General features: G+C 37.2%; 18 protein-coding genes, 1 non-coding gene and 4 pseudogenes across 29 annotated transcripts; 16 read left to right on the top strand and 7 right to left on the bottom strand.

Moving 5' to 3' along the window:
- Positions 1-1144: 1144 nt before the first annotated feature.
- LOC132184701 (patatin-like protein 2) lies at positions 1145-6850 on the top strand. Its single transcript, XM_088518059.1, has 6 exons — positions 1145-1282; positions 1386-1757; positions 1897-2058; positions 2154-2456; positions 2576-2751; positions 6769-6850. Exons 1-6 carry the CDS (start codon positions 1145-1147, stop codon positions 6848-6850), a joined length of 1233 nt encoding a protein of 410 aa, XP_088374185.1.
- Positions 6851-7429: 579 nt separating this feature from the next.
- On the top strand, positions 7430-8217 carry LOC148584302 (cysteine-rich receptor-like protein kinase 19 pseudogene; annotated as a pseudogene).
- A 2682-nt stretch (positions 8218-10899) lies between these two features.
- Positions 10900-13604, top strand: LOC132185589 (class V chitinase-like; annotated as a pseudogene).
- A 10740-nt stretch (positions 13605-24344) lies between these two features.
- LOC132184490 (patatin-like protein 2) lies at positions 24345-26786 on the top strand. The gene is made up of 7 exons (XM_059598140.2): positions 24345-24536; positions 24712-24887; positions 25022-25208; positions 25353-25499; positions 25783-26088; positions 26270-26445; positions 26585-26786. The coding sequence occupies exons 1-7, from the start codon at positions 24393-24395 to the stop codon at positions 26670-26672; spliced, it is 1224 nt and encodes a 407-aa protein (XP_059454123.2). The 5' UTR covers positions 24345-24392; the 3' UTR covers positions 26673-26786.
- Positions 26787-30431: 3645 nt separating this feature from the next.
- On the top strand, positions 30432-32385 carry LOC132185588 (patatin-like protein 2). The gene is made up of 7 exons (XM_088518118.1): positions 30432-30566; positions 30668-30783; positions 30977-31166; positions 31266-31427; positions 31521-31823; positions 31972-32147; positions 32241-32385. The coding sequence occupies exons 1-7, from the start codon at positions 30432-30434 to the stop codon at positions 32311-32313; spliced, it is 1155 nt and encodes a 384-aa protein (XP_088374244.1). The 3' UTR covers positions 32314-32385.
- Positions 32386-40796: 8411 nt separating this feature from the next.
- Positions 40797-43775, top strand: LOC132185587 (patatin-like protein 2; annotated as a pseudogene).
- A 3174-nt stretch (positions 43776-46949) lies between these two features.
- LOC132184410 (patatin-like protein 2) lies at positions 46950-49056 on the top strand. Its single transcript, XM_059598035.2, has 7 exons — positions 46950-47159; positions 47258-47439; positions 47553-47742; positions 47874-48035; positions 48150-48452; positions 48563-48738; positions 48850-49056. Exons 1-7 carry the CDS (start codon positions 47025-47027, stop codon positions 48920-48922), a joined length of 1221 nt encoding a protein of 406 aa, XP_059454018.1. The 5' UTR covers positions 46950-47024; the 3' UTR covers positions 48923-49056.
- Positions 49057-58322: 9266 nt separating this feature from the next.
- On the top strand, positions 58323-64419 carry LOC132183870 (patatin-like protein 2). 3 transcript variants are annotated; one of them, XM_088518024.1, is made up of 8 exons: positions 58323-58343; positions 62543-62647; positions 62821-63002; positions 63130-63319; positions 63412-63573; positions 63659-63961; positions 64061-64233; positions 64341-64419. In XM_088518024.1, the coding sequence occupies exons 3-8, from the start codon at positions 62824-62826 to the stop codon at positions 64417-64419; spliced, it is 1086 nt and encodes a 361-aa protein (XP_088374150.1). In that variant the 5' UTR covers positions 58323-58343; positions 62543-62647; positions 62821-62823. The 3 variants fall into 3 exon arrangements, with proteins under 3 accessions (XP_088374150.1, XP_088374149.1, XP_059453312.2); XM_088518023.1 differs by lacking the exon at positions 58323-58343 and adding an exon at positions 62411-62431; XM_059597329.2 differs by lacking the exon at positions 58323-58343 and having other exon boundaries at positions 62507-62647.
- A 1949-nt stretch (positions 64420-66368) lies between these two features.
- On the bottom strand, positions 66369-67311 carry LOC148584301 (uncharacterized). The gene has a single exon (XM_088517977.1). It carries the CDS (start codon positions 67299-67301, stop codon positions 66369-66371), a length of 933 nt encoding a protein of 310 aa, XP_088374103.1. The 5' UTR covers positions 67302-67311.
- Positions 67312-70457: 3146 nt separating this feature from the next.
- LOC132183849 (CCR4-NOT transcription complex subunit) lies at positions 70458-86269 on the bottom strand. Its single transcript, XM_088518022.1, has 12 exons — positions 85970-86269; positions 82889-82999; positions 82513-82599; positions 81587-81640; positions 81259-81404; positions 80952-81102; positions 80732-80869; positions 73128-73199; positions 72958-73031; positions 72713-72854; positions 71835-71913; positions 70458-70818 (listed from the first exon to the last, which is right to left on the bottom strand). Exons 1-12 carry the CDS (start codon positions 86123-86125, stop codon positions 70721-70723), a joined length of 1308 nt encoding a protein of 435 aa, XP_088374148.1. The 5' UTR covers positions 86126-86269; the 3' UTR covers positions 70458-70720.
- Positions 85265-85366, bottom strand: LOC132185998 (U6 spliceosomal RNA). Its single transcript, XR_009440681.2, has one exon. It is a non-coding gene; the product is annotated as a U6 spliceosomal RNA (small nuclear RNA).
- Positions 86270-108016: 21747 nt separating the features above from the next.
- On the top strand, positions 108017-109527 carry CXE18 (carboxyesterase 18). The gene has a single exon (XM_059598233.2). The coding sequence runs from the start codon at positions 108421-108423 to the stop codon at positions 109411-109413; it is 993 nt and encodes a 330-aa protein (XP_059454216.1). The 5' UTR covers positions 108017-108420; the 3' UTR covers positions 109414-109527.
- A 639-nt stretch (positions 109528-110166) lies between these two features.
- LOC132185783 (smr (Small MutS Related) domain-containing protein) lies at positions 110167-112995 on the top strand. The gene is made up of 5 exons (XM_059599569.2): positions 110167-110611; positions 110709-111440; positions 111818-112191; positions 112465-112534; positions 112639-112995. The coding sequence occupies exons 2-5, from the start codon at positions 110728-110730 to the stop codon at positions 112700-112702; spliced, it is 1221 nt and encodes a 406-aa protein (XP_059455552.2). The 5' UTR covers positions 110167-110611; positions 110709-110727; the 3' UTR covers positions 112703-112995.
- Positions 112996-113187: 192 nt separating this feature from the next.
- LOC132184985 (DNA (cytosine-5)-methyltransferase 1) lies at positions 113188-120656 on the bottom strand. Of its 2 annotated transcripts, XM_059598793.2 has the most exons (12): positions 120327-120655; positions 118139-119639; positions 116306-117815; positions 115964-116128; positions 115601-115802; positions 115385-115496; positions 115141-115288; positions 114832-115029; positions 114445-114723; positions 114194-114355; positions 113874-114092; positions 113188-113651 (listed from the first exon to the last, which is right to left on the bottom strand). In XM_059598793.2, the coding sequence occupies exons 1-12, from the start codon at positions 120406-120408 to the stop codon at positions 113514-113516; spliced, it is 4716 nt and encodes a 1571-aa protein (XP_059454776.2). In that variant the 5' UTR covers positions 120409-120655; the 3' UTR covers positions 113188-113513. The 2 variants fall into 2 exon arrangements, with proteins under 2 accessions (XP_059454776.2, XP_088374130.1); XM_088518004.1 differs by having other exon boundaries at positions 114445-115029; positions 120327-120656.
- A 537-nt stretch (positions 120657-121193) lies between these two features.
- Positions 121194-130850, bottom strand: LOC132184986 (chloride channel protein CLC-c). Of its 2 annotated transcripts, XM_059598794.2 has the most exons (9): positions 130591-130850; positions 130437-130475; positions 129758-130040; positions 126870-127070; positions 126089-126266; positions 125375-125637; positions 123225-123494; positions 121815-122943; positions 121194-121663 (listed from the first exon to the last, which is right to left on the bottom strand). In XM_059598794.2, the coding sequence occupies exons 3-9, from the start codon at positions 129970-129972 to the stop codon at positions 121580-121582; spliced, it is 2340 nt and encodes a 779-aa protein (XP_059454777.1). In that variant the 5' UTR covers positions 129973-130040; positions 130437-130475; positions 130591-130850; the 3' UTR covers positions 121194-121579. The 2 variants fall into 2 exon arrangements, with proteins under 2 accessions (XP_059454777.1, XP_059454778.1); XM_059598795.2 differs by lacking the exons at positions 130437-130475; positions 130591-130850 and having other exon boundaries at positions 126964-127070; positions 129758-129841.
- Positions 130851-132900: 2050 nt separating this feature from the next.
- On the bottom strand, positions 132901-138154 carry LOC132184779 (T-complex protein 1 subunit gamma). Of its 2 annotated transcripts, XM_059598528.2 has the most exons (13): positions 137981-138154; positions 137849-137910; positions 137643-137715; positions 137382-137449; positions 137128-137197; positions 136760-136828; positions 136598-136669; positions 135572-135645; positions 134294-134956; positions 134095-134220; positions 133830-133934; positions 133661-133735; positions 132901-133290 (listed from the first exon to the last, which is right to left on the bottom strand). In XM_059598528.2, the coding sequence occupies exons 1-13, from the start codon at positions 138003-138005 to the stop codon at positions 133102-133104; spliced, it is 1671 nt and encodes a 556-aa protein (XP_059454511.1). In that variant the 5' UTR covers positions 138006-138154; the 3' UTR covers positions 132901-133101. The 2 variants fall into 2 exon arrangements, with proteins under 2 accessions (XP_059454511.1, XP_059454512.1); XM_059598529.1 differs by lacking the exons at positions 137849-137910; positions 137981-138154 and having other exon boundaries at positions 137414-137449.
- A 2249-nt stretch (positions 138155-140403) lies between these two features.
- On the bottom strand, positions 140404-167828 carry LOC132183813 (uncharacterized). 2 transcript variants are annotated; one of them, XM_059597249.2, is made up of 21 exons: positions 167211-167828; positions 166413-166735; positions 166092-166191; positions 165938-166015; positions 165720-165779; positions 165521-165625; positions 164653-164763; positions 162828-162869; positions 161546-161659; positions 161285-161472; positions 158022-158326; positions 157816-157937; positions 157615-157657; positions 157437-157528; positions 157083-157131; positions 150578-150648; positions 150372-150491; positions 149528-149628; positions 147704-147749; positions 147419-147464; positions 140404-140789 (listed from the first exon to the last, which is right to left on the bottom strand). In XM_059597249.2, the coding sequence occupies exons 1-21, from the start codon at positions 167427-167429 to the stop codon at positions 140782-140784; spliced, it is 2343 nt and encodes a 780-aa protein (XP_059453232.2). In that variant the 5' UTR covers positions 167430-167828; the 3' UTR covers positions 140404-140781. The 2 variants fall into 2 exon arrangements, with proteins under 2 accessions (XP_059453232.2, XP_059453233.2); XM_059597250.2 differs by lacking the exon at positions 147419-147464 and having other exon boundaries at positions 167211-167826.
- Positions 167829-168392: 564 nt separating this feature from the next.
- LOC132185032 (forkhead-associated domain-containing protein / FHA domain-containing protein) lies at positions 168393-195327 on the top strand. Of its 3 annotated transcripts, none has more exons than XM_059598849.2 (12): positions 168393-169744; positions 169958-170092; positions 170215-170359; positions 174338-174640; positions 175382-175643; positions 179501-179667; positions 179792-179902; positions 181227-181278; positions 182259-182368; positions 182458-182586; positions 189670-189759; positions 194593-195327. In XM_059598849.2, exons 1-12 carry the CDS (start codon positions 168543-168545, stop codon positions 195121-195123), a joined length of 3237 nt encoding a protein of 1078 aa, XP_059454832.1. In that variant the 5' UTR covers positions 168393-168542; the 3' UTR covers positions 195124-195327. The 3 variants fall into 3 exon arrangements, with proteins under 3 accessions (XP_059454832.1, XP_059454830.1, XP_059454834.1); XM_059598847.2 differs by having other exon boundaries at positions 170197-170359; XM_059598851.2 differs by lacking the exons at positions 189670-189759; positions 194593-195327 and having other exon boundaries at positions 170197-170359; positions 182458-182592.
- Positions 195328-196756: 1429 nt separating this feature from the next.
- ERD1 (Clp ATPase) lies at positions 196757-205557 on the top strand. The gene is made up of 12 exons (XM_059599670.2): positions 196757-197629; positions 198137-198297; positions 198383-198612; positions 198723-198831; positions 198911-199041; positions 200093-200194; positions 200280-200561; positions 200642-200739; positions 200849-201143; positions 203684-203917; positions 204155-204388; positions 205070-205557. The coding sequence occupies exons 1-12, from the start codon at positions 196935-196937 to the stop codon at positions 205379-205381; spliced, it is 2883 nt and encodes a 960-aa protein (XP_059455653.2). The 5' UTR covers positions 196757-196934; the 3' UTR covers positions 205382-205557.
- A 7018-nt stretch (positions 205558-212575) lies between these two features.
- Positions 212576-215502, top strand: LOC148584300 (uncharacterized; annotated as a pseudogene).
- A 5094-nt stretch (positions 215503-220596) lies between these two features.
- Positions 220597-225598, top strand: LOC132184831 (classical AGP protein). The gene is made up of 5 exons (XM_059598604.2): positions 220597-220923; positions 223210-223321; positions 224899-224970; positions 225064-225275; positions 225365-225598. The coding sequence occupies exons 1-5, from the start codon at positions 220814-220816 to the stop codon at positions 225471-225473; spliced, it is 615 nt and encodes a 204-aa protein (XP_059454587.1). The 5' UTR covers positions 220597-220813; the 3' UTR covers positions 225474-225598.
- An 827-nt stretch (positions 225599-226425) lies between these two features.
- On the top strand, positions 226426-244387 carry LOC132184524 (membrane protein of ER body-like protein). 3 transcript variants are annotated; one of them, XM_059598192.2, is made up of 8 exons: positions 226441-226948; positions 233703-234338; positions 235355-235495; positions 238464-238808; positions 239614-240021; positions 240451-240669; positions 242384-242445; positions 243581-244387. In XM_059598192.2, the coding sequence occupies exons 1-8, from the start codon at positions 226564-226566 to the stop codon at positions 244046-244048; spliced, it is 2664 nt and encodes an 887-aa protein (XP_059454175.2). In that variant the 5' UTR covers positions 226441-226563; the 3' UTR covers positions 244049-244387. The 3 variants fall into 3 exon arrangements, with proteins under 3 accessions (XP_059454177.2, XP_059454175.2, XP_059454176.2); XM_059598194.2 differs by lacking the exon at positions 242384-242445 and having other exon boundaries at positions 226426-226948; positions 243581-243692; XM_059598193.2 differs by lacking the exon at positions 238464-238808 and having other exon boundaries at positions 226443-226948.
- Positions 244388-246592: 2205 nt separating this feature from the next.
- LOC132184881 (protein ENDOSPERM DEFECTIVE 1-like) lies at positions 246593-256196 on the top strand. Its single transcript, XM_059598665.2, has 6 exons — positions 246593-247786; positions 249216-249335; positions 254535-254648; positions 254738-254827; positions 255540-255647; positions 255867-256196. Exons 1-6 carry the CDS (start codon positions 246758-246760, stop codon positions 255936-255938), a joined length of 1533 nt encoding a protein of 510 aa, XP_059454648.1. The 5' UTR covers positions 246593-246757; the 3' UTR covers positions 255939-256196.
- The last annotated feature ends 30919 nt before the right edge of the window (positions 256197-287115 follow it).

Genomic DNA, 287115 nt, shown 5'->3' with positions numbered 1-287115 from the left:
AGACAATATATAATAAATAATAAGTACTGTGGTCCAAATGCCACATCTGATTTCATGTGCATGGTTTAATTAAATACAAATTGAAGGTGTTTGATACTTTATTCACGTGAAGGCATAATTATAATAGAATTAATCCAATTGGTCATAAGAGCATCTATGATGGGAAGAATAAAAAATTAGTCTATAAACAAAGAGGATCTATAGTATAGCAAAAATTAGCTAGACATAGGTTCAAACAATTTCTCTAGCTAAGACCATCTCCATCCAAATAAAGAGGAGCTATTCAACTCTTTATTTTTTTTTTTAAATATTCTTTTTATTATTTTTTCCTACTTTAAAGGAAAGAAAAATAATAATAAAAAAAGTTTACGAAGTACTCCTACCGTCAGTAGCAAATTTTAGTAATAGTTTTATTTTAAAGTGCATGTAGAATATCTCTACTGGAAGAGAAAATACTCTTTGTGAGCTTAAACAAACACGGTTGGAGGTACCTAAAGTTATTTATGTAGGTTATAATAAATTATTTTATCAGTAAACCCAATTTTATAAATTTTTAAGTTAAAAATAAAATTTAAACTTGGGTACCGGTTGCATGTGGCATAAGCCAAAAAACAAAGAAAATGACATTGGCCGACCAACTGCCCAAGGATTCCCAAAATCAATAGCTAAATCCGCGCCTAGGTAAGTGAAGATACAAAAATTTAAAACCTGACATTTAGCCTTAATATGCAAATCATGTTTGTCGTGTTCAACATGTTGAAATTTATTGATGATAAATTATAAGTTGAAAATAGACTTAATAGTCGATAGAGAAGACATTTCGTAAATACCTGATTTATTGCAAGTGTGTTGCACGTTGGGATTAATTAATTCATACGTCCCAATCAAAATGAATACGCATGGTTCCTTAGTTATAGTAAAAGTTGGTCAATTAACTTTGAAGCATCTTTTTTTGATTGGAGCGTGATCCATATGAGAAGGCTGCAGGAACTTGGAAAGTGAGGTAGAAAGATGACTCTATAAATTCCCCCAAGGTTTTATCACAGAGGCATCCAGATCACTAAGTTAAAGTTCTCCATCTCTCTAGCTCTCACACACACAACACACTTAGCTAGCTGCACCCTCAGTAGTCCCTAGCTAGCTCATGGAAGCAACACTACTACATGCACCCCTCAAGCCTCCAAGTTATGGAAACCTGGTCACCATTCTCAGTATTGATGGAGGTGGAATCAGAGGGCTTATCCCAGGAACTATCCTTTGTTTCCTTGAGTCTGAGCTCCAGGTACAATCAATTAATATAAATTAAGTAAGATTTAATTATTCAAGTAGTAGTAGAGCTTAATTAATTACTATTTTATATATATATATATATATGATGGATGCAGAAGCTGGATGGTGAAGATGCAAGAATCGCGGATTATTTTGACGTGATTGCAGGAACAAGCACGGGTGGTCTTGTGACGGCCATGCTAACAAGCCCCAATGAGAAGAATAGACCTCTGTATGCTGCCAAGGATATTAAAGACTTTTACCTAAATCACAGTCCTAAAATATTTCCACAATACAGTTTTCTGTTGTATAAATATGCTACGAAGATTATCAAAGCTGTTTACGGACCAAAATACGATGGGAAATATCTACATCGCCTTGTGAAAGAAAGACTTGGAAGCACAAGATTGAACCAGACATTGACAAATGTTGTTATCCCAACGTTTGACATCAAGCGACTCCAGCCAACCATCTTCTCCAGTTTCGAGGTTCAAACTTCTTCTCCCAAACTTAGATGACGTAAAACGATGTCGATCAACTATATATAATTCTAATCATAAATTCATAATTATATATGGAGCTGAACGTCGAATATATATATATATATTGGTGTTTCTGTGCATGTAGGTGAAGAAAAACCCAAGCTTAAATGCGTTGCTTTCAGACGTGTGCATTGCCACATCAGCAGCACCCACTTATCTTCCAGCTCATTACTTTGAAACCAAAGATCCAGCAGGGAATGTGAGAGAGTTTCACCTTATAGACGGGGGCATCGCTGCAAATAATCCAGTCAGTATAAATAAATCAAATTAATAATTAATTTCATATATATATATATATATACCCAAACAAATTTTTAACTTTAATTTGTACGACTTACTTAGGCTTTAGTTGCCATTGGCGAAGTAACAAAGGAGGTGACCAGAAAAAGCCCTCACTTCCATCCTATAAAACCGATGGATTATGAACGATTTCTGGTGATTTCAATCGGAACAGGGTCTGCCAAAGTTGAAGAGAAATACAACGCGCACGAGGCAGCCAAGTGGGGCCTGTTAAATTGGTTAACCAGTAATGGGTCCACCCCAATAGTTGACGTTTTTTCTCAGGCAAGTGCGGATATGGTGGATTTCCACCTTTCTAATGTTTTTAAAGCTCTTCAATGTGAGAGAAGCTACCTCCGAATTCAGGTATATATATATATCATCCATGATCCATGCCCATCTTTTGAGATTGATCAAATTAAAGCTTTTGATCGACCGTTCGATATTTCTTCTTTATAACGATCGATCTCGACCGATGGATGCAGGATGACAATTTAAGTGGGGAAGTATCCTCCGTAGATATAGCCACAAAGAAGAATTTGGACAATCTTGTTGAAGTTGGTGATGAATTGCTTAAGAAACGAGTTTCTAAGGTCAATTTGGACACTGGCCTGGACGTCAATTATGGTGATAATGAGACAAATAAAGAGGCTCTCACAAGGTAGGGTTTATTAATTTCTACTATCAACTTAATTAATTAATTATGGTATAATTAATTAATGATCAAAATTAACCTAATTATTAATTTGTTGCAGGTTTGCGGGGCTACTCTCTAAAGAGAAGCGGCTTCGCCATGCTAATAAGTCTGCTGCAAGTTCCAATGGGCTGTAGCTCAATATATATATGGCATTTCTTTTCATATAATGTAATCCCTTGGGTGAAAATTAAGATATATATCTTTCCTTTCAAATAAAGTAAAAGATTAGGGACATTTTTCCGAATTACTTTTACAACTTGTAAGGGGTTTTATGTAAAACCCAAGGATTACCGAATAAAAGGCATTGTACAATTTTCTTCCGCATGTTTCAACTTTTAGATTGAACGACGAGGCCAGCATCATACAATTTTCTTCACCATATTTCATCTCTTATAAAATTTAATTAGGAGGCCTTCTCAATTTTACATTGAAAAGATGCGTAGTCAACGTGGAGCTTTATAGTCTCTGATGTAAGGACTTTATGTTCTTTATATTTTTTCAATGAATGAATATGAAAGATTCCTTAAAAAAAAAAAAAAAAAAAATAGAGTGTGTCGATTACAAGGCACTCATGGGTAGCGAAAACACCTTAAGGTGGCCCCCCCCCAAAAAAAAAAAAAAAAAATTTGCACCCCCCCTTAAAATTCTAATTTTGCCCCTACTCTTAGGTGCTAATTAAATCTCATATCGGTTTCTTATTAGGTCTAACTAGACTTTATAAGCAATTATAAAGAGTTCTAATTATAACTTAACTAGTAATTTGAAGTAATAGTACAAATGCAACTAACACTTTTTCTAAAGTCATCTAGCATTGAAGCACATCATGACTGACGTAGCGGAAGACTAAGGTAACTAATCAAAGAGCAACGTCTTTAATTCTGCAAGAAGAAGCGTCTTTGTCTCGACGTCTTCTACCCAAAAACATAAAACCGTTTTCTAGATAAAACCGCCTTCTACCAAAAAAGATAAAAACAAGCTCGCAGGCTAAAAGAAATATAAAACTCCGTAGTAGAGTATTTGAGAGAAAATTCTCTGATTTAATAATAATTCAATTAGTCGAGTTTTACATAATAAGCAAGCCTATTTATAGAAGAGAAATACTTGTAGAGAAAGTAAATCTACTTCTAGTAGAGAAAGTAAATCTAATCCTAATAGGAAAGTAAATATAATCCTAGTAAGGAAAAGTAAACATAATCCTAATAAGAAAGGCAATTAATTAAAGCAAATATAACCCTATTAAGGAAATGAATAAAATCCTAATAAAATAAAAATAAATCATAATATAAAATTGATAATCAGTGAGAATCGTGACAATCTTTCTTTTTGTATTTTCATTGTTTGAGAACGGATAAAATTTTGGTCAAGCAGCACCGCGCCAATATTATGTTTGATATTTTCCTTATTTTCGTTTTTACCAAAAATATAGGTAAAATATGGTCCTACATCAATGACGTAGCCCGAATAAGGACATCAAAAATAAATGGCATACCAAAATATTTAATTAACCTCAAATTGGCGCGAATAAAGACTAATTTAGTAATTTTCTTGTCAGGCCTAGGGTTGCATTCCAAATTTTTATTTAAGCACAATAAGGACAACCTAGCCGGCCGGACTAACCGTGAACTAGCCTTGTGTTTAGCATGGGTAGAATAAAAGATATTGGGGTGGGCTAATGGTACATGATTGTCCATGATGATATGAGATTATGTGTGATAAGGAATTTTGAAAAAATTTCAATGTAAACTTGGTGTGATAGCTATAAAGAATAAAATCCGGTGCACTACAAAGTTGAAATCGGCCGGCCGGCAAGAGAAATTTAGTTGCAATTAATTGGAGGCCAATTTACAAGTTCCACAGATTCTCATAGCTTGCCAGCTGCCAAATATTCCACACCCGAGAAAACCCTTTTTTAGATAAGAAGGAATGAAAAAAAAAATTCCTAAAAGCGAAAACCAAATAGAAACAAGTAGATAAAGTAAACGTGTATATTTTTATTGCATGCATATTATATTAATTAATATTAAAACCAAATAGATCAGTTTACTCCACCGAATTAAATATAGGATATTTTTTCTTCATGAAATACTACTTATCTATGTATATTTTGACAGTGATATATATTGTCAGAAACCTTAATTAAGGACGAGAACGATCGATGTATTATATATTAACCCAATCGAGCATTTTTCTAGAATAGAAATTATTCCATTTTCACGTTTATCATTTGCTTTTCGTGTTTGAAGCTTACTTGGCATTATTTTTACGTTGAGTTTAGCAAAAGATCGAGGGGCACCAGCATCTCCAGGTTAATTTATATTACACGACACAAATAAAATAATTAGAATTAATTAGACGAAATAATTAAACCGAAGAAGGAGCATATCACTTAATTACCAAAAAAAAAATTAAAAGACAAGGAAGAAATAAACACCCAACAAAATTTTCCCTCTTAATTTTGACAGATAATTCTGATTGAGAGTCTTTAATTAGTCCATAAACAAAGAGGATATATAGTATGCATATATTGTTAAAGTATTGATTAAGTGATTAAATTTACCTCTTCCTATAAGCTTAAGCTTTTGGGATGAATGGTAATTTAATATGGTATCAGAGCCAAAGGTCATGAGATCGAATCTTGACTCTATCAAATCACCCCCATTAAAATTAAATATTCCACGTGTTGGGCTCCACCTATTAAAAGGAATTTGAGCCCACACGTGAGGGGAAGTGTTAAAGTATTGATTAAATGATTAAATTTACCTCTTCCTATAAGCTTAAGCTTTTAAGATAATTAGTGATTTAGCATGCATAGGTTAAAAAGATTTCTTTAAGAAGCTTAAACAAACACCTACGTACGGTTGGAGGTACCTAAAGTTATTTTTTAAGGTTATGATAAACTATTTTATCAGTAAACCCAATTTTATAATTTTTTAAGTTAAAAATAAAATTTAAACTTGGGGACAATTATGGTGACATGTCCATAAACAAAAATAAAACAAAACAAAACAAAACAAAGTAAAATGAAATTGGCCGCCCAAGGATTCCCCAAGTCAATAGCTACATTCGCCCCTGCGTAAGTGATGATCCAAAAATTTAAAATATGACATCTACCACATATGCAAATCATGTTTGTCGTGTTCAACATGTTGAAATTTATTGATGATAAATTTCGTTGAAAATAACCTTAATATTGTCGATCGCTACAATAGAATGAATATATCATATTTAAATGTTAGAAAATAATGTGAAAATAACATGCGAGTACTATTGCATGATAGAGAAGACATTTTCTAAATACTTAATTGATTTAATATTGCAAGTGCGTTGCACGTTGGGACCAATTCACACGTCCCAATCATTATGAATATACTGCTTCCTTAGTTTTAAGCTTCTTTTTTTTTTTTTTTTAATAACCCTTCTTTGGGAGCGTGATCCATGAGAAGGCTTCAGAAACAAGCCCCATTTAACCGGTCCTGCTTTTCTCAGCCGACCAGGTGAGCTTCTTCATTACTAGTATATGGTTTTTAAGTCAAATTACAACCAAATGAACTAAGCTCCAACTTAAATGCATTGCTCAATTCAGGTAGAATCCACCGGTCTCTAGCAACTTTTATGGCGTCACTCCGGCAACTCTTTCGGCACAAGCAGCTTTTTCGGCGAATTCATTTTTCTTTCCCTTTTCTTTTACCCAAACTCAAGTTTACACATTGAGTTTGAGGGGGATGTTAAGAAGATTATGTGAGGGTTATTTACTTCCTTAAGTATTATTAGTCTACTGAGTTTACCTTTCCTTAGTTTATAGGTTACTTGTCTCTCTATAAATAGAGGCATCTATATTCATTATCATAATCAATATCAATACAATGTAATCCATTGTGTGCTTCCGCTCTCCCTATTATTCTTCCGCTCATCTTTATCTCTCCATTATCCTAACAGGTGTTAATAATTAATGATCAAAACCTAATTAATTTGTTGCTGCAGGTTTGCGAGACTACTCTCTGAAGAGAAGCGGCTTCGCCATGCTAGGTCTCCCCACGTACAAGCTGCTACAAATTCCAAATAATGCAAGCTCAATGGCATTTCTTCCTTGTATAAAAATGGAACTGATCTGATGAGATCGATCCTGGAATATTCCACTGAATTAATAAGCGTGTGATTCTTCAATAAAAGAAACGGTATTATATTAGTATTGTTTTTAATATGATTATCACCATCTGGGTGAAAAAGTGATGAATTGTAGCTAGAAACTATATATATGTTGCAAAAGCACATTGTTAAAAAGAAATAAGAAATAACAACTTAGAATATTTCTACATTCTAATATTACTTGATGTCTATTAATTGTTCTCACTTTTGAGCTTCTGCAATGTGGGAAAGGCACGTACAATTTATATATATATATATATATATATATATATATATAAATTCATTGTAATTTAAGAATAATTTTTGAATTTCATAAAGTTCACATGGGTATAATGATCATTTCACTTTTTAACTATCAAATTTAACCCCAAAGCTTAACGGGAGGGGTGAGGTTGATATAGACCCTATGAGACGGTATCTATTGAATTGGAGAAAACGCATTGACATCATTGAAGGGATCACTCAGGGGCTTCTATATCTTCAAGAATACTCGAGAATGACAATTATTCACCGAGATTTGAAAGCTAGCAACATTTTATTAGATGACGAGATGAAACCCAAGATCCCAGACTTTGGTATGGCTAGAATTTCCAAGAAAGATGATCAGGATGCAAATACGGGTCGGATTGTTGGAACATAGTAACTACTTTTCCTAAAAAGCTTTATAACCTAAGCTTTCTTGTCAGTTACATAATTAATTTTGATGTTAAAAAATCTAATGTAGCAGTTATGTTCCTCCCGAGTATGTTAGAAAAGGAGTGTACTCCACCAAATCTGATGTTTATAGCTTTGGAGTTCTACTTCTACAAATCATTAGTGGCAAGAGGACCGCTCGTTATTATGGTTTGGATGAGAACCTAAACATCCTAGAATATGCTAGTGACTTTAGTAAACATTGCTAAGACAACCGTAGATCAAAATTTTACACTTGTTTTCTGTTTTCCAAGTATTTGATGCTTAATGTTTTATAATTTCTGGCATATGAGCTGTGAAAAGAAGGCAAAGGCATGCAATTTATGGATTCTACTCTGGATGACACTTTCATCATGCAAATTAATTACATGTATGCAAATAGCTCTTTTATGCGTTCAGGAAGATGCTAATGACAGGCCATCTATGTTAGAAGTTTCTTCAATGCTAAAAAATGAAACTGTGGCTCTAACAACTCCAAAAAAGTCAACTTTTTCAAGGCAAACAGATGAAGAGGAGAAAAATAAATACAGATTGCAGTCAGAAATTTGTTCTAATAATGATGCAACAATCTCCAAACTAGTTGCACGATGAGCTTGGAGGAGGTGTGAAACTTATATAGTTATTTTAAAAAAAAAAAAAATCCCATTTTTCCATTTTTTATTTTTCTTAGACATGGTCTATATGGTCATTAACAATCACTCTATTATCATCATTGTTGCTAAACTCGTATTTTCATAATCCACAGCTGACTTTGACATTGAGGGGAATCCTAATAGTCTACATTGTGTAAAGTCATTATGAATTTGTCGAGCAATACAAAATGGTCATGGACAATTTAAGTCCATGCACTATATATATATTCAAATCGCCATGACCTTTTCGTGAGTGTGACTAGGTTTGTCCTCATCCTACCAAATCTGTACCTTCCCAGTTTCTGTTTGGTTTGAAATCTGTGGGTGGAGTGCTACAGTAGTAATTCACTAATAAGTTTTGCTATTAAATCATGAACATGCATATCTATGGAAATTCGTAGGAACTATATATGCATAGAGTAATAATGTTCAAAATTATATTTTTATTATATCATTATCTTATTCAGCTGATGAAACAGTTGCAATTGGCCTTAATTAAGTAAAAAATATCTTAAAAAAAAAAAGGGTAAAGTCCACATACCCCCCTCAAACTATCATCCAATTGACAATGTCCCCCCCAAACTTTCAATTATGACAATGTCCCCCCCAAATTACCAAAACATTGTCAATGTCCCCCCAAGACTAGCCATAGGACAAAAATGCCCCTATAGATTTCTCAATAAGACAAAAATACCCCTATAAAGTCAAAAAAAAAATTGATTTTTTAAAAAACGAAAAATTTTAACTGAAAGATAATATTTAAAAAAAAAAACAATTTTTTTTAAACAAAGTTTTTTAATTTTTTTTTAAACGGAAATTTTTATTCTTAAAAAAAAAACTAATTTTTTTATTTAGTTTTAAAAAACAAAAAATTTCATTTTATTAAACGAAAATTTTATTTTTTTAAACGTAAATTTTTATTTAAATAAAATTATAAAACAAAAATAAAAATAAAAATAAATACGAAAATTTTCAATTTTTATAAAAAAAAAATCGAAATTTTTTTAATTTTTTTCTTATAAAATTGATTTAAAAAAAAAAAAAAAATTGGCCGTTGTTTGGATTTTTTTTTCTTTTCTTTTTTGTTAGTTTTAGGTTTTTTCTAGAAGTTTTAGTTTTTTTTTTTTCTTTTCTTTTTTTAATTCTACTAAGGGTAATTTCGTCATTGGGGAGAACATTGACAATTTTTGGTAGTTTGGGGGGGGACATTGTCACAATTGAAAGTTTGGGGGGGATATTGTCAATTAAGTGGTAGTTTGAGGGGGTTATGTGGACTTTCCCAAAAAAAAAATTAAAGGCCAATTGACACAACCATATCAACAAAATAAGATAGTAGTTAAAAATGTGTTTTTCAATAATATTCATATATATAGAGCAACGAAACCAAATTTTTTATTGAAAAAGGGTCGATGCATGAATGAAATTCATTCGTGTAATATATATATATATCAACGAAAGTAGGGCAGGTGAAAATAAGTCCAACAAATGATACCTTATTTGATTCATACTTTATCATGTATCTTTCTCTTTGCTGAAGAAATTATTTTGCTCACCAAAAAGACAAAATGGACATCGTCCTTACGACTCCTGACGTTAATATCATTGTCCATAGTCTTAATGACGTATACCTATTTGCAATTCAGTCTTTCAGCAAAACCTCCTTTCAATGTTCCCAATAAGAACAACTTTTTTCGATGGAAAATATTTTAGGTTATTATTAAAACATTGAACTCTGTTTTGGGCCATGTTCCCAAAAGATGACTACGCATACACACCGGCCAATTAATGTACCTCTCCTCTCTTCGACTGTCTCAGACAGTGGCGGATACACGTGGGGGCGACCCAGGGGCGGTCGCCCCCGGTAAAAAAAAAAATTTAAAAAAATTTTAAAGTAAAAATTTGAAGAAATTTGAATGGTGCCCCTGGTAAAAATAAAAAGAAAAAAAGAAAAGCTCTCTAGTCTCCAACCCGCCCAGCAAAATCCAAAAATGTACCCCCTACAAATTTTTTAATATCTCTACTAGACTAGAGAGGACTGGCTGGACTGCAATGTCCAAAAAATATTTAATAAATAAAAATAAAAATAAAATATAAGTTTTTTCCTGCTTTCCGCTCAACACGCAATCACCATTTTGTCAACCAAAATTCACAAGTACTAACTCCTTTTTGTGGTCTGTATGTTTTCAAGAAATTTTTCAAGATAACTAATTCACTCAAAGGTACTCATTTTTCTTAGATACTTTTAGTCATTTAATTGTGCTTAATTTATTTCGAAAGTAGTTTAAATTATTATGTGTTTGTGATGTCGTTAAATGAAGATTTTTAATAGTTACTTTGATTTTCGTTTTTTTCTTTGTAGGGTAATTTGATGAGTTTGATTTGCTTCGTGATACATATATTGTAATATAATTTATCTTTTGATTGTATTTATCATATTATAATAAAAATATAATACATAAAGAGAAAAAAAAAAAAAAATTTTATTATGTTTTATTATTTTCTTGCGCCCCTGGTAACTTCAATTCCTAAATCCGCCACTGGTCTCAGAAGATCCTTCCAAAATCAATCCACCTCCTGATCTCCACCACTTTCATGGCAAGCTGTTACTTTCTTCAGAATTGAAGTATAGCTTTGCTCCATGATGTATTCCAAAATTGTCCTCATTCTTCTTTCCCATATCTTTCTTTCTTTACTCTTGAACTCTTCATCTGCACAAACTTGGATCAAAGCGGGTTACTGGTTCTCCGGCAGCGAGTTCCCCGTTTCAGACATAAACTTAGCCCTCTTTAGTCACCTTATTTATGCTTTTGCTGGTCTAAACTCTTCGTCCTACGAGCTCTCTACCTCATCCTCCGATAGCCATACTTCTCCACCTTCACTAACACTATTAAACAAAAGAACCCATCAATCACCACCCTCCTTTCCATTGGGGGTGGAAGCGCAGACTACGCAGTCCTTTCATTGATGGTCAGCAGGGCTTTCTATAGAAAATCTTTCATCGACTCTTCAATGAAGATAGCAAAGGTTTATGGCTTCCAAGGCCTAGACCTTTGTTGGGTTTCAGCAAACACAAGCTCCGACATGACCAATATGGGGTTACTCTTTAAGGAGCGGCGAGCCACAGCGAATTCTGAGGCAAAAAACTCTATCCAGACAGAATTGATCTTGACTGCGGCTGTTCAATACTCACCAGATGTGGATAGCGCTTCTTTTCCGGTGGACTCCATAAGGGATAACTCGAATTGGGTTCATGTCATGGCTTATGACTACTATATGCCTCAGTGGTCAAACTTTACAGGTGCTCTTGCAGCCTTAGTTGATCCATCAAGCGAGGCTAGCACGGATTATGGCGTTGGTGCATGGATTGGTTGGGGCTTGCCTGCTGGAAAGTTGGTCTTGGGCTTGCCTTTCTATGGCTATGCGTGGACGTTGAAGAATCCCAACGACAATGCTATTGGTGCACCGGCTACTGGTCCAGCCATTACACCTGAAGGAGACATGAGCTATAAGGAAATCAAGGCTTACATTAAGAGATATGGGGCTAATGTAAGATACAATGCTATATATGTAGTGAAATTCTTCACAGTTGGATCGGCCTGGGTCGGCTTTGATGATGTTGAGGTGGTCAAAATTAAGGTTTCTTCTGCCAAGCAAAAGAAACTACTGGGCTACTTTGTGTGGCAAGTCTCTTATGATGACAATTGGGAGCTTTCTCTAGCGGGTAAGAAATGCAGCAGTCTTGATAATCTATTTGATGTTAAAATAATACTTTTAGAATGCTTATCTAATTGCCCACGTAGTTAAAGAATTTGAATATGTCAATATAACTTGAATGATCATCTTAGGCCAAACAAAAACGAAAGTACATCCCATTTTATTTAACCCAGGAATAAAGATTTCAATGTTAGGCCAATGTCAAGTTTTCGCTAATGCTTGTCAAGATTTCAATGGCCTTTCCTGTTCAATTATACATATAATCTTTTTCTTTCTTTTTTTCACTGTTTGGGTTTTGATTGACAATAATCAGATTTCAGTCAAATGATGTACTTTATTGAAGGAAGCGTCCACATGAACGGATCGGGATACCCTACAATTGGGACCCCTGTTATTACCCTGCCCTTCATCTATGAGAGGGGGCCGGGGCTCTTGGGTGTGGGAATTAGAGGGGATCCCCATGCCTACATGAGCTTATTGTCTTTTGTTTTTATGTTTCTCCTGACTTGGCTGGACTTAGAAACTGACTTTTCATGTAGTCATTGGGTTGTCTTAGAAAGAGATAAGACATGACATATATGACAATATTGATATTTATAGAAGATTATCTCATTTCCTTAATAAACTAAACTATATGAACATCCAATTATTTCAGCAATCCAAAGTATTAGAAGTCTGACAGTGACATTGTTTTAAGATCTTTTCTAACATATTCGTCTCTCATAAATTCAATCATGAGATGCATTATCAGCTCAAGAGGAAGGAAATAATGGACAACACAAGGGGCATTTATTAGTGATCGTTTTGGCTACAACTACTACTGTTATTCTTCTACTGGGCCTTGTAATCTGTTGCTTAAGGGGGAGAATGCTCAATTTAAACGGTAAAAATTTCTATAATTGGAAGTTAGGATCATTTACTATTTTAACCCCCATGATTGAGGAACTAACACTTATGGGCATCTTCTCATTATTATTATTTTTTTCTGTTAATATAGGAATGGTTGTTCCATCTAAAGAATCAGAGTCCAAAATTAATCATATTGCAGCTGCAGGAGATTTTAATGGAAATGTTCCTGATGTGCAAGTCTTTATTTTAGCTGACATTAAGGCAGCTACAGAGACTTTCATTTGAAAATAAACTTGGAGAGGGAGGTTATGGTCCCGTTTACAAGGTAAACTTCTGTTAGACTACATATATTGTGGCATTGCCTCATCATCATTACAAGTGCTTCAAGTTTTAGACTAAATAAATTGGCAGAAACATACCTCTATCTATAAACCACTCCTATGCTACCTTTTGGCAGCAGGAGCAGAAAATTTCTAGCTGTATCTCAATGATGGAAAGATACCAACTAATCATGGGTGTCTATTTATTTATCAGGGTGTATTACCAAATGGACAAGAAATAGCAGTGAAAAAGCTTTCTAAAACATCAACTCAAGGGTTTGAGGAGTTTAAGAATGAGGTTATACTTACTACAAAACTGCAACATGTAAATCTTGTGTGACTTTTGGGATTTTGCATTGAGAGGGATGAACAAATGCTGATCTATGAGTACATGCCAAACAAAAGCTTGGACTTCTACCTCTTTGGTCTGGTATCTTTCCTGCAACTCAATTACAGTAAATGAAAGAATGTTAAATGCAATAACATAAGAGCGCTTGCATCTTATTCACAGAAGGCTGCAAGCCAATAATTACTGATGTTGACACTTGTGCCAAACACTCTTTAAGCTTAAACAAAACAAAGTTTGATACACCAAAGTGAAAATTTTTGAACAATGGGAGAGTGTCTGCAAAAAGCGCGAAAGTATAAGGGAGGTAAGTGAAGTTTCCCCTTAACTATATGAAAGCTTTCATTTTTTATGACTCATGTGCGGGATGCATGCGTCGACAATGTAGCTAGCTAGCCCCTTAAAAGAATGCAGATCGAAGTGATATAATTTTTAAATTTTTTTCTCTAAAAGTTGGTTATTAAATGATGTGTTACTGTCATATGAGATTTATTATTTTATGAAATATGTCACTAACTCATGAAATTGTGACACATAATTTGAAAACCAACTTTTAATGAAATTTTTTGAAAGATATAGCATTTCTAAAAAAAAAGATAATGGTTTAGATAGAAATTTAAATTTCCTTGAAAAACCAATTTGTAAAAAGTTTCTATCGGGCTTGGGTTTAATTACGTACCTACTACTAATTGGATGGAAGGAAGCTTCGTACAGATCAAATGGTCAAAAAGGATATAGAGGAAAATTATAGATTAAAAGAAAGATAACAGTAATTAACCGATCGAGCTAAGATCGAAGATCGTGTTTTTTTGAAGAAATTTCAAATGGGCATTTGTTTTAGCAGCATTAGGTTCCATTTTTCTTCTTTCCGAAAGTTTTATGCCACAACTCCAAGTTAGAAAGCACGGCCTCCGAATCAGCCAAATGATATTTTGTTGGATCTCTTCATCCCATGACTGTTGAAGTTAATGGTAGATAAAGACAACATCATGTGTGGTTGGTGTCCGAGAAAATGAACATGGTAGTTGTAGTAGATTAATTGTGAAAAGGAATTTAATTTAAAATATTTTTTGGGGTTGCCCATCGTGTGCTCCTTCAATCATATTGGATAGATTGTCGTCGGTAGCTTCCTTGTTGTTTGATTAATTTTATATATATATATATATATATATATATATATATATATATATAGGATCATTTATTTAATTGATTTAGACACTGCATGTTCTAGGAATTAATTAAATTCAATAATACACATTACAATTAATTTGAATGTAGAAAAGTTACTCGGTATATTTTGGAGATTTCTTTCATTAGTGTGACATAAGTCCCATACCCATTGGGCTCATTTCAGTCATCATCCATGTATTTAAGAATCAAAACCTCTTAAGCAGACATACATTATCATACAGTTGAAGGAGGAAGACGTTTGAACATATTTAGTAATGAAGCATTGTAAATTAATGCTATGGACTTTCGTTGTATTGTTCACACAATTAGAGTCCATATCATTTACAATATGAGTGCTACTCTTTGATTATTCCATCTCATGGTCCATATCATTTACAAGGCATCATGATCAAAAGCCTCACACGTCATGCACACACTATATGGTATTGACAAATTAAAGGAAGGGTCTGTCAGCCATGCATACATTTATCTGCTTGCCTATACAATCAATTATTTTGAAATCTCTCTGAGTTTGAAGTCTAAATCCCCCATCTTATTTGTACTTTCCAATTGTAATAGATCGGGGAACTATTATTCTAATTGCACTTTCACCTTTAAATTAATTTTCGATAAGTGGTATGGTTTAGAGGTCCTTTCCAACAACCATGCCACCAGACAAAAGGCATTAACAATAATTAATTTGGTCAAAACCCCATTAAGAAGGTAACTGAAATAACGATTACCAAATCATGACTAGCATTGCCCAAATGGACCACACATATTTGGACCAACTATTTTTGCTTTCGGGATACTATTTCTTAGCACTCAAGAAAAGAGATATAGAAAAGAAAAAAAGATTTTAGAAGAAAAATCGAGTGTATATAGAGAAATGCTAAAAATCACATTTTTACTCGATAATTATTGCACATTAATACTGATGTGTAGTCCCAACCAACCCTTGGAAAAATGTGGTTTTTTGCATTATTCGTGTATAAGTAATATTATTTAGTAAACTGCTATACGACTACAATACATATTAATGATGTGGCAGTGAAAATCTACAGCCATATTATCAAGTTATATAGCAGTCTACGGAATATCATTAGTATTAAAGGATAATGTGGTTTAATTTGTTTTTGGGATAATCATTTATTAATTAAATTTTTTTTTTTTTTTTGGGAATTCCTCTGCATGCACGGCAGTGCCCTCACGCCGTGCAGAGAAATGTGTTTCTCTGCACATTTCTCTCTCTTCTTTTCTGCAGAGAAATGGTGCAGATCTGCACCATGGCCACTCCCTCTCTTCTTTTCTCAATCTTCTCTCTCTCTTCTTTTCTCCAGCTCTCCCTTTTCTCCCTTTTCTCACTCTCTCCCTCTTCTTTTCGATCTCCATTTTCAAAAACTCAAACCGAAAAAATCTTCAAAAAATTATAACCAACCATCAAAAAATCAAAAAATCAATCTGAAAAAACATAAACCCAAAAAATCTTCTTATCTTCTCTTCTACTTCTTCTTCTCTTTTTTTTTTTCTTTTTTTTTTCTTCTTCTGCTTCTCTTCGATCTCCTTTTCTTTTTCTTCTTATCTTCTCATTTTCTTTTTCTTCTTTGATCTGCTGCATGCTTCTCAATTTTTTCTCTTCACAGATCTGTTTTTCTTCTTATCTTCTCATTTTCTTTTTCTTCTTTGATCTGCTGCATGCTTCTCAATTTTTTCTCTTCACAGATCTGTTTTTCTTCTTCCTCTAGAGGTGCCGTGCAAGGAGATTGAGACAGGAGAGAGAATGTGTGGGGAAAATAAATGAAGAGGTAATTAAAGAATAAGAAAGAGGGAAAGAAAAAGAGGGAAAAAAAGTTCAAAATCCTGCCCATTTTTTGAAATTGGGAGTGCCACTTAAGGTGATTTCCTGACATACTAGGTGTCGCATGTCAGGAATCCACTCAGAAAAAAAAATAATGATCTATATATATATGAGAAATGTTAAAGGCCCAACTTTTTTGCCTAACAAAAGTCCAACTTTTACCCTTTATTTTTTTTCTAAAAAAAACAAAATGAAAAATGGAAAAAATGTCTGAAGCAACCCTATCTATTTTTTGCCTTTCTTTTATTTAGTATTTTTTAAAAAATGAAAAATACTATTTTTCATTTTTAAAAAAATACTAAATAAAAAAAAGGCCAAAAATAGATAGGGTTGCTTCAGACATTTTTTCCATTTTTCATTTTGGTTTTTTTAGAAAAAAAATAAAAGGTAAAAGTTGAACTTTTGTTGGGCAAAAAAGTTGGGCCTTTAGCATTTCTCATATATATAATTTTCTGACGTGCCATGTGTCGCACGTCATATAATTTTCTAACGTGCCATGTGTCGCACGTCATAAATTTCAGACGTGCTACACATGGCGCGTCAGGAAAAGTCTCGAAAAAAAAATGTATAGACTTTTCCTTACGCGCCATGTGTAGCACGTCTGAAATTTATGACGTGCGACACATGGCACGTCAGAAAATTATATATATAGTGTTTTGGCGTGGTATTTCACCACGTCAGAATTCTCTGACGTGGGAATGTGCCATGTCAGAATTTTCTGACGTGTCTGTTGTAACACGTCAGAAAATTTTGACGTGCCACTATTCACGCGTCAGAAAATTATTTTCTGACGTTTTAAAATTCAAACATTAGAAAATTTCTGACGTGGCAACAAAATATGTACTGTAGCCACGTTAGAAAATGCTATTTTTTTTGTAGTGTGTGTTTGACCCACCGGGGGTCACAAGTGACCCCTGGTGGGCCACTTTTTTATATATATTTTTATTATTTTTTAATATATAATAATAATTTTTTATTTATAAATAAGGGTAAATTTGGAATTTTAAAATTTTTTGGGGGTATAAAGGTCTTTTACTAAATCTACCGTTTGATTTAACTGCAAAAGCTAACGGTAGGAGGGTATTTGGAATGAAACGAAAGTTTGATACACCAAAGTGAGAGTTTTTGAACAATAGGGGAATGTCTGCAAAAAGCGCGAAAATATAGGGGAGGTAAGTGAAGTTTCCCCTTAACTATATGAAAGCTTTCATTTCTTATGACTCATGTGCGGGATGCATGCGTCGTGACAATGTAGCTAGCTAGCCCCTTAAAAGAATAAAGATCGAAGTGATATAATTTTTAAATTTTTTTCTCTAAAAGTTGGTTATTAAATGATGTGTTACTGCCATATGAGATTTATTATTTTATGAAATGTGTCACTAACTCATGAAATTGTGACACATAATTTGAAAACCAACTTTTAATGAAATTTTTTGAAACATATAGCATTTCTAAAAAAAAAAAGATAATGGTATAGATAGAAATTTAAATTTCCTTGAAAAACCAATTTGTAAAAAGTTTCTATCGGGCTTGGGTTTAATTACGTACCTACTACTAATTGGATGGAAGGAAGCTTCGTACAGATCAAATGGTCAAAAAGGATATAGAGGAAAATTATAGATTAAAAGAAAGATAACAGTAATTAACCGATCGAGCTAAGATCGAAGATCGTGTTCTTTTTGAAGAAATTTCAAATGGGCATTTGTTTTAGCAGCATTTGGTTCCATTTTTCTTCTTTCCGAATGTTTTATGCCACAACTCCAAGTTAGAAAGCACGGCCTCCGAATCAGCCAAATGATATTTTGTTGGATCTCTTCATCCCATGACTGTTGAAGTTAATGGTAGATAAAGACAACATCATGTGTGGTTGGTGTCCGAGAAAATGAACATGGTAGTTGTAGTAGATTAATTGTGAAAAGGAATTTAATTTAAAATATTTTTGGGGTTGCCCATCGTGTGCTCCTTCAATCATATTGGATAGATTGTCGTCGGTAGCTTCCTTGTTGTTTGATTAATTTTTTATATATATAGGATCATTTATTTAATCGATTTAGACACTGCATGTTCTAGGAATTAATTAAATTCAATAATACACATTACAATTAATTTGAATGTAGAAAAGTTACTCGGTATATTTTGGAGATTTCTTTCATTAGTGTGACATAAGTCCCATACCCATTGGGCTCATTTCAGTCATCATCCATGTATTTAAGAATCAAAACCTCTTAAGCAGACATACATTATCATACAGTTGAAGGAGGAAGACGTTTGAACATATTTAGTAATGAAGCATTGTAAATTAATGCTATGGACTTTCGTTGTATTGTTCACACAATTAGAGTCCATATCATTTACAATATGAGTGCTACTCTTTGATTATTCCATCTCATGGTCCATATCATTTACAAGGCATCATGATCAAAAGCCTCACACGTCATGCACACTCTATATGGTATTGACAAATTAAAAGAAGGGTCTGTCAGCCATGCATACATTTATCTGCTTGCCTATACAATCAATTATTTTGAAATCTCTCTGAGTTTGAGGTCTAAATCCCCCATCTTATATGTACTTTCCAATTGTAATAGATCGGGGAACTATTATTCTAATTGCACTTTCACCTTTAAATTACAAATCATTTCAACTCAAACGTACAAGCTACTAATTAATTATTTCGAGTTACTTCTTTTGTTAGATTTATCCGTTAGTTTGAATGAAAAATGTTACACGTGACTAGCAAGTGCGTCTGATTCATTTTTACATGACTAATTGCCTCTATTTTATATGTTAATAAACAGTTTTAGTAATAGCGGTAAAAGCACCACAATTTTTTTTTTTTTTTAAAAAAAGATTCAAAGGGGTTATTGCTGTTAACAAAACAGAGTGGACGACTCTATGGTCACCCACATCTGTTTAAAGGGGTTGTCGTACAACCCCGGCCCGTCTAACATAATTGAGGGGGCGGCTAGGTGACTTACTTTTGCGTTAGCTTCTTTTCTTCTCTTTTTAATCTTCAGATTCTCCATCACTAAAATAGTTCGCTTTCATACAAAAGACGGGCATAATAATAAAACAAAAATGGCTTAGGCGCATGCATATGCTAGCCACACGTGACGTTGCCCATCTAAACTAACGGCCAGATCTGACACGAGTTAACTTGAAATATTTGTTGTTTGTATGTTTGAGTTTTTGTGAGTTGTGTGTAGTTTGTGGAGACAAAGTGTAATTTGGTGAATGAAGTGCTTTTATCAAAAGGCTAGATGAATTTGAAGCAAGTGATAATTGCAAAAAAAAAAAAAAAGTGTTGTGATAGATGTATGCTGTCATTTTTGTTCAATTTAATACACTTCAAATTGGACCTCTACGTTATTAATATTCCTCCACCATACTGTGGGCTGATGATCAAATGGAGTATTTCCTATATATGATTTGGTCTATATTAGAAGGAATCTCTGCAATTTCTAAAAGAAAATTAAATCCTCACAATGATTCTCAAATTTTTATTAATAAATGATAATATGAATTTCTTTTCTTCTTCTTTTGAGTGAGATGCAACCATGCCAACTAAGATAAGCTTATTCCAACTATTAAAGGAATGATTAAGTGATTAAATTTACCTCTTTCTATTAGTTTAGGCTAGCTTTTAATACAAATGGTAATTTAGCATGATATCAGAGCTAAAGGTCTTGAATTCAACCAACATAATATAGGAGGTAACGAGACATTGTGGACCCAACAAGGAGCTCTATTATATGAGAAGTGTTTGGTTTTCAGTTTTATCCATCTCTTATCCATATTCGTATAAAAGATAAGACAAATCCACATTTAATTCCATAAATTTAAATATCATATGAAAACGTTCATACATATAAGTGCTTGAGTTGTTAATGCTGCGGAATAATGTTCAACTGCATATATATTTGGACTAATTCAATCATCCATATGCATTTAATAATGAAAAGCTGTAACAATCAAAAGCTTGACCGAAAATATACTACTAGCTATCATATGCAATTGAAGGGTTTCGACATGTCATATCTTTAGTAATGAAGCGATGCAAATGTTATAGACTTTTGTTGTATTGTCCACACAACAGTCGATATCATTAATTTACAATATGAAAGATATATACTCGTTGATTATTCCATCTCATGCAAGCTATGCCTATAATTTGTCGTTTCAAACACAGGAGAGCCCATTTCATTTATTGTGCATGCATCATCATCAAATGCCTCTTGCACAGTGATGCACACGTCCTGGAATTGCCAAAGGATTAATACAATACTCTTTATTGACATCTACTCTATGATAGTTTGAAGTTCAAATATTCCACCATCTTATACGTGATTTAATTGCATTCGTAACATTATATTATCATCTAAAAAACTAACTCCAAAGAGGGGAAAAAAATAATAAGGCTATAATGATTTTAAAACGTGAAATTTCAAAACTTGCGATTTAAGAAATAATGATTTTAAAATGTTATTTTTAAAAACACGATTAAGCGTTCGGTAAAATTATGATTTGACATTTTAAATCGCATTATAGCCTTTAAAACAATGCATTTTTAAAACCGCATCCCTGGCCTTAACCGCAATGGGTTTTCTACATTTTTAATTAGCAATTTTTTAAAAACACACTTCCAAATGATATGCTTTTTGTGATTTTATTTAAAATCACTTGTAAAATCATAAGACCAAAAGGACACATGATAATTCGTAAGTAAATTGTAGGCATATTACTTGAGCTTACTGATAATCAATAATAATATCTCTAAACGTTTCCACCTGGTTGATAATCTGTGAAAGAATCATCATCATGTGTTAGCTTTGTGTAAGGTTCAACTTTACAAACCAAATTGGAAAGGAAAGAAAGTGTACGTACGTTACCTCCAATCATGCATAGGATCTTGTGAGCTCGTATGAAGCAGATCCACCATATATTCTTGTTCTGTATTGCATGTCAAGGAACAAATACTTTTGTTGTTAGCGTACACAACAATAATAAAATAATATGGAATCAGAAAAAAAGAGATCAAGAAAGAGTTGAGACACAGATTTACATGATTCGGTAAGGTGCTTACGTACACAGAGAGTGTAACTATATTTTACTATTGTATATATATATATAAGAAAACCTTAATTATATGGACATATTTTGAAAAACCCCAAAATACCCACTCTGCTCACTCCGGTCTGACTACTCGGCTAACCACTAGTATTCCAATATTACTCTCTGTGCCTGAGAGAATATGAGCCACTAATTTCAAAAAGATTCGGATGCAGAACTATTATAATATGCAGGAGCATTGACATAGAGTTCCATGTTTTCCTCGAGTTTATTACACAGACATATATCGAAAATACGTGTGATTTTTATGTGCATCTTTAATAGAAAATGTAATTCTCAAATACATTCTGGATATATTTCAGTTTAATATAATGACTTATATAGTTAAAGTACTAGTACTTCTAATATTAATTAACTTTTCTTCTAATAGTGCCCTGTTGAGGAAGCTAAGGTTGCTCTCTCGGCAATAAACGAAGCTTCCCTCTCACTCTCCCATTCTCTCATCTTTAAGAATTTGTAGTGAAAAAGATTCCCTTTGTAACCCTCATTTTTCCCTTTTGAATAAAAAAAAAAAAAAAAAAAAAACCATCCACCATATATGGATTTGAATAATGTTAGTGTGAAAGGCGACTCCCTGGATATAATATTTGCCCTCCCCAATAAGATAGGGCAATCATTATGATTGGCAAATTCATTTGATAATCCAAGATGCGATTAATTTTTAAGTAGATTTTTCAGATGGATTGTTTATAAAGTTTATCGCATCGCATCCCCAATTGATCTGCATAGAATTTGGCTAATAGCAGAACCAGCCAAATTATCTCGTGGGATCTCTTCATGCCATGACTGTTGGATTTAATGATAGATAGAGACAACATCATGGTTGGTGTCCCAGAAAATGAACTTAGTGGTTGAAGACTTATCAAAAGGAATTTAATTTAAAAGATTTTTGGGGTTACCATCGTGTGGTCCTTCACTCATATTGGATTAGATTGCTGGTGGCTTCCTTATTGTTTGATTGATTTAGACCCTTCATGTTCTTCGAATTGAAATCAATAAAACAATACCAATAATTTGAATTAGTATAATTTTGAGATTATTTTATTAGTGTGATATATTAGTTAGTTCGATCCCTACTATTGGATTCATACACTCATCCATGCATTGAACAATCATGATCAAAAGCTTGTGCAGACATACATTATCATGCAGTTGAAGGGAGGAAGACGTTTGAACATCTTTAGTAAATGTTATGGACTTTCGTTGTATTGTTCACACAATTAGAGTCCATCTATATGATCATTTACATTATGAAAGGTGCTCTTTGATTATTCCATCTCATGCACACAAGATCGAGATTCGAGTCCATATCATTTACATTAATGTATTATGATCAAAAGCCTCACACACGTCATGCACGTACACACTGGCATTGACAAAGGAAGAATATACATGCCCTCCAAATTAGCACTTTATGGTCTCCAGCCAATCGAGTTACTTATTGGAGATAATATTATGGTCTTCTAATTACATGCATGTGTGTGGATCTACGTATTTTTATATTTACACAAAGTCAATCATGATATATAACTTGATAATTATTATTATTTTTTTATTAAAAAAGAAAAAAGAAAAAAGAGTTTTCAGGTGTTAAAATGATTAGTAATAATAGCAATAATTGCGATGCAATAAGGGAAAGATTGAGGCAGACCTTCAACCCTTTGGGGGTGGTTTCGGCCACCCCCAAGCCGACCAGATGGGGTGGCCATGGCCAAAGGCGGTGTGGCTACGGCCACCCTCATTTTTTTTTTTTTTTTTTCACTATATATAATTAAATATATATTTTTTAATGTTTTTTATTTTTTTTAAAAAATTAATAATATGGACACGTGTCAATTTGTGATTGGTACTAACGTGACGTTTCATTAAATTTTGGACGAAATTTAGACGGATGTACCATCTCTATCTTTATGCAAACTAGATATACCTCATGTGATAAAAAGTAAACTATAGGAAGCAAAAAATAAAGAAATTAAACCATAGGGGTGAATAAGGTACGTATTTAACCATATAATATATATTATAATTAAAAGATTTTTTTTATTAAAATAAAACTTTTGGATAATTAAAATAAAGATAAGTACTATTAAAGTTGTAAAGTTGTCTTGGTTGATGGGGATACCTGATCCATTCTAATACATTATTGAGTGGTTGTAATTGATTACAAGCCTAGGAGTTCCCCTTTCTACTTCGGCGTTTTTCATGACATAAAATGCAGCACAAGACCAAGGAGATTTACTCTTACGAATAATGCCTTTGGCAAGTAAATTAGCAATTTCTTTTTGGCAAAAATCTAAAATTTCAGCATTCATTTGAATGGGTCTGGCTTTAGTGGGAATTTTGTTTTTAGAAAATTTTTTAATATAAGGTAAAGAAACAATGTGCTTCTTCCTGTGCCAAAAAACAGTAGGAACATCAGAGCAAACAAGGTCAATGATACGGTTATTGAAAGAGGCAATTTTGGATTGTAATCACTTATCAGAAAGTTGTTCAGCAATCTTTTCATATTTAACTTCTTGTTTTAAAAAATTTAAATGTTTAGTTTTAGCAGAGATAATGTTAAAATGACCAATATAAATTTCAAATTTGTTTGAAAAATAGAATTTTACTACAAATACACTAGTTGTAGACCATGCATGCGTGAAGACCTATAAATAGGTCGCATGGTGGATCAATTGTGAGAGCAGAAAAACTTGAGCTTCTAATTATAACTTACAAGGCACAAGCTATTCTTTTTCCTAATTATAATGGAGCAAAGTCGATCATCATCATCTTCCCAAATTGAGGCTCCAACTTATGGGAAGTATATAACCATTCTCACCATTGATGGCGGTGGTATCAGGGGGATCATCCCTGCTGTCATCCTTGAATTCCTTGAATCCCAACTTCAGGTATAACTCTACTTTTTCATATATATATATATATATATATATATGAAAAAGTAGAGTATATATATATATATATATATTCCAAATCCAAGACATACATGCACGTCCAGGCATGCACATGATGTCTACATTATTATTATTAGTTCTGGATTTCAATGGTGTATAATTTTGGTTGCAGGAGCTGGATGGCAAGCAAGCAAGGCTTGCAGACTACTTCGATGTGATTGGTGGGACAAGCACAGGTGGTCTTGTAACCGCCATGTTGGCTGCTCCAGATAAACATAATCGTCCTCTATTTGCCGCCAAGGAGATCAAGCCCTTCTATCTCGACCACTGCCCTGAGATTTTCCCACAGTAGGTACACTTAATTGCTAGTCATTTCCTCACATATATATGCAATTACAAAGATATATTAGATAGCATGAAAGCTTGAGCACTGTTATATACATATTAAGCTGATCATGATAATTTTCTGCTTTCAATTGCAGGGGCAATGTTGGACCACTTGGAATTGTAGCCAATTTACTAAAAAAACCCAAGTATGATGGGAAATACCTTCATGGGATCATAAGAGAGAAATTAGGTGAAACTCGGCTGGGGAAAACCTTGACCAATGTTGTTATTCCTACATTTGATATGAAGCTTTTGCAGCCTACCATTTTTTCATCCTATGAGGTCTCTCTCTCTGAAAAACATAATAAAATAAACAAAGACAATGAGTCGACAATGAATTTATGTGGTTCGGTTAATTTGATGGGCATGCATGATGCCTCTCCTAAGTAAATTTTAAGGTACTTAACTTGCAATTGGTGCATGCAGCTGAAAAAAATTCCCTATTTGGATGCTCAACTGTCCGACATTTGCATTGGCACTTCCGCAGCTCCGACTTATCTCCCTCCCTACAAATTCAAGAATGAAGATAAAGAATTCAATCTTGTTGATGGCGGTATTGCTGCAAATAATCCGGTATATAACTTATTATAACAACAATTGTACTTCTAATTAATTGGAAAATACCAAAGAGAAACTTCCATTTTACTCCTACCTCTTATAGTTCCAGACATGCATGAGAGTACTGTCACATTTTTTTATTTTATTTTTTATATGACATAACAGTGCCATGCATGTTAAGGAGTAGAGAAGAGGGAGTGAAATAGGAATGTTTCTAGCATATTAATTAGTCTTTGTAATATTTAAGCTGACCTATCTGATCAGTTTAATTTGTTCGTATTTTGGCACCATGATCCAGACATTAGTTGCTTTAAACCAAGTGAGCAAACAGGTGATTGAGGGAAATCCTAATTTCTCGTATATCAACCCAATGGACTTTCGCCGGTTTCTAGTAATCTCAATAGGGACCGGCTCAGAAAAGAAAAAACAACCATATGATGCTGACAAGGCAGCCAATTGGGGTAGTCTTTGTTGGGTATATCAAGATAATTCTGCCCCATTGGTGGATATGTTTCAACAAGCAAGTGCAGATATGGTTGATTATCATATCTCCGTGGTGTTTCGAACTCTTAATTGCAAGAGCAAGAATTATCTCCGTATTCAAGTAAGCTTCAACAAAACGAGCTCCATCGTTTATTATTTGAATGAGAAATAAATTAAATGGTGTCAATAATTTGCTTGTGTTTTATATATATATATTCTCCTCTAAAATATAGATAAAATATTGTCATTAATCATTTATCTATTTGAATGATATTTATCTCCCTAAATAATATTGTGGTCAGGATGATACATTGGAAGGGACAACAGCTTCAGTTGATATTGCTACAAAAGAGAACCTGGAGAAGCTTGTGAAAATTGGGGAAAAGCTACTGAACAAACCAGTGTCTAGGGTGAATTTGGAGACTGGTCAGACTGTACCGATCGAAAATGGTGGCACTAATGCGGAAGCCCTGAAAAAGTAGGCAAAAATGCGCAAGCACACAGATGCACTTGTGTTATATATCATAATAATTGTTTTAATGACCGTAAAACATTAACGTTTATTAATTAATTGTAGTACTAATTATCGATAGAACTGGCCTATATATCCCTTGCAGGTTGGCACAAAAACTTTCCCGGGAAAAGAAACTGCGAGAGGAAGAAAAGGAAGATAGAAAGAAAAAATCATCAAATACAAACAAGTAAATTAATAAAGGGGATCATTTGCTGTTTTTACTAATGCTATCAACCTACTCGATCAGTTTGGCAATAATAAAATATTTTGTCTTTCCTTCCAAATAATGTAATCTCCTAAGAGACAATTAATTAAGGAGTATCTCTCCTTAATTTAAAATAAATAATGTATTCCCTTAATTATGGGAAATTAGGAAGTATCTTTCCTTTCAAATAATGTAGAAAATTACTTCTACAACTTGTAAAAGTTTTTATATAAACCTAAGGTTATTGAATAAAAGGTATCCTATAATTTTATTTAACATATTTCATCTTCTACACAATTTGTTTTTATTTATTTATTTTTAATTTTCTTATCACCATATCTCCTAAACCTTCTAATACCACTGAGCCCATTCCAAAGTGGCTGATTAAGGAGAGATTGATTGAAAATTTTCAGTTACAAGAGGGACCGAATGGATCTGGTCGTGGAGATGTTATTATGGATTATATATGAAGATCGATGATCATGAAGTTCCATTAATTGGTGTTGTTGCATTTGCCTAATATATATAATAATTAGTCAAACAAAGCCTAGCTATACATAAGAATGATCAACAAAATACTCATTTAATTATTGTCCATGAACTTGGTTTTGTGATGACTATCTTAAATTATCACTTGTCCCAAAAATTGAAGTTGATAAAAAAAAATATAAACTTAATCATTTAATAAATATTTTAAGCGGGAACATTGATCTTTTCCAAAATTCTTCGCCATGCATCCTGGTGGTACCTTGGTAAAATATTGGTCAGGTACCCATGCCAATAGAAGTCATATTTTCATACTATAATTTTGACCCAATTCCTACCTTTGTGGTTTCAAAATGTGCCTTTTAGACTGAATTCCTAAGTGCCAAACAAATATTGATTATTGGCGGCTTGAATCCCTGTTCATATTATATAAAATTTTCGATAGCTTGCTGCCAAACATTCCATACCCGAGAAAAACCTTTTAGAGAACGAATGAAAAATTAATCAATGAAAGCAAAAACCAAATAGAAACAAACGGATGAAGTACTAGACACTCAATTTCAGGCACCAAGATATATTTTATACTTGAAAAAAAAAAAAAAAAAAGATATATGTTTTATGTCTCGCTGATATATTTTTACTGCATGGACCCTTGCGTATTAATATATATTATCGATCTTCATGACCTCAGTTTCCTTGTGAAAATCACCTTCCACTGAAATAGGACTTTTTTTTTTTTTTTTTTTATGAAATATTTATCTAATTGCCAATTCTATATATATATATTGATAATGATATACATTGTGTCAGAAACCTTAAGGATGAGAGCGATATGTTATATATATATTAACCCAATCAACCATTTTTTTTTTTTATTTTATATTTGTTTTTCACGTTTATCATTTACTTTCTGTGTACGTTGGAAGCTTACTTGGCATTTATACGTACGTTGAGTTTGGCCAAAGAGGGGACCCAGAATCTCTAATTAAGCCACACGGCACAAATAAAATAATTAGAATTAATTAGACGAAATAAAACGAAGAAGGAGCACTTAATTACCAAAAACAAATTTAAAGACTCGAAGGAATATTATAACATGCACCCAACAAAATTTTCTCTCACTTGGTTTTGTGTTTAAAATTAAATTAACCAATAATTTCTTGTTTGGTCTTTGCAAATTTCCACTCAATCATCTTCATTATTTACTTTGATATTTAAGAAATAAAACACATACACACACAAAGTACGTGTGCGCTAAATGTAAGATCTGTTTAAAGTGCGATATATATGATCCATATGCCACATTGATCTGATTTAGTGTAGTTTAATTAAATACAATTAATTGAAGTTGATTGATATTTTATTCACATGAAGACATAATTAATGGAATTGATGATCGAAATTGGAATTAAAAAATAAAAAAATAAAGTGATCGGACTTCAACTTTACAATAATTATGAGTCACTACCTGCTGCGTGCGTCTTCGATAATTAACTAGCAAACAAACAAATGCAAATGTTATTCAATTAACGTGGCCACCCACAACTACTTGCTGTCGGTGGAGATGTAATCTTTTTTATTGGATTCTTCTTCAACTTTGCTTCCAATGAAAGCTGCAAATTAATCACTGTTAGTTTACATCAAATTTAGTAATTTACCAATCCAAATCAAAAAAATCGTGCTACAGTGACGTGTTTTATACTTTACAGCTGGATCTACTTGAACTCTTAGATGAATCCAATGTTTGCCGTACGATCTTTGTGGGTCCTTATTATCACAGGCTATCCGTACGGCTGTCCCACGGCTGTCCCAGCTCTCCCTAATCCCCGATACCCCTTTCTTCGAGTACTCTCAATAGCATAGCTATATTTTTACATCAAATAGTTTTTTAAAACTTATTTTTATCTAATTTAATTAAATTATTTTTAAATATTTTTAAATCTGATTAGTTATATTTTTATTTATTCTATTAAAATATTATTAGAAGTAAAAAAAGTTTTAGCAAAAAGAGAATATGTAAGAGAAAAAATGAAAAAAATTTTGAAAAAAAAAAAGAAAACAAATGTGATAAACAATGAAAAATAAAATACTTCCCTTGAAAAGTGCTACTACATCAACATGTAACTTTTTTTTTTTAGCTCTTCTAATTAAATATCTATTTTACTTCTTTTTTTTTTTTTTTTTTGCTAATTCAATGTAGAAAATTTTTTAAACATTTGAAGAATTATTTTAGATAAAAGTAACATTTGACTCTTCAATTGAAAATGCTCTTAATTGTCCCAGCTGTCCCTAATCCCCAATTCTTTCATGTGAGAAATAATTGAAGTAAAATTCTGATTTAGGTTCTTAATTAGCTAGTTTATAAATAAAGAGCCTCTAATATTATAGCCAAAATTTGGCATAAGTTTGAAGAATTTCTCTAAGAAGAAAATTGGTTCAGTACTGGGATTTTTTACATGGAATCAATTGAGCGAGCTTGAACAATATTATAATTTTTTTACTGATAAATTATTTTATCAGTAAACCCAAAATTATAATTTTTTTGAAAGTAAAAATAAAATTTAACTTGCATGGGGAAACCAAAAAAAGAAAGAAAAGGCATTGGCCGCCCAAGGAATCTCCAATGAAGTCAGTAGCTGATTCAGCCCCGCCTGCGCGAAATGATCCCAAAAAAAAAAAAAAAAAGTGACATCTAGCACATATATATGCAAATGTTTATCGTGTTCAACATGCAGCTAGCCAGACCATATTCTTGCCCTGTATGCACGTACAAGGGGTATTCGATGATAAGTACTTTCGTTGAAAATAGCCTAGTTAATATTTCAATGTTTACCATGTGGAAGTTAAATGTTGCATGATATTTACCAATTTACCATGTGGAATTTAAATGTTGAGAAGACATTTCTTACAAGTGCGTTGCACTTGGACCTGGTTATATACGTAGACATAGTAGCTAGTACGTAGTTAACCTTCCACATGTCAGACATGATACGTCACAATCCTAATGATGAATTTGCCCTCTCTTGTTTAATTAATTAAAGTAAAAGTTGGTCAAGTTTGATGACTTTTTTTTTTTTTTGAAGCGTGATCCATGAGATCGATGGCTGCAGGAACTTGGAAAGCGAGAAAGATGACTCTATAAATTCCCCAAGCTTTTATTAAAGGGACATCAAGAATTCAAGATCACTAAATTAAAGTTCTCTCTCTCTCTCTCACACACACTTAATTAGCTGCACCCTCGATCAGTACGTAGTCCCTCATGGAAGCAACACTATATGCACCCCTCCAGCCTCCAAGTTATGGAAACCTGGTGACCATTCTCAGTATTGATGGAGGTGGAATCAGAGGGCTTATCCCCGGAACTATCCTTTGTTTCCTTGAGTCTGAGCTCCAGGTACAATAAATTAATATAAATCAAGTAAAATTTAATTATTCAAGTAGTAGTAGAGCTTAATTAATTACTATTATTTTTGGGGATATATATGATGGATGCAGAAGCTGGATGGTGAAGACGCAAGAATCGCGGATTATTTTGACGTGATTGCAGGAACAAGCACGGGCGGTCTTGTGACAGCCATGCTAACGAGCCCCAATGAGAAGAAGAGACCTCTGTTTGCTGCCAAGGATATTAAAGACTTTTACCTAGATCACAGTCCTAAAATCTTTCCACAATATGAGTAAATATCATGAATTCCATGCATGCATGAGATCAATCATCAAAGTGTCATGAATATATATATATGTATATATATATAAAGCAATTATTTGATTATTAACGTGATGTCATGCATGTTTACAATACAGTTTTCCGTTGTTTAATTATGCTACAAAGATTATCAAAGCTCTTTCGGGACCAAAATACGATGGGAAATATCTGCGTCGCCTTGTGAAAGAAAAACTTGGAAGCACAAGATTGCACCAGACATTGACAAATGTTGTTATCCCAACATTTGACATCAAGCGACTCCAGCCAACCGTCTTCTCCAGCTTCGAGGTTCAAACTTCTTCTCCCTACCTACCTCCCAAGTCCCAACTATATATAATTATAAATATTGAGCTGAAGGTCGAATATTTTGTTTTTCTGTGCATGCAGGTGAAGAGAAACCCAAGCTTAAATGCGTTGCTTTCAGACGTATGCATTGCCACCTCAGCAGCACCCACTTATCTTCCAGCTCATTACTTTGAAACCAAAGACTCCGAAGGGAAAGTGAGAGAGTTTAATCTTATAGACGGTGGCATTGCTGCAAATAATCCAGTCAGTATAAATAAATCCAATGAATTTCATATATATATATAATTATTTTCTCTTTTAACTTACTAAATTAAATAATTTGTACGCATATATAAGACTTTACTTGCCATTGGAAAAGTAACAAAGGAGGTGACTAGAGAAAGCCCCCACTTCTTTCCTATAAAACCGATGGATTATGGACGGTTTTTGGTGATTTCAATCGGAACAGGATCTTCCAAAGCTGAAGAGAAATACAATGCGCACGAGGCAGCCAAGTGGGGTCTCTTAAACTGGTTAACCAGTAATGGTTCCACCCCAATAGTTGACGTTTTTTCTCAAGCAAGTGCCGATATGGTGGACTTCCACCTTTCTGAGGTTTTCCGAGCCCTTCGCTCTGAGAAAAGCTACATCCGAATTCAGGTATATATATATATATATATATATATATATATATATATATATATATATCTTTTGAACAATAATAATAATAATATCGATCAAATTAATTAAAGCTTTCGATCATTTAATTTTTCTTCATTATAACCTCTTGATCGAGCGATGGATGCAGGATGACAAATTAAGTGGAAAAGTATCATCCGTAGATATAGCCACAAAGAAGAACTTGGACGATCTTGTTGAAGTTGGTGATGAATTGCTTAAGAAACCAGCTTCTTGGGTAAATTTGGACACTGGCCTTGACGATTGCACTTCTGGTCAAGAGACTAATGAAGAGGCTCTCATAAGGTATATAGTGTTGATTAATTAATTTCTACTATTTATCTGGTAATTAATCCTAGCTAGCTTAATGAGCAAAACAACCTAATTAATTTGTTGCAGGTTTGCGAGACTACTCTCCCAAGAGAAACGGCTTCGCCATTCTAAGTCTCCCCACGTAAATGCTGCAAAATGATCCATATATATATGATATCAAAATGAAGCTGTTGGATTCCTTTAAACTAATATCAAAATAAATTATTTTTATCGATTGGGGCTTGCACAAATTGTAGCCTATTTCAAGGCATTGTTTGGCATGAATTCATTAGACATGTGCTTTGTTATGTGATGTTGAGATTGAATAAGAACCTCTAAAGAAGTTTTCTTTGTATTTTTCCAACCTTGAGCACTATTATGGTTGTTAAGATATTAATTAAATAATTAAATTTACTTATTCTTATCGACACTTATTCTTATCGGCTTAAGTTTTTGAAATCAATATATACTACGTAATTTAACATAGTATCAGGAAAACCAGAATTTTGTATTAGTTTGCCTCGTATTTTCTATTAGTTTAAGCTTTTAAAATTAATAGTGATTTAACAATCTTGAATTAATCAAATGTTAATGCCATCATTCCTAGTATTCCAAGCAAATCAACAAGTTTAAAGAAGGAAATTAATATATTCAAGATTGTTTATCTTTCTTTCGACTACATCTGCCTGTCTCTCAATATATAAACTACGTACCTTTGTACATTGCAATGTTCTCCAATCTTTTAATTTTGTTATTTAATCACAACTATTTTGTGGCATTTAAAAAACACCAAGAATTTTTTTCTCAGCGTTTGCTTTGCTCCTACAAAAGCTGTATCGAGAAGTTAATTTTCTCAGCGTAAGAAGGAACGCCAAGAAAATGTTTTAAATTCTCGGTGTTTTACAAAACACAACGATGGTTTGAGGTATTTATCGGTTTTTTTAACAATGTCGAAAAATGTTGAAGACAAGAAGTTTGTGTTAGAAGTTAGTGGCTTTCCAGAAAACACCGTTAATTACATTCATATTTTTTTTAAAAAAAAAAAAAAATGGTTATATTAGAATTCCAATATAACCACATTTTTTTAACTTATTAATAAATCCAAATCTACAAATAGAGTACATGTACTGGATCCACAAATACATAAATCTAAAATCATATATGCATCAATTTCATAAATCCACTAACTTAAATTATGTACGGAGTTTTAGTTGTGCACCGCACAAATGAATGTGTTTTTAAACAACCCACAGTATTATAACTTGGTCTACCCCTTTTTATATTACTGGAGCCCATTAATGTCTCCACTATATATATATATATAAAAGAAACCTACCTCTTTAAATTAACTCTGATCCTTTATATGCAATTGTCCAAAATATTCATTGGCAAAACCAACCAACGTATGCATGATGATCAAAACTTGTGCCCGGGCCCCAAAGACCACCAAATCTTTGGTCTTGGCCATATTGTATGAATCACGTACGTGAATCATTTCTACAAGCTTGGGCTAATTTTTGCCACAAATTCGGACCCAATTAAATAACTTAGAATATCATGATGACAACCTCTAAATAACAATTATCCTAACATATGAGGTCATTGGGCATAAGGTTTATCACGTGGGACTCATAGCACTACACCCTACACGTACTCTGGCCCATAAAACAGACAAATTAATCAGAAACCTATGAGAAGCAAAAATAATCACATTCCACGGATAATAAAAAGACCACATTGTTAGGATTTTCTAATTCGGTGTCCAAAACTTCAACTTTTATTGGGAATTAAGTAGTTGTGCACTTAGGTCTAGCTACAAGTAAAGATCGTGATGAAGATTCTTCAAAACATCAAGTAGTACTACAATTGATGTTCGGACATGGACAATATTGTTTGGCTATGAGACATTCCAGAGATCAAGTATAACACTCCGGTCCCATATTGGGAAGAGGAGAAGAGCCCACATAGAGTGGGTGGTTTATAGAGATAGTCATAGGTGCTAAGTCTCACATTGCCTAGTTATTAGGTGAAACTGGGCTTTATAATGAATTATAGAAAAGCTCCAAATTGACTAGTTCTTTTGGAGTGATAGTGCAGATATGGCTAGCGCTTTTCCTTGAGTCGTTACAAGTGGTATCAGAGCCACCTAGTAACGCTAGATCATGTGGCATTGGAGCACTGCATGACGTGGACCTGATGAGGACGTCAGGAATTTAAGAGGGGGAGTTTGTAACACCCCGGTCCCATATTGGGAAAAAGGAGAAAAGCCCACATAGAGTGGGTGGTTTATAGAGATAGTCATGGGTGCTAAGTCTTATATTGCCTAGTTATTAGGTGAAACTGGGTTTTATAATGAATTCTAGGGAAGCTCCAAATTGATTAGTCCTTTTAAGGTGATAGCGCATATATGACTAGCATTTTTCCCTGGGTCGTTACATCGAGTACCTGTTCCATGTGGTGTCCAGACATATTAGCGAATATGGTCATTCTAAAAGACTAGTGTTTGGACATGGATGGAGTTGTCCGGGCATGAGAAGCTTCTTTGAGCTATTCAATCATGCCTAGGTCAAATGACAAATCAATCCATACAGAAAATTTTAGAGATAGACTTACGTAAAATTGAAAAAACATGTCTTTTAGGTTATCACTAGAGAATTTATTTAATGATTCATTAGAATCTTTCAATTCATAGAATTAATTATTATGGTTCATATAATATACTTCTTTTTCCTTTCCACAACATGACAATTGTTTAATGAAACTATTGTACGTGTGTTTGTCCCACTAGAATGATTGATGAATAAATAGATTAAAACCTTAAAACTTTTTTACGTTGGTAATACGCATAATCAAAAGGATCACTATCTTATAAGATTCTAAACAGGTGCTGACAAACATATATGCCATAACCAATAAAGAAAAATATTCAAGTTACAACTCAATGTGGACTAATCTTTATGGTAATCATGTGCTACAAGATCTTTATCTCTTATATGGTTGCAGTGTACTTGGTTCTATGCTTTAATTATCTCATGGTTACAAGTTAATGTTATAGCTAATTGGTTACCACACTCTTGCCAGCATGATCATTTTGTGAAAATTGATTTTTCATTTTGCAGGCGACAGGGAGCCCAATACGAAATATATGCAGCTTAAATGGAGCCTCATATATGCAGGAATTATATCCATTCTCGAAAAGGGTGCCCTTCAGAATAAATATCTTCACCTGTAATCACCGACCTTCCAACACACTATTATATGTTTCCAGATGCACTCTAAATATTGCCATTTGGGTACGTATATGCATATATGTTTGGCATTGACAATTTAACAGAAGGCAGATCCTCTTGTTCCGAGAATCTCAGATGAGTTTAGTGATATTAAATGAAACCTTTAGGAGGATTGTGATTAGGGACGGAGCCAGCTTTGAATTTGGGAGGACTCAAGGCCAAAAAAGTTTTGAGAAGGGACCAATTAGCAAAACATACCTTAAATTATTATTTTTTTACCTTAATTTTTTTTTTTTTTTGCTTAAAATTTTTTTTTCTTATAATTTGGGGGGGACCAGGGCTACTACCAGTCCCCACTAAATCCGTCTTTGATTGTGATATGTACACTCATGATACTTACAACCATTTTTAAGGATGAATTATCATCTTGATTTTGTAGATTGTTTTTTGTTTTTTTTGGATGAATGACTAAATCTTTCATATATCAATGAAAAGTACAATTCACTCTAGCCTTTTAAACTAGAAACTGAAGGAAACAAAACAAGTCTCCTAATAATGTAAACTGGAAACTATTATATACATTTGTTCATCCTCTCCCTGCCGCGTGAAACAGTATAGCAATTACAACAGCTACAATGTTACGAGCATTTTCATATTAGGCTAGTCGTATTAATTTTATATATTAGGTTTATATTATGTTAGCATATGTTGGCTAACCCTATCCGTATTAGGGTTATAATATTATTTTAATAAGGGTCTCTGCTGACCCAGCCCTACCTCTCTTATGTAATATGTAATAAATCATCTGTTTAAAGAGGTGATGCTATGAATAAATATATCAGAAATTTAATATTCAACTTTAGTAGTTGTTTTTTGGAGGTTTAAGGTTCCTAAAATTACTCTAAAATTAGGAAATCCAGGATTCTTCAAATTATCCTATCACAAATCTATTGTTCTTGTTAACTATTCATCCCTCGTTACGGAGGCCGATAACAAATTGGTATCAGAGCCAAGTTGCGACGACAAATCAAGTCAATTATGTCTAACAAAATTTTGGAAGAATGTCTCATAGAGTTTCGCCGCCTTCTCAAAGAGTGGAGGGATGAAAATGCAGCTCGCCGTGAGCAGCGGTTAATCTCACTCTCATCTTCACCAAACACCCCTGACGACAACAACAACTCCATTGATCCACACAATTCAATCGCCACATGGAAAAAGCCATCAAAACCAAAAGCATCCAACCCCACTGTTGACAACCCATCACCACGGTCTTATCAATTTTCAGTGCCAATGCCGATCTCTTCAATGCATCCATCTAGGCAACCATACTCCTTCTCCGAAAATCAAAATCCTGGAGAAATCATTAAATGAATGGAAGGAAGCTCGAAAGTCATGTTTCTCAGGCCGTCTAGGCTACACCACCAAAAGGGATTTCATTATTAGAGAATGGGATTGTTATAATTCTTTCCTCAAGAATCAAACGTTCTCCTTCTAAATTTAATGGTTTTGCACAAAGTTTGAGAGATATGGACTATTTTCATGGTCATGAAGTGTTACTGTCAACGAATACCACACATCCATGTTTTGAGAAGTTATCGCCTTATACAGCTGGGACATGTTTGGGCAGAACTCAAAGAGTGGATGACGACCAGCCAATAGTTGGTAAGAGACTTATCTACTACGATCAACATAGTGATGAAGCGCTGGTCTGTAATGACAGTGAGGATGACATTACAAAGCGTGTAGAAGAGATGCTATTAGACAATTGATGATTTTATTTGTATGATTTACGTAGGCTTTAGTTGCCATTGGCAAAGTAATAAAGGAGGTGACCAGAAAAAGCCCTCACTTCCATCCTATAAAATCGATGGATTATGAACGGTTTCTGGTGATTTCAATCGAAACAGGGTCTGCCAAAGCTGAAAAGAAATACAACGCGTACGAGGCAGCCAAGTGGGGCCTGTTAAATTGGTTAACCAGTAATGGGTCCACCCCAATAGTTGACGTTTTTTCTCAAGCAAGTGCGGATATAGTGGATTTCCACCTTTATGATGCTTTCCGAGCTCTTCAATGTGAGAGAAGTTACCTCCGAATACAGGTATATATACCATCCATGCCCATCTTTTGAGATTGATCAAATTAAAGCTTTTGATCAACCGTTCGATTTTTTTTTTCTTTATAACGATCGATCTCGACCGATGGATGCAGGATGACAATTTAAGTGGGGAAGTATCCTCCGTAGATATAGCCACAAAGAAGAATTTGGTGATGAATTGCTTAAGAAACGAGTTTCCAAGGTGAATTTGGACACTGGCCTGGACGTCAATTATGGTGATCATGAGACAAATAAAGAGGCTCTCACAAGGTAGGGTTTATTAATTTCCCCTATGATCACCTTAATTAATTGGTATAATTAATTAATGATCAAAATTAACCTAATTATTAATTTGTTGTAGGTTTGCGAGACTACTCTCTTAAGAGAAGCGGCTTCGCCATGGTAATAAGTCTGCTGCAAATTCCAATGGGCTGTAGCTCAATATATGGCATTTCTTTTCATATAATGTAATCCCTTGGGTGAAAATTAAGATATATATCTTTCCTTTCAAATAAAGTAAAAGATTAGGGACATTTTTCCTAATTACTTTTACAACTTGTAAGGGGTTTTATGTAAAACCTAAGGATTACCAAATAAAAGGCATTGTACGTACAATTTTCTTCCGCATGTTTCAACTTTTAGATTGAACGACGAGGCCAGCATCATACAATTTTCTTCACCATATTTCATCTCCTATAAAATTTAATTAGGTGGCCGTCTCAATTTTACATTGAAAAGATGAGTAGTCAACTTGGAGCTTTATACTCTCTGATGTAAGGACTTTAAATTCATCATCTTTTTTTCAATGAATGAATATGAAAGATTCCCTAAATTTTTTTTAAAAAAAAACAGTGTATCGATTACAAAGGCACTCATGGGCAGCAAAAACACCTTAAGATGGCCCCCCAATATATATATATATATATATATATATATATATATATATATATATTTTAAATTTCCTCCTCCCAAACTAAAATTCTATATATGTATATATATAGGGGCGGAATTAGAATTTTAGTTTGGGAGGAGGAAATTTAAAATATATATATCGGTTTTTTATTAGGTCAGACTAGACTTTATAAGCAATTATAAAGAGCTCTAGATCTAATTATAACTTAACTAGTAATTTGAAATGATAACACAAATATAACTAACGCTTTTTCTAACGTCATCTATCACTGAAACATAGCATGCATGACGTAGCCCGAATGAGGACATCAAAAAATAAATGGCATACCAAAATATTTAATTAATCTCAAATTGGCTCGAATAAAGACTAATTTAGTAATTTTCGATCTTGCCAAGCCTAGCTAGGGTTTCATTCCAAAATTTTATTTAAGCACAATAAGGACAACCTAGCCGGACTAACTGTGAACTAGCCTTGTGTTTAGCATGCATGGGTAGAATAAAAGATATTGGGGTGAGCTAATGGTACATGATTGTCCATGATATATATGAGATTATGTGTGATAAGGAATTTTGAAAAACTTTCAATGTAAACGTGGTGTGATAGCGATAAAGAATAAAACCCACAACTATATCCTATGGAAATTTCTTAGATCCATAAGCTAACAAGTTGAAATGGGCCGGCCGGCAAGAGAAATTTAGTTGCAATTAATTGGAGGCCAATTTACAAGTTCCACAGATTCTCATAGCTTGCTTGCTAGCTGCCAAATATTCCACGTACACCCGAGAAAACCCTTGTTTAGATAAGAAGGAATGAAAAAAATATTTCCTAAAAGCGAAAACCAAATAGAAACAAGTAGATAAAGTAAACGTGTATATTTTTATTGCATGCATATTATATTAATTAATATTAAAACCAAATAGATCAGTTTACTCCACCGAATTAAATATATATATATAGGATATTTTTTCTTCATGAAATACTAATTATGTATATGTATATATTTTGAGAGTGATATATATTGTCAGAAACCTTAAGGACGAGAACGATCGATGTATTATATATTAACCCAATCGAGCATTTTTTTAGAATAGAAATTATTCCATTTTCACGTTTATCATTTGCTTTTCGTGTTTGAATTGCTTACTTGGCATTATTTTTACGTTGAGTTTAGCCAAAGAGGGGCCCCAGCATCTCCAGGTTACACGACACAAATAAAATAATTAGAATTAATTAGACGAAATAAACCGAAGAAGGAGCAGTACTTAATTACCAAAAACAAATTAAAAGACAAGGAAGAAATTAATAAACACCCAACAAAATTTTCCCTCTTAATTTTGACAGCTAATTACAACTGTTTAGATTGAATTGTCACTTGGTTAATTTTGCTTATATATCTAAAAGATCAATAATTAATTCAGCTTTTTTAGTTTTTTTAACATGAAATTAATAAGGCCAAGGATGGTTGCCTGTGTGCGGACATGTCAAAAATATATATAGATATATTCTTTGACGGAAAGAATAAAAAAGGTAAAATTCTGATTGAGAGTCTTTAATTAGTCCATAAACAAAGAGGATTGTATAGCCAAAATTAGTTAGCTAGGCATAGGTTAAAAGAATTTCTCTAAGAAGCTTAAACAAAGACGTACGGTTGGAGGCACGTACCTTATAAAGTTATCTTTTTAGGTTATGATAAATTATTTTATCAGTAAACCCAATTTTATAATTTTTTAAGTTAAAAATAAAATTTACAATTGTGGTGACATGTCCATAAAAATAAATAATAAATAAATAAAAATGACATTGGCCGCCCAAGGATCCCCAAGAGTCAATAGCTTAATATTCCGCCCTGCGTAAGTGATGATCCAAAAATTTAAAATATATATGACATCTAGCAGCTAGCACATGCATATGCAAATCATGTTTATCGTGTTCAACATGTTGAAATTTATTGATGATAAATTTCGTTGAAAATAGCCTTAATATTGTCGATCGCTACAATAGAATGTATATATTATATTTAAATGTTAGAAAATAATGTGGAAATAACATGCCAGTACTATATATTGCATGATAGAGAAGATACATGCATTTTCTAATTAATACTTAATTGATTTAATATTGCAAGTGCGTTGCACGTTGGGACCAATTCACACGTCTCAATCATTATGAATATACTTCCTTAGTTATAGTAAAAGTTAAGCTTCTTTTTTTTTAATAACCCTTTTTTGGGAGCGTGATCCATGAGAAGGCTGCAGAAACTTGGAAAGTGAGAAAGATGACTCTATAAATTCACCAAGGTTTTATCAAAGTGGCATCCAGATCATTAAAAGCTCTCTCTCTCTCTCTCTCACGTACATAACGTACACACATAATTAGCTGCACCCTCAGTACGTACGTAGTCCCTCATGGAAGCAACACTACATGCACCCCTCCAGCCTCCAACTTATGGAAACCTGATCACCATTCTCAGTATTGATGGAGGTGGAATCAGAGGGCTTATCCCCGGAACTATTCTTTGTTTCCTAGAATCTGAGCTTCAGGTACAATAAATAGATTTTGGTGCAATTGAGTCTATGATTTCCTATAAATGTTAATTCTTCAAGTACTAGAGCTTACTATTTTTTGGGATATGATGGATGCAGAAGCTGGACGGTGAAGATGCAAGAATCGCAGATTATTTTGACGTGATTGCAGGAACAAGCACGCGCGGGCGGTCTTGTGACAGCCATGCTAACGAGCCCCAATGAGAACAAGAGACCTTTATTTGCTGCTAAGGATATTAAAGACTTTTACCTCAATCACAGTCCTAAAATCTTTCCACAATACAAGTAATTGTGTCAAATATATATATATATATATATATATATATATATATATATATATATATATATATATATGTGTGTGTGTTTTTATTTAATTGGATTATAATTAACGTGATCGATCTCATGCATGTTTACAATACATACAGTTTCCCGCTATTTAAATATGCTATGAAGATTGTCAAAGCTATTTACGGACCAAAATACGATGGGAAATATCTACATCGCCTTGTGAAAGAAAAACTTGGAAGCACAAGATTGAACCAGACATTGACAAATGTTGTTATCCCAACATTTGACATTAAGCGACTCCAGCCAACCATCTTCTCCAGCTACGAGGTTCAAATTTCTTCTCCCTACCTACCTCCCAAACTTGAAGTCGATCATCTAATTATAGAGATATTCTTCAATAAAAGAAACTGTATTATATTAGTATTGTTTTTAATATGATTATCACCATCTGGGTGAAAAAGTGATGAATTGTGGCTTGAGATTATATATATGTTGCAAAAGCACATTGTTAAAAGGAAATAAGAAATAACATCTTATAATATTTCTACATTCTAATATTACTTGATGTCTATTAATTGTTCTCACTTTTGAGCTTCTGCAATGTGGGAAAGGCACGTACAATCAGTGAGGAGCGAGTGAGGACCATGGGCTCGATCTATCTTGAATTATTTTACAACCTTGCTTCAATGGTTCACCATTTCGATGTAATTTGCTAAAAAAATTTACTCGGATTTATTTATAATCTTTTTACCTTATAATGAGGTACAGTTTTTTATTTTGTCGCAAGGATCTTACCCACTTAATTCACAACGGCATGCATTTGAGAAGAAGATATGTACGTTCTTAAGAGATAATTCAATCGGTTGGGATCATGTTTAAATGAAGCGGAGGTCACTAGTTCGAATCTCTCTTCCCCTCTTGTGCGGACATATAAAAAATAAAAATAAAAACAAAACAAAAACAAAAAAGAAAAGAAGACATGCACGCTTCATCTTAAAATAAGCGCCCATGCATGCACCTTACATACCTTCTTTAGTATGAAACCTATGTTTTGAACAGGTGACGAGGAATTAATTAAACTTGTTTGTCTCACAGAAATATAAAATATTTTTATACGTAAACGACTTGTCATGAAAATATGTGCTTCAGAAAGCAATTTCAGATATGGTTGATTATCATATCTCTGTGTTGTTTCAAACTGCTCATTGCCAGAGCAATTATCTCCGCATTCAAGTATATATATATATATATGCATGGTGATCAGTATGATACATTGAAAGGGACAACAGCCTCAGTTGATGATACTACTACTGACAACCTGCGCAAACTTGAGAAAATTAGGGAACAGTTGTTGGACAACCAAGTGGGTAGGGTGGATTTTTTTTTTTTTTTTTTTTTTTTTGAGTAAAAAGGGTTGGCCGGGAAGACCAATTGTGGTTATTCTATTTGGGCGTGACCATAATAGCACTTACTCACTGAGAGCCGGGCAAGAGGGGCCTAGATAGTGGGAACCACAGGCATTCCCTCAAGTCCGACAGAGCCATAGCCTGACCTAGTCCCACCGGCATAATATTAATTAGGCATATGTAGGGATTCTCTATTGCGAATATTCGAACCCACACTCTAATACATAGCTCACCACTTTAGGAATTTTCTTGGGCTATTGAACCATCCGTTGTAAGCCGCACAGGAGGGTGGATTTGATGACGGGTGAGACTGTACTAATCCCAGGTTGTTGCGCCAATACGCACACTCTGAACAGGTTTGGAAAAACGCATAAGCGCACGTGTTGTGTTAACATAATTATATATAACCATGTTAATTGATGGCCGTAAAACATTAACTTTTATTCTACTACTAATTAATTATAGATACAACGTCTCATATCCCTCACAGGTTCATACTAGAACTTTCTCAAGAAAAGAAAGTGCGAGCAGAATAAAAGAAAGCGCGAGGAGGTTTTGGACGCTACTGCAGAATGTGTTTTGTTTGACTCCAAGAACCTATAAATTATTTTTTATATTACAAAGAGTGATTTGTAATTTAGGTCAACTACAAAAAACCAATTTTACATTTATCCCTTTAATAATTTATAGATACAACTCCTTCTATATATCCCTAATTACAGGTTGGCCCAAAGAAAAGAAAGTGTGAGAGAAAAGATCACCAAAAATACAAACAACATTATCTACAATTTTCTTCAGCATGTTTCAACTTTTAGATTGCATTGCACGACGATGCCATGGCTTATAGCTAAGCCGAGTAGAGAATGTACTACCAACTTGGTGTACTCAATCCAAGAATGATTTTCCAATAACTCATGCATCGGTCCAATGGGCCTTTGAAGCCCAAATAAGATGACAAAACTTATAATTTTCATGGGGGCTACTTGTGTACCCATTCTAATTAAGCCCCTTTCTGTGGTCCACATATTAGTTCAATGGGCCTCCAAAGCCCAAGCGTTACAAGTCGTTATATTTGCTTAAAGGCCCGTCTGGAATAAGGCCTATAAGCCACAAGATGGACCCAAGACATGAAAAGGTTTCTACGTAAGCGAGTTGAGTACATTTTCTTTACTTAATGGTAACCAAATCAGTACAAATTCTTAATTCTATCCTCTCTCTCTCTCTCTCTCTCTCTATATATATATATATATATATATATATATATATATATATTACATGCATGTACATTACATGTTCAAAGAATACATGTCACTTTCTAACTCCCACAAGTGATGGGCCACAACTAGGAACATGATCCTCTCTAGTTCATTTGAACTAAATAATATCTAATTAGTTATATTTGTGAGGAGACAGTACCCTCAAATATAATTAACTGAATATTATACAGTTCAAATGAACTAGAGAGTATCTGAATTCCACAAACTAGGGAGTGGAACAATACATTTAAGTATGGGACAAAAAAATATTAGAAAGCATAAAATTTAGGGATAAATGTAAAATTGGTCCATGTGGTTGGCATAAATTACAAATCACTCACATGTGTTATAAATTATTTATAGGACCTCAGGGTAGGCCAAATAATAGTTTGCTTCCTAAAATCAATTTCGGTTAAATAACTTAACAAAATCCGTTACTTTGTCACGTCATACCCAATAAAAACATGACACATGTTATTATTTATTTTTTACTTTAAAAGATGACAATTAGAATTTTATAAGACGCCAATTAAGATTACACATTAGCCTCCACTCCACGTCATACTGCTACAATAAATTAATATAATCTCTTATATCCCCAAAATTTTACCCATACGTAACCCTCCTTCATCTTCATCTTCATCTTCCTTAGCCACTTCAATCACTAAATGCGACCGTCAAATTCTTGCAAAATGCTCCCAAATCATGGCGAGTAAGATGAAAATGAAGAGGGTTACACACTCAATCTTAGCAGGTATCCTAAAATGATGTAAAAATTTCTAATTGTCATTTTTAAAAGTCAGAAATTAATAATGTGTCGCGTTTTTATTGGGTATGACGTGAGAAAATAGCAAATTCTGTTAAGTTACTTAATGGAAATTGATTTTAGAAAATAAATTGTTATTTTGGCATATCCAAAGGATCTATAAATTATTTTTTATACCACAATAAGTTATTTGTAATTTAGGCTATCTACAAGGATCTATAAATGATTTTTTATACCATAAAGAGTGATTTATAATTTAGGTTAATTACACAAAGACTAATTTTACATTTATTCTTAAAATTTATAAGCAATTTTAAAATCTTAGGGGGAGGAGCCTATACCGCTTGTTCCCCCGTTCCCCTGCCCATCAATCGTAAAGTCGTGGCTAGGTATATCCCCAGCAATATTCAACTCCAAGGTGTTCCACCCGCTTAGCTTGAAACTTTAAAGTATCACAATTCTCAACTAGAGTTCAATCAGTGAAAGCAAAAACCAAATAGAAACAAACAGATGAAGTGCTAGACACTCAATTTCAGGCACCAAGATATATTTTATACTTGAAGAAAAAAAGAAAAAGAAAAAAAAAAGATATATATTTTATGTCTCGCTGATATATTTTTACTGCATAGACCCTAGCGTATTAATATATATTATCTTCATGACCTCAGTTTCCTTGTGAAAATTACCTTCCACTGAAATAGGATTTTTTATTTTTTTATGAATATTTATCTAATTGCCAATTCTATATATATATATTGACAAAGATATACATTGTGTCAGAAACCTTAAGGATGAGAGCCATATGTTATATATATATTAACCCAATCAAGCATTTTTTTTTATTTTATATTTGTTTTTCACGTTTATCATTTACTTTCCGTGTTGGAAGCTTACTTGGCATTTATACGTACGTACGTTGAGTTTGGCCAAAAAGGGGGCCCAGCATCTCTTAAGCAACACGGCACAAATAAAATAATTGGAATTAATTAGACGAAATAAAACGAAGAAGGAGCACTTAATTACCAAAAACAAATTTAAAAGACAAGAAGCTAGGAATATTATAACACCCAACAAAATTTTCTCTCATTTGGTTTTGTGTTTAAAATTAAATTAACCAATAATTTCTTTTTTGGTCATTGCAAATTTGACCAATATATATATAATAGAGAACATATATAGAAAACTCTCTGTTTTTCATCTTCATTATTTACTTTGATATTTAAGAAATAAAACACATACACACACACACAAAGTACGTGTGTGCTAAATGTAAGATATGTTTAAAGTGCGATATGATCCATATGCCACATCGATCTGATTTAGTGTAGTTTAATTAAATACAAATTGAAGGTGATTGATATTTTATTCACATGAAGACATAATTAATGGAATTGATGATCGAAATTGGAATTAAGTTCTATTATTTAATGTGAGAAATAATTGAAGTAAAATTCTGATTGAGGGTCCTTAATTAGCTAGTTTGAAAAATTTCTCTAAAAAGAAAATTGGTTCAGTACTGGGATTTTTTACATGGAATCAATTAAGCGAGCTTGAACAATATTATAATTTTTTTTACTGATAAATTATTTTATCAGTAAACCCAAAATTATAATTTTTTTTTAAAGTAAAAATAAAATTTAACTTGCATGGGGACTTGTGCCTAAAAAAAAAAAGAAAGGCATTGGCCGCCCAAGGAATCTCCCATGAAGTCAATAGCTGATTCAGCCCCGCCTGCGCGTAATGATCCCCCCAAAAAAATAAAAATAAAAATAAAATGTGACATCTAGCACATATGCAAATGTTTATCGTGTTCAACATGCAGCTGGCTAGCTAGACCATATTCTTGCCCTATATACACGTACAAGGGTCAAGGGGTATTCCGATGATAAGTACTTTCGTTGAAAATAGCCTAGTTAATATTTAAATGTTTACCACGTGGAAGTTAAATGTTGCATGATATTTACCAATTTACCATGTGGAAATTAAATGTTGAGAAGACATTTCTTACAAGTGCGTTGCACTTGGACCTGGTTATATACATAGACATAGTAACTAGTAGTTAACTTTCCACAATCATAATGATGAATTTGCTCTCTCGTTTAATTAATTAAAGTAAAAGTTGGTCAAGTTTGATGACTTTTTTTTTTTTGGTGGAGCGTGATCCATGAGATCGATGGCTGCAGGAACTTGGAAAGCGAGAAAGATGACTCTATAAATTCCCTAAGCTTTTATTAAAGGGACATCAAGAATTCAAGATCATCTTACACACAAAAAAAAAAAAAATTCAAGATCACTAAATTAAAGTTCTCTCTCTCTCTCTCTCTCACACACACACACTTAATTAGCTGCACCCTCGATCAGTACGTAGTCCCTCATGGAAGCAACACTACATGCACCCCTCCAGCCTCCAAGTTATGGAAACCTGGTCACCATTCTCAGTATTGATGGAGGTGGAATCAGAGGGCTTATCCCAGGAACTATCCTTTGTTTCCTCGAGTCTGAGCTCCAGGTACAATCAATTAATATAAATTAAGTAAAATTTAATTATTCAAGTAGTAGTAGAGCTTAATTATTTACTATTTTTGGGGATATATATGATGGATGCAGAAGCTGGATGGTGAAGACGCAAGAATCGCGGATTATTTTGATGTGATTGCAGGAACAAGCACGGGCGGTCTTGTGACAGCCATGCTAACGAGCCCCAATGAGAAGAAGAGACCTCTGTTTGCTGCCAAGGATATTAAAGACTTTTACCTAAATCACAGTCCTAAAATCTTTCCACAATACAAGTAAATATCATGAATTCTATGCATGCATGAGATCGATCATCAAAGTGTCATGAATATATATATAAAGCAATTATTTGATTATTAACGTGATGTCATGCATGTTTACAATACAGTTTTCCGTTGTTTAATTATGCTACAAAGATTATCAAAGCTCTTTCCGGACCAAAATACGATGGGAAATATCTGCATCGCCTTGTGAAAGAAAAACTTGGAAGCACAAGATTGCACCAGACATTGACAAATGTTGTTATCCCAACATTTGACATCAAGCGACTCCAGCCAACTGTCTTCTCCAGCTTCGAGGTTCAAACTTCTTCTCCCTACTTACCTCCCAAGTCCCAAACTTAAATGTTACGTAAAACGACGTCGATCAAGTATATATAATTATAAATATTGAGCTGAAGGTCGAATATTTTGGTTTTCTGTGCATGCAGGTGAAGAAAAACCCAAGCTTAAATGCGTTGCTTTCAGATGTATGCATTGCCACCTCAGCAGCACCCACTTATCTTCCAGCTCATTACTTTGAAACCAAAGACTCCGAAGGGAAAGTGAGAGAGTTTAACCTTATAGACGGTGGCATCGCTGCAAATAATCCAGTCAGTATAAATAAATCCAATTAATTTCATATATATATATATATATATATATATATATATATAATTATTTTCTCTTTAACTTACTAAATTAAATAATTTGTACGTATATATAAGGCTTTACTTGCCATTGGCGAAGTAACAAAGGAGGTGACTAGAGGAAGCCCTCACTTCTTTCCTATAAAACCGATGGATTATGGACGATTTCTGGTGATTTCAATCGGAACAGGATCTTCCAAAGCTGAAGAGAAATACAATGCGCACGAGGCAGCCAAGTGGGGTATCTTAAATTGGTTAACTAGTAATGGTTCCACCCCAATAGTTGACGTTTTTTCTCAAGCAAGTGCAGATATGGTGGACTTCCACCTTTCTGAGGTTTTCCGAGCCCTTCGCTCTGAGAAAAGCTACCTCCGAATTCAGGTATATATCTTTTGAACAATAATAATAATAATAATAATATCGATCAAATTAATTAAAGCTTTTGATCGTTTAATTTTTCTTCTTTATAACCTCTTGAGCGATGGATGCAGGATGACAAATTAAGTGGGAAAGTATCATCCGTAGATATAGCCACAAAGAAGAACTTGGACGATCTTGTTGAAGTTGGTGATGAATTGCTTAAGAAACCAGTTTCTTGGGTAAATTTGGACACTGGCCTTAACGATTGCACTTCTGGTCAAGAGACTAATGAAGAGGCTCTCATAAGGTATATAATGTTGATTAATTAATTTCTACTATTTCTCTGGTACGGTAATTAATCCTAGCTAGCTTAATTGGTATAATAATTAATGATCAAAACCTAATTAATTTGTCGCAGGTTTGCGAGACTACTCTCCCAAGAGAAACGGCTTCGCCATGCTAAGTCTCCCCACGTAAATGCTGCAAAATGATCCATATATGATATCAAAATGAAGCAGTTGGATTCTTTTAAACTGATATCAAAATAAATTATTTTTATCGAATGGGGCTTGGACAAATTGTAGCCTATTTCAAGGCATTGTTTGGCATTAATTCATTAGACATGTGCTTTGTTATGTGATTTTGAGATTGAATAAGAACCTCTAAAGAAGTTTTCTTTGTATTTGTCCAACCTTGAGTATTCTCGTTGTTAATATTTTAATTAAATAATTAAACTTACTTATTCATATTAGCTTAAGTTTTTGACATCAATATATAGTATGTGATTTAACATAGTATCAGAAAACCAGAATTTTCTATTAGTTTGCCTTGTATTTTTTATTAGTTTAAGCTTTTAAAATTAATGGTGGTTTATTAATAATCTTTAATTAATCAAGTGTTAATGCCTTCATTCCTAGTATTCCAAGCAAATCAACAAGTTTAAAGAAGGAAATTAACATATTCAAGATTGTTTATCTTTCTTTCTGCCTGTCTCTCAATATACTACATACCTTTGTTGCAATGTTCTCCAATCTTTTAATTTTGTTATTTAATCACAACTATTTTGTGGCATTTAAAAAACGCCAAGAATTTTTTTCTCAGCGTTTGCTTTGCTCCTACAAAAGCTGTATCGAGAAGTTAATTTTCTCAGCGTAAGAAGGAACGCGAAGAAAATGTTTTAAATTCTCGGTGTTTTACAAAACACAAAGAAGGTTTGAGGTATTTATCGGTTTTTTTAACAATGCCGATAAATGTTGAAGACAAGAAGTTTGTGTTAGAAGTTAGTGGCATTTTCCAGAAAACACCGTTAATTACATTCATAATTAAAAAAAAAAAAAAAAAATGGTTATATTAGAATTCCAATATAACCGCATTTTTTTAACTTATTAATAAATCCAAATCTACAAATAGAGTACATGGACTGGATCCACAAATAATTAAATCTACAATCATATATGCATCAATTTCATAAATCCACTAACTTAAATTCTGTACGGAGTTTTGGTTGTGCACCGCACAAATGAATCTGTTTTTAAACAACCCACAGTATTATAACTTGGTCTACCCCTTTTTATATTACTGGAGCCCATTAATGTCTCCACTGTTTATATATAAAAGAAACCTATCTCACAACATGACAATTCTTTTTCCTTTCCACAACATGACAATTGTTTAATGAAACTATTGTACGTGTGCTTGTCCCACTAGAATGATTGATGAATATATAGATTAAAAACTTAAACTTTTTTATGTTGGTAATATGCATAATCAAAAGGATCACTATCTTATAAACAGGTGCTGACAAACATATATGCCATAACCAATAAAGAAAAATATTCAAGTTAAAACTCAATGTGGACTAATCTTTATGCTGATCATGTGCTACAAGATCTTTATCTCTTATATGGTTGCTGTGTACTTGGTTCTATGCTTTATCTCATGGTTACAAGTTAATGCTATAGCTAATTGGTTACCACACTCTTACCAGCACGATCATTTTGTGAAAATTGATTTTTCATTTTGCAGAAGACAGGGAGCCCAATAGGAAATATATGCAGCTTAAATGGAGCCTCATACATGCAGGAATTATATCCATTCTCCAAAAGGGTGCCCTTCAGAATAAATATCTTCACCTGTAATCACTGGCCTTCCAACACACTATTATAATTTCCAGATGTACTCTAAATATTTCCATTTGGGTACGTATATGTATATATGTTTGGCATTGACAGTTTAACGGAAGGCAGATCCTCATGTTCCGAGAATCTCAGATGAGTTCAATGATATTATCGGAAACCTTTAGGAGGCCGGATTGTGATCAGGGACGGAACCAGCTTTGAATTTGGGAGATTCAAGGCTAAAAATATATTTGGGGAGTGACCAATTAGCAAAAAATACCTTAAATTATTATCTTTTTACCTTTTTTTTTTTTTTTTTTTTGCTTAAATTTTTTTTTTCTTGTAATTTTGGGGGCACCAGGGCCACTGCCGGTCCCCACTAAATCCGTCTCTGATTGTGATATGCACACTCATGATACTTACAGCCATTTTTAAGGATGAATTATCATCTTGATTTTGTATATTGTTTTTTGTTTTTTTTGGATGAATGACTAAATCTTTCATATATCAATGAAAAGTACAATTCACTCTAGCTTTTTAAACTAGAAACTCAAGGAAACAAAACAAGTCTCCTAATTAATAATGTAAACTGGAAACTATTATACACATCTATTCATCCTCTCCCTGCTGCGCGTAACAATATAGCAATTACAACAACTACAAAAACTAAGTGATGTAGATTGAGGGTGGAATTCACACCTAATGAGTTTTACTAAAAATGTCATACCCGAAGTTTCAGACATTGGATTAGAGCAAGTTTGGTGGCATTCGATTCAAAGATCTACAAAGTCATGTTTCATGAGGTTTTGCTAATTTCGATGTTTACTAGGTCAAAACGAGCTATCAAATGAATATTGGAAAGTTTAAAGGAAATAAAGGTAAGAATTCAAGAAAGAAAGACTTGATTGCTCTATTGGAGACTTTAATATAGATTGTATTTCGGAAAGACTTGATTGCTCTATTGGAGAATTTAATAAAGATTTTATTCCAACAAATCAAATAATCCAACAATCAAAAATATTCTATTTTATTATGGACAGAAATTTCCTCCAAACCGGTATAGAGGAAATGTAACATCCCCAGCCCGTTAAGGCTGAGTTTGCCACTTTTCTTCTTTTACAACAAAAATTCTTGCAAAGATCTATAAGGTCTATCAGAGTACTTGATTTTAAAGGATACGATAAATGTATAAAACATTATTCAAGAGATTTTATTACAAGCGAAATTAGAAAACATTAAACCTTAGTTGCAGAATATCATATTATTACAATAACTTATATGAAAAGACTTTGAAAATTAATAATTATTCCCGTCCCCATTCCGGCCTCCTATTCCAGCATCCTTTCTACCTGAAAACAAGAAATAAAACTGAATGAGCCCAAAGGGGGCCCAGCAAGTAAAATCCACAACCATAAATAGTTTTACTCCTTGTTCTCAGTTTTGAAAATCATTTTCGCAAATAAATATAATTCTAGCCATAATAATATCTGTATGTACGGTTGCATCTCCCGTAACATATACATACTATTACATCTAGTAATAGATCATCGTTGTAAATCATCTTTATAAATCATCATCATAATGCATCATTATAAATAATCTCTGTAAATCATCATAGCATATCATCGTTGAAAATATAGTATCATTTTCTCATAATAAGGCCCATGTACACTATTACCCCTGTGCACGAGGGTTGCGGGTCCTTGTGACCATGGCACTGAACTGTGGCCACAGCCATGCCCGACCGTCAATTAACTCTTTCTTGGTGCACTCAACGGTCTAGTTGATGGAATACCACCTTCTGGCATAGCCTCCTTCAGTGGTTTCGCCTCCATCCGAGTATCGGTACCGAACTCTCATCTTATCTTATCTTGGGGCCAAAAATACTCTCCTCCATACATGTGCCCTCATTTCATAAACATTTATCTCATCTCTTGTACTTTTCTTTGTACTTCTTTTGATGCATCTTAGGGCAACATGTAGGAGGGTTTATCATCATTTTTCTTTCTTATAATCATCATCATTTCTCAACTTTCTTTTCTTAAAATGGAAACTTTTCCAAATATAAACTTGTTGTGCTTAAAAAGCCTTTAAAGAAATATAAACTTTCTAAATAATTCTTTTAGAAATCCTTCATGCATGCAACATAACTTCATAATACGTAAATAAAATAATCATTTACAATTTACTAAAGAATGAATAAATAGCATGACATGAAGTAACTTTAGAAGGGGTAGTGAATTTACTTACCTCTAGACTGAAGCTAGAAGTGGTATGAAGGAATCTAGTTGCTCCAATATGACTAACACCACTAGAATAACTTTTGAAACTAATTTCTAAAGTCCGCTATCTCTTGTGTTCTTTCTTTCTTGTAGCGCTTGGTCTCGCCCTTTCTCTCTCTGTTCTGAGTAAACACTCTTAGAAAGAAGAAAGACCGAGTAAAAAGCGGAAGAAGGAAGAATATATGCAAGAGATGGGAGAGGAGATGAGTTGTGAAAATTGTGAAGGAGAAGAGCTCTATTTATAGGAGAAAATCAAACACTATTCTCTCGTCAATTTACAATTATACCCTCATTTTACTATTTCACCAACCCTATACTATTTCACCAACCCTATACTATTTCACCAACCCCAAACACTATTCTACCTTCAATTTACAATTATACCCTCATTCTATCTTCAATTTACAATTATACCCTCATTTTACTATTTCACCAACCCTATACTATTTCACCAACCCCAAACACTATTTCACCAATTACCATTCTCTAATTACCACTCTCATAAATTTCCCAAGAATTAAAATCCTTAGCTACAATGGATATTAAAATAACATCATTATCAGAATAATCTATTTAAATAGCTTTGAAAATTCTGGGGCACTACAATCTTCCCTCCTTATTAGAATTTCGTCCTCGAAATTAAAACTTTAATTATTACTATATCCATGAATTTAGATTCTATCATATTCATCAATCAATTAATAATTATGCTATTCTACGTACTTCAACCATAAAATAAGACTTTACAGGAAACTTACTCAAACAAATGAGGGTATTTGTTACGCATGCTTTCTTCCAGTTCCCATGAAGCTTCCTCTGTTGAGTGATTGTTCCACAAGACTTTCACTACTGATATACTTCTGTTTCTAAGGACTTGATCCTTTCTGTCGAGTATTCTTGTTGGTGTCTCCTCGTAAGTCATGTTGGGTTGGATTTGAAGGGGTTCGCTTTCTAAAACATGTGTTGCATCCGGAACATATTTCCTCAACATTGATATATGGAATACGTCATGAATCTCACTTAAGTTCGGGGGTAATGCCAAACGATAAGCTACCGCCCCAACTCTCTCAAGAATTTCAAAAGGACCAACGAACCTAGGACTCAACTTCCCTTTTCTTCCGAATCGCATTACTCCTTTCATAGGAGAAATCTTGAGGAAGACTTTTGTGCCAACTTCAAATTCTAGCTCTCGTCGTCTCGCGTCAGCGTAACTCTTTTGTCGACTTTGAGCTGCTGCTAATCTCTGCTTTATTACTGTTATCTTCTCACACGTATCTTGGATGATTTCTGGCCCAAGTAGTTTCCGCTCTCCTACTTCGTCCCAATATAGTGGCGACCTACACTTTCTCCCGTACAACGCTTCATAAGGTGCCATATCGATGCTTGCGTGATAACTGTTGTTGTAGGCGAATTCTATCAACGGAAGATATTGGATCCAGCTCCCCTTGAAATCAAGAACACACAATCGCAGCATGTCTTCCAAAGTTTGAATTGTTCGTTCCGTCTGCCCGTCGGTTTGAGGGTGGAATGCTGTACTGAAAGTTAGCCTTGTACCCATTGCCTCTTGTAAACTCCGCCAAAATCTTGAGGTAAATCTTGGATCTCGATCTGACACAATGGATACGGGAACTCCATGTAGTCGTACGATCTCCTTGACATAGAGTTCTGCGAGCCGATCCATACTGTAATTCATCTTGATCGGTAGAAAGTGTGCAGTTTTAGTTAACCGATCAACAATGACCCAAACCGCATCTTGACCACTTTGAGCCTTGGGAAAACCAGACACAAAGTCCATCGAAATACGTTCCCATTTCCATTCAGGAATAGGGAGAGGTTGTAAAGGCCCTGCAGGTCTTTGATGTTCTGCCTTAACTTGTTGACACGTCAGGCATCGTTCCACGTATTGCGCGATATCCATCTTCATTCCATTCCACCAATAGCTTTTGCGTAAGTCTCGATACATCTTCGTGCTTCCCGGATGGACTGTATATAAGGATTGATGGGCTTCTGACAAGATGACCTTCTTCAGTTCTGCATTATTGGGAACGCACACTCGGTCACGAAATCTTAACACTCCATCCTTGGAGATCTGAAAATCTGGTTGTATCCCTTTCTCCACTCCTTCACGAATTATAGATGACTCGCTGTCTGAAAGCTGTGCTGTCTTGATTTGTTCCAATAAGGTTGACTCCAAGGTTAGGCTGCTCATGCAAGATTGAACTATCTCTATTCCTTCTTTGTCCAGGTCAAGGAGTAACTTCTGTTGCATCGTGAATGTGGCCGATAATGTTCCCTCCGTGGTTCTTCTGCTGAGGGCGTCAGCGACTACATTCGCCTTTCCAGGATGGTAGTTGATCTTACAGTCGTAGTCGCTTAGTAGTTCCAACCAGCGCCTTTGTCGCATGTTGAGCTCCTTTTGGGTGAAGAAATACTTCAGGCTTTTGTGATCTGTGAAGATTTCGCAATGCTCTCCGTACAAGTAATGTCGCCATATCTTTAAAGCAAAGACTACTGCTGCTAGCTCGAGATCATGAGTTGGGTAATTGCGTTCGTAAGTCTTCAATTGTCTTGAGGCGTAAGCGATAACCTTCCCTTGTTGCATCAGCACGCAACCCAAGCCTTTAAGAGAGGCGTCGCTATAAATTACAAATCCACCAGTCCCTGATGGAAGAGTGAGAACTGGTGCGGTGACTAGCCGTCGCTTCAGCTCTTGGAAACTTCGCTCGCAATCCTCCGTCCACTGGAATTTTTCATTCTTTCTTGTTAATCTGGTTAATGGTGCTGCCAGCTTAGAAAATCCTTCTACAAACTTCCTGTAGTAGCTAGCAAGTCCTAGGAAACTTCGTACTTCATGGGCATTTGTCGGTTGTACCCAATTGACTATCGCCTTCACTTTACTTGGATCCACTGCTATTCCATCCTTGGTGACCACGTGTCCCAAGAAAGTCACATGGTCTAACCAAAATTCACACTTTTTGAACTTCGCATAAAGTTGTTGCTTCCTCAAGATGTCCAACACCATTCGCAAGTGCTCTTCGTGTTCCTCCCGAGTCTTTGAGTAGATTAAGATGTCGTCGATAAATACTACCACACATCGGTCAACAAGTTCTCGAAATACTCGATTCATCATGTCCATAAATGCAGCTGGAGCATTAGTTAAACCGAAAGACATTACTAAGAATTCGTAATGTCCGTACCTTGTCCTAAACGCTGACTTTTGTACGTCCTCCTCCCGAATTTTGAGTTGATGGTAACCGGAACGAAGGTCAATCTTAGAGAATACTTGCGACCCTTGGAGTTGATCGAAGAGATCATCAATCCTTGGGAGCGGGTATTTATTCTTGATTGTAACCTTATTCAATTCCCTATAGTCAATACATAATCGCATCGATCCATCTTTCTTTTTCACAAATAGAACAGGTGCTCCCCACGGTGATACACTCGGACGAATAAAACCTTTGTCGAGTAGTTCCTGTAGTTGATCCTTGAGCTCCGCGAGTTCTCGTGGTGCCATCCGATAAGGAGCCTTGGATATGGGTGCGGTGCCTGGAAGTAGGTCTATAGTGAATTCGATTTCCCTATTGGGAGGTATTCCCGGCAATTCATCCGGGAAAACGTCTGTAAATTCCCGTACAACGGGTATCTCTTCGACTTTTGCTTCCGCTTTCTCCTCTGTTACGCATGCCAAAAATCCTAAACAGCCTTTCCTAATTAATCGAGTTGCATGCACTGCGGATATCAACTTAGGCGTGTTGATAGTTCAATCTCCATAAAATTTGAATTCTTCATTTCCCGGCGGTCTAAACATTACCTCCTTGTGGAAACAATCCACGCACGCATGGTACATAGATAGCCAATCCATTCCTAAGATCACATCAAACCCGCTCATCTCAAATATTACAAGATTTACTGGCATGACATGACCTTTAATTGATACAGGACAACGTCTAACTACCGAGGTACATACGACTGTCTTTCCTACAGGGGTAGCCACTGCTAAGCTTACATCTAATGATTCTAGCTTTAGGTTACTTGCTTTAGCAAAGGAGTATGAAACAAATGAGTGCGTTGCTCCAGGATCAAAAAGAACGGAAGCTATACCATTAGAAATAGGGAGGGTACCTGCCACCACTTCATTGGACGCTGATACATCACCAGGCGTTAGAGCATAAACCCGAGCAGTTGCATGATTCTTCTGTTCCTCAAGGCGTTTCTGACCGCCTTGGTTGTTGGGAGGGGCCTTGCAATCTCGTTGGATATGTCCAGGTTTCCCGCATTTGTAACATACCAGCTGCCCAAACAGACAGTTTCCTGTATGAGGCCTTCCACATTTCTGACATGGTGCACGGTGACCGCCATTTCCTTGTTGACGGGGGTGTTGTGGTGTAAAATTTCTTTGTGGGTTTTGGTGAAATCTCTTCTTACTGGATTGCTCTCCTGAGTGGTTCCATTGTGAGGCATTTCTCTTTTTCTGGTGGGAATACCCAAAATCTGCATTTTGGTCGGAATACCCTGAATTTGCATTCTGGGTCTGCTCGATTATCGCAGCTTTGTTGATGAGGTCTGATAAGTTTCCAATCTGGAATCCTACCACAAGGTTCATAATGCGTGGTTGCAGTCCTCTTTCAAACTTCCTCGCTTCTAGCTCTCCAGTTGACACGAGATAAGGGGCAAATCGTGATAGTTCGATGAATTTGGCAGCATATTGTTCTACCGTCATTGACCCTTGAACTAGGTCCGTAAATTCCTGGGCTCTGGCTTGTCGAACTGTTTGAGGAAAGAATCGTTCATAAAATTCTTTCTTGAATTCTTCCCAAGGAATGGAATCCTCTTCCTTTATTCCTAGCCGGCTTCGTACTTGTCCTTCCTTGGTTTCCCACCATCGATTTGCTTGACCATTTAGGAGGTAAGTAGCATACCTAACCATCTTATTATCGGCGCAGTCCATTACTTTTAGCAGCCTTTCGGTTTGCAGAAACCAATTTTCTGCAACTTCTGCACCTGCCTTTCCTTCAAATGTAGGGGGTTGCTGCCGACGAAACCTTTCAAACGTGCAAGCTTGTTGTCCTTCGCTAGTGGATCCGTTTCCGCGTCGGGCCTCTTCTAGCAGGTTCACGAGAGTAGTTGCCAACGTTGCTATAGGTCTTAACTCATGGTTTATGATAGCATTTTCTCCACTTCCGGAGTCGTCGAACTCGGTGTTGATTTCTTGGTTATTGTGATTTGGGGACGCCATTTCTTCACAATCGATAATATAACAATCATTAAACGATTTAGACAAGAATCTTATATTATCTAGTAGTGACTACCACGACTAACTCTACTTGGCCGGAATGTGGCTTCCCATTAACCCTTTTTTTTTTTTTTTTTTTTTTTTTTGAAAAGTCTGCCAGAACCTTATAACCTTTGCTTTGATACCAAAATTGTAACATCCCCAGCCCGTTAAGGCTGAGTTTGCCACTTTTCTTCTTTTACAACAAAAATTCTTGCAAAGATCTATAAGGTCTATCAGAGTACTTGATTTTAAAGGATACGATAAATGTATAAAACATTATTCAAGAGATTTTATTACAAGCGAAATTAGAAAACATTAAACCTTAGTTGCAGAATATCATATTATTACAATAACTTATATGAAAAGACTTTGAAAATTAATAATTATTCCCGTCCCCATTCCGGCCTCCTATTCCAGCATCCTTTCTACCTGAAAACAAGAAATAAAACTGAATGAGCCCAAAGGGGGCCCAGCAAGTAAAATCCACAACCATAAATAGTTTTACTCCTTGTTCTCAGTTTTGAAAATCATTTTCGCAAATAAATATAATTCTAGCCATAATAATATCTGTATGTACGGTTGCATCTCCCGTAACATATACATACTATTACATCTAGTAATAGATCATCGTTGTAAATCATCTTTATAAATCATCATCATAATGCATCATTATAAATAATCTCTGTAAATCATCATAGCATATCATCGTTGAAAATATAGTATCATTTTCTCATAATAAGGCCCATGTACACTATTACCCCTGTGCACGAGGGTTGCGGGTCCTTGTGACCATGGCACTGAACTGTGGCCACAGCCATGCCCGACCGTCAATTAACTCTTTCTTGGTGCACTCAACGGTCTAGTTGATGGAATACCACCTTCTGGCATAGCCTCCTTCAATGGTTTCGCCTCCATCCGAGTATCGGTACCGAACTCTCATCTTATCTTATCTTGGGGCCAAAAATACTCTCCTCCATACATGTGCCCTCATTTCATAAACATTTATCTCATCTCTTGTACTTTTCTTTGTACTTCTTTTGATGCATCTTAGGGCAACATGTAGGAGGGTTTATCATCATTTTTCTTTCTTATAATCATCATCATTTCTCAACTTTCTTTTCTTAAAATGGAAACTTTTCCAAATATAAACTTGTTGTGCTTAAAAAGCCTTTAAAGAAATATAAACTTTCTAAATAATTCTTTTAGAAATCCTTCATGCATGCAACATAACTTCATAATACGTAAATAAAATAATCATTTACAATTTACTAAAGAATGAATAAATAGCATGACATGAAGTAACTTTAGAAGGGGTAGTGAATTTACTTACCTCTAGACTGAAGCTAGAAGTGGTATGAAGGAATCTAGTTGCTCCAATATGACTAACACCACTAGAATAACTTTTGAAACTAATTTCTAAAGTCCGCTATCTCTTGTGTTCTTTCTTTCTTGTAGCGCTTGGTCTCGCCCTTTCTCTCTCTGTTCTGAGTAAACACTCTTAGAAAGAAGAAAGACCGAGTAAAAAGCGGAAGAAGGAAGAATATATGCAAGAGATGGGAGAGGAGATGAGTTGTGAAAATTGTGAAGGAGAAGAGCTCTATTTATAGGAGAAAATCAAACACTATTCTCTCGTCAATTTACAATTATACCCTCATTTTACTATTTCACCAACCCTATACTATTTCACCAACCCTATACTATTTCACCAACCCCAAACACTATTCTACCTTCAATTTACAATTATACCCTCATTCTATCTTCAATTTACAATTATACCCTCATTTTACTATTTCACCAACCCTATACTATTTCACCAACCCCAAACACTATTTCACCAATTACCATTCTCTAATTACCACTCTCATAAATTTCCCAAGAATTAAAATCCTTAGCTACAATGGATATTAAAATAACATCATTATCAGAATAATCTATTTAAATAGCTTTGAAAATTCTGGGGCACTACAGGAAATATCCTCCAACCCATGTAAAATAGTGTCAAGTGTCTATAAACATTTAAAAGATACATTAAATTTAGTCTAAATTAATAAACGACTACTAATGAGATTAAGAATTTAATGTACATTTTAAATGTTTATAGACACTTTACACAATTTTACATGGGTTGGTGGAGGATATTTCTTCCATACCAATTTGGCAGAAATTTATGTCCTTTTATTATTTCAGTTCTTTAAATTATAGTTTTATTTGATTGTCATTTTTTATTATTATTATTCTAGAAATTTTTATAATATGCTTAGGTCTACTTTTTACTCCAAGTTTGCTGGTCGTTTGTCTCAGCAACTTCTAGCAAGCAACCAGCCTCGTGGCCCATGCCCTTTGGTTCATTTAAATTTAGCCAACACCTTCAACTGGCCCACTGCCCCAAAGCAACTCCTTGCAGGCCCACCTGCAACAGCACAGCAACCCACACAGGCATGCAGCAGCTCCACCAATGCCCAGCCAGCTCCTTGCCACATATACAAACATTGTAGGCGTAGCACAGCACCCCATTGTCCACTGCAGCAAGCAATCTTCAGGCAGGAGGCTTGGGCAGCGCCCATTAAAAAGATTCCGACCATAAAGTCTAAAATCAAAACATATTGTAGCAGCTGCAGTATTTTCAAACCACCATTCTGCAGAAAATAAAGTCTCAACATCTTCAACCAACCACAGCCAAAGCACTAGATATATATCTACAAGAGAGACATCTAAAGAGCCAACATAGGATCCAAATTAGCAATTCTACTTAGACCCAGACTTCAAACTACTCATAACATCCAAAAATCCCACTTGACACATAATTCTTCATTTTCCTCTTACTCTTCTTGAAGCAGCCCTTTGACAGAACCCGAGTCCTGACTTCCCAAATTATTTTCATCATAATTCTCTCCTCAGTCAACAATTGGTTCCCATGTTTAACATTATTCCTCTCTCTCCAAATGTTATATACTGTAGCACTCAACACCAACTTGCACAATACAGCTTTCAAGCTTTTCCCTTCCAATTCCGATCCTATCACCCAAGTCAACAATTTCATCCCAATCATAAGGAGGGTTATCCATTAAACACTTTCCCATATTTCCCATCCAAGATTTTGTAGATTCTTGTTTTCAATAAGGCCTGAAAAACTAATTATGTCTCTTAATTTTTTGTTTTTTGAATATTTACTCGATATGATGTTGCATAACTACATTAATGTTTATCAAGTTGGAAGTTACAAAAGTGCAGGTACGTACCTTTGTTGAACTCTCGATTTCTTCTGAATACTTAATTAGTACTTGGACAATATGGAAGATGTCAATTGATCCTATCAAACTGTATTAAACTAACCTATTTAGTTAGTTTTACAGTTTAGGAAGATGGTTAGCTGGTAGCTGGTTTGTTATCCTCCATGCACGTGTTAAATGTGCATCACATGTAATAAATTCAGTTAGATTAGTTTCTGATTAGTTAGCTTGATAATCTAGTATAAATACAGAACATTGCTCAATGTAATCTTTATCGAGAAAAATGAGAATCAGTTCTTCTCTTTCATTTTGTTTTCTTGTTAGATCTCATACTAAGTTCCAGTGATACAACAAGAAGTCGCTATGATGCCTAAGCCAGTAAAAAATTATCATAAAAAAAGTAATTAAGTACAAAGAGTAAAGTGTTTGGCTAAAATAATGGGCGTACAGCTAGATGTTAAATCATCACTTATCTCAAAAGTTTAAGTTGATAGCCAAGAAGAGGTAAATTTAATCATTTAATCAATACTTTAATGCTAAATGACCCGCCATGTTTCATGGTTGATTTCTTGAGGTGCGCTGCCTTTTACGAAATCAAAAGATTTACGTGTTAACAAAGCTTAATTTGATTTTATATATAATAGCCACTTGATAGAATGAAATAGTTAGGCCTAGTACTACTAGTCCCAATTCCCACGTTGGTTTGCCTAATAATTCTTACCTAAAATTCTTCAAGTCCAACCTACCATTCTAAAGTATTGACACTTGCTATTCCATTTTTGTGCAAAGGTAGAAAACATTGGAACACATGTGAATTTTTTATTTGTTTACTCTGATTTATCTACAAGGATGACAAGTAGGACTTTGCAGGACTCGTTCAGTTTGAACAATTTATAATTAGTATTATATCCAATATGTATAACACAATTGGATCAACTTTGAATCATGTTTTCTATTGACTTTTTCATGGGCGTTATCCCCTCCACATGCTTGGTTGGAACATGGTCGATCAGCAAGAAGAATATATGAATCTATAAATACCCAAATTCTTCTTAAATTGATATCAAGATCAAAGAACCCTAGCTCTCGTTCAAAGGCTCTTAAATTCTCTCTTTTCTTCTCTCTCTCTCTCTCTGTGATAGATACCTGCACCTTATATAATTCGATCTCCATGGAAGCAACTGCTGCTAGTAGTGTAGCCCTACAGCCTCCAACTTATGGGAACCTAATCACCATTCTCAGCATTGATGGCGGTGGAATTAGAGGGCTTATCCCAGGAACTATTCTTAGTTTTTTAGAAGCTGAGCTTCAGGTTAGTCTCATGCAATTCCATGCATGCCAAATTAATTTGTAATGCACATTTCAGTGCGCTAGCTGATGATCAATTAATATATCCCGCATTTCATTTTTAATTAATTCTTGTTAGTTTGACTCATAATGACGCACCATATTAATAATTGTTTGTCTATGTATATGTTACTGCAGAAGATGGATGGTGAAGAAGCAAGAATCGCAGATTATTTTGATGTGATTGCAGGAACAAGCACAGGTGGTCTTGTCACTGCCATGCTGACAAGCCCAAATGAAAAGAACAGGCCCTTGTTTGCAGCCAAGGATATCAAGGACTTCTACCTAGAACAAGGTCCTAAGATCTTCCCACAAAACAGGTAAAACTTATTACTATATTCAATTCCATGAGATCAATAACATATATACTATGCAACAGTACTTGTACATTTCAGTCATTAATTAACATGAATATATCTCTCATGGTTTTGAATTACGTACGTACAGATGTCCATTGCTTCCTCATGTTTCAAAGATAATAAAAGCCCTTTCCGGGCCAAAATACAATGGCAAATATCTCCATAGCCTTGTCAAGGAAACACTTGGAAACACAAGATTGCACCAGACATTGACTAATGTTGTCATTCCAACATTTGACATCAACCGACTCCAGCCAACCATCTTCTCCAGCTTTGAGGTTTATAAACTTAATTAATTCTAGTTATTAGAAACTGATAATTGCATGCATGATATGAATTAGTTAGAAAATGATCTTTGCTTTCCATGCAGGTCAAGAAAAACCCAAGTTTAGATGCCCTTCTCTCGGACGTATGCATTGCAACCTCAGCAGCACCAACTTATCTTCCAGCTCATTACTTTGAAACCAGATACCCCTCAGGAAAAGTTAGAGACTTTAACCTAATAGATGGTGGCGTTGCTGCAAATAATCCGGTACATATAAGCAATTTTTTTTTAATTAAACTGAAATTATATGTATAACATATTAATTAATTAAATATGTACATTAATGATGTAGGCTTTAGTTGCTATTGGTGAAATAACAAAGGAGGTGAGCAGAGGAAGCCCTGACTTCTTCCCGATAAAACCGGTGGACTTTGGAAGGTTTCTGGTCATATCGTTAGGAACGGGGTCTTCGAAAGCTAAAAAGAAATATAATGCACACGAGGCAGCTAAGTGGGGTATTTTGAATTGGTTAAGCAAAGGTGGCTCCACCCCTATCGTTGATGTTTTTACGCAAGCAAGTGCAGATATGGTCCACCTCCATCTCTCTGCAGTTTTCCAAGCCCTTCATACCGAGAAAAGCTACCTCCGGATTCAGGTATTAATTAATTATATTATATATTATATTATCATTCATTAAGCCTTCATTTTGTGTTCAACTAATTAAATTTTCTTCTGTGCATGCCTCCAATTACAGGACGACACGTTAAGAGGGGATGTCTCTTCCGTGGATATCGCCACACAGAAGAATTTGGATCATCTTGTGAAAGTTGGTGAAGGATTGCTGAAGAAACCAGTTTCTAGGGTGAATTTGGACACGGGCCTTTTCGAGCCTTCTAGCAAAGAGACTAATGCAGAAGCTCTCATAAGGTATATATATATATATATATATATATATATATATATATTCATTTTCTAACAATTTATTTGGGAAAATTAATTAGTCTATTAATGGAAACTTTATTATGTTCTTGCAGGTTTGCGAAAATACTTTCCCAAGAGAGGCTGCTTCGCCTAGCTAGGTCCCCCCATGGACATGCTGCAAATTCCAAATGATATTAATTACACTGATCGGACTAGTAAACTCTTTTAGGGGCATATTCTAGCTAGAATAATATTTAAAATTTGAGGTGGAAATGTACAAACAATCCACCATTAATTTATTCGTTTATTGTTTGATTTATTCAATAAAATCCCAGATGCATTTGGGATAATAATAACAAAGGTCGATGTAAACACTTTTTGTTTGTTTTCCGTGGTGTGATTAATAAAAATAAGATACCTTTCAAATATAACTTTTACTGCATTTTCTTTTGTTCAAATATAAAATAAAATATAAGAGGGAGTAGAAGCTTATTTTGAGAAGATCGAGAGAAAGAAAAAGCCTAGCTAGCTACTTCCACCGTTATAATACCCATAATAATAAATTGGGATGAAATCTTGATCGAAAGATATAACACATCAATATTTTCTCAACTATCTATTTTCTAAATGTATCATTGAATTTGTGAGCCCACACATAAATCTCACAAATTCAATAGTAGATTTACCTATCCACTGTACAGGGATGGGTAAAAGATGAGACAAAATAATTTTTTTATCATTTATCAATTTGGACAATTGAAAAAATTACGAGAAATGAAAAAAATCATTATGCATCCCATTTTTCACCTCTCCGTATTCTAGATGAGTGAATTCATCATTTAATTTGCAAACGGAGTGGTTGGGAGATGAGATAACACATATATTGTAGTTTTGAGATTTGTTTGATATCATACTCCTACACATTTTTTGTCCATCTTTTAAAAATAAAAAATAATAATAATAATAAAATAAAATAAAAAAAGAAAAGAAAAAAGAGAAGCTATCATTAAATCTATGAAACCCATATGTGAATCCTATATATTTAATTGTGAAATTTGCTCATCTCTTACACGGAGATGAGCAAAAGATGAAAACCAAATATCTCTCGTAGTTCTTTAAATTACCGAACCTAATTAAGTCAAATCTATTGCAATATAATTGATAGAAATATATTGAAAAAAGAATATTTGAAAGAATTACAAGAATTGATTTTATCAAATATCCCCTACGTAGCTGCATGCATGAGCAAGAAAATAGAAGTCAACTTTTCGACCAATTATATTTTATATATTCGCTGCGTTGATTTTCACCTATATATCACTAGCGTCTAGCGCCAGTCAAATTTGTATCTTCGCTTCACAGTATTCCTAAAACAAGGACGTGAAGAATTAGTGATATAATCCTTAATTGATTAGTCATCATCTAGATTCTAGGCTACCTATTTGTTCCAAGAGTATCATCAGCAATCCTTCTCAATCACTTCAATTAACCATCATATCCCTTTCCAAGCTGATTTTTCCAGGGAAAGCGACAGTTATATATATATATATGAATATGATGACCACCTAAGACATCTCTGTTTAACGGGCCAGAAGGCCAAAACTTTAGCTTAATTTGTGAAAGCAGAGTACGAGGTAGTGTGCCGTTCATTGGGCTTTTATTGGACCTCACAGTTAGCTGAAGTCTGAAGCCTTTTTTATTTTTTATTTTTTATTTTTTTTGATATGTCTACATAAAAGGGGAGAGGGAGATCAATGTCCATCTCCAAGCTTCCTTCTCTCACACATTCACAAGAGAAATTGTCACGGCAAGTCGTTATGTACCCATCCCATAAACCCACATTAATCTGGCTATTTCTGGTTGCTTCATCCAATTATTAATTCGACTAAAACTATGATATATATTCATATTGATCGATGACGATGTAAATAAATTAGATTAAGAAAGCAAGGAAAATAAATTGATAATACAAATACAAATTTAATAATCAGCAACAAAATTTAGAAAATTAACGATGGAGAATATATATCGATAATATATATCTCTGGTTAATTAATTACTCTCATGATATCAAATTCCTATACATTAATTAATTATATTATATTTTGTCAAACAAAAATGATCAATATATGTTATTCTAGCTAGGCCTGGGATAGAATTCCCAACAAAGCCATTCTAACATCAATTAAATGTTTATACAACACCTTAACTCTTTCCTCTAAACCATCAATCCTTTCCTCTAACTCCCCACAGCTTCTCTGCAATTTCTCAACAGCCACACCCACCTTATAATTATGATTTCCAGATTTTATCTCATCCCGCAACTCCCTGGACGCCACTCTCAACTCCGTCAGCGTCATCGAGGAGCTCGATCTCTTGTGTTTCTCGTTTTCCACCTTTACTTTCTTCTGCGTCAACCGCGGCCAGCTGCAGCAGCGCTTAGACTTTAACGACAGTGCATGTCCGAGAAACCTGCATGCCATTAATGCGACAGCCTTGGACCCACTAAGGATCTCACCCAATTCTGAAACCGACGTCTTAGTAGCAGCACTATGAGGTTGCCTTTGGCGGCTTAATAGCTTTCTCGTGCGTCGACTTCTTTCCATTGCCTCCTCGCATGACTGTAATGCGTTGTTGGCACGTGCTAATACGATTGCACTAGGCTGATCGATTTTCCCATCATCAAGCAAGTGTGAGACAACTCTCAATGATTCTACGTACTTTCGAATGATCTCTATTTTCTCCGAGAAATGATTGCATGCATCGAGCATTTGAATACTATCATGATCGAGGTACTCATCTATGGCTTTCTGATCCGAATGATCATCTCTAGTATAATAATTAGTAAGATTGGAGAGCGAATGGAGGGCTATCTTTTGGGTGGAAATGGAAGCTTCAAGCGTAAGAAGAAGCGAAGATTCATCATCATCATCATCAGTGTGTAGGGTATTGAGCTCCGCCGAGAGTTGTTGGTCGAAGGAGGTTCTGATGGGCAATGGAGTGACGGCGGGAGAAGCCAATAGCCTCGCCGGAATCCGGAAGGAGAGGCTTCGAAGCATTGCCGATGGCCTCATGATCTTTTTTTTTTTCTGGCTTTGGTTCAAAGCAGTGGATCGAAGGTGTATATAATAAGGTCGATATCGGAGGTGGGAATTATATTATATATATTATAATTGATGCTGCGTGTATCATTGCCGACCGGACCGCTACAAATGTCAAAAAACTATAAGCACAAACCTTATATTATATAATAAATAAGGTAATTAATTAATAGAAAGATGGATCTTTATGGATTGGTTGGTGTCTAATTTGTGAGATTAAAGCAAATAAGGGCAGTTGGGTCCCGGTTATTGAAGGTTGTGCCCTGGATTCCTTCATGATTGGGACAATGGATGGGGATCAGAGGGCACCAAATAATTGGATGACCATTTTTTTTTTTTTTTTTGTGGGCAAATAATTGGATCGATGGCCATGATTGATGACAATTGTGAGCTGTCTTGGATATCGTGGTCCACCAGGAGAGAAGCACGTAGAAAGTGGGCAGGTCCCCCCTACTCCTAGCCTGTTAGATGGATATATATATATATATATATATGCACAACTGCTGTTAAGTGCCAATTTGACGATTAGGATCAGTAATTAACAGATGATTCAAAACTTGCTTGAATAAATAAATATCATATCAATTTTTATTAGTAATTTAAAAAAATAAAATTGCTGAAAATTTTTGTCTGCATTGAGACTAATTGGGACTCAGACGAAACAATTATCAGTTGAATAAACGAAAATGAAAATAAAAATGATAGAGCTAGATTAATGCTGTCTAGAACAGACATTGTATAAAAAATAAAAATAAAAAATAGGTCATATATATATATATATATATATATATATATATATATAAGGCTGGTTTTGTTTGGATTTGGTTAGGGCAATGTGGGCCAATCTTTTTTGGGAATTAATATTTGTTGTGGGGGTGAGTTTGAAGAAAAGGAGGGAGGCCTAGGAAATGAAAGATTATAGATTTTGGGAAGATTTTATTAGTACTCTACGTACCAACAATACATGCTGCAAGTATCTCGATCCGACATCCCGTCGTGCCTACTGCCTATCCTTTCCACATGGCATGCACTCAAAGAGCAGCATTTGCTTATGTTGTCTCTTTACTTGCCACGTTCAACCTCTATACATTTCTCTATGCATATTTTTATATCTATTTGTCTATACATTCTTTTAAAGCAGGCTGTAAAATGGAGAGAAGATTTTATTTTCTTCTATAACGGTATTACATATACCACATGGTGTATCATGTAAGTAAATGTCATTGCGTAATTTAAAAAATAAAAATTAAAAATTAAATGACTGGATTTTATGTACACCATTTAAGTGCAATAAAATGTTAGTATAAGAAATTAATTAAACGTTTCACGGGATATTGACATTGTCTCTTCTAACATCCATTGATCTAATGTTAATCATATGGCATTTAGTATAAGGAATTAATAAAATGTTCTCACGGTGGTGCCAACTGATGATGTAGTTGATCGTATAGCCTACCTTGAACCACGTATGCATGTACGAGAGATAAATAACGAGATGAGAGGCTTGCCAAGTATATCTCTAATGCAAAAATTAGTAAGAATGATTAGTGATTCTCTTTGAGTTTCTCACTTTTCTTAGAATGGTTGCATGTTCTTTCTTATTCGGAGTATATTTTTCCTTGTACGACCTCGGTCATTTGTCATCCTCTGATACGACACAATACTGGTCAAACCTGACATCAAATTTGTGTTCTTTAATGAGGTACGTAAGTATTGCCCATTGGTGGAGTACGGTCTTGGCAGGATACCGACATCAAATCCCTTGCCTCCTAGCAAGCTGTGGCCGTTATTTGATGTCAAGTGGTACTATGTGCTCACTAGCAAGGTAAGGGCACTACATAATTTTTCGTTAAGATAATGAAGTGGTTGGAATGAGTTAACAGCATAATTATTGTTTACACCACGTCTCTCATTATCTAAATGGTTGATTTGTTGGTTTGTCCAACCCATCAAAGCTTGTGGCTTGGGCTGTTTTTAATAATAGGATGGTCATGTTTGTTTTTAGCTATTCGATATGATGAGTATTGTGTAAAGTTGGTGTGGTCCGAAACATAATTGTCCCTCTCCATTGACTCATTGAGTACGTCATAGGTAAAACAATAAGTGAATATGAAAAATTTGTAGTAGATAATTAAGATTGCTGTTGATATGGCAGTTGGCAATTAATTGAATCTTGCATGTATTTATTTGTAAAGAATACTCAATATGATTGAAAAACAATAATCTAAGAGTAAAGCTTCAGAAAAACTCGGACAATGTGTACTACAATGGATTAATAAACGAATAATTTATTACTCTTAGATTATGAGTAAATTAATTAATAATTAGGATTTAGTTAAATATGGGATATCTAAAGGAGAATAGATATGTTTAGAAGATGAGAAACACCGGGACAAATCAAGTGTACTACAATGGAGTCCGGATACATGCATGTACAATGCCCAGCCGTACAGCAAATTGTACCCCCATTATTGATCCCCTTATTAAGGACTAATGCATGTATCTAAATTTAAAATTAGCCCACTACATAAAGCTTTAAATTGATTTAGCCACTCAAATCAAATCCATTTAAATAAACAAAAACACACCAGATTTTCTTTTCTTTTCTTTTCTTTTCTTTTTAAATGACAAATACTACTCTTTAAACTTTTTCTCCTTTTTGCAGCAGAATGGCACGTTCCTTACTGTTTTATTCTCCTTCCCGGTTACACAGGTGACTGGGATCCATTTATACAAGTCTCCCCTGTTTTATTCTCCTTTCTATTGTCTGAAGTGGGTATTTCCCTGAAAATATGGTCTCGAGGATTTCATCCATTCTGCTTCTGCTATTCATGGTGGTTTTTTTTTTTTTTAAAGATTTGAGTAGAGAAATTATTGGATCGATTGGCTATTTATCGAACTATTTTCGGCTTTTCCCTTTCAGTGTTGCATTGACCAGGCTTGTGTCTTTGTTGGGATCCTTACGCTCTGTGTTGTAGCAATCCCGCCATCGATGTCACCAAAAGAGCAAACTATTGTATATTCAACTCCTCATATTGATGTTTTCCAGGGAAATTTCAAATCCTTAATCCAAAACAATCAGGAGAGCTCTACTAAAACTTCTAGAGACAACCTTTACTTAAACACAAATTTCACCAACATGCATGCCAGTAGACTCTTGTCATATATTACTTTTTAAACACAAATCACTACAACAATCAGAAGAGAGAGAGAGAGAGAGAGAGAGAGAGAGAAGAAGAAGAAGAAGAAGAAGAAGAAGAAGAAGACACCATCTGCATACTAAATGCTTGTGTTATTATCTACATGTAGGGATGTAGGGAAAATGAAGAGAAAAAAAGAAAGCTAGTCATTGAACCCAAGAAAACTACAAGAACGAAAAAAAGGGGACCAATTTATTCCAAGGACTTCAGAAGCCTAAATAATGCAGCTGCTTCCCTAATACGCGAGAATTCAATGCAGAAAGCTTGAACTTCAATGAAAAGATCTTTGACTGCAAAGATGACAAACCACAGAGAGAAATCGGCAAATGTAACCATGTTTCTTCTACACAATCTAGTTATTCAATGATATAAAAAGCTTGTTTACATAAAAAGGCTTCCACCACAGCAAAAATCCTCATAGTTCACTCTAGCTAACAATGGTATATTCATACAGAAATAGTTCCACTAATTCCAAAGACACTAAAAACAGCAAAAGGAAATACAATAATTTATTCTATGGAAGAGTTTCTGGATCAATTTCTCAAATATCCATTATTTGATACAATATCCATTATTGTATCAAATAATGGATATTTGAGAAATTTATCCATTATTTGATAAATAATGGATAAATTATTATTTAATTTATAAACAAACATTTTACAGAAAACTAACATTTTACAGCCAAGTAAACCCTAACTGGTAAAATTCCAGCTTTACTTTTTTTCCAAATAGGCTCTCGGCAAAAGGACCATTGGAACATCTCTTCACTTACAGGGCTCCATTATATTTTTCTATGACCACTAGTTATTCCATAATTATTAATTTAACATTCTCTAATGAATTTTCAATAATTCAAAAAATGAATGTCATTCCAATCTTTTTCTCCAAATTCTTAGAATATTAGATTACTTCAAAAGATAGCCTCATATCATGTTTCAAACATGTTCTGATCATACATGCCTGTACCTAATGTCATCATCCAAAGTTACATCCCAAATCAGTAAGTAGCCAGCTGTCAACATGCTCTTAATATCCTTGAATTCATCTATGTTTCTTTTCAATCCAAACTTGATTTCAATCCAAAAATGAAACGGCTATATTACCAAGACATTGACATTTTGGAATCTGCTATGTTCCTAACACCATTTTTAAGTAATATTTATTAATATGGAATCAGGCAATGATTACTATAGTTCTGTGAGTGTGACCCAGCCATTCAAGTTTGCAAGGTAAATCATGCAAGACATCAAAATCACCTCAAGATAAATAGTAATTCAATCTGAAAATAGAAGGGAACACTCACCATTGATGATATTATTTCGGATAAGGCTTTGTAGGAAAACACATACAAGTCTCACAAGCCTGTTCTGCATGTATTTATCCTGGTGGAAAGAGAATGTTTCAAAATTTTAAATTGTACACGTGTCAAAATATATTAATTAATACAAACGTAAAAGGTTAAATTCCTATCCCCTTCCCGACTACCAAGATACAAGTTCAAAACAAAAGAGAATTTTAAATTGGAAAATGCTATTCTCACTCCATTTTCCTACAACTTTTTTTACTACATGACATGGCTGCTCATATAAAGTGAATAAAGTCGCTTATATGGCATTGACAAGTGATTCACTCATGCCCATGGCTACTCATATAAAGTTCTGATATAAAGTGAATAAAGTTGCTTATATGGCATTGACACGTGATTCACTCATACCCACCATGCATTTGAGGCGTGCAAATGCTGGTGAGACCACAAATACACTATCTCTTTAGTAGGTCTCAAAATATATCGTTCCAATGCATACATGGCATTCCATGCGACACTCCGCATCATGGAGTAGAATAATAAGCATATATCCAGCATATGGTAATTCAATAAAAGCAGGACAACAATGAGAATTTGGGAAATAGTTGCTGCATCATTCAGGGAGAACAATAAATCCTTTCCTATTTGCATATCTAATTGACAAACTTAGAAAACCCCTCCCACTGTTAGACTAATATCTAATTGAACAGTTATATTTTGAAGCCTCTGAAAGGGGGGGAAAAAAAACAGCCACCGTAATACTACTCTAGTCAAGCAGCCATTACAAGCACGTGTACATGTTTCACACTCAACCAGCCACCCTTCCATGCTTAGTATAATTTGAAGAAATAACCATGTGAGGTAAAGTGAAATACCTTGATGTTCTCACATGATGATATACAGTTAGTTATGTACATGCGTATGAACTCAGAGGGAAGTTCAACGGTTGTTGTAAGCCTGTTAACAACTTCCATCGAGTGTAGACTCATGTCCATACTCACAAGAACTGTAAAATATCTGGATACACAGATTAAAATCAAGAAAGAAAACAAATCTTGTAATGTCAGTAAGTGTAACAGCGCAGCAGAATAAAACAGTAAATCAATACACCAAGACATACTCTGCAATTTCAGGCGAATTTATCAATTTGGTGAGAACTTCAACTGCAATTAGAGGATTATTTTCCACCAGTTCCTGATTTAGGAAAAAAAAAACAGAGGAATCAAATAGCCAGGCAGAACCACTCATACTAACGGTCTTAATAAACTGTTTGATAGCATAAACACATACTGGTAACTTTCTAGGTGTTAGTCCACAATGATACACAAGCTTTGGGTCATTTGCCAACTCCACCAATACTTGCTGCACAATGAAAGGAGACATGCATAAACATATTTTTCTTCAAAATAATTGATGTAACATAATGAAAAGAACACAAAGCCCACAAACTTGCTGATAGGAACCCAAAGGTTTCTATCAATTGAAAATCAAAAAATAAAAGAAAAAAAAGGATAAATTTATCGCTTTGAGAGAATTGAACCTCCAATTGATCACTTTGAGGGGGTCAACCTCCAATCAAAATCATGTTTCTTCTTCATTGAATTGCCGTACGGCATATACACTGAATTAATAGAATAAAGCAAGACTTATTTAGATAAGAAAATATAAGGTTTAGCTTACTAGGGAATAGCCTATTACTATTACGAAAATAGAATCGAAACATACTGATACAACTTACTAAGTTAATAAAAATCTGGGGTTTCCTAACATTCTCCCACCCTTAAAAACAACCCTGCCCTCAAGGTTGATTATTAATAAAGCATGTCTCCAATCCCGTCCTCAATCCCATGGAGGCCACCATGCCCCTTGTCAAGGTTAATGTCTCATGACTAGTGTGCATATAATCAACCCTCAAGGTTTGGAGCAAACACCTCTCTACAGTCGTTTGACTTAGTAGAATCGATTCCCTTCCAATAAGGCCTTGCCAAACTTAATCATAACTGGCTTCTTCCTCAGATTGTAGAGATTCTATCTCAGCTAGTTCTTTATCCACTGTGTACCCCACACGCACTAAAGATAACAACTTATTCTCCTCATCCATCAAGGGATTTATGACCTCCTCGGTATTAGAACAATTATGAATAACAAAGACATCTTAAAATTTTGATGAAATCAATTCCAACTCTGAAACTTTTACCTTTGTCACGACTGACTCCTTTTGCATGGCAGGAGTACTACAAGTTAGGGTAGAAAATGAGTTGCTTTTTCCCGTTGTTGGTTGATTTAACACCTTGATTATTTGGCAGCTTTCCTCCCCATGTTGCTTCTCCTCTCTCCTTGCAACTGAAATAGCAGTATCATGGTTCGGGGTAATCGAGCCTTAATTCCTTCAATGAATGTCTCCACTAACTGTACTTCAGACCAACTATGAGTTTGATCAGATAAATGCTCCAAACAATGTATGTATTCCTCAACTGTTGATGTTTGAAGGATTTGCTATCTATATTTTCATATGTTAAAGGACCAAATTGAAAAAGGAGCCCTTCAACAAATTTCATTTACATTGGCTCTCCATGGCACACTACCAACCAATCAAACTACTGTAATGCCTTCCCTTTGAGATTATTAGCCGCTACCTCCACCTTTGATATTTCTGGCATCTCATAAAATTGAAAATAATGTTCTGCTTGTGATACCCAGCCAAAGGGATCTCCGCCATCACCACGTGGGAACTCATCTTTTAGACGTGAAACAGTGTATTCCTACTCTCCTTGTGATCGTACTTTAGTGAAACTTGATGTCCAACTAACCTAGAACTCACTCCCAAGTCCCACCCCTCGACGGTCTAGGGCTCAGTCGAGGATCATTCAATGGACTCTTCCATTAATTTCTTCAACTCTGCAACAATCTTCGGAAAAATTCTCAATTCAAGTGAAGCTTATTCATGTGGAATGTTACTACTAGGAGCATTTTTGTTAACTTTTCTTCCTTTTTCCTCTTTTTTTTTTGTTCTTCTCTTTTCTTTCTATTTTTTCCTTTATAAGACTAAGGCTATTCCTGAAGTACAAGCAAACCAAGTCAAGAATTACCTTTCTCCCATTCCCAAACACACCCAATATAATAACGCAACCAAAACAATGTTGCTCCTGGACAACTAATCTGTGTAGCCAAACATGCTTCTTCTTCTTACTCCTCCAACGCACAATCGTTGACTTTCGCTCAAGCTGCTCCACCACGTGGGGCTCCTTCCACACTAGCACACAACACCTAACCACCTTGAGCCAACCTCAAACACCCCATAGTACATGACCCACCACATGGTTCAAAGCATAGCCCCTTCACCGGCATAGTGCATGATCCACTTTGCTCTAAAACCACCACCGGCAGACATAGGCTGTCATGAACACGACCACTGCACCACCGTGAACCACAGCACGGTCGCCCACAGACCTTCAGATCGCATGGCAACACGGCACAACAACCACAAACACTCGTGAACTTTAAACCACACGCTTTTTTTTCTTTTTTTTTTTTGATAAATAATGATCAAGTTTTATTACTTCACACCACACGTAATCACCACTAATGGCAGCTCCACAACCCACCGATGAACACCACACCAGAACACATGTCGACTAGGCACTTGCACCACCAAGCTACTACGCCGAGCGACACCCAATCTATCAGCACCCATGGAACGCCTTAACCGCTTCACGCACCACAAGCACAACAACAACACCCCCATATAGACATGATCAACTTTTGATTGGTGGTTTTTTTTTTTTTTTTTGGATGGGTTTAACAGGAAAAAAAAAGACAGGAGAAAAAAGAAAATTAGGAAATCGAAATGATTTGATACCAAATGATAGGAACCCAAGGGTTTTCATCGATTGAAAATCAAAAAATGAAAAGGAAAAATGGATAAATTGATCACTTCGAGAGGATCAAACTTCCATTTGATCACTCCAAGGGGATCAACCTCCAATTGCCTTGGGCAAAATTATGTTTCTTCTTCGTTGAATTGCCATAAGGCATCTACACTAAATTTATAGAATAAATCAAGACTTCTTTAGGTAAGAAAATCTAAGGTTTAGGCGTTTAGCTTACTAGAAAATAGCTTACTAGGAAAATAGAATCAAAATATGCTAATAAAACTTATTCATGATTTTCGTCTGGAGGAAAAAAGGAAAGGGTTCGTAGGGGTTATTTGTGTGAGTCATCCAGCATCTTCTTGGTTGGTGGATTCCTTGGAGGCAGCATGTCTGTTCTTGGTGAATGGGAAGGTGATGTAGGACGATATTTACCTTTATTTTCGGTAAAAACGAAAATAAAGAAAATATCAAAAATAATATTGGAGCAGCGCTGCTTGATCAGAATTTTATCCGTTCTTAGACAATGGAAGTACAAAAGAAAAGATTGTCACGATTCCCGCTGATTGTCAATTTTATATTAGGATTTTATTTTATTTTATTAGAACTTTATTTCTTTTCCTTATTAGGATTAGGTTTACTATTGCTACTAGGATTAGGTTTACTTTCTCTACAAGCATTTCTCTTTTATAAATAGGCTAGCTTATTATGTAAAACTCAATTCATTGAATTATTATCAAATTAGAGAATTCTCTCTCAAATACTCTACGGAGTTTTATCCTTCTTTTAGCCTGCAGGCTTGTTTTTTATCTTTTTGAGTAGAAGACGAAAACGCTTCTCCTTGCAGAATCAAAGACGCTGCTCTTTGATTAGTTACTTTAGTCTTTCACTGCGTCAGTTGGTATCAGAGCAGGCTTTATCCTAATCATGGCCAATCAACGCAAAGGTGACAAACTTCTCCAACAACGCCGTTTGTAGGGGAGGGACTCTTTTGAGAGCCAAATTCATGAGGTATCCGAGCCGGCGTTATCTAGATTCGATGGCCAACTTATACTACAACAACAACTTCTATAACAACGCCGTTCGTGAGAGAGATGTTTCGAGATCTGACTACCAACGATACATTAAGCGATTAGAGGCTCCTTTAAGAGTCGAATTCCAAGAGCTCCGGCAGACGACGCAAATGATGCAACAGGAGGTGTGACAGTTGTGCGAGTCATTTGAACGCAGGCAGATGCGTGCCCATTGGAATCACAGAGACACCGGGGAGTACCGGATGAATATCGATCTTCTTTCATTCGATGGTTATCTTCACATTGAAGATTACCTTGACTGGATAATGGAGGTAGAAAGATTCTTTGAGTACATGTGTATTCCAGAAGAAAAGAAGGTGAAGTTGGTGGCTTATAAGCTCAAAGGTAGAGCATCCACTTGGTGGGAATGGTTGAAGCTCTCTCGATCCAGGGAAGGGAAAAGACCTGTTACATCTTGGCCCAAGATGAAGCGGTTACTCAATGCCCGGTTCCTACTACCAAACAACTATGGGATCCGAAGGGAACCCGTTCGGTATCCCTATGTTGACCGATTCTGTGAGGATGACGTAAGCCACTTTCGTCATGTCCATAATCATTTTCATAACTTTCCAAATAGGCCCTTCGCCTATGAAGAGAATTTTAATTATGGTGAAGAAGTTGTGGAAGATGTTAAGTTGGTTGAAGAAGTGAAGTTGCTGTCAGAGAAAACATTTGTGTAGCCACCATCATTGATTCCAATGACTATATCAATGGAGGAACAGCTACCACCTCCTCCACCACAAGTGCAACTTTTTCCACCACAGTTGCAAACTCCTCCACCACAGGTACAACTCATCACAATCACCACAAAAATTGATGATTCTTTTGAAGAAAACGATGAAGTTAAAAATGATGTCCAAGAAGAAATTGTTTGAGGAATTTTTGTGGAAGTAGACAAAAAAGAAAAATTGTGTCTTGATTCTATCTATGTAGATTTCTCCAAAAACTTTTCTTCAAAGGAGCCACATGTGCCATGTCCCAAAAAAAACTCGAAGACGAGTTTTTTTCAAGTGAGGATGTCTGATGTAGGACGATATTTACCTTTATTTTCGGTAAAAACGAAAATAAAGAAAATATCAAAAATAATATTGGAGCAGCACCGCTTGATCAGAATTTTATCCGTTCTTAGACAATGGAAGTACAAAAGGAAAGATTGTCATGATTCCCGCTGATTGTCAATTTTATATTAGGATTTTATTTTATTTTATTAAAACTTTATTTCCTTTCCTTATTAGGATTAGGTTTACTATTGTTACTAGGATTAGGTTTACTATTGCTACTAGAATTAGGTTTACTTTTTCTACAAGTATTTCTCTTCTATAAATAGGCTAGCTTATTATGTAAAACTCAACTCATTAAATTATTATCAAATTAGAGAATTCTCTCTCAAATACTTTACAGAGTTTTATCATTCTTTTAGCCTACGGGCTTATTTTTTATCTTTTTGGGTAGAAGACGAAGACGTTTCTCCTTGCAGAATCAAAGGCGCTGCTCTTTTATTAGTTACCTTAGTCTTCCGCTACGTCAGAAGATGCTGACGGTTCACAGGGGGGGAGATGTAAAGGTGTCATATGGATCCTAGAAGGCCGGAATGGGCGGAATGGGCGAGGATGGCAGCAGTTTGTAGGTGAGTTGCATCTGTTGATTGCGACAAAGGAAAAAGGGTTAGATTTGGAGGCTCATATGGCACCCTCTTCGGCAGGTTTGTTTACTGGGAGGTCGTTTGCGGATGTAAAACGCGCAGCGTCAGGCGTAGAGGTGAGGACAACTCCGAAGCTCCTGTCCTCTTGCCTCCTCAATGTACTACCTTATTCGGACGGCTTTGGGATGGGTAGCGGTGGTGTTAGGGACGCTTAAGGCAGTGGACTGCTATGAGTTGGAGATGCCGGTGTCGATAATCCCACAGAGATTGCCGAAGAGGAAAAAGAATGGTGACTCATTGGCGGCGGCTACAGCTAGGTTGAGAAGGAAGAAGATGAAGGGCTTTTTTGTCAATTGGTGGGTAAAGTATCTAGGGTTTTCTCATGTGGAATGGGTCCGGATCCTTGACGAGTTGCATGCAGGCCTGCTGGAAGGTATGAAGGTGAAGCCCACTGGAAATTGGCATAACGTCCGATGGCATGTGGGCCATGGGTGTGGATCCAGATATGGATCTGGTTTCGGGTATGGATCCGGTATTGGGTATGGATCTGTGTTTGGATAGGGATCCGGGTTTAGATCTGGATCCAGAACCAAATTTGATTTTGGATTTGGCCTCGCCGAAGTATTCTCAGTTGAGCTTGGTTATGGACTTGGCCTTGCCGGTGTCATCCCCGATGAACGCAGCTTCTCTGCCTTCGACGTTCGCGGAGTGTTCTTCATTTTTAGACATGCAGGAGGTCTTCGGTGGATCCTCAGACGTGCCTGAGACTCCGACTGTGGTGCCGAGGCCAGCTGTGCCGGTCCTTACTCTCACCGATGATCTCCCCAGAGCCCTTACAACGGCAATTACGCATGCGATGGTTTGTCCGACGAGTTCCCCGAGCTTGGTGACTACGGATTTTGGTCAAAAATCTTCTCCGGTGACTCTAGTGGCAGTTTCTGTTTCGCCGGCAAGGCTTTGGCGCAGAATGAAGGATGCAGATATTTGTTCCTCCGGTGGTGGCTACTGTTCCTGTGAAACAATTCTCTTTTCCTCCGGCGATTTCTGCGGCAGTTTCTGTTTCTTCGGCGGGGCTTCGGAGCAAAATGAGGGATGAGGCTTTTGTTTCTCCGATGATGGCTACTGTTCCTCCGGTGGCTTCTGTTTCGCCGGTGAAACAACCTCCGGTTTTAGAGGATGCTCCTATAAATCCTACACCTGCCAAAGTTTTGATAGATAAACAATACTCTGTTTCCAAGTCTACTTTGGGGTACTCACGGAGAGCGAAGGATAAGGAAGCTAAACAGCTGCATAAGAAAAAGGTGTTGTTAGGGGTGAAGGGTGAGACAAAGTTCACGATGAAATCTTGGGGAGGGAATGAGGAAAGTCTTTTGATTGCCACCGATGAGGAGGGAGCTCAAGACTTTTATGCTCCAAAAGTCAAGGGAAAAAAGATGGAGCTCAAGAATTTGGAATGCTCTGTTAACTTTGAGGCTAGGGGCGGTGGCTCGAGTAGGGTTAGGGATGTGGGGTGATTTTGTGGGGTGGTTGGGTGCTATGGGTTATCCTTTGTGTAGGGTGTTTCTTGTGGGTGTTTGTTGGGTGGTTCTTTTTGGGTCTCTTGTGGGTGCTCCTTGGGAGCTTAGGGCTTTTCTGGGTGTTTCGCGCTCTCTTTATATGCTTCTTGTGTATTAGGGTTGCGCCCCCTTGGCGTTTTGATACATACAACAATTACTTATCAAAAAAAAAAAATTATCAGCTCCTAACAATGACATTTTGAAAAGTGACAGTCTAACAAAACAAAGACTAATTTATAACTTGAAATCACTAACTTCAAGCAAAATGTTAAGATCAGTAAGGAGCTTATAGTTACTGATGGAATTATTTCACTTCTCACTCATTCTAATAGTAACTATTCCATCCTTTAAGCAAAATCCCAAACCCTTACTAGTAACTTTCTAAAATTTCAAAGGGACGACTAATATAGCCCCGCTTTTTTCGTCCCTCCAATAAGAGGCATAGCAAGAATAATATGTATCCTAACTCATGCAAGTAGCACAAGACAACATTCTAAATCATATGTACATACAAGGAAAAATACTTAAAACCTATGAACTCTATACCATTAATTTATCCCAACTTGAGAGGGGTCCCACAACCTATATAGGAAAATTTTCCAAATTTTTAGAAAAGGTCAATTGAAGCTCCCAGGGTTTGACACTTCCATGGAACAAATACATTTAATATGACTTGTTTGTATAGAAGCATTAGGGTAATGAATGCAATTTTGAACTGATAATATCATAATAAATATACGTATGTGATAACCACCTCTTGTTGTGGAGGCACAAGTGGTCCCTTCAAAGCTTTTGCAATTAAGTCCCTTACTGCTGCCCCTCTGCTAGTATCAACGCACATACCATAGTCCCATAAAAGTTCATGATTGTCATCAGGGTTGAGCCACACTAGCTGAAAAGGGCTTTACAAGCATAAATCAAGTACACTAATAAACTAAATAAATTAATCAAAAAATAAACTCTTAAATTCTTACTTCCCCCTCCTGTACTGGAAGCCTTGGTGGAAGAGGCCTGATCCATTGAGGACCTAATCCTTCAAGAGACAAATTCCGCAATAACCCCATCACTGTATCTTCTCTATCTCCAGATCCAAGTTTTGGTTTGGCTCCAGGTTGCAGGTCAAACCTAAAATATGACTGGTAATGTCAAATGCACAATGTGAAATTGTTGAATACACAACATACATTTTAGTCGCCAGGGCTAACATCTGTGTGATAAAGCTTCAAATTTAAAACAACAAAAAATAAAATGTAAAAGCCTCTCCATTGCTAAGGTTCATACTCTGGTGAGTTTGCATCACAACCATGGGGAACATCAGGGTCTGGTACCACACTTTTCACTGAACCATCCTTAAATAAGCAATTATATGGTTCTGAATGGATTTTATCACAATACTGCTGCTGTAACTGTTCATGTTTTGGATAATCCTGACAGTAGACAAAACAGAAGGATGTCAAGAAAAGATATAAAATTAAAATGAAAGTCAGGTAATAGTGTCAAGATCCCTGCCTCAGCAATGGGGATCCCTTGCATAGCCTTGATTTGATTTTATTCATTAAAAGCTCAACTGCATATATCCACCTAAAACTATTGTATTTATCTAACTTACATGCACTGAAGGATCAAAACCTCTGGTGTAATCTGTAGCAGACTGTTTAAGAAACTGTAAAAAAAATTAAAAATTAAAAATTAAAAATAAATAAATAAAATAAAAACACTTCAGAAAATCGTAATCATTGACAGAATCATCTTCCAATTCAAAAGGTCAAATTGCAGTAAAAGCCAAGTACCGGAACATGTGCAAAGTGGCTTAAATCAAATATGAGCACAACTCTTTATAACATAATTTACTACAAAATTCAAACATCTTATACTAACAAAAACCTAGATGCATCCAACTCTGTTCATTGGGGTTAAAGGATCTAAAACATGAAATTTTAACAGACCATATCCAAGAACCAAGATTTGTAGACGTATGGCATCCCATGTCATGTACAAATGGTACACATACCTAACAAATGTGTCAGACTAATAAAGAGGATCATAACCAAAGACAGCCAAATTTCAATCTGCTAATTTTCTTTAACTCTTCATAACACAGACATGTCAAGAGTTTCAGTACCATGATGAACATGCTAAGCTAAACAGACACAGCTGTTAAGCATTCTTCAGCACTCCCAAGACAGCCAGATCTATTTCCCGAGTATTGACATGTGAAAACATACAAATGTCCATGCAACATAGCTGGGGAACTCCAGAATTCCTAAGTAGGTGCTAAATTACCCCCCTAAGGAGCTCAAACATCCAATAGGTAAGGGCGACATACATAGCAATGAGCAAATATTCATATGCATAATTTGCTCACATGTCAAACTGTCCAAAAGTTTGTTGTAGTTCACAAGCACACATCCTAATTAGCAAGTTTTCCACAGAACAACTAATTGACAAGATCATTCAACTATACAAAACAAAGGGCTAAACTGAGAAAGTAGAACCTCTTTTTTTTTTTTTTTTGATAAGTTGAGAAAGTAGAACCTCTTTGCCACTACTAGAGCCATCAGAGCCTAGCAGCTGTAGAATAAACGCCCTCTCATACTTTTCAGCTTCATCATCAGATGCAACCTGTATGCCAAAGGTAGAACACACACACACACACACAAAAAAAAAAAAAACTGATGATTCAGTTATTTTATTATCTTAATAAAGAAGCTCACATTGTATCCAGACCATACTGTAAATTAACAACAGAACATAATAACAGGTAACGTCAGAGAAACTAGTAACTAATTTCAGATTAGACACTATTTTTTAGATGCTTCACTAAAATATTGCCAATTTTGGATTTCAAACTAAAACAAAAATTTCCTTACTTTTTTTTTTTTTTTGATAAGTGACACAAAAATTTCCTTACATTTACAATAAAAGTAATAAAAGGGTTTGCAGAAGATTTCTGGGAGGCATAAGCCTGATGAAGAATCGTGAATGCAGCCAAACGTTGAGTTGAATAAAGCATCTTTTTGTCCTGCAATAATTAAACATCCAGTAGTCAGCAATTGATTTGAAAAGAAAAAATGCATTTCACTCCCCTATGGTTAGGCCATAAAACGCGGAACCTCCTCAAATTTTAGTAGGTAACACTTAACCCCCTCATCACGTTCAAGGTGTAGAAGTGTATAACCTACATGTTAACTCCTAACTAATCAGAAAATTTCAGGTCAATGAATATTTTAAACACCTTCCTTCATTCTATCACTTGCTCATTCATAATCAAAAACTTAAACGCATTAAAAAATTCTTCTGTTTTCCTTAAGGGAAGGTAAAAAATTATTTGATGGTATAGGTGAAGGCATAAAATTGATTCATGACATGGCATAATGTGATTGGTTATAAACTAGATATGTAGATTTACATTCTTAGCTTAACAACAAGGAGATTGTGTGTCACAACTTAGGTAGGCTGCAAGAGAAAAACACTTAGCCAAAGTACTATCAATGTGAGTCCAAAAATAAAGAGCATAAGTTGATCCATATAGCTAAAGGAAATAGGGATAGAGCAATGAATGATCTTTTTCTCTTTTTTTAGACCCTCAGAGTAGAATGTTGGAAACTTAGAACAATTAACATTTTAAAATGATCTTGATTTGTGGAACAACTTGTTACAGTATTTTTAAAAAGATGCTTAAAATCTGCTCAAAAGCATGGTCTTTCATAATTCTAGGAAGATAGTGATAAGCGAAACCAGGGGATGAGGACGGTGATTGGGGAAACACATGAAAAGTGGAGGGTGAATAGGAAAATTGGAAAATCATTCACATGTTCAATGTTTAAAAAAAATAAATAAATAAATAAAAAAAATTAATTAATTAATTAAAAAAAAAAAATCTATTAAAAGACTGAGTATCAGCAAATTGACGGAGGACAATCAGTCACTGCCACGATTGGGTGATATTCCTAAAGAAAGTTTATCAGGTCAGTCCAATCATGTATTACACATTATTGGCATTAAATTTTAGAATTTATCTTAAAATACTATAACATGTGACATTATTGTCAAACCATACAGAAAGAAAGCATCCAGGACATTAATTTCTGTAATTTCTATCTCACATATGGAAGAATCACTTTGCAAATGCATCTAGAAGGAACTTAATGAGGTTGGGTTTTAATATATCATACAACTTACTAAATATCAACAGATACAGTCCATTTGGATGGGGAAGAGGGGAAGGAAGGGCCTCCCCTCTCCCCTGTTTACATGTATTTTTGAGGGGGAAGAGGAAAAGATTTGAAAAAATGTTTCATATCAACACAAAGCCCTTTTGAAAATTCCCTCAAATTCCCTTTTCCTACGTATCGCTCAAAAAAAAAAAAGTTATAGATATGCTATCTCTCTATTGTCAATTTACATGATTCTCCTTTTCACTTTACAACCAGAAAAGGGGAAGGGTATAACTATCTCTTCCCTCCCTACTCTTCAATAAATATTCAAACAAAGGAAACCTCTCCTGCTCCCCTTATCCTCTCATCTTCTCTTCCTCCTCCAAACTTTTAGACATAGTGATAGTAACACAGACCAAAAGGAGTGCTAAAGTAGAATGAAAGTGCTCCTAATTTTTTTTATAAGCAAATCAATCTCAAAAGGCATAGAGAGGCACAACCCAGGTACACAGGAAGTATACAAGAGAAACCCCAAATTTGGGAGAAAAATAAGAACATAAGTCCAAAAATTCTGTGAAACTAAAAAAGCTAGGAGTATAGTACCCGTCATCCAAGCATAAAGAAATTTGAACATAACAACTTTTAATTCTACTACTGATCTCTCACAATATTCAAATTTCTTAGCATTCCGCTCTCTCCAAATGTACCACATTAAGCACAGAGGAGTCATCCTCCAAGCTTCTAAAGTGAAACGACTTCCCCATTGACCTCTCCAGCTAGCCAACAACTCCATCAACCTTCTAGGTACCCACTCAACACAAAAAAAGATGGAAGATCGAAACACGCAATTTTCTAGCCACTTCACAATGAAGAAGAAGGTGATCTATAGTCTCTCCGCTCCTCTTGCACAAGCAACATCAGTCTACTACTATGATGTGTCTGTTTCTTATGTTGTCCAAAGTTAAAATCTTCTCTAACACCTCCATCCACAAAAAGAATGTGACTCTCGAAGGAGCCGTAATTCTTCAAATGTTTTTCCAAGGAAATGGGGAGCTAGCGAGAGTGAAACATTTTGGAAGGGACCCAACAGGTTTTTCCTTGCCTCCTCGTCTCAACTAGAGAGAATACAAAATATCAAGGAACGAAGTGACCAATCAGGTGTCATCCTTGTGCAGGGGTCATGCTAATCTTCCCTATAACATTCCAGTTTTATCAGGTGTCCCCGAAGGGACCATTCCCCATACTTCCTAAGATAATATAAGTATATTTTTGTAATAGTAGAGTAAATTATTAAGTTTCTCAATTCATTGATTCTTTAGTCCAAAGCGCCTACTCTTATGAATATTTGATCAATGAACATTGTGAAGAAGTCAATAAGAGAGAGAAGCCAAACTATCTCAAGCTTGGGTTGAACACCTTCGATGGGTTGGGAAGCAAGCAGATTGACTGACCTGAGGCCAAATTGGAGGCCGCTTTTGGAATGTTGTATGAATTCACTACTGTAGTTAAAATTCCAAGAACCCCATCAGCTAATTTAAAATCCTAGTTCCTAAGATCATCGGGTTATCTGCTAGAATGGTACCCAGTGTCCCCAGTCCATTGTAAGACTACTTCTTTGAAAAATATTGATTTTAAATATTATTTGCTAGCAAGAGAACCCAATATCAAATAATTAATAGCAAAAATTCGAAGCAGAGTGCGAAAACGGCATTGAAAAGTCATAAACCCTAACCCTAAAAACCATTAAAAGTATATATATATATATATATATATATAGAGAGAGAGAGAGAGAGAGAGAGAGAGAGAGAGAGAGAGAGGAATTGGGAACACATTGCCTGTAAAAGGAGGACGAGGGAGGAGCAAGCAACGAAGTGGCGAGCGGGAGGGAACTTGGAGTTGAAGTCCGAGGCGATCTCATCCAATGGCCTTTGCTCCGATTTCAGGAGAGCGTAGAGCGTCTTTGACTCTTCGGCGCTCAGCGTCTTCATCATCCCCTTTTGCCTTTTCCTTCTGCAAGAAATCCAGAGAGAAGTTCTGTGTTCTCGCTGTAACCGAACACACGCCACGGAACTCTGGTACTGAGTCACTGACTATTGAAACCGGACACAAAGAGAGATTCGATTCTCTACAGTCAGCTCCGTGATTACTTGCTACCGAGAGCCAACAAGTTTTTACCACACCCGCAAATGTTACACAAAATAAACACAGTTGGTGAAACTTATTTAATTAAATAGGTTGGATTAACATTAATTTATACCATCATACATTCGTGTTTCGATACAATCCGACAAGCGATGTTTATAATTAACAATTCTGACACAATGCACAAACCCAACTTTAAATTAATGAGTTACTCGTTTAGTTAAATTGATTGAATTATATTTTATGTATATAATCTTATACTTATGTCTTAAGATAACAAAAATCTAACACGCACACATGAATTATGAGTCCCCTTACTTCCTAGACAGTGTTTTGGAATTCTTGAATATAACGTTATTCTGGCTTTCAGCTTGAGGAGGATGAGTTTTGACATTAGAGTTTTTTGCTCTCGCCGAAAAGTAAGAGCTACCTATGCATTTGTATGAGTCTGTCTAGTGCAAATCTATTATTTAAACTGGCATCTAGTCATGTATTAATAGATTGTTAGATTTTGGATTGTAATATGTTATCTTTGACGCTTGTAACCTTGTAGTTTTAGTTATGGTTACTTCAAAGCTTTGTTCTACGTTGTTTGAGCTTTATGCTTGTGTTATCAATGAATGAAGCTATATGTTTTCCTTTAAAAAAAATAATAATAAATAAATAGCCCAAAGCTATGTTAATACAACGTCATAAATACAATCAATAAAATTATACAATAAAAAACTATCTATAACAACAACTTCCGTTATCCTAGCCACAACTTCTCAAATAATGTTACACTTACTCAAACTTTTTTACACAATTTTTTCACGGAAAATGCTATGTGTTCTCTTACTCATATATGTGTATTGTTTTCTAGAAAAAAAAAAACAGCAAATAAAGTGTCCCTTATTTCTATTACTTTATTTTTAAAAATAATATCCATCTGAGACCATAAAACATAAGGAGAACACAAAGCATTTCTCTTTTTTTATACCCATTGATGACTTTTTAAATCAACTATTGAATATGAGATGGATTTTTTGGATATTAATCTAATGGTTGTTTTAAAAGCCACGTGTGAAAAAATTATATAAAAAAGTGATAGTAAGTGTGTAGTATAAATAAGATAAAATGAAACATGAACAAAAATGATATGGAAAAATAAAATAAATAAATTAAAAAAAGTAAGAGATATATTTCTTCGCATTTACATGGGACCCAACGTGAGAATTCACATCCATTTTAAACACATATTAATTTAATATACTAATTTTAAAGCAAATTATTTTGAATCATCGGTATGTTTGAAAGAAATCTCTATCCACTAACTAGTGTGTAATTTTATGCATGATAATCATAATGATTTATATTTTAAATTATTAATAGTGATAAATTTATTTCTATAGATCCTATTTATATCCTCTAATATTTGTTAATTCATAATTTATCCATTACATGAAGAAGAAAAAAAATGTGAGACCCTAGCAATTTGTATCAGAACACACTTTTTATAGTTACTATTCATTGAAACACATAAAAATTGTCCCAAAAAAAAAAAACCCAACAAAATCAAATTTATTAGTATAACACTTTATATGTTTTAGGGGAAACTTTAGAAAGCCCCCCTGAACTTTCAGCCGTTTTGACATACCCCCCTGAATTTTCAAAACTCTCACTTAAGCCCCCTAAACTTTGATTTTATCTCATTTTGGACCATTTTAACTTTTTATACTCATTTTACCCTCAACCAAAATTACGTCGTTTTGGACTCCAAAACTACACCGTTTTAGGTTTCAAAACTACATCACCACCCAACCCAAAACGACGTCATTTTGAGCATAATATTAAAAAAAAAAAAAAAAAAAAAAAAAAAAAAAAAGAAGAAAAAGAAAAGAAAAGAAAAGAAGAGAAAGAGGAAATCTGAAGCCACCCCCTTAGCCGGTCTGGGGGTGGCTGGACCACCCCCAAAAAGGAAAAAGGGGGGGGGGGGGATCGGGTGCATTTGGGGGTGGCCGGACCACCCCCAAGGGGTTGGGGTGGTTTCGACCACCCCATACTGGCAGTATGGGGTGGCCGAAACCACCCCATCCCCTTGGGGGTGGTTGGACCACCCCCCAAAAGCACCCCGATCCCCTTTTTTTTGGCCTTGGGGTGGTTCGACCACCCCCAGATCGGCCAGGGGGTGGCTCCAGCCACCCCAGATTTCTTTTTTTTTATTATTATTTATTTATTTATTTTGCTTTTCTTAAAAATAAAAAATAAAAAATTAATGCCTAAAACGATGTCGTTTTGGGCCGAGTATGTGTTGTAGTTTTAGGACACAAAATGACGTAGTTTTGGGAGAGGGTAAAATGGGTATAAAAAGTCAAATTGTTTGACTTTAACGTTAAAAGGGTTTAAAGTGAGAGAAAACCAAAGTTCAGGGGACCTAAATGAGAGTTTTAAAAATTCAGAAAGAATATGTCAAAACGGGTGGAAGTTCATGGGGATTTATGGAGTTTGCCTTATGTTTTATTTTATAAATGAAATGGTACTTGTTCCGAAAACTCAGTCAAAGTGATGGCACCGAACTGAAAGTGGTCAACAAAGATGGATTTTTGTTATTATGGGCACCAAGTGTTTGATGCATTTCCCCAGAGTGGTTGTAGGTCAGTAATCACTCGTGAAGTAAACGTACATGGGTAGTGCAAGTGTCACGGCCCTAATGTGGCTGTGGTGTGGCAGCAGGGGCATGAGTGCTTTGCACCCCTGCTGGCCACTAAGCCAAGGCATGAAGGGGCATGCCAAGGTTGAGGATGCTGCTTGGAGAAGGCTAAAGCTTGCTGCAAAGGATCAAAGGGAGTGGCCCATGCACTGTCAAGGTGCTTGGGCATGTTGCTGTTGGCCCAAGAGCTGCTGTGGGGCGCATGGATTGCTGGGATGGCTTGTGTGAGTGGGCTGGGCGTGGCCCAGGCCCTTGTATGCTTGTCTGACTGGACCATGGTGCAGTATGCTGCTGAGAGGGGCCACATGGCGCCCAAGATGCCTTTGAGTTATGCTGGAGAAATGCCTGCAGGCAGTGGCCACGTGGTGGCACTGTCCTGCCCAAGTGATGGTGCTGTTCAGCATGGTGTGGCTTGCTGGATCAGCCACATGGTGCCTTTGCCTTGTTCAAGAAGACCTGCTGTGCCAGGGTGCTATGATTGCCTTGCAGTGGAGTTGGAAGGCTGATTGACCTTGAGGGTAGCAGTGGGATGGTGTGGGGCGCTGGCCAAGCCCCATGGCTGATCATTGCCTGCTACAGTGGGCAGAGTGGTGTTCTGCCTTGCCTGCAGGACTTGGACAGGTGGTAGGAAACTTGCTGGGCCTCAATGGTGCAGTTGATGCTTGCAGTGGAGCTGCAAGGGCTGCCTTGTGGCAGCAAGCTAAGCAAGGGGTTGGCTGGATTCAAATGGACCAAGGAGCATGGTCCAGGTGGCAGGCTGCTTGCTGGAGGAGACCATGTTGCACCATGCTGTGGGCTGCAACCAGGTGGCAGCCCACTGCAGCAAAGCATGCTACAAATGAGTTGCCTTGTAGCAGGATCAGCTGATGGTGTTGGCTGAATTCGAATGGACCAAGGAGCATGGTCCAGGTGGCTGGTTGCTTGCTGGAAATGGTGAAGCTGCAACAGGCAGGGGGCTGGAGCCAGGTGGCAGCCCACTGCAGCAAAGCCCTTCCTCCTGATGGCTACAAGTTGGCTGCCTTGTGGCAGTGCACAAGCTGAAGGGGTTGGACGAATTCAAATGGGCCAAGGGGGCCTTCAACACGTGGTTGGCTGGTGCAGGGCATGCTGAAGAGAGGCAGCATGCCTGTTGGTAGCTACATTGGGTGCAGTGGGCTGGAGCCAGGTGGCAGCCCACTGCCATGAGTTGAGAACCAGGCTGGGGCTTATTTAAGCAAGGCATGGCTGCTTGATGGAGAAGGCTGAGAAGTCTCAGGAAGCTGGAGAGTACAGAAAAGCTAAGAGAGAAAGCTTGGCTGTAGCTTGAGAGCTCAAAGTGAGCTGAAGGAGTACCAAGGGCAGAGAAGGCTTGTGAGTGCTGGAGACTGCCGAAGTGCTGCTGGAGGCCGATGTTGCTTGCTGCTAGATAGGAGATTCTGGTTTGCTTGTAACAGACAAGTGTTGTGGAAGAGGGCCACACACTTGGGGGAGTGCTGAGTGACTTTGTAGTGAGAAACAGTGGGCTGTGTGAGAGTTTCATTGTTGTCTTGTAAAGCCTTGGTGGCTGGGTCATTCATGTATCTCTTGTAAGCCTTAGGGCTGAGTGGTGTTGAGACTAAGGGCTCCAAAGTGTGCTGTGGACCCTAGTCCGTCCTTGTACAGATTCGTTGAGTGAATTGTAAAGGTTGGGAGGTGTTGCTCCCGTAAAAAGTAAGTGTGCTGTGCTTGTGCTGTGCTTGGCTTCCACTAACCTCAGTTGGTGAGGGTGAGTTGGCTGCCTAAGGCGCTGTGTGGTGCGTTGCTTAGGGCCATCACGTGGCTGGTTTGGTGCGAAAAATTAGCCCCGTGACAACTGGTATCAGAGCCTCGGCTGAGTACAACACAGAACTTGAAGGATAGGGTGGCTCGGTTGGAAGCCATTCTTGGAGTGCCAGAGGAAGAAGGTTCCTCCTCAACACTCTTTGAGCGGGTCAAGGAGGCCCAAAGGGACGTTGAGACTATGCAACAGTCCCTTGAAGAGCAGTCTTCAAAGCTTTTGCAACGGGTGGGAGAGCAACTAGATGAGCAAGCTGAGTTGCATGTCCATCGCAATGGGAAGCTGTTGGAGCAGATTGAAGCCTTGCAAGATGAGATGAAGGCATTCTCAGCAAGGTATGAGGCCGAACTTGGGGTGATCAAGAAGGCCATAAGTGGGACTCCTAGTGGTGGGGAGGTCCCAAGGAAGCTGCGGGTGCCAGAACCGTTACCCTTTACTGGTGTTCGTAGTGCCAAGGAGTTGGAGAACTTCTTGTGGGACATGGAGCAGTACTTCAAAGCTGCCCATATTCCAGAAAATGAGAGGGTAAACATCACTTCGATGTATTTATCAGGTGATGCTAAGCTGTGGTGGAGGACCCGGTTGGAAGATGCTGCCAATGCGGGGAAGCCATCCATTGAGACATGGAAGGAGTTGCAGAAGGAGCTAAGGGATCAGTTCCTGCCTTGCAACACAGCGTGGGTTGCTAGGGATGCGCTGAAGAAGCTAAGACATACTACCTCGGTGCGTGAGTATGTGAAGCAGTTCAGCTCCTTGATGCTGGATATCAAGGACATGTCGGAAGCAGACAAGCTGTACAACTTCATGTCTGGCCTACAGGTGTGGGCACAACTTGAGCTGCGGAGGCAGGGAGTCAAAGATGTGGCTACTGCCATAGCTGCCGCAGATGGGCTGGTAGACTTTCACCAAGAGAAAGGTGAAGGGGAGAAGGAGCCCAAGGCCAAGTCCAAGTTCAGGGACAATGGCAAGAGGAAGCAGGGCGAGGAAGCCAATGCAGTGAGCAAAGGCAAGCCCAATGATGCTGAGAAGCTGTCCAAAGGCAAGCGGGACTTTGGTTGCTTCATATGTGGTGGACCACATAGGGCAAGAGACTGCCCAAAGAAAGAGCAAGTGAATGCTCTAAGGATCAGGGATGATCAGGAGGAGGATGCAGGAGCTGGAGTTGCTGCAAGGATGAATCCCCTCCAAGTGCAGTTAGGAGCACTACAATTGGTACCACAAGCTGGGATGGTACCACCGAGCTGTGTTCAAGTGGTGGACGCACCACGAGTGAAGGGAACAGGCCGGAAATGGAAGCTCACAAGCAAGATGAAAGTGCGTGAGCAAGAGGAAAAGAAGCTGAGGTGGCTGCAAAGGCCCAATGATACTGTGGCCAAGGCGCAGCCAAAGCATGAAAGGTTGGGTGACCAAGGTGAAGGGCACCCATCAGAAAATTTTGTGCAACCTGAGGCCATGATGGAGTTGCCTCAATTAGCTTCTGGAATGGACCGGGTGAAGGCCCCGGAGAGTTCACCCACACAGTCGACGAGGGCGTCGACTTCATCTAGTGGGGGTGGTTTGTCACGGCCCTAATGTGGCTGTGGTGTGGCAGCAGGGGCATGAGTGCTTTGCACCCCTGCTGGCCACTAAGCCAAGGCATGAAGGGGCATGCCAAGGTTGAGGATGCTGCTTGGAGAAGGCTAAAGCTTGCTGCAAAGGATCAAAGGGAGTGGCCCATGCACTGTCAAGGTGCTTGGGCATGTTGCTGTTGGCCCAAGAGCTGCTGTGGGGCGCATGGATTGCTGGGATGGCTTGTGTGAGTGGGCTGGGCGTGGCCCAGGCCCTTGTATGCTTGTCTGACTGGACCATGGTGCAGTATGCTGCTGAGAGGGGCCACATGGCGCCCAAGATGCCTTTGAGTTATGCTGGAGAAATGCCTGCAGGCAGTGGCCACGTGGTGGCACTGTCCTGCCCAAGTGATGGTGCTGTTCAGCATGGTGTGGCTTGCTGGATCAGCCACATGGTGCCTTTGCCTTGTTCAAGAAGACCTGCTGTGCCAGGGTGCTATGATTGCCTTGCAGTGGAGTTGGAAGGCTGATTGACCTTGAGGGTAGCAGTGGGATGGTGTGGGGCGCTGGCCAAGCCCCATGGCTGATCATTGCCTGCTACAGTGGGCAGAGTGGTGTTCTGCCTTGCCTGCAGGACTTGGACAGGTGGTAGGAAACTTGCTGGGCCTCAATGGTGCAGTTGATGCTTGCAGTGGAGCTGCAAGGGCTGCCTTGTGGCAGCAAGCTAAGCAAGGGGTTGGCTGGATTCAAATGGACCAAGGAGCATGGTCCAGGTGGCAGGCTGCTTGCTGGAGGAGACCATGTTGCACCATGCTGTGGGCTGCAACCAGGTGGCAGCCCACTGCAGCAAAGCATGCTACAAATGAGTTGCCTTGTAGCAGGATCAGCTGATGGTGTTGGCTGAATTCGAATGGACCAAGGAGCATGGTCCAGGTGGCTGGTTGCTTGCTGGAAATGGTGAAGCTGCAACAGGCAGGGGGCTGGAGCCAGGTGGCAGCCCACTGCAGCAAAGCCCTTCCTCCTGATGGCTACAAGTTGGCTGCCTTGTGGCAGTGCACAAGCTGAAGGGGTTGGACGAATTCAAATGGGCCAAGGGGGCCTTCAACACGTGGTTGGCTGGTGCAGGGCATGCTGAAGAGAGGCAGCATGCCTGTTGGTAGCTACATTGGGTGCAGTGGGCTGGAGCCAGGTGGCAGCCCACTGCCATGAGTTGAGAACCAGGCTGGGGCTTATTTAAGCAAGGCATGGCTGCTTGATGGAGAAGGCTGAGAAGTCTCAGGAAGCTGGAGAGTACAGAAAAGCTAAGAGAGAAAGCTTGGCTGTAGCTTGAGAGCTCAAAGTGAGCTGAAGGAGTACCAAGGGCAGAGAAGGCTTGTGAGTGCTGGAGACTGCCGAAGTGCTGCTGGAGGCCGATGTTGCTTGCTGCTAGATAGGAGATTCTGGTTTGCTTGTAACAGACAAGTGTTGTGGAAGAGGGCCACACACTTGGGGGAGTGCTGAGTGACTTTGTAGTGAGAAACAGTGGGCTGTGTGAGAGTTTCATTGTTGTCTTGTAAAGCCTTGGTGGCTGGGTCATTCATGTATCTCTTGTAAGCCTTAGGGCTGAGTGGTGTTGAGACTAAGGGCTCCAAAGTGTGCTGTGGACCCTAGTCCGTCCTTGTACAGATTCGTTGAGTGAATTGTAAAGGTTGGGAGGTGTTGCTCCCGTAAAAAGTAAGTGTGCTGTGCTTGTGCTGTGCTTGGCTTCCACTAACCTCAGTTGGTGAGGGTGAGTTGGCTGCCTAAGGCGCTGTGTGGTGCGTTGCTTAGGGCCATCACGTGGCTGGTTTGGTGCGAAAAATTAGCCCCGTGACAACTGGTATCAGAGCCTCGGCTGAGTACAACACAGAACTTGAAGGATAGGGTGGCTCGGTTGGAAGCCATTCTTGGAGTGCCAGAGGAAGAAGGTTCCTCCTCAACACTCTTTGAGCGGGTCAAGGAGGCCCAAAGGGACGTTGAGACTATGCAACAGTCCCTTGAAGAGCAGTCTTCAAAGCTTTTGCAACGGGTGGGAGAGCAACTAGATGAGCAAGCTGAGTTGCATGTCCATCGCAATGGGAAGCTGTTGGAGCAGATTGAAGCCTTGCAAGATGAGATGAAGGCATTCTCAGCAAGGTATGAGGCCGAACTTGGGGTGATCAAGAAGGCCATAAGTGGGACTCCTAGTGGTGGGGAGGTCCCAAGGAAGCTGCGGGTGCCAGAACCGTTACCCTTTACTGGTGTTCGTAGTGCCAAGGAGTTGGAGAACTTCTTGTGGGACATGGAGCAGTACTTCAAAGCTGCCCATATTCCAGAAAATGAGAGGGTAAACATCACTTCGATGTATTTATCAGGTGATGCTAAGCTGTGGTGGAGGACCCGGTTGGAAGATGCTGCCAATGCGGGGAAGCCATCCATTGAGACATGGAAGGAGTTGCAGAAGGAGCTAAGGGATCAGTTCCTGCCTTGCAACACAGCGTGGGTTGCTAGGGATGCGCTGAAGAAGCTAAGACATACTACCTCGGTGCGTGAGTATGTGAAGCAGTTCAGCTCCTTGATGCTGGATATCAAGGACATGTCGGAAGCAGACAAGCTGTACAACTTCATGTCTGGCCTACAGGTGTGGGCACAACTTGAGCTGCGGAGGCAGGGAGTCAAAGATGTGGCTACTGCCATAGCTGCCGCAGATGGGCTGGTAGACTTTCACCAAGAGAAAGGTGAAGGGGAGAAGGAGCCCAAGGCCAAGTCCAAGTTCAGGGACAATGGCAAGAGGAAGCAGGGCGAGGAAGCCAATGCAGTGAGCAAAGGCAAGCCCAATGATGCTGAGAAGCTGTCCAAAGGCAAGCGGGACTTTGGTTGCTTCATATGTGGTGGACCACATAGGGCAAGAGACTGCCCAAAGAAAGAGCAAGTGAATGCTCTAAGGATCAGGGATGATCAGGAGGAGGATGCAGGAGCTGGAGTTGCTGCAAGGATGAATCCCCTCCAAGTGCAGTTAGGAGCACTACAATTGGTACCACAAGCTGGGATGGTACCACCGAGCTGTGTTCAAGTGGTGGACGCACCACGAGTGAAGGGAACAGGCCGGAAATGGAAGCTCACAAGCAAGATGAAAGTGCGTGAGCAAGAGGAAAAGAAGCTGAGGTGGCTGCAAAGGCCCAATGATACTGTGGCCAAGGCGCAGCCAAAGCATGAAAGGTTGGGTGACCAAGGTGAAGGGCACCCATCAGAAAATTTTGTGCAACCTGAGGCCATGATGGAGTTGCCTCAATTAGCTTCTGGAATGGACCGGGTGAAGGCCCCGGAGAGTTCACCCACACAGTCGACGAGGGCGTCGACTTCATCTAGTGGGGGTGGTTTGTCACGGCCCTAATGTGGCTGTGGTGTGGCAGCAGGGGCATGAGTGCTTTGCACCCCTGCTGGCCACTAAGCCAAGGCATGAAGGGGCATGCCAAGGTTGAGGATGCTGCTTGGAGAAGGCTAAAGCTTGCTGCAAAGGATCAAAGGGAGTGGCCCATGCACTGTCAAGGTGCTTGGGCATGTTGCTGTTGGCCCAAGAGCTGCTGTGGGGCGCATGGATTGCTGGGATGGCTTGTGTGAGTGGGCTGGGCGTGGCCCAGGCCCTTGTATGCTTGTCTGACTGGACCATGGTGCAGTATGCTGCTGAGAGGGGCCACATGGCGCCCAAGATGCCTTTGAGTTATGCTGGAGAAATGCCTGCAGGCAGTGGCCACGTGGTGGCACTGTCCTGCCCAAGTGATGGTGCTGTTCAGCATGGTGTGGCTTGCTGGATCAGCCACATGGTGCCTTTGCCTTGTTCAAGAAGACCTGCTGTGCCAGGGTGCTATGATTGCCTTGCAGTGGAGTTGGAAGGCTGATTGACCTTGAGGGTAGCAGTGGGATGGTGTGGGGCGCTGGCCAAGCCCCATGGCTGATCATTGCCTGCTACAGTGGGCAGAGTGGTGTTCTGCCTTGCCTGCAGGACTTGGACAGGTGGTAGGAAACTTGCTGGGCCTCAATGGTGCAGTTGATGCTTGCAGTGGAGCTGCAAGGGCTGCCTTGTGGCAGCAAGCTAAGCAAGGGGTTGGCTGGATTCAAATGGACCAAGGAGCATGGTCCAGGTGGCAGGCTGCTTGCTGGAGGAGACCATGTTGCACCATGCTGTGGGCTGCAACCAGGTGGCAGCCCACTGCAGCAAAGCATGCTACAAATGAGTTGCCTTGTAGCAGGATCAGCTGATGGTGTTGGCTGAATTCGAATGGACCAAGGAGCATGGTCCAGGTGGCTGGTTGCTTGCTGGAAATGGTGAAGCTGCAACAGGCAGGGGGCTGGAGCCAGGTGGCAGCCCACTGCAGCAAAGCCCTTCCTCCTGATGGCTACAAGTTGGCTGCCTTGTGGCAGTGCACAAGCTGAAGGGGTTGGACGAATTCAAATGGGCCAAGGGGGCCTTCAACACGTGGTTGGCTGGTGCAGGGCATGCTGAAGAGAGGCAGCATGCCTGTTGGTAGCTACATTGGGTGCAGTGGGCTGGAGCCAGGTGGCAGCCCACTGCCATGAGTTGAGAACCAGGCTGGGGCTTATTTAAGCAAGGCATGGCTGCTTGATGGAGAAGGCTGAGAAGTCTCAGGAAGCTGGAGAGTACAGAAAAGCTAAGAGAGAAAGCTTGGCTGTAGCTTGAGAGCTCAAAGTGAGCTGAAGGAGTACCAAGGGCAGAGAAGGCTTGTGAGTGCTGGAGACTGCCGAAGTGCTGCTGGAGGCCGATGTTGCTTGCTGCTAGATAGGAGATTCTGGTTTGCTTGTAACAGACAAGTGTTGTGGAAGAGGGCCACACACTTGGGGGAGTGCTGAGTGACTTTGTAGTGAGAAACAGTGGGCTGTGTGAGAGTTTCATTGTTGTCTTGTAAAGCCTTGGTGGCTGGGTCATTCATGTATCTCTTGTAAGCCTTAGGGCTGAGTGGTGTTGAGACTAAGGGCTCCAAAGTGTGCTGTGGACCCTAGTCCGTCCTTGTACAAATTCGTTGAGTGAATTGTAAAGGTTGGGAGGTGTTGCTCCCGTAAAAAGTAAGTGTGCTGTGCTTGTGCTGTGCTTGGCTTCCACTAACCTCAGTTGGTGAGGGTGAGTTGGCTGCCTAAGGCGCTGTGTGGTGCGTTGCTTAGGGCCATCACGTGGCTGGTTTGGTGCGAAAAATTAGCCCCGTGACAGCAAGCCAGGTGAATGGCAACAATGTGTGGAGTCTACTATCCCTCCAAGCCTCCAACCTCCAACCCTTAGGCGTTATCCATTAACTCAAAAGATTTAACGGAAGTGCAAAACATGCCAATAAATTCATTGCATAGGGGGCTGTATATTGACAAAGTGGCAAGTCCATTGTTTGAAAATCAAGGGAAATTCGAACATCAAACAGCTTTACAGAGCACACCAATTACTCTCCTATTGGCAATTGTGTTTCAAAAAATTGCATAAATAGCTCGTGACATCACTGACATGCATATTTAGATTGTTTACTCAACCACCGCCCTGCCCTCTTTTAAGAGGGTTTTCAAGTTTCAACAATAATAATAGTTAAAATACTTAATTAAAAAAATACAAATATTTACTTTAGTTATTGCTTTTTATATACACTTTAAAATCACTTTCAGCATCTTCCCTTTCATTAAAATATTACTTTGGGGGCTTATTTAATTTTATTTATGATGTGTAAATTATAATTACTCGCAAGCGCGCGAGTTGTGTGTAATATAGCGTGTGCAAAAATGATGGTTTAAAGGGTGATCACACCATAACTAGTGTGGTCATTCCCATAGCCAATCACAACCTTCCATGGAGGTTATGATAGAGTGATAAGTTGTGACTCTTGATGAAGAGTCATATTCTAACTCTATAAATAGAGTTTGATAATGAGAAGAATGTACGTCAAAATTCATTCTCTCATTATCACGTTGCTTTTGTCCTCCATTGGATATCCACCCTAACGGGAAATTCCTACAATTAAGATCATACATTTATTTTATTTCTACAATGGTATCAAAGCGTTAAGGTTATGGAAGACAAAGAAGAAAACCAGATTCTGATGAAGAAAATAGAGAGTACATGAGGAAAATTCTGCAAACCATCAACAGACAAAGTCTAGGATTGGCATCTTCTGTGGCATTTTACAATCTACATTTGATAATCTCAAACCCACATGAAGAACTTCTTAAAGTTATTGTTGGTGGATCAAAATTTACGAGAGATTTTGAAACTTTGAAGAAATGCTATTTACTGGAACAAAAATACTGGAAGGAATTCTTTGCAACTCCGTTTGATGCATCTCCTTCGGTGGATCTTCAAAGCCAAAATTCTCCTCCTCCCGATTTTGACGTTGTTGGTGAATCATCCCCAACCAAAGGTGCGATTTCTGATTCTTCTTGGGAAGGGAATAATTCTTGGGAAGAAAATAATTCTAGGATTGATGTAAAAAATAATTCTGATTTTTTAAAAAATAATTCTGGAATTTTTTTTGCTAAAAATCGCTGTTTCTGGAGTCTTTCTGGAGAAGAAACCATTGTTGATCAAAACTGCACCGTTTTGATCAACAGTGAAAGGGGAAAGAATACCCCTGCGTCAGGTATCCCAAACGGCGCCGTTCCATTTAACTGGAACGACGCCGTTCAGGCGTCTGACCCAGGGGCGCGCATTACAGCCCCTCGGAACGACGCCATTTCGGCGTCTCCAGAGGGGTGCGCCCCATCTTCTCCAAACGACGTCGTTCCCCTTCAAAGGAACGACGCCATTTCGTTCTCAGCAGATAATGTCTACAGTCCCATTCGGGACGACGTCGTTTCACACCGAAACAACGCCAAAATTTGAACTCTTGAGCAGGCGTGTAAAAAACGACACGACGTCGTTTTGGATAAATCCAAAAACGACACCGTTTCGGATTTTCGAAACCCGACCCAAGAAGTGACCCGAACCGGGCCCAAGTGGAAGCATACGGCCCGAAAATCCGTACTGAGAGCCCAAGCCCAAGCCCAATCAGGTCAAGCCCATTTTCAGCCCAGTACAATCGGGTCAGAACCGACCCGAGACTCGAATTGCTACACGGAGCCCCGATCCGACACGGAGACCCGATCCGACCCGGAACGCCGATCCAGCCCGCGTGTTCAACCCGCCACGCGCCAGGCATGTGCAGCGCGTGACAGGCGCACGGAGCACCCAAAGACCCGCCCCGCCCAATTCCGGTTGGATCCGACCCGGTTCTGCTCAATAGTACCACAAATTTCACTATTTTCGACCCCAAGGTAGTTTTTTGACCCATTCTCACTCAATACAGCCCCGATTTAACTCATTTCAAGAGCATTGGAAAGCTAATTTGAGGGGCAAGAGTATTGCAGGGTTTTCAAATTATAATTCCCAAAAATATAATTGGGAAAGGGGTGAGTCTTCTCATCAAGGTCAGAGGCAATCTAATCGGAGGTTTTTTTGTCCGTGTAGGCTGTCACCTACAAAGCATAAGGAAGTGGAGTTCACTGTACCAGATTTGGCTCAATCCGAGATTTCAAGTGATAGACGCTTGAAGGGTCCACGTCCTTTGAGGATCGTAAGGAAAGTTTAGCAAAGTCCAAGGGATTTGTGGCCAATGGGCAATAATCGATACACACTTCCACCAAGAGGTGACCAGTTCATACCGGTAGTTCCAAACCGTCCGTATTACAGAGCTTGCATGAATGATTATCAGGCAAGGCTGACCTATCCTAGAGACGACTGATCTCAAAAATAAAAATAAATAAACTTATCTATTTTTATTTGTTGGTTTGTAATAACTTAGAAATACATTTTAAATTTTTTTGTTGGTGTGTATGTATGTAATATCTGATACATTACAGTTTTAGTAAACAAATATTAGTATTTATATTAAGTTTATCGTATCCACATTATAAAATGGCTATTAAAAGCGGTATAGATTCCTCAAAGGTCGAAAGCCTTAATGGAATCAATTTTAGAATGTGAAAACGACATATCTCTTATGTACTGACGCATGAGAGAACTTTACACACTCTCACATCAAAAAGACCTGAAGTAGAAGATGAGAAAAATGATAATGCTGTCAAGAAAAATGAAAAATGGATGGAAGATGACCTAATGGCAAAGGCCACTCTCCTCCATAGCATGAAAGATAATATCATCCCACTCTTTGAAGGATACGAGACTGCTAAGGAAATAATGGAAGCATTAGAGGAAAAGTATGGCCCTAGGTCTGATACTCACATACAACTATTATTAGATAAATATAATAGTGCATGTATGAGTGAGGATGACTATGTGGGCGACTTTGTAAACTAAATGGAACTCATTGCAAATGAACTTGCATCTGTCGGTCATCCAATATCCGACAAAATGCAAGTAACCACAATACTTAATGATCTTCCTCTATCTTGGGAACATGTGATAACATCACTAACCCATAGTGGAAAAGAAATATCCATAATTTCCTTACCAGTTTTGCTTGTCTTAGAAGAAGAAATGATGAAAAGAATAAGGAGAGAAGGACAATCCAGCAACCTCATGATAGCTCAAATCAATACTCAGACTTCACGTGCTCCAGCATACAAAGGCAAGCCAAGAAAGTTCAAAAAGAAATGGAAAGGTAAGCCGAAAGGTAAAAATAAAATCAAAGGAACATGTTACAAATGTGGAAAAATTGGGCATTTCAAGGCAAATTGTCCAAAGAACAACGATGATAAGAAACAGAAAGAAATAGCTATGACCATTACTGAAGTGATGATGACAGAACCGACTTCAAATTCTTGGTGGATAGACTCGGCAGCAACTAGACATATTACAAGAGACCGAGAATTCTTCCTAGATTTCAAAGAGAAAAAGGTCGGAGAACACAGAGTGTACATGGGCAACAATACTTACAGTGATGTGCTAGGCGAAGGAAAATGTAAGATTTATGTTAAAGGGTCTTCTGTTGTTTTACACAATGTTCTATATGTGCCAAATATCCAAAGAAATTTAATATTTGTTCCCCTATTAGATAGCAAAGGATATGGCATTAAGTTTAAATCTGGTAAGGTCTATATTTGTAAGGGAAAAATATCTATTAAGGGAGTAAAGATAGATAATATGTATTTACTCAAGGTTGATAATAAAGATCCCATTTCACAGTATTCATATGTGTCTAAAGATAGTTCTTTCTTATGGCATTTAAGATAGGCCACATCAACAAAAATAAAATGAAAAGAATGAGTAAGAGTGAATTACTACCTAGAATTAATTCTGAAGATTTTAATATATGTGAATCATGTATTAAGGGAAAAATGATTAGTAAATCTTTTTCAAAACAATGGAAATCATCAGAATTATTAGAAGTAATTCATTCTGACATATATGGTCCTTTAAGAACTAAAACATATAGAGGAATGGAATACTTTATTACCTTTACAGATGATTGTTCAAGATATGAACATATCTACCTTATCAAACATAAATCTGATGCAATTGAAAAATTTAAAGAATATAAATTAGAGGTAGAAAAGCAATTGAGAATGTCCATTAAAAACTTGAATAATGATAGGGGAGGTGAATATGAAGCCATGGATTCCTTCTACAGAGAAAGTGGAATAAGACATTTATATACAATGCCTTATAAGCCTCAACAAAATGAGATTGCAGAAAGAAGGAATAAAACTTTAATGGATATGACAAGATCCATGATGGCATATGCTGAGTTATCCACTCATTTTTGGGGTGAGGCTTTATCCACTACAGCATATATTCTTAATAGAATCAAAACCAAATCAAAACCTCTTACCCCTTATGAATATTGGACAGGCATAAAACCAGATTTTTACAACCTCAAAGTGTGGGGATGTAAGGCACATGTACTTATTCCAAAACCCTTAAGGGATAAGTTAGAAAGTAAAACATGGGAATGCAGATTTATAGGATATCTAGAAAATGGCAGTGGATATAGATTTTACCATCCAAATAAGGGATTAATAGAAAGCAGGGATGGTGCATTTCTAGAAAACACCAATCAAATTACTCCCATGGATGAAATAAGACTTCTACAAGAAGAAGATTTTGAATGTCAAACACCACAAGTTACTTTGAAAGAAAAAGAACATAATACAGACATTCGGAATAGTGGGAGCAAGAGAAAATCCAAAGATCCACCTAAATTGGATATAGATAATCAAAACAGTGGGAGTAAAAGATAAAGACGACCATCAACCACACTCAAGGATCATTATGTGCTAAGTACAGATGATATAAATTTGCAAGAAGATCCAGCAAATTTTAAAGAAGCTGTAAGTAATCATGATGCTGAAAAATGGATTAAAGCTATGGAATAAGAGCTTGAATCAATTCAGAAAAATGATGTGTGGGAACTCACGGAATTGCCAAACCAAAGAAAAGCAATTGGATGCAAATGAGTTCTAAGGAAGAAATTCAAAGCTGATGGAAGTCTTGATAAGTACAAAGCTAGATTGGTGGCTAAAGGGTTTACTCAGCAACCCGATGTAGACTTTGTTGACACATACTCACCTGTGGCAAAATTCACTTCAGTGAGGATTATCATGTCCATTGTAGCATTAATGGATTTAGAATTACATCAGTTAGATGTTAAGACAGCCTTTCTCAATGGAGAATTAAAAAAAGAAATTTACATGCAACAACCTGAAGGATTTCAGGCCACAGGACATGGAGAAAAAGTCTACAAATTAAAAAGGTCATTATATGGACTTAAACAATCTTCGAGGCAATGGTACTTGAAGTTCCATCGAGCAATACTAGAAATTGGTTTCGGGGTCAGTCCACTTGTAACATCTCCAGCCCGTTAAGGCTGAGTTTGCCACTTTTCTTATTTTACAACAAAAGTTCTTGCAAATATCTATAAGGTCTATCAGAGTACTTGATTTTAAAGGATACAAAAAATGTATAAAATATTATTCAAGAGATTTTATTACAAGCGAAATTAGAAAACATTAAACTTTAGTTGCGGAATATCATATTATTATAATCACTGATATGAAAAGACTTTGAAAATTAATAATTATTCCCGTCCCCATTCCGGCCTCCTATTCCAGCATCCTTTCTACCTGAAAACAAGAAATAAAACTGAATGAGCCCAAAGGGGGCCCAGCAAGTAAAATCTACAACCATAAATAGTTTTACTCCTTGTTCTCAGTTTTGAAAATCGTTTTCACAAATAAATATACATCCAGCCATAATAATATATGTATGTACGGTTGCATCTCCCGTAATATATACATACTATTACCTCTAGTAATAGATCATCGTTGTAAATCATCTTTATAAATCATCATCATAATGCATCATTATAAATCATCATTGTAAATCATCATTGAAAATCATCATAGTAAATCATTGTTGAAATTATATTATCACTTTCTCATATTAGGGCCCATGTACACTATTACCCCTGTGTACGAGGGTTGCGGGTCCTTGTGACCATGGCACTGAACTGTGGCCTCAGCCATGCCCGACCGTCAATTAACTCTTTTCTTGGTGCACTCAACGGTCATGTTGATGGAATACCACCTTCTGGCATAGCCTCCTTCAGTGGTTTCGCCTCCATCCGAGTATCGGTACCGAACTCTTCTCATCTTTACTTATCTTGGGGCCAAAAATACTCTCCTCCATACATGTGCCCTCATTTCATAACATTTATCTCATATCTTGTACTTTTCTTTGTACTTCTTTTGATGCATCTTAGGGCAACATGTAGGAGGGTTTATCATTATTTTTCTTTCTTATAATCATCATCATTTCTCAACTTTCTTTTCTCAAAATGGAAACATTTTCAAATATAAACTTGTTGTACATAGAAAGCGTTTAAAGAAATAGAAACTTTCTAGATAATTCATTTAGAAATTCTTCATGCATGCAACATAACTTCATAATACGTAAATAAAATAATCATTTACAATTTACTAAAGAATGAATAAATAGCATGACATGAAGTAACTTTAGAAGGGGTAGTGAATTTACTTACCTCTAGACTGAAGCTAAAAGTGGTATGAAGGAATCTAGTTGCTCCAATATGACTAACACCACTAGTATATCTTTTGAAACTAATTTCTAAAGTCCGCTATCTCTTGTGTTCTTTCTTTCTTGTAGCGCTTGGTCTCGCCCTTTCTCTCTCTGTTCTGAGTAAACACTCTTAGAAAGAAGAAAGACCGAGTAAAAAGCGGAAGAAGGAAGAATATATGCAAGAGATGGGAGAGGAGATGAGTGGTGAAAATACTGAAGGAGAAGAGCTCTATTTATAGGAGAAAATCAAACACTATTCTACCTTCAATTTACAATTATACCCTCATTTTACTATTTCACCAACCCTATACTATTTCACCAACCCTATACTATTCTACCTTCAATTTACAATTATACCCTCATTTTACTATTTCACCAACCCTATACTATTTCACCAACCCTATACTATTTCACCAACCCTATACTATTCTACCTTCAATTTACAATTATACCCTCATTTTACTATTTCACCAACCCTATACTATTTCACCAACCCTATACTATTCTACCTACCCTATACTATTCTACCTTCTTATTCTACCATCCTTATACCTACCATTTACTATCCTATTATTTCACCAATTACCATTCTCTAATTACCACTCTCATAAATTTCCCAAGAATTAAAATCTTTAGCTACAATGGATATTAAAATAACATCATTATCAAAATAATCTATTTAAATAGCTTTGAAAATTCTGGGGCACTACACCACTAGATCATTGTGTTTACATATGTAATGAAAATAATAAATTAACAATATTATCATTATATGTAGACGATATACTGCTAACAAGTAACTGTCCAGATATGATAAATAAAACAAAATCCTTCTTGTCATCCAAATTTGAAATGAAAGATATAGGTACTGCTACCTATGTCTTAGGAATAAGAATTTCTAGAAATAGAAATTTAAAATTATTATATTTGGATCAAGAAAAATATCTGGAAAAGATAGTTAAGAGGTTTAATATGAATGTAAGCCTCTAAAAACACATATTTCAAGAGGTCAATACTTGAATAAATCAATGTGTCCTCAAAATGAGACATAGATTCAAGAGATGAAATCTATCCCCTATGCCCAAGCTGTGGGCAGTCTCATGTATGCAATGACAACTACAAGACCTGATATTTGTTATGCGGTGGGATTAGTAAGCAGATATCAATCTAATCTAGGGAAGACACATTGGCAAGCAGTAAAACGTATATTTAGATATTTACAAGGCACTAAAAACATGGGCTTATGTTTTGGTATAAGTGATCTAGAAATTAAAGGATTCCCAGATGCGGATTTTGCTGGGGACGCTGATGATAGAAAATCAACAAGTGGATATGTGTTCTTGTTTGGTGGAATAGCTATTTTTTGGTTAAGCAAGAAACAAAATTGCGTTGCAAAATCCACTATGGAAGCTGAATATATATCATGCAGCACAGCAATAAGTAATGCAGTGTGGATTAGACGCTTTGTAGAAAGTCTAAATTTAGGTTTAAACAGCAAGCCAGTCAATATGTTTTGTGATAACAAGTCTGCTATCTCTTTAATAAAAAATGGAGCACAATTTAAGATATAGTGGAAAGAGGGGAAATTAAAATTGAATTTATACCTTCAACAGAGATGGTAGCCGATCCTATGACCAAATGATTATCTTTGGAAAAATTCAAAGAGCATGTAGCTACAATGAGATTAAGAAACACCTAGGTGGTAGCTACATATATGTTTAAGCACAAGCGGAAGGATTCAGGGATGCTTGATTGAACAATTTTTGTGCAATTCTGTTTTTATAAGGGGAATAATTGGTCAGGTAATAGACAAAAGACACTTAAGAAATAATATTACAACTTTTATAAATGTAAGGTTCACCAAGAGACATTATGTTACAAGTTGGTAATATATATATGATCTTATAGTGTAAAAGACACCGATAAAAGGCATCAAGGAAACACTCGATTAAGAAATATCAGTTCAAGTCAACACATAGTTTTGTGTATGGCTGAAATCGTCAATTGTGGAATAGGTGTGGACCAGTGTTCCTTACCACAGAGAATTGATGTTGTTCGTTTAGTTAAAAACGAAATGAAGTCGCCTTAATATATTAAGCAGTGTGAAAATATATGGAAAAAGGTGCGATTAGATAAGATGACAAGATTGTATATACATTATAAAATGTCATAATCTAATGCCGATCTGTAAATTTAACAGATGAGAGTTGACATGAATAAAAAAATTACATTTGGTACCAAGGTGATAATGTTCAACTAGATTACATAATGTTAAAGTGTGATCAAGTGGGAGATGATGGTTTAAAGGGTGATCACACCATAACTAGTGTGGTCATTCCCATAGCCAATCACAACCTTCCATGGAGGTTATGATAGAGTGACAAGTTGTGACTCTTGATAAAGAGTCATATTCTAACTCTATAAATAGAGTTTGATAATGAGAAGAACGTACGTCAAAATTCGTTCTCTCATTATCACGTTACTTTTGTCCTCCATTGGATATCCACCCTAACAGGAGATTCCTACAATCAAGATCATACGTTTACTTTATTTCTACAAAAAATTAATTTATATCTAAATTAGTTATATTTTAACCTCGTTCCGAATGATTTTTATTTTTGAATAAAATAAAACGTAAACGACAAAGAAATAGACAAAAAAATCAAAAGATAAAATACTAAAGTTACGGAATCCACACTCACAAATTCAGAACAATTCCATATTCATCAATAAAATCTGAAGTTCTCATCAATAAAATCCTATGTATGTTTTACTATACTTCATAAATCAATTAAATCATCTAATGTATCCATCCTTTATACAAATCACAAAATATATCCGAATTAAACCAAATTATTAATTGTATCCGTTGGACAAATCACAAATATATATCAAATTTTATTTCAATAAAGATCCAAGCAAACAATCACATGAAATTCTCCTAAATCATCACATGTATCTGGGAATCACAGTAGATATCCAAGAATAATTTCAATAATTGAATTAAAACAAAACAATTGAGACCTTAAAAATCCAATAAATCAAAAAATATTTACTTACATGAAAATGCGTTATTCATCGGTGAGGCTTCATTCTCAACTAAGGTCGAAAATTTAGCTACACATGATTGAAAATAAATCTAAACCTAAGAAAAACTATATTGAAATGGAGAAAAACTGTAAAGAATTTCGGACTTGTCACCAGTCGCCTCTTCTTGAAGCTTCACATTGTATTTATAGGGGCTTCTATGGTTTAAAACCCTAAAATCGATGCCTAAATGAGTTTCTGCTAGTGCCCTCGATCGCACACTAGGTTCGCTCGAGTACACTCGAGCATGAGATTTCTCCTGCAGCGCATGTGTGCTCGCACGTTGGTGCGAGTCTTGGCCGTGGGTGCGCTCGATCGCATGACCAGTGCGCTCGAGTGCACCAACGCATGTAGAACCTTTTGTTGCTCATTTGTGCTCGCGCGATGCTACTCCTTGGTGGCTTTCTTCCAAAACTCCGTATTTTTCACTTTAAATATGCAGTTTACCTTTAACAATTTAAAAATACTGAAAACATAAAACTAACACAAAACATTAGATTACAACACTGCTAAAGGATTAATTAATGTACATTAATGGGTTTAAATGTGCAATATTTGGTACACATCAATTTAAAATATAAGATTTATTTTTTTAAAAAAATTCTAGTTTAATTTTTTAATTTTTTGATTTTAATTTTATTAAAGATATATTCGTTATTATTAGGAAGGACATTAATACTTTGTAGTAATTTAGATGGATATTATCGTAATTAAAAATTTAAAAAGAGACGGTTGGTACTTTACCCCTCGGCCCGCTTAAGAAATTGATGGGCCGCGAACATTAATTGAAGGGCCTCTCTCTCACCTGTACTTGTCCCCCACCTCCCTCCTCCATTTTATTCGGCCATTTTCAGCAACTTACTATCTACATCCCCAGTTGCTCTTAATTTCCTTATTTCTCCTCCTCTCATCTTCTTCACCTTCACCACACATACACGAATCACGATACACCTCCTCCTGGCAACATGAGCAGCAACTCATCCGATTCTGTACCGGCCCTCCCATGGAGGACTCGCCTCTCCATCTCCGCCGCATCCGCCGTCACCGACGCCGTTCGCCGTACCAACGGAACCCTCAACCGCCGTATCTTCTCCCTCCTCGATTTCAGCTCACCTCCTACTCCCAATCCCATCAACGGTGTCAAGTCCTCCGACATCACCGTCGACCCAGAGCGCAACCTCTGGTTCCGCCTCTTCACTCCCACCACCAACGCCACTTCCCTCCCGGTCCTCATCTTCTTCCACGGCGGCGGCTTCGCATTCCTCTCACCCTCTTCCAAAGCATACGACGCCGTTTGCCGTCGTTTCGCACGTAGACTCCCTGCTGTTGTTATCTCCGTCAATTACCGTCTCTCCCCCGAGCATCGCTTCCCTTGTCCATACGACGATGGTTTGGACGTTCTTAAATTCCTCGACCGCGACCACGACGTACAGGTACTGCCTGAGATTGGTGACGTGTCCAAGTGTTTCTTGGCTGGTGATAGCGCGGGTGCGAACTTGGCCCACCATGTGGCGGTTCGGGCGTGTCGGGAGAGATTTCGGGTCGTGAACGTTACCGGGTTGATATCGATCCAGCCGTTTTTCGGGGGAGAGGAGCGGACAGAGTCGGAGATCCGATTAGCGAGGGCTCCGTTGGTTTCGATGGCCAGGACGGATTGGCTTTGGAAGGTGTTCTTGCCAGACGGGGCTAACCGGGACCACGAGGCGGCCAACGTGAGCGGGCCGAATGCGATTGATATGTCGGCTACGGAGTATCCGGCTACGGTTGTGTTTGTCGGGGGATTCGACCCGTTACAGGACTGGCAGAGGAGGTACTACGATTGGTTAAAGAAATCAGGGAAAGAGGCGCGGCTAATGGAGTATCCGAGCATGATCCACGCGTTTTATCTGTTTCCCGAATTGCCGGAGTCGTCGCAGTTGATTGGGCAGGTCAAGGATTTCGTCTGCTCTAAACTCTAAAATATGAGAGACGTGAAATTTTTAACTGTGTGCATCTACCGTGCGATAGTTGCAGAAGAATTATATTATATTAGAGTTTTTTTCAATGCTTATTTTAAGGGTCAATATATATATATATATGCCTGTGTGTAGCATTATTCTTAATCCAAGGCTTTTTTTTTTTTTTTTTGAAGAGTATTCTTAATCCAATGCTGCAACTGCACTCATAGCATTATTAATTCCCTCTCGATTCTCGATAGCTTGTTCAATTACATGGTTTACATAATTTATTTAATAAAACAGTTGAGTTGACATGAATATGATATGATTTAACATATTTAATATAAACGGATTGAGTTAGATACAAAACCTTATTAATATAATTTTATATATATATATTATATCAATCATACAAATTCACAGCTTGATTCATGATAAAAATCGATATTTCATAATCATAAGTAGCAAATGTATCCTAATTTCTCATTCCATATCCAATAAAAAAAGATAATAACAAAAAGACTGTAATAGATCAATGTTGTTAGCTTCGCGCGGCAAAGGAAGATGAAGGTAACAAAAATTAAGTATGAATTTATGATCGATACATTCCACTTTTTTACACTAATAATTTTTTAAAGTGATTTTTAAGAGTGTAAAAATTGATATGAAAAAGTGAGAGAGATAAGGTAGAAGATTTTAAACCCTGTAAAGTTATTTGTCACATGCCCATACCTAAAAGTTAAGTGGACTTACACGAATTTAACTTTTTTTTATTGGGATAAATGTTATTTGCATTTTTGGTATCTAAAAGTCAAGCAGGATGAGAGAAAAAACACAAAACAGGGACGTATCTAAAAGTCTTCCCAGTAGTCATCGCCTCTTATTTGAGAACGCGTCAAGGAGTGAGGATAATTTCGTAATTTAAGAAGCCGCCCGTCGCCCCTTTTTTCCTTTCTCCGTCTGCAACTGCAATCATTGTCGTCCTCAGACTCATCTCTTCCGTCTCCGTGAGAAATTGTTTCTGCTTCGTCTCTCTGTGAATATTATATGGATAAGAGATGCAGAATCGGTTCGTGGGAGCGTGTGAGTGTGATTGCACAAGTTCTGTATGTTCTTGTGATTCCGTCGATATCTGAGCCGTCCGATCGATCCACGCCTTGGGTACCACCATTCCTGCCCAAATAACACCCACCGGAAAAGATCAACACAATCTGACAAGGTATTTGGTTCCTCTTTCCTATTTCTAATCTACTTGTTGTAATTTCTTCCAGATCCGTTTGCTTTTGGGAATTATTTATATTTTCCATTGGTGCCAGCTCTTGGCGACGGCAGAAGATGTCACGGGGGAGGGGTAAATCTGGTGGTTGGGCCGCCTTTGACCTGAAGCAGCGACAGAAACAAGGCCTTGAACCCGATATTCTCAACGAACCCTTCCCACCTCTGGTCCCCTGTCTCGCAAATAATAACAACGATAACGACAAGCCTTCCTCCTCATCTTTACTCCTCCCGTCTGTAGATTTTCCAGCTTTGGCAGATGATCAGAAGCATGGGAAATACCAAAAACCGGCAAAAACACTAGTCGGTGATTCTCGTGGAACGTCTAGCAATAAGGAAAACGACCGCGTTTTAGCCGTTCCGAAGCTACAAGAGCTCCACCCTTGGGCGGACAATAGCCTGCTTCAGGATGTCCTGGCAGCAGCGGATAATAATATGGATAGGGCCTCAACTTTGTTGAAGGCAATGGTTGCCAATTACGACGGCTTTGAAGACCACGGACCAACAAGCAATGCAGAGATGGATTCTAGTTATAGTGTTCCTTTGGGAAACACAATGACTACGAGCCGGAGCCTCGCTGATATTGAGGACTCTCTCAAATACAACGGCAAGGAATTGGTTGACGAAAACGATTGTTTTGGGGAAAAGCTTTCCGACGAGGCCATTGACCAAAAATTGATTTTGGAGCGGTTGAAGTCCATGCCCGTCGAACCCGAGTGGGAAGAGGATGACTTATACTTGATCCATAGAAAAGATGCGTTGAAAACGATGAGGTACGTATGAATATGGCGGCATCTACCTGCATGTTCAGGACTTTAAATTTTATATCGCTATGTACCATAAAAGCCCTGTTAATGATGTATTACCTTTCGCTTTTGCTTGTGATGGATGTTATATTGTTATGAGAGGATTCGGATTGCTATCAATGGCTAGATGCGAGTCTTTTATGGGACCCATTTGTCCTAATAAGTGGGCGGATGGCTTGAAACCATTATTGGAATCTCTGTATCAGTTTTGAGACACATAATTTTGAGTTCTAAAGACGGGACTTTTAGAATGCAGTAATTACCATAGTTGATGAAAATCTGTATGGTGTTTGATCAGCATATAATAGATGGTAGGTAGTGAGTGAGATTTGTTGAATGAACAGGTCAGCGTCCCAGCACTCAAGGGCGGCCACAAATGCCTTTCAAAGAGATGATCATGCATCTGCCCAACACCACTCTCTCAAGGCTCGACAACACTGGTCGGCTGCTGAGAGGCTGAATGCCAAGGCAGCCAAGGAAATTCTTAGTATCAGAAATGGCGGCAACGATTTGTGGAAATTGGACTTGCATGGTCTTCACGCAGCAGAAGCTATTCAAGCCTTGCAAGAGCGTCTGCAGGAGATTGAAACCCAAGTGCACCCAAATCATTCATCAGTATTTCCAAAAGGGGTCTCTGAGTCCTCTACTTTCACGGATGCAGAAAAGTTAGATATACCATCAAGAAGGCAGAGGCCAACGTCATTACAGGTCATAACAGGTTAGATGACCTGCACTGAAGTAGCTATTTTTGCTATTAAAGATTGCGTTTACTCTTGGTCCAACTACAAATTGTTGGGTGCCTGCATTGAATTTGTAATGAAGATTTAAATGCTTCACGTGTTCTTTTCAGACTGTTTTAAAGTTTGCAGTGTGTAGCCATTTCACTTTTATCATCATGATTGATTTAATGTTGTTGTTGAATCATAATGAATCGAAGCCACATTCATAGTTGCAAGTCAGTGACAATTAAATGCCGTGTCTACTCCTACAGGTGTAGGGAATCATAGCCGAGGACATGCTGCAATCCCAACAGCTGTGAGGAGTTACCTCAATGAGAACAGGTTGAAATTCCTTCTTCCTAACCTAACAGAATGAAATTTTAACAAGTTGGAAATGGTGCACTTGAGATTTGTTATGTAAATGAGCAGAAGCGTTATTGGTGCAGATATCACTTTGACGAGTTGAGGCCTGGGGTGGTGACAGTTCGGCCCAAGTTCCGTCACCGGTGATCGCTGCCAATATGGGATTGTTCCCTTCCATCCCAAATTGAAGCGCAGTTTCTTCTTTAAAGGTTTTTCGTTCGTGCTAGTTTTGGACAAGTGCAAAGTGCTCTTTCCACGTAGATCGAGTAAGACTTGGCTTCGCCAGAAGACATGACTTGAAGAAATTATTTGCATTTAAAGAAATTTGAATCTTAGACCTAATAAAAATGCTACCAAAATCAAGGTCCTTATCACTTGAACCAACCTTTTGAAATTGTGTATATATTATTGGAAATAGGAATCTTGTTTTGTATGATTAACTAGTTTGCATTACCACCTTTTACTTTATATGGGTACATTAACTTTATTCATTTAATTAAACAAATCAAACCCTTAATCCAAATTTAGTAATTTCGTATCAAAATTTCTTTCCATTTAAATTATACAAATCAAATATCTCAATCTTAATTCACAAATTGTATGTCAACTTATGTTAAATTCACAAGTTGTGGCAAACAATCTTAATTCAGGCTAATATTATATCCCTTAATGAGGTGAGTGGGGCTAATAAGTCCAGGTGTGTTTACCTACAGATTTTTGGCTTTGCAAATGGCCTTCCCTTCCTTTTTCTTCTTTCTTTTTATTTATGTTAAAAGTCAGTTCTTACAAAGCAATATCCATTAATCCCATACTGACATAGACGGGGGTTAAAAAAAGAGGGAAAAGTAAAGACATGAATTACACATTTTGTCAACGAATGGGGCAATATCCACGAACTTTTAGGTAACCATCATTGGGAAAATGATAACCCAATAGAAAATGATAGACGGCTAATGCATTATGTAGACCTCTTACTGTCCAACGCTTCCTTGAGTTTTCTCCCTAACGCATATGCCAATGGAGGAGGTACGGCATTTCCGATCTGCCGGTGCTTGTGTTGAATATTACCAGCAAACTGGTAGCTATCTGGGAAACCCTGCAATAGAGGGAATTCTTGGTTAACTTGATTAGATTGTGAATTTGTTGGTTCAGTATAACTAGCTGTCCATACTCCCAAATAACCCTCAGAATCCAGATTATAATTCAAAATAAATTTGAACTCCAAAAAGATTTCCAGTTCTCATGTTTGTTGAAACCCATGTCTTAAAGTTTCTTTTGATGGCAATTAGGTAATGATCAAAGGACATTGAAATCTTACTTGCGATCGGGCACATTCACGAACTGTAAGGATCCTGTCCTGCTCAGGATGAAAGCACATCCCCACCTTACCCATTGGTTGAGGGTCCGTGATGGAAGTTGGGAAGTTCCCTTCCCAATCCAACCTCCCAAACAGCCCCTTCCACTGATTGTGTCGCTTGGCCGTGTTCGGCAGGCACCATGGTATCAAATCAACAATTTGTCCAGTAGACAATTTTATCTGCATTTTACATGAATTGTAAATTGCATATACAAAAATAGAGGTTGACAAACTCAAAAGTAGGCTAATAACAACCTCAACTCCAATAATTATGTTAGTACCTTTTCATCTGGAAGGTCATGCCAATCAGAACCTGGCCGCTTTGGAATTTTCTGACATCGAATGAGATTAAGCTCATTCATTTCTTTTGATATATGATCGGTCAGAAGAACCATATTCCCGCGAATTTTCTTTTGAAACCATGACACGGGGTCATTTTGATACTGAGAAACAAGAAGCCAGAGAATAAGATAGTTAAAGGCGAGTTACATATCAGTTAGTCTGAAGAAGTACATACAACTACTAGATATACCTCTAGATTTTGCTTGGAGGCACCATTCCCTACGGCCGGGAGTTCACCAATTGTATCTCTTACAGTTATTGCACGGAAAGGGGCTCCACTTGCTGTACTTCGAGCAGCAGCATACTGCAGATTCCCCGATAATGTTATTCTCAACTCCGGGGCAGCAAAGACATGCATTGGCTCTGGCCACTCTGGGAGCATCTCTTCAGGGGAGGCAGCCCATATAAATGCACGTTTTCGTGACTGAGAAACACCATAAGCTCCAGCTTCCAGAATACCAAACCTCACCTTAACACAAACAAAACCAACACCCATAAGCTCCAGAACCACATGCACATTAACCCAAATGCATACAACAAACATATACCACTCAAATACATGCATGAACATATCTACCTGATAACCCATCTCAAGAAGTGAAGCAAGAGTTAAACGGAATGTCTGCCCTTTATTGAAGGACACAAAGTTCCTCACATTCTCTAGAAGGAAGTACTTCGGCCGGAAGTAATCAGCAAAGGATAAGAATGCTAAGATCATTTCACACTGAACTTTACTCCAAGTGCTTGTATTGAACCTATTCATTCCAGAGAAACCCTGGAAAAATGCGGCTTTTGTTTAAGTGTTATCATCCAATAAATGGCCAAAGATGTATTAGATATAAATGATAGGTGGATAGGAGAAAAAGAGGCCAACATCTGCACAAACCTGACATGGAGGCCCTCCGTTTATAAAATCTACTTGTCCCGGAAGTGGTAAATCACTAATATCCTTCTCCTTAAGAGCTGCAGCAAGCTCTGCTGCTTCAGAAGTTGAAATACAGTCATCTGCATCCCCACACTTTTCCATCACAGCCCTGTATTAGAACAGAATAACAGGTCACTCAAAAATTACATTGGGGAAGGGGTGGGGGTGGTTGTGGAAAGGCTTTATCTCAATGCAATCACTTTACCTAAGAATCACGTTGCAGTTATTAATGAACATCGCTGACTCTGGGTGATTGAGTTTAAAGGCATCTCCAGCAGGTTCTTCATACTCAATTGCCCACTTGGTTAACGAGACACCTGCATTGTTGGATGGGAAATAGCCCTTCATCAAGTGCTTTAAATATAAATAAATTCTCTAACATTGCATTTGAAAAAAAAAATTGAAAAGAGATTTGGGTTACCAGACTTCCGCAGTCCCTCTGACAAGCCACCACAGCCAGCAAAAATATCTAATGTTGCCAAACAATTTTCCTGAGATGCTTTGCTTTGTTTTTCATATCCTAAATTATCTTCCCCCTCTATACACTTTCCTTTTTTCTTTCTAGATGCAACATCTCCATCCACATCCCCAGTTGAGAATCTTAGTTTGGTATGAGCTGGCAACTGTCCACAAGAGATGGGAAGAAAATTTATACTTCAATAGAGCAAAGCTTTTTTCTGTGCATCCAGTAAATGGTCCACTAATATAATTTGCAAAAGTTAAAGCAGCTTTGGAATCATAAAAATGGTTTAACGTCATTACAAGGGAGCAGAAGACTGAGCACCTGCTTGAGGGACCCCTTGGAAGGATCATACAGACGTTCACAGAAGAAAACTTGTTGGAAGATGGCAGGAGCGTCACATGCTGGAATATCATTCTTCTTTCTGACTTCACATTTACCTTCAATTTTTTCAACGGACAGCACATGTGTTTCTTCACTGTAGTAGATCTGTAAAATCAGACCATAGGAAAAGGGTTAAAATCAAAGGTTATAAGAAATCAAGGATAAAAGTTTAGGTGAATACATAGAACACAAATATAAGATAATCAAAGTATGACAAATAGAAAGCCCATAGAGGTATGCATTGTACTTAGAATAACATGATTTTCTTGAAGGAGATCTTACTTCACGAATGTCAGAGCAGTATGCCTTCTCAACTGAAATGTCTTCTGGTCTGAAAAATCTTCTGACTTTAACCTGTGTATATTTTTCTTCAATTCGTTTGGTTTCCTTTGTGGCAATGATCTCCAACACTTGGCACACAACAAAAGGTTTCAAGCCTACATTCCTCCCACCCTTGAAAGTTAGATGCTCCGTACTTTCCCCATCAAAATGATGGGGGCCAACATATACATAATCATTAACAGAGTACTCAGTTCCCTTGTATACAAAACCAGTCCGAGATGAATTCACTTCAAATGTTTCCTTGTCCTTCTGTGCTTCTTTTATTTTGCAAGAGTGGCAGAAGCCAGACCCAAGACCCATAGTTTTGAAGGGAAGACTATAGAAAGCACCTCTCTCTGGCCAATACAAGCTTTTACAGTAATATTCAATCGGCAATCCTTTCCTCTTCCTATCTTCTGCTTGAGCTCTATCAATTTTATCAGCATTAGCATTATCCTTCCTATGCTGATGTCCCCATGGCACTAAGCGAATATCCACAACAATGATCTGTTTTATATCCTCCAACCCCATCGCCAAGCATTCATTTGTCAGAAATACCTCCCTCTCATTTGCAGCATTGCCAAGAACAGTCTGAGATCCTCGATGCATAATTCTTCCATGGAACATTTTGGTTCCATCCAATGCTTCAAACATGTACTCCACAAAATAGATCATGGGAAGTTCATATGATTCATTGTCTTCCACTATTACAGCACCCCCCACAGCAATCGCCTCACCATGAACAAAGGCTTTTTTATAAAGCACTTCACCAGAGCATGTTTTCCCAACAGGCTCCCCAATCCATCTTATTTCTTTATTCATTGAGCACAATTTAGTTGATCTTGAGATTGCACGAGGTTTCTGAGTTTCCTCTGAAACTAATAGCTTCTCCTCCTCATTATCATCTTCTTCATTTTCCTCTTGCTCCTCAACTTCATCCTCCTCTTTCAAATCACAATTAGTTTCTTCTTTTAAATCCTCTGGCGAGTAATTTGAATAGTACTCTCCCCAAATTCTGTTGATTAGCCTTGTTGTTGTAGCCTGCATAACCTTCCTCTTCGATTGCACAGGTCCCATTGCTGCTCTTGGATTCAAATTTGGTTCACCCTTTTGCAGAACCTTTTTCTTCTTCACTAACCATTTGGTATGATGTCTCTCCTCCATTTTCTTTGTAAGACCAATCACAAATGCACACCTTTTAATCTTCTCATCTGGATATTCCGAAAACAGCTGCAGTATAATCTGTCCATGGACAACTACGTATCTCTCAACAGCTGCTTGATCAGACGAAACATACGCACCATGATCCTTCTTGAACTCAGACAGTCTCTTGATGACATCCGCAAAAGAAAGTCGTGCAACTCGGCTCTGCTCTTTCAACAAGGTGATGATACTTATTGCAAGCCTGGCCGTTCTCAAAACCGTTTCATACCATGGAGCATACTGCTTTGATGGTTTGCCGAGTCTATACCTAAAGAAATTCAAGAAATCAGAAATATCATTGACATATACTTCATATTATTTAGAATGACTTCTTCAATTTTTTCCCCTGTTTTGGTACAAAGCATGAAAGCTATTCCGGGCTTTTTTAATGTCCATAGGAATCCACAGATATCCCAGTAATTGTATGGAGAAAGTGATATGATTGCAAATACTTCGTGAAATTAGCATACACTTTTAAATGAAATTATCCCAACTTCCACATTTATTCATGTGTATCCCACTTCTATAGAAAATAAACTATACAAGAAGATTATTCTGATACTGTTTAATGTGAGAAAAGAGGCATCATACCAGGCCATGTCTGTACGGATTGAAATGAAAACCATTGATGACCCAAATTCAATCATCCATTCCTTTATTGCACTCAAATATATTGGAATACCATCAGCATCTTGTGCTCCTGAACCACATGAAGAGGACTGATTAGGATTCGTATCAAGACAGAATCCACTTCCATCATCAGAAGTCATAACCCCTGACCCGAAGATAGTGACATCAATATCTGTACATGGTTTCATCGGAAGAAGTTCCAAGGGAATCAACCTCAAGTCTGAATTGTAGAGCGACCAATTATGAAGCATGCTTCGAGGGAGTTGATCACTGTCACTTATGATATCACTGTCAAAAACTATGAATTCATCAATTTCTTCTACAGAATTCTTGTAATAAGCAGGTAGAGGGTAGTCATTTGCAATTTCATCTTCATTAATTTTAATGTAGAATTTGCTTGACATGGAGGCCAAACCCTGATTTTTCTTCTGCTTCATTGACTGCCAGTACTCTTCTTCTTGCAACAATCTTGCCAACTTTACATCCTCATTTTCCTCCAGTGTAGATTTGGATGAATCAGATTGATTCTTTTTGTTCTCTCCATCTCCCAATTTCAAACCAATTGTTAAACTCCCACCTGTAGATGGTGCTTTTTCTTGCATAAAGTTTCCACGCTTGCTACTCTCATCTAGTAGGGCAACAAGAGCAGGGATCTCCGCAAATATCTGATCATTCTTCTTTGATGTCTCATCCAAACCTGCCAATTGGTTATAAATAAACTCACCCTGAGAAAGAACAAAGTCCCTGATAGATACCCCACCAGAAAAGTGCTTGCTTCCACTAATTGAGCGAACAACTCCAGCAAGCAACTCATCAAGACTGGAGTCAGGGTTCCCTCCAGAAGATCTCGACAACTTTTTATAAACCTCTATACATGCACGGGCCTTTGCAAAGAAATGGTCATAAAATTTCTTGTAGCTACTTGCAGGTTTACGGCAATCATAATCGGCAATATCAGTCGAAATCCATACCACGGGAGAACCATCTTCATAACCAGAGATGTCCCACGATTCTATCCGCCCAAAGCCTTCACACCTGACACCCTTTTCCTTTTCCCTGTCTGAACTTTCTTCAAGAGGCAATATAAGACCAGAGATAAACATGTCATCAAGTTCCAACATCTCAAGCGGCTGTGGGGCGCCATTTTCATCATGCAAGATAAAATCAGTCAGTCTTCTATTTGGGCGCCCATCATCTTGCCCAGAAGTAATGCGTACAGCCAGAATCTCTTCCTCTGCAAACTGATCCTTCTTTGTTTCAACAAGACAAGACTTATCAGATATGCAAACAGACCGCTCCTTGAAATTTCTGCATGCAGAAGCTCGCTTTGGCAGTTTCCTAGAACCAGCTGGCTCTTCACTACACTGGGACACATTTCTTTTCTTCTCTTTTTGGCTAGTTTTCGCTGCCATTTTAGTGCCAGAAAGTGGAGACTTTTTCTTGCTCTTCTTTTTCGTCACTCCTGCGACAAAATATCATACAACTTATCAACAGAAAGGGAATAGCTTTAAGGTGCATTGAAACCAGATGTTGGTTTGCAATAGAGCATTTATGTGGACTACAAACGTTCAAGAAATAGCATGGCTTTTTAAAGAAGAGATAAATGAAGGACCACGCATACTCTATCAAGCTCTGTAGGAGTCAAGTCACAAATCTGATGTTTTGAAGGGAAACCCACATCCAAAAGCACGCATGCCAAAAAAAGTCCAAAATTTTATATCTAAAACCCCTTTCTACATCAAAACCATAGCTCTAAATATCAAAATAGGAAACAGGAAAAGAACCCATTATTATACTATTTGTATCTATGCCTTTGCAGTCACTTATCAAACACAATGGCTATATCTATAAATAACTGCACTGCCATTCATTCAAATGAAACTTACCAAGCAGGGGAAATCAAGCAAATCATCGGAATTAAAATAAAATTGGAACACGACCTTGTACACACAAAAGAAGAAGAAGAAGAAACGCCTTCGACCAACGATAGACAGACCCTAATAACTTCAAATCCCTCCCACCAACCCACCAAAAAGAAAAGGCAAAAATAAAAGCCCTTAAAGCCACAATTAATGGGCATGGAAATTTATGTAATGGGAGCAAGAAATCAACAATTTTAAAATTTAACTATAATTTTATCTTCATGTACCTGATACTGAAGAATCAGAAACGGCACTAACGGGGGCTTCGCCATTGGGAACGGTGGAATCCAAGAGAGCTGCAGATCCCATATTTTTTTCAGTTTTTTCCTCGGAGTTTCTCAGACCGATAAACTCCCTCTTCTTCTTCTTCTTCTTCTTCGTTGCCGTCTTAATCAAAAGAATATAAAGAGACAGACAGTGAGAGTGGCGGGAACATTGCCTTTTTGGTTTGGCGCCATTTGCCAAAATCCCCAATTTCAATGCAAAAGGGAAGCGCGAGTCCACCCCTCGCTTTCACCCTCTCCACATGTAAATTGTGTTCTGCTTCCTCATGTCATGGCCTTCCCCCTTTTTTTTTTTACTGTTTTTTTTTTCTTTCTTTTTTCAATTGGGTTGTATATACATATATATTCGAACTCAGCTCAAGCTTTACAAACATATTTGAACCTGAAAATAAGCCCAAGCCCAAGGTCCAAATCCAGTTAAATTAAAGGTTCAACCCGTAAAAACTCTCAGAAAATTAAGCACAGTCTTCTTTTAAAAGAATGATCTTTAATTTATATAAAATTCATTTGTTCAAATAAATTTTAAATTGTCTAACTTCCTAGCCGAACAAGTGAATCCCATATATTTCTCTTAAATTAACTATTCAAATTGCTAGCATTTAATTGACGTGAATCTCAAGCCAAAAGTATTGACTTGGCTGTCCAAAGCTCTTAATTGCCGTGTATCTCAATCCAGAAGATTGATTGGACCGTCAAAAACTCCCCCACTGGCCACAAACCAGCATCACTCCAATAATTCTCTTCTTAATTTGCAGGAAAGACTCAACCTAATTAGGAAGTGTGAAATTTGATATCATCAAAAAAAAAAAAAAAAAAAAAACCCTTTGGATAAAATCTATCAAGTTTGAACTCGAGCTTTAGATTCGAACTTGTTTTAGCTAGCCAAATTAACATTAATTCTACGTTATAAAATGGCTAAGTGGAACATTATAAGTTTACATAAATTCTTTCGAATTATAAGACACGTGCGTTTCTCGTGGTGTTTCAAATGCGTCTATCCAGAAGACTCCTATACGTTTGTCCTCAATCTGATTCTCATGGCTTTTAGAAGACTCAAATTTCCTCGCCAATATCTGTACAACTATAATACGAACGAGCATATTTGGCTTTAAAATAAAGTCGTCACGAGCATGATACAAGTATGTATAGAATCCAACACTAGAACTTGTAACATGACACACGACCATTCAGTTGATCTACTCGTTGTATTGAGGATTGAGTCCCAATATGTGCTCTCGCATGAAGTCATGCCGTGTCAGAATACCAACAATTGGAGGCCTCTGCAATGTATTCAAAAAGAAAACAGTCAGTACAAATACAACTTTGTTATAAAATGTCACTGAAAGGCAGTTCCATCAAGAGGGCCTGAGTTTCAATCTTTCATCATCTACTACAAACTAATCATCAAGAGAGAGAGAGAGAGAAGCTTACCCCTTGGCTCTTTGGTACAACACACATGTGCCTGAGACCAAGTTGCCGAAAGAGAATTGCGGCTTTGGCCAGCGACATCGTCTCGACCACTGTGTATGGAGATGCATTGGTGATAGGATGAAGATCAACATACATCTCCATCTCTTCCTCTTCAATATCTAGATCCTCAAGTTTGATTCCCTTACCAGACCCTGCCTTGGAAAAATCAAATGCAGCAAATCTTTGAAACACATCAGCTCCAGTAACCACCCTATCCTTTGAAAAATTCTTTCCCTTCAGCAAAACTAGCAAATGAGACCTCAAAACAACCCCGCACAATTCTGGTGCATCTGAGAAAGGCGGTTCATCAATCACGGGGAACCCATTATGCCCTGTTGTTTTCAAAGCATGTAATATGTTCCCCACCTTTTCAACACCAGAAAAGGTGATCAATGGACCCGAAACAACGTCACGTGCAACCAAATGCTTCATGTAAGGTTCTGCATGGGCATCCAAGTAAGGCAATCCCTTTATTTTCAGTATTTGGTCATAGACACCCTTGTTGAAGTTATCAGCCACAGTTTTTGAGATTAGAAGAACCAACATAACAAGGGGAAGCAATAATAAATCATTGGTGAGCTCAAGCAATATAACACACAGGGAAACTGTCATTCTCATGGTTCCACCAAGAAAGGATGCAGCTCCAAGAAGGGCATAGAGACCCATGTCAAGGGTAGAGATTGATTCAAACAATCTCCCAACAAGACGACCATAGGAAGCTCCAGCTAGTATGACAGGGATAAAGAGACCAGCGGGAATAGCAATGCCATAAGTGATAATTCCAAGGCAGTAGATAGCACCAAAGAAGATGAAAAGACTGGAGATATGAAATTCATTCTTGGTACTAGTGCTGAATAGGTTGCGAATGGCATCATCATTAGTGTTTAGAAAGAGGGAGGCAAGGTCGTTGTAGTACCCTGTCGGGCACTGGAAGCCTTTATAGTTTCCAGATTCACCAACGGTGGGGCAGCTCACTGTCAGGTCTGTGGGGCAAGAGATGCACTTTGCAAGCCATGGCAGCCCAAAAGAACAACACGATGTCAAGAGGGAGATGGCGATAACTAGTAAGATCTTGGAAACAGCACCTCTTCTGCAGCAGCAGGAGAAAGAGTGGGAAGTAAGAATTGGTATAAGAACAAAATCATTTTTTATTTAAGTCAAAGCCTCTGGTCAACTTTGGCTGCCCCAATGGAGTTGGCATAGTGACATGGTTTATCAAAAACAAAGTTACAAAAAAACAAATTGATGATGATAAGGAAGCATAAATGCTTGTAATGCTTTCATTTTACCAACTACGCTTTCATGTTACCATCTGTACTTCTTATGTGAGTAAACCATTGCCAACAAAAATAATTGAATAGGAAAACATACTCGTTGATGATGCTATACGTACGAAGGACCTTGTCCACAAAATAGTTATATATGCTTCCAAGAATGCCTCCAATAATTCCTAGGAAGATTACTGCTAATATATCTGGGCCACTATATGTTGACGTGGCAGAACTGACATCATACATTATAAGACCTCCTTGGCCAAATAGCCCACATTTTCCTGTGGAACAATATTGTATGAAAGCTCTCAAAACTATGGCGACTACTGCTGTTGTGAAAAATGTCCTCCAAAGAAGAGCACTCCGCCACCTGAAGCAAGGGCAAAGAAGAAGCACTTGGGTTTTCAGAAATTACAAGACATGTTAATGTTAACAGAAGCCCAAACAAAGCTTAAATGTATAAAGCTAAAATTTTCCACCTCAGCAGAATGTCTTGCTATCGAATCAAACAGGGTTACAACAAGGACAGGAAACTTCCGCTGGGGTGGGGGGGGGTTGGTGCAAAGTGAGAGCATTAATACAAAATGATAATGGATTCAGGGCCAAATTCGATTAACAAAATTCTGTCCCCAATAGGAACAACACAGTTCTGCCCCTGCTACAATGGATTTAAATACCAGCATTCTGATTGCTGTCTTTTCCATAGTTTATTTGGAAAAGAAAATTTTCTTGATTTGATTACTGAGTTCATTTTTATGGACGCCCAGCAGCAAATGTCACAAAAACATTTTGCAAATGCTATGGAACAGCTGAAATAGATGGCATGCATGGAAAACCTTGTGATCATGAGGCAAAACTTGTTAAAATTAAATTTATACTAGCGAATGATCAGTTTTAGATGCTTTGGGTGCATACACCCAATTATATTGGATGACATGGTCTGGAATGGGGAGGCAATCTACTAAGTACCAGTTCAGAATATGGTATAACAGAGTGAGTACATTTCATCATTTCATGTGTGGGTAAAAGCTATTTGAAAACATAAAGATGCAGATATACTCAAAAAGAATATCATAGTACAATTGATTGCATAACAAAATGTATGATTTGACTAGCTTAACAATTAAATTTCATGGACACATTACTACCTAGAGCTGAAGATATAAAAATGTAAAAAAGCAAGTCCAAAATATATCCCTTTCGTAAAATCTAAACCACTCTAAAATTTAATATTATAAATTTAACAAACCCAAGGAGACCAATTTTCAAACAAAAAAAAATGAAATACAAAACATTACATGTTGATTCCTTACACCATATGATGTAATATACAATATTGGTATATCCATTGCCTTATATATCCTTCTTAAGTAACTCTCACCAAGACATTTCCGTCGAGAGATATATTTTGGGAAAATTTCACAAAACCCCTTTGAACTTTCACGCATTTTGAAAGTACTCCCCTTAAGTTAAAAAACTCTCAATTAAGAGTATCGAACTTTCAATTACCCCATTCTATTAGAATTTTCGTTAAATCTTGTCAAAATTTAAAAAATACCCATATTTTTTTATTAGAAAAAATAAAATAAAAAATTGTAAAGATTCCGACTTTTATTTTATTTTTATAAAAAAACATCTTTGCAATTTTTATTTTTTTTTTGTAAAGAAAAAACAGGGGTATTATGGGAATTTTGAAAAAAAATTAAGAAAATCCTAACGGAATGGGGTAATTGAAAGTTGGATACTGTTAATTTAGAGTTTTTAAACTTTGAGGGGTAGTGTCAAAACGAGTGAAAGTTCGGAGGGGTTTTTTGAAGTTTTCCCATATATTTTTGTAACCCAAAACTTATCAAAACTCACTAAAACAAGTCAAAAGACATCGTAAGTTAAGAATTTCAGTATTCCTAGTGGGTTTTTATTTCAGTGCCTGTGGGAGTGTGCAGTGCCATCTGTTTCGATGGAGAAGAATTTCAAAGTTGTTCCTTCTTGAACCATCAAATTAAGTTTATAAGTACTTCTAGTAAACAAGTCATCTAACAGAGCTCTATAACTTCCTAGTCATGGACCTTTTATCCACATACAACATATGAAAATGATTGCCATTGTTTCAAGATTGGGGAAGAATCATGTAAATAAACACGGGAAAGAAACAGAAAAAAACAAATGTTCATTGTTAATGTATGAAAGATTTAAGTCATTCATCAAAAAAAGCAAGGTGCACTAGAGAGAGAGAGAGAGAGAGAGAGAGACCATGAAGCTGCCTCTTCTAGGGCAAACAGGACACCACCAACTGGAGCACGAAAGGCAGCAGCTACACCAGCAGCCGCACCACAAGTGATCATGTCTCGTCGGTCCCGGTCATTTTTGAAGTATCTTAGCCATGTCCAAGTTAAATGGTACTTGCGAGAACCACCTTGCCCAAGTAAATTGGCTATGCAAGCACCTGTGTGTACCATAGGCCCTTCTTTACCCACCACAAAGCCAGCAGAAACACCAAGAATGGAGCCAAAAATCTGCAAAATCAAAGTTATGAACATAAGAGAAATGCTTGAATTTCTTTGTCCTTAAAAGTATAAGGAGTTATCTCAAACTAATAATTTTGTTTCACTATTCAAACCTATCTCAAGTGAAAAGAGATGGAGAGAGATGTTAAGTAATGCAGGTAATAGTGAAGAGAGATATTACATAAAATACAGAGCTGATAGAAAGTATGATCATAGATAGGGTAAAAATTACATGTGATGGTACTGTTTAATTGATGAGATCAATATTTGGCCTCAATTTAATGAAAATTAAGGATTAGTTGAATTGATTTAAACCTCTGTCTGTACACAAACAGGTGATCCAAGCTTCTCAATAGATGTTCGCCTTTTGCTAAGCCTCTATTGTGTAAGGAAAGATCTTGAATTTCCATTTTGTTTCCATTCATGTTAGTAGAGAGAGGGAACACAGACGTCCATTCACCTTTACAAAGAGAGTGCTTGGAGCTAGCATTGAATAAGCATCCACGCCATTGAGATAGGCTTTCACCTCAGGAATACCAGAACCTGCTGCCGCTGGAGCAATGAAAGCACAAAGAACTGCAGCAGCGGCAGCTAAAACCACATTGCAACCAGCATATGCTGTAAAAGCCTTGTAATATCTGCACTGGAACCACTTTAGTGTCAATGTTATTATCTCTCATGCACATATAATTAAAAATTAAGAAATGTGTCCCATCAGAATGAGAAGGTACGACACTGCTCTCAGGAATCTTCCAATGCAGCAGTTGCAAAAATTTTGTGGATTAATACTCTTTGGTTTATGGAGAGAAGGGAGATTGATACAGGCAGCAAGAAGTTCATGGAAAGTAAATCCAAATACATAAAAAATCTTAGAAATTTGGTTTACAACCAATGCAAGGCCCACTTGAAATTTTCTAGTCATATGTCGGCAGTTCATGTTTTCTTAGTTTCTGGAGACCAGGCATATTTGTCTGATTTCAAGATCTACAGGAATGGGCTCAAACAGTGACCCGTTAGTCTTATTTTGATTTTTTGGGTCCTCATAATAATTTGTTTTAGTACATTACAGCTAAGTGTCCCAGTTTCTTTAGTGTTTTTTTTTTTTTAAAAAAAAAAATTAGGAAATCCTAGTCCAAGTAGAGTAGATACAAGTAGCATATATATCTGAAATATGTCACTTTATTCAGATAAAGTTGAATACAAAGAACTTATAGCAGCTTTTGATGCAGGAGTAGTCTCACTTGTGCTCAGACATGAGACCACTAGTCAGCAGCAACTTGAAACCAGCTATGTTCTCGACTGCAATATTATTGAAGAAGCCAACTATTCCAGTACCTAGCCCAATAAGAAGTGCAAATGCCCATTTGAGTAAAACGTACTGAAATATCTGAACCTTCTTCCTTGACCTCCAGTCCTGCTTAAATAATTCATTTTCAACAATCCTGAAATAGAACAAAAAAGTAAATTCTCTTATCATCTTAGCCTTCAGTCAATATAGAAACAGACTCTTGGATAAAACTGAGATAATTCCTAAAGTTTCGATGTGTCGTTCTGGTCAGCATGGAAATGGAATTGTGACATGATCAAAAAACTTGTAAATGCAATTGTTACACAGAAAAACATGGGAAAAAAAAAGAAGAAATTATTTGTATGCAAAGATGAGAAATAAATATAAGTAGCTACATCAAAGGCCTACACACCTAGCCACATAAAAGACACTAAATTGAAATCAGAAAAAAGACATGGCTGGAAACAGAGACACATCTATGTAATAGCTTGCAATATAGCAAATACTGCTTAAAATGCATTTTTTTTTGAAGTAAAACTCTATATGGTGCATAATAAAGCACCATATAGTACCCAAAACAACCAGTTGGGCACTGCACTATGAACTTAAAATCACAGTCAGATTATCTCTTCTTCCTTTACGTTTTCTTCCCTTTTTTCAAGAAACAAGTTTTATTGATTGAATGAAAGAAATACAAAGATAAAGGATGGGAATGCTTCAAAATAACACAAAAAGACTTAAACCAACTCAACAAAACCCAAAACTAATTAATAAGGCAAATAGCTCAGAAAAAAAAAAGACGAGGATAGTAATGACCCCTGAAAATTGTCGGGTAGAAGCCCCACTTTTGGCCAAGAAATGTACCTATTAATGAAAAGTGCTAAAGGCACATCTAGGATCCAAACCTAGCTTACAATTTCACAAAGAAAAATAGAGCCACGGACCATGAAACCCAAGAAATAAGAAGCAAATCACTGTTCAGCAGGAATTGACTCACACCTCGAGCTAATGCGTCACATAGATCTTCCAAGAAAATTCAGTCCAGCATGGTTTCTGTATCCTATAATATACTAGCATCTCTCTCATTCTAATTCATCCACAAAGTCGCTAGCATACCACTAGTTCTTAAATCTTTGCCCCTTCTTTACAGAGAAAATAAACAATAAAGCTAAATATTCTTCAAGACCCACAAAACAGCAGCCAGGATGGCAACCTCTAGCAAGGGGAACAGGAAACTGGCAATAAAACAACAAAATAATTATTAATTCCCACTCCTTGCACATCACACAAATGTGCTAAGGGTCTTGTTAGATGTCCTAAGTTGAAGCATTTTGTCATTATTTTTCTTTTCATGCACAAGAAACCATCCCTCAACTTGGAGAGGAACTTTGGCCTCCCAAAACCAATGTTGGGTGATCTCAGGAAAAAAAAAAAAAAAAAAAATCAATCTTGGATGAAGACAAACTGAGTTCAAGTTGTTATGAAGACAGTGGAAGAAAGATTTAGAGGTAATCAAGGCACTATTTTCGAAAATAACAACAGTCTCATCCAGAGTGCAAATCAATAACTTCCAAAACTTGAAGAAGAGAACTCAAGAAACTTCATTAGATCTCCATCCATATGAACACACACAGATTTAAGTACCAAAAAATCCAATAGATCATAACATAAGCCTCTAGTTTCTAAAAAGACAAGGAAGAGCTTCAAAAAATATGGAAACCCAACCACAAATTCTCTATAAATAGAAATTTAAGATCCCTTCCCAACGATGAAAATAAAAAAGTAAGAGAACTGAAAAAGACAGCCCTTTGAAATGACTGTTCAAGGACCTTCATGATCTTCTTGAACTGCCAATTCGGCAGCAATCAGTTTCTAATAGGACACTTTTTAATTCTGGAGTGCTGGAGCCAATGCTCTCTTAGAAAAATTCATGGCCGCTTAATTATCAAGCTTTCTCCGTCAATCTCACATTTCTTAACCCTAGTCCTCCCCAAATTAAGGTCAATGACAACATCCAAATTATCCAAGTAATTATTACCCTACTTCCCCCCAGACATAAAAAAACCCTTTAAATACTTTCAATTTTAAAGACCAAAAAATTTCTGCATATATCTGGCTTTGAGGCTCACTGGTTCAGTTTGCTGATGATCCTATTTAGCACAATACCGCTAAAATAAACAAGAAATGAAAAAGGAATCTTCTTCTTGGGAACTGGTACATCAATAAACAGCACCATTTTAGTGGAATTCATCTACAAATTTGAACGAGTCCTCTTTGTGAATTCTTAATAGTCCTAATAATTAGGGACCAATCTGCTCGTTATAGGTGAAGAACCTTAGGATCTCCTCAATAATCAAATTCAAACTTTAATGAATATTATTGCCTTCAATGTTACAACCTAAAGAAACGCTAGCCACATTTGTGTTATACTTCAAAAAGATTAGTCAAAGTAACGAAGTTACTAGGAATCAACTTATAAAACCCAATTCCGCTTAGTAAATAACCAATGTAAGACTTAGCACATATACAACACTGTCACAATTCACCCACCAAATATGAGACTTAACACATATCCATGAAATTTGGAGTGTTATATTCAAAGCTACCTCCACTCAAGTTATATTACTTGTGACTCGAACTTCAGGTGACGAAGACCATTTATATTCACCTTTTGTTAAAATTGTTGAAGCAATGGGTTTAATGTGGTTATGTTATATATGTGCATACTGGTAGCAATATATATATATGGGCTTCAAATAACTTGTTTTGCACGTTAATTTTTTTTTTTTTTTTAAAAAAATAAATAAATAAAAAACAGAAGGAGCAATTGGGGTTGCTTACTCATAGTCGAGGCTCTCAATGGGGCAAACATTGGCACCAACAATGGCAATCTGAGAGGTGGTGTTCGTCCTTTTCACCAAAAATGGTTCTTTGTATGTTATGTTTTTGTCAGATACCTCTGACAAGTACCTCTTAATCTCCTTCCCATCCCACAGACCCTCATTTTCAATGTCATGCACATCATCACCGTGGTTCATAATATTTTCTTGATCCATTTACTCACTGTCGACACTCGGTTGAGCTTTTTCCGCAACTTACTATTATACTTAATTGTTGTGTCTACCTGCAAGCACAATCCACAAAAATCCTAATCATGCTTGAAAAAACTCAGTTGGCACATCGAAAATTAACTACAAACAATATCCATATACCCTGCCGAACAAGATCTACAACTTGAGGAAAGTAATTATCACGAATATATAGTTGATAGCTCTTGATTTAATGAAAAGAAAGATGCATATGCAATGCCGTCTAAAGATGGAATGACAAAAACGAGTAGTGCAAATATGTAACTGAGAAGAGTTAAAGGAGATAATGATCCCAACAGCTCCCAGGAAATTAAGCAGAGCAATAAAATTTTCGAAATAAGAGTAGACAAATATAAGAACAAAGAGAAGAGAGAGCAACATCCACGAATGAACAAAAGAGAGGGAGAGAAAATAAAGTGATGGGTACTTACAACTCAACAAAATCTACGCATCTTCAAATCACGGTGACCCTGATTCAAAGGAAACATCACTTTCGGGAGCATTCACGGGATCTTGCAAACACATACAAAAAGTAGAATGGATGAAAAAATAAAATTGGCCCACAGCGGTTGCTATTGACCATACATATACGTTGGCGGCTTTTTGAAGAAAAGAACAAGGCGGCGATGTTGTTCTAGTCCAATTCTAAGACGCCACATGCAGAGCAAGTGTTGCGTGCGAGAGACAGAGAGAGAAGAGACTTTGGAGTATTGGCTTGCGTGGGGGAAGCTCGGAAAGACGGCAACCCAAATAGAACTATAGAAGACGTAGAATATTTCCAAATGTTGAATTTTAGATGATGAAACCTAAAACCTTAAAAAAAAACTCAAAAATCCAACTTTTACGGGTCTTTGCTGTTTTTAACACGAATTGGTGAAGTAATTTTTCAGATAAAAAAATATAAAATGCATGATATGTGAACCCCCTTGTTTGATTAATTGATTGTGAATTTGTGATAGTTGTTGCCTGCACGCCTGAGCTCCCTCTCTCCTCTTTTTATCAAATCAGAACAGCTGCCTATATCTTTATCTGGGTTGAGATCTTTAATTTTTAATTTAATAAATCAATAGTCGTGCTTTAAAAATTTGTAATTCAAGATTCCCGTTACTATTTTTTAACAAATGCATAACATTGAAAAATAATTATATCCCTCATATTAAAAAATAAAAAAGAAAAAGAAAAAGAAAATATTGGACTAAGTTTCGTAGGGGAGGTAAAAGATCTTTCTACATTTCACTTGAAAAAAAAAAAAAAAAAGAAGCATTTTCATGATTCATATCTCAAGTGTTCATCTCTTTAGCGTTCTTTTTGTTTTTTGCTTTTTTTTAAAAAAACAAGTAGATGCAAATGTGTCGTGTAGACAAAAATGCCAGAAGATAGACATTTGAAAATGTTGAGCAGCATTTTCATTATGAATTTTCCATATGATTTACAAAAGAACTATTATGGGATGATTTAGCCATCCCTATTTTTTTTTTATAAATAGAGGAATGCTAGGCTTTTAAATAAATTTTACAACAAAAAAAAAAAACTTTTACAACATGATTGAAAATGAGATAAAATCAACTTTTGAGAAACCTAATTATATTGTACCACATCGTGTTGTAAAAGTTTTTTTATAACTTTTATTTGTAAGTCTAGCATTTTTCTTATAAGAATAATGCTATGCATTTCACATCGACTAAAGTAGTATGTTTTAAGTAGTTTATCTTTCTTTTTTTTTTTTTTTTTTTCAAGTGATTAACATAAAAAATTAGTGTGAAAAATAACATTAATCCGTTATAGCTCCAAAGTATTGAACTTGCTTATGATGATAAAGAGACTACAACCGTCGCAAAACCTTGCTCTAATTGCCATGTGTCATTGACAATCCACTTAATTTTTTTTTAATTTTTTTAATTTTTAATTTTTTAATTTATCAATTATGATGTGCAAAAAACACACGATCACAATTACAGTTAAATAAGGCGAGAACAATCACACTCAAAATAACACCAAGATTTAAGTGGTTCTCTCAATGTGAGGAACGTCCGCTGGCGAAGGCGATTACGAAAAAATTCACTATGAAAGATGGAGTATAAAAATATAATAGAGAAAAAATCACTCATACCCCAAAACCCCAATACACCAAAATTTCACTATCATACAATAGAGATTTAGGGAGATTAATCCCTAAAGAGAAAACAAAAGACAAAAATACAACTTCTTCTTCTTTTGCTGGGATCCAATGTGGTGGCTGGCCTCTCTGTATTTTTTCTCACTCTGCAGCGTACACTCACTCTAGTCTTTTTCTTGCTTGCGGCGTCTCCAACATATGCGATCCCACAACTGAAAGAAAGCACTAAGTGGTGTTTTTCTAATACCTACAGCAGCCCACTATGCGGCTCTGTTCTGCTGCTCTTCAAACAGCAGCCCACAAATACACTTGTGCTGCTCTGTTGGTGTTTTTCGCACACCCTAACAAGAGGACCAAAAACATGCTTTTATAAGCATGAAGGTCGGTTGCCTTTTCTCTCCTCTTACAAGTCAATGAAGGAGTTTTATTTTACTACTCCTAGTATGATTCGTAAAAGGGTCTCCACCTCCCAAAAGGAAAAAGCAATGGTCCCCACCAACTTTGAATGCAGTCACACGTCAACAAATTATAATATCACAAAAAGTAGAGCTCAAACTCCGGTAGAGCCCAAATCTTTATATAACTTGAGAGAGCAAAAATTAGGCTCAGTATACTGATGTCAGCTCTGAGCCTGGACCGACCTTAAACAACACTACAGTCGACTAAACTGGGGATTCATTTTCCGCCATATATGCAACCTTGTCAATAGTAACACTAACACTAACTGGTTTTACCCCAAAAAACGCATAGACAGGAGAAGCCATCAACAATACTGATGCTGTTCATGAAAGAAATCACAATTAAATTGTTTAAGTACAAGTTCACAATTGCTCCCATAACAGACCAGAGGTTTCAAACAACAGTACATGCAAGGATCCAAAATTTTCAGGGCATTCAAGTCAAAGCCCAACAAAACCCTACCAACTGCTTCTTCCTACAAAATACTTTAAAAAACATAGTCGGTTTGACTGTTCTCATGCCTAGTCAGGGAGTATTTGCTCATTGTCAGCATCTGCTTCAGTCTCAATCTTAGGCTTTGATGGAGCCTGGGAACCAGGGGGCTGCTTCTTCTTGATCCCACTGACAATGTCATCAATCCTAAGAAGCATGCATGCAGCTTCTATGGCTGTCTTAAAGGTTTGCGCCTTCACGTTGTAGGCATCCCAAATCTGACAATATTTGAATAAGTAAACATACGCTTCATTCACTAGCATATTTGAAAGCAAAACACACAGAACTTGGTTTATATTCCTCCAAAAAATAAAAAAACTTGGTTTATAATACTATATTAAATTAAAATATTAACGAATAAGATATCAAGTTCCATCATTCCATATCATCTGAAACAATTTGCTACAAGTGATTATTTCGGGAAATTAATGAACCATTTCAGATAAGTTTGTGGTCCATACACTAGATTTAGAACAAAAAAAAAAAAAAAAAGACATTGCTTCTGTTACCCTTGGATTTCTAGTGATTGAAAGAAATTACACCAAACAACACAAGAACAAAAGCCCACATAGAACAATTTCAACGTACCTTCCACTCCTTCATGTCAGTAACAGCTCCAGTGTTTCCATCTATGCCAATCCAGGCATTTTCACCATTTGCATGCTACAGTAGTTTAAGACTAACAAATAAGAACAGGTATGTACTTTAAAATATATTTGTCAACTCCATATATCTTCTTGTGAAGAAAAATGATTACCTTTCCTTGCAGCACAGTCATAGTTCGAATCACATTCACCCCACAATTCTGTGCTAAAGTACGGGGTATAGCCTCAAAAGCTATGGCAGCAGCTTCATAAGGCCACTGTTTTATAACCACAAAGCATAAACAATTAAGATAAGCATTACAAAATCATGAAAATGATTGTCCTTAATTTTTCCACTAAAAAATGATTGTCCTTAAAAGTACTTCAGACTTGGATTTACATGATAGTGACCAAACAACACAAGAGACGACCACTCACCTTTTCTATGCCTTCAATAGATGAACTCTTCTGCTTTAAAGTAGCAGAGACAGTTAACTCTGTAGCACCACCTCCAGGAAGAAGTTTTGGATTTTTTATTATGTTCCTTGCTACAGACATGGCATCCTGTAATAGAAATAGGATTCAGAACACAGTCCTACCCAAACAGAATAATTTTGATGCTCACATCATTAAGTACCTGCAAGTTTCTTTCCACTTCGTTCAAGAGATCCTTACTGGCACCTCTTAAAAGTACAGTACAAGCTTTTGGATCTTTGCAGTCAACAATGAATGCAAAAAATTCATCCCCAATTTTCTTCACTTCAAACAGCCCAGCTCCAGTACCAACATCAGACTCCAGCAATTCATCTGGTCTGTTCACAATAACGGCATCACATGCCTTGGCTATTCTATTATTGTCTGTCTTCCTCAACCTTCTGATTGCACTGATTCCATGCTTGCACAGATAATGGCATGCCAAATCACTAAGACCCTTCTCTGTGATTACTAAGTCTGGTTTGAACATCACTATCTGATCACAAAGGTTCTTAATGTATTCTTCTTCCATTTTTAACAGGACTTCCCAATCCTCTTCTCTAACCAGTTCAGCATTTGTTTGGTTCTCACCCTTTTTGTACTCGAGGGGACAATCCAGAAGAATGATGCGTGGGTTGACAATCTTTCTCCTCATTTTTCCAGGGGCAACTACATCTTTGTTAATCATAACTCCTTTAAGAACTCTTGAATCTTCCAACTGTCCACCAGGGACCTTCTCAACCTTAATGTACTTCTTAATATCCACTTCGCGCAAGCCTTGCCCAAGATCAACACCAACTGTTGTTGTGGCATCTATAGCTAGATCCTGAAAGTTTACCAAAGAAAACATATTAATTAAAACAACTGATATAATGTTAAAATGCAGTCTCCATATAATGGTAAAAGAGACATTTGTGGTTGCTGAGGCCATGCTTTATACAATGTTTTAAAAAGAAGAAAGAAACAAATAAAAAGGAACAGGTGAAATATAACAATGACTTGGCAGGAAATTAGGTGGATGCAAAAGGATCTTCTATTGACATTAAAAAGTAAGGAAACAGCACGGCAATTTTAATGCAAGTTCATAACGAATTTTAGATCCAGACTTTTATATTTAAGGGGAGAGGAAGATGTGATAAAAATAAATAAATAAATAAAAACTCTGAAGCACAAATCTTAACAGTAGAGTTTTTGAATCTTTTGATGAAAAACAATAAACATCAACGTGAGGTTCCACAGCTCATCTTACCCCCCTTTATTGAAGCATAAGGCACATATCTCAATTTTGCATGTCTCAAAGACAAAGGCGTACCCACATTTTGTGGCAACATCTAAAGGATCTAAGCATTTTTAGAAAGCCTTAAGATGAATAAAGAAAAAGAGAAAAGAATGGTTATCAAGACACCCACATGAACAATCTTGAAAAATAGAAGATACTTACAGCAATTAGATCCCCAAACTGACTAGTGAATTTTGTGCCTATACAGCTCTTAACCAGCCCCAACATTGTTCCACCTGCCACATAATTCCATACATTATGTGCACAATACAAAAGCAAGTCTAAGCTCTACATAAGGAATCTACAAGCTTTTTTCATCATAAATAAATGTTACAACTTCCATGTGCAATAATTGAGATAGCTAGCATCAATGGATACGATGCATATTCCCACAAATAAGATGTGAACTACTTCCCTAGAAAAAAAAAAGCAAAAGATGCGTACTTGTCTAGCTATTGCTCATTAGAGACAGTTATAAATAAGAAGCAACTACTTGTCCAACAACTCAGGTGTTGCTCAAGTTAATCACTTAAGCGCATGAGTACCTAAAGTTGGCTTCTAATATTGCTCGGTATCCTAATCTTACTTCTTCTTCTTCTTCTTCTTCTTTTTTGCACTAGCCACACATGCATATGAGGTTGAAACTGTGATCCAGCCCCTCATCCCTTATTTATGAGATGGGAAGATGCTATTGGTCAAGAACCATCCTTCAATCTAATTGATATAGGTGAAGGATACAACCTAGAAAACTGAATCATCACTGTATCTCTACAAGCTTGCCCAATGTCAAATTTTTCAAAGTTGATTGTTGAAAATGAGCCCAAATCAGAAGTTGAACAATCAATCTACGATAACAATTGAAAAAAAAGAAAAAAAAAAAAGAAAAAAGAATGGACTACATTTTTAAAAAATAAGAAAGAAAATAAATCATATGCCAGAAAATCCTGTGACTAATCTAACATGCAGTTGCGCGAAAAAAATACACACTTGTCATTCATAAGTAACATATGTTCCTCCAATAAAGAGGAAAAGGAAAGCATAATCGGTAGAAGATTGCGGCAATCAAGCAATTCACTCCTGGTTTAGGAATGGACAAAGTATGCTCTCAACTGAACATCCTGGTCTGAGAACCAACAGATTCTTGAGAAATCAATACTAAAACACAAACAAAATAAAAGAAAAACTTACGGTCCTTCACATCAATGGGCATTGCAATTTGGTCAAGCACAGCAATAGCATCCTCCAGAGCTTTGTTATAGGCTGTAGATCAAATAAAGCTTGGACATATCATTACTAAAAAGTGATTAGCCACAAGCAAAAAAGAACTATCATAAGTACTAGCAACATTACCTCGGCAGATAATGGTAGGATGGTAATTTTTGTCAATAAATGCTTCTGCAACGTGGAGCATTTCACCAGCTTCAACAAATTTTTTAGCCCAAATGTGAGAAACAAGGAATATATTAACATAAATTGTACCATAGAAATAGATTCCTTCTTCACAAGCACTTGCATTCCTCACTCAAGTATAGACGCAGCTAATTAACCCACAGGCTAAATGTCATGAGACTGTGAAGTCAAATTGGAGCAATCAGAAACAGACTTCTCTAAACTTATCACTCACTCAAAAGACAAAAACAATCTGTCACACTCCACAAAGGAAATATTTGTTGCAAAGATGAGTATGACAGTCCAGATGTTGTATGGTCAAAACATACCAAGAACGATGACTGATGTTGTTCCATCTCCCACTTCTTCATCTTGCGTGCGGCTTAGTTCGATCATTGACTGCTACCAACACAAAATGGAACATACATCAGAAGAATAGACACGATGGAACACCAGAATTCCAAGAGAGTACCAAAAAAAAAAGAAAAAAAAAAAGAAAAAAAAAAGCAAGAAGCAATAAAAAAGGAATTTATGCCGAACAATATCGTAAATCAGTTGAGAAAGAGAGAGAGAGAGAGCGTGCTTTTGCAGCTGGGTGTGCAATATCTAACTCACGCAAAATAGCATTTCCATCATTAGTCACCACAATTCCTGATAGCAACAAAGTTGGAAAAAGAAAAGGAAATAAGAAGCCAAGACAGAAAATGCTGTCGAAAATCTTTGATTTGCAATGACATTACCATTCGTAAAGAAATCCCATTTTTTCTTTCGTTAAAAAAAGGCATATATATTATGTATAATGATGAATGTATCGAAAGAAAAAAAAAAAAAAAAACTCTTTTACCTCCAGCAGCATCGAGTAGCATCTTCAACATGGATCTTGGACCCAATGTTGTGCGAATAATGTCAGCAACAGCCTGTCCAAGTATAAATTAAACAAAACGAAAATAGAAAAAAATCAAGAAATGCTTGGGCGTCGCATATGATAAGCATCACAAATTCACAATACAATGCGAGCTACGGAAAGAAAGAAAGAAATGAATATCGCACCTTGGAAGCCTGGATATTAGCATGTTGCACCTTGCTTCCGGACTCGCGTTTCAAAGAGTCCTCTGCACAGTGAATCCATTAATTTAAAGTAAGGACAGATAAACCAAAGAAAGAAACGCAGATCACACTTACTGAGAACAAGCACCGGTGCGTGCATGATTTTCTTCTCCTTCTTCTTCTTCTTCTTCTTCTTCTTCTTACTTCCCTCTACGATTCAGTCTACCACTTAAACCCTAACACTAGAGAGAAATAAGAAAACCTCACACCTTGCCTCTCACTTAAATGTTTAAACGCAACACACGCTTCCTTCCACGAGCTTTATAAACGTACTACTAGAAAACCCTCGAATCCGCTTTCCGCTCTTTTTTTTTTTTTTTTAATGCTTTAATTTTTTTTCTTCAAACTGGCGTAGCATGTCAATTAGCTAGGTAAACCTCAGAAACATCAAACATTTATCAATAAAAAAAGAAAAAAAGAAACATCAAACATTATGCTACCACAAAATCAAATTCCAGCAAAGAAATTTATAACCGCTGCCCAATTTCAAAAACTTTATTCCCTAATACCCAAGACTTTTTTTTTTTTTTTTTTTTGGTTTTGTTTTAACTTCTGCAACAAAAATCTACAGAGCTAATTACCAACCAAAGTTGAAACTTTTAACATTTTCGTGTTATAATATATTTTGATATTCATATGATTGATTTATGTTTTCTTGTATAAGTCAATTTAGATTTATTTGTATAGGCCAACTTATTCAACTATAAATAGGAACTTATATACAATAAATAATTAAGTTAGTTAGAGCACAATATAACTCTATGGGTCATTCAGAACTGCCCATAGAGGTTATTAGTAGGGGTGTCAACCCGGTCCGGTTTCTCGATTTTTGGCCAAAACCGAGAATCGGAACCGGGGTACCCCAATTCTCAGTTTTGAGAAACCGGAACCGGAACCGGGGTCCCAGTTACCGGCCGGTTCCGGTAACCGATTTTTTAAGAAAATTGTTTTTTGGGCTTATTTTAGGTATTAGGCCTAAAATAAGCCTTTTTTTTTTTTTTTTTCATAAGTTAACTCATTTTTTTTTTAAATCTATTAGTGTTTTTGTCTAAATTAAAGGAGCTTTGTTGTGATTGTTCCAAATAATTATTACAACAATAAATATAAACTACCAACAATAAATATTTTATATATATTCAAACAGTATATTTTATTGTGAGCCTAAGAAATTGTAAGAACCAAACTTTATGCAAAGAAATGCATCAAATAAGTGACCAAATTGACCAAATATCTAGATGCTTAAGACCCCAACATCAGAAAATGAACAATTACTACAATCAACCCAATAAACCCAACATCAGAATTCCATCAAATCTTGTTTAGATGTTAATATTATACACTAAAGTAATAATATATATAAATATTACAACATATAAATTACAATAAATATAAATTACCAACAATAAATATATATGTATATAAATATTCAAACAATATATTTCTTTGTTTTCCATTTTTCATATCCTCCAAATTGACTGTCTGAAAATTTCAACTTAGCATAATAATAATAATAATAATAATAATAATAATTATTATTATTAAATAAAATGGAAACCCGGTTCCTAGTTTCCCAGTAAAAATCGAGTATAAGTACCCTATTTTTGGATTTTTCAAACTGGAATCGGAACTAGGTCCCCAATTTCCGATTTCCTGGTTTCCCGGTTTTGGTTCCGATTTCCCAGTAATTATTGACACCCTTAGTTATTAGTGATCGGCGCGTATAAGCCACTTGCCTACGTGTGAAGATTACGCTTAGGTAGTGAATGTCAAGATGTAGCAACTTGATCCAGGAGACCAACAAAGGTAATGGAAGGTTGCAGAGCGACGGAGATTAGACGTCACACGTTGGTGAGGGGGGCATACACACCTGCGAGTAAGATCTACTCGCAGGCGTGGTGGCTAATCAAGGACAAAGCTGGTGACAGATGCTAGTAGAAATGCCCAAGAATAAGGTGGAGTGGCTCGTGTACGGTAGTGACTTCTTGAAATGGATAAATCTGATTTAGAAAAAATCAAATTCAAGATTTCATGAAGGGTGTGGAACCAAGGTTGAGAGCAGCTGATAAAGGCAAAGATTGAACGTTTTGCGATGGAGGAGGGAGCAATACAGTTATTTGACAAAAGTAAAACATAAAAGGTATTGGATAAGACCTCCGAAGAGGCACTTTAGGCCTCCGATGAGGCAAGAAGAGGAGGGAGAGGGGAAGGAGTCGAAACTCCCTCCTCCCATGGCAGTCGGTTGGCTGGAGGTTTCTTCAAGAGAGCTTTCTAGAGAGAGCAGCGTGCACTATTTTAATTTCTATTACATCAAAGCAATCTTTAGTTTGGAAGGACAATGACAATTATGTAGTAGTTTGAAATGTGGTATGTGTACTTTTTTCAAAATATATGAAGTCTAAAACTAAAAATTGGACAAGTGATGCCTGAAAACTAAGAAACATGTAGAAACAACTTTTTTTCTTTAGTTGAAACAAAAAAAAAAAAAAAACACTTCGCTCTTCTTGTAAATTACATTCTGATTAGAGGAAAGAGATGAATGGAAAATTGGTGCGTGCACACATATATGGACATACACATTCATGCGTGTGCGCCCACAAAAAGGAGAGAGAGAGAGGAATGATATTACAGCATGAAGGGCAAAAAATAAAGCATCGTTGCATACAATTACAAGTTTCAACTCAAGCTCATTCCTCCCTGTAACAAATATTGAAAATACCACACAAAGCCACCCTGGAAACGTACTCAGCAACTCCAATCCACAACTTTGTAAATGGGCGGCCACAAAAGCAAGTCCTCTTTCGAAGTTGGATTTTTCCATGGAACATAATGGCCCTTACTTGTTAAAGAATAAACCCCTCTTCTTTCCTTTCCTCCTCTCAACAGACTGCAAAACACAATACATTACGAGAAGGATATGTAAATATTTATAAGTGGAACCAAGTCTTGAAAGAAAAGATCTTAGCCTAACCCAATATATGACCAGGGGCCAGCTTTTGGCAATACCAAATAACCAAAATGCAAGCTTTGATCAAATTTAGCCCTCAAGATAAGATTCTTAAATAAACTAGCATAATCTCCTATCCAACAAACTACCAAGGTAAGAAGAATAAATATTAAATATATAATGAACTTAATGATTCTAAAAAGTTGTGAAATATAATCAAATCCTCAAACATACATTTAAGCAATCATCAGATTACGACATTAATGTTAAATAAATCTTTCAAACATATATTTGGGTACAATGTCTGATTGGCCAAAATATTCGAATAGGGTAGGCTGAACTGACTTGGATTTAAATATGGACACAAAAATTTGTCCTTACAGAATTATAAAAATGTCCTGAACTGCTCTTTTCCAAGTTGTACATTGTCTGTTTAGAGTCTAACAGAAAATTAGAAGCCCTAGGTGTCAATTGTACTGAATACCTCTCAATTGAGGGTTGCTCGTATTATATAGAGAAATTGTCTAGGTAATTACAGGCTGTATCTTAGTGATTACAGTAATCTAGGGAAACCAATAAGGCAACTAAAATCTATCTATTAATTACAATATACTATTGCTATAATACAAGAACATGCCATAACTAGAAAGACTAATTATGGCTAAATATATATATGGACCGTATCTGATTGACATCCCCCCTCAAATTGATGCTGGTCGATCAAGAAGCATCAATTTGCCCACAAGAAACTGATGACGTTGTCGTGTCATAGCCTTCGTGAAGACGTCAGCTATCTGGAGATCCGTGGAAACATGAGGAAGAGAGATAACACGAGTGTCCAAGGCTTCCCGAATAGAATGACAGTCTACCTCAATATGCTTCGTACGTTCATGGTAAACAGGATTAGCAGCTATTTGAATGGCACTAGTATTATCAGCATGAAGAGGAGTAGAATCAGTTTGAGAAAAACCAAGCTCAGCCAAAAGCCCACGAAGCCAGACAATCTCAGAACAAGCAGCAGACATTGCTCGGTATTCGGATTCAGTAGATGATTTAGAAACACGAGCTTGCTTCTTACTCTTCCAAGAAACCAATGAATCACCAAGAAACATGCACCAACCTGTGACAGACCGTCGAGTGTCAGGACATCCTGCCCAATCCGCATCACTATAAGCAACAAGGCGAAGAGCAGAGCCAGTTGGAAAGAACAACCCACGACCAGAAGAACCCCGAAGATATCGAATGATACGCCGAACTGCAGCTAAATGAAGATGGCGGGGAGTTTGCATAAACTGGCTAACCTGCTGGACAGCGAAGGAAATATCGGGCCGAGTAATAGTCAAATAATTCAAGCTGCCTACCAACTGTCGGAACACAGTAGGATCAGAAAGAAGCTCACCCTCCTCACTTCGATATTTCACATTAACCTCCATAGGAGTATCCACCGAAGAAGAATCTTGAAGGCCAGCTAGACTAATCAAGTCCTGGGTGTATTTGTTTTGATTCAAGAATATCCCAGAAGAATCAGTGTGCACCTCCAACCCCAAAAAATACGTAAGAGGACCAAGGTCTTTCATATGAAAAGAGTCTTGAAGATTGCGCTTGAGATGTGCAATCAAACTAGAGTCGGTTCCTGTAATGACAATATCATCCACATACACAAGTAAAAGAACAAGACCAGTCGGAGTCTTGCAAAGGAACAAAGAAGAATCATATTGGCTTTGGACAAAGGAGAAGCGAAGCAAAGTAGACCTGAATTTTTCAAACCATGCCCGGGGAGCCTGTTTTAAGCCATAGAGAGACCGTTTCAACTTACACACAGCGGCAGATGGAGAAGAACACAACCCCGGAGGAGGAGTCATGTAAATATCTTCTTTGAGATCACCGTGAAGAAAAGCATTTTTGACATCCATCTGGTGAAGTGGCCAGCCTTGGGAGGCGGCAATAGAAATAATTGTACGCACTGTAGTCATCTTTGCGACCGGAGCAAATGTCTCCTCATAGTCCACCCCATATTCTTGCCTGTTCCCAAGAGCAACTAATCGAGCCTTATACCGATCCAGAGTCCCATCAGAGCGAAGCTTAATTGAGTAAACCCATTTACAACCAATGGCTTTAACATGAGAGGGGCAAGGAACCATGTCCCATGTATGATTGTCCTGGAGAGCCCGAAGTTCCTCATCCATCGCTTTCCGCCAACATTCATATTTAACAGCCTCGGAAAAACATGTAGGGATGGAAATAGAAGATAAAGTGGCATTAAAGGAAGTGTGGGGAAAACCATACCTATCAGGAGGACGTGATACCCTAGCAGATCGTCGAGGACCAGACTCATGAACTGTCTCAGATGGCGGGTCAATCGGAGGAGTTGTCGGAACAGTTTCAGATGAAGGATCAGTCTCGGGAAGGGGCAAAGTTGGTGGACGTCGAGTATACACAATTCCAGGTTTGAACCGCTCAGGCAGAAGAGGCAATTCATCAAAACAAGGTAGAATACTAATCTCAGGCAATGATTCAACATGTGTAGAAAAGAAACATTGATGCTCAAAGAACACAACATTACGAGATATACGAAATTTGTCAGAACAAGGATCATAGCAAACATAACCTTTGTGAGAAACACTATAACCCATAAAGGCACATTTAACAGACTGAGCAGAAAGTTTGTTACGTTCATGAGCAGGTAAATGAACAAAACAAACACATCCAAAAGTATGCAGATTAAGATAGCTAGGATGCTGATGATACAAACGATAATAAGGAGAATCAAAATGCAAGACCTGAGAGGGCAGTCGATTAATTAAGTAAACTGCAGTAGATAATGCCTCGACCCAGAATTTAGAAGGAACATAGGACTCAAGTAATAAAGTGCGAACAACATCCAAGAGATGGCGGTTCTTTCGTTCCGCCACCCCATTTTGCTGAGGAGTATAAGGACAAGAGCGCTGAGAGACAATTCCTTTATGACGTAAGAAATCATGAAACTTGTGGGACATGTATTCTCCACCAGAATCAGACCTCAAAATCTTAATGCCTGTAGAAAATTGATTCTCAATATATGCTACAAAGGTTTGAAAAACAGACAGAACCTCAGATTTGGCCCGAAGAAAATAGACCCAAGTATATCGACTGAAATCATCTATGAATGTGACAAAATATTTATATCGAGCATGAGAAATTACAGGAGAAATGCCCCATACGTCACTATGCACAACATCAAAGCATTTTGTAGCATGACTACCATGAGAAGAAAACGAAAGAGTTTTACTCTTACCAAGTTTGCATACAGAACAATCAAATGACAAATTTTGAGAAACTCGTTCTTTATTGCCTAACAAACCAGAATTTAACATATGAGATAGAATAACAGAATTTGGATGACCCAAACGTTTGTGCCATACTTCGTTCGAAGTGTTAACTGTCCTACAAGCTAAAGATAAACAACTAGGAATGGAAAAGTGCAGTGGAAATAGTCTGCCAACTTTAGGCCCCTTCGCGAGTATCTTCCCCGACACCTGATCCTGCACAAGACAACCATCACGAGAGAAATGGACATCACAGTTTTTTTCAACTAACTGGCCAACTGAAATAAGATTATTAGAAAGGCCAGGAGAGACATAAACATCTCTGAATGAAGGATTAATATCTCCTACTTCATTAATAGCTAAATGACTCCCATTAGCTACTTGAATATGAGATGAACCATGATATGGACGAACATTGCAAAGAGTATCAGACGATCTGGTCATATGATTGGATGCTGCAGAATCAATAAGCCAAGACTTAGACGAAACAGTACCATTACCTTGGAGCCCTAAGGCAGAGAAGGCTGACATAATCATCTGCTGGACCATTTCAGGCGTAAGAACAGTTGATCCGGCCGCAGAAGAAGAGGCTGAGGACATCACTGGAGCAGAAGAGGTGTGTACTGCAGCCTGATAGGCAGTAGCTTGACGATTCTGAGGCCGAGTGGGACATTCTTTGATAAAGTGGCCCGGTTTCTTACAGTAATTGCAAGATTTCTTGGCACAATTGGCGGCAATATGACCATACTCCTTACAGCTGAAACACTGGACCTTGCGCATATCCTTACCCTTCCCTTTCCCATAGGCTGCATAGGCTACTGGATTTGGGTTGGAATCGTGCTGGAACGTAGCCTGCGTGAGAAGACGCTGCTCCTCACGAAGTAATTCTCCAAAACAAACATCCAAAGATGGCGAAGGATCCCGATTCATTAAATTTGAGCGAGTAATCTCAAATTCAGGGCGTAATTTCATCAGGAATTGATCTCTCTTGCTCTGCTCATGAACAGCCTGAACAGCAGTGAGAGATGCAGCAGGTACCTTCGCATAGACCATATCAGAAAATTCTCCCCACAAATTCTGAAAACCAGAAAAATACTCCGGAATGGAGAGATTGCCTTGAGTGTAATTAGCAATCTCATATTCCAGTTGAAAACGGCGTGCGGTATTGTCCTGATGATAAACCTTCAGCAAATACTCCCACATAGTCTTCGCAGTCTTATAGGGCCTCAGATTGAGCACAATAAGAGGATCAACAGACCCTAAGATCCAAGACATCACACGTGCATCCTTAACCTTCCACTTAGCCAAATCCTTAGCTTCCGTAGGAGCTGGATCACTACCGTCAATATGGCCCCACAACTCTTTTCCCGTAACAAATAATTGAAATTGAAATTCCCAAGCAGAATAATTTTTTCCAGTAAAACGAACCCCAAAAGTCTCGCTAGAAGACATAATGAAATCCAAAAAATTAGAAATTAGACAACCTGATAAAGAAGTAACAGGCCCACCAAATCTGTTGGACAGCAAGTCCAAGTCCACTCAAGTCAAACAGCAATCTGCAACCCTGAACAGCAACAAAGCCCAAGCCCAGCAAGCCCAAAGTTACCAGCAACTCAGCAAGTCTAATCCCAGCAATCAGCAAGTCCAAACCCAACAAAGCCCAAGCCCAAAAAACACAATTTCAGCAACTCAAATCAACAGCACCACAAACGAAAATCCCGATAGCCCAACTCACACGATTTCAGCAACTCAAATCGATAGCCCAACTCGCCGGAAACACCGCGCCAACCGCACCACGCCGACAGCCCAAATCGCCGACAGCCCAACTTCGCCGGAAACACCACGCCGACAGCCCAAATCGCCGACAGCCCACGTCGCCGATAGCCCAACTCGCCGGAAATACCACGCCGACTGCACCACACCTGCACAGCCCACGTCGCCGATAGCCCAACTCGCCGGAAATACCACGCTGACTGCACCACGCCTGCACAGAATCTGCCGACAACCACCACAGATCGCCGGGAATGCTCCAAGGCTGCACAGAACCTGCCGACAACCACCACAGACCTTGCCGACAGCTACCAAGGATCCTCCACAAACCAAGAAACTGCTGAACAGCAGTTTAGAACCCACCAGAATGATCGACAATTTCCTTGAAATTATCGACCGCCACAAAAAAAACGACGACCCAGTCCCAACCCAAGCTTGACAATTCCGACGGCCCTCAACAGGTAACTGAAAACAACCCTAATTTAGATGATGGCTCTGATACCATGTCAATTGTACTGAATACCTCTCAATTGAGGGTTGCTCGTATTATATAGAGAAATTGTCTAGGTAATTACAGGCTGTATCTTAGTGATTACAGTAATCTAGGGAAACCAATAAGGCAACTAAAATCTATCTATTAATTACAATATACTATTGCTATAATACAAGAACATGCCATAACTAGAAAGACTAATTATGGCTAAATATATATATGGACCGTATCTGATTGACACTAGGTACATAAGAGGGTAAACAAATTTAATGCTAATGTATATGGTTTAGCTATTATCCATCCTAGTCCTGATTGCAGTCAACATTGAAAGACAGGTGACGTAATACTTTTACATTGGTTATTCATCTATATTAAAGAAGAAATGGGAGTACTACCAAAGCAAATATCCACTCATACAAAGATCTCAAAAATAAAGATTTGTGACATAAATCTGAGCTGGTATGTTACCCATGTTCCTAGGGAATTGAAGTTAGTGAAAAACATGATTGCCTCCCAAGAGGAATACAATCTGTTTAAGAATGAGAATATTTGCTTTCCCCCAACTTTTCTCTCTTCTTTATCTTTATTTTTGAGAAGGATTGTCTTCTCCATTCTCTCTTTATCTCTTACCTTCTTTTCTCTTTCTCTATATTTTCTTTTCTCCTCCCATCTCAATTTGAGACTAGGAATACACATTGTGGCATACCTCACTTGCTTCTTTCTGTCCTCCATCCCTCCCTCTCCATTCCCACTCCTCTCTAACGTGTGTGGGTGCACATGTGTTGGGTGGTGCCCTCAACTGCTCCAGAGGGAAGGATTATGGCAACCCAGAATCATGATATCCGGTAGCAGCATCTCCTTGTGTTTAGGAACAATTCCCTTGGATTTTGCACATAGAAGAACAAGACGGTCCGAGGGCTATGGGAAAGAGTATAGGTAACCCTAAATAGACAACTAAATAAGGGTGTCTCTACAAGTCTATATACTCTTTGATTTCATACCTTGTACGGTCAATATCATAATCAATGACGTCTGCAAGTTCCACACCTGAGCAATACCCGATTTCTTAGATGCATATATATATGCATCTATGTTTTAAAAAGTACAGACACACACACAAAATGTATATACAAAGATGTACAATATATATGCATCTACATTTTAAAAATGAAATATAGCAGTAGATGCAAAGAAAGAAAAGACAAAAATTGACTGTTCTACATGGACAAAAGCAGAGTTCCATGTTATTATGCCAAGGGGAACAGCTAGAAAATGAAAAATTATACCCTTCGGATGAATAATCTCAAGGTGAGCACAATCGTATCTCTAGAACTGCATAAGGAAAAAATAAAAACAAAAGAAAGAAGTCAATCAAATTGGAGAGAGAGAGAGAGAGAGAGAGAGAGAGAGATCATAAACAACAAACAACAATTGCAAATGATTATAAACAGGAACTTTTGAAACCAAGTACTAAAACAACAAAGATGCATTAGATTGAGAAGCAAAGCTAATATTCAGTTCATGACATCAATAATCACTCAACAAACAACAATTACAAATGATTATAAACAGGAACTTTTGAAACCGAGTGCTAAAACAACAAAGATGAATTAGATTGAGAAGCAAAGCTAATATTCAGTTCATGACATCAATAATCACTCAAGAACTTAATTAGGAGCTATTCTCAGGAGGCAAGATAAATACGATAAATTGAAAAATTTGCCCATTTTCTTTTTCTTTTCGTTCATTTATTTTTTCCATTCTTATCTTTCATTAGTGTGATGAGAAGATGTCATGATTTTGGGGGTGGGGGGAGGGGTGTGTGCCAGGTGGTTTGATGAGTAATAACGCTAACATATAGCCAACTCCACCACAAATATTGATCTTGGCCGAGTTCTTGGTGCAACAACTTTTACAACCCAAGGCAAAGCCCATTGGTTTATTTAGTCTTCTTCGATGTTAGAAGATATGCTGAACATGGGCGATGGTAAAGGTCCATGGTTCTAACAATGGGTCTTCTTAAATACGAGTTATTATGCTTTTTTTGAGGATTGTGCGATGCAACTAGGTGGAAGCCTAGAACATCTCCTACTCCCCTTCTCTTCTTTTTCAACTTCTTGCTACTTAATATCCATATAAGTAGAACTCTTAAGGCCTTAAAAATTCTTACCTTGAAACCCTAAATCAACGCTCATCAAGCTTGTATAAGATTAAGGTGTCCTACCATAAAATTGACGAGGTTTTCACAGATCGGGGCTGTTACTAGGTCTTTATGACCGGGCAAAGTATTGTAAATTTAATCAAACTTCCATTTTTGACATTGTCAGTATCCATGCCACATTCACATGACATCACTGCAGAACCAACATTTACTCAATGTTTCACACTCATTTGGATTTGGCAGAAACAAAAGAAAGAATTACAGTCTAGTCCATATGTGGTACTTAGTTGGACATAGTTCACCTCTTATACCAAAAATAATAATAAGAATTTTTTGATAAGTAACCAAAAATAATAATAATACAAAAGGAGCATTATTTGCAAGCCTTTTTTTTTTCTTAGCTCTAATATATTCGTAAACTTTTTGTGCATGTTAGTCAACTTTTAAATGAGTAATTAATATAATATATACACAAATATATATTTAGAATTATTTAAGCAATCATCTGAGCCCCTGCTGTATTGTTGTATCTGTATCATGTCGTATATGTATCCCATGTCGGTATTGGTACTTCATAGGTTCTATCCATATTAATCAGTATATAAAAATTTCATACATTCATAGAAATCTCCAAATACAGTAGGCTCCCTTGTGCTTAATGTGGTGCCTTTGGCGAGAATGGAATACTCGGAGTTTTGAAGATGTAGAGATTTCGTTAATAGAGTTGTGGAAGATTATGTTCAACACGTTCTACACTTGGATATTTGCTCATCATAGCTTGCTTATCTCTAGTTTTGTAGATTTTTTGAACTTCTATTATTCTTTTGCTTCAGATTAGGGGTTTTCTTGTATATTCCTTATGCGCTAAGGTTGCGCCTCTTTGTGCTTATTTAATGATATTGAAATTACTCTAAAAAAAAAAGTTGTATGAGAAACACTATTTACATACCAGCTAATGTCAATCGAGTTGTTATCTGCTCGTAACAGATGCTCATCACCTCCAGAACCAGTTATCAAAAATGCTGTAGGATTTCCATAGAGAATTGCAACCTAAACAAAGGAAAAAGAATGAAAATGGAAATCAAGGACTACCTACATCTTGATCATGAACATATATATGCTTTTCTACAGCTAAATACAACTCCACATCCTAATGGATTTATCCCATTACATCATCCTATGGCCCTTGATATATTGCAAGATGTATTGCTAATTTTAATAAAACTTAGTTTAGCATATAGCCATTATATTGTTAATCAATGCAATTACACGCTAAATTATTCTTAGAAAAATATGGGAGTACAACTAATTGTCTCTAAGGTTTCAAAATCAGGCTGTGAACAAATAATTCTTCTTTCTTGATTTTTTTGTACACTCATTTGCACCAATTAACATCAAATAGCTAATTGGCATTTAATTCGCTTATTTCCTATACAATCTGAGGAAATTTGGCCATCAATTTAAACCAGGTTCTGATAGCCTAAGCTCATGGTACTGAGCGGACTTGATTACACTTCACATAAGGCTCAGATAGAACAGGACACATCTTGCTTCACCCTAAATGCAAAGGAACTACAAACCATGAATATATTCAAAAACTAATGGGGAAGAGATAAGTTCCTAGATCTTCAGTTCAATCTTAGTTCTCCCAAAATCTTAGAATAACCAGTATCATAAGCCATAAACTTTTCAATATGCAAATCATCTAAACCAAAAATTCTAATACAATTTAAGACGGCCAAGCTCTTCTTAATACCAAATATTTAAAAGATTAAGCAAGGAAGAAATCATACACTTGTGGTTGGTGAAAACTTTTCAGTGACTACAACACCACTTGGTCCAGCACACTTGATACTGTAACCTTCCCTCTTAATTGCCAGTGAAGCTGGTTCCCATATATCAAGATATCCAGTCTGTAAAAAATTGTATAAAAAAATTTGCTAAGCCTCTACACGCAATGAAAGTTAAAAGGAAAAGGGGGCGGGGTTCGAAGCCATACCGACAAGGATACTTTATATGAAGCATGACCACCATAAAGAGTCTTCTCTATGTGGTTTTGCATTTCAGAATCTGTAAAAAAAGTTGAATATAATTGCAATTCTTTCAGGTTTTGCCACATATAATACCTGAAGAACTTAGCAATATAATACCCCGAAGTTCACAGGAACAATTATATGTCATGAAAAATGTGCAAGCACCAAAATAGAGTTTGCTTTAGTCAATAGAAAAGATATGGTATAAAAACAGATACAATAGCTATCATATCAAATGTAAAAGAAAAGGGAATTTAAATCAAACAGAAGTATAATGTAGGCTTCCCACAATAAAAGACATCCATACTTTAACAGCCTCAGTGCAATTGAAAAAAAAAAACAGAAAAAGAAGTTCATCATTTTGTATGCTAGTTCTGTACAGAAATGTCTTGCAAAGTCAAATTTGTCCAACCATGTTACGTATTCCTATTTTGCCAGTTGCCTGAGAGAGGTGGGGGGTGGAGGGGGGAGGAACAAAACAGGTCCCAACTTAGGAAACATAACTTACACACTACTTTATCTTTTCATCGTGTACACCTTGGTCACCTATTTGAGAAGCAGAAAAGAATGAAGAGATACCAGATACATATTATAATAGGAAATCTCATTTGAAGCTCTAGACTGAGGTGCTATTGAGATATTGAATCCTAATGGTATCCCATACACATTCCAAAGTTTGACTGTTAATTGGAATGAGGTTTTAATGTAACCTGAAAAACCTAAACAGAATCCAGCCAGAAAATGTGAACAAAAGTATGAGGAATTGAAACATTTTTTTTGATAAGTAATAACCAGTCTTATTAAAAGCGCAAGGGGCCTCAAAGTACATTGGGAGTTACAAAAGGATCACCTAACTAGAAAGGGAAAAATGAACAAGAAAATCATCATAGCTAATCGACACCGGAAATACATGCGCAACAGTCCAAAGTATGAAAACAAGAGGATAAAATGTCTTCCAAGGATCCCTCCAAGTCCTCAAAGCGCCTATTATTTCTCTCCCTCCATAGACACCAAAAAAAAAGCAAGTAGGTGCCATCTTCTAGACCGCAGCACTCCCCCTCCTCCCCGTAGACCACCAATAGGCAAGCAAATCAGAAACCCGTCTCGGCATCACCCAAGACAACCCAAACCGACCAAAAAAGGCACTCCACAAAGCATAAGCTACCTCACAATGAAGAAGAAGATGATCTACCGTCTCCTCACTTCTCTTGCACATACAACATATGTTTGCCACAATCACATGCCGCTTTCTAAGGTTTTCTAGGGTTAGAATTTTGCCCAAAGCCGCCAACCACACAAAAAAGATCGCCCTTGGAGTAGCTTGTGTTCGCCACACACTCTTCCAAGAGAATCTCCTCCCTTCAGTATAGGTCAAGGAAGCGAAGAGAAGCTTGACATTGAAACGGCCTCTTTTAGAGGAGATCCACCACAATCTATCTGCACACCCTTGTCTCACTCGGGCAGAGTGCAACACTTGGAAAAAAGAAGCAAATACCTCCACCTCCCAATCATGAGCTTCTTTAAAAAAATTAACATTCCACAGATTGGATCCACCCAACACCTCCAAATTAGCCGCAACTGAGGCTTCCTTCGCACAAGCAATACTGAATAAATCAGGGAAAGCTATCTTGAGAGCTGTATCTCCACACCACCTATCATGCCAAAATCTAACCCTAGTCCCATCCCCCACCTCAAATCGTGTAAAACCTTTGAAATACTACTAACGAAATTATCTCATTGTTAGAATCTTGCCAATGTATTTTGTAGTTATTTTTGTCTTTTGCTTTTCATTTCACAATAAAAAAAATTACATGTCCAGCATGTTCTAGAGTAGCAATTCTCCAAAACTTCTCCACTTTGATTCATAAACAAGTTCTCAAGACAAGTCTGGCTGTGGTGCAGTGAGCTATCAGTAGAGACAAATTTCATTAAAAATGCCAAACAAGCGGGAGGGGAATACAAAGCCCAAGTCAAATGCATAAGGAAAACAGTTGGCTCAAGGTATGTTCTCTGACCTCTAAGGGGGGTTTTGGAGTTCAAAATTTGTACATGTTCAATTGAACCCTTCTAGGGAAGTGTTTATGGCGTTATGCCTATGAGAGAGAGACTCTCTAGAAAAAGGTAGTGGCTGTTAAATATGGCAGTCAGTGGGGTGGGTTGTGCTCCAATGAAATCCTTGGGTCTTATGAGGTGGGCCTCTAGAAATACATTAGGAGGGGGTGAGAAGAGTTTTCCAAAAGGTTCAAGATTCAAGGTGGGTGAAGGCTCCAAAATTAGTTTTTAGCACGACCTGTGGTGTGGGGAACATCCCCTTAAGACAACGTTTCCAAGGTTGTATAGCATTGCTTGCCTTAGGATGCTTCTGTGGCTGATCATCTTTAGTTCTCTAATGGCTTTCCTTAGTGGATTGTTAATTTTGTTAGAAAGGAGTATGATTGGGAGTTGGAATTCTTTTCCTCTTTCTTCAATTAGTTATATTCCATTATTTTTTTTTGATAAGTAATGATGATATAAAAAAGAGCGCAGAGGAGCGCAACCCACATACACGGGAAGTATAAACAAAGAGCGCCTATGAAGGAGAGAAATGAAAAAGAAAATCAGAGAAACTAATCATTAAAGGAGCTAGCCAAGCGGCCGTCCCAGAGTAAAGAGTAAAGAAGAAAAAATGAGTCAATTCCTCTATGGTCCTAGTGAAATTTTCAAAACATCTAACATTTCTTTCATTCCAAATACACCACATAAGACATAGAAGGATCATTTTCCACACAATTGGGCTTTGAGATCGTCCTCCCGACCACCAGCTAGCAAACAAGTCCCTCATCCGGCAAGGCATGACCCGATGCAACCCAAACCGCTGAAAAATCATATGCCAAAGAGCACTTGCGAGCTCACAGTGGAGAAGAAGATGATCGACTGACTCTCCGTTCTTCTTGCACATACAACACCACTCCACTACCACTATGTTCCTCTTGCGCAGCGTATCATGAGTCAAAATTTTGCCTAGGGCCGCAGTCCACCCGAAAAAAGCCACCCGCTGAGGCGCCTTAGTACGCCAGATGCTCTTCCAAGGAAACTCCTCTTGATTAGAAATGGACAAGGCCTTATAGAACGTCTTAACCTCGAACTTGCCCTTCTTGGACGAAGACCAGCATACGATCTACACTGCGTAAGGAAACCTTGCAAGAATACAACCGATCAAAGAAAGGAGAAACTAAATCCATCTCCCAATCTTGGACTGATCGCACGAAAATGATATTCCACTCAACAACCCCATTCCTCCCAATAAAATTATCCTTCACCCAAGCATCTTTGTGTCTGGCGATACTGAATAAGGACGGAAAAGCTTGCTTCAAAGAATTGTCCCCACACCAAATATCATGCCAGAAACGAACTTTCGAACCCTCCCCCACCTCAAACCGAATACCTTTGGCAAAGAAATTCTACCCTTTACGAATATGCTTCCATAGACCCACACCATGAGAGCCCGAAACATCCTTCGTGCACCACCCACCTTCTTGGTCTTCATACTTAGCTTTGATCACCTTACACCAAAGAGCCCCGTTCTCATTTGCGTATCTCCAAAGCCATTTCCCCAAAAGAGCTTGGTTAAACTGGTGCAACTTCCGAATGCCAAGACAACCATAGCGTAGAGGGCTGCAGACTTGTTTCCAACTTACAAGATGCATCTTGGGCTCATCCCCCATTCCTCCCCACAAGAAATCTCTTTGGATTTTCTCAATCCTTTTAGCTACACTTACAGGAGTCGGAAACAGAGACAAAAAGTAAGTCGGAAGATTAGCCAAAGTGCTCTTAATGAGGGTTAAGCGACTTCCTTTAGAAAGATACATTCTCTTCCAACCTGCCATCTGACGCTCCATCTTTTCGATCACTTCATTCCACATAGCCGTATCCTTGTACGACGCCCCAAGAGGGAGGCCCAAATACTTCATAGGCAAATCGGCAACACTACACCCAAGGATGTTAGCTAAAACCCCAATGTTCTCCACCTCACCAATGGCCACAATCTTTGACTTTCCCAGATTCACTCTCAAACCAGAAACAGCTTCAAAGCATAAGAGAATGAGACGAACATACCGGATTTGCTCGATAGAATCTTCACAAAAAATCAAAGTATCATCCGCAAATAAGGAGTGGGAGACCATCAGCTCCAACAAGACCCTATTTCCCATCGAGAAACCCGTCAGAAGGCCTTGGTCAACCGTCGCATCCACCATCTTACTCAAAGCCTCCATAACAAGCACAAACAATAACGGTGAGAGAGGATCCCCTTGCTGGATTCCCCTTGAACTGTTAAAGAACCCTTTCGGAGAACCATTCACAAGAATGGAGAATCTTACCGTCTTAATACACCACTCTATCCAAGCCCTCCACCTCTCGCCAAAACCACATCTATGCAGCAAATACAAAACAAAGTCCCAATTTACATGGTCATAGGCCTTTTCCAAGTCCAATTTGCAAAGAACACCTGGCACCCCTGATTTCATGCGACTATCCACACATTCATTAGCAATGAGAACGGAATCTAGGATTTGCCGACCCCCAATAAAAGCATTTTGAGAATAGGAAATGACCTTACCCAAAACAGTTCTCATACTATTGGCAAGAACCTTAGACACAATTTTATACACCCCTCCCACTAGGCTAATGGGCCGAAAGTCCTTCATCTCCGCCGCACCCGCCTTCTTCGGAATCAAGGAAATAAAAGTTGCATTCAAGCTCTTCACCAATTGACGTCTACGATGGAACTCTGCAAAAACCGCCATAATGTCTTGTTTAATAACACCCCAGCAAGCTTGAAAAAATGCCATGGAAAAGCCATCAGGACCCAGAGCCTTATCACCATCCATACCTTTTACCACCTTCCAAACCTCCTTTTCCTCAAATCTCTTTCTAACCACCTATTATCCTCCTCATCGATGGACAAAAACGGTTGGTTATCCATTCTAGGGCGCCAAGTGCTTTGTTCCGAATAAAGGCTTTGGTAATACTGCACTATGTGATCTTTTACCTCAACTGGATCACCTGATAAAACGCCATTAATACAAAGCACTTCCACACGATTGTACCTTCAATGAGAGTTAGCCATCTTGTGGAAAAAGCGAGTATTCCGATCCCCCTCCTTGAGCCACAAAGCTCTCGATTTTTGGCGCCAATGAATTTCTTCACATAACAATGTATTCTCCAAATCTTTCAACTTGTCCGCCTTCCGAATTTTCTCCTCCTGATCTAATCCTCTCGATTCTGCTAGCTCATCCAACTCCTGGATACCTCCCAACAACTCCTCTTTTTCCTCCCAATATCCCCAAAGACCTCCTCATTCCACTTTTTCAAATCCACTTTAAGGGCTTTTAGTTTATTAGCAAGCACAAAACTAGGCAAACCCTCAAACGAATACGACCCCCACCAAGAAGCAACCTTATCAACAAAACCCTCTGCCTTAAGCCACATAGTTATATTCCATTATGCTGACAAGCTTTGTTGGAACCCGTCCAACAAAGGGTTGTTTGATGTAAAATCGATCTACAATATCTTAATTCCCTTTTATAGTCCCTTGGAGATGTATTTGGCAGAGAAGGGCCCCTTTGAAAGTGGCTTTTTTTACCCGGTTTGCCGCTTCAAGTAAGATCCTTACAATGGTTGGGGAAACCGTTAACCACTCTTGCTCCATTGCGAGATAGCTAGTGCCTTGTGGTACTATATTTTCGATCTTTTCGGCTTAGCGTGGATCATGCCTTGTCGGGTGAGAGATCTCCTCGCTTGTTGGAGAAGGAAGATTAGTAATTCTCAAAAAAGTGAAGCTTTTTTTTTGGATAAAAAAGTGAAGCTTTGCGGAAGATAATAACGCTCTATTTGATGTGGTGCATCTGGAGAGAAAGAAATGACCGGAGATTTGAAGACAGTGAGAGGATGATGGTGAAGCTAAAGACCTTATTTTTCCATACCCCTTTTCAATGAATAGCTGCTTACAACTATTTGCACATTTATAGTTTTCATGACCTTTTTTTCTCTCTTCTTTTTCAGATTAGGTGTTTCTCTTATATACAGTGTACTTAGGTGCACCATTTCATTTATAATGAAATCCATATATATATATATATATATATATATATATATATATATATATAAAAGCTAGAGAGAGTTTGATGAAAAAAATAAATAAACAACACAGCGCACGATACTCCAAACAACTCCTTCCCCCTTACTAAATTTAGGAAACTAGGCAAAGTAGCACTAGAACTGAGATCACCCCAACAAAAAGAATCAGGGACGCCTTCCCCCTTACTAAATTTAGGAAACTAGGCAAAATAGCACTAGAACTGAGATCACCCCAACAAAAAGAATCAGGGTAGACTAGTGCAAAAGGGAAACGAAGTTCAAAACTTAAATAAAAGATATGCAAGACCAAATATAATAAATTCAAACTTGATTAATCAGAACATAATTATTTACCACAAGTGATCTTTCTATGCTCATTGGCAAAAACCTTTACAAGCTCTCCCTGCATTCACAAAGAAAAAATGTTATTAACTAATCAAGCAGAACTTTGCAACAATTCAAAATGCCCAGATTTAAAAAGCTTACTGCCCAATAAAAAATTTTAAGAGACCCTTTATAAGCACAGATGATTTAAAAAGAAGTTAGGACATTATATATTTTAATAACTTGTTTCTCATATCTTGAAGCCTCAACTCGTACTTGGAATTTGCAACACGAAAAGGAGAAGGAAAGGTTAAATAACCATATGTAAACTCCTAGTATTTTACAATAGATAGGACCGGCTATACAGTATCTGAGAGACAATACCTTGCGCTTCCTGTTATCCAGAGGCTGCACTTCAATAGCAAGGTATGTATCAACATCATCGGCTGTGACAAGATAGTTTGGTTGCTTTGCTCCTGTCATCAGAAACTCCATAAGACCCACATTTCTAGATATAGATAGAAATGAAACACAAAAGAAGCACTAAAGGATAAACAAATACCATCGATGTAATTAACAGATCCATCTTCCAAGTGCCGAACCCACTAGCAGTGGAAGAAACATCACAAGATTATATATTAGTATTGGTATCAAAAATAAACATTCCACAGCATTATGTGTTTCATGGTGCATCCAAGAAATTCCTGTCACCAAAAGCACCAAGCATTGAGATAGATTCAAGAATGGATCCTGAAAAATGCACCTCAAAGTTACAACTTGTTGTTCCATTAATAGAATATCCGCATGCCTGGAGTTCCCGTCCTGGAACAGCATCACCTGATATTTGAAGGCCCTCTATTGCTGGTAATGGATCATCATCTGCAGCTGCATGTTGGAATCTAATCAATCTAAAATAGCCACCTGCAGTGCTAAGACGGAACAGCAAAACTGATAGATAATAGTTGTTACCCTCAGAAAATGAAGAAGAAGGCTCTTCAAGTACTGGTGCTAGATAAGGAGAATATGAGGAGCCGGGATCGTCAATTGCGGTTGTGTAAGTTGCGGTTGTGTAAGGTGAGGTTCCTGAAGTCCAATTTGCTGAAGGTTCTCTTTCATTCTGGTTTCCCTCTGAATCTGGGTCATCCATCTCAGTATTGCTGACAGGTTCACGAAATGTGACCTGCTTACTGGTGGTTTCTTCGCCATAATGTGTGGCATGTACATCACTTCTAGTGACAGCAAACTGCACAGGTATATCATGGGCTGCAGGATCCCTGGTAAACAACCGAGACACTTCAGCAGGACAACACGTCAATATGATAAAGAAAACTACATATGCAGCACTAGCCATGCAATCATTATCAAGCACTGACAATCAGTGCATAACTTATAAGAAATCCAAGAAATTTACACTTATGTTTCCATGGTGAACAAAATTTCAGTTGGATAGCTGAAGATATACAAAGGGAAGGAATTCACATAAGAGGAGTGGACAATGAGATAGGGAGAGCACAACCCATCATCTAAATCATCTTTAATTAAGTTAATTGTCCAGATAGAGATTTTATATAAAAAAAATAACAGCCAAGCTAAGAGTCCTATGTTATGAATTAATTCCCCTCTAATAAGCTAATAAAGCGTTTCACCTTCTACTTTATCTCACAATCATAGTAAATAAGTTTTAAAGAAGTAGCAAAAACCACAGGCTCAAGCGAACCACCACTGGCTAAAGGAACTGCAGAATATCAAAACAAGAAAAACTATCATCTTCTTATCTGAAAACCCTGGCAATTCCAAAAACTCCATATTTGAGCACCAAATGTCTCCGGCCAAATCAGCAGTAGAAAAGCAAATGATAAATTGGATACTTGATCTTTCAGCACAGGTGTCTGTAGAGTAAGATCTAAACCCTCTACTATGTCATGTACAAATGGTCAAAGACACAACCCAAACTAAGAATACACTTCTTAAACACCTTGCTAACCCAAGTCCTCCCAGGAAAGAATTCCAAATTGCAGCATACCTTCAATGATGCCTAGATAATGAGAAGAACCTGGGTAACAGATAGGCACTTATCTCCCTACTACCATCAGTCACCTTTCAAACCCCTCCCTACTTTCATCTGTAACCTATTGAACACACAGCAGAACTAAAGGAAATTAGACAACGCACCAGTAAAATGAAAACTAAAAATGAAATAAAACACATACACACAACTATGTCTAGGACAAAGTTGTCAAAGCCCTTTCCAAAAATTTGTTCCATGCTCCCCAGTCAAAAACCTATTGCAACCAAGGTAGGGCCACTTTGTGTACTCACCCCTGTCGGATAAACTTTGGACCCGAGTAAGGCGCCCTCTCCACACGGATCAGGTAATATTTCGGCTTCACCGGCGGGCTAACCCCAAAGAATTATTTGCACTCAAAGGGATTCGAACCTTAGACTTGATGGAATGCTACCAAGATTAAGGCCCTTACCACTTGAGCCAACCAACCTTATGCATTATTATTTTTGGGAAAAGTTCACATATTTTCCTCAATTGATAATGTCACCCCCAAACTTTCAACTGAAACAATGTCCCCCCCACAAAACCAAAAATTGTCAATGCCCTCCAATGACAAAAATACCTTCAATAAAATAAAAAAAATTTAAAGAAAACCTAAAACTAATTTTATTTATTTTTTATTTAAAAAAAAAACAGGTTGTGAAAATTTATTTATTTATTTTTCGTTTTTTCTTAAAGAAAAAAAATTAAAAAAAATTTGTTTTTTGCAACTCACTAACAACTTCTGCCTTCTTCTTTTTCTCCTCCACGCCTAAGGCCTTTCCTTCTCCAATGACATAAAAAACACGTAAATCTTCAAGAAGAATCCTCTTCCTCCTTTCTACATTGCCAAACACCTCCTCCTTCCATTTCTTCAAATCAATTTTCAAAGCCTTGCACTTGTGAGCTAAGAAAAAACTCGGCGTACCTTGAAAATGATAAGAGTCCCACCACTGTTTCACCAAGCCCATGAAACCTTCTGCCTTTAGCCACATGTTTTCAAATTTGAAAAGCCTACTCCCCCTTAGAACATCACCATGGTCAAGACGGATTGGAAAATGATTTGAACAAAGGTGAGGAAGCTTGTTCTGAGAGGAACCTGGAAACTAGGCTCCCTATGCCAGAGAGATAAGGAATCTATCAATCCTGGACAACATGGGAGGATCTTGAGAAATCGACCAAGTAAAGGAATCGCCAACAAGAGGTAGATCCAACAGACCCTGATAAAATATGAAGTTAGAGAACTCCATCATAGCAATACATAAATGAGCCTCACCCGACCTTTCACTGGAGAAACATGTAACATTAAAATCACCCCCAATATGCCAAGGCAGGTTCCACCAACAGCGCAAACCAACCAATTCATCCCATAGAAGCCTTCTATCCCTACTAGAATTAGGGCCATAAACACCCGCTAAGCCCAGATAGAACGGTCTACAATGTTCTTGAAGGAAACAGTCAGGGTGTAGTCCCCCACACACTCTTTTTTTTTGATAAGTAAATGTATTATAAAGCAAAGGCGCAAAGGGGCGCAACCCATTTACACGGGCGGTATAAAAAGTCCCCCACACACTCATCTACCTTCACCAACCTTTTGTCCTACCACAACAGTTGAAATTTCAAGCAATGCGTTTTCTCCAAATACAGCACATTAAGCACAAGGAAACCGTCCTTTGTTAGAAGCTGATATCTTATAAACATGCAACAACAATCATAAACCTTAGAATCCCAACCCTCTTCTTATTCATAAAATGCAAATCATTATATATTTTATGGGGATTACACTTTTGTTTTGTTATTTTTTATTTTTGTGTTTCCAATTAGATCATAATGGTATCAGTAAATTAGAAATGAAAAGTTGGATTGGGGATATCTTCATAGCTGAGAAAAAAGGTTTTAACAGAAGATGTATATTAGTGGAGTCAACCCCACCCCCCTGGGTAAGTGGGGTCGGCTGGTTGCCAAAATGAATAATATTGTCAATGAATCAATAAAATTATGTAGGCGTGTAGATACCAGTACAGAAGGTCCATAAAGCTCGCATGAACAAGCATTTCTGACAACAATTCATGCATACATGACCATTCAACATAAGAATTCAATGATAACAGAACCCACCAACAAATGCAGATGGTTGTAATTTGTACATTCAGTTCACAGTAGCAGTCTCCATTTTGACCAGGCTCACCTGCTTGCAAGAGGTGGATACCTCCCCAAGTCATCGGGTTCCAGATTCCTCGCTGCAACACCACCCAAACCAATCTGATGGCGACTCGATAGCTCCCAATCTGTGGCTGTCTGAGCATCAGAAGATGAAACTGGTATCTTTCCATGGGAATATGGTGGCTGAGGGACCAGTTCGAGCCCATTTTTGTTCTGACAGAATTTAGGAATTAATAAAACATTTATGACATGCAAAGACGAATAGCAAGAAGGCATATGGGCATACTGAAGTTGTCAATGCTGCACCAATGGGGTGAGATGGTGACTGTGGAGCAAAATTTGAATGGTTCATGTCTGAGAGCCAAGGTGCTAATTGATATTGCGACTCCTTTAGCTTTGACTGTGACAAAAGAATGAACATTATCAAAAGAAACCACTTTTTGCAAAGGATTAAATAAGTGATGCTCTAGGAGACCATCAAAAGAAACAAATTTTTGCAAAGGAAAAAATAAGTAATACTCTAGGAGACTGCAGACTATCTTTTTTTGACAAGTAATAAAGTTTTATAGAAAAAAAAATTAATAAACAATGCAACCCTAGTACATACTAAATATTTTTTTTTTGATAAGTAAATACATACTAAATAATAAATATATAACATAATTGCTAAATAAAAACAGAACATCTTTAAAACTCTATTAATGGGTGACCTAAAAAATAGTATAAAAGTAAACATATCGAACAAGCGAACAAATCCAATCATAGAATGGCCTCAAAAAAGAAAAGTATATAAGTAAACATATCCAAAAATTCCATATAAGAAAAATAAGAGAAGCCATCAATGTTGTCACCCAATTAATGTGCGACCTAAAAACACCGTCTTCAACGTATCCACTGAAATTTCTGTGTCTTCAAATCCTCACGTTTTTTTTTTTTTCCTGGGCAAATACCACAATATCTTTCTTTACAAGAAGCAGATAAGGGTACAGCAGTTAATATCAGTTTATTCTGGTTTCTATTAAAGGAACCAGCAAGTGAACAATTCAATAACCGACCTGGGCATCACCCACTTAATCCAAACAAAGAGAACACCAATGACCACACTTCTCGAACAAGGGCACAACTAAGAAGAAGATGGTCTAAATCTCCTTACTTTACACACACAACACCAATTAACCATAATTTTCTTAGGTTCTCTAAGATTGTTCACTGATTGTATTACTATCTGAGCTGTTTTCCAAACCAAAAAAGGAAGAAAAAAAAAGCCACCCTTGCCAGGACTTTAGCTTGCCAAATACTTCTGCAAGATAAACAAACATCTAAGCATCGCATTAAGGCCCAGTAGTGAGATCTAACTTCAAACTTACTATTCCTCGACAAAATCCATCCTATCTTGCTGACACTCAAATCATAACACTAACAAAAAATAACAAAACATTGAAAGTTAACACAAACTCAAGCTCCGAGTCCTGTACTACCTTCACAAAATCCAGGCCAGATGCAACAAGTTAATATAAAACTCAAATCTGCATATTAGCCAAGAAGAATCTCAAATCTTGAGAACATACCTCAGTAAGAAGGAGTTTCTCCTGCAAATGTTTGAACAGGACCTGCAACAAAGCAGAAGTCCCGGGGATTAAACATCATGAATGCAAGTTCTTGAATACAAGGCAAGCTTTAGAGACACTTTTCAAAATAAAGCCAGCTTCAATTGATAAAGCCTTCTTGACCATCTAATACATGTGTAACAACTAGACAGATTATCCTCTAAAAAATCATTGAATCTCTCAATGAGAAGTAAGGTTGACAATTCCCAGGAGAGGCAGGCGTGTAGATTGGGAGATTCTTTAGTAGACTGGGGCTTGTTGAGAAGATGAGCTTGTTGCGGGAGATTCTTTAGTAGATTGGGGCTCGACACTAATCTATGACATCTATCATAACGAAGGATCCAGTGGAGTAGTGTTCCGATTGATGCCATAAAAATTGTTCAAGAGAATGATGCCCACTATATATTTGATGAAAGTCCAAATAGTGAGGTACCTTAGTGGGCTCTTGAAAAAAATTAATTCTGTCGATTTTCTTGGGGTTGAAAATTTTCTGTCAACTTTTCCTAACCAAAATCTTGATGTTGGCTTCAGCATGTTAGAGGAAAAATTGATTATCTATGGTTGAGAAATAATTGATCCTTATTGGGAAGTTTTTATGGAGAGTGAATTGGTGAAATTAAATAAAGGGCATGTGAAGATTAATTTATCTCAAGGTGGTAGATGCGAAGAATTTCAGATCTACTATTCAAAATCATGTTATGGTTAACTGCAAGCTGTTTCTCTTCTGGTATCAATCATAGCCACATAGATTGTGCATTCGAGTTTGCTCCTCCATGTTTATTTTGAGCAAAAGGAGGTTAATGAGTGGCATGGTGGTTCATCTTTTGTTATTGAGAAGGAAAAGATGGAAGGTATTGATTGAACATTCGAAAGATTGATGCAAAGATGGTTTGAATTTGAGGGTGAATTTCTCTCCGACCCAAGGAGAATGATGCAGTTCATATTACATGTGGCTTCATGCAGGCTAGCAAATTGATAATCATGAAACCCGGCACACCGGTCGGAATAAAACTGCCATATATTGTGCTTCTGACATCAGATTAAGGCAAGCTTGGTGGTGTTGAAAAACTAATTCAAAGAGCTGCAATTTTGTATATCGTGAAAAAAATTCCAATTTCAATGTTTCCAAGGTCAAACCGGATTGTCAATAGAAGGCTGGAAATCTGATGCAAATTTGCATGACTCCCACTCGAGCGAGATTGCGGCAGGATTTTCGCTCGATGTTGGCTCGAGCAAGATTGCAACTAATTGCGGGACAAATTTCACTCAACACTCGCATGGCATTCGCTCAAACAAGTTTGCCATTATTTTACTTAAGGCTAGTTTTGTAATTTTTCTTTCAGTGCTACGTCCTTAACTTCTATTTAAGCACAAAAAGGATGGCTTGGCGGCCCAATTGACGTTATTCTTCATATAAATAAGAAACAATCTTGATAAATTTTTTCCCCTATTCCCTATAATTCTTAGAATTTTCTAGGATTTATAGAAGAGTTGTGAAGTTTAGTGTGTGCAGATTCAACTTTCCACTACGCCACAAGATGGTATCAGAGCCCAATTGTGTTACATCATTCGATAGCTAGTAAATGGTTCACATGAACATCCATAACCTTCCATTTGCTTATCTGTAGTAGAATGCCAAATACCGATCTTTTATTGCAGATTACAAGTTATCCAGAGATTACAGATGCTTGATACTTATATTTTATGGTCTACTTCAAGGAATTAAGAATAGGACAGCAGCAGTGTATACTTCAGAAATGGTAAAACAGAGTTATTCATGCCTGACCTTGACATTGCTAACAATGGACTGTGCATCAGGAACTGGTGGTTGCAGTGAGTACTCTGCTAGAAGAGGCAGCAAATATGTAACAAATGTTGATCTTTCTTGCTGTGCATCCTGACAGATATAGAAGAACCATAACACTAAGTTTAAATTATGAAAATCTGGAAGGAAATATGACTATCAACTTAACTATGTTTTAATAGAACCATAACACAAGGCATTAGTTAAAATAGGCACAATTAAGAAAAATAGCTTAAGGTTTGTTTTCAATATAGCCAATGATATGCAAATTTCAGAATCAATATACACCAGGTGTAACGACCTAGGGAAAAACACTAGCCACATCTGTGCTACTATCCCAAAATGATTAGTCAATTTGGAGCTTTCTTAGAATTCATTATAAAGCCCAGTTTCACCTAGTAACTAGACCATTCGAGACTTAGCACACATGACTATCTTTATAAACCACCCACTCTAGGTAAGCTTCTTCTCATCTTTCCAATATGGGACCAGAGTGTTACAAACTCTTACTCTTAAATTCTTAACGTCCTCGTCAGGGCCACGTCATGCAATGCTCTAGTACCACAGGAATTGGCGTTACTAGGTGGCTTTGATACTATTTGTAACGACCTAGGGAAAAGCGCTAGCCACATCTGTGCTATTACTCCAACAGGAATAGTCAATTTGGAGTTGTCCTATAATTCATTATAAAGCCCAGTTTCACCTAATAACTAGGCAATGTGGGACTTAGCACCTATGACTATCTTTATAAATTACCAACTCTATGTGGATTTCTTCTCATCTTCCCAATATGGGACTGAGGTGTTACACCAGGGATTTAGATGAAGAAAAAAGAAAAACATAAAACTACCTGCAGCGCGTATGTGAGACGTATGTTTTCCTCAATTATGTCTTGTCTGTATGAGAGAGCTTTTGATGCAGCATCCACAAGGTCTTGTTGCTGCTGATCAAATGCCTAGTGGCAAAACAACGAAAAAGGTCTTACATTAAGCCCCAAACAGAAATAAGAGATTGGAATTGTAAAGGATTGTAAACAATATATTGCCTACCAGGCGCATATATGCAATGCGCTTTTCCAGGACGTATTTTTCGTTGCGTATGTGTGCCTCCTATCATTGCATTTAATATTAGTCACTTCAATTAACATATAAGTGAAAAAAAATAAAATAAAGATGTATTCATCTTATCCAGGGAAAAATAGAAAAAGAGAAAAAGAAGAGACAAGAAATATTCATCCAAACAATGTGAGAAGCGCTTGCCATTTTACCTTGACAGAATAATCTGCAAGATGCTTCCGTAATTGCATAATCTCTTCTTCATGTTCCCGAATCTTAACAACGAGATCCTATACAAACATAGCAAATGGTCCATTAAACATTTGTCTTGAAAAAGTCACATATTTTAGAGCTATATGATTATACCTGCTTCCAAAGGCTGCTACTATTATTTACTTCAGTCATTGGCATCAACCCCTGACCAGATAAATTGAACCGTGGATCATACTCTCCTTCCATTTGATACCTAAGACAAACACATGATGTTTTCTGAAATCATAAAAATATAACATCGGGAAAATTCTTATTAACAATACAGAGCGACTTTTTTCATAAACAAAATAAAGTGAAATATGCTCTGACTTGTTTCATCAATTCTTTCTTTATTTGATACGTTACAAGATGGCTTTGGAAGATAAAATTAGCTGCATGAAGAGGCAGTAATCATCTCTATTTGAGGTGAAATACCTGCCCGGAGAGAAAGATGTTGTAGATGGCGAAGGGAATTGAGAGAAGCCAGTGTTATCTGCAGGGGGCGTGCCACCAGGAAACACCTTCAATGTCCCATTGATCTTGCCGCTCTCAGAGTGGCTTTCTGCAGGACTTTGTATAGCAGGATCGTTGTCAGGCTTCAAATCTAGATGGAGAACTAGCGGACCAGGTGGAACAGCTACAGATGTGTTGCCTGTGCTCTTAAGCCTATCCTCTTGATTACCTTCATAGGATCCATGAATGCGCCCATTCCATGTATCAACAGAACGAGGTCTTTGAGCCACTGACTCATCTGCTTTCTGCCAAAAAGCCCGCATTCGCCAAATATCACACAACCACAAAATAATTATTCAAACAATACGCTAGCTGGGGATCAAAAGAACATGCACGTAATCCACAGGACACAACAGAAAGCACAAGCTAATAATCGCAGAAATGGGACTGTCAATGAGCTTCTCACTACAATCATAAGAAATTTGTGAAACATTGTAAACCAATAGGAGTTCCAAACTAATTTGAAACCAGAAGTAGTTGACGCAGGCAGACCAGAAGCATTCCCAAATCAAAATTAATCGTACGCCACAAACTTGTTTATTCTGCCAAATTATATATATATATATATCCAGAGGAACCTTTATCATGTTATGTGTCTTTCCAAGTTGATTTCTTAATGAAGGTGATGTTAGGAATACTAGACACCAGCTGATTATGTCTTCAATAGTACACTCGGAAACATTTGCAGAAAAAGAAAAGAAAAATGGTAAAACTACATACGCGTCTGTCGAGTTCAAGAATTTTTTGGTGAAGCTCGTTCCTCAAGCGAGTATTCTCTTCAACCTGTTGTTTGATGGTGGCCTCTGCGGCTTCCACGGCATTCATCACCTGAAACAAGCTGTCGTTGTTGTTGGTGGTGGTGGTGGCGCCAGCGCCGGCGGTGACGGCCAGGCCTGAGAATTTCTCAGCCAATCTTCCGGCATCGTACCCATTCTCCATCTCCTTCTTCTTCTTGGATTATCTGATCAATTGATTAACGACGACCCTAAGCCAAACCAAACCAAACCAACCCAATTAATAATCAACAAATTGCTCTGGAGTACGATTGGATGGAGAGGTACTTCATAGGGAGGAGATGTTGTGGGCCTCTCTCAGGTGTAGGGCTAGGGCTATGGCTTCAAGGCTCTCTCAGACAGAGATGTTTTGGGTTTATTACATACAAAAACTCGGACAAAGATCCACGCTAGACTCTACAATTTAGTGATGTACATACAAACATTTCTCTCTACTCTCCCCTCCTTTTCCCCTTTTCTTTTTGCTTCCTTCTTTTAACCCTTTTTCTGCTATACTAATAATTAGGAGTCATCGACTCCGGTCTCATACCAATGAGCAAAACTCGATTACCTATTTTTCCACCGGAAATGGATAATCATTCTCTCTATTTTATTAAATAAAATGAATATTATTTATTTTATGATCAAAACTGATATATAAGTTTTTATTTTTTAAATATGCAATATTAACTTTATGGATTCCGTTAAATACACTAAATTTACTAAATTTAAATTAATGTCTCTCTCTCTCATGAGTTAAATAGGTAAGCCACAAAGAAATCAATAAGGCTTGGTAGGGAGCTAAGGGAACGCCCAAATATACATATTGTGCCCAATAAAAATAGCCCAACAAACTCTTTTTTTTCCGTCACCTTTTATATTCTTCAACATACGGACCTACCTTTATAGAAAGTTCATTGATACAAAAGAGGAAAACACTGAGGCTTGTTCTAGGAGCAGGCCCGGAGTAAAATTTTAGGCTCAACCTCATCGGGCCTAAATGTGTGTTCTAAGTCTGTCGTAAGCGCCCACCCGGCCCAAGCCCATGACCCCCGGCCAGGTCAAAATGAGGGGGGAGAACAGTTCCAGTGTTTTCAACGTATTTTCCGTAGAGGTAGTAGTACTGGAGGGGTTTTTTCTTCTTCCCTCTCTTTGTCAATTTGATTATTTCAAAACTTTCTTCCTTGGATATTTTTGAATTAATTATTTTTCTCCGGGGCGAGATTACAGACGATTGTTTCTTTTTGTTCCCAAATTCATTTAGATTGTATTCTCTGTTATGGAACATTTAGATTTGAACGATGTCAAGAATATTGATAAGAAGAGAGGCGGTTCTTGCATTTTGGCTTCTTCCAAGAAGAAGATATCAAGAAAGGCAGTAGCAGCAATGGTTGATCTCAAGCATTTGGATGTCCCTCTCGTCGCCACAACCATCCGTCTTGAGCCGGATCAGCCTTACACCATCGGTCGCAGCGGTCGCCTCTGTCAATTGGTCTTTGATGATCGTCGCGTCAGTAAGCAACACTGCCAAATCCTCTTTGACGCTTCCCTCTGTAAACTCTATCTTCTGGACGGAGCCTTTTCGTTTTCTCCTACTACTAGTAGCAGTGATAGTTGTTTTCTTGCTAATCAATGTGGGAATAGATTTGTACCTCTTCCTTCCGTTAATCCAGATTCTAGAGTCAGGGCTTCTTTGAATGGCGTTTTTGTCAATGGGGTTAGGATTAGAAAGGGCTTAGCCATGGAGTTGTCCGCAGGAGATGAGGTCCTGCTTGTTTGTGCAGATGATCAAGGTCTTTGTGGTTCTCGGCTTCCCATTGGTTTTCTTATTCGAAGGATTGTTTTTGAGGAGGAGATGCTTTTGCAAGGGTGCAATGATATTCCACTACCCATTGCCTCCCAGGGACACTCCCAGGGATCCGTATCAAGTGGCAAGTTCAACAAAAGGATTTTCGCTTTGAGGGCTAATAGTTCTGCCCCTTCTATATCAAAATGGGATCACCTTGTTGGAAGAGCAAACTCTCTTTCAACTTTGTGCAGAAACATATTGCAAAGTGATGATCCCATATCTTACATTCGACGGTGTCCTTTTTCTGTACAGTCGAGTCCAACTGTGGAGCATCCCGGTGAAAAAGTTGTGGCTGTAAAGGCAGACAGCAATCATCATACTGAGAATGTTTCTGTACGAGGAGACCGTTTTTGTCATAAAGAATATTTTGGAATTCCTTCTGAGAATGCTAAGATTTCATCATTGAATTCTGTGGGCAAGGAGAATCCTCCTCATTTTGATGGTGTCATGTGGCACGAAACTTGTGGCGATATTTGCCCACCACCTGGAAAGAGTTTTTACTTGAATCGCCTTGAAATTATGAACCAAAGTTTATTTAGCCATCGTGCTGTTGTTTCCTTGCCGGAACTTCTGCATCCCGTAGAAAGCATCTCGCAATTATTTATTGCGACGTTTACAAGCGATATCTTATGGTAGAGTAACCTATATCTTTCCATTGTTTTCCTTTTCTTCATTATGAAATTATCTTGCCTAGCCCCCCACCCCACTTTACTTTTCTTTTTTTTTTAAAAAAAAAAAAATTATAATGTTTTTGTTTTCTTTCAATAATGTTATCTCATAAGAATCTTGAACTTCTACAATCATGCTGTTTCTTGTTTCCATTTCTAAGTGAAGTTTCATCATAGGTTTGTATCATATTGTAAGATTCCCTGCCATATGCCAGTTACACTTGCTTGTCATAACACTGAGAGATGTTGGAGTGCAGGACCTGATAAAAGATCCTCTGTGCCATACCCAGATTTTCCAAACTTAGTTGTAGTGTAAGTGTTATATTCATGCTCTTCATTCTTTTAAGAGGAAAGATGTGTGCTTGGATGATTTGGAGCACACACCAAATTATGTCTTTTAATAATGAACAGTTTAGTCCATTTTGTTTTAATAGGTATCCCCCATTTCCTGATGCTGTAGCTTTTGGCAAAGACAGAAAGAAACAAGGCATTGCTTGCCATCATCCCAAATTGCTTGTTTCTCAAAGAGAAAATAGTATTCGCGTTATCATTACTTCTGCTAATTTAGTGGCAAAACAGGTGATCACTAAGCTAAAGATTTGTTATTTATGTTTTATGAGGTGTTCATTGCAATTGAACTTTGTTATGTTTGATGTAGGGCCGTACTATAAATCAAGTGCTGTGTTTAACAAATACGATATAGAATATGAATGTCTATGTGCATGCTGGACAGTTATTAGTGAAATATCAGTTGTAGTTCAAGGGTCTCAATAGTTTGAAAATTTGTTGCTTTAGACTGCTTTTGGAGAAGGTTTTGTTTTTTATTTTTGTTTTGTATATATTAGTCTGTTTTGCTGATTGATAGGACCCATGTGATGTAAATGTCTTGTAACATTGTGAATTTGAAGGGTAGTCTTTTAAGATTGTGACCTTGATGGCCTCTGCATGATTGATTGTATAAAGTAGATGAGAAGGGGTCACAAAGGGTCAAATTCACAGGCACTAGGATGTGGTTTTAATTAGTTTGTAATGTATTAAACACATATGTTCAATGAGAATGAAAGAAAAATTAGAGATGAAGTGAAGTGGATAGGAACATTGTATAATATTAAATCATGGGATGAACTGGGAGGTTTAGTAAATGTGTGGGATAGACCTTGGTGTGTGGGAGGGGATTTTAATGTAGTTTGACACCCGGGATAACGATTACGTGTGGCCAGACATACGCAAGCAATGATCGAATTTGCTGATTTTATTTTTGGGCAGAGGCTTATCGATCTTCCAATGGTAGGAGGGCACATCACTTGGTCGAATCGGCGTGCAAGGTCTAGACTTGACAGATTCTTGATATCTACAGATTGGGAGGAACATTTTCCAGATGTATGTCAGAAAAGACTGCCTATGGTACTATCAGATCATTTTCCAGTGATTTTGGAGTGTGGTAAGGGAAGAAGGGGTCGAATACGGTTTAGGTTCGAGAATATGTGGTTACAAGCGGAGGGTTTCATGGAACAGGTAAAGAGATGGTGGGACTCTTATTACTTCGAAGGTTACTCCAGTTATGTGTTGGCTCGGAAGTTGAAAGCTCTGAAAGGTGATCTCAAAAAATGGAATGTGGGGCTGTTTGGAGACATAGGAAAACACAAAAAGGAGTTGGAGGAGGTATTGGGCGGGTTGGATAGCATTGTCGAAAGCAGAGATTTAATGGAGGATGAGATAAGTAAGCAAGATGAGTGCTCTCAAAATTTAGAGAGGACACTTTTTCAAGAAAGGGTGAGTTGGAGGCAGAAATCTAGGGCACTGTGGTTGAAAGAGGGAGATCAGAATACAAAGTTCTTTCATAGGTTGGCAAATTCGCATAGGAGAAATAACACGGTTACGGCCATGATGGTGGTGGGAGTAGGACTGAGGATCCAGCAGTTATACAGGATCATATTGTGCAATTTTATAAAACTTTGAATTCGGAACAGTTTCGGGGGAGGCCAACCAGATTTTTAGCTCCTATGATGGAAAATTTAAATTCCATTGATGAAGGGGAGACTGTGGAAGGAGCGAGATTTTGAGGAAGAAGAGGTTTGTGAGGTGGTGAGAAAATTGAAGGGCGACAAAGCACCCAGACCGGATGGTTTTACTATGGCGTTCTTTCAGAAGTGTTGGGAGGTGATCAAGGAGGACATGATGGTGGTTTTCAAGGAATTTCACGAGAACGGTAAATTTGAGAAGAGTTTTAACGCTACATTTGTTGCGCTTATTCCAAAGAAAGTTGGAGTGGTGGAAATCAATGATTTTCGTCCTATTAGTCTTGTGAGTGGGGTGTATAAAATAATTTCGAAGGTTTTGGTTAGTCATTTGAACTCGGTGATGGGGAAGCTTGTGTCACCTACACAAAATGCGTTTATACCAAGTAGGCAAATATTGGATTCTGTTTTAATGGCGAATGAATGTGTGGATAGCTGGATTCGATCTGAGGAACCGGGTCTTATTTGCAAGTTGGATTTGGAGAAGGCTTATGATGATGTCAACTGAACTTTTTATTATATATGTTAGAGAGATGCAGTTTCGGGGAAAGATGAAGAGGTTGGATTTATCACTGTGTCTCTACTGTGCGCTTCTCAATGCTCATTAATGGAACACCTGCAGATTTTTTTAGTAGCTCTCGAGGAGTGAGACAAGGGGATTGTTTGTCTCCATTATTATTTGTGTTGGTGATGGAAGCGTTTAGTAGGATGATGAAGGCTATGGCGGAGAGAGAGCTGATGGCTGGATTTTCGGTGGGCTCGCGGCATCGTGAGGTCATTGAAGTGTCGTATTTATTGTTTGCAGACGATAGTCTTATATTTTGCGAGCCAAAGGTGGAACAACTTTGTAATTTGCGATGTTTGTTGCTGTGTTTTGAAGCGGTTTCGGTGCTGAAAATAAATTTGTCAAAGTCTGTGATTGATCCTATAGGTGAGGTGGGAGATGTGGAAGGCTGGGCAAATATACTCGAGTGTGGAGTGGAATCGATGACGTTTACATATTTGGGGTTACCTTTGGGTGCTCATTATAAGGACCCATTTATTTGGAATAAGGTCATTGAAAAGATGGAGAGTAAATTGGCAGGGTGGAAGCGGTTGTATTTATCCAAGGGTGGGAGACTAACGTTGATTAAAAGTACGCTCTCTAACATACCCACATACTATTTATCTTTGTTTCAAATCCCAGTGACAGTGGCGAAGCGTATAGAAAAACTACAAAGAGATTTCTTGTGGGGGAGGAATAGGTGATGAATTCAAATTCTACTTGGTAAATTGGTCCAAGATTTGCATGCCAATGGAGGTGGAGGGATTGGAGGTAAGGAATTTGATTCAGTTCAATTGAGCTTTGTTAGGTAAATGGCTGTGGAGATTTGCCAATGAGGGAGATGCGTGGTGGAGGAAATTAGTGGAGGTTAAATATGAGACGATGAGGGGTGGTTGGTGCTCCAAGGATGTAGGAGGACCTTATGGGGTGGGAATGTGGAAATGTATTCGAAGGGGTTGGGATACTTTTAAGCAGCATGTGCGGTTTGAGGTAGGAAATGGGTCTTGAATATTGTTTTGGCAAGATGTGTGGTGTGGGGAATTACCTTTGAAGACTCTGTTTCCCGCTTTGTTCAATATTGCATGTGCAAAGGAGGCATGGGTAGAGGAGAATATGGAGACTGTAAATGGTGCTATTCATTGGAATGTAATGTTTATTCGACCTATTCATGACTGGGAGCTGGGCGAGGTTTCAAGATTTTTTGAATTGTTGTATTCCCAACAGGTAAGGCATGGTGGGGTGGATAAAATTTGCTGGATTCCCTCGAAGAGAAAGAATTTTGAGGTGAAGTCATTTTATAAGGTGAAGATTAATTTAGAACCGGTGGATGGCCCTTGGAAGATTATTTGGAAGAGTAAAGCTCCTCCGAGAGTGGCTTTTTTCGTATGGACGGCGGTGTTTGGAAAAATATTAACGCTGGACAATTTACGTAAGAAAAACATTATTGTGACGAAGTGATGTTGTATGTGCAAGAAGAGTGGTGAATCTATTGATCATTTATTATTGCATTGTGAAGTTGCTTTTGAGGTATGAAACATGGTTTTTCAAATGTTTGGTGTTACGTGGGTGATGCCGGGTAGGACGAAGTATTGCTTGGGAAGTTGGAGAGGGCAAAGGGGTAAGCGTTCAGTTTTGCAAATATGGAGAATGGCTCCTTTGTGTGTAATGTGGTGCTTATGGAAAGAAAGGAATGGACGGAGCTTTGAGGACCATGAAACTGGACTTATAGAGTTGAAGAAAAGGGTGCTCCAAACACTTTTCTCATGGAGCGTATTGTGGCATGCTTCGCAAGTGTCAACGCTTGCAGATTTTCTTGATTTCTGTTTGTCATTTCCAGTTTAAGGCTTGTATTTGTGGGCCCTTTAGTATACTCCCTGTGTACATGGGTTGCGCCCCTTGCGCTTTTTAATACATTGATATTACTTATCAAAATAAAATATTTCTCTTTATTTTTCTTTTGTATAGTGTCACTCATTGTCTGTTACGTCTTTGCAGTGGAACAAAGTGACAAATACCATTTGGTGGCAAGATTTCCCTCGCAGAAGTTCACCTAATTATGCATCCCTTTTTACCCAAATTCATGACAGGGATACAAGTAAAGATGCAAAATCTGATTTTGCAGCTCAGCTGGCCAGATTTATAGCATCTCTTTTGACTGATGTACCCAGTCAGGCCCATTGGATTATTGAGTTGACAAAGTATGACTTTGGAGAGGCAGACGGATATCTAATTGCTTCAATACCTGGGATTCATTCTTACAGAGCTCTTGCTATGATTGAAAGCACACGATTTTTACCTGTGAGTGCATTCATTTGTGCTAAGATTGTGCCTGTGTTTATGAGGTGTGAAAAGCTGATTTTGCAGTTGTTGACATTTCCTTATATATAGATACGTATTTCTTTGTTGGTTTGTTCAATTAGAAGATTACTTCAAGGCTCACGAGCGGTAGCGCTGGATTCCCTTTTGGGTTTCGGGTGGGAGGGTTTTTGGTTTGGTCCTTGTGGGGTTGTGGGTTTTTGTGGGATAGTTTGGCAGTTGCTGTGTTCTTGTTGGTGTTGGGTTCCGCGGGTTCTTCTCGTTCTTTCCTTTTTTTTTTCTTTTTTTTTTTTGTTCTTTTTGCTTTTTGTGTCCTTTTTGTATACTTCCTGTATGCTTGGAGTGCCTACGCTTTTTATAAAGCTTTCTTGAAATTAGCTGTCAAAAAAAAAAAAAAAAAAAGATTACTTCAAAATCTCAGCTCAACCATAGGCTAAATTAATGCTTCTTTTATGTCAGTGTCTTCTTGGAAGTTCAACTTCCAACCTCAACCCTGGATACAAATTGTGCTAAAGCTTGTGTATTCTTTCATTCTATTGGTTTTTAAAACCAGAAGTATGTCATTGTTTTATTTTGTAAATGTACTGTTTTTTAGAAGGGCCCTTTTCAATTTATCACTGGAGCATTCCATTGATATTATAATTGGAGAGACTTGACAATTGTGGGTTTGAAGGGTGCCTGATAAGATGGGGTTTTAATTGTGTCATTTAACTCTTGTGACAGGCTAATCATTGGGCATCGTGGTCATTTGGTGTGAAGTTCCTTGGTTCAGTTGAAGCATCTGTTGTTGGTTTAAGTCACCTTTTTCGAACTGCTGCTGACTCAAATGGTGCACAGCTTAAGAAATTGGCTGCATTTCTTGGTAAATCTTGTGATAGAGCATATGGGATGTCAGAGATTGTTTTAAGAAGAAACAAAAATGTGCCTGCAGATGCAAATGCTGTGAGTGTTCTTGTTCCCAACCTGGACGAGTTCTCTGCGGGAGGTAGTATTTACAATGCTTTTTTAGATACATGTCTACGGTATAGTTCTAATGTTACCGAATGGTAATGGTATAGGAAAGATGTATTTTTTGGGTTTGGTCTGGCACTAAGAACTTTGAGGTAAAAAATTTCCGAGTTGTTGGAAGTTTGAAAGGGAATGGTTTTTGTTGGAATGGCATTTGGCCATGCGGAGTTCCTTTCCAAGGTGCATCGTCTTTTGGTTGGACTGCAGCTTTAAAAAGTTTTCCAGCAGCTTACAATCTAATCAACAGAAAAAGGAAAAGTTATTGTGGAATGGGTGTGCTACATGTGTAAGCATGAGGGGGAGTTGGTTGATCATCTTTCTTGCGTCATTTGTTTGGTATAATTGCATTTTATGGAATGTGCAATAGGGGATTAGGTAGAGGAATGTGCTGTGTTGCTTTGGGACAAGTTCCCCTCTGGTTTATGTGGTGCATTTGGATGATGGTAAAGGTCATGCTTTTGAGGTTTTTTTTTTTTTTTTTTTTTTTTTTTTTTTTTAAGAAAGGATTAAGATTATGTTCTAGAGAACTTTATCTTCTTGGCTCGCAGTCTACATGGTTTGATCCTTCTCTCTCGTTCTCTCTCTCTCTCTCTGTATTCTTTTAGATTTTCTTCGGGGTTTTTGATAAGGCGCTGATTGTCCCTGCCTCCCAGATAGAGAAAAGGGGAGTTGGACTCTTGTGTGCTTGCTGTGTACTATGGTCTCCCCTTTTTTCTACATAATTTATAATGATAAAAAAGTTCTTTGCAACACAATAGGTGTATTGGATGTCATTTATCAATATAATGTCTTCAGATTTAAAGCGGGGAACTAGAGGATGTACATTATAATTTACATTTAAGAAGTAGACATTCTCATAGAATTGGTACTTTGAGAATTACTTTATATGTTTCAATTGTTTATTGACCTCCGATCTTTTTGTTGCATATGGAGGGCTTTCTTGTGGAGCTTTAGTTTCTTTTTGATAAGTACTAGGCTTTTCAAGATAGTGTGGGGTAAGGTGGCTCTTAGGGGTATGATTGCCATACTCATAAGATTTTAAGTGTTATTACCCATTGAACAAGAATAACATTCTAAAGCACTTACCTCTACCCTGATCAATGCTCTCACATAGCATTGAAGGAAAGCACTTGCCTATATGTTTGGGCTCCCCTTGAGGTGTGCAGTAAAGCGTTTTTATCTTGCATGACTCACCTAAGTGCCTTTCTTTTTTTTTTTCTTTTTTTTTTTTTCTATATATATATATATATATAATAATTTATCTATTAGTAAGTGTATGGAACCATGGATGATCTTATCCTTTTTTTTTTTTTGGTTAAATACTCCAAACCCCCCTAGGGTTTTCCAACTTTATTTTTTCCCTCATGGGGTTTCATTTTTATCACAGGAGGTCTCTGTGGTTTTGATAAGTGACCAAATTAGTCCATCCGTTAGTTGACCGTTAGGACTGACACGTGGACCAATCAGACGTCGACACGTGGCACATATATTAATTTTTTAAATTTTTTTAAAAAAAAAAAATTAAAAAAAAATGTATATTTTTTAAAAAAATTAAAAAAAATGTATTTAAAAAAAAAAAAAAAAACGGAAAACATTGGGGGTGGCCGAGCCACCCCCTTGGCCATTTGGGGGTGGCTTGGGCACCCCCTTTGGCCATGGGGGTGGCCTGGCCACCCCCATCTGGCCGGATGGGGGTGGCCAAAACTACCCCCAACGGGTACTGGGGGTGGTTTCAGCCACCCCTTGGAGCCCAAGAGGGTGGCCGAGCCACCCCCAATTTTTTTTTTTTTTTTTTTTAATACATTTTTTTTAATTAAAAAAAAAAATTAATATATGTGCTATGTGTCGACGTCTGATTGGTCCATGTGTCAGTCTTAACGGTCAACTAACGGATGGACTAATTTGGTCACTTATCAAAATCACAAGGACCTCTTGTGATAAAAATGAAACCCCAGGAGGAAAAAAATAAAGTTGGGAAACCCTAGGGGGGTTTGGAGTATTTAACCCTTTTTTTTATTTTATGAATAATTATAATTTTATTTATAAAAGGGCAAAATCCTCGTACACAGAGTATACAAGAGAGCCAAGGCCCTAGCTACTACTACAATCTAGAAAACAAATCAAATCTACCAGATTCCCGAAGGGAAAGTTAGGAACATATACAATAGCCCAATCCAAAAGAGATATCAGAAAAGAAGATTTAAGGAGAAGCACATTGGTCTCACTATCCTCAAAGACGTTGATTCCTTTCTCTCCAAACGCTCCACACTGAGAGAGTGAGGATAACTTTCCAGATGGCCTCTTTGGGGTGTTCCTGCCCTTGAACTTTCTTATATTGGAGAAGCTATAGGATGGTACTAGGCATGACCTAGGAGAGCCTGAAGTTGTTAAAATCCTTGCTTGGGATATGTTTGCATGTTTTTGATACCTTGGATAGTGAAAGTTAAATTCCATATTAGATGGTTGAATTAGGAAGGTGTCTATGTGCCAAGTCCCAAATTGGTTTATACTTGGTAAGAGCATCTTCAGCAGAGTAGGCAAATCCCTCATAATAGGCAAATTTGACTATTATTTTTTCTCTCTCTCCAGGAGAATAGCCAAAAAATAGTTTTTCCTTCAAAGTTTGAACAGTGAATAGGGAAGAGCCTATTCTCTATTCACACTAGAACTTTTTTATTATTTTCTCTTTCACTCTCTCTCCCTCTTTGGTCTCTCTATCTCTCCCTCTCTCTGGAATGCCAACTTGGAGCATTGCTGGGTTCCACCAAACAGAAATTTAACCCCAAACTCTATTCACATTTGATTGGTTTCAACAAACAGGAAAAATCAACCCAGAATTTCACAACGAAAAAACCTTGATTAGCCATCAAATCCCCCCAAAAAAAATTCCAATCCCATTTTTAGCTAAAACGAGAAACCCAAAAGAAACTCAAGATAGGAGAAATACCTCTGGGTTTTTAGATAGAAGAAAAAACCCTTAACCACCCATTTGATTGTTTATACCTTTTACAACTCTTCCACCTTTTTTAAATTTTTTTCTTTCTGGGTTTTTTGCAATTTTTGCAGTACAACATGCGGAGAGAGAAGGAAAAGCCTATGCTGTCCATTATGAGAAGGAAAAGGCTGAAATAGAAAAACGATCGGCGGGGTTGGAGTTGTCGTTGGACCGTGTGAATTTTAGCTGAGAGAGAGAATTGGAAAAATATATATATATATTAAAAATAATTATTTAAAGAAAGTAGAGAGTGAAAGATATAATCTGCTAGAGTTGGTGATGGAAAAGGACTAGGCAAAATAGAAAAGAGAGCTTTTTGAGTAGCTAAAATGGCTATTGTTGCCGGAGATGCTCTAAGACCGGATTATATAAGTGACTAAGGAGTGCAAATTGTAATTTTTGACTAGTCCTTTTAGCGCATAGTGTAGATTTGACTAGCATTTCTCTAGGTTGTGTCATCATGTGGAATTGGTGAACTGCAACGCAAATGTGAGCCCTAATAAAGACATCAAAGATTTAAGTGGAAAAGATTGTGATACTTTGGATTATGAAAATTAAGTCCCAAATTGGATGGGTGGATTAGGAAGACATCACGTGTATGTGCCAAATCGCACAGTGGTTGTATACTAGGAGCAACTGGTTTATATAAGTGATTCTATGAACTCCAATTGTAATTTGACTGGTTCTTTTGGAGTGTAGTACATATGTGATTAACACTTTCATAGATCGTAACAATGTGCGTTATTAGTTATAACTTGTCTTTATCTTTCCTCCATATGTGTTAGGTTATTCATGTCATTAGCCACCAAGTAACACTTTTGCTTTGTTTCTTGCATTAGATTTTGTCCAACTTGGCTTCCTGCCTAGAATTGTTGCAAAATGGGTTTCTCCGCTGTGGGATATTGGATTCTTCAGATTCTCTGGATGTGTTTGTCCTAAAGAAGCACTTGCAGCTGCTTTAGGTGGAAATGGCATGAATATACAATTGATATTATATGTGTCACAGGTATGGTATTTCTGCCATTTGTTGGACATGTTTTTAGGACACGCAACTTGCAGCTTTATATGAAATGATGGCATGCTCTGTTTTTGGAGTAGGCATATATTAAAGACGGTGTTGACTTGTGCAGGGGCCTCATTTTCAAGATATTTCAAAAATGATGCAACCTAAACATGTTGTTGCATTATGCTCTCTAATTGCTTCAGTTCAAAGTAATTCAGGCCTATGGCGACTGCAAGAGGTAATGGTAATGAAGTTCGAAGAGCTTCACCTTGAAATTGTCCAGCTAATTATTTTCTTTTCATCTTTTAATCAAATTCCTGGTTAGATGTCGCGCCTTGTAGCCACTCTCCCATATCTTTTTAACTGATGTTTGTGCTTATTATGGCATATCTGTGTTTATGTGCCTGGACCATTAGAATGTCACTCTAAAGAAACTTTACCGATTTCAATGTTGAATTGGTTATGAGAAGTTTGAAGAAGTTCTATTTATGGATTCTTTAGCTGGTCTTGAATGTCTATTTGACATCTTTGTTAGAAATATGTGCTTGCAAATATATTCATAAAAAGCTGGTTTTCTCCCTGAATATCAGTTTTTGGCAGTGGCATATATAGGAAATAATTTCAACGATTTTAGACATGAGTCAAGCCAAAGTTCGGCCAACAAATCTTAGAGATATATTTCTTCCCTCACCATATTTGCCTTGCCAGAAGCTTTGTTGTTTGATTGTATTTATGTCAGCTGTAAAGAAAGTAATTTTTATGGCTTTCTTTAGTGTTTTTTCGTTTTATTTTTTACTTTATAGTTATGGCTCTATTAGCCAAATTGGGGTGAAATTTAATGAGACTGAGCTACTTAAATATGTATTGATTTTGTTTATTGTTAGGATTTTACATTGGTATTTTGGTCAATTTGATATCTTATGCAACCTATATAATAAAATGTGTGAGGTAGGCTACTAATGTTGAACGAGCCTACTCTTTCTCCATATGTTTTCATGCAAACCGATATACTTGGTATCAGAGCTTAGGGTTTAATTGCTCCTGGTATTTTTGATCAATTTAATCCCTTGGTAACCCAACCATTGTGGCTGAGTAACCCAACCATTGCAGTTTGGTCATGCCCAGTTGCAGTTGTTTGGTAATCTAACAACGTGGCTGGGCATAGCCCAACCATGGTGGCTCGGTAACCCAGCCACCACAGCTGGGTGTGGCCGAGTTATCCACCTACTGCAATGGTTGGGCGATCAGCCACCACGGCTAGGCAAGCATTAAAAAAAAAAATTCTTTGAGAGGAAGAGCTAAAAAAGGAAGAAGACTGCTAGAACACTTATACCAAAGAAAAAAATTCTGGTTGTGTTTTTAAGAATTAAAAAGTATTCTAAAAAACATTGCCAAACATTGCCGTAGTTTTGGATTTGGTTATTGTAAATAGTTAAAATGAGACATGCAATTTGCTTGACTAAGCTGTTTGCATTAACCTGTCCTGTTTGGTGAACCTCTATATAGTTACATTATTGTCAGAAACCCTGATGTTTGTCTTCTATTTGGTTTGTTCTGACTAGGTCTTAGGTCAATATAGATGGCCTGAATCGTTGGAGTCTGATTTCATTTATGGTAAGTGTATGTTTTATAGTCTTAATTTATATGAGGTTTTATAGAAATATTATTTTTTGCATTTTAATGTGGATATCAATTTAAATGACATTATTACTCTTCATTATTTTAGATCCTTAAACTATCCTTTTAGAGCACAATCACTAAAATCCTAATCTATGCTTGCTCGTTTGCCTTCATTTCATCTCTCTCTCTCTCTTGCATTGCCTAATCTCCAAGCCATACAAAATTCGAAAAAAAAAAAAAAAAAAAAAAAAAATCCCCAACAAAGTCAATGAAATCAAATCCCTATATTCCATCCCCAAATTCTTGAACTACCTTGCAACAATTGAAGAAAATGTTGCAGAGATCGAAGGTAGTTGATGAGATTCTGTCCCTGAGATCCAATGGGGTTGGGGAAGAGAGGTTTGAAACTATGTTTTACAGGGCGACAACATACAGGGACATGGAGAAGCTTCAAAGATTGGTGGAGTGCAAGGTTTGCTTGGTGTCATTAATGTTTTTTTTTTTTTTTTTTTTTTTTTCTTTCTAATAGTATATGAATATGAAGGGTAATATTGTCATTTAGAAATTACAGTTATGTAGTTCGATCCTGCATGGGGGCATTTGCGTCAAATACTTATTTTTTCCCTTTCTAGTTAGGTGTTCCTCCTTGTATACCTCCAGTGTACTAGGGGCGCCTCACGCTTTTAATAAAACCAGCTACTTACTTATCAAAAAAAAAAAGAAATTACAGTTATGTGGTAGAAATCATGTGCAGTCACATGATTAAATTTATAAAAAACTGTATTGGAAAATTCTATGACAAGGATTGATTTATCTCGAAAAGTTAATTATTCAAACTGGAATTTTAGGGACTAAATTGACATCCACATTAAAGTCAACGGTGATGCTTGTAAAGTTCCTAATTTCTATGCCAACATTTTAGAAAGACATTTGACAATTCTTGCTTTTCTTCTTTGTATCTGTTTGTTCTTAAGGTTCATCCTCAATTGGGTCGGCAGTCAATCCACAATTTCTAGCTGCATTCTCAACAGCTTCAGGAAAGAGATCATTGCAATCCTTCGAGTCTGAAGAGTCTGATCCAGAGGTCACATAATAGTTTTATGATTTGCTATAGATTTGCATGAACAAGGATGTTTGACATTGGTTTTAGCTGTTAACTTATGCTCTTGACAGTGGGGCTGCTGGAATGCTAGCCAAGAATTAAAAAGTCCATCCATTAGGATCATTTTCCCCACCATTGAAAGAGTGAAGAATGCCTGCAGTGGAATCTTGCCTTCAAAACGCATTCTTTGCTTCTCAGAGGTATGATAGCCTCTAACGATGTATTTGATATTTTATATCCTACTCGTAAGTAGGGTATTAAATGGGTTAAGTTGGGGTTAAATCATGGTTGGTAAATGAGCTGGTATGGCTGCAATTAATGGTGTTGTCAGCTGCAAGATGGATGAGATCCTAGGAAAAGAGAGGCAAAGGTAGAGCATGGCTTGTACTTTCTCTCTCAAGTCTAATACTCCCTTTTTACAACTGCATATACAATTTCACCCTAAAAATCATGAATTAAAACTCACAAGATTCTTCCCCTTATGTAACCTATCAAAAAAAAAAAAAAGATTCTTCCCCTTATGTTTATGCATCTATACACCAATAATCACCTTTTCTAATCCACGACTATAAGTAGGATCAACTGCTCATTTGGTTGGGATATCTTTTGTTATTAATGATATGTAACATCTGATATGTTAGTATGTTACATGTAATTTGAAATGTAAAATAAGAGTGACCAAACAGCATGTGTTCTATCATATACACTACACGATGATCTTTACCAGCTTAAGATATATTACCATTTTCAAACGATGTAATAAAGAAACTATCATTCATATTGTCTTCAAGTTTCTTAAGATCGAAAAAAAGTAATTATGGGTTCTCTTTTTATTTTTATTCTTTTTTCTATAATTCAAAGAAAATTAAATTTTGTGCTTCTTTTTGAATGTTCAGATGTTCTTTGAGAACTTTTGATTGAGGGTTAAATTTCGCTTTTAGAACATTGAAATTTTCAAATTTAACCTGGGACACAAAAATATGCAAACACCACGTATTTATTAGAATCTTCTTTGTAAAGGAAGCATGTGTTCACTAATCTGATTGTTCCTTTTCTTGAAGCTGATTTGAAGCTGACCAAAACATGATGCCTTTTCATGGGTTCGTTAGTCACTTGTATTCAGTGCTAGAACCCATGTAAGGTTGACAGGGAAAAACAGTTTTGTGGACTACTAACCATCCTCTTGTGGTGTTTCAGTTTTCATATCCACTGAAGTTATTGTTCCTTTTTGAGATATCAGATTCTTAGCATGCATGCTCTTGGCCTTTTCTTGTCTAACAAATCTACATTCTTGAAGAAGTAAAAGCATGTCTGTGTAATAAAAAAGATTTCCACTCCCACTTGAGTGTAGGTGCGTGGGTGGCGCGTGAGAGCTGTTTGGTGTTTGTTTAAGTTGATTGATTAGCGTCATGGCTGGTTCGAGGAGGTGGTCTGTGGAGTCCAAGGATTTTGAAGTGTTGATTAAGGAAGGGGTGTCAGGGGTGAGGATTTATGAGAGAAGTAAAAGGATCCAAAGGTCCATTTTCATGCAGAAGGATGACCTAGCTTGGCTGGTGCACATAGTGGAGGTATTGGTGGCAGTGGATAACTTTGAAGTCTTTTGGGATCAATCTAGAGCTGGGTATCCAAGAATAATCGCACAGAAATGTTCTAATAGGCATGGATGTTTTCTGATGGTTGAGGAATTTGGTGGAAGGAGCTCTATCATTATTCCAGAAGGACGTCGTGGTCAAGGGTGGGAACGCTTCATTTTGGAAGTGCGATTGGCAAACTCATCCCTTCGTGAGTATTGAGAGGTCAAGGAAGGTAAGAAAGTTAAGGTGATAAAGGAAAGAAGGAGTTATGCGGAGGCGCTGAGGTTGTCATCGAAGCCAACCGAGGAATGTTTCAATTCCTTTCCAGAACCGATAGCCAGGGTGCCAAGTTGGTTGAAGGATGCTTCTGTAGAGATGGAAAAGCAAGCGTTGGTTCCGACGAAGACCCATGTTTCAATAAGGAATCACGGTGGTTCCGGGGTGGTTCCGACGAAGCCTCACCTTCTAGAGAGGTCTTTCCAAGGCCCTGTAGAGGCTGGAATGCACATCTTGAAGGATGGAGAGAGAGTGGGGGATTCATTTAGAGCTCTGGCGAGTAGTCTCCAAACGCCGGCGATGTTGTCTGCATCGATTTTAGGTCCTGAACACATAAAGGGACGGGAGGGGAATGGGTGCCATGCTGGGCATACCTATTCTGGTGTAAGTTTCGAGCACCTCAACGTTAGGGAGACGTTGAGAAGATTGAAAGGGGAGGTTGACGTGGGATTGACAAAGATAGATCTGGTGATTAAGAAACTGGAGGACAGTGGGCCTGGGCAGGGAATTAGAGGTTCGATTGTCCAGCAAAAACCAACACCGAAAGGGAAGGAGAAGGTTGGGCTGGAGGGCAAAGTTACAAGGCCCAATAGAAGGCTTAAGGTGAAGAAGAAGGTGGCTTTTAAGCCTAAAGTCGTTTTGGGCTCAGGTGTGGGCCTTATCAATAGTCCAAGTCGTGCTGGATCAAAAAGTTTAAATTCCTCACTTGATTCGGATCCGACGTTGGAGATAGAGAAGGGCTCGAAGGCAAGCCCGTCGTCCTTGGCCGGAAGGGCTTCATCAGTGGTAGGAGGGGCTGCGTCAGCGGCAGGAGGAGCACCCACGGATGATTTCGGCACCTCTGCCTGGGGTCACGATGGGTCTCTGGCCGGAGAGAAGCCCAGCAACATGGATCCTTTAAGACAGGCGATCGTGGCTCAACCCACCGGCAAGGGTAAAGCTCTGTTGACGTACAGGAGGAAGAAGTTTGGGCCGCAGATGTGGGACGCTGCCCTGGTGGGTTAGCAAGAAGCATCATCCTCGGTTGGTGGGCTGGTGAAGGGGATTCTTTGGTCGAAGCCGGTGTCTACTCAGAGGGTTCCGGAGACGCAATCATCACCTGAGAATTCTCAGCGTTCGCCTGAGTGCCCCTTGGAGGCCAGCGAGGCTGGGGAGGGCATGGGCTCGGCCAGGGCTCAGTCTATTTTGCCGGAGACATTCTCTTGTCTGAATCTTGGGTTGGTTGGAGTGGGTTGTTCGTCGGAGGCTTCCTGGGGGGAGGCTATGGGTCTAGGTTTGTCGTCGGTGGCGAGGCTGAGATCGCCTGTGTCGTCGGTTCCTATTGAACAGGAAGGTGCTGTACGTGTGCCGGCGATGGAATTCATTGGGCCTGGATCAGATATGGATGAGAACAGTATTCCGGAGACAGTTGGGTTGGAGGAATTAGGGTCAGAGAAGGTTTCTTCTAGCTGGTTTGTTGAAAGTTGTCTTAATTTCTGTTTTAAAATTGGTGTATCTGATGAGGGGAAAAAGGAGGAGTTGGCGGCTTTGTTTAATTCTATTGAAGCTTCTAGAGTGTAGTTTGATTCTGATTTGGGAGGCATTTTTGCCAATGATCCTGCTCCTAAAGGAACCAAGGAGCTAAAGGGGTTAGGTTGTTCCCTTATTTTTGACAGGGGCCAGACGGAAATTGTGCAAGGTAGGGGCAAAGGGAGGGGTTGATATGGTGGATTATGAAGCTAAACATCAATGTTTAAGGGGTCTAATGGTATGTCTGGGGGTATGTTGTTGATGTGGGATAGGAGGGTGGTTGAGAGTAAGGAGGAGTGTGTGGGGCATTTCACCCTAGCGTGCTCTTTTCAAAATGTGGAGGATAACTTTGTTTGGGCATTTGGGGGGGTGTGTGGCCCGAATGATGATGTGGAGAGAAGGATCCTTTGGGAAGAGCTGGTTGGTTTGCTGAATGTGTGGGAGGTCCCTTGGTGTTTTGGTGGGGATTTTAATATTGTCCGTTTTCCCAGTGAGCGTTCTAGTGTCTCTTATTTTTCTTCTGGCATGATGGATTTCTCGGACTTCATATCAGAGAACAGTTTGGTGGACATTCCGTTGATGGAGGGTCAATTTACTTGGTCAAATAATCAAGAGAATGAGATTTGGTCTAGAATTGACCGGTTCTTACTCTCCACGTATTGGGAAGATCATTACCCAGCGGTGTCACAAAGACTTCAACGCCTGCTTTCCGATCATTTCCCTTTATTACTGGATTGTGGGTCTCCTTGCGGAGGTAATAAGTGTTTTAAATTTGAAAATATGTGGCTTAAATCCGAAGGGTTTGTTGACAAGGTCGAGTTTTGGTGGGGGTCTTATTCGTTTGAAGGCTTACCTAGTTTTGTGTTAGCTAATAAGCTAAAATCCCTTAAACTAGATTTGAAAAAGTGGAATGAGGAGGTGTTTGGTGATATTGGGAGGAAAAAGAAGGAGTTGTTGGGAGGAATTCATGAGTTGGATGCTTTGGCAGAGTTGAGGGGCTTAGTTCAGGAGGAGAAGCTTAGAAATGCGGATATGTCGAAAGAATTGGAGAATACCTTGTTGTGTGAAGAAATTCATTGGCGCAAAAAATTGAGAGCTTTGTGGTTGAAGGAGGGGGACCGTAATACTCGGTTTTTTCACAAGGTGGCTAATTCTCATCGTAAGTATAATTGTGTGGAAATGCTCCGTATCAATGTGTCTTATCCGACGATCCCACTGAGGTAAAAGATCATATTGTGCAGTACTATCAAAGCTTATACTCGGAGCAAAGCACTTGGAGACCTAGAATGGATAACCAGCCTTTTTTGTCCATTGATGAGGAGGATAATAGTTGGTTAGAAAGAGATTTTGAGGAAAATGAGGTATGGGAGGTGGTAAAAGGTATGGAGGATGACAAGGCACCGGGTCCGGATGGCTTTTCCATGGCTTTCTTTCAAGCTTGTTGGGGTGTAGTAAAACATGATGTTATGGCGGTTTTTGCTGAGTTCCATCGTAGACGTCAGTTGGTGAAGAGCTTGAATGCAACCTTTATTTCCTTGATTCCGAAAAAGGCGGATGCGGTGGAGATGAAGGATTTTCAGCCCATTAGCTTGGTGGGAGGGGTGTACAAAATTGTTTCTAAGGTACTTGCCAATAGGATGAGAACTGTTTTGGGTAAGATCATTTCCAACTCTCAAAATGCTTTCATCGAGGGTCGTCAAATCCTAGATTCTGTGCTCATTGCAAATGAATGTGTGGATAGTCGTATGAAATCAAGGGTGTCAGGTGTTCTTTGCAAATTGGACTTGGAAAAGGCTTATAACCACATAAATTGGGACTTCGTTTTGTATTTGCTGCATCGGTGAGAGGTGGAGGGCTTGGATAGAGTGGTGTATTTGGTCGGTAAGATTCTCCATTCTTGTGAATGGTTCTCTGGAAGGCTTCTTTAACAGTTCGAGGGGAATTCGGCAAGGGGATCCTCTCTTTCCGTTACTTTTTGTGCTTGTTATGGAGGCCTTGAGTAAGACAGTGAATGCGACTGTTGAGCAAGGCTTTTTGACTGGTTTCTCTGTGGAAGACAGGGTCTTCTCGGAGTTGGTGGTTTCTCACTTTTTATTTGCTGATAATACTTTGATTTTTTGTGAAGCTTCTCTCGAGCAAATCTGTTATGTGCGCCTTATTCTCTTATGTTTTGAAGTTGTTTCGGGTTTGAGAGTTAATCTTGGAAAGTCAGAAATTGTGGCTATTGGTGAGGTGGAGAACATTGGGGCTTTAGCTAATATCCTTGGGTGTAGTGTTGCTGCTTTGCCTATGAAGTATTTGGGTCTGCCTCTTGGGGCGTCGTATAAGGATATGGTTATGTGGAATGATGTGATCGAAAAGATGGAGCGTCAGATGACGGGTTGGAAGAGAATGTATCTCTCTAAGGGAGGTCGTTTAACTCTCATTAAGAGTACGTTGTCTAATCTTCCGACTTACTTTTTATCTCTGTTTCCAATCCCTATGAGTGTAGCAAAAAGGCTTGAGAAAGTCCAAAGAGATTTCTTGTGGGGAGGAATGGGATATGAGCCTAAGTTGCATCTTGTAAGTTGGAGTCAAGTCTGTTGTCCCCTGCACTCTGGTGGTCTTGGCATTCGGAAGATGCGTCAGTTTAACCAAGCTCTCTTGGGGAAATGGCTTTGGAGATATGCGAATGAGAGTGAGGCTCTTTGGTACAAGATTATCAAAGCTAAGTATAAAGAGCAGGATGGTGGGTGGTGCACGAAGGAGGTTTCGAGCTCTCATGGTGTGGGTTTATGGAAGCATATTCGACAAGGTTGGAACTTCTTTGCCAAAGGTATTCGGTTTGAGATGGGGGTGGGTTCGAAAGTTCGTTTCTAGCATGATATTTGGCGTGGAGAACATTCTTTGAAGCATGTCTTCCCGTCCCTATTTAGTATTGCTAGATACAAAGAAGCTTGAGTGAAGGATAATTTTACTTGGAGGAATGGGGTTGTCGAGTAGAATGTCATTTTTGTGCGACCCGTCCAGGATTAAGAGATGGAAATGGTCCTTTCTTTTTTTGATCGGTTGTACTCTTGCAAGATCTCCTTAGGGACTGTGGATCCTATTCGCTGGTCCTTGTCTAAAAAGGGTAAGTTCGAGGTAAAGTCGTTCTTCAAGGCCTTGTCCAACATTGACCATGAGGTGTTTCCTTGGAAGAGTATCTGGCGTACTAAGGTGCCATTGCGAGTGGCTTTTTTCGGATGGACTGCGGCCCTAGGCAAAACTCTGACTCACGATAATTTGCGTAAGAGGAACTTTGTGGTAATAGAATGGTGTTGTATGTGCAAGAAGACCGGAGAGTCAATCGATCATCTTCTTCTTCACTAGGAGATTGCAAGTGCTCTTTGGCATACTATTTTTAGTAGGTTTGGTTTACTTTGGGTCATGCCTTGCATGGTAAGGGACTTGTTCGATTACTGGTGGTCGGGAGGGCGTTCTCGAAGTGCGGTGGTGTGGATGATGATCCCTCTTTGTCTTATGTGGTGTATATAGAACGAAAGAAATGCTAGATGTTTTGAGAATTCCACTAGGACTTTAGAGGAACTTATTCATTTTTTCTTTTTTACGCTTTACTGTTGGACGACCGCTTGGCTAGCTCCTTTAGTGATTAGTTTTTCTGACTTTCTCTTTCACTTTTCTCCCTTTTAGGCGCTCTCTTTTTATACTCCCCATGTATGTGGGTTGCGCCCCTCTGCGTTTTTGTTCTATATCATTATTACTTATCAAAAAAAAAAGGAAGCAAGTATTAAGTGTATAAAATAAGATTGATTATTATGATTTTCCAATTACTTTAGGTTTTGTAAACATATGTGAAGAGCACATGAGTGACAATTGTCTTGTTTTGTAATCCATCATATATTTCGTCTCAGTTTATTTATTTATGAATAATTTTCTATTCAGAGAACATGGCAAAGGTTGAGGACTGTAGACATACTTCATGACGCCATTCCTCATCCCTACAATAGAGTAGGGCATCCAATGCATGTCAAGGTAAAAATATTTTCTTCTTTTCAAATGAATTGAATTTTTGTTGTACGAATAATCTCACGAAGCTAGTTTCTTTATTCACCACAAAGTGATGTGATACAGCAAACAAAGGCCAATACAAGAGATACCCTAGAGGCTTTGTCCTGTCTTTTTCTTTTTTTATTTATTTATTTTTTATTAATTTTTAACTTTTTTTTGGATGTGGCATTATCATGAAAATTGATACTTTGAAACTGTCATGCTGTACTACTACAGGATATTTATTTTAGGAGGGTAACCTAAGAGCTTTTAGCATTATGCTGTAAATAAAGTTTGAATATTCTGAAGGGAAATTGTCCTATAAAGGCCTGAGTTTTATCCTTGTGACAAACAAGAGTCTAAGTTTCTAATTTTGACAATTAAAGGCCTGAGTTTTTCCCCTATGCCAATTAAGTCATTTCGTTAAATTTTTGCCTGCCTCTCAACAGAAAATGTGCCAGCTGTCAACTTCGCTATGTCAAACAAACTAAATCCTTACACATGAATAAAAGGACATATCATTTACTCCAATTAGTGAAACACGTCTTATATCTTCGTCTCTGTGACACAAACATGTAAAGACATGTCAGTGCTACTTGGAAAAAACCTCTCTCTAACTTAATGATCTCTCTCTCTCTCTAACAAAAGAAGAAATACCCACCTTTGCCCTAATTCTCTGATGCAATGTGATTTAGTGGGATGCAAAGAAAACAGTAACAAGAAGGGATAGATAATTCTAGATCTTGAGTCCATCAAAGATCTAAGAATTCTTCTCAAAATGCTAGAGTTTATCTAGGGTTTCAAGGAAAAAGATGAAACTCAACTCAGAGTATTCTCATTGATAAAAACTCATATAATCAAAAGCTACATTCTAGGGTCTATAAAACATGTATATATTGGCCCCCAAACCCTAAACCTAATTATAATGCGAAATTAAGTCAGTTTAGACTTTTACACTGGCCGTTCAGACGGGACATACCCCCGTTCGGACGGTCACCCAAATAACTGAAATTAAAGTATGTAAAACAATTGAAAACTAAGTAAATATTGAAACATAACATGGGGCCATTCGGACAGCTTGCGAACGGGATGCGAACGGACGTCTCGGGTTCTACTATGGTAACTTCTAGAAAAGGCCTGTTCGGGGCTCTTTTGACCCAGTAAACATCGGAGTTAGCAAACTCTCGTGAAACATGACTTTGTAGATCTTTAAGTTAAGTTTCCAACGTCCCGAAGCTTGCTCTAATCCGAGGTCTGAAACTCTAGATATAGCCTTTTTAGTAGGACTCGTCAAGTGCGAATTTTCACTTTTCTTTATGGAATCCTTAGCTTTTTGGTCTACATCATCTTTCCCAGGTTTGAGAGAATTCATCCTCGAATTCACACTCTCATTATTGAAGTCCGTAGGGAGTAAGCTCCACCCATTCCCCCCTACATCACTCTCTCTCGGTCAACAACTCTAGTCGACACTCGCTCCATTTCTCCTTCTCTCTCTCTCTGTGCTTAATGTGGTGTATTTGGAGAAAATACTATGCTAAAAACTTCGAAGAATGTGAGAGAACGATGACAAACTTAAAAGCTTTTATGTTCAAGTTTCTTTATCATTAGGTGGCTGCTTTTATATATGTGTGTGCACGTGTGTGTATATATATATATATATATATTTAATTTCTCAATGTGTAATTTTTTTAATTGAGTGTTTTTCTTGCATATTTTCCATGTGTTTGAGTGCTTCTTTATGAGATTGTATTACTTATCAAAAAAATAAAAAGAAAAGCCAACCATTTTGAGGCGCAAAGGAAATCTGATGCTTGATTTTTTGTGTTGGGGGATGGTGGTCAAAATGGTTGAATGCTTTAGTTTAGTTGGTCTAATATTCTAAAGGCTTTATTGGGGCTCTCCGCCACCCTTTAGCCATTGGGGGTGGTTGCGCCAGCAGCCCTGCCCCTTTTCACTTTGCATCAAATATCTGAACTGCTCGACAAATAAAACTCTCAAATCCTTTCCCTTTTTAAACAACTCTTGATCACTGAAAGTCATGCCATCGCTGATGATGACGATAACCTAGTTTTGTCTGAGTCGAACCTAAAGAGGCACTTCCGATTAGTCAAGCGCAGGCTTGCAAAATGTGCCGATTGGCTTTGTTTCTGGTGGTGGTGGAGAGAAGCAGAAATGGGGGCGGCTGCAGAAGATTGAGAATTCGAGGACTGAGCCAATGGCAGAGCATAAGGCCAAACCAAATGTTCCAGCCAATTTCTTTGTCGGCGAGGGGAGGAAGAAGCGAAAGCTAGGGAAATTGCAAATGAACGAGAATCCAATGATCAGGAGCTGTTAATCCAAGGCAGAGATGGTTGTAGCGGAAGAAGAGGTGGTGGTGGTGAACATGGAGGGGGTGGTTGGCCTACCCCAACTACACCCTTGGGTGACCGACAACCTTTTGAAGTTTAGGGGGTGATCTTTAGGGGGCGCATGACCACTATAAGGGGTGTCCTCTGAACTGCTCGACAAATAAAACTCTCAAATCCTTTCCCTTTTTAAACAACTCTTGATCACTGAAAGTCATGCCATCGCTGATGATGACGATAACCTAGTTTTGTCTGAGTCGAACCTAAAGAGGCACTTCCGATTAGTCAAGCGCAGGCTTGCAAAATGTGCCGATTGGCTTTGTTTCTGGTGGTGGTGGAGAGAAGCAGAAATGGGGGCGGCTGCAGAAGATTGAGAATTCGAGGACTGAGCCAATGGCAGAGCGTAAGGCCAAACCAAATGTTCCAGCCAATTTCTTTGTCGGCGAGGGGAGGAAGAAGCGAAAGCTAGGGAAATTGCGAATGAACGAGAATCCAATGATCAGGAGCTGTTAATCCAAGGCAGAGATGGTTGTAGCGGAAGAAGAGGTGGTGGTGGTGAACATGGAGGGGGTGGTTGGCCTACCCCAACTACACCCTTGGGTGACCGACAACCTTTTGAAGTTTAGGGGGTGATCTTTAGGGGGCGCATGACCACTGTAAGGGGTGTCCGGATTAAGCTGAAAATTCTTAACACAACCTGCGAATCCAACACTAACCCAACATGAAATTCGCAGGTTATGGTTTTTTATAATTCGGTTCCCCTAATTAACATGTTTAATAAATGGGTCAATCTCGGGTTAACTCACTTAATGCATGGATGACCCGCATAACCTGTATAAATATAAATTAAATTATACATATTTTTTACAATTAAAAAACAAAACCCCCTAAAAGAGAAAAAGCTAAACCTTAAAGTACTCGACACCACCACAATGCCGCTTCAGCTTCTCTAAGACTAACATTTCTCTGATAGAGTGATTCTCATTCTCTCTTGAACTCTTCTCTTCCACTCTATTTAAGACTTGAAACAACACCCACTGATGGCTGACCCACAGTGACATATGGAGATTCATATTGAGATCAATGTTTTTTTTTTTTTTTTTAAAGGGATGTTGTGATCAATGTTGGGCTGGGGTCAAAGATCACAAAAATTACTGATCGATTCGATGATCTTGTAATGCAAGAAGTGGATTTCAGATTGAAAGAAACTGACGATGGGAGGTCATATAGGAAAATGAGGATACTGGCGCCAACTTTTATAGTGACTGAACCGCGTGTTTATGGCAAGGACAAATAGAAAGAGGTTGTACTTGAATTGTTGCTGAGTGAAATATGTAGAGATGCTCAAGTCTTTGTGATGCCCAACTTTTATTCAATAATGAAAAATGGAATATCTTTTTTGATGTAAGAGCATGGGCTTGCGTTTTTTAAGATTTTGATGTTGTTAGAGGGGCAAAAGCAATTTTGAAATCAGTCACCTATGAAAGCTTTTATTTGAATTTGTGGAGATTCATAGTGGTGACATAAATGATCTGAACAATTTTGAATCTCCACTTGAAGTTTGTGGAGATTCATAGTAATAACTTAAATGTCTTTGTTTCATTTAAATTCATATATAGTTCGAAATGGGTCGTGTGTTGGTCAACCTAGTACAACTTGTTTATTAAATGGGTTATATAGGTTGGGTCGTGTTGGGTTAACACAATACAACCTGTTGATTAAGCGGGTTATACGGATCGGGTCGGACTACCCACTTCTTTAAATGGGTCGTGTTGGGGTTGCTGGGTTTTGACATGTTTAAGTAAATAGGTCATGTCAAGGTTGACCCATATTAGGTTGAACTGTAAGTCGACCTAACATGAACTTGATACACCAACACAAATTGCTTATCCTATTCAGGACGCTCATTAATTTTTTTAGATTTCTTTTTTTCATTACTTTATTGCTGTCGTGACTCAATTCAGACACTTCATTTTGAATGAACAGCCTGGATCCTTTGAATTGCAGCCCCTTGCAATTCCTAGAAATTGCAGGAGCCCTCAATTTGCTTGTGTGGCTCTGATTTCGTCACTCACACTTTCAGGCGTCATCATGTTGCCATTCTTCTTTATTTTGTCCTCATTTTTAGTTTACAACATCAAATCAGATGCAGATAAGGAATCACTGTCTGCTTAAGTTTATGCAATGGTTTCATTAATGTGTAAGTGACGAAGAATAACAAAGCACCTGCATGTCAGACTCTGCAGCCAGTGCAATGATATGAAGTGCAGAAAGAATTCGTCTTTTACAGCCGATTATTTGTCTGGTTGTAACTGCAATACTTGGATTGAGCTGCATTTTTAACTTTAACTTCACATTTTAATTTATGTCCAAGTGTTGTCTCTGTTTACTATATTGTGGTCATCCTTGTTGACATCAGCCAATGCTTGGACACATTGTTCATATAAAACCAGAAAGATAATGTTGTATGCAGGTGGCACGGAGACGTTTCCAGTCTAAGAAGGATGCACCTTCCTTTGGTTGGGTTTATTGTGGGTCACATAATTTCAGTGCAGCTGCCTGGGGACGACCAATTTCCAATCCATTTGGTTGTCAGGATAATGGATTTGAAAAAGGCAAGTCACCGTTGGGTAGGAGGCTTCACATATGCAACTACGAACTTGGGATCATATTCATCTTTCCCCCAACAGAGACAAAGGGTGGCACTGACAAAAATTGTTCAAACTTGGATGATGTTGTTTTGCCTTTTGTTGTGCCTGCTCCAAAATATGGGCCTAGAGATAGGCCTGCAACAGGGCAGGCTATGAGGGAGGCGTTAGCTGAACTTACTGAGCAAGAGAGAAAGAGAGATGTAGAAATAGCTGCAGCAGAAGAGATGATGGAAGAGATCCCAGATGAAGAAGAGGAAGCAATTGAGGCAACCAATTATTTTGTAGAGAAGGAAGAGGAGAAGGCTTATGCGGAGATGTTGTGGAGCCAGGTTGACTCATCACAGACTTGTTGAACCACCTACCGAGAGGAAAGGTTTGATTGCTGGGGAGCAGAAAGCTATAGTAATCCAGTGGCAGTGCCGTATGGTTTGTAGTTGGGTGTATATATCCTCTGGATATTGGGATTATGTTGATTATATATATCATTTCGATATTAGTTATAAAGCATTGTATTTTTCCAAAACAATGAATCCCCAACACTTCCGTTTAGATTCCAGTTTTTAGCCCTTTTTTAAAAAAAAAATTAATTGTAGATAACAGATTTTTTTTTTCAAAATTGTCCATGTGCGAAGTTGTGTTTAGCATGAAGCAGGAAAACTTATCAAATAAGAATTATTCTCCAAATTACCCTTGCATGGCCGGCTGGCCCAGCCCGGCCACTTCAAGTCACCATAGCATTGTGTTTTTCTATAAATAAAACATGCCAAGCCTTGCCATTTCATACAAAGTTTCACTTTTGCTTAGTTTTCCTTAAGCTTTTCTCTCCATTTCTCTCTTGCACAACACACTGCTAGAGGCTTGATTTTGGTGTTCAAATTCTCTCATCCTCCAAGCTCTTAACCCATGCCGCTAGGGAAAGAATTGGAAGGTTGTCTTCCAAAGTAATCTTGGTAACTGTCTATGCACGTAGTTGTCTCTCGAATATTCTTAAGAAATCATTTGAATCACTTATGCCATACCGAGTCCCAAAAACTCTAAAGATATGGTTTGAATGTGAGCTTTCAAGAAAATATTTTATGATTCACTTAGTATTCTCCCTAAGTTTTTGATTGTATTTTTTTGTTCTCCAATAAATTGTTTAATGACCCCCAATAAACTTAAGAAATAAAAAGAAGTAAAAAGTGATGTAAATTGCCTTTACTTTTATTGTCTCCATGATCGTCCTTAAGACTATTATGAGTGATTGTCTTTCTTGTGATTGATCTTATGACTTTCATAAGTGATCCTATTTACTTTTATTATCCTTATTGTATTTACCTTTATTGTCTTTACTTATATTGTCATTATGATTGTCTGTAAAACTTTTATGAGTGATCGTATTTTACATTTGTCCTTATAATTGTCCTTAAGACTATCATAAGTGATTGTCTTTATATTTATTGTCCTTACAATATATCTTAAACCCTAGAAGGTTCATGTTTAAATAGTATGCCACCACAAGGCACAAGCTTTGGCTTGTTTCAGCATTTAAACATTGATCTTGGTTTTAAGACTATTGTAAATTATTGTTTCAGATTAATGAAGTGATTGATAATGATGAATATAAAAAGGTAATGGTTTATAAACAAAGTATTATTTGAAGAAAAATTGATGAACATGTTTGTTTGTATGAATGAAAATATATGCATGAAAGAGTGAAAGTACTCGCTGTGTTTCATGATTATAATTGTTGGTGTACTGTTCATTATTTGCGTTGAAAACATCATATTTATATAGATTTTAATATGTGAAATATTTTAATTAAATGGGGTAAATAATAATGGAGTTAAAGTTAGAACTTAGACCTTTGATGTTAATCAGATAAGAGAAAAGAAATTTAATTATTTAATTAATAATTTAACAAATTTAGGAAGGAAACTATTTCGGGCAAGCATATGTAGTTTCCTCTAGTTTGCTACCGGAAAAGTGAAAACGCATAAACCGAGCCCTTCCCAACCCCACAAGGCAGTTGGGTTGGATTGACGTGTAGTCCTACTCTACTCCATGCCTTTCTTGTACCTCCGTGCTTCCTTTCTCCCGACTCCAAACTCCAAGCAGACAAAATAAATAAACATGAACCCCCTGATTGCTATAATTGCTTTTGTCTTCTCTGATCCGAAGAAGAATGCAAGTGTCGTCCATTTGCTCGCCGCTGAGATCCTTCACCCTTACCCGTCATCATCATTCCTGCTCCCTCCCGCTTCAATTTTCTCATCATCATTCTTCTTCTTCTTCCAATGCCATTAGTTTCAGTATTAGTGGTATCCTGGAATCTCATGCCCATGGCCATGGGCACCTCAAGCTCCTTCCGGTCTACTTCTCATTTCCTTCCTCCGCTCTTAGAAATATTACTACTACTACTACTCGGAGGAGGAGGAGGAGAAGGCGTTTTTCCGTGGTCTCAGCGGGTGCTGGGGGCTTGGAGCCATTCACGGAACGAGCAATTAAGGCCGTAATCTATTCCCAAAGAGAAGCAAAAGCACTTGGCAAGGATATGGTATTTCCCCAGCATCTCTTGCTGGGTTTAATCGCCGAGGAGGAGGAGCATCACTTCCATTCTCTTCACCATGGCTTTCTTGAGTCGGGCATCAGCCTCCACAAGGCACGTGATACTGTTCGCACCATTTGGCATCATCACCATCATGTAAATGTTCCTACTAATACCACCACCGCTGTCCCCTTTTCCATTAGCACAAAGCGCGTCTTTGAGGCTGCGCTCCACTACTCCAGGACCATGTCTCATCATTTCATCGCCCCAGAGCACATCTCCATAGCACTTTTCACCCTTGATGATGGCAGTGCCGCTCGAGTGCTCATGAGGTACTCACCCCTTTCTCTTTTGCAGAGGAGCAAGCTAGATAATAATAATGAAAGGAAATAGGATAAACACAGTGGTTTGGCATATAGCCTACATTCACACAAGGCCTTATATCCTACATATTTCCTTGATTTATGATCTTATTGAGCTTTATATATGATTTGAAATATTTCAAATACAAACATCGACAACTTGAACTTCGGCGACTGTCGCCGAGATTTGAACATAAACAGCTTTTTTTGCTGGTCACTTTGGCTGGAATTTTGACAACGGCAACTTTTTGCCGAAATGAGCCAACTGTTGGCTTAAAATGGGCCACATGGCCAAAACATCTGCCTCTTTGGGTATTTTTTTTTTATTATACCATGGCAACCTTATTAATTTGTTGATAATTCGTGGCATAGTCGTGATTGGTCAAATTTTTATCTGCGCAAAGGAATTTGGAACAAAATGTAGTGCCAATTTGCCATTCATATTAATTCTGCTATATCGATCAAATGTAATTTCAGACTAGGGGCAAATGTCAATCAGTTGGCAGCTGTGGCACTCTCTAGACTTCAAGGGGAGCTTGCCAAAGATGCTAGAGACCCCTCTTTGGCAATTAAAGGAATACGTGAAAAATCTCTTTCTAGAAAATCCACTGCTATGAGATCCTCTGAAAAGCCGAAAGGTTATAAGTCCATGTCCTCAGTTTCTTTGGTTTTTCGATTACAATAGCGGGAGAGTAATATTTTGTATCTCAACTGAATTTTCAGAGAGAAGTGCTTTAGAAAAGTTCTGTGTGGATCTTACTGCCCGAGCTAGTGGAGGGCTCATTGATCCTGTTATTGGCAGAGATACTGAATTTCAAAGAGTTATTCAGATACTTTGCCGCAGAACCAAAAATAATCCCATTCTTCTTGGTGAAAGTGGTGTTGGGAAAACAGCCATTGCTGAAGGACTGGCAATTAGCATTGCACATGCAGATGTTCCCTTTTTTCTCTTGGTGTGCTATAATTCTTCTACTTCCGTACTCATCCAGATGAATCTTGTTACATTTCATTTAAAAAAATGTTTTATGTTACTAATTTGATGAGTTTATTGTTGTTTCCATAGACAAAACGCGTAATGTCCTTGGATATAGCACTATTAATGGCTGGTGCCAAGGAGAGGGGAGAATTAGAGGCTCGTGTTACTAAATTAATCAACGAAGTACTGAAAGCAGGTGGACACAATTTTAGAGTTCCATTTCTAAATGGAACTGCTTTTACTATTGCTCAGTCCTGATATGCTTTCATTTGCAGGTGATGTCATTCTTTTTATTGATGAAGTCCACATACTTGTTGAATTTGGAACAGCTGGACGAGGAAATAAGGGGTCTGGTCTTGACATTGCTAATTTATTGAAACCGTCACTAGGGAGGGGTCAATTACAGGTGACTTTTTCTCATATAATCTTTGCTCTTCTCATAACTAGTCATGTTAGGTGTAATATATAGGCATTCCATCTGTGAATGATCATTGAAGCATGAGTCCTAAAATTGAATTTGTATTATTTTTTGTTAAATAGCTGTGAAAGCTGCCACTTATCTGAAGTAATAGTTATAGCTAGTGAAGTTAGGATCAATAATTGGTGACCAGATTCCATTGGTGGGGTTGGTCACTAAGTGGTCCTCACGGACAATCGGGATGCCATTGTATCCTTGGCCTCTGGTGTTAGGGTTGCAGCTGGACCCAGGGAATCCTTCATAGAAAGAGCCTCATCAGACAAATTTACTATTATGCTTTATACCAATTGTCTAACCAGCATCCCCATAGGGTTCAAATGAATAAAACTGATATGTCACTCAAGAAAGAAGGCTCTGTTTGATGAAAGTTTGTTAAAAAGATGCCGTTAGAATTTGTCGTATACGATTGATAATGGTTATGATGGTCTGGTTAGGTGCAGTGAAGATCTATTGAATGTACCAACATGAAGGAGTAATTTAAATGCACTTGAAGGAGAAGAGGAAGGTCAAAGTGACGTAGCCAGAGGTGGTGATCAAAGACATTATACGGCCGGGATTGAATAGCAAGAGTTAAACAAAATCAAGACTAATATAGCTGACCCTAGTTGCTGGTTTTTAGGATTGTTGAATTGAGTCTAGTGAAATTGTGAGATGACCCCATCTAACATATTTTTCTTCTGCCAATACTCGTTATTACTTGATAAAATGGTAACATTCAACTCAAGTTCCTTCTCCTCTTGAGATTGTAATTTAGTTATCCTTGCCTTTCCCAATAATCTTCATTGCCAGGGAGTTATCTCTTCTCTTTCCTAGAAAGTTGTTTTGAGCGTGAACAGTGGGAAAACTTTATAATATCTTCCAAAGTTTTCATGAGCGTGAACAATGTATAGAGAAGTCTGCTTGGTAACTAGGGATTTGTTTTAATAAATATGATTGGTTCTGTCATATTGAAGGTGCACTAACATCCCATTGGTTGTAGTGCATTGCATCCACAACCATAGATGAATACAGGATGCATTTTGAGAAGGATAAAGCATTAGCAAGAAGATTCCAGCCTGTGTGGATTGGTGAGCCTAGCCAGGTTGTTTTCAATATTTGTATTTTTGTCTTATGATATTTAAGGGCCAGTTGGTACCTAACTTGATTAAATATGCAAATTCTTTTAGGATGATGCAGTGAGAATATTGTTGGGTCTGCGTGAAAAATATGAGGCTTATCACAACTGCAGATTTACACTGGAAGCCATAAATGCAGCTGTGCATCTGTCAGCCAAATATATATCTGATAGGTATCTTCCTGATAAAGCTATTGATCTCATTGATGAGGCTGGAAGTCGAGCTTGTATTGAAGCCTTCAAGAGGAAGAGAGAACAGCAAACACGTATACTTTCAAAGTCCCCAGATGATTACTGGCAAGAAATTAGAACTGTCAAGGCTATGCATGAAATGGTAATGACAGTCTCCAAATAGATTGCTTAAAAATTCTGATGATGTGCTGATAACACAAGTTTTGTCTCTAATGCAAGCAGGTCCTGGCAAGTAAGGAAGATGATTGTGGTTCTAGCATGGATGATACTATTGAACTCGCTCCAAAATTCACTTTGCCTTCCACATTAGATGATGATGAGTATGACATTTGGCCCCAAAAATATGTATGAAGTATGAAAACAGTAGGCTGCATTGCCCTAGGAATCAGTTTGATACTTAACTAACTTTCCTGCTTTGATTTTTGTCAGACCTATGGTGGTAGGACCGGATGATATAGCTGCAGTTGTTTCACTGTGGTCTGGGATTCCAGTTCTGCAGCTTACTGCTGACGATAGAATGATTTTGGTGGGTCTTGATGAGCAACTTAGGAGACGAGTTATTGGTCAAGATGAGGCTGTTGCCGCTATTTCTCGAGCTCTTAAGAGATTCCAAGTTGGCCTGAAAGATCCCAATAGACCAATGGCTGTGTTGCTCTTTTGTGGCCCAACTGGGGTTGGCAAAACTGGATTAACAAAAGCTTTGGCAGCATGCTATTTTGGATCAGTAAGGCCTCAAACTCTCTCTCTCTCTCTCTCAGTACACGTACATCTTCTGGTCAGGAGATTGATATTAATTTAGAGATCTCTTCGAGGTCACTTCACTCTCTCTAGGTAAACAGATTTCTTAGAATTGTGTATCCCCCTCTCATTCCAACACCAAGCCTTTAAAAACAAAAAAAAAGGAAAAAAAGGAATTTCCCTTTGATATAGTTGGACACTATTTCATCCTAGGAGCTTAAGCCATTAGGTTTGGCACAACCATGTATATCAATCACCTATTTTTTCACCATTTATTTGATGTGGGAGTTTACAGCCACAGTGAGCCACGCATGAACTCCAATATTTTTCCTTAAAATGCAAATAAAGATGCCTTTCTAAATTGAAGTGTTTCATGAAGTCGGAATAAAATAGAGCTACAGATCTTTATTTTACACATTCCACTTTTAAATTGAAGCAATGCAATCAAGATCCATAATAGCCACTCTCATTACTTCATTTGCATATTTTATTGATATCCTGATCAATTAATATATATATATTTTACTTTTAACTGCAAAAGTAAGCGGAAAAATGGAATGCTTACATATGACAAGCATTCAAACAAGAATTTGATGCTATTTCCTTAAAATCTGTTTTTTTAAAGTGGACAGTTTTTGTAGCATGGAGGAAGTATAATAAATGTGTATGAAAACTTGAATTTAAAAACTTGTGTTACAGGACAAATGGCTCTAGCACCAAATCTGACGTAGTACGGCAGCAAATCAAATTTTGTCTTTGTCTTATCAGGGTAAATCTTAGGGAGAAGATTGTGGATATGAGGTTCTAAAGGTGAGGAGGGGAAGTAGCTGATTTATGGCGCAGATCAGGCTAGGAAAGATTGAATTTTGAAGGGTTTTAAGGGCTGGAATCAAAAGCAACTGTAGGATTTCTTTTGGCAGCAGGTATTTTAAGCATTAAGGCTGTAACAACCTAGGGAAAGTGCTAGTCAAATCTGCACTACCACTTTAAAAGGAGTAGTCAAGTTGCAATTGGAGTTTTTTAGAATCACTTATAAAGCCACTCATCTAATAAGGAACCAACACATGACTTAGTACTCATAAACATCTTTATAATTCACCCACTCAATGTGAGTAATTCATCTTCTCAAAATAGAACTAAGTTTTGGGGTGTCACAAAAGTTGTTTTGATACTATTTATAATGATTCAAAGAAAAAGTTAGCCACATCTGCGCTATCATTCCAAACTGACTAGTCAAGTTGTAATTAGAGCTCCTTAGAATCATTTATAAAGTCAAGTCTCACCAATGTGGGACTTTGCACTTATGAATACTTTTATAATCCGCCTACTCAATTTGGACAATTCTTCATTCCAATGTCGGGCGAACTTTTTGAGGTGTCACAAAGGCTGGTGGGTCTTAAGGTGGAAAAAGGGCTAGGAAATATGTAGGGTTTGAGGTTTATGTGGTATAATTAGATGGGTATGATTTGGGGTTGAAACAGGTGAGGAAGGGAAGAATATAACCTCTGGTTTGTTGCTGTTGATAGTAAACTGAGAACTGTATCTGGTATGGGTTAATTTGATTGATTTGAAAGCTAGTCAAAGGATTTGTGTCCTAGGGATTTAAGGGTTGATGGTGAGATTCAAAGGTAAGATACGTTTTGAAGGGTCAAATGAGTTGTTTAGGGTTTCTATCCTAGATGTTGAACCTAATAATCCCTAAGCATCACACCTAGGATTTGAATCTCCCATCACTCTAACAAACTTAAAAGAGTATACAAAAGTTTTTTTTTTACAAGTAATGAAAAACTTTATTGAAAAGCGTAAGGCACCCCTAAGTACACATGCCGTATACATAGGGGTTCCTACAAGCCCAAAACCCAAAAAACAGGAAGAACACCCACAACCCAACCAACCCAAAATGTCCACAAACCCAACACCCATAAGACATCAAAACCCAAAACCCTCAAATGCTAACACGTGTGGGCCTTGCCTTTCCCATGCCTAGATGATGTTCCCTTAATAAAAAAGACGCCCTTGTTTGTTGACTTGGATATACACTAGCACTAAAATTGAAGAAAATACAGATAATGCTAAACCAAGAGGTTCCTCACATAAAAATATTAAAATTGGGGGTGGAGGGGGTGGGGGGGTGGGTGTTCTGATTAGACCTGACACCAAATTTAGACTCTAATTTGACTAATCTTGGTCTTTAAGCTTGCTTTTTCTAGAGCTTCTAGGAGTCTGCTTTAATTTAAATACTGCATACAACAAGCAATGGGAATATGGATGAAAGGGATGATGGACTGCAATAGATTGAGGAATTGACAGTGGAAATATTAGAGATCAAAGTTGATTTTGTGGTCAAAACTTAATGTAGTTCTGTGATGTCAATCTCACAAGGGGTCTGAATCAACCATTAAATTAGATTAACAATGTTAACCATTCGGGGCTTTTCAAATGATGCCATAGTGGTTTTGCATTCCAATCCACCTCTCATTGAAATGCTTAGTCTAATTTCTGTGATCCCTGGCATCATTATTGCAGGAAGCAGCCATGATAAGATTGGATATGAGTGAATATATGGAGCGGCATTCAGTGAGCAAATTAATAGGCTCACCCCCAGGTTATGTTGGCTATGGAGAGGGAGGCACTCTTACAGAAGCTATTAGAAGACGACCTTTCACAGTGGTATTGCTCGATGAAATAGAGAAAGCCCATCCAGATATACTAAACATTCTCCTCCAATTGCTTGAAGATGGCCACCTTACTGATTCTCAGGTTTGTGCCTACTGGTATGCACTAGTATACGCTAAGAAAATGGTGGAAATGAAAGAGTGGACTGTGGACTCTGATTAATAGAAGGAAAAAAGATGACTATGGTTGCACAATGAAATTAAAAGAGAAAAAACTAAAAAAAATGGAATATATTTTTAATCAAGTTTTGTGTAAGGGTTTTCTTGATTAGAGAATCTTTGAGTATTCAGCCTCTTATTTTCTTAAAACTTGGTTTGACAGGGACGAAGAGTATCATTTAAGAATGCATTGGTGGTGATCACTTCGAATGTAGGTTCTATTGCCATTGCTAAAGGTAGACAGATCTCCATTGGTTTCTTGACTGCTGATGATAAGTCAACTTCATATACTGCAATGAAAGCAATGGTAATGGAAGAACTCAAGGCATATTTTTGTCCGGAGTTGCTCAACAGGATAGATGAAGTAGTTGTGTTTCGTCCCCTTGAAAAGGCTCAGGTTTGTGGCCTTTCATTGTTTGTTAGCTCCAGTGCTGTTCATGCGCATGTAGGCTCAATGTTTTGAAAATCATGCAATAAAGAAATTTTTTAAAAAACACACACACACACACACACGAGAAGAAAGAGATTTAAGTAGGTTAAAGTCTGATACGTCTCTGGAGAAGAAAATTCTACTTTCAACAATAATACTTCTTATGAGTGTAAGCCTCTCAATTCCAAACTCTCGAAACCTAAATCCAAATACACCAAATTATGAATGCTGACTTGTCTTTACAGTTGTAGACATACGCATTGGCTTAACAACAGGGTTTAATAATGTTTCATCCTTTCGCCATGTTAGACATGGACTATGAAAACACTAGGAAAACACCGCACCTTCTTTCCATTTTTCTTTTCCTCACTCAACTTGGTGACAAAGCTACTCGCCAACATGGGGGTCACCAACTGCCTCATGTGCAGGGCCTAACAATTATGGCCTGCAATATTGAGTTTCTTTATTGGAAGAGCAACTCCGATAAATCTCCAAGTATATAAAGTAATATTCATCATTTTTGACTTAAAGAAACCGGTTGCATACATTTTAGCTCATCTAGTACTATGATATGAATAAGTCTGTTGAATTGGTATTGATTGATACTAAACTTCTAAGTGTTAAGTTCATGTCATCCTTTTATTCCAGATGCTCGAGATTCTTAATCTGATGCTGCAAGAGGTGAAGCAAAGGCTCGTGTCTCTAGGAATTTGTTTAGAGGTATCTGAATCAGTTAAGAATCTCGTGTGCCAACAGGGCTATGACAAGATGTATGGTGCCCGGTCTCTGAGGAGAGCTGTTAATTTAATAATTGAGGATGTCTTGAGTGAAGCGATCCTTTCTGGAGATTACAAGCCTGGTGATACTGCAGTCATTGATTTGGATGCTTCTGGAAATCCATTTGTATTAAATCTATCAGATAGGAGTCCCCAAGTGTCTGATTCAGCATCCATCTCGTAATTAGTCTGTAACTTCATGGTGTAAGTGTGTTGTTTGTAGTTTTGGTAATATTGAGGCAAGTGTAAATTACTAAAATGATAAGTGTCTAAGACTGATAATGATCTAACTTTGTTGCTGTTACTTGATATTTTATGATGTTTTGTTCTAGAATTCGGAACATTGCAACTTTTATGAGAAAGCATGGTATCTCGCATTAACAACTCTGTCTCTAGCTCTCTTCATCCTACTCTAGCTACCTCTCTCTTTTTTCTTCTCTTTTTTTTTTTTTTTTCTTTTTTTTTTCATTTTTTATTCAAATAAAAGAGAACCAGGAAAGGGAATTACATAGGTGGGGCTTTGCTGCTCCTTAATCTGATAGAAGAAAGAAAATGAGAAACAGTGGGAATACTTCTGAACACTAAGTGGGAAGCGGCCCATCTAGTTACAAGGTGTGCACCTATATTTGCACATCCGGAAATCTTAACAGCTTCCCAATCTAGGATGGAAAGCAATTGGAGTTGAGTATCGGAAATAACAGGCGTCGAGTTCTAGTCCAAGAAGAGGTGAGGATCCTTTACAACAAAGATGGTAAGCAGGGAGTCCCCTTCAATGATTTGTCGGGGCGGCCAATGGAAACTGCTATTATGGAAGCTGGAAGGGCTGCATGGGCTTCACCCAACTATATTAATAAACTTACGCAAAAGAACAAGTGAAGAGGTATCATCATCCAAGCTGACAGAAATTAAAAATAAAAAAAGAAAAGAAAATAAGAGGTATCACCACAAGTTCACAACATATTAGATCAAAGACTCACCTTTGAAAAATAAATATTGTAGTTTGTATGTTGATTATTCTTTAAAAACTTCTTATTCGAAAAGAGGTTTTTAAGGATCGTAGCTTTCGGGAATATGACAATATTCTAATAAAATAACTTTTGGTTCAAATAATGTCTTTGGCTATGAAAATAAGGTTTTACAAGAGTTTTTTATGCAATTAATATGTGACTCTTGGAAAAAGTCAACTATATTAATAAACTTACCTAAAAGAACAAGTGAAGAGGTGTCATCATACAAGTTGAGGGGGAAAAAAAATTAGACAGTTATTAAAGAAAAGAAAAGAAGAGGTATCATCACAAGTTCACAGTATATTAGATCAAAGACTCCATTTAAACAATATTTTGCAAGAAAGTATTGGTTTAAAAGAAGTGGCAAGTACATATTATTGGAGTTCATTGTGTCCATCATCGTACTATTAATTTATGTAAATATGGAAGTTCGTAGCAATTTGCTAAAAACTAGTAGAAGTAATTGGAAAGTTAGTTATTAAAGAAAAAAAAAAGGATTATTTTCACATAAATTTTCAAAGTATTTTTATAATCTCTATTGATCATTTGAATTTCCAATGTCACAGTATAATCTTTTATGAAATAAAAGTGGCAACCTTTTGCATTTTTCTATAGTATTTTGGGGAGAATAATGCAAAAGGTTGCCCCTCTGAGGCTCCTTTGGTAGTTAAGTTGCAAATCTAAACCCCTTGTTTAGAGCATTTTTTTATTTAATTTTTTTATCAATCTTTCTTGCTAAGAAGATTGTAATTCCTTTGATTTGTCTTCTTCAACAACTTCAGCAACAACTAATAAATAATTCATGGGGCAACCACTTGAGATGTGCATGCCCTTGAAATCTTTTATTGTAAAGTAACCCATATTTACTTCTTCCTTCTTCTATTACGGTGGCCGAATAGAAGAAAAGGCAAAATGAGAGAGAGAAAAAAATTAATGCAAACAATTGAGAAAGAGAGGGGAAAAAAAGGGCAGCGAAGACATATAGTGATGAAGTTCCTATTTATAAGAATGGGGATTCCTAATTGGAGGAGAACTAGGCATTTAAGTAAAAGAAGATAATTCCTAATCCTAATGGGAAAAGGTAGGTTTTAGTAAAAGATAGATAAATATAGTACAAAAATAATACTAGAGCATTTTTTGCATGCTCTAAAAATACATGTCAGTTTAATAGACTAAAATTCTTCCAATCCAATTTTTTTTAAAAAAAAAAAAAAAAAAAAAAAAAAAAAAACTTTTTCTGTAATCATATAATCAATATTATAAAACAAAAGCAAAAAGTTCAAAGTGAATTATATAGTATTCAACCAAAAAATTGTTTTGTGCATCATTGCTACCACCTTTTTATTTTTTATTTTTTTTATTTTATATGGCCATCCAAAGGGAGAGGATGAAAGAGGACTCAAACCAACAACTTTCACTTTACAAGGCATGATCTTAAGCCAATTGAGCTACCCATTGAGTCATCATTGTTACTATTAAATGTAAATAATTTGTTGTCAATAATACTTATTAATGGACAATTTGGACAAGTTGTCATGAGCCCCTTTTGTTTTTGCATTAGCTAGCAACAGTTTCCCTATAACCTCTTCTCTTTCCTAAATATAGAAAAATAAAAATCACAAAAAGTTACTTGCAGCAACTTCCTTATTAATTTCTTAAATACTGAGAATACTATAGTGTTACTCAAAGCATTGGGTAGCACTTTAGCTTCCATATCAATTATTTTTACACAAAAAATTTCTCTCTTTGTAAAACCCCAAGTAATTATTTGGTTGTGTTTGGCACAAGTAAAAAGGTTAACGGGTCTACCAATTTCATTAGGGTTCATTGGGAGTAAGTATTTTGACTTTTAGTTCGGATTGAACATTTGAAGCCCAGTACACCGAACATTAGATCCAAAACTCTAATGAAGAACATTCGACCATGGACCACCCGAACGTTCGACCTACAACCCTGACTACCCAAACGTTCAAAGAAAGCAACACCCTCAACTTTTCTTACCCTATAAATACCCCATCCCCTTCGTTTCTCAAACCATTTACGCCCTTTTTACTCAGTGAAACCCCTCTGTGTGTGTGTGTGTGTGTGTGAATTTTGAAGGAGGAAAAGTGTTCATTTGGCTGTTTTGCTTCAAGGAGATAATCTTTTTAGCTTAATTCATTCCTTATCTAGTTGTAATATTGTTTAGGTATTTTTCATAGCTTAGTTTGTGTGTTTTGAGCTTATAATGGTATTGTTGGTCTTATATTGGTTTAAGCATGAGTTAACGTTTTGATGATGTTAGACGTAGTTTCTTTTGTATGGAGATATTATTTTGGGTTAATACTCTGTTAAGGATCATGTTAAGACCTTAGGACTTCCTTAGAAGTGGTTTAGTGACTTTTTGGTTTGAGATGAGTTTTCTACCCAATACCGAATGTTCGACTATCCCTGTCTGAATGTTTTATGTCGTGGTCGAAGTTTGAACCCCTTTATTTGAATGTTTGATGATCAAGCAGAAAGTCTGGTTTGAACATGTTTAGGTATAGGGTTTGTTTTAGTTCGAGTTTAGAACTAATGATAGATATTTTCTCAGATTTTTTAGGGTATGAAACCGTTGGAGGATTTTGTTATTTTTCTGCATATCATGATTACTTTATGTATACCAAATATGCATATTTACAACTCTCATTAAATATATTTTGGATTACTATGAACTTTATTTTGAGAAAACATGTGCCGATTAAGCAAGATAATGAAAATGATGAGATTTGTAAGAACATGTATATAAAAGACGGAAAGACTAAATTGCATTGTATGACATAGTACACCGGTACATGTGGGATAACGGCTATGGAGTTACTATAAAAGTTAACCTTATGGTCAAATATCTTTATATTTATATATGAGTCTTGGATTCAATGGTTGTTTGTGACCAACGCAATTGTGTTTGATTAGTGGTCACTATAAAACGTACATCATTAGTAGTGTGGGCCACCCGAAGTTGGACTCGGTCCAGCTGTTATTGTTATGGACGGTAGGGTACAATAGTCGGGTGTACCAGTATTGTATTACAGGTTCTCGGGACAGCGCCAATCTTGCCAAGAATGGGTAATTTCTAAGGTATACCATATGGAGTTGAACTATGACATGATTCTTATATTATTACATGTACTATATCTATATTGCATCCAGGATCATACGATGAATTTTGACCTTATAATGTTGCATGTGATTTATAAAATAACTAAGTTCACCATATAATAACGTGTATGTCATGTGCATTTATATTCATTAAGTTATCTTATTCTTGTATCGTTTCCTCTATATGTATACCTATGTAAAGAAGATGGATCCCATGAAGCATCCAATTGTTGTGAGGGATTTGATCCGGGTCATTTTTTATGATTTGGACCTCGTATGACTCCAAGTTCATGTGGGACGCTGATGGAGTTATCCACCAAGATATGATATAGATTATTTTTAGGGGAAACTTCACTTACCCCCCCCCATACTTTCACCCTTTTTGCAGACACCCCCTCATTGTTCAAAACCTCTCACTTACGTGTATCAAAGTCTGAGTTTCGTTCACTTTGGCCCTTCCGTTAGGATTTTCTGTGAAATCCTAACGGAAGGGGTCGCACGTGCCGCGCACGTGCGAAAGAATTATTGGAAGCCCCGTTTTACCCCGGATGCGACCACGTGTACAAACACTCTTAGGGTTTTTTTAAGAAAATCACGAAAACTCGAAGATTGAAAAACGATTTGGATAGCGTCTTCGTGAAGAACACAGGCTGACGACCATTGATCTTCGTCAACCCACCCAGTGAGTGTAAATCGCGATTCCACCCAGATTTAAATCGCGATTCCACCCAAATAAACGAACTCCAACCCTAAATCGCGATTCCACCCAACCCTAAATCGTGATTCCACCCAGTGCCTCTCTCGTGTAGTTGCGTTGGAAGATTTGCCCGTAAGCCGTCTTCTTCGTCACTGCCATCTTTTCCAGGTATAGTCCCTTTTGTCAAATGATTTTGGTTGTTTTATTTATTGGTATGCCGAGTCGTCGACCATTGTGGTCCCCTTTTCCGTATGCCGAGTTTCACATTGTGGTCCCCTTTATTGTCGAATGTTGTCTATTTGTGGGTCATATGGTTTTATTGTCAAAAGTCTGTCAAATAAAAAACGATTTGTGTACTGGTGGGTTGAATAAAGCGGGTGTCCACTTTCTTTGGTCAAATTGATGCTAGCAAAATGTTGGGTGTCCATTTTCCATTTTTTAATTGGCTACTGTCGGTTGAAGAAACTTGACTGTCTGTTAGGGTTTGCTTTAGCAAAAAAGTCACTGCATATTTAGGGTTTAGCAATAATTAAGTCCATACTTAGAGTTAAATTCTCACTGTTTGATTGCTGTTGTTCACTGCAAAAAGGCACTGCATATTTAGGGTTTAGCAATAATTAAGTCCGTACTTAGAGTTAAATTCTCATTGTTTGATTGTTGTTGTTCACTGCAAAAAGGCACTGCATATTTAGGGTTTAGCAATAATTAAGTCCATACTTAGAGTTAAATTCTCACTGTTTGATTGTTGTTGTTCACGACAAAAAAAGTCATTGCATTTTTAGGGTTTAGCAATAATTAAGTCCATACTTAGAGTTAAATTCTCACTGTTTGATTGCTGTTGTTCACTGCAAAAAGGCACTGCATATTTAGGGTTTAGCAATGATTAAGTCCATACCTAGAATATTCTGGATGCTTTAGCCAAAAGTCACTGCATACTTATGGTTTAGCAATAATAGTATGCATACTTAATGGTTTATTTCTCACTGTTTGATTGCTTTTTAGGCTTTAGGGTTTGTAAGCTTTAGGGTTTGTTTGTTTAATGCTTTTTTGGAATCTTCTGCATGCTTTAGCTAAAGCTCACTGCATACTTATGGTTTAGCAATTATAGTACGCATACTTAATGGTTTATTTCTCACTGTTTGATTGCTGTTTAGGGTTTAGGGTTTGTTTGTTTAATGCTTTGTTGGAATATTTTGCATGCTTTAGCCAAAGCTCACTGCATACGTAGGGTCACTCAATGGTGTATTTTGTTGCTTCCTTTTTTTGTGTTCTGTAAATATATGTTGCATTTTGTTTAATGCTTTTTGCATCCTGTCTCAATGTGGCAGGCCGCATAATGGCGAGTGACATATTGCTGTTTGAGGTCCATTACAATGGTTACTTCAATAGGGCAAATAGGTGTCGTATGTGGGTGGGTTTCTTCATAATCATTCGGTTCATAATGTACATAAGATGTCTTTCTCGGATATTGAGGAAATATGTAAGGAGTATGGGTATAGGTTTGGTGACCTTATTCACTACAAGATACCTGATACATCTTTAGATGAAGGATTAAGGCTGATATCATCTGATCATGATGTAAATGAAATGGTTTTACACCATTTAGGGCATGGGCTAGCTGAGTTGTATTTGGTTTCGTTTGATGCTGTTGATGTAGATGCGGTAGATGACAATCCAGAAGAGGATGAAGAATATGAGAGGACTGTTGTATATAGGAAGGATGCTTTCTGGGACGAGGTTCTTAGTGTAGATACTGATGCTGAGTCATCAGATGGGGAGGAGCATGTGGAGTCAGAAAGGGTGGGGGGTTCGGGTGTTGTTGATGATGAAGCAGGGTTTAGGGGTGAGGAAGATGGGGGTGAGGAAGCTGGGGGTGATGAAGCTGGGGGTGGACATGTGGAAGAAATAGGGGGGAAGATGATGAAGATGATAGTGAAGATCTTTGTCCGAGTGACATACTTAGGTCGCCCGCTCCCAGTGCTAATGACGATAAAGAAACATCAAGTCGTCGTGATGTCACCAAAAGAATTCCATTTACCAAAGAAGAGATGCAAAATCCAGTGTTGCAAATAGGTCATGTGTTTGGTGATGCGGTGCAGTTTAGAAAAGCGGTGAAGCAAGCAAATATTTTGAAGGGGAAGGATTTAGAGTTCCCAAGAAATGAAACCAAGAAGGTTATAGCTCGTTGCAAAGACAAGAAATGTAAGTACAGGGTTTATGGGAAGAAGTTAAAGGATGAGTCCACATTTCTCTTGGTGTCAATGTATCCAAGACACTCATGCACTAGAAGATACAAGAATCACATGATTAATTCAGCTTGGATAGCTGAATGGTGCATGGACTCATTCAGAAACCAGCCAAACCTGCCTATAGACGTTTTGCAGAAACAGGTCAAAGCTAAGTGGAATGTAGATGCTCATGTTAGCTCATTGTATAGGGCAAGGAAGAAGGCGCAACAAAAAATTTATGGGAAGTTGGATGAGCAATACCATCGGTAATGGGATTACTGTGCATGGTTAGGAAGACCAATGTGGGCAGCTGTTTAATTCTTATGGTTGAGAGACCAATGCCCGAGGTCCCATGTAGGTTTCAGAGGTTATATGTATCGTTCGCAGCAATGAAGACAGGTTTCTTACAAGGGTGTAGACCTGTGATAGGTGTAGATGCATGCTTCCTGAAGGGTAGGTACAAGGGCCAGTTAATGGCTGCTGTTGGGAGGGATGCCAACAATAGTATGTATCCACTGTCCATTGCGGTTGTAGAAGCAGAGACCAAGGACAGCTGGACTTGGTTTTTGGAGGCACTTATATCTGATCTTGGCCCAGCACCAGCACAAGGGTGGACTTTTATATCTGATCGACAAAAGGTAAGCATACTTGTGTGCATACTGTCTAACATTTAACTTACTTGTATGAATAATGTCTGACCTATTTTATCTTACCATATGTGCAGGGCCTAGTACCAAGCCTCGAACAAGTTTGTCCCACAGCTGAGCACCGTACATGTGTGAGACACCTGTATGCCAATTTCAGAAGTGCCGGTCACAAGGGGCTATTGCTAAAGGACTTGCTTTGGACTGCTGCATCATCTTATACCCAGACAGATTTTCATTATGCGATGGAAGAGATGAAGAAAGTAAGTGAGCCTGCTTATGATTACTTGGCAAAGATTGATCCCAGTAGTTGGTGTAGGGGATGGTTCAACACCATGGCCAAGTCTGACCTGGTACACAACAATTGTGCTGAGTGTTTCAACTCATGGATTCTGAAGTACCGTCAATTGACAATAATGTCAATGTTGGAAGGGATTAGGAATAAATTAATGAGGAGGTATGTAAGGAAAAGGGAGTTGATTGCTGCAATGGAGGATGGTAGTTTAGGGCCAAAAATAAAGGCCAAGTTGGAGAAGGAAGAGGATGGTGCCAGTCATTGTTGGTGCACATATGCTGGCGATGGCATTTTTGAGGTCGAATGTGAGGGCAAACGAGTTGCAGTCAGTGTGGCGGGCAGAACATGTGGGTGTAGGAAATGGGACGTCACTGGGATACCATGCAGTCATGCCATATCAGCCATCTTATACCATGGTGGCAACCCAATAGATTATCTCAGTGACTACTATAGTAAAGACAAGTACCTGAAGACATATCAATCCATCATCTATCCCGTGCCCAGTGAAGAGCAATGGCCTAGGAGCAATCAACCGATTATCGAACCACCAAAGGCAAGGATAGCTCCTGGGAGACCTAGGAAGGTAAGAGTGAGAGGGGCTGAGGAGCTAAAAAATCCAAACGCCATCAGAAGGGGGGAACCAAAAATCAGTGTGGGCACTGTAAGAAATGGGGTCACAACAAGAGAACATGCACTACAAGGCTGAGGCAAGATGATAGAAGAGAACAAGTACGAGAGTACTACAGATCCACTGCTGGAGTTGATTGGAATCTTGATATGGTAATTTTTAACTGCATACCCTCCTGTTATGGTCTTTGTGAAATTGTCTTACTAATGGTTATTTCATAATTTTAGTTGTTCATGGGCAATCATTTTTTATGTTATTTTGTAGTTGGATGAGCCATCTAATGCCGCATCAGGAAGTCGAAGCAAAAGGCAAAGGGGAGGTACATCAAGCAGTATTGGAACAAAAAGGCAAAGAGGAGGTCAAGCAACCGATGTTGGTACTAGCCATGATGTAAGACTTGTTTGTTTATTGTAGGTTCGGATTTTAATTTGATAGTAAAAACAAAATGTGACATAATCTTTTTATAAAAATATGTAGGTTGTTCATACTACTCCCCAACCAAGTGCACAACCAACTGCTCCAACTCAACTTCGCGCATCCCAAAGACGAGCCCCACATGAGCGTCGTAATAGCCAATCCAATGTAAGGCTTGGAGTATTTATTGTATGTGTTGTTTGTGAAATTATTGAAGCAGTTGTTGTGTCTCATTTTGGATTGTGAATGTATGGCTTGAAGTGTTTAGTGTATGTGCTGTTTGTGAAATTATTGAAGCTGTTGTTGTGTCTCATTTTGGATTGTGAATGTAAGGCTTGGAGTATTTAGTGTATGTGCTGTTTGTGAAATTATTGAAGCTGTTGTTGTGTCTCATTTTGGATTGTGAATGTATGGCTTGTAGTGTTTAGTGTATGTGCTGTTTGTGAAATTATTGAAGCTGTTGTTGTGTCTCATTTTGGATTGTGAATGTAAGGCTTGGAGTATTTAGTGTATGTGCTGTTTGTGAAATTATTGAAGCTGTTGTTGTGTCTCATTTTGGATTGTGAATGTAAGGCTTGGAGTATTTAGTGTATGTGCTGTTTGTGAAATTATTGAAGCTGTTGTTGTGTCTCATTTTGTACTGATAACAAAAATGTGCATGTGACATAATCTTTTTTAAAAAATATGTAGGTTGTTCATACTACTCCCCAACCAAGTGCACAACCAACTGCTCCAACTCAGCTTCACACATCCCAAACTCGTGCCCCAACTGAACTTCGTAATAGCCAATCCAATGTAAGCCTTAGTATTTAGTGTATATGCTGATTTTGAATTTATTAAAGGCGTTATTAAAGAATTTGTTGTGTCTGATATTAGATTTATTATCTAATATATTATTTTGATTAAAATCTACAGGCGGGTCCTGTAGTTAGAACCAGAAGGAAATTGTTGGGGTTAGCCACAAGATCTAGAGCAGCTGGTGATTTGAGGGTAGACGCTGGTAGTGTTAGGGACCCTAACCGCAAGGGCAAGCTGGTGATCGATATCACGGGTGAGCGTACTGGACCACCGAAAATTCCAGGAGGTGGACCACTATGTGCTTGGGGACTTCCACGGGTAGGTGGTATTACCTTTAGGGTTGCCCCCCCTGATTTTGACATACCCAAATCCCAAGTGGCCCCAAGTGAAACAATTCCACCTAGAGGTACACAAAATGCAAAAACGGACAAGGGAAAGGGGAAAGGGAAGCAAAAAATATGGCAACCATGACTGTTTCAAAGTTGGATGTAGGTTGTGAGTTAATGAATGTAACTATTTTGTGACATGAAACCAGACAAATGTAATCCTAATATTTTGTCTTTACCATATTAGCCAATGTGGTGGCTTTCTAATATTATTAATGTAATGTAATTATTTTGTGACATGAAGATAGGGTAATGAATCTTATGTAATTATTTTGTGACATGAAGACAGGTTAAGGAATGTTATGTAATTATTTTGTGACATGCATACATGTTGTAATATTTGGTGTTCATGTTGTTTGCCAATGTGGTGGATTCTTGGATGGTAATTATTTTGGATGTTAACATTTTACAAAAAAAGTTTACAAGTATTACAATATTTTACAAGTGTTACTTGTATCGCACAAAAAAAGTCTACTATATTGTTACACCATATAGTAGGTCAATTACTTGTACGTAAATTACTTGTATCGCACAAAAAAAGTCGACAACAAAATATTTTACTTGTGTCGCACAAAAATAGTAGGTCAATATTTTACAAGTGTTACACAATATTTTACAACGGTAGGTAAATTACTTGTATCGCACAAAATAATACTATGTAACTTGTCTCACAAAAAAAAAGTCGACAACAAAATACATTACATCATAAGGTTTGCATTACACATTTCATTACATGCTCATGGCAACATCAACCTTGAGGAATATCTATTAGACACGGGATAAAACATCAATACAGCAAGGAGGATAAATGAACAAGCTAAGGCAAACCGGTACTTCATCTCCTTTGCATGAAATTTGTTCTTCTGCGCTTGTAATTGCATTTCAAAATTAACAGATGCAACCTCCATTTTGGCCTTATATTCAGCAACTTCAATCTTGCATTTCAAAATTTCATTTGAGATTGTTGTTCCAATCTGCGCACGTTCAGTCTTCAAATTCTCGTGCCACTCAAACAATTTTGAAACCACTCGCTTACCATGTTGACAAATATACATATCTACCCATTTGAAAAACCCACATCCACGGTTGTCAGCATTCTACACAATCAGATCAACATAAAATAAGATCTCTCACACAACTATTATGTACCATAAGCCACCAACACTATTTCTGGACAAAAAATAGTGTATCTCACGTCAACCAAAAATACTTCACTCCAAATCCTTCCTAGAGTTTCAAAATGATTCAAAATATATTACAACCAATTTCATGAACAAACTAAACCTTAAACCATACTCAGCTAGCTTCAATCAAAATATAACACAAAGTAAAGCTCAAAATTAATCAAAATATATCACAACCAATTTCATGAACAACCTAAACATTAAACCATACTCAGCTAGCTTCAATCAAAATATAACACAAACTAAACCTCAAAATGAATAAAAATATATCACAACCAATTTCATTAATCAAATACCCAGCCAATCGAAAAAAATTAAGCAAATTTCCAGCTCAAATACCAAGCCAACCAAAAAAATTTCAGCAAATTTCCAGCTCATTTACCCAGCCAACTAAACAAATATCAGCAAATACTCAGCTCATTTACCCAGCCAACCAAAACAATTTCAGCAAATTTCCAGCTCATTTACCCATCCAACCAAACAAATATCAGCAAATACCCAGCTCATTTACCCAGCCAACGAACAAAAATTTCAGCAAATACCTAGCTCATTTACCCAGCCAACCAAAAAAATTTCAGCAAATTTTCAGCTCATTTACCCAGCCAACCAAACAAATTTCAGCAAATACCCAGCTCATTTACCCAGCCAACGAACAAAAATTTCAGCAAATACCCAGCTCATTTACCCAGCCAACCAAAAAAATTTCAGCAAATTTCCAGCTCATTTACCCAGCCAACCAACAAAAATTTCACCAAATTCCCAGCTCAAATACCCAGCCAACCAAACCAAACAAATTTCAGCAAAATACTCCGCTCACATTTTTGGCTAAGCAAACAAAATTGTACCAAATACACAGCTAAAAACTGTAACCATCCCCAACATAATAAAAATGCCAAAATAAATCTTACCACGTAATTTGCACATGTATAAAACCTTTTACCGAAATTCGGTAGCGTGAATGCTGTTAAGATGCGTGATCTCCTCCCACATTTGCACATTGGATTGTTGGTTCCTGTTCCTGCGTCGATCACTTCACTGACTTCACTCTCGGCTTGATCCATAATGGGTATCAAATGGGTATAACCAAGTAGAATGATGAAATGGTCAGCACGAAGAAGAACAACAACAAACACGGGCCTGCCCGAAGAAGGAGAAAAGTTTGGAAGAAAAGTGGAACGAAAAAAGAAGTAGATGATTTCGATTTAAATGGTGCAGAAGCAGGGCAACAAAGAAGCGACTTCAGGGGTAAAACGGGGCTTCCAATAATTCTTTCGCACGTGCGCGGCACGTGCGACCCCTTCCGTTAGGATTTCACAGAAAATCCTAACGGAAGGGCCAAAGTGAACGAAACTCAGACTTTGATACACGTAAGTGAGAGGTTTAGAACAATGGAGGGGTGTCTGCAAAAAGGGTGAAAGTATTGGGGGGGGGAGGGGGTAAGTGAAGTTTCCCCTTATTTTTATGTTGTACCTTGTTAAGTGTAGACTTTGATTATGTTTACAAAATAATTAGATGTGGTTTGTAACATCTTTTGGTGACTGGTCTTTGATCGTGACATTTGAAAGTTTATATATGTTATGATGCTTTAAGTTTCACTTTGGTTATTTATTGGTTGCTGGTTTAAATTATAGCTATCTTTGTTTATAAGTGAAAAGTCTTTCACTATAGACTCTCTTTGAGGATGATGAGATCCCTGAGTTTTATTTTTCATAGAATAAGACTAGGAGGCAAACCATGAAATCAATTGCCAGTTAACTGATTTCACCAAAGTGTTACACTATTTTCTCCTCTTTTCTCTTTTTGCATTTTATTAAGGATTGTATTGAAATTATGTAAAAAAATGTAAGTGTAGGTAAGAAATTTGTATTTTGTAAAGAAATAATATTTTAATGGGGATAGCCCTAAATTTAAGAAAAATCGAAGGAAAACTATGCTAATGCTCTAAAATTTGACTTAAAAGATGCAACTCCAAGGTTTTATGCACTCTAGAGAATTTTCATGTTATATGAAGGAAAAAATTACCAAACAAATTTTACTAGTCTTATAGATGTAATATTATAATTTTAAAAAAGAGGATGCAAATCACCATATATAAATTTAATGATTAATTATTTATTTTCATTCACGTAATCTTTTAATCTGTCCATTGACAGGAGAATAGGTAAAACTCAGTCTTTTATTTTATTTTTATTTTTTTAACGATATCTCGTCATTGATATAACAATCAAATGGGGCAAAATTCTCACTCAATATAATGTGAAAAATATAATTTGGAATCTCCACAGCCCAAACACCATCTATGACACACACAATAGCCTCTTGGGCTACTACAAGACAATATCTTTGAATATCACCATTCTCATCTCAGATTTGTAGTGAATTCCGGCGAATCGTGTCTTTAGTCACTACCTAGTCATTGATTTTTGAGTTTTTTCATCTCCGCTATAAGTGCATTTCTAAATGCAATCCCCTTCACTGTCTCTAACATAGTGACAATTCTTTTATATGCCTGAAAGACTTCTCCCTATCTGTCAATGATTTACTCTCAGAAAAGAAACAAAATAAAACAAAAGACACTAGAAACCCAATACCTTTACTCTTAAGGATTTGTATAAACAAAACCTTAAAAAACGATCAAACCATCACCCCATAGATTGATACTTAAATCAAATATAGAGAGAAGACAAACAAATCCAGAAACAAAACACAAAAACACAAAAAAATACATGAGAAAATAAAATAGAAACAAAACTCACATAACATAAAACATCAGCAGATGCCAGGGTGGGAGGTGGCCAGTGAGGAGACACGTGTCATGTTGGGCTTGCCGTAGGAAAGTAGATTTACAGTAGAGATGGTGAAAAATTGGTGTTGACTGTGGTAAGGGGTTTGATCTGTGGGATAAGACCTCGAAAGAGGCGAATAGAAAGACCTCCAAAAAGGTAAGAATGAGAGGGGCGAAATGAAGAAGGGGGGATGAGCACCTTCCTCCCATGGCGTCTCAAATCTCACTTATCTCTTTGGCGGCTAAAAGGATCAAACCCTAGCGGAAAGAGTTTACCAGTTTTTAATTGGGTAAAACTCAGTCTTTATAAAAAAATGAGAACATAATTTCCTTCAAACCAATCTGAAAGAAATATCTTCAAACCTATTTAAAATAGTGACAAGTGTCTATAAACATTTAAAATGCACATTAAATTCTCAAGGCTATATGTAAAGAGCTAGGGAAAAGCGCTAGCCACATCTACGCTATCACCTTAAAAGGACTAGTCAATTTGGAGCTTCCATAGAATTTATTATAAAGCCTAGTTTCATCTAATAACTAGGTAATGTGAGACTTAGTACCTATAACTATCTTTATAAACCACACATTCTATGTGGACTTTTTCTCATCTTTTTAATATGGGACTGGGGTGTTACAAACTCCCCCCTCTTAAATTCCTAACGTTCTTGTCAGGGCCACGTCATGCAGTGCTCTAGTACCACATGACTCTGATACCATTTGTAACGACCTAAGAAAAAGCGCTAGCCACATCTACGCTATCACCCCAAAATGACTAGTCAATTTGGAACTTTCCTATAATTCATTATAAAGTACAGTTTCACCTAGTAACTAGGCAATGTGAGACTTAGCACCCATAATTATCTTTATAAACCACATAATCTATGTGAGCTTATTCTCATATTCTCAATATGGGACTGGAGTGTTACACCATAAATAGCTGTTTACTAATTTACAGTAATGTTTTAAATGTTTATAGACACTTGACACTATTTTAAATAGGTTGGATAATGTCTCCAAGAGGTAGCTTAATCGGCTGGGATCACACTTAATGAAGTGGAAGTCACTAGTTCAAATTTTCTTCCCTCTCTTATGTGAACATATTAAGAAAAAATAAATAATAAATAAAGGTTGGATAATATTTCCTTCGACTTTCTGTCCAAAAATGGTGTGATATATTTTGATTTGTCCTTTCTTTATTGAAGGGAATAAAAAACATGATTTACACGCGTTTTCCAAACCGACGCGTCCAGAAGGTTGGGGATGCAGATGGGTTTTCTGCGTGAGTGTGGGTTGGACACGTGTTCAAGTACGTGTTAGCTTCATTTTTGGGACAGTGCCACCGATCAAGCATAATCAGATCCTCCTCTTCCTGCGGTTGTTAGTTGGCAAAGCGTTCGCGATCTTCTTCTTCTTCTCGTTATTGTTCGATGGCTCTAAACCCTCAACTGTTCCCGAACGGGATGCCCGTTCCTTTCGTCAACGAGCTGTTTGTCTTGACCAGAGACGGAGTCGAATTCGAGGTCGATAAGATTCCCGGGTCAGTCTCTTCATTATCTTCTTCTTTTATTGTGATTATATGCAATCTGGATTAGTACTAACAAAAATTCGGAGCATACTGCGCCTGCGCCTTCTCCTCCTTTATTCGTCGATTCCCGATTCAATTAGAGGTTTCGCTTAGGGACTGGCGTGAGGAATTGATTTTCAAATTGATTTTTGGCTTTAGAGGATGCATTTTTCTGAGCAGGATTCTCTAATTTGAAAATGAAAACGAGTTTAACAGTCGTGCTTTATATGATGCTGTTGTTTAAAAAATTAACAGGAATGGTTTTGGACGAATTTAACAGGAATGGTTTTGGAATCTATTCTGCTGTCATTTGAAAATTACTGTAAAAAATGTTTTCATGGTTTCTAGCTCTTCTAGAGTGGCTATTACCCTAGAAGGACCCTTTTAAATTTCTGACGTCCTTGTCAGGGCCACGTCATGCTTACTAGGTGACTCTGATACCATTCCTAATGACTTAGGAAAAAGTGATAGCCACATATGTGCTATTACCCCAAAATGACTAGTCAATTTGGAGCTTCCCTAAAATTCATTATAAATCCCAGTTTCACATAGTAAAATGTGGGATTTAGTACCCATGATTATTTTTATAAACCACTCACTCTATGTAGGATTCTTCTCATATTCTCAATATGAGATTGAGGTGTTACACGGACCCCCCGGAAGGAGGCCTTCTTTGCTGTCCACCTAAGGTAGTCCGCATCTTCACAGACATGTCTATTTCATTGAGTCTCTCTCCGAGAGAGTGCCTAGACGGGTTGGAACTTACCCGACAAGAAATTTCGCTACCTTAGGATCGTTATTGTTATGGCCGCTGTTCACCGGGGCGAGGGGTGGTTAGGCCACACACTTGATCGTTTTGGAGTGTGTTGGGTCAAACTGCTGTCCATGTCTGAATTAAATTAATAACCCAAGCAACGAGTAGAAGATAAATCACACACCAAGAGAACAACACACATGAACACGCCAAATTTACATAGAAAACATTCCCGTGTAGAGGGAGAAAGTAGGGGACACTATTATAAAATAGAGATTACAACACTTAAGTTTATGCCCAAAACTTGAGTTCCCAGCAAGTTGAAAACTCTTTAAGAAAAAATATAATCTCACCACAAACGACCTTAACTTGACAAACACAATACCGGCTAACAAAACTGATTCATCCCTTGAAGTTGGGACAACTTTCCCTCTTGAAATTGATACTCCTAGTAAAACTCTTCTGTTGAGTGATGCAGGGGACTGGAGTATTTTGGTAGGATTGGAAATGTTATATGAAAGATGGCTCTATGTTGCCTTATGTGCTCTCTTTGGATGGAGAGAAATAATCGGAGCTTTGAAAACTATGAACGGACGGTGGTAGTACTTAAGGATTGTTTCTTTAAAACTCTTTTATCACTGGACAGCTGCCGTTGACTTAAATATTTTTAGTTTTCATATTTTTCTTGATCTTTTTTCTTTTGCTAGCTAGGTGTTTTTCTTGTATACTTCTTTCATGTGTGCGCCTCATGCACTTTTTAATAAATTGCTTTTACTTATTAAAATCTTGCAAAACCAATACCGCTGTGTGATCCTCACTCTGAATGCTACAACTACCTGTTGTCGCATCACCCAAAAACACCTCCTAGAGAAACCCCAATTTGTTCTTGAACAAAAACCTTTGTTCCTCCCTGTGAAAAATCACAGCCAAAGGCAACAAAACCTGCAATTCCTTTTCCATTCATGTTGCCTATGGCACAAACCTCGTGAAAAATCATCTTTAGTCGCATAATTTTATGAGGTGTAAGTTTGGGTTTAATTTATTTTTTTAAATGAGCAACCACCTTTAAAAGTACATTGGTAAATTCCAAATACCAACCCAATAGGCAAGAACTAAGCTTGGGATCGTAATTTTCTTTTATTGGGTTATAACAATGATTATTATTCAGTTGAATTCCTATAAGAGACTCTGGAACTTTCTTATCTTTAGTTATGAGTTTGGAAAACATCTTTCATGCTAGAACCTAATGAAGTGTGTGGGTGTGGTTGGTTGTGAAGTTCATATCATCATGGACCAAATTCAAACATGATATGTAATGAAAGGGTACAATGAGTGAAGTTTTGTGATTTCACCTTCTGTAGTACGACTTAATTTGGTATGTCCTTGTCATGGGATGACGGTGCTATTGTTATCTTGAGTCTCATCTAACCAAGTGACTATTAATGCTGAGGTAGTTAATGGTGTAATATTCCAGTTTTAAAACGACTCTCACCTTGAATTATCAGATCTCATGGAGGTCACTTTAAAGCAAAGGGAACGATCTACTTGTCCAATATACGCATGGTCTTTGTTGCAAATAAGCCTGTTGGGAACTTAACTGCTTTTGATATGCCTCTGGTACGTACCTGTATACTCCTCTCCTGCGTGCATTTTGTTGCTCTGTCTTGTGATTTTTTAGTTCTGCTTGAAGCTAAAGAAGTTCCTATGAACCAAATGACCTGTTTGAGATTGGCTCTTTACCCTTTTCAATTTTGGTTGTTGGTTTTGCTTCAGAATACATCCTTTTATCCTTTCAGTTATCTCTCTTGGAGTTGGTTCAAAGATGTCTGAATATAACACTCCATGGGCTTAGTTTACTTTTTCTGAAGCTTTATTTATGTTGACATTATTTTGATTATTTATCCAAAAAAACAAAAAAAAAAAAATTATGTTGACATTAGTTTGGGATGTAAGATCTAAGGAATAATTTGGGTGCTAGCTTAGGATAAATGATGTGGTTTTAATGAGAAAGTAGCGTCAATATACGGAGAGGGTTTTACAGGGTTGGCAATTCGTGTTGCCATGTTGGGTTAATATCAAGTCGACTCACGGGCCAACCTGATATGGGTCAATTCAAACACAACTTATTTAGTTAAATGGGTTAAACCCCTCAACCCTAATGTAACATAACCTGCATAACCCATTTAATAAATAGGTCATGTTGTGTTGATCTGACCCGCATAACCTATTTCATAAATAAGTCGTGTTGGGTCAACCCAAACACGACCCATTTGACCCGTTTTGACCTGTATATGAATTTAAATGCAATAGCAATAATAATAATAATAATAATAATAATAATAATAATTTATATGCATTTATGAATTTTATGTAAAAATGAATTTATATGAATTTTAGCCTTTTGGGTTTTATTTATTAATTATTATTATTATTATTTTTTTAATTATTGTAAAAAAAACCCAATTTAAGGGGTTAAGTGAGTTGACCGGGATTGACCCCTTTGTTAAAAGGATTAATTCAAGTCGTCTCGAGTCTCAACTTGATTAATTCAACTCGGTTAATTCAAGTCGTATCAAAGATTGTCGGTCAACATATGAAAATGGTTTTAATGATAAGTAATGTCCATATGAAAATGGTTTTAACGTGAAGTAGTTTAAACATATGGAGAGAGAGGGGTGCAGTAGATATGGAAGCATTGCGTCCTGGTTCCCAACTTTATTGATCTGGCTACTTTATTCCCTTACACTAGCCTGGAGACTTAGTTTCTACACGAAATAAAAAATAAAAAATGGGGGAGAGGCAGAGAAGATTGTCATTCATCTTTCTAGGTCATATCATGCACTATCTCAGTTGCTTTTGTAGTAATTTATAATGCAATCGCAGGTAGGATCTTATGAAGATGAGGAGTTTGTGAGCATTGATAGAGATATTTAAGACCATTGTTTTAGGAAATGGATGGAAGGCAGAAGTTGCATTGTTTAAGTTTATACGATTGACAATGTAACATGGAACTTGGTTACAGATGGAGCTTCATTCATGACTTTGTTTGGGTCCTGCAAATATTGCTGTGTTTTGTTTCAAGCGTTGTGATGAAACATCTTGTGGGGTTGGGTTGTATTCTGATATGTCGGGCTGTGTTCATCTATAACCATGTTTTGATGTCTCACAGATTCATGGATGGTTTTATTTTGCAGCTTTATGTCCATGGTGAAAAATTCAATCAACCAATATTTTTCTGCAACAATATTTCTGGTCATGTGGAGCCTGTAAGAAAACAGTGAGAGGTCTACAATTATTGGATACGAGTATGACCCCTTTCCTATTTCCAAGATCCTGACCATCTCTTTAACTTCTTTCAGGTAGTTCCAGAGAGCCAGAATAGGGCACTTTACTCCACTCATTCATTCAAGATTTTGTTCAAGGAAGGGGGTTGTGGAACCTTTGTTCCACTCTTTTTTAACTTGATCTCTTCAGTGAGACAACACAATCAACAATCTAACTCCGGGGGACAACCTCGTTTGGATCCTCTGCAAGCAGCAGAAACTCCTGTTGATGAAATGATGAGACATGCGTAAGTGAAATCGCTTCTCTTGTATTTTTCTCTCGTCAAGTTGAATACAGAGGGATGATTTTGTTGAATATGTATTTGTAATTTTGCAGATACGTTGATCCTAATGATCCAACAAGAATTTTTTTACAGCAGCCCACATCTGAGTCTCAACTGAGGAGACGCACGTACAAGTCCCACTCTGCTGAGGACGCCATGTAATATTAATCTCATGTATTATAGCGTATTTGAAGAAAACCAGTAAATTACTACTATTTTGATGTGTGACAAAACTGCATGGAACCCACTTCTTTTCTGTTTTATGAATAAAAGTTATTATTTTGTCATTTTTTTAAGCCTAATTATGTACCTCTCTGTCAAATGAATCAATTAATTTTGTCAGTGGGAATCAGATTTCGGTGGGGGGATTCGTAAGAGTCCCAATTTGACTTGTAACATTAACGGAAGATGGGCATCGACCTGCCAAATCTGTACTTCTCAGTTTTAGTTGAGATGGTGTTAAATTCATCTTTTGATTGAGTATACTTGAAAGCGTCTTGCCTGAGAAAAATAGGACGAATGGATGGAATAATTTTAGGTGGTATATTTGTGTTTTGTTTGTATTTTATTAAGAATGATATAGTTATTAAAATTACTATTTAATCAAAATTTAATAATGATCAATTATAAGTTCAATAGTAATTTTAATAAATATATTATTCTTAATATGATGTAAATAGGTCACCTAAAATTGTTTCGTATGGATAAGGTAAATTTAAGTAATTTAAGATAAGTTACGGATGGATATAGCAAGGAATTTCTGGTGAGTGATCTGCAAAAAGATATATCTTCTACTCGATCTATATATATATATACTTGATCGATCGGTATTTTGATTTCAAGGATTCTGAAGGTTTTGTGGAAGGTCTGCATCCATTACAGGATGTAGACCATGTGCATTGTGTTAGGTTCCATCCTTTATTTCTTGCTTTTATTATTTAATTAATTTATTATGAGAAATTCATCGGGAAGTGGAGAACAGTGATCGTGCAAGGGGTGCGGCGCAGTGATTGCCATAAATAATTAATTTAGAAATAATAATAAATGCCGTGCCTGTGGTTTATCACTTTATCCTAATAAATGCACGCCAAGCGTCAGAGGGAAAAGGATCCTATTCCGCGTCACAGAGATTATTTTTAGAATTTTTAATTATGAAATTTGGTGCCCTTGCCATGAGGGAGAGGCCGAGAGCCAAATTAGCAGATGGATTCATTTCTCTAGGTCTCTATCTGCCTCCCGAGTCTAAGCAACAATGGAGCCACCACAACAACAACACAAAGAGTACCAATGGGAAGAGGCGGACGACGCGAATTTGCAACCAAGGCAATCCCGCAGGCATCGCCTCAACAACCACGCTGCTACTACTGATATTATATCACCGTCTACTGGTAGTGGTGGTAGTTGTAATAGTAGTATCACTGATGATGCTGGTAGTAGTATTCAGTCCATGACTGCGAGCAGAGCTGGATCTGCAACTCCTAGCTTTAAAGAAGAAGAAGAAATTGCTGATAATAATAGCATCAGTGAGGAAGTTGATAATGAATATGATCACACAGCGTGTACAGAGTTTCATGGAGCACGGGAAAATGGGAAGTCTACAAAGTTGGACAACAGCGTTTACTTTGACAATGGCCAAGGTATTTACACTATCCTTCCAAATTGAAGCAACAATTTGCCTCTTAGTTTCTCAGTCCTTCTACTTGGGAATTTGTTAATGTAGAAATTTATGAGGAATATTAAATTTAGTCGAGGAAAGGGGAAGCAAAAAGAGAGAGACACAAGCTATTTTGGGGTGCTATTGGATTAGCCACTTGGAGTATCTCTGACAAAACTTTTTAGAAGTTTCATATTAGCTATTTTAGCTAGTATGAGCCTTTTTCAAGCTCCAGCCTGTTACATGTGAAGGTTTAATGTAGCACATAAAATAGTGGGTAGAATAGAAAGCCTGTTAAGAGTGTGAATAGAAAAAAGAAAAAAAGAAAAAAGAAAAAAAGAAGTAGCTAAAATAGAATTTTGGACTTTTTCAATAGCCTCTTGCTGGAGATGCTCTTACATGCTCCTGTGAATGGCACAAATGCTAATTAACTTGATTAATGTAATTTGCAATACAAGGTCCCTATTAATTAAAAAAAAAACCATGATACAAGGTCCCCATTAATATTTTTTTTTTTTGATAAGTAATAAGAAGTTTTATTAAAAAGCATAAAGGTGCCTCAAGGTACGCTGGGAGTATACACAGGATCACCTAACTAGAAGGAGAAAAACGAAGAAGAAAATCATCATAACTAATCGAAATTGGAAAGACATGCGCTGCGGTCCAAAGATACAGAGTTTGAAAGCAAGAGGCTAGTATGTCTTCCCAAGTCCCCTCGAAATCCTCAAAGCACCTATTATTCATTTCCTTCCACAGACACCAAAAAAAGCACGTAGGCACCATTTTTTATACCGTGGCACTCCCCCTCCTCCCCGAAGACCACCAATAATTGAGTAAATCCGAAATCTTATTCGGCATCACCCAAGAAAACCCAAACCGACCAAAAAAGGTGCTCCACAAAGCATAAGCTACCTCACAATGAAGGAGAAGATGGTCTACCGTCTCTTCGGTCTTCTTGCACATACAACACCTGTTTGTCACAATCACCCGTCGCTTTTTGAGATTATCCAGGGTCAAAATTTTACCCAAAGCCGCCGACCACACAAAAAAACTAGCCCTCAGAGGAGCTTGGGTACGCCGCACACTCTTCCACGGAAATCCTCCCCCAACAGGACTCGCCAAGGCAGCGTAAATGAGCTTGACCTTGAACCGACCTCTTTTGGAAGAATTCGACCACAACCTATCTTCACACCCTCACCTCACTTGAGTAGCATGTAGCACCTGGAAAAAAGAAGCCAACACCTCCACCTTCCAATCATGAGCTTCTCTAGAAAAGCTCACATTCCACTGGTTAGTGCCACCCAGCACCTCCAAATGCTCCGCCACTGAAGCGTCCTTGGCGTGGGCAATGCTGAATAAACCTGGAAAAGCATGCTTGAGATCCAAATCACCACACCACAGATCGTGCCAAAAGCGCACCTTAGGCCCCTCCCTACCTTAAATCGAGTAAACCTTTGAAAAATGGCCCACCCCTTCCTAATGTTCTTCCATAACCCCACCCCCATAGGACCACCCGGCTCCAAGGAACACCACCCTCCCCAAAGACTACCAAATTTCGCATCCACCACAACCCTCCACCAAGTATCTCTCTCTAACCCATAGCGCCACAACCACTTCCCTTAAAGGGCGCGATTGGAAACCCTAAGGTTCCTGATACCCAATCCTCCCTCCTTAATCGGAGTGCAAACCTTCGCCCACTCCACCAGGTGGAACTTGAACTCATCGCCTAGACCTCCCTATAAAAAATCCCGCTGCAACTTCTCAATCCTCTTTGCAACACTACCCGGAATGGGGAAAAGCAACAAATAGTACGTAGGCAAGTTGACAAGAATACTCTTAATGAGCATGACTCTCCCCCTCTTTGACAAATAAGATCTTTTCCGCCCGGCCAACCGACGTTCTATCTTCTCAATAACTCCATCCCAAATATGTTTAGCCTTGCAAGAGGCCCCCAGCGGCAAACCAAGGTACCTTACAGGCAATGAAGCAACCCCACACCCTAGAATACCAGCTAACTTGTCCACTTGCACCACATCCCCCACTGGAATTATCTCCGACTTGGCCAAATTAACTTTCAACCCGGAAACAGCTTCAAACAACAGAAACACATTCCTCAAATACCGAATCTGGGTGGGCATAGCATTACAAAAAATCAAAGTATCGTCTGCAAACAAAAGATGGGAAGTAGTAATATTGCCGACCTGAAACCCCTCAATAAACCCCCCGTTCACTGCTGCCGAAATCATTATGCTTAGAGCTTCCATAACAAAAACGAACAATAGAGGAGATAAAGGGTCCCCTTGTCTCAAGCCCCTGGAGCTGCTGAAGAATCCATCAGGCGAACCATTGATCAGAATCGAGAAACGCACCGACGAAATACAATGTTCAATCCAAGAACACCAAATCCCACCAAAACCACATCTCCTAAGCATGTATAACAAGAAACCCCAATTCACATGGTCATAAGCTTTTTCTAGATCCATTTTGCATATAACCCCCGACTCCCCAGAACGCAGCCGACTGTCTAGGCATTCATTAGAAATCAAGACAGGATCGAGAATCTGCCTACCTTTAATAAAGGCACTTTGGGATTGAGAAATGATCTTATCCAGCACAGCTTTCAATTGATTAGCTAACACCTTTGCAATAATCTTGTAGATACCTCCCACAAGGCTAATAGGCTGAAAGTCTTTGAGATTAGTAGCTCCGGGAACCTTCGGGATTAGCGAAATTAAGGAGGCATTAAGGCTCTTCTCAAACCTCTCCCCAGCATGAAAAGCACCGAACACCTTCATGACATCCTCCCTCACCACCTCCCAACAAACTTGGAAGAACGCCATAGAAAACACATCAGGACCCGACGCCTTATTGCCATTCATTTTAAACACTACCTTTCTTACCTCTTCCTCTTCGAAGTCTCTCTCCATCCAACTAGCCTTCTCCTCCGAAATGGAATCAAAGGAGATACCATCTACCATAGGCCTCTAGTGACATTGCTCCGAGAAAAGTTTTTGATAGAACTCAACCTCATACTCACTAATCTCGGTCGGATTTGAAGAGATGCTGTCCCCAATCAAGAGAGAATCCATAGAATTGTGTCTTCTATTAGAATTAGCTATTGAGTGAAAAAATTTAGTACATTTGTCTCCTTCCTTCAACCACATCACCCTGTACTTCTGCCTCCAACTCACCTCCTCCATAAGCGTGCAATTCTCTAGCTCTTGAACCACTTCCGCTTTCCTCCTAACCTCCCCCTCCTCCAAAGCCTTACTTTCTTCATTCGCATCCAACAACCGAAGCTCATCAAGAAGCATCCTCTTGTTCCTATTAAGGTTTCCAAAAACCTCCTCATTCCAAGTCTTCAAATTCAGCTTTAAGGCCTTTAGCTTGCAAGCAAAAACAAAACTTGGCGAACCATGAAACACATAGGAGTCCCACCATTGTTTCACTTGGGCCACAAAACCATCTGCTTTAAGCCACATGTTCTCATACTTAAACGGCCTCTTCCCTTTTGACACCTCCCCCATCTCAAGGAAGATTGGGAAATGATCCGAGCACAGGTGGGATAGCCTCTTTTGCTTAACCCCTAGGCACCAGGCCTCCAACTCCGGGAAAATAAGAAACCGATCAATCTTTGACCACAAGGGGGGGTCATTAGAAATTGACCAAGTATACAAACTCCTAATCAGGGGAAGATCCATGAGCCCCTGATCCGAAATGAAATTCGAGAATTCCATCATGGACGAGTCTAAATGAGCATCACCCGATCTTTCACTGGGAAAGCGAGTGACATTGAAATCACCCCCAATACACCAAGGCAAGCCCCACCAACTAATAACACCTGCTAACTCCTCCAATAGAAGCCTCCTGTCCTTATAGAGATTCAGACCATAAACCCCAGCAAAAGCCCAAACAGAATGGTCTCCACTGTTTTTAAAAGATACCGCCAAAGTGTAAGACCCCACGCAAACATCGACCTTCTCCACCACCCTATTGTCCCACATAATTAAAATACCACCCGAAGCCCCACTAGAATCCAAACAACACCAATCCACATGACTCCTCCCCCATAAACTACGGACTATACTGTGAGACATCTCCTGAATCTTGGTTTCCTGAAGACAGACAATATCAGCCTTCCAATCTCTGAGCATATTACTTACCCTCAGACATTTATCCTTCCTGTTCAGCCCTCTCACATTCCAAGAAAGAATATTTAACTTCATAATGTCACCACCTGCCCCCTCCCCTTCCTATTGCCACGACTTGAACTCGCCCCTTTAGTGTCATAGTTTGCAGAACACTCCAAATTCCTTATCTCCCTCTTACCCTTAGCCCCACTGCTCGTATTCAAGATCATATCATTATTCCTACGTTCCTCTTCCAAGAAGGTCAAAAGCGCAAGCAATTGTAACTTGTGACCTGTATATGAGATCCCCACAATCGGATAAATCTCATTAGCACACTGGATTACCCAATCCAAGTAACCCTTCACACCCCCAGCATTAGGCCCATACGATTTCAGGGGAGAAGGCATACTGACCTCACAAGAATCTGTGCATGCATCTCGAGCCTTAACCTCCCTGCCCACCTTCCCAACAGAATAATCAGCTATGTCTCTAGTGTCCTGCAACAAGCCTAGCCCCTCACAAGCCTCCAAACCTACCTGATACCCATCTCCCTGCGACCACGGCACTAGCTCATTAGCCTCGATCAGTGTAGGTACCAGACCTTCCTCCCCACTGACCTGCGACAACATCTTCGGCTGAATAGGAGACTCACTAGGCAAAACACGCAACCCCACACTGCCAGAACCCAATCCCGGCACTGCCCCCATTGCCTCTGCGATCTGCACCCTCGGCGAAGACTTCTCTTTCAAAAACTGGGCCGGGCATGCCGAACCTTGGGCCAACAAACCCTTCAACGACACACTCTAGGGAGCACCGGCATGCTCTGAAGACTTCTCCCCGTCAGAATGGGCTTTGGAGCACTCCACGCGATTATCCAAGACTTTGACAGGGCCACTCAGGGCTACCGGCGATAACGCCAGCGAGAGCATAGGACCACTGGCCAAAACTCTCGACCCCGCCTCTCCAGAACCCAGAATTGACGCTGACCCCACTGTCCTAGCAAGGGGTATCACCGGCGAAGCCTTTACCTTTGATGATTGAGACGAACCTGCTGGACCTAAGGCCAACAGAGACTTCGTCGGCGTACTTTGCGTCTCTTCGGTGGTACCCAACACAACCTCCCTGTTGGAGTGTTCTCCAGGAAACTCCTCCCAGTTAACAGCGTCATCGACCGGACCAACCACGGCTACCGGCGACCTCGCCACCAAAGGCTCCGATGACGTCCCCATTAATATGGAAAATATATATTGGATAACTTTCTTGATTAATCCGAAATAATCATTTTTATTGGTACAATTGATTGCTTCTTTGACTGATACGAGATAGCAAGATGAGACCGCATACTTTGTTTAGCTAACTTTTCATATCATCATCATGGTAGATATTCTATATGCCAGCATCATTTAGAGTTGAGTTGTTAGATATTGAATTAATGGCATTAAAATATCTTAAAAGAAAAGATCAAAACAAAAATGTCAAGAGTAAGGCATAATATTTGAAGAATATTTTGAAAATAAAGATCAGCAAAAGAATGGAAAGAATCAAGTATAATATTTGAAGATTATTTCTTTGTCTCCAAGTTTAGGGATATTTTTGTATATTTATATTTTCTTTTTCTCCAAGTATTTTGTTTGGAGAATACTAAAAATCTAGCCTATATAAAGGCTCTGTTATTTTTCAATTTAGTTTGAGGCATCAATAAAATTTGAGTCTTTTGGAGTGATTCTTTGTTTGCGACTAGGGTCTTTCTTTCCGTTATTTTCTCTTCGTGAATTCCCTTTTTAGCCTTCAATTCTTAACTTATGTTGTTATCATACGCTATCAAAACAATCGTAAGCTGCCCGGACACTATCATTTTATTTAATTAAACTAGTGCATATGATCATCTAACATTGGCTACAATGCCTGAGTGAAGCTTTGCCTCCCCCATTAGATCGACTTGGACCATGTTTCGTTTATGGTACTGAAGTGGCTAGTACCATATTGTTTCAGGCTGTTGTTTCATGAGCATACAAGTTTAGTAGTGGCCAGAAAGTAATTATGTAAGTATTAAAGTTTCCAGTGTCTCTGTCTAGATAATATACTTCTTATCTTAATTATTTACGTTTGGTAATGCACTTATAACTAAAAATTTAGAAAAATTGCTAGATGCAGGAAAATCATTAGTTTTCCTTTTGTTACTGCCTGCAATGAAATTTATTAAATACCCGTGTTTTCATGGATAAGTTCCACATATCACTTTGTGACGGACATATACATTTTAAGCACAAGAGTTTAATATGAAGATGTAGAAAATGAGCTTTACTAAATCTAGGATGGTAACTATTATTACTTTTGCTTTTTGCAAGTTTGAGAATTTCCCAAATCAATTACTACTTAATTTTACTTAACCCCCCAAGAGTTTTCATATTTGACAGATTCCTTTTAATATGCTTGGGATAAAGTTTACATGTGGTTGACCCCAATTAGTTGGTGGTGCCTACCCCTAAAGCTGACACCAATTTAATTAAGGCTCTGCAGTTGATTTGACTTTTTTATTACGATTGTTTGAATTCAATTGTGCTGAACAGTTTGGTAATGAAATGCTAATCTGCTGCATGCTTCCAGGTACTGATCCAACTCATGAAGTTTCTGGAATCAGAAACACTGGTCATGAATGTTCTATTTTCTGGACAAAACTGGGTGATGAAGAATTATATTCCACAGTAGAAAACTCTAACATTCCAAAGGGCACAGGAACTGAAGTCAATTCTCACTATGGAGAAAATTTTGATGATCGCACCTTCTCTGGTTCGCGTCTATTACCTGTAGAGAAGTCCTCTGAAGTACAAAGTACAAGTGTTAAACTTATTAATAATGAAGCTAGAGTTGAAGTAGGTGTTGACTTAGCTGGAAAAATTGAAGGGCAAGTGATAGATTTAGATGTTGAGGCAGTATTAGAGAGGCAAGAGACACATGATTTGTACTGTCCTAATTGTAATTCTTGTATTACCAGAAGGATTATCCTTCGTAAAAGAAAAAGGAAAGTTCGAAATTTGCACCTTAAAGCAAAGCGTGATAAATATGAAATGGTACTTGGCTCTGAGTCAGTTACTAATCCCATAAATGCGGCGAATCAAGGTGATGATACCGGTAATACTTTTTCAAGTGGTAGCCCAACAAATGCAGATGAAGGTTACACTGCTGATAGAGAAGTGGATATATTCAGATGTTTATCGTGTTTCACCATTTTTATTCCTTCAGGTAATATTTACCTATATCTTTTTCAAACTTTATTTGTACCAAAATGCAGAGTTTGATATTAACTTTAGAACAATGGTTTCTGTAAGGATGGTGATATTAAACCCTACATGCTTTATTTATGTAGCATTGAAACTTATGGAGATCAATTAACTTCAATACACTATATCACCAGCAAATCATGATACTGTATAATGAGCATCAACTGTGTTTTGTCTGGTAATAACATTACTTTTGAGTTTTAATATAAATTTTTCTCAAGCCTGAAATCTTTTCTTCAACAGGTTAGAACCACATATGCTAAGTGACACCGAAACTCCTCAGTTTTAGGATAAATTGCATTTTCCCACCCTCAATATAGGTTCATTTGTAATGTTTCTCTAAAATTTAGATTTGAGCAATCAACTTCCTAAACCCCGTGATTACTTGCAATGTTCCCCCACTGTTAAAAGTTCTGCAATTTTGCCATAATAAAAGTTTAGGGGGACATTGCAATTGATCCTATAGTTTATAGTGGGAAAGTGCAATTTACCAATACAAAGTATATTTGAGGCTAAATGAGTGTGGTGCAAAAGCATGGGTGTCAATATGAATGTCTGTATCCAACGCTATTCATGTAAATTGTACCATTTTCTAGGTCCTTTAAAGCCCATTGGTGTACTTCTTTCCAGTTGTGCATTTGCTCAATATCTGCAAACTGAATCAGTAAACTATTATTATAATTTTCATCATGTAATAGCAACATTATAAAATGAATTAAAAAAAAAAAAAAAAAAGCAGAAAGGAAGAGTTTTAAATCTCTTTGATTTAGTAATCTATGTAGAAATTTCAGCATGATCCTGGAGTTCCCAAGGTTGAGGTGTGTGCGCATGCCATGTTCATGTCATGTGTTTCCTAATCCAACATCTTGTAGTTGGCATAGAATGAAGTTTCCTATTTCAGCATATCTTGAATGCTGTGTACTGTCAAAGCCTTATTATTGTATTGCAAGCTTCACAATTTCGTTAATATATTAGCAGGAGATGGATTTAATCTGTTTCAAAATTTTCGAGATAGTCGTGGGAAGGAAAATGTGCAGAATCCTCGAAAGATAACTGCATCCAGCACAAATTGGTTCTTCTCCCTTTTTGCATCAAATAAGGGGAAAATGGCTACTGAAGGTAGTATATTGTGCAGCCTTGTACATTCAACTCATTTTAGCAATGATCGTTTTCATGACAGATTGTTATTTAAAAATTTTGGGTTTTGTTAGCTGGTTTGCATTGCAAAAGAAAAGCTTTCATTACTTCTTGAACTGAAAATTTGGGAAAGTTGCTTGATGCTTCAATTGAAAGCTCCATTTAATCTTTTCTATGCTTTTAACTGCTATGTAATATAAGGTTGATTCTCTTATATTTGCTTTGTGTACTTGGGTTGTGCCCCTTGGACTTTTAATAAATTTTCTTTACTTAGAAAAAAAGGGCAGGGTTGGTGTTGCATCTATAGCATAATTTGACATAAAGTAAATTTGCTTTACCTGGGAAGTCGTCTCTGAACAAAGCAAGAAGCCTTTTTGATCCAATTATAGGTGTCCATGGTAATTTAGTAGGCCATTAGTATTTTATTTTACAATGGTTTTCTTTTTAACTTTCTAGGGTTGAGTAATTTTTTAATTCAGTATTTGCTGGTTGTGGGCCATAGTTGCATTCTACAGCTTTTTGTTTATTATTAGTTGCATCCAATTTAGTTTATAGGTTTTATGTGGCCTCTAGCTTAGTTTAATTTCTTAAAGGTTTCCGATTTCCTATTTAGGTTACTACGCCCATTGGGAAATTAATGTTTTAAAGCTGTGATGGTTATGATCCCATCAGAACTCCACAGTTAATCTCTTGAGAAGTCTAGTTTGGAGGAACCAAAAGCGGACAATATTGTATGTCAATGGAGTGGAGTGTTACAATAGCGTAGATATAGCTAGTGCATTTCTTTGCATCGTTACAGCCATCCTTAAAAAATAAAATAAAGAAAAGATGTAAATTGTAATAACTTGGCCATAGTTTTATAACGTTAAAACGCTTTTAGAGTTTTTTACGTGGTTATCTCCTATGGCCAATATTGATTTCTTTCTTATGCTATCTCGTCTTTCTATTTTTTAAATGATTGTAGCAATGGAACAACATGGATAACATATTTTCTTTTTTTATAAGTAATGTGATATAAATCAAAAGCGCAGAGGGGCGCAACCCATTTACACGGGAAGTAAAAAAGAGAGCGCCTAAAAAGGAGAGAAATGAAAGAGAAAATCAGAAAAACTAATCTCTAATGGAGCTAGCCAAGCGGCCGTCCAAGAGTAAAGAGTAAAGAAGAAAAAATGGGTCAATTCCTCTATAATCCTAGTGGAATTTTCAAAACATCTAGCATTTCTTTCAATCCATATACACCACATAAGACACAGAGGGATCATCTTCCACACAACTGCACTTCGGGATCGTCCTCCCGACCACCAACTATCGAACAAGTCCCTCACCCTGCAAGGCATGACCCAATGCAATCCAAACCGAATAAAGATCGACTGCCAAAGAACACTCGCGAGCTCATGGTGGAGAAGAAGATGATCGACTGTCTCTTCGGATTTCTTGCACATACAACACCACTCCATAACCACTATGTTCCTCTTACGCAAATTATCATGAGTCAAGATTTTGTCTAGAGCTGCTGTCCACCCAAAAAAAGCCACTCTCAACATGGATAACATATTCCTTGAGGATATTCTCATTCTTTATTTGATATTTATTTTCGGTATATTTTTATTTTTACTCTGAAGAAGAATAATATGAAATCAATGTAGTCACCAATTCCTCTCACTTGTTTTTCTCTCATGAAACATCATGAGAAGGTATTAGAGCCTTTAAGGAATTAATAAGAGAAATTGATGTAGCGTGGCGTAGTTGGTTCACAAAAACAACTAGAATATAAATTAAATGATTAAATTTATCTCTTCCTATTAGCTTAAGCTTTTAGGATAAGTGATGATTTAACATGGTATCAGAGTTAGAGGTTATGAATTTGAACCTTGACTCTACAATTTACCCCTCCTCTTTCCATTTCAATTAAATATTTTACGTGTTGGGCCTCACTTATTAAGGGGGAGTTTGACCCCACATGTGAGGAAAAGTATTAGAATATAAACCAAATGATTAAATTTATCTTTTCCTTGCAACTTAAGCTTTTAGAATAAGTGGGATGATTTAACACAACAAACACAAGAATCCAAATTCTTCCCAAAACCAGGAGTCAATTAAGGATTTGAGGTAGGATAGAAAAGAAACCACTCCCAAAGTGTTTCCCATTGATAACTTATCGAAAATACATCATAAAGTGAGGCTTTGGACGGCCATAATATATATTTATACTACCTAGACTCCTAAACTTAAGAAAACACTTAAATAAAGTCAGTTTACAAAAATTCGTGGCAACTTGTTTGAACGTGTAAGTGTCTTGTTCGAACCTGACTAGGGTTTCATCATATCACCTGAATTCTCAATTCACTTAGTGGCTCATTTGAACCCAACTTTGAATGAGTTATCGAACGAGGTCTTCACTTTTGTGAAGACCTCGTTTGAACTCAACTTTAGAGAAGTTATGGAACGAACTATTAGGCCAACTCATTGTAAAGCTCGTTCGAACATAAACTACGGACGAGCTATTCTGTCCAGCCTTTCAGTATTTTCTTTACTGACCGTTTTGACTTCGTAAACTTTGAAAGTAGCAAAACTTGATGAAACACGACTTTCTAGCCCTTTGAATGAGCTTTCTAATGGCACCAAGTATGCCCTCATCCAATGTCAGAATCACAAGATATGAGCCTTTTATTATAGGTGGTATGATGGAAAACTGCCCTGCATCAAAAGTTCTCTCGAATGAGATGTAGTTGAGATGATTCACACTGAGATATTATGAAAAATGCCTTAAAGTGATTCTTGTTTATGTGTTTGCATGATATATATTATTTGATCCATATCCTTTGAAAGAATTGGCTCTCCAACATGGTTTTGTGTCTATTTGTTTGTTAAATCTTCAGTGTATCCCAGGACTTGCCTCATCACATGCAACACTCGTAATAAATCGGTGTTATTGATCCTTACCTTGCAGAAGGTAACAATATTAAGTCTCAGCATGGTGGACTAAAGTCTCTGGTTCCTTCAGCTGGGGAGTCCTTGATGCTTGAGAAATCACAGATAAAAATAGAGCACAGATCCAATGTGGCATTGGGGAATGAACCACTGGGTGATCAGAAATGTCTTGCTTCTTCATTTGATGGTGCTTCATGTGTCCAATCATCCTGTAGCATAGGGCTTGCAGATGATGTGGCAACTGAATTGTGGGAAGTTAGAAAGGATGTTGTAGATTCGTCAACACCAGAAGACATACCACTTGGAAATTTGTCGACCACTGTTGAAGAAAAATTAGATGATTCAATAGAGAAAAGGAAAGCAGGTATGCATGAGATTTAGGGATAAACCAAGAGCCCCTCAATTTTTGGGAAAAGATTGTTTCCAATAACATATCTGATCCAACAAAAGATGCACACTTATCTCTGCATCACATTGTGATACAACTGCATTGCTTTTCTGAAATTTCAATGAGATGATCCTATTTTCAATGAGATGATGCTATATGCTTCTGATGTTTTTCATTAATTATACTAAATGGAAATGCTTTGCCCACCCCTACCTGAGGAGGAGTACTCTGTCTCCTACTCCTAGGGTAACTTAGGCACTCATCCTCCTCCTCCGTCAAATTATCCTTGAAAAAAATTAAAAGAGCCCCTTGGGTGAATCATATATTGCTGAGGGAGGACATATAGATGGTTTATACGTGCCTAAGTTACCCTAGGAGTTAGAATACTCTTTTAGGGGTAGACTTAGGATGTGGGCCTCATTCTCCCTCTCCTTCTCAAATTATCATAGAAGAAAATAGTTATGGTGAAGATAATTAAGAACAAAGTTCATGTGCTTGTATATGCATGCATTTGCTCGTATGTGGAGGTTTATATTCTTATGATATAACACTTGATAGATCTCTATGCTACTTTCAGAGGGTTGTGGGCAATAGCTTAGTGGGCATGGATACCAAATGCAGAAGCCTATTTTTAATAGGTTTATGTTGCAAACCTTTTTTTGGGGTCTGTATGGCCTCCACTTTTACAGCCAGATCTATTTTATATTATTATTTGTTTCTCCATTTTTTGTTGTGAAAACATGAACTTCACCATTCTTATTAGTTTTGCCTGTAATGTTAGATAATATGCCACCCCAGCTCAGAAGAGACCATCCAACAATACTAGTTGCTAGAAGGAAACTTGTTTACTCTGGAAAACATGCCGAAGATGCCTCTCTAAATCCTCAAAAAGATGGAGATGAGTTTCTTGTTCATTCAATTCCTTGGTCGCTGACGCCTGAGCAATCACATAAAGAGATAGACCATAAATCCAATATTGCACAAAACTGTCACGCCTCATTGGTACAGGGTGCTCTGTCACCTTGTCAATCATTTAGGAATGAAGTACATAAAAATGATGCAACTACTGAACTCCATGAGACTGGAATAGATACTGTGGTTTCATCAACAAAAGGAGGCACACTGCTGCAGAAAGAGGAAAGCAATGTCATAGAGAAATTAGATTACGCTGTCAGAAAGAACGAGTCAGGTATTTGCAAGACTTCATATGAAACTAATATGTAGACTACCTTACAATTGTGGAAATAATAAGTTCTATGATTTTCATTTCCTAAATTATCATTTCATCACACTAGTGTTTTGCATTTCATTTTTTGAATTATAGATGAATAATACAAGCAAATGTGTTTGGGTTTTATCTTTCACTGCCAGATTTTTTGTGCTTCGAATGTTTTTTTCGCCTGCCATGGGTGACCAATCCCTGGTTATGCTGGGGGTTCTGCTTGATGTGTGTGTGTGTATTTTTTTAACTCATTCTTTTAATTTTCAATGCTTCACGTATAAGTATGTTTATTATTTACTCTAATGCGTAGTTGAAATTTACCCTTATTGCAAATTATGTTCCTACAGTATGTCTCTCTTGCTAGCTTCTTGTGCAATTGAAGTGTTTATCATGCAGGGGAGAACGTGATAGTGATTGTTGAAGCAGAGCCAGTTGAACCTGCAGCATCTCAGAGGCCACAAAATACTGCTGCTCCAGTAGGAGCTGAGATGTTGCATCAAAGTGGTGAAGACCATGAATGGGATATTTTAAAAAGCATCGTCTATGGTGGTTTAATTGAATCAATCACAAGTCTAGGTGTTGTGTCATCTGCAGCTGGTGCTGGTGCTGCTCCAAGTAAGTGTTCTACCTCCCCTCCCAATCCTTTTTAGGTTACTTTTCTTTAGAAAGTGTTCTACCCCCGCTCCCAATCCTTTTTGGGTTACTTTTCTTTTGTACATACAGATCAATTGATTGGATGACTAAAATTAGTTTTGTACCACATGAATTGTAATCTTTCCTGTGGTTGAAGATGCTTGTAAAATGTTTTCCTTTAGGTACGTTATGATTGAGTTCCTTTTTGTAGTTGACCATAATGGCTTATCTGAAGCATTTTACAGATTAAATTTTGGGAATTTGACTCATGATGTTGCATCCATATACATATAATGTTAGAAAAAAGTCTGTGTGTGTGTAACATAAATAAAATTATATCACTTATTAGTATACTAGCTTATAACCCGCGCTATGTGCAAGTTATTAATATTATTATTAACCTTTAAACTTGAACCTATACTTTTATATTAAAGCTATATTTACATTCATATACATATTATTTTGTTGAATTATATATAATTGTTGAATGCATATTATTCTAACTAACTATATTATTGGCATGTCAACTTATATAAGCGTTATAATAATTTATTAATGATTTGATATTCTTTTTATCATTTAATCTGTATCATTAATATACCATGAATAATTACAATTTAGCCATTTGAGCTTGCCACTTGTCACCATTTTAACTGCCCTAAAATGCCACTTTCAACAATTTAGGCAACCTAGGGCTTCATTCTTTGAGGTTCCTACTTTAATATATCATATTAGATTAGATTAGTAGATTATGTTCGTTAATATATTTTTCGTAAATGCTAACCAAGTGACGGGTTTAATACTTTAATATGCCACCTGTGACCTGGTGAACTTCATGGAATATCATCTTATGCTCCTGTGTTACGCAATTTGAAACCTTGTGCAGTTTCGATATCTGTGAAAGGGACAAGTATCTTTTAGGTTCTAGTCCTTTAAAAAATTACTCTATATGATTGGTTTCTTTGTTTTATTTTTACTTCAAGTTGGAGGCATCATTGTCTTTGACTTCTGGGCCTAGCGTATATGATCATTGATTCCATAAACATTACAAAATTTGATGATTCTAGGGTTAAATACATTTAACCCCCTTCTGATTTAACAGCTTTATTTTTTTTCACCTAGGTTTCAATTTATATCATAGATGACACCTCATTTATAGCTAAAAACAAAGATGATACGTCCGTCCATAAATTGACGAAAATCCACGTCAATGCCCTTAAAAAACTGACACGTCCCTATACCTCATTAATTAAAAAAAAAAAAATTTGAAAAATTGAAAACTAAAATTATTAAAACATTAAATAATTTTTTTAAAAAAAAAAAATGAAAAAAAAGGATGGCCGAAGCCAACCCCCAACTTGCGAAATGGGGGGTGACCAAAACCAGCCCCAACAGCCTTGGGGGTTGCTCGGTCACCCCAAACCAGCTGGTTTAGGAACACCTGTGGGTTTTTTAAGGGCATTGAAGTGGATTTCTGTCAATTTATGGCAGAAGTTGGACGGAAGTATGATTTCCATTTTTAGCCATAAGTGAGGTACCATCTACAATGCAAATAGAAACTTAGGTTGAGAAAAATAGAGTCGTTAAACCATAGGAGACAAAAAGGTATTTAACCCTAGTAATTATGTAGAAATTTACGTACATGTTTTGGACATTGACATCAAGTTACAAATTTGTTGATATTGTTTTAATGCAGTAATTGTTTTTGCATTGGGAGTGGCAAATTTGATTAGCGGACTTATCATCATTGGTCATAATGTGAGTATATTCCCACATTCCACTTCTCAATAGTGAGCATAATGTTGAATTTCACAATTAGAGTTCTACACTATGCATTTAAATTACTTTTGTTATTGAAGTTGCTAATGTTCATTGCAAGAGGAGCATTGCTCTAGAATATTGTATAGACCAGCATATGAATAATATGCTCTGAATGGGGAAAAGAATATTTCAAGAAAAAATTACTTAGGTAGTTAAACAAGTTAATGAGGTCAGCTATTCTTGGATTGTACAAATCCTGTAAGGATTCCGTGTGCTAAAAGTATCCATTCTAGTTAAAAACCTGGATGCCGCATGGAGCCAGATAAATCTAGGGACCTACAAGTAGGTTGCATATATCAGCACACATGCCTACAAAAATTGTTTTTGGACTTCATATTATTTTGTTATCAGTTATAATTATTTGTATAAATTTCTCTTTTATATTTTCCTAGTGGAGTCGAGTTGTTTCTCTAGTAGATTCCAAATCTTGTTGGGATATTGAGTTAACATGCTTAACACTTCAGCCCTGCCCTTCACCTTCTACCGTGTGAAAAATAGGTAACCAAACATGTACCAAAGTAGCCAAACATGCCTTAAGGGTCGCTCATGAAGAGCTAGCCATGACTAGCCAATTGGTAGGAGCTAAATAGTAGAAGGTGCTCTAGGAGTTAAAATTTTATTTAAAAAAAATCTGTATGCGGTTTGGGTGACACTAATTACCTAATTACCTAAATGTCCCAATATATATAATCAGACAGGATAGAAACACTTGTAGGACTTAAGTTCTATTGACGGAGTGCATCACAAATTCTTAAGTTTTGAAACTCTTTTCATGATCTACAATATGGACCATGCTGATAGATTGTCTATCAAGTGGCTATTACTATTGTTGGGCATCACATATTGTCACACTCTTATTATTATTTATTAATTTTCTTTAGTAGCTAGAGCCTAATATTATGTAATGATTGCTGATGCATATCATAATACAATTAGGCATCATCCAACCCTTGAGGTGATGTGCTAGATCAGTCACTACTCGTACAAAGTACCAACACATATTTGATACTTTGAAATAAGAAATTTATTTCCTATTAATTGATTTTGTATCCTCCAATTCAAACTCTTATAGCTTTTAGAGCTGAGAAATGACTCTTCTGGGAGTGCTTCTAATCAAATGAACCTGCAAGAAGACCGATATCAAGAATTACTTGGAGTAAGAGCAAAATTCAAACTTCAAGCAACTGTAGCTTTTTTGTCATACCTCATTTTTGGCTCAGTGTCTCCTGTTGTGTATGGCGTCATGTATGGCGAGATTGGCAATAGAGAATTCAACCTTGCGGCAGTGATAGCTACTTCACTTATATGCATTATATTACTTGCTATTGGAAAGGCTCACACTCGGAAATCACCCAAATCTTATATCAGAATTGTAATGTATTACATTACCATGGCACTTCTGGCCTCGGGAGTTTCATATATAATAGGCAACCTAATAAAGGAGCTCCTGGAGAAGTTTGGTTGGTTTGAGTCAGATTTAGTTATTACAGTGCCCTTCTCAGAGAAAAGACTAACAGAACCAGCATGGGCATCTCATTGAAGATTTTATACTCATGGGATCCTGCTATAGAGTAAGGAGTTGGTCAAGGAGATTGAATAATGTTGTACTGATCAAAAGACGCTTACTAGGTATAAAGGGTCAAAGCAACACTGGTCGTTGGAAACTTGGAAGTGGGCTTTTACCCCTTTTATACTTTTATTTTGTTTTTTTTTTACTTGCCGAAAAAAATAAAGGACATATTCATCCAAAAAAGAAAAAAGAAAAAGAAAGGACTTCTTACCTTTTTATGGTCACACTTAGCAACATTAGAGGCAAACGGCCGTTGGCCCGTTGTGTGTTGATTTAATTTTTTATTTAATTTTCTTAATTTGTTACTGTTATTGTTTGTATTTAGTAAATTGAAGTTCCATTGAATTAATGGGCTACAATAATGAGTTAACTCTTTGATGAAGATCAGTTTGGCATTTAACGTGAAGACCATATGCAAACTAGTCGGATGTTTTTATTTTGGGTAAATATATTAGAAGTCTTTGGGTTAACACGCCAAAATTTTTATCTTCTTTTTTTTCTTGAAAATTTACTTTCTGGATCAATTGAAATGCCAATAAAATTTCTATCGTTAAAATTTTTGAACAACTGTTAGTCCCAATCAAAATGCACCGTTTCACTATATCCTTCAAGGTTGGTTTTCCAGATGCTATGATTTTTGCAATGAAATTCCATCATCCACAAAGAAATGTTCCTAGAAATTGTCTTGAACAGAGGAAAACAGAGCAACCTTTCCCAAGTCCTAAAATGCAAATGGGCAAATGGCTGATGCACAAAGCGAGAAATCCACTAGGCGAACAAGCTTGGTTCAGAGGAAAGGGACAAGACCCAAATGGTGAAATAGAAGAAAATGCAACAAAATTACCTGTAACAAATTCATGGGTCGTCTAATTTTGGAGTTTGTACATCCCATTTTCACCAAAAATTTGGGGACTCAAGTCACAAAACTAATTTCATTTTCGCAGAATCCAAACACAATCTCACAAAATAACCAAAGACCCACATCAACAATATATCCAAAAGCCTAAAAGATTCAAGTTTTCAGTGAACATCTGGCAACCTAGTCCATGAAATAGACCCCATTCCCAGAGCTTACAATGTGAACCTCCCAACAATACTGAAATCCTACTGTAAACAACAAGCTAGTACAAAGTCACCCAAAATGACCAAAAATACCAATAAACAAAAAATTAGACGACCACTTCATGAAACAAATCCCAATTTGCAAGGCCTCCAAAGTAAAAATCTCAAAAACAATGAAAACCAGACTCTCAAAACAAAAGAAAAATGGAAATAGAAGAAAATGCAAAAGTAGAGAACCCTTATTTTCTGAAGACGCAAACTGATATGGGATTTTCCCAGATAATTGATTGGAGGACAAGTTGAGTCAAGTAAGCCTCAAATTGCCAATTTCTGGTGGAATTTCACCTGAGAGTTGGTTTTCCGATGAGTCCAAATAAATGAGGTTAGGTAAAGACGCAACCACGGCAGGGATTTGGCCAGAAAGCTTGTTTTTTTGAGAGGTTTAAAGCTGAATTATCATAAAGAGAAAAAGATCTACTTTCATTTATCTTCTCCTCGCTCTCTCTATCTTCTCCAATCATCAAAAGAGCTTTCCTCCTCTCTCTTTCTTTTTATTTATTTATTTATTTTAGATTTAATTTTTAAATTAAATTAATATTTTAACGAGATGAAACGGTGCATTTCGATTGGGACAACGGTTGTTAAAAAATTTTGATGGTATGAATTTTATTGGCATTTCGATTGACCTAGGGAGTAAATTTTCGAAAAAAAAAAAAAAATTTAGGGAGATAAAAATTTTAGCTCGTTGACCCAAGGACTTCTGATATATTTACAATTTTATTTTTGTAAGCTCTTAAATTTTCTTTTTTCTAGTGCTATTATCTAGTAGTTAGGTTATGCTTTCATTGTGATCTCTTTAAAATGGTTAGGTAAATGCTATGGTATGAGTTCGAATTTCGCAATGAGAATCTTTAGACATGATTAATGTAAAATATTTTGATTTTCATTGATGCTGTAATAGGACTGTGTTAAATTATGGTTTAGTTGAATTTGAAGAAGCACATGCAGTTGTCATTGTTTAAGCTCTTTCGGTATGATTTTTAGCATATAGGTGTCATTATGGTCACGTCAAAATAAAATTGCCACAATTAGTTTTTTCTGCTTAGCCTTTTAAATATATATAAAAAAAATAGTAAAAAATATTTCGTGAATAGTCTAAAAATTCAAATAAAACTAAAAAGAATATTAAACCAAAGCTTCGCGTCATTATGCTCTATTACAATATATTGACATTTAATCACGCCCATGGAAGGAAAGAACATAAAATGAATATTACCGAAAAGAAAATGAACGATTAGATAGATTAGTGTTAAACCCCTGTTTAAAAAAATAGAACCGTTACGACTTACAACTTGATCCTCATAGGCAACGGCTAGTTTTTTTTTTGTTCTTTTTGAGAGCAGCCCCGTATATACATATAAAATCCGGTCACACACTGACACACATCAGACGTCGACGCACTTCAAGGGGTTGGGATATCTGCCATCTGAATCTATCTCAATTCAGGGGTTTGGCTTTCCGATCCGTTCATTCATTTAATCATAGCATATACTAGTGTGGTTTTGGTGGGATTCAGCAAGTTGACAGATCGAGATCGATCAATTTGCCTCCGCGAATATGAACGAATTGGTCGCAGACAAGTCCGCCACGGCGATGGAGGGAGCGTCAGTAGTTTCTCCTCCTCCTCCCCCTCCTCCTCCGCCACCATCTCTTAGGCGGCCGAGGGTGAGGGAGGTTAGCTCTAGGTTCATGTCTCCTCTCATTTTGTCGCCACTTGCTAAGCAGCAGCGCTCAACCTCCGCGCATAGGCAGCGGCACATGGAGCCCTTGTGCTCTTCCGATGAGAACAGGCCCACCGAGTCCATTCAGATTCTGAGCCTGGAAACTTCACCCCCTTTGGGATCTCGTTGTAAAGCAGCTCTGACCTCTACTACTAGTCAGAGAAAACAGCGTGCTGTAGGCAAGCTTTTCAAAGAAAACGCTGGAAAAATTGTTACCAACGCTTTTACCACACCCTCCAGGCCTGACACTCCTACTTTGGATAGGGATAGGATGATTCCATCGAGATTCAGACGGTCTACCAACATGAACATCAGTGCCACAGCTGCGGCCAAGCTGTTGCAATCAAGCGGCATGTCGGCTCAACCTTCTGTTCCCGTAGATCCTTCTTTGCTGACTGCAGATGACAATAATCAGAATCCACTTCTAAACTGCACGGCAACAGCACGGTCTCTTCCCGATTTCCGCTCTTTCATGCCTGAGGCAGACATGTTGCCAACGGTTTCCACTAGATTGCTGGCTGAGAAATGTTGCACTAGAGGTAATGGGACTGGCGGTGGCAGCGATTCTTTGAAATTGTCTACTTCCCCTTGCTCCCGTTCTCTAAATTTGCCATTATCAGTTTGTGTAAAACAAGCCTATGGTCTCCCCAAGCCGTACACAAACTCTGTGAAGATGGGGGCCTTCTCTCTGCCTCCAGTCCCGCCTTGCGCCAAGTTGGGGACAGATAATAGGAAGGGAAAGAAAGTTTCCTCCCATCAGGAAGATGTACATACAGTCAGATTGCTTCACAACCGTTATCTGCAGTGGAGATATGCCAATGCAAAAGCAGAGGCCTCCATCCGAGCTCAGCAAAGAGAAAGCGAGGTTGGTCACAACCCATTACCTGTTTCTGAATTAATTTGTTATTCTTTTACCAATTTGTAGGCAAGCATAATGGTGTTAAGCTAGATATTTGATGATTTGGACTACCTTGTGTTGGTCAATGTTACATTAGGTGAATCAGGAATTAAAGGGAACAGTGATGCTTATTTTGTTTTTTTTTTCCCCCTTTTGTTTTCGGGTCAACTAACTACATTTTAAAAAAAAATAAGTAATCACAAAAATTGTGTGCAAGTCATTCCTATAATTCCATTATAGGTATGACTTAAACCATACAAACATGGTGCTGTAAGTTCTCACTAAATCTCAGCCAGGTTGTAGTGAATATTAACCTCATGACAACGACATACCATTTTCAAAATTGTCCAAGTAAGTTTGGTATGTTATTCCCCAAATTGCATGTATGAAATGAGCATGCTGCGGAGCAGAATTATCTAATTCTATCGACAAGAACAACTCGGCCATACTTTTCCAAACATGTAGCTACTTGCTTTCCAAATGCATAGAACAAAAAGGATGAGGTTTATATAAATAGAATTAATCAGGACTCAATTGTATTTGTTATAGATCCTTTTCCATGTCTCTCAAAATTTATAAACCAAAGCATGTGTTTCTCTTATTAATATTTCCTCTACAACTTCAAAACCAAATGACTGTTAGTTCATGATGCTTCACATGCATGCTTGTTGAACAACGATAGGTTGTCAAGACATTTTGTAGAATATCCATATCACTGCAATTATAATTGTTAGATTTCACGAAATTTTAGAGTATAAGTACCGTAGTTGCATCTTTTGTATTAGATGTTTTGTTTTGTATCTAAGGTTGCAAAAATCCACATGTCCATTACAATGCTTTGTGAAAATGTGGGAACCAGCGGGAGGAGTCCTGAGATTACTACTAGCAAAGCAACAATGGACACATTAAGAAATGTAAGCAATGGCGAGAATCTAAATGCCGCTTCAATTGCAAATGACTTGAGGAATCCAAAAAGAACGTGTGTTATTGCTGACCAAAGCATGTAATCTTTCTTCCATGTGAGAAAAAAATGTTGTTATAGAAAGAGCAGAATGGCAGGTAATGAAAACAGATGTGGTTATACAAAATAGCTTCTTCTACAAAAAGGGGATGACATCTCAGTCACTTACCCTTGTTCACACTTATTTCCTAGGCCATCCATTACTAGTTATTTTGGAAAACTTATTACTCCAATGTATTTGCTCCATGTATTTTAAATTAATGACATTATGATTCACAGTTCACCTGTCGGTCTGAGACACTTGCAATCAAGCTTATTTTATGTTAAAGATTCACAGTTCACCTGTTGGTCTGAGAGACTTGCAATCAAGCTTATTTTATGTTAAACACTTTATGCCAGCATTTGTTTTCTATGAATTGTTTCTTATCTTTGTAGAGAACCCTTCATTCCCTTGGGGTCAGGATATCAGATTTCTATGATTCTGTGAAGAGGAAACACATAGAACTTGGGCTTTTGCAAAGAACAAAGACTGTATCAACAATCCTTGAAGCTCAAGTAAGGCTAACTTGATGAATGCTTTGATTTTTATTAGCTGTGAAGTTCTGCAGTATGTTATCTTGTCTGCACTTGAATAACAACTTCACTAATAAAAAGATTTCTTTTACACTTACATTATTGGCATTGCTTGGATATACCTCTCCCTGCTCACGCATGTTACCCATGTCTTGCATATGAAGCATCTCCCATTTAACTTATATCTCAGTGGAACTAAGTCCGTTTGTAACCTGACAAGAAGAGAAATACATATATTTGACTAAAAATATAGTTTTGCTTTATTGATTTTTCGCTTTCTTGTTGTTCGTTCCTTTCTATGTTAATTTTTTTTAAAAAAAAAGACTAAACATTCCTGGTTGAACTGAAGGAGTAATAATGACCTTACAGGATGTTATTGTATATGGCGCTAACTCCAGAAACTCATTTTTTCATGCTTCCAACAAACAAAACAGAAAAACAAAAAGAAAAGTTGTCATGCTCAATTTTGTCTCAACAATATACAAGCTATTCATGCTTACCTTTTATATCTCTCTAAGAACCTCGTATTGTTCATTATTCTGTTCCCCTTGTTCTTAGGGTGGCCATTCGCTAAAACAATGACTTCTCTTCATTGGGGAAATTGCTTATAAGCATTGCAAAGGACGACCCTTCTTAGCCAACTTTTGCATGATACTGCATTGACATAGTTTTAGTTAATCCTTTTAATCTTAATGCTCATTCATAATTTATTCATCCCAGCAGAGTTTATTTTTCTGTTAACCAACAAGATCGAACCTGATGATGAAAGAATGCTTAAAAGTTGATATAACTGGGTGATATTATCTAGGAGCAAATATATTTTGGCTGTGTAAGAGATACTAATCAATAGAAGGGAAAAAGTTAGGAGAAGACTAGACGAGAGAATTTTCCTATGAACATATGAACGTTTTTTGTTCCTTTCTCAATCCTTTCTCCCTGGCAGTGATTTGATTGACATCTCTCTTGTTTTCCCATCTTCAAACTATTTATCTAAAAGCACTTTCTACCCCTGGATTTGGTTACTGAAAGCCAAATAAAATAACAATTGAGAAAGAGAGATTTCAGGTTTTTAGGAAAAATTATTAAAATAGTATGTGAAGTTTAGGCTAGTATCAAATCAATCCCTCGGGTACAAAAATTATCTTAAAACTCCTTTCTTTTTTGTATTGAATTAATCCTTTCATACAATTCCATACAAATTCCATTTATATTTCTGATGGATTCTTTGAAAAAAAAAAAAAAGACAACAAAATTAAAAACAAAGCAAAAAAGAAAATTAAATTAATTTTTTTTAAAGGCAGTCTCCGGGAGGCGGCCCTCTCCTCATTGTGGGTGGATCAAGATCCTCTCCATTTCAAATAACATAGAGAGGAATCATTTCATGGTTAATATTTTGTTATATTGCATTAATGTTGTCCATGGTATCACATCATTTAAAATTTTTAATGGCATTGTAATATATTCACCATGTGGTAAAATATACAACATTAGGTCCATAAAATCTAACTTAGCCTCCCCACAGAGGGTCGGCTGCCCCTCATAGGTGACAGATGGCTGGCCACCCCTTTGTAAGGGAGGTTTTTATTTTTATTTTATTTTTTAATTTGGGAGTAAAATTGTAAGGTGGAATTGTGCTATAGGATCAATTTGACACAAAATTTTTACCAAAAGGAGTTTTAAGATAATTTTGTATCCTAGAGATCGATTTGATACAAGCTTGAACTCCAGGATGAATTTAGTGATTTTCCATAGTTTTTATGCTTATGCACTAGTACTGCCTATTGAATAAATTTAAGAATTCAAAATAATTATTTGCTATCTTGAGCTACTATCCTATATATTTATTTATTTGCTTCTTTGTTTGTTTATAACAAGTATATGTGCTCCTATATCTTAAAGCTAGCTTCCCACTAATTCTTGATGGTGCTTCTAAAAGATATTTTTTTAATAAGTTATCAGCAATCTCATTAAAAGCATAAGATGCCCCAAAGTACTTAGGAAGTAGACAAAAAGAACCACTTATCTAGAAGGGGCAAAAAGAACAAGAAAATTACTATAACTGATCGTCAAAGGAGACACATAAGCCACTAGACATAGATACAAAGTTTTGAAGAATAAAGATAAAATCTCCTCCTACGTCCTCTCCCGATCCTCTAAATTTATGTTGTTCCCTTTCCTCCATAAATCCATAAATACCAAAAAGGGCATGTAGGCACCATTTTTCACACTGCAACATTCAGCAAACTACCAAAGGACCACTAACAGGCAAACAAATTGACTACATCTCTAGGCATAACCAAGACAACCCAAAATGACTGAAAAAAGCAGTCCAAATGGCATAAGCCACACCACAATGAAGAAGGTGATCCACTAACTCCCCATATCTCTTACACATGCAACATTTGTCCATCACGATGACATGCCGCTTCCTAAGATTATCCAGGGCAAGGATCTTATCTAGGGCCATAGACCAAGCAAAGAAGGCTGTCCTCAAATGTGCTTGAGTCCGCCGCACACTTTCCAAGGGAAGCAACAATCTTCAGTACAAGCCAAGGAGCAATAAAAGGATTTGACCTTAAACAACCCTCTTTTGGAGGGGACCCACCACAACTTATCTTCACTTTCTCTTCTCACTCTTGGTGAGTGCAACACTTGGAAAAATAAGGCAAAGACATCCCCTCCCAATCATGCGCTGATCACATTTCACTAGTTAGCCCCACCAAATAATTCCAAGTGAGCCACAACAGAGGCGTCCTTTGCACAAGCAATACCAAATAAAATTGGAAAATCTACTTTTAGAGCCACATCCCCACACCACTCATCATGCCAAAGTCTAATCCTAAATCAAGCTTTCACCTTGAATCTGGTATGACACGAAAAATTCTCCCATCCTTTCCTGCTATTATTCCATAATCCCACCCCAAATGGTCCAGAAGGCTCACGAGAACACCATCCCACCCCAAAAATTGTCAAATTTAGAGTACACCGCAATTCTCCACAATGCCTCACTCTCAAGCCCATAGCACTATAGCCATTTACCTAAGAGAGTATGATTGAATACCTTTACGTTCCTAATACCCAACACTCCCTCAGAGATCAGAAAACAAACCTTGGACTAACTCATAAGAAATCGACTAGCAAGTGATATTTGAAATCATCACCTAGCTCACCCCCTAAGAAATCGCATTGAAGCTTCTCAATACGGTTAGCAACACTAGCTGGGAGAGGAAAGAGAGACATAAAATATGTAGGCAAGTTAACAAAGGTACTTGTAATAAGTGTTACTACGCCTCCCTTGGACAAATACATTCTTTTCCAAATAACCAACTGCTGCCCTATCTTCTCAATAACACCTTCCCAAATATGCTTGGCCTTGTAGGAAGCCCCCAGTAGAAAACCGAGGTACTCTACCAGCAGAGTGGAAACCCCACAACCTAGTATACTAGCCTACCAACCTTTCCACCTTTTCAACATTCCCTACGGGAAGTAATTTTGACTTGACCAAGTTAACCTTTAAGCTCCAAGTGGCTTCAAAGCAACGGAATAAGCTCTGCAAATGACATAGATGTGCTAGAAGAGCACTACAAAAGATCAAGGTATCATTAGTAACATAAGATGAGAGATAACAACATTGCCCACTAATAAACCAACCAACAGCCCCCCACTAACAGTAGCATATCACAATGACAAACAGCAAGAAGGATAAGATCCCCTTGTCTCAAAACACATGAGCTATTGAAGAAGCCTGTTGGAGTGTTGTTTACCAAAACCGAGAACCGCACTGAGGATATACAAGGAGCTACCCAAAAGCGCATTTCTCCCCAAAATCACACCTCCTCATCATATACAACAGAAAATCCCAATACTTGATCATAAGCTTTTACAAGATCCATTTTGCAAATAACACCCAACACTCTAGATCTCAGTTTACTATCAAGACATTCATTGGCAATAAGAACAGGATGAAAGCATTTCGCGACTTAGAGATGATCTTCTCCATCACCATCTTGACCTTGTTTGCTAGAACCTTAGTAATAATTTTGTAGAGCCCCCCCCCGGCGGAAGTCCTTGAGATCAATAACAAAGCATTGAGGCTCCTCTCAAACTTACCTCTACCATGGAAGTCACTAAAAACGTTGATGATATCCACTTTTAAAACATCCCAACAAGCTTGAAAAGCACCATAGAAAAACCACCGGGGCCTGGTGATAAGAATTTGATTAAGTGCAAGGGCTGATTGATTTTAGTTTGTTCTTTTAAATACACTTCTTTTTGTTTTCCAAGATGCTCTATGGAATTTAAGAGCAACCTGAATTCTTTATGTGCTTGATTATAGCAAGAGAAGAAACTGGCCTTAGAAATATTGTCAAACCTCAATTTATTAAGTGATATATTGTAGTTTTGAAACTAAACAAGAAGTACAAAGGTTGAGCATTTCATGAAAATGACTTAACAAATTTGTGACTGGTTTCTGTAATCTCATTGGATAACTCGGTCCTTCCATTGTGTGGCTTCTTTTGTACTCCCTATCTGATTACAGAAAAGTTTAAAAAATGACATGTATTTAATGAAACAAAAACTATTTCTATAACTTTTTTAAATAAGTCAAAAAAAAATGTGAGTGCAAATTTGAAAAACAAAAGGCAGGTTCAAATTTAAAGATAATTTGGGGAGTTAAAGAAAAGAAATTTGCGATTTTCATGTTTTTTGGATAGTTATATAGATAAATGCTTTTATCCATTTTTGGATAATTCAATATATATATATATATATATATATATATATATATATATATATATTAATGGGTAAGGAGAGTATAAAGTATCCAATGTTGTGAAGAGCATGAATTATGCACTTTGATTTTTTTAGATTTTCTTTTTCTTTTTTGAATCTGTTTGTACATATCCTTTTATTGCTTCTGTAAGCAAAACCCCAATCATGTAGTGCATCTAGAAATAGTAGAAATTGTTTACACATTAGTCCTAATTATTGTTGTAGATGTTTTTTATTTTTTTTATTTTTTATTTTATTTTTAACCAACATTATATAATTGACGCTAAAATAGATTACTTGTCTCTTGGCTCTTTAACTTATTTTTGTCCTACCCCCTTTAAGAAAATATCAATATTCTCTATAACATTGGTGTGTAGAAATTAAATATTTTGGTGTGCCTGATTTTAGATTCCACATTTGGCGGAGTGGTCTGCTCTCGAAAAGGATTATTCAATTTATTTATCAGAAGCAATTCAAGCTTTGTTGAACGCCTCACTTCAACTTCCCATTGTGAATGTTAGGGTAAATCCAAAGCTTAAGCAATCCTTAATCCTTGTTTCTGGCATGCTTTACACTGATGATATATTGACTGTGATATATGCATGTTGTAGGCTGATATAGGAGAGGTAGGGGAGGCATTGAACTCAGGGATGAAGGTGATGGAAATTATAATTTTTCATCTTCAAAGCTTCATGCCAAAGGTACAATATGCAAATATATTTTCCTTTTTCTATTAAAGAGTGATCTTATATTTTCATCATAATTATGACAAACCGACCACATCCCGTTCAGGATACACCATTATATAGCTTTTCAAGGACCCACCAATTATATTGTTCTTGAGCCTATCCCACACTACTATTTTCACTAGACTCAACCAAGTCCAAATGTAACAGTTGGTGTTAGATTGACATGTTTCAATATCTTGAGAATAATGCTACACAGACTCCCTTACATGGCTTTTAATATTATCATTAAATCAAAATTCAATAATGATCAATCTTAAATTCAATGGTGATTTTAAAATGAATGTCAAAAATGTAACAATGAGAGTGGGAGTGTGTATATCATTACTCATACCTTACAGATTTTTGTATGTTCAAGTAATGACTGTTTGAAATTGAATCTTACATAGGTAACAGTACAAGTTTCCCAAAGAACTAGTTTGATAAGACCAAATACACTGCATTCTTCTATTTATTTATTTAATTTTAAGAAAAGGCCTCAGCCTTCACCTAATACAGGTTACACGATACGCCTAAACAAACTTTAAAACCTCTAATTTTCATGTTGCAAAAAGAGGAAAAACGAAAGAGAATATCTGTTGAGTAGGTAGATAAAATCTGATACGTCTATTTTCTATTCATCTAGTGTATTTTGGGCTTTCTAGTAATAAATACTTGATTAATTTAGGCGGAAGAAACAGACAATTTGATTTCAGAACTAGCCAGAGTAAGTGGGGGAGAAAAAGCTCTTGTTGAAGAATGTGGCGATCTGCTGTCGAAGACGTGTACATCGCAGGTTTGCCTCACCACAACTCTGCTTGAATGTACTAGTCTTGGCCTGGTACATTTGAACGCAAATGCTGGTTTTGCTTTTCTTGAGTCCTTATTAACTCTGCTTTCTTAACCCTAAAGTCATACATTGAATTGATGAGAAAAATAGATAAAGAAACAAAGAAAGCAAAGGTGTCTTTCGCACTTGGTACCTTTAACCTTATGAAGATTGCTCTATGTTCAGGTGGAAGAGTTCAGTTTAAGGAGCCAACTAGTACAATTGCATCATTTCTGTCATATCTCCAAGAATGAGTAATACTTCATGACTGCTGCATTTTGTACGTGCTGTCTACATGAATCAAAGGTCCACCCCATGAGCTGTAGGCGTCTATGTAGGTTAACAACAAAATGAGCATTATTATAAGAACCGGTGGGGCATGAAAGTTATATTTTGCTGTATACGGCAAGGAGTTCATCACTTTGACCTGCAATTCTTTTGAGCTTTTATAACTTTTGTAAAACCTGAAAGTTATAACTTCTGCAGTTCGACATCGCAATTCTTTGATGAGCAGTGGAGCTCTGATTTTTTTGGTAGAAAGATACAGGTGCTCGAAAAGGAACAACAAAGCCAGTAACGTAGCAGCCAGAGGTATCTTCAGGGCGGCTTGATAAATTTTGGGCCGGGCACAAGGCAATAAGTTTAAATGGAGCATTTTTTTGATATTTAAATATTAATTATTTTATATTTATTTTAATATTTATATTATTATTTTTATTTAAAAATCACTATTCTTACTTTTTAAGATGCATAATTACTAATAAAGTTTTTATAATCAAGTTTTTCAACATCTCATTTTTAATTGATAATACGGATAATCCATTTAATATTTTTTGTGACTGTCGATCTTAGGTAGAATTTTATCAAATTTAATTTTTTTTTTAAAATTATTTCTACATAAGCAACTTTAACATGTATAATCAATCAAATTTTATAAGCAATATATTTTAAAAAGAATCAAATATTTTTATATATTTTAATATGTCAATCATAACACTTTACTTTATTTGTAAAATTTTGTTTAAAACTCTTTTTATTTTATTTATTTATTTATTAGATATAGAATGACTTATCACTTGAATTAAGAACATGAAATAATAAGACTTGAAAGAAAAAAAGTGTTGAGAAAAATGGAAAGCTATAAAGTGCAATTTATAATGGAATATGATGTGGAAAAAAAAAAATGGATGTTGAAAAGTCACTGACATTGTAATTTATGCACCAAACAGCACAATGCAAACAATTGGTGTTTTATGTACTTTGAAAACTTCACTTTCTAAAAATTTATGGATGTTGAAACTTTCCATGAATATGAATAAGGAAAAGATTTTTATGTACAATTGGTCATTGGTCATAAAAGTTGAACTAAGGAAAAGATTTAGGGTTAAATGCAAAATTGGTCATTGTGGTTGGCCTAAAACAAATCATTCATAGTGGTATAAAAAAAATAATTTATAGGTTATTGTAGTTAGCCTAAATTACAAATCACTCATTTTGTTATAAAAAATAATTTATAGGTTCTCAACGTATTCCAAAATAACAGAATACTCTCTGAAATCAATTTCCGTTAAATAACTTAACAAAATTGTTACTATTAATTTTTTACTTTAAAAAATGACAATTATGATCTTTCACATCATTTTACAACACTAGCTAAGATTACACATCAGCTCTCACTCCACGTCATACAGTTAAGAAGAACGTATGCTTGGAGGTAAGAAAACAAGAAAAAGCACGAGTCCGAATGTTCGACTTTCGGCTGAAACAATCTGAATTAGATAAATATCAGACTTTTGGAGAACGCATGGTACTGTAAGAATGAATGAAAATTGAACATTTAGGCTCGTGTTTTTTCTTGCTTTCCAACCTCCTAGAAGAACACATGCTACCATAAGCATGAATGAAATTTCGCAAATTTCGCATTTTCATGACCCGGAACAACTAGAAATTCAAGTTTATTCTTTTTACTATCTCGGAAAGTCCAATATTTATCTAATTCATATATATATATATATATATATATATATATATATATATATATATATATTTTTATTTTTTTTAAAAAAAAAAAAAAAGAGAAGGAAAAAAATTGGGGGTGGCGAGGCCTGGCCAACCCCATCTGAAACCCACCCCCAACCACCAAGGGGGTGGGTTTCGGCCACCCCCTTGGGCACCAACGGGGTGGCCCTTGGCTCCAAGGGGGTGGCTCATCCGGCCAGATGGCCACCTCCATGGCCAAAGGGAGCCACCCCCAATTTTTTTTTTTTTTTTTTTTTTTTAAGTAGGTGCCACATGTCAATATCTGATTGATCTGGCCAGATGGCCACCTCCATGGCCAAAGGGAGCCACCCCCAATTTTTTTTTTTTTTTTTTTTTTTAAGTAGGTGCCACATGTCAATATCTGATTGATCTACGTGGAATTCCGTTAAGTCAACTAACTGTCAACTGAGATAAGGACTAATTTGGTATATTATCAAAACCACAGGGGGAAAAAATAGGGGGTATTTAGTATTTAACCCTTCTTTTTATGACTAGCTCGAAAAGTCTGATATGTATCTCATTCATATTTTTTCGGCCGAAAATCAGACATTTGGATTCGTGTTTTTGCTTGCTTTCCAATCTCCTAGAAGAACGCATGCTACCGTAAGCATGAGTGAAATTTCACATTTTCGTGATCCGGGACAACTGAAAGTTCAAATTTCTTTTTTTGAATAGCTTAAAAAGTCTGATATTTATCTCATTCATACTGTTTCAGGCCAAAATTGGACATTTGCACTTGTGTTTTTCTTGCTTTCCTACCTCCTAGAAGGACGCATGCTATCGTAAGCATGAATTAAATTTCCCATTTTCGTGACCCGAAACGACCGAAAATTCAAATTTCTTTTTATAACTAGCTCGGAAAGTCTCATATTCATCTCATTTATATTTTTCTGTCAAAAATGGACATTCGGACTCGTGTTTTTTCTTGCTTTCCTATCTCCTAGAAGAACGCATGTTACCGTGAGCATGAATGAAATTTCACATTTTTGTGATATGGAACGACTGAAAATTAGAATTTCTATTTTTGACTAGCTTGAAAAGTCTGATATTTATCTCATTCATATTGTTTCGGCCGAAAATCAAACATTTGGACTCGTGTTTTTTCTTGCTTTCCTACCTCATAGAAGAACGAATGCTACTGGACACATGAATGAAATTTCGCATTTTTGTGACCTGGAACGACCAAAAATTCGAATTTCTTTTTTTAATTAGCTCAGAAACTGATATTTATCTTATTCATATTGTTTTGGCCGAAAATCAGACATTTAGACTAGTGTTTTTTCTTGCTTTCGTACCTCATAGAAAAACGTATGCTACCTTAAGCATGAATGAAATTTCTCATTTTCGTGACCCAGAACAATCGAAAATTAGAAATTCTTTTTTTTTTATAAGTAGCTCGGAAAGTCCGATAGTAATCTCATTCATATTGTTTCGACCGAAAATTGGACTTTTGGACTCGTGTTTTTTCTTGCTTTCCTACCTCCTAGAAAAATGCATGTTACCGTAAGCATGAATGAAAGTTTGATATTTATTTCATTAAGGTTGTTTTGGCAAAAAATCAGACATTTTGCTCTTTTCAGGTTTTCCTCCCTCCGAAAAGAACGCTTGCTACTATAAGCATGAATGGACTTTCTCTTTTTCGTGATTTAGAACGATTGAAAATTCGAATTTCTTTTTTTGTTTATTTCAGAAAGTCCGATATTTATCTCATTAAAGTTGTTTCCGCCGAAAATCAGACATTCGGATTTTCTCTAGTTTTCCTCCCTTCGAAAAAAACGCATGCTACTGTAACCATGAAAGAACTTTCGCATTTTTGTGACCTAGAACGATAGAAAATTCGAGTTTCTTTTTTTGTCTAGCTCTAAAAGTCCGATATTTATTTCATTCGGATTGTTTCGATTGAAAATCGGACATTCGGGCTCTTGTTTTTTTTCTTGTTTTCCTCCCTCCGAAAAGAACGCATGCTATTGTAAGCATTAATAAACATTAGTATTTTCGTGACCTAGAACAACTGAAAATTCAAATTTCTTTTTTTGTCTAAGTCAGAAACTATGATATTAATCTCATTAAGGTTTTTTCGAACGAAAATCAGACATTCAAATTTTTTCTTGTTTTCCTCCCTCCAAAAAGAACCCATATAAACATAAGCATGAATGAACTTTCGCATTTTCATGACCGAAAATGACTGAAAATTTGATTTTCTTTTTTTTGTCTAGCTCTGAAAGTCTAATATTTATCTCTGTTAGTTCTTGTGTTGGCTTAATTCAGTTCCAAAATGCAGAGGTTACTGTCTACGAGCTCGAACACTGATATGGAATGCTTAGAATCAAATTTTCACCATTCATAATGTAGATTCATGTGTCATGAACGTCCCTACAAAATTTTAGCTGAATCGGACCACAACCGTCCATCGATCGGAGCTTTGGATCAATGCTGTACAACATTTCCAAAATGCTATTTTTTCCCTACTGCATGTCATGTCTGGACTTGGTGCTAGGCTGTCTGGACAAGCTTTCCAACAAACATATTTTTCCTCCGCAAGGCCCTGTTCGGACAGCCCATTAACTTGTCTAGACACCCCGTACCTATTATGCCCAAAAACGTGTTTTTAGTGGGCTCAGGTCTAGGGTTGATGTACTGATATATATATATACATCATTATAGAAGAAAGAGGCACGAATTTTCACCCTAGAGAGTTCGTCGGAGGCTGTGCTAAGAGAGATCATATGTGGTGAGCGTTAAATTGAATCTCTTAGAGTTTTAATTATTCATTTGATAAATCTACAGTTGAGAAGTCTATCGGGTGGGTCCGGTAAAAGAGAAACATGTTGAAGAAGATTGTGAGCAAGGAGACGAGTTATAAGCTTGTCGATCTTACAGAGTCAAGGTCTTGCAAAGGGTTGTAAGTGTTCCCAGTTTCTGTAATCTTTGGATAATCTTTTGATAGTGATTTCTTGGGTTTGACTGCCCTGGAGAGGTTTTACTTTTAGATCAGTTTCTAAAAGGTTTCCCATTCATAACCAAATTATATGTGTCTGCCTCTTTATTGTTTTACATATTTTTGGTGATTGAATTGTTTATTGTTTCCTAGTATTAATTCCGCATAAATTGTGATAAACAAGTTTTTAGAATCGGTGTAACGATCTCATATCTCATATAGCGGAAAACTGTAATTATCAATACAAAAAAAATACTGTTAACATACTTTTCTTTATACAAAAATACCCAAAGCTATGTCGTACAAGGCATTTATACAAATCTATCCGACAGTCTATACTCTAGACAAAACTTAACCAACTTGGAATCTCTGTACATCTCAATATGAATCTCTAATCACAACTGCATAATTACCTTGATTTTTCCATTCCTGCAAGCACTACAAAAACTGTGAAGTAGTGAGTCAATTGATTTCCGATAATATAAATCATTGTTGAATCATATATAGTAAAATGCTAGACAAGTTATAAAACCACAAAAATCCGTATTATTGGATATCAATATCATACTCAGTAAGTAAGAATACTTACAGTGGATTACATGAATGGATCATCAAAGGTAATTACTTGAAACCCGTTCTGCTGCAGTTGGTCCATACCCATAACAATCCCTTTACTGACTTTCTCTCTCTCTCTCTCTCTCTCTCTCGCCTAAACTCTCTTTCTTCCTCTTCAGCTCTCTGTCTTAAATTTCCTATCTCACTCTCGGTTTCTCTTGTGTTCTTTCTTTCTTGTAGCGCTTGGTCTCGCCCTTTCTCTCTCTGTTCTGAGTAAACACTCTTAGAAAGAAGAAAGACCGAGTAAAAAGCGGAAGAATGAAGAATATATGCAAGAGATGGGAGAGGAGATGAGTGGTGAAAATTGTGAAGGAGAAGAGCTCTATTTATAGGAGAAAATCAAATACTATTTCACCAACCCTATACTATTCCACCAACCCTATACTATTTCACCAACCCTATACTATTCCACCAACCCTATACTATTTCACCAACCCTATACTATTCTACCAACCCTATACTATTCTACCAACCCTATACTATTCTACCTATACTATTCTACCTTTTTATTCTACCATCCTTATACCTACCATTTACTATCCTATTATTATATCACCAATTATTACAATCATACTCCAAATTATACCAATCAATCATCAATTATCATATCTCTTAAATCTCCCAATAAAATAATCAATATAAAATCATCATCATGATATAATAACCTCAAATCAATATTCATTCCAATAATATTCATAAGATCTAATAAGTTCCTCAAGAATAAATATTATTACCTAATATCATCAATAAATATCTCAACCTCAAAGTAAATGTCATTACCTAATATGAACATTAATAGCATCAAATTAATATCTCTAAAATAAGACTTTAAAAATCTGGGGTGCTACAATCTTCCCTCCTTATTAGAATTTCGTCCTCGAAATTAAAGCCCATAAATTACCACCTATCTTCAAATTGAGCAACCCAAATTAAAAACAAATCATACTTGAACCATAACTTACTCAAGTTACTATAAATATTTTTAAATTCAATCTGTTCATAAATAAATATCATAACATATTCCATACCCAGGCGATGTGAGACTCTACAAGCACTCTTCTTGGGCACCAGTGTCACCGTTGGCAATCCTCAGGGAATTTCTTCATTCTCGGCCCTTAACTTTTGGCCCTTATACATTTCATTGTGTCTTAACTGACACCATTATAATATAACCCACTTTTGGCATCACCAACGTGTGTCCACTAGCGACCCTCATAGGCTTGTGCACACTCCCACCATCTCAGGCTAGGTAATGCTTTGATACCATTTTTAACATCCCAGGGAAAAACGCTAGCCACATCTGCGCTATTACCCCAAAAGGACTAGTCAATTTGGAGCTTCCCTATAATTCATTATAAAGCCCAGTTTCACCTAGTAACTAGGCAATGTGGGACTTAGCATCCATGACTATCTCTATAAACTATCCACTCAATGTGGGCTTCTTCTCATTTTCCCAATATGGGACTGGGGTGTTACAAACTCCCCCTCTTAAACTCCTGACATCCTCGTCAGGTCCACGTCATGCAGTGCTTCAATACCACATGACCTGGCGTTAATAGGTGGCTCTGATACCATTTTTGTAACGATCTCATATCTCATATAGCGGAAAACTGTAATTATCAATACAAAAAAAATACTGTTAACATACTTTTCTTTATACAAAAATACCCAAAGCTATGTCGTACAAGGCATTTATACAAATCTATCCGACAGTCTATACTCTAGACAAAACTTAACCAACTTGGAATCTCTGTACATCTCAATATGAATCTCTAATCACAACTGCATAATTACCTTGATTTTTCCATTCCTGCAAGCACTACAAAAACTGTGAAGTAGTGAGTCAATTGATTTCCGATAATATAAATCATTGTTGAATCATATATAGTAAAATGCTAGACAAGTTATAAAACCACAAAAATCCGTATTATTGGATATCAATATCATACTCAGTAAGTAAGAATACTTACAGTGGATTACATGAATGGATCATCAAAGGTAATTACTTGAAACCCGTTCTGCTGCAGTTGGTCCATACCCATAACAATCCCTTTACTGACTTTCTCTCTCTCTCTCTCTCTCTCTCGCCTAAACTCTCTTTCTTCCTCTTCAGCTCTCTGTCTTAAATTTCCCATCTCACTCTCGGTTTCTCTTGTGTTCTTTCTTTCTTGTAGCGCTTGGTCTCGCCCTTTCTCTCTCTGTTCTGAGTAAACACTCTTAGAAAGAAGAAAGACCGAGTAAAAAGCGGAAGAATGAAGAATATATGCAAGAGATGGGAGAGGAGATGAGTGGTGAAAATTGTGAAGGAGAAGAGCTCTATTTATAGGAGAAAATCAAATACTATTTCACCAACCCTATACTATTCCACCAACCCTATACTATTTCACCAACCCTATACTATTCCACCAACCCTATACTATTTCACCAACCCTATACTATTCTACCAACCCTATACTATTCTACCTATACTATTCTACCTTTTTATTCTACCATCCTTATACCTACCATTTACTATCCTATTATTATATCACCAATTATTACAATCATACTCCAAATTATACCAATCAATCATCAATTATCATATCTCTTAAATCTCCCAATAAAATAATCAATATAAAATCATCATCATGATATAATAACCTCAAATCAATATTCATTCCAATAATATTCATAAGATCTAATAAGTTCCTCAAGAATAAATATTATTACCTAATATCATCAATAAATATCTCAACCTCAAAGTAAATGTCATTACCTAATATGAACATTAATAGCATCAAATTAATATCTCTAAAATAAGACTTTAAAAATCTGGGGTGCTACAATCGGCATAGCGTTTTTCAATTGGTATCAGAGCGGGTTCACTCTGTTTGGATAAAATTCTTGAGTGAGATCTGTAGACTCCTGTTTACTATAAATACTTCTAAAGGGGAATATGATCTTATAAACTCCTTCAACAATTTGTTGGAAAAATTCACTCTTTTGAGACATCAATACACAAATTGTTTGGAGGATTTTCAAGATCTTAAACATGTGAAAGAATCTATTGTTACTAAATTGTCTGAATCACATGCTTTAATTGATTCTTTAAAATCTGAAAATCTTGTTTTAGGTTCTAAAGTTGATTTATTAGGGAATAAATTAAAAGAGTCAAAAACTCAATTGGAAAAATTCTCTAGCAATTCCTTTGAGAATATGTTGCATACTCAGAATTCTAATTGTGATAAATCTGAGTTAAGTTTTGATTGTAATGTTGCTTTTTCTTCTAACAATGATTCTACTTCCGAGATAATCTTTGTTAAATCAGAAAAAGTATAAGACTCTTTGGTTAAAAGAAAAATAGCAGCTGCCTCGACCTCACAAGGTAAGAAAGTTAAGAAGATTCATATTGAACCTTGTGTATCTTACCCCAAGTATAGAGTCATCAATCCTCTTAGGAATCTACCTCCTAAAAGGTTTGTCCCTGCTTGTCATCATGGTGGAAAAGTTGGTCACATTCGACCAAACTGTTTTAAATTGAAACCTCATGTGCATAAAAATAAAAATTCTGTTTCTAGGAAAGAACCTTTGGGGTTATGCACAATGATGATGGGAGGTTTGTCTAGATTAGATAAGATTGAAAATGTTTATGTCTCTACACCTTCTTTCAAGAAGGTTTGGGTTAGGAAAGATTATACCATTCACCTATTGAAGGGGAGTGGTAGTGATCTCATCTAAATTTAGGTAAGTAAATAACATGTCTAGGAATGGTTGTTTTGCTTATTTTTGAAAATCCTAGAGCATGTTGTTTTTCTTTGCTTTGCATTTTTTGTTTTTGCTTTCTAGTTTATGCATTGCAATTTTTCTTTTGTTGTTACACTTTTTGTGTGAAGAGAGTATACATGTTTGTTTTGAGATTCTTGTTATGAGGCATATTCATAAAGGATTTTTCAAGAAATTCATATGTTATGATCTTTGAAAGGCTTATAGATGAGATGTTGTGTGCGGACTACCAAGATTTTTGTCTACTTGCTAATCAAGTATTCATGAATGTGTAATGTCTTGTGAAAACTTTGAAGTAGTTATTAAACTAAATTATTATTTTGTAGTGGGACCTATAAGATATGATGAAAGTTTAGTGCTAAAGAACATTCATGTATTGCTTGTTGTAATCTCAATTCAAACATGTTGTTTTTCTTTGCTGCCCTTTTTTGTGGTTTATTTGTGTTGATAAATTTTTGAGAAAGGAATTGGTGTTGCAAAGATGTTTGAAATGTTAAGATGGATATATGCTTTAAATGCTCTTTAATTGCTTAATTGGAAATCTTCTTAATTTATGTACCTATAGAATACACTTATCATGCTTGAGTTGATTATCTTTATAATGAACTGTCATTGATCCATTCAAGTATGCGTTATTGTGGTACATTTCATTTATGCTATCCCTATGCACTTAAGCTTCAAGAAGGAATGTCAATCCATGACAAATTTGTTATGTTGAACAAACCATATGCATAGGATAAATTTTTTTCTGGGGTTAAAATTGACCAAATGCTGGTTGAACCTAGAACCTATAAATTCCAATTCAAACCCTTATGTCTTGTACTTTAATTTTTATGAAAGACATGTTCTCAAAGAGAAAATCTAAAGTGAAATGTGCAAAATGCCAAAATATTCCAAAAAGGGAATTTTTACTATGTCAATTTTTTGTGCTTGGCTCATCCATAATTAAAATTCTGGATGTAGTTCTGAGCCTTGTGATAAGACAAAGGGGGAGAATATTAGATAAGGGTGACTAGGCCCTCGTAAGGTTTGACTTCTAACCAAACAAGATATGAATTTTTTTAATATGGTTTGGAAGTTTTAATGTGCCTTCTTTGTCAATATATGTTTGTCCATTGCTTGACTCTTGACTGTGGCTTATCACACACAGCACATTTAGCATAAATAGTGATGGTACATAATGGCATGACATGAGTTGCAACAATGATTTTGTTTATTCATCTTTTGATACTCTTGCATGCTTTGAGTATTTTTTTTGGCATATTTAACAAGAGTTTTTCCTAATCTGCAATTTTTGATCATTTATTGGATATACTCTTCTTATGAATACTCCTGTTTGAAACATTTTTCCCTTGTTGATATTGAGTCACACATTGAGGGGGAGTTTTTTCTGATGTTTCTTCATGATCTTGCGTTACTTCATGTATGTTCTATTATTTGTGATCATGAGTTTTATTTCTGTATTCCTATTCTACATATGCCTTGATGTATTTTGTGAAGTGTTTCAGGAAACATGAAGACCTTTTGTCATTCTGTGACAAAAATGAGGAGTAAATATGGGGAGATGATAGGATTGGCTGGGCATTTTGGTTTGGTCACCGAATTGCCAAATGAGGAGTTTGTTAGTTCTTGTGTTGGCTTAATTCAGATCTAAAATGCAGAGGTTACTGTCCACGAGCTCAAACACTGATATGGAATACTCATAATCAAATTTTCATGTTCATAATGTAGATTCTTGTGTCATGAACGTCCCATCAAAATTTAAGCTCAATCGGACCACAAACGCCCATCTATCGGAGCTTTTGATCAAGGTTGGACAACATTTCTAGAATGCTGTTTTCTACATACTGCAGGCCATGTCCGGACACAGTACTAAGCTATTCGGACAGGCTTTTCAGCAAGCATATTTTTGCTCCGCAAGGCCCTGTCTGGACAGTTCATTAACCTGTCCGGACACCCCGTACCTATTATGCCCAATAACGTGTTTTTAGTGGGCCCAGATCTAGGGTTTGATGTATTGATATATATACATCATTATAGAAAGAGAGACACGAATTTTCACCCCAGAGAGTTTGTCGGAGGTTGTGCTAAGAGAGATCATATGTGGTGAGCGTTAAATTGAATCTCTTAGAGTTTTAGTTATTCCTTTGATAAATCTATGGTTGAGAAGTCTATCGGAAGGATCCAGTAAAGGAGAATCACGATGAAGAAGATTGTGAGGAAGGAGACGAGTTGTAGGCTTGTCGATCTTATAGAGCCAAAGTCTTGCAAAGGGTTGTAAGTGTTCCTAGTTTCTGTAATCTCTGGATAATCTTTTGATAGTAATTTCCTGGGTTTGGCTGCCCCGGGGAGGTTTTACTTTTAGATCGGTTTCTAAAAGGTTTCATCTTCGTAACCAAAATATCTGTGTCTGCCTCTTTATTGCTTTTTATATATTTTGGGTGATTGAATTGTTTATTGTTTCATAGTATTAATTCCGCATAAATTGTGATAAACAAGTTTTTGGAGTCGGTATAGCGTTTTTCAATCTCATTAAGGGTGTTTTGGCTGAAAATCAGACATTCGGATTTTTTCTTGTATTCCTTCCTCCGAAAAGAACGCATGCTACCGTATGCATGAATGAACTTTAGCATTTTCGTTACACAGAACGTCTGAAAATTCGAATTTCTTTTTTTGTCTAACTCAGAAAGTCTAATATTTATCTTATTAAGGTTGTTTTGGCCGAAAATCAAACATTCGGATTTTTTCTTGTATTCCTCCTTCCAAAAAGAAAGCTTGCTACCGTAATCATGAATGAACTTTCGTTTCTTGTGACCTAAAACGACTGAAAATTCGAATTTCGTTATTTGTTTAACTCAAAAAGTCTGATATTTGTCCTATTAAGGTTGATTTGGCAAAAAATCGAAAATTCGAATTTTTTATGGTTTTCCTCCCTTTGAAAAGAAGCTTGTTACTATAAGCATGAATGAACTTTCGCATTTTTGTTAACCAAAACGACTGAAAATTCGAATTTCTTTTTTTGTCAAGCTCGAAAAGTCCGATAATTATCTCATTGAGGTTGTTTCGACAAAAAATCAGACATTTGGACTCTTTTCTTGTTTTCCTCTCTCCGAAAAGAACGCATTCTACGTAAGCATGAATGAACTTTTGCATTTTCATGACCCGGAACGACTAAAACTTTGAATTTCTTATTTTTCCTTACTCAAAAAGTTTGATATTTATATCATTATGGTTGTTTCGGCCGAAAATCAAACCTTCGGATTTTTTCTTGTTTTCCTCCCTCCGAAAAGAACCGAGGCAAACTTAAGCACGAATAAACTTTCACATTTTCGTTACCCAGAACGACTTAAAATTGGAATTTATTTTTTTGTCTTGCTTAGAAAGTCCGATATTTATATCATTAAGGTTGTTTTGGCCGAAAATTAGACATTCGAATGAATCCATGCAAACGTACGCATGAATGAACTTTCACATTTTCGTGACCATTGAATTTTTTTTTTTTTTTTTTTCTAGCTCAGAAAGTCTGATATTTATCTCATTAAGGTTGTTTTGGCTAAAAATCAGACATTCAAATTTTTTCTTGTTTTCCTCCCTTCGGAAGAACGCTTGTTACTATAAGCATGAATTAACTTTCTTTTTCTCATGACCCAGAACGATTGAAAATTCGAATTTCTTTTTTTGTCTAGCTTAGAGAGTCTGATATTTATCTCATCAAGGTTGTTTTGGTCGAAAATCAGACATTCAGATTTTTTAAGGTTTTGCTCTCTCTCTGAAAAGAACGCTTGCTATAGTAAGCATGAAAGAACTTTCGCTTTCTCGTGACCTAGAATGACTGAAAATTTGAATTTTTTTTTTTTTTTTTGTCTAGCTCAGAAAGTCCGATATTTATCTCATCAAAGCTTGTTTCGGCTGAAAATTAGACAGTTTAATTTCTTTCTTGTTTTCCACCCCGCGAAAAGAACGTAATACCGTAATATTTAAAAAATTTTACATTTTCGTGACCGAGAATTCAATTTTTTCTTGCTCAGAAACTCTAATATTTATCTCATTAAGGTTGTTTCTTGTTTTCCTCCCTCCGAAAAGAACCCATGCAAACGTAAGCATGAATGAACTTTCGCACTATCATGACTCAGATCAGCTGAAAATTGGAATTTATTTTTTTGACTTGCTTAGAAACTCTGATATTTATCTCATTAAGATTGTTTTAGCTGAAAATCAGATATTGAAGTTTTTTCTTGTTTTTCCCCTTCTGAAAAGAACCCATGCAAATGTAAGCATTAATGAACTTTCGCATTTTCGTTACTCAGAACGACTAAAAATTCGAATTTCTTTTGTTGTCAAGCTTAGAAAGTCCGATAGTTCTCTCATTAAGGTTGTTTCAGCCAAAAATCAGACATTTGGATTATTTTCTTGTTTTCCTCCATCCGGAAAGAACGCATTCTACGTAAGAATGAATAAAACTTTCACATTTTCATTACCCGGAATGACTAAAAATTTGAATTTCTATTTTTTGCCTTACTCAAAAAGGCTGATATTTTTATCATTATGGTTGTTTCGCCTGAAAATCATACATTCGGATTTTTTCTTATTTTCCTCCTTCTGAAAAGAACCTAGGCAAACTTAAGCATGAATAAACTTTCGCATTTTCGTGTTCCAGAACGACTGAAAATTGGAATTTATTTTTTTGTCTTGCTCACAAAGGCCAATATTTATCTCATTAAGGTTGTTTTGGCCGAAAACTAGACATTCAGATTTTTTCTTGTGTTCCTCCCTCCGAAAAGAACCCATGCAAACGTTAGCATGAATGTACTTTCGCATTTTCATGACCAAAAATGATTGAAAATTTGAATATTTTTTTTTTTTTTTTTTTTTTGTCTAGCTCAGAAAGTTTGATATTTATCTCATTAAGGTTGTTTTAGCCGAAAATCAGACATTCGGATTTTTTCTTGTTTTCCTCCCTCCGAAAAGAACGCTTGCTACCGTAAGCATGAATTAACTTTCTATTTTTCATGACCCAGAACGACTAAAAATTCGAATTTCTTTTTTTGTCTAACTCAGAAAGTCTGAGATTTATCTAATCAAGGTTGTTTTGGCCAAAAATTAGACATTCAGATTTTTTAAGTCTTTTCTCCCTCCGGAAAGAACGCTTGCTATAGTAAGCAACTTTTCTCTAGTTTTCCTCCCTCCGAAAAGAACCCATGCAAACTTAAGCATGGATAAACTTTCGCATTTTCATTACCTAGAAAGACAGAAAATTTAAATTTCTTTTTTTGCCTTGCTTCGAAACTCTGATATTTATCTCATTAAGGTTGTTTCAGCCGAAAGTCACATATTTGGATTTTTTCTTCTTTTTCCCCTTCCGAAAAGAACCCATGCTAACGTAAGCATGAATGAACTTTCGCATTTTCAGTACTCAAAACGACTGAAAATTCGAATTTTTTTTTTTTTTTGTCATGCTCAGGAAGTCTGATATTTATCTCATAAAAGGTTGTTTCAGCCAAAAATCAGACATTTGGATTATTTTCTTGTTTTCCTCCATTCGAAAAGAATGCATTCTATGTAAGAATGAATAAACTTTCACATTTTCATTACTCGGAATGACTAAAAATTTGAATTTCTGTTTTTGCCTTACTCAAAAAGTCTGATATTTATATCATTATGGTTGTTTCGTCCGAAAATCACACATTTAGATTTTTTCTTGTTTTCCTCCCTTCGAAAAGAACCCAGGCAAACTTAGGCATGAATAAACTTTCACATTTTCATGTTCCAGAACGACTGAAAATTGGAATTTATTTTTTTATCTTGCTTAGAAAGCCCAATATTTATCTCATTAAGGTTGTTTTGGCCGAAAATTAGACATTCAGATTTTTTCTTGTTTTCCTCCCTCTGAAAAGAACCCATGCAAACGTTAGCATGAATGTACTTTCGCATTTTCGTGACCCAAAACAACTGAAATTTTATTTTATTTATTATTTTTTTATTTTGTCTAGCTTAGAAAGTTTGATATTTATCTCGTTAAGGTTGTTTTAGTCGAAAATCAGACATTCGGATTTTATCTTGTTTTCATCCCTCTGAAAAGAACGCTTGCTACCGTAAGCATGAATTAACTTTCTATTTTTCATGACCTAGAACGACTAATAATTCAAATTTTTTTTTTTTTTTCTAGCTCAGAAAGTTTGAGATTTATCTAATCATGTTTGTTTTGGCCAAAAATTAGACATTTGGATTTTTTAAGGCTTTTCTCCCTTTGGAAAGAACGCTTGCTATAGTAAGCAGCTTTTCTCTAGTTTTCCTCTCTCCGAAAAGAACCCATGCAAACGTAAGCATGGATAAACTTTCGCATTTTCATTACCCAGAATGACAACAAATTTAAATTTCTGTTTTTGCCTTGCTCCGAAACTCTGATATTTATCTCATTAAGGTTGTTTTAGCCGAAAGTCACATATTTGGATTTTTTCTTCTTTTTCCCCTTCCAAAAAGAACCCATGCTAACATAAGCATGAATGAACTTTCGCATTTTCAATACCCAGAACGACTGAAAATTCAATTTTTTTTTTTTTTTTGTCATGCTCAGAAAGTCTGATATTTATCTCATAAAAGGTTGTTTTAGCCAAAAATCAGATATTCAGATTTTTTTTTTTTCACCCTTCTGAAAGAACCTATGCAATCGTAAGCATGGATCAACTCTAGCATTGTCATTACCTAGAATGACAGAAAATTTGCATTTTCTTCTTTGCCTTGCTTAGAAACTCTGATATTTATCTCATTAAAGTTGTCTCAGTCGAAAATCAGATATTCAGATTTTTTCTTCTTTTTCCCCTTCCGAAAAGAACACATTCTAACGTAAACATGAATGAACTTCTGCATTTTCGGTACCCAGAACAACTGAAAATTCGAATTTCTATTTTTGCCATTCTCAGAAAGTTCGATATTTATCTCATAAAAGTTGAAATTTCTTTTTTGGCTAACTTAGAAAGTTTGATATTTATAACATTATTTTTGTTTTGGCCGAAAAAAAGACATTCGGATTTTTTCTTGTTTTTCTCCATCCGAAAAGAACCCATGCAAACGTAAGCATGAATGAACTTTCGCAATATCATGACCTAGATCGGCTAAAAATTCAAATTTCCTTTTTTGTCTAGTTCAGAAAGTTTGAAATTTATCTCGTTAAGGTTGTTTCAGTCGAAAATTAGACATTCGAATTTTTTCTTATTTTCCTCCCTTCGAAAAGAACGCTCGCTACCGTAAGCATCAATGAACTTTCTCCTTTTTGTGATCCAAAACGACTGAAAACTCAAATTTTATTTTATTTTATTTTTTTTGTCTAGCTTAGAAAGTTTGATATTTATCTCATCAAGGTGGTTTTGGCCAAAAATCCGACATTCGAATTTTTTAAGGTTTTCCGCCCTCCGAAAAGAACGCTTGCTATAGTAAGCATGAATGAACTTTTACTTTTTCGTGACCCAGAACGACTGAAAATTCGAATTTATTTTTTTGTTTAACTCAAGAAGTCTGATATTTATCTCATTAAAGTTGATTCGCCCGAAATTTAGAAATTTGGATTTTTTCTTGTTTTCCACCCTCCATTAAGAATGCATGATGCCGTAATCATGAATGAACTTTCACATTTTCGTGACATCAAACGATCGAAAATTCGATTTTTTTTTTTTTTTTTTTTTTTTAAGCTCAGAAACTCTGATATTTATCTCATTATGGTTGTTTTAGCCGAAAATCAGGTATTCGGATTTTTTTTCTTGTTTTCCTCCTTTTGAAAAGAACCTATGCAAACATAAGCAAAAATGGACTTTCGCATTTACGTGACAATGATAGATTGAAAATTCAAATTTCTATTTTTGTTTAACTCAAAAAGTCCGATATTTATCTCATTAAGGTTGTTTTTGGCAAAAAATCAAATATCTAAATTTTCTCTAGTTTTCCTCCCTCTGAAAAGAACCCATGCAAATGTAAGCCTGAATCAACTTTCGCATTTTCATTACCCAGAATGATAGAAAATTCGAATTTAATTTTTTGCCTTTCTCATAAACTCTGATATTTATATCATTAAGGTTGTTTCAGATGAAAATATAATATTCAGAATTTTTCTTGTTTTTCTCATTCCGAAAAGAACCCCTGCAAATGTAAGCATGAATGAACTTTCACATTTTCGGTCCTCAGAACAACTAAAAATTTGAATTTCTTTTTTTTTTTTGTCAAGCTCGGAAAGTCCGATATTTATCTCATTAAGGTTTTTTCTGCCAAAAATCAAAGATTTTGATTTTTTTTTCCTTATTTTCCTCCATTCGAAAAGAGCGCATTCTATGTAAGTATGAATGAACTTTCGCATTTTCGTGAGCCGGAACGACTGAAAATTTGAATTTCTTTTTTTTGCCTAACTCCGAAAGTCTGATATTTTTATCATTATTATTGTTTCGGCCGAAAATAAAACATTTGGATTTTTTTTTTTTTTTTTTTCTGGTTTTCCTTCCTCTGAAATGAACCCATGCAAACAGAAGCATGAATGAACTTTCGCATTTTCATGACCCAGATCGACTGAAAATTTGATATTTTTTCTTTTTTCTTTTTGTCTTGCTTAGAAACTCTAATATTTGTTTCATTAAGGTTGTTTCAGCCGAAAATCAGATATTCGGATTTTTTCTTGTCTTTCCCCTTCCTAAAAGAACCCATGCAAATGTAAGAATGAATGAAGTTTTGCATTTTCATTACCTAAAACAACTGAAAATTCAAATTTCATTATTTGTCAAGCTCAGAAAGTCCGATATTTATCTCATTAAGGTTGTTTCGGCCAAAAATCAGACATTAGAATTTTTTCTTGTTTTCCTCCCTCCTAAATGAACGCATTCTACGTAAGCAAGAATGAACTTTCGTATTTTCGGGACCCGGAATGACTAAAAATTATAAATTTCTTTTTTTGCCTTACTAAAAAAGTACGATATTTATATGATGATGGTTGTTTCGGCCAAAAATTAGACATTTGGATTTTTTCTTGTTTTCGACTTTTTATTATTTTTCTTCCTCCGAAAAGAAAGTGTGCTACTATAAGCATTAATGAACTTTCGCATTTTCATTACCCAGAACGACTTAAAATTGGAATTCTTTTTTTAGTCTAGCTCAAAAAGTCCAATATCTATCTCATTCACGTTATTTCGGCTAAAAATCAGACATTTGAATTTTTTCTTGTTTTCCTCCTGCCGAAAAGAATGTATGCTACTGTAAGCATGAATAAACTCTCGCATTTTCCAGACCCAGAACCACTGAAAATTCGATTTTTTTTTTTTTTTTTTTTGTCTAGCCCAAAAAGTCCGATACTTATCTCATTAAGGTTGTTTCGGCCGAAAATCAGACATCCGAATTTTTTTCTTGTTTTCCTCCCTCCAAAAAGAACGCATGCAACCGTAAGCATGAATGAACTTTCTCATTTTCGTGACCTAGAACGACTGAAAATTTGAATTTTTTTTTTTTTTTCTTCTAGTTCTAAAAGTTCGATATTTATCTCATTAAAGTTGTCTCTGCTGAAAATTAGACAGTCGGATTTTTTCTTGTTTTCCTCCCTCTGTAAAGAAAGCATGGTATCGTAAGCATGAATAAACTTTTGCATTTTCGTGACCATAAACCACTGAAAATTCGATTTTTTTTTTTTTTTTGTTTTTTTGTCTAGCTCAGAAGGTTCGATATTTATCTCATTTAGGTTGTTTCGGCTGAAAATCAAACATTAGGATTTTTTTCTTGTTTTCTACCCTCTAAAAAGAAAGCATGAATGAACTTTTGCATTTCGAGGCTCAAAAGGACCAAAAATTTGAATTTCTTTTTTTCGTCTAGCTAAGAAAGTCCGATATTTATCCCATTAAGGTTGTTTTGGCCGAAAATCACACATTCGCTTTTTTTCTTGTTTTCCTCCCTCTGGAAAGAACGAATGCTACCGAAAATTATAATTTATTTTATTTTATCTATTAATTTTTTTATTTTTGTGTAGCTCAAAAAGTCCGATATTTATCTCATTCAGGTTGTTTCGGCTAAAAATCAGACATTCAAATTTTTTCATGTTTTCCTCCCTCCGAAAAGATTGTATGCTACTATAAGCAGGAATGAACTCTCACATTTTCGTGACCCAAAACCACAGAAAATACGAATTTCTTTTTTTGTCTAGCTTAGAAAGTCCAGTATTTATCTCATTGAAGTTGTTTCGGTTGAAAATCAGAAATTCAAATTTTTTCCTGTTACCCTAAACAAATCCGAAAAGAACGCATGCTACCATAATCATGAATGAACTTTCGCCTTTTGTTGACCCAGAACGACTGAAAATTCGAATTTCCTTTTTGTGTAGCTCAGAAAGTCCGATATTTATCTCATTCAGGTTGTTTCGGCTGAAAATTAGACATTCGATTTTTTTCTTGTTTTCCTCCCTCCAAAAAGAACGCATGCAACTGTAAGCATGAATGAACTTACTCATTTTCGTGACCCTGAATGACTGAAAATTTAAATTTTTTTTTTTTTGTTTTCTTCTAGTTCTAAAAGTTCGATATTTATCTCATTAAGGTTGTCTCGGCTGAAAATTAGACAGTCGGATTTTTTCTTGTTTTCCTCCCTCTGTAAAGAAAGCATGGTACCGTAAGCATGAATAAACTTTCACATTTTCGTGACCATAAACCATTGAAAATTCGATTTTTTTTTTTTTTTTTTGTCTAGCTCAGAAAGTTTGATATTTATCTTATTCAAGTTGTTTCGGCCGAAAATCAAACATTTGGATTTTTTCTTGTTTTCTACCCTTTGAAAAGAAAGCATGAATGAACTTTCGCATTTCGAGGCTCAGAAGGACTAAAAATTCGAATTTCTTTTTTTTATCTAGCTAAGAAAGTCTGATATTTATCTCATTAAGGTTGTTTCGGCCGAAAATCACACATTTGCTTTTTTTCTTGTTTTCCTCCCTCTGAAAAGAACGAATGCTACCGAAAATTAGAATTTATTTTATTTTATTTATTAATTTTTTTTATTTCTGTGTAGCTCAGAAAGTCCAATATTTATCTCATTCAGATTGTTTCGGCTAAAATCAGACATTCAAATTTTTTCATGTTTTCCTCCCTCCGAAAAGATTGTAGGCTACTATAAGTAGGAATGAACTCTCACAATTTCGTGACCCAAAACCACAGAAAATTCGAATTTCTTTTTTTGTCTAGCTCAGAAAGTCCAGTATTTATCTCATTGAAGTTGTTTCGGTTGAAAATAAAAAATTCAATTTTTTTCCTGTTACCCTAAACAAATCCGAAAAGAATGCATGCTACCATAATCATGAATGAACTTTCGCTTTTTGTTGACCCAGAACGACAAAAAATTCGAATTTCCTTTTTGTGTAGCTCAGAAAGTCCGATATTTATCTCATTCAGGTTGTTTCGGCTGAAAATTAGACATTCGATTTTTTTCTTGTTTTCCTCCCTCCAAAAAGAACGCATCCAACCGTAAGCATGAATGAACTTTCTCATTTTCGTAACCCAGAACGACTGAAAATTTGAATATTTTTTTTTCTTCTAGTTCTAAAAGTACGATATTTATCTCATTAAGGTTGACTCGGCTGAAAATTAGACAGTCGGATTTTTTCTTGTTTTCCTCCCTCTGTAAAGAAAGCATGGTACCGTAAGCATGAATAAACTTTCACATTTTCATGACTAGAAACCACTAAAAATTCGATTTTTATTTTTATTTTTTTTGTTTTTTTTGTCTAGCTCAGAAAGTTTGATATTTATCGCATTCAGGTTGTTTCGGCTGAAAATCAAACATGAATGATTTTTTCTTGTTTTCTACCCTCTGAAAAAAGAAAGCATGAATGAACTTTCGCATTTCGAGGCCCAGAAGGACTAAAAATTAGAATTTCTTTTTTTCGTCTAGCTAAGAAAGTCCGATATTTATCTCATTAAGGTTGTTTCGGCCGAAAATCACACATTCGCTTTTTTTCTTGTTTTCCTCCCTCTGAAAAGAACGAATGCTATCGAAAATTAGAATTTATTTTATTTTATTTATTAATTTTTTTAATTTTTGTGTAGCTCAGAAAGTCCGATATTTATCTCATTCAGGTTGTTTCGGCTAAAAATCAAACATTCAAATTTTTTCATGTTTTCCTCCCTCCGAAAAGATTGTATGCTACTATAAGCAGGAATGAACTCTCACATTTTCATGACCCAAAACCGCAGAAAATTCGAATTTCTTTTTTTGTCTAGCTCAGAAAGTCCAGTATTTATCTCATTGAAGTTGTTTCGGTTGAAAATCAGAAATTCAAATTTTTTCCTGTTACCCTAAACAAATCCGAAAAGAACGCATGCTACTATAATCATGAATGAACTTTCGCTTTTTGTTGACCCAGAACGACTGAAAATTCGAATTTCCTTTTTGTGTAGCTTAGAAAGTCCGATATTTATCTCATTTAGGTTGTTTCGGCTGAAAATTAGACTTTCGATTTTTTTCTTGTTTTCCACCCTCCAAAAAGAACGCATGCAACCGTAAGCGTGAATGAACTTTCTCATTTTCGTGACCCAGAACGACTGAAAATTTGAATTTTTTTTTTTTTTTTTGTTTTCTTCTAGTTCTAAAAGTTCGATATTTATCTCATTAAGGTTGTCTCGGCTGAAAATTAGACAGTCAGATTTTTTCTTGTTTTCCTCCCTCTGTAAAGAAAGCATGGTACCGTAAGCATGAATAAACTTTCGCATTTTCGTGACCATAAACCATTGAAAATTCGAATTTTTTTTTTTTTTCTTTTTTGTTCTAGCTCAGAAAGTTTGATATTTATCTCATTCAGGTTGTTTCGGCTGAAAATCAAACATTCGGATTTTTTCTTGTTTTCTACCCTCTAAAAAGAAAGCATGAATGAACTTTCGCATTTCGAGGCTCAGAAGGACTAAAAATTTGAATTTCTTTTTTTCGTCTAGCTAAGAAAGTCCGATATTTATCGCATTAAGGTTGTTTCGGCCGAAAATCACACATTCGCTTTTTTTCTTGTTTTCCTCCCTCTGAAAAGAACGAATGCTACCGAAAATTAGAATTTATTTTATTTTATTTATTAATTTTTCTAATCTTTGTGTAGCTCAGAAAGTCCGATATTTATCTCATTCAGGTTGTTTCGGCTAAAAATCAGACATTCAAATTTTTTCATGTTTTCCTCCCTCCGTAAAGATTGTATGCTACTATAAGCAGGAATGAACTCTCACATTTTCGTGACCCAAAACCACAGAAAATTCGAATTTCTTTTTTTGTCTAGCTCAGAAAGTCCAGTATTTATCTCATTGAAGTTGTTTCGGTTGAAGATCAGAAATTCAAATTTTTTCCTGTTACCCTAAACAAATCCGAAAAGAACGCATGCTACCATAATCATGAATGAACTTTCGCTTTTTGTTGACCCAGAACGACTGAAAATTCGAATTTCCTTTTTCTGTAGCTCAAAAAGTCCGATATTTATCTCATTCAGGTTGTTTCGGCTGAAAATTAGACATTCGATTTTTTTCTTGTTTTCCTCCCTCCAAAAAGAACGCATGGAACCGTAAGCATGAATGAACTTTCTCATTTTCGTGACCCAGAACGACTAAAAATTTGAATTTTTTTTCTATTTTTTTGTTTTTGTTTTCTTCTAGTTCTAAAAGTTCGATATTTATCTCATTAGGGCTGTCTCGGCTGAAAATTAGACAGTCGAATTTTTTCTTGTTTTCCTCCCTCTGTAAAGAAAGCATGGTACCATAAGCATGAATAAGCTTTCGCATTTTCGTGACCATAAACCACTGAAAATTCGATTTATTTTTTTTTTTGTCTAGCTCAAAAAGTTTGATATTTATCTCATTCAGGTTGTTTCGGCCGAAAATCAAACATTCGGATTTTTTTCTTGTTTTCTACCCTCTGAAAAGAAAGCATGAATGAACTTTTGCATTTCGAGGCTCAGAAGGACTAAAAATTCGAATTTCTTTTTTTCGTCTAGCTAAGAAAGTCCGATATTTATCGCATTAAGGTTGTTTCGGCCGAAAATCACACATTCACTTTTTTTTCTTGTTTTCCTCCCTCTGAAAAGAACAAATGCTACCGAAAATTAGAATTTATTTTATTTTATTTATTAATTTTTCTAATCTTTGTGTAGCTCAGAAAGTCCAATATTTATCTCATTCAGGTTGTTTCGGCTAAAAATCAGACATTCAAATTTTTTCATGTTTTCCTCCCTCCGTAAAGATTGTATGCTACTATAAGCAGGAATGAACTCTCACATTTTCGTGACCCAAAACCACAGAAAATTCGAATTTCTTTTTTTGTCTAGCTCAGAAAGTCCAGTATTTATCTCATTGAAGTTGTTTCGGTTGAAGATTAGAAATTCAAATTTTTTCCTGTTACCCTAAACAAATCCGAAAAGAACGCATGCTACCATAATCATGAATGAACTTTCGCTTTTTGTTGACCCAGAACGACTGAAAATTCGAATTTCCTTTTTGTGTAGCTCAGAAAGTCCGATAATTATCTCATTCAGGTTGTTTCGGCTGAAAATTAGACATTCGATTTTTTTCTTGTTTTCCTCCCTCCGAAAACAATGTATGCTACCGTAAGCATGAATGAACTCTTGCATTTTCGTAACTTAGAACCACTGAAAATTCAAATTTCTTTTTTTGTCTGGTCCAAAAAGTTCAATATTTATCTCATGAAGATTAGATTCTGTCCTTTTTTCGTCCCTAAAAAAAAAACGCATGCAACCATAAGCATGAATGAACTTTCTCATTTTCGTGACCCAGAAGGATTGAGAATTTTTTTTTTTTTGAAAGTCTGATGTTTATCTCATTAAAGTTATTTCGGTTGAAAATTAGGCAGTCGAATTTTTCCTTATTTACCACCCTCCGTAAAGAAAGCATGCTACCATCGCAGAAATAGAGAGTTGAACAACTTTTCTGCAATATTCCAACTGCAGCACATATGAATATAGTCTTCATTCCTTTTCCCCAAAAGGAAGAGGGATAATGGGTTATTAGTATTAGAATTACGCTCAACCACAAGGTGTTTTGGAAGTGTTTTTGTTGCAAGGTATTTTGGAATTGTCTTCTGAGAATTCAAGAGCTGATCTTGCATTTCACCTACCTATATATATATATATATATATATATTTTAAACAAAAAAAAAGGGACCCAAAACAATGTGACTGATTCATAAAAAAATAAAAAATAAAAATAAAACTGAGTTCCGTATTTTTTTTTTATTTTTTTTATTTTCTTTTTAGGGTTAATAACTTTGTTGGTACTAGAGTTTTCACTTTTTTATTTTTTCCTCCCTGAGTTTTAAAACCGTGTAAATCTAGTACCCAACTAATGGCAAAAGACAGAATCAGTACTTCCGTCAGTTTAGTCAACGAAATTAGCACGTGTCACTCCCATAATACGTCACATGGCGAAAAAAAAATTAAAAAAAAAAAATTGGGGTTGGCTCTTCGTCAGGTCACCCCCATCTGGCCAGATGGGGTGCCCAAGAGGGGGGGGGGGGGGGGGAGGTGGCTCGGCCACCCCCAATGGTGGTTTAGGGGTGGTTCCGGCATTGCCCTTTGGCTCCATCGGGTGGCCAAGCCACCCCCAGTACCCACTGGGGGTGGTTTCGCCCCCCTCCCCCCTTGAAGAAAAGGGGGTGGCTTGGCCACCCCCTCCGGAGCCATGGGGTGGCTCGGCCACCACCATCCGGCCAGAACGGGGGTACACCCCAAATGAACTTTTGTATTTTCGTGACCCAGAACGGCTGAAAATTCGAATGTCTTTTTTTTGTCAATCTCATAAAGTCCAATATTTATCTCATTCAAGTTAGTTCGGCCGAAAATTAGACCTTCAAATTTTTTCTTGTTTTCCTCCCCTTGAAAAGAATGTATACTACCGTAAGTATAAATAAAGTTTTGCATTTTTGCATTTTCGTGACCCAAATATCAACGTTAGAACCCCAAATATCACCGTTGAAATCATAAAGGGTTAAATACTAAATACCCCCCTGGGGTTTCAAAACTTTATTTTTACCCTCCTAGGGTTTCATTTTTATCACAAGAGGTCCCTGTGGTTTTGATAATAGACAAAGTTAGTCCTCCATCAGTTGACTATTAGTTGACTTAATGAAAAACCACGTGGACCAATCAAATGTTGACACGTGGCACCTACTTAATTTTTTTTTAAAATTAAAAAAAATGTATTTAAAAAAAAAAAAAAAAAAAAAAATTGGGGGTGGCCGAGCCAACCCCTTGGCCATTTGGAGCCACCCCCTTTGGCCACGGGGGTGGCCAGGCCACCCCCATCTGGCCGGATGGGGGTGGTCGAGCCACCCTCTGATGCCCAAGGGGTGGCTCGGCCACCCCCTTAGGCTCCATGGGGGTGGCCGAAACCACCCCAAGTACCCACTGGCGGTGGCTCGGCCACCCCCATGGAGCCTTGGGGGTGGCCGAAACCACCCCAGTGGGTATTGGGGGTGGCTCAGCCAGCCCCATGGAGCCTAGGCGGTGGCCGAAACCACCCCCAACGATGCCCAAGGGGGTGGCTCGGCCACCCCTTTAGAGCCAAGGGGGTGGCCGAAACCACCCGCAACCACCACTGGGGGTGGTTTCGGCCACCCCCTAGGCTCCATGGGGGTGGCCGAGCCACCCCCAGTGGGTATTGGGGGTGGTTTGGGCCACTCCCTTGGTGCCCAAGGGGTGGCATAGCCAGCCCCAAAAGGCCAAGGGGGTGGCTCGGCCACCCCAAATTTTTTTGTTTTAAATACATTTTTTTAATTAAAAAAAAAAAAGTAGGTGTTACGTGTCAACATTTGATTGGTCCACGTGGCTTTCCGTTAAGTCAACTAACGGTCAACTGACGGAGGACTAACTTGATCTATTATCTAAAACACAGGTACCTCATGTGATAAAAATGAAATCATAGGGGGGTAAAAATAAAGTTTTGAAACCCTGGGGGTATTTAGTATTTAACCCAATCACAAATGAAACGTCGTTGAAACCCCAAATGAAATCCTGTTGAAACCACAAATGAACTTTCGTATTTTCGTGACCAAGAACGGCTGAAAATTCGAATGTCTTTTTTTTGTCAATCTCATAAAGTCCAATATTTATCTCATTCAGGTTAGTTCGGCCGAAAATTAGACTTTCAAATTTTTTCTTGTTTTCCTCCCCTTGAAAAGCACGTATGCTACTGTAAGTATAAATGACGTTTTGCATTTTTGCATTTTCGTGACCCAAATATCATCGTTAGAACCCCAAATATCACCGTTGAAATTACAAAGGGTTAAATACTAAATACCCCCCTAGGGTTTCAAAACTTTATTTTTACCCTCCTAGGGTTTCATTTTTATCATAGGAGGTCCCTATGATTTTAATAATAAACCAAGTTAGTCCTCCATCAGTTGACCGTTAGTTGACTTAATGGAAAACCACGTGGACCAATCAAATGTTGGCACGTGGCACCTACTTAATTTTAAAAATTTTTTTTTTTTTTTTAAAAAAAAATTATTTAAAAAAAAAACATAAAAAAAAAAAAAGGAAAAAAAATTGGGGGTGGCTCTTGGCCATTTGGAGCCACCCCCTTTGGCCATGGGGGTGGCCTGGCCACCCCCATCTGGCCGGATTGGGGTGGCCGAGCCACCCTCTGATGCGAGCCACCCCAAATTTTTTTTTTTTGTTTTAAACACATTTTTTTAATTAAAAAAAAAAAATTAAGTAGGTGCCACGTGTCAACATTTGATTGGTCCACATGGCTTTCCGTTAAGTCAACTAACGGTCAACTGACGGAGGACTAACTTGGTCTATTATCTAAAACACAAGGACCTCATGTGATAAAAATGAAACCCTAGGGGGTAAAAATAAAGTTTCGAAACCCAGGGGGTATTTAGTATTTAACCCAATCACAAATGAAACATCGTTGAAAACCCAAATGAAACCCTGTTGAAACCACAAATGAACTTTCGTATTTTCGTGACCAAGAACGGATGAAAATTCGAATGTCTTTTTTCAGTTTATCTCATAAACTCCAATATTTATCTTATTCAGGTTGGTTCATCCGAAAATCAGACCTTCAAAATTTTTTCTTGTTTTCTTCCCCTGGAAAAGAACATATGCTACCGTCAGCATAAATGAAGTTTTATATTTTTGCATTTTCTTGACCCAAATATCAAGGTTAAAACCCCAAATATTACCGTTGAAACCTGAATACCCCATTGAAACCCTATTGAAACCCCAAATGAACATTCGTATTTTCGAGACCAAGAACGGCTGAAAATTCGAATGTTGATTTTTTGTCTATCTCATAAAGTCCGATATTTATCTCATTCAGATTGGTTCGGCCGAAAATCAGACCATCAAATTTTTTCTTGTTTTCCTCCACTCGAAAAGAATGTATGCCACCATAAGCATAAATGAAGTTTTGCATTTTTGCATTTTCTTGACCCAAATATTAACGTTAAAACCCCAAATATCGTCGTCGAAACCTGAATACCCCGTTAAAATCACAAATGAAACGTCGTTGAAACCCCAAATGAATTTTTTTGTATTTTCGTGACCCAGAACGGCTGAAAATTCGAATGTCTTTTTTTTTGTTTATCTCATACAGTCCGATATTTATCTCATTGAGGTTGGTTTGGCCGAAAATCAGGCCTACAAATTTTTTCTTGTTTTCCTCCCCTTGAAAAGAACGTAAGCATAAATGAAGTTTTACATTTTTGCATTTTCGAGACCCAAATATCAATGTTAAAACCCCAAAAATCTCCGCTGAAACCTGAATACCCCGTTGAACTCACAAATGAAACGTTGTTGAAACCCGAATTGAAACCCTGTTGAAACCCTAAATGGACTTTCGTATTTTCGCGACCAAGAACGGCTAAAAATTCGAATGTCTTTTTTTTGTCTATCTCATAAAGTCCAATATTTATCTCATTCAGGTTGGTTTGGCCGAAAATCAGACCTTCAAATTTTTTCTTGTTTTCCTCCCTTGGAAAAGAACGTAAGCCTAAATGAAGTATTGCATTTTTGCATTTTCGAGACCCAAATATCACCGTTGAAACCTCAATTGAAACCCCAAATGAAACCCTGTTGAAAGGCCAAATGAACTTTTGTATTTCTGTGACCCAGAACGGCTGAAAATTCAAAAGTCGTTTTTTTGTCTATCTCATAAAGTCCGATATTTATCTCATTTAGGTTGGTTTGGCTGAAAATCAGACCATGAAATTATTTCTTGTTTTCCTCCACTCGAAAAGAATGTATGCTACCATAAGCATAAATGAAGTTTTGCATTTTTTCATTTTCGTGACCCAAATATCAACGTTGAAACCCCAAAAATCACCGTTGAATTTTGAATACCACGTTGAAATCATAAATGAAATGTCTTTGAAACCCCAATTTAAACCCATTGAAACAACAAATGAAACCCTATTGACACCCCAAATGAACTTTCGTATTTTTGTGACCAAGAACGACTGAAAATTCGAATGTCTTTTTTTTGTGTATCTCATAAAGTCCAATATTTATCTCATTCAGGTTGGTTCGGCCGAGAATCAGACCTTCAAATTTTTTTCTTGTTTTCCTCCCCTTGAAAAGAATGTATGATACCGTAAGCATAAATGAAGTTTTGCATTTTTGCATTTTCTGGACCTAAATACCAACGTTAAAACCCCAAATATCACCGTTGAAACTTGAATACCCCGTGGAAACCCCAATTGAAACCCCAAATGAACTTTCGTATTTTCGTGACCAAGAACGTCTGAAAATTTGAATGTCTTTGTTTTGTCTATCTCATAAAGTCCAATATTTATCTCATTCAGGTTGGTTCAGCCGGAAATCAGACCTTCAAAATTTTTCATGTTTTCCTCCCCTCAAAAAGGATGTATGCTACCGTAAGCATAAATGAATTTTTGCATTTTCTTGACCCAAATATCAACGTTTAAACCCCAAAAATCTCCGTTGAAACCTGAATACCCCATTGAAGCCTCGATTGAAACCCCAAATGAACATTCGAATTTTCGAGACCAAGAACGGCTGAAAATTCGAATGTCTTATTTTTGTCTATGTCATAAAGTCCAATATTTATCTCTTTCAGGTTGGTTATGCCAAAAATCAAATCTTCAAATTTTTTCTTGTTTTCCTCCCCTCGAAAAGAACGTATGCTACCGTAAGCAGAAATGAAGTTTTGCATTTTGGCGTTTTCTTGACCCAAATATTTCCGTTGAAACCTAAATACCCCATTGAAACCCCAAATGAAACCCTATTGAAACCCCAAATGAACTTTCGTATTTTCGTGACCAAGAATGGCTGAAAATTCGAATGTATTTCTTTTGTCTATCTCATAAAGTCCGATATTTATCTCATTAGGGTTGGTTTAGCCGAAAATCATAACATCAAATTTTTTCTTGTTTTCCTCGACTCGAAACGAACATATGCTACCATAAGCATAAATGAATTTTTGCATTTTCTTGACCCAAATATCAACGTTTAAACCCCAAATATCTCCGTTGAAACCTAAATACCCCATTGAAACCCCGATTGAAACCCCAAATGAAACCCTATTGAAACCCCAAATGAACATTCGAATTTTCGCGACTAAGAACGGCTGAAAATTCGAATTTCTTTTTTTTGTCTATCTCATAAAGTCCAATATTTATTTCTTTCAGGTTGGTTATGCCGAAAATCAGATCTTCAAATTTTTTCTTGTTTTCCTCCCCTCGAAAAGAACGTATGCTACCGTAAGCAGAAATGAAGTTTTGCATTTTGGCGTTTTCTTGACCCAAATATTTCCGTTGAAACCTAAATACCCCATTGAAACCCCGATCGAAACCCCAAATGAAACCCTATTGAAACCCCAAATGAACTTTCGTATTTTCGTGAACAAGAATGGCTGAAATTTCGAATGTCTTTCTTTTGTCTATCTCATAAAGTCCGATATTTATCTCATTTGGGTTGGTTTGGCAGAAAATCAGAACATCAAATTTTTTCTTGTTTTCCTCCACTCGAAATGAACGTATGCTACCATAAGCATAAATGAAGTTTTACATTTTTGCATTTTCGTTACTCAAATATCAACGTTGAACCCCAAATATCACCGTTGAAACCTGAATACCCCGTTGAAATCACAAATGAAATGTCTTTGAAACCCCAATTTAAGCCCATTGAAACCCCAATTGAAACCTTGTTGATACCCCAAATGAACTTTCATATTTTCGTGACCAAGAAAGGCTGAAAATTCGAATGTCTTTTTTTTGTCGTTTTCATAAAGTCCAATATTTATCTCATTCAGGTTGGTTCGGCCGAAAATCAGACCTTCAAATTTTTTCTTAATTTCCTCCCCTCGAAACGAACGTATGCTACCATAAGCATAAATGAAGTTTTACATTTTTGCATTTTCGTTACTCAAATATCAACGTTGAACCCCAAATATCACCGTTGAAACCTGAATACCCCTATGAAATCACAAATGAAATGTCTTTGAAACCCCAATTTAAGCCCATTGAAACCTCAAATGAAACCTTGTTGATACCCCAAATGAACTTTCATATTTTCGTGACCAAGAAAGGCTGAAAATTCGAATGTCTTTTTTTTGTCGTTTTCATAAAGTCCAATATTTATCTCATTTAGGTTGGTTCGGCCGAAAATCAGACCTTCAAATTTTTTCTTGTTTTCCTCTCCTCGAAAACAACGTATGCTATCGTAAGCATAAATGAGGTTTTGCATTTTTGCATTTTCTTGACCCAAATATCAACGTTAAAACCCCAAATATTACCGTGGAAACCTGAAAACCCCGTTGAAATCACAAACGAAACGTCGTTGAAACCTTTAATAAAACCCATTGAAACACCAAATCAAACCCTGTTAAAACCCCAAATGATCTTTCGTATTTTTTTTTTTTTTGTCTATCTCAGAAAATCCAATATTTATCTCATTCAGGTTGGTTTGGCCGAAAATCAGATTTTCAAATTTTTGCTTGTTTTCCTCCCCTCGAAAAGAACGTATGCTACCGTAAGCATAAATGAAGTTTTGCATTTTGGCATTTTCTTGACCCAAATATCAACGTTAAAACCCCAAATATCTCCGTTGAAACCTGAATACCC

The sequence above is a fragment of the Corylus avellana genome, chromosome 7 (genome assembly GCF_965113065.1).
Source record: "Corylus avellana chromosome 7, dhCorAvel1.hap1.2, whole genome shotgun sequence".
NCBI lineage: Eukaryota > Viridiplantae > Streptophyta > Magnoliopsida > Fagales > Betulaceae > Corylus > Corylus avellana.
This window is presented reverse-complemented; position numbering and strand designations above follow the sequence as displayed.

Excerpts from the sequence above, each read along its gene's own strand:
- LOC132183813 (XM_059597249.2), bottom strand. The coding sequence starts at position 167,429 with ATGGAGAATGGGTACGATGCCGGAAGATTGGCTGAGAAATTCTCAGGC. Across the intron at positions 166,016-166,091 it reads GTAGCAGCCTTTGGAAGCAG|GATCTCGTTGTTAAGATTCG; the intron begins GTATAATCATAT and ends ATGTTTGTATAG. Across the intron at positions 164,764-165,520 it reads GTCTCACATACGCGCTGCAG|GATGCACAGCAAGAAAGATC; the intron begins GTAGTTTTATGT and ends TATATCTGTCAG.
- LOC132183870 (XM_059597329.2), top strand. The coding sequence starts at position 62,507 with ATGGAAGCAACTGCTGCTAGTAGTGTAGCCCTACAGCCTCCAACTTAT. Across the intron at positions 63,574-63,658 it reads GCGTTGCTGCAAATAATCCG|GCTTTAGTTGCTATTGGTGA; the intron begins GTACATATAAGC and ends TTAATGATGTAG. Across the intron at positions 63,962-64,060 it reads AAAGCTACCTCCGGATTCAG|GACGACACGTTAAGAGGGGA; the intron begins GTATTAATTAAT and ends CTCCAATTACAG.
- LOC148584301 (XM_088517977.1), bottom strand. The coding sequence starts at position 67,301 with ATGAGGCCATCGGCAATGCTTCGAAGCCTCTCCTTCCGGATTCCGGCG.
- LOC132185588 (XM_088518118.1), top strand. The coding sequence starts at position 30,432 with ATGGAAGCAACACTATATGCACCCCTCCAGCCTCCAAGTTATGGAAAC. Across the intron at positions 31,824-31,971 it reads AAAGCTACATCCGAATTCAG|GATGACAAATTAAGTGGAAA; the intron begins GTATATATATAT and ends CGATGGATGCAG. Across the intron at positions 32,148-32,240 it reads AATGAAGAGGCTCTCATAAG|GTTTGCGAGACTACTCTCCC; the intron begins GTATATAGTGTT and ends AATTTGTTGCAG.
- ERD1 (XM_059599670.2), top strand. The coding sequence starts at position 196,935 with ATGCAAGTGTCGTCCATTTGCTCGCCGCTGAGATCCTTCACCCTTACC. Across the intron at positions 198,298-198,382 it reads ATCCTCTGAAAAGCCGAAAG|AGAGAAGTGCTTTAGAAAAG; the intron begins GTTATAAGTCCA and ends CTGAATTTTCAG. Across the intron at positions 200,195-200,279 it reads GGATTGGTGAGCCTAGCCAG|GATGATGCAGTGAGAATATT; the intron begins GTTGTTTTCAAT and ends AAATTCTTTTAG.
- LOC132184881 (XM_059598665.2), top strand. The coding sequence starts at position 246,758 with ATGAACGAATTGGTCGCAGACAAGTCCGCCACGGCGATGGAGGGAGCG. Across the intron at positions 247,787-249,215 it reads CTCAGCAAAGAGAAAGCGAG|AGAACCCTTCATTCCCTTGG; the intron begins GTTGGTCACAAC and ends TTATCTTTGTAG. Across the intron at positions 254,828-255,539 it reads TTCAAAGCTTCATGCCAAAG|GCGGAAGAAACAGACAATTT; the intron begins GTACAATATGCA and ends TGATTAATTTAG.
- LOC132184490 (XM_059598140.2), top strand. The coding sequence starts at position 24,393 with ATGGAGCAAAGTCGATCATCATCATCTTCCCAAATTGAGGCTCCAACT. Across the intron at positions 24,537-24,711 it reads TCCTTGAATCCCAACTTCAG|GAGCTGGATGGCAAGCAAGC; the intron begins GTATAACTCTAC and ends TTTTGGTTGCAG. Across the intron at positions 26,446-26,584 it reads AATGCGGAAGCCCTGAAAAA|GTTGGCACAAAAACTTTCCC; the intron begins GTAGGCAAAAAT and ends TATCCCTTGCAG.
- LOC132184410 (XM_059598035.2), top strand. The coding sequence starts at position 47,025 with ATGGAAGCAACACTACATGCACCCCTCCAGCCTCCAAGTTATGGAAAC. Across the intron at positions 47,743-47,873 it reads CTGTCTTCTCCAGCTTCGAG|GTGAAGAAAAACCCAAGCTT; the intron begins GTTCAAACTTCT and ends CTGTGCATGCAG. Across the intron at positions 48,739-48,849 it reads AATGAAGAGGCTCTCATAAG|GTTTGCGAGACTACTCTCCC; the intron begins GTATATAATGTT and ends AATTTGTCGCAG.
- LOC132183849 (XM_088518022.1), bottom strand. The coding sequence starts at position 86,125 with ATGATGAAGACGCTGAGCGCCGAAGAGTCAAAGACGCTCTACGCTCTC. Across the intron at positions 83,000-85,969 it reads CCCTCGTCCTCCTTTTACAG|GACAAAAAGATGCTTTATTC; the intron begins GCAATGTGTTCC and ends TAATTATTGCAG. Across the intron at positions 73,032-73,127 it reads TAACACCTAGAAAGTTACCA|GAACTGGTGGAAAATAATCC; the intron begins GTATGTGTTTAT and ends TTCCTAAATCAG.
- LOC132184985 (XM_088518004.1), bottom strand. The coding sequence starts at position 120,408 with ATGGGATCTGCAGCTCTCTTGGATTCCACCGTTCCCAATGGCGAAGCC. Across the intron at positions 115,497-115,600 it reads AGAGGGACTGCGGAAGTCTG|GTGTCTCGTTAACCAAGTGG; the intron begins GTAACCCAAATC and ends CCAACAATGCAG. Across the intron at positions 114,093-114,193 it reads ATGACCTTCCAGATGAAAAG|ATAAAATTGTCTACTGGACA; the intron begins GTACTAACATAA and ends TGTAAAATGCAG.
- LOC132184986 (XM_059598794.2), bottom strand. The coding sequence starts at position 129,972 with ATGGATCAAGAAAATATTATGAACCACGGTGATGATGTGCATGACATT. Across the intron at positions 127,071-129,757 it reads ATTGAGAGCCTCGACTATGA|GATTGTTGAAAATGAATTAT; the intron begins GTAAGCAACCCC and ends GTTCTATTTCAG. Across the intron at positions 122,944-123,224 it reads ACGTATAGCATCATCAACGA|AAGAGGTGCTGTTTCCAAGA; the intron begins GTATGTTTTCCT and ends CTGCTGCTGCAG.
- LOC132184524 (XM_059598192.2), top strand. The coding sequence starts at position 226,564 with ATGGAGCCACCACAACAACAACACAAAGAGTACCAATGGGAAGAGGCG. Across the intron at positions 226,949-233,702 it reads TTACTTTGACAATGGCCAAG|GTACTGATCCAACTCATGAA; the intron begins GTATTTACACTA and ends GCATGCTTCCAG. Across the intron at positions 234,339-235,354 it reads CACCATTTTTATTCCTTCAG|GAGATGGATTTAATCTGTTT; the intron begins GTAATATTTACC and ends ATATATTAGCAG.
- LOC132184779 (XM_059598528.2), bottom strand. The coding sequence starts at position 138,005 with ATGCACGCACCGGTGCTTGTTCTCA. Across the intron at positions 135,646-136,597 it reads GCCCATTGATGTGAAGGACC|GTGGAACAATGTTGGGGCTG; the intron begins GTAAGTTTTTCT and ends ATTATGTGGCAG. Across the intron at positions 134,221-134,293 it reads AAGTGGAAAGAAACTTGCAG|GATGCCATGTCTGTAGCAAG; the intron begins GTACTTAATGAT and ends TTTCTATTACAG.
- LOC132184831 (XM_059598604.2), top strand. The coding sequence starts at position 220,814 with ATGGCTCTAAACCCTCAACTGTTCCCGAACGGGATGCCCGTTCCTTTC. Across the intron at positions 223,322-224,898 it reads CTGCTTTTGATATGCCTCTG|CTTTATGTCCATGGTGAAAA; the intron begins GTACGTACCTGT and ends TTTATTTTGCAG. Across the intron at positions 224,971-225,063 it reads TTTCTGGTCATGTGGAGCCT|GTAGTTCCAGAGAGCCAGAA; the intron begins GTAAGAAAACAG and ends AACTTCTTTCAG.
- LOC132185032 (XM_059598847.2), top strand. The coding sequence starts at position 168,543 with ATGGAACATTTAGATTTGAACGATGTCAAGAATATTGATAAGAAGAGA. Across the intron at positions 170,093-170,196 it reads TTTCCAAACTTAGTTGTAGT|TCCATTTTGTTTTAATAGGT; the intron begins GTAAGTGTTATA and ends TGAACAGTTTAG. Across the intron at positions 189,760-194,592 it reads GGCATCCAATGCATGTCAAG|GTGGCACGGAGACGTTTCCA; the intron begins GTAAAAATATTT and ends TGTTGTATGCAG.
- LOC132184701 (XM_088518059.1), top strand. The coding sequence starts at position 1,145 with ATGGAAGCAACACTACTACATGCACCCCTCAAGCCTCCAAGTTATGGA. Across the intron at positions 1,758-1,896 it reads CCATCTTCTCCAGTTTCGAG|GTGAAGAAAAACCCAAGCTT; the intron begins GTTCAAACTTCT and ends CTGTGCATGTAG. Across the intron at positions 2,457-2,575 it reads GAAGCTACCTCCGAATTCAG|GATGACAATTTAAGTGGGGA; the intron begins GTATATATATAT and ends CGATGGATGCAG.
- CXE18 (XM_059598233.2), top strand. The coding sequence starts at position 108,421 with ATGAGCAGCAACTCATCCGATTCTGTACCGGCCCTCCCATGGAGGACT.
- LOC132185783 (XM_059599569.2), top strand. The coding sequence starts at position 110,728 with ATGTCACGGGGGAGGGGTAAATCTGGTGGTTGGGCCGCCTTTGACCTG. Across the intron at positions 111,441-111,817 it reads GATGCGTTGAAAACGATGAG|GTCAGCGTCCCAGCACTCAA; the intron begins GTACGTATGAAT and ends TTGAATGAACAG. Across the intron at positions 112,535-112,638 it reads AGTTACCTCAATGAGAACAG|ATATCACTTTGACGAGTTGA; the intron begins GTTGAAATTCCT and ends TTATTGGTGCAG.